The sequence below is a fragment of the Diceros bicornis genome, chromosome 33 (genome assembly GCF_020826845.1).
Source record: "Diceros bicornis minor isolate mBicDic1 chromosome 33, mDicBic1.mat.cur, whole genome shotgun sequence".
In the NCBI taxonomy this organism is placed as follows: Eukaryota; Metazoa; Chordata; class Mammalia; order Perissodactyla; family Rhinocerotidae; genus Diceros; species Diceros bicornis.
This window is the reverse complement of record NC_080772.1, coordinates 31,328,855-31,615,662: the sequence shown is the minus strand read 5'-3', so window position 1 is coordinate 31,615,662 and position 286,808 is coordinate 31,328,855. Positions and strand designations below refer to the sequence as shown.

The 286,808-nt window shown below is 42.3% G+C and overlaps 1 protein-coding gene and 1 long non-coding RNA gene across 2 annotated transcripts; one reads left to right on the top strand and one right to left on the bottom strand.

Moving 5' to 3' along the window:
• Positions 1 to 73,136: 73,136 nt before the first annotated feature.
• LOC131396675 (uncharacterized) lies at positions 73,137 to 76,576 on the bottom strand. The gene is made up of 3 exons (XR_009216611.1): positions 76,079 to 76,576; positions 74,061 to 74,189; positions 73,137 to 73,231 (listed from the first exon to the last, which is right to left on the bottom strand). It is a non-coding gene; the product is annotated as an uncharacterized LOC131396675 (long non-coding RNA).
• Positions 76,577 to 76,944: 368 nt separating this feature from the next.
• On the top strand, positions 76,945 to 275,252 carry ZNF704 (zinc finger protein 704). Its single transcript, XM_058528936.1, has 9 exons — positions 76,945 to 77,426; positions 122,777 to 123,018; positions 236,586 to 236,689; positions 241,416 to 241,651; positions 256,226 to 256,326; positions 261,731 to 261,998; positions 264,592 to 264,696; positions 271,957 to 272,054; positions 272,743 to 275,252. The coding sequence occupies exons 1-9, from the start codon at positions 76,947 to 76,949 to the stop codon at positions 272,852 to 272,854; spliced, it is 1,746 nt and encodes a 581-aa protein (XP_058384919.1). The 5' UTR covers positions 76,945 to 76,946; the 3' UTR covers positions 272,855 to 275,252.
• Positions 275,253 to 286,808: the final 11,556 nt, after the last annotated feature.

Genomic DNA, 286,808 nt, shown 5'->3' with positions numbered 1-286,808 from the left:
TTCTAAGAATTAATCATTCATAAAGTACATTGAGTGTAACCTTTTTTAGCCATGCAGCTATGGTACCCCATCCCCGCTGGGAAATAATGCTTATGAATTATGTTTGTGATAACTAGGTTGACCTACTCTCCCAGGTCTCAAGGAAACAAGAATATTCTAGTATCTAACTAACTGTGGTATTACCAAATATTGAGGATAACTTTGCCATTTATAGGCAAACTGTCTCACTCACTGATGTTTGGAGTGAGAAACCAAGGGCCTTGTAAGAACTAGCGCAGGGGAATGCGTGATCCAGTAGCTGCGGGTCTCCCTTTCTACACACCGAAGGATCCAAGATGCATTTCATTTTGATTTTTTGAACTTTCCTCTTAGTCATCATAGTTAATTATTTGAATGGATATTCTGGAGTGTAATTTTTTTTTCCAAATTAACAGAACAGATATCTGCTCATTCTCTTTTAAAAATTAAATGTATAAAGTCCACCTCACATACCGGTTAGGTAATCTTAAGGAGACAATAAAAGGCTGACAGAGAGACCAGTGTCAGCCCCCGGAGACTGCAGTTCAGAACTGTCTTCTTATAATGTTTTTTTTGTTTTGTTTTGTTTGTTTTTTAACTCAACAAGTTGAAAACTCTTTCCTTTTCCTTTTTAAAGCTTAAGGAGACATTTTTTTTTTTAACTTTAGCTGCCCATTTAGGTAGCAAAGCCTTCCCTGAAAGACGGCGGCACCCTTCCTGGGCAGAGACGAAAACCAAAAGGCTGTGAGCCTGGAAAGGATCTTGAACATTCCTTTGACAAGTTTTTACATTTTTTTTAATGTAAAACCCGTAGGTGAACCTGGCATAATATTCATGACCCATCTCTTAAGCTTGCTTGCTCTTTTTGCATTTATTTTTTGAATAGAGCCTTCTCTTGTTTTTCCTGGAGCCCTACTAGAAACCTAATTCCTCTGGGCTGCTGCCTGAGTCCCTCCTGGTGTCCTGGAAAGTCAGCAGAAGCATTCGTCCCTTAGGGAGACACATGTAAAAAGTGTCAGGAAAGCTGAATTTCATGTTCAAGTCAACAAGCGTTGGAGAGAGTCCTGTATGCCTCAGATTTTGACTTTTTTTTTAATTTCTTTTTTCTTTCTTTCTGAATACTAACTATTTATTTGATTCCTGGGGCAGAGCGGGGCAGAGGGGTGTGGAGCAGGGCAGGACTTAGAAGTAAAATTTGAACTAAGTGACATGGGCCAGACTCCTTGCCCCTAAGCGTCTCAGTTTGTGTGTCTCTGGAAAGTGCATTATCCTAACTCCCTATCTACCGCTCTGAGTCTCTTAAGGAGCAAACAGTAAATGTGTATAAATGAAAAAGACTATCTGAAAGATTTAAATTGTTGTTTAGATTATTTTCTTCTTTGTAAACTCAGGAAGAAATCTGGTTTGTGGATAGCATAATATGGCTACTAATGCTATCATTTGTGGGCGACTAGATGCATCCTTTCAAATATATTTTGTTTCAAGACTCACTTTGTTTTAACTGGGAAAAGAAACTTCTGTTAACAAAAAAAACAAAACCAACAGAAGACCTCCATAAACTCTTTCTAGAAGAGTTGTAGCATCAAACATCCACTCCATAGTGTTGGTTTCTCACCTATTAGTATTTCAACAATTTTTATGGGAGGAAAAAATGCACATTTTTTATTTCTTGGAAAAGTGAATTGAGGTGTTGAGTTAAATTCTCAGAGAGGACAGTTTAGTCTAAAGAGAAGCATTGGTTTGGGAGATAAGAGCTCACAGCTCTGTGGTCCCTGTTCCAGCCTTGACTTTACTGTGTGACCCTGAGCAAATGATTTAACTTTTCTGTGCCTCAGTTTCTCCATCTACAAAATGGGGATAATGATACCAACCATTGCCTACCTCATAGGGATGTTATGGGGACAAATGAGATAATACAGGTAAATACAAATGCTTTGAACTCTGGAAGAAAGGTGCTATATAAATTGAAGTTGTATTATTTTTAATGATCCAATTATTATGTTTAGGGTTTAAATAATAGCAATACTGTTAATCATGTTAAGAATAAGTTTCAATTTGATGCATATTTACAGTTCTCTTCTGTGGCCAGATCTTAATCATTCATCCAGTAACGGTACCTAAGGAAATGAAATGGGTATTTGTTTTCTGTGTGTTTCTGCCCATAGTATTTTTATTCCGAATGTTCCCGAAAGGCTGGAGTTTAACTTGTAATATCTTATAGTTTACATGTAATGAACCTTATTCAAGCTGTATATAAAAGTATAATTACATGTAAATAGCAGGTACATTGTAATTAAAGGCACTTATCAAATTGTCTTTGTTCTTTTTTAATTGCAATAAACGTCAGTTTTATATAAAAGCTTGTTAAAATTCGTTTGGTATGTAGGAAGGTCAAGTATGGCTAATTTAGACACCTTTAGTCCCTAACCAGAGTGTTGGGATTTCAGCGAATCAACTCACCACCGTGACAGGAGGAGGATGCGCGTGATAGCCAGGCTGCAGAGTGTGGTGGTCGGAGTCACAAATTCTGCAGAAAAGGACCTGGGTTTGAGTCTCAGCTGCATGATCACCTGAGGAAGCTGTCGGAGTCCTCTGTGCCCCATTTCCACATAAGAAGTGAGGGACAGCAGTGTAGAACCTGCTAACCAGCTTGTCTTGGTGATTAAATGAGGTGCTGAGCATGGTGCCCACAGAAGCTGAACACTGTGGATGCCAACAGACCGTCTTCACCACAGGCCTGGGGAGTTGCTGACACACCCACCGCCAGCCACTCCATGAAGAAGTGCAGCCTGAGAGCAAATAATGCCCCAGGCACAGGGGGACACCCGCCTGCTCGATGGCTGAAGGGGGTGTAAACCCAGCGGGAAGGCCCAGAGCAAAGGCTTTCCTCAGCATCTGACCCCGGCAGCCCCTTCCTAATAACTGGAGACAGGCCTTGGGTGCAAAAGGTGAAGCAAGTGGGGGTTTTCTTCTGTGCCCCTTAACTCCGGGAAACCCCAAAACCACAAATTGCCTTTTTTAGACCCCCACAGACAGCCCAGGCCCCCTCTCTAGGCCTGTCCCATGCTCCCTCCTTCTGCCCCACTCCATCTGCACAATTATAAATACTCACCATTTCCCCAGGGACTGCCCTGCATATTTCTAACTAGCTCACTCCTGCCTGTGCAGAAGGTTTCCATCCCCGCTACTCATAGGACTGTTTCCAATTTAAGGAGCTTGAGCCACAGCTGCCCTTGACTCTCACGGTGGGCACTGCAGACCCACCAGAGGCTGCTGGCAGTGTCTGAGGATGGGGGAGGCGGAGGAGGGAGCAGAGGCATCCTGCAGACCCCGCACATCAGCAGATGCCTGCTGTGCCTTCACAGAGGCCGTGCCTGCTGTCCCCCCACCCCATGTCAAAGGGTCAAAAAGGGTCTCAGCTAACTCCACGACTTTGCGTTTTTGCCCGTGATGCAAAGCAGTGATGGCAACCTCAAGGCAAATGCGGGAAGAGCCTAGCCATCTTGGTTTCAAATCCCTCCTTCATTTCTCAACATATGGGGAGAATTTCCTTTCCTTTCTCTGACTGTTAGTCCCAACTCCATTCTGTGTGCGGAGGCTCAGAGCTAAAAGTGTGTTCTGAGTCTTTGGCTTGCAGAACCAGTTTTCCCACCTGGGCTCCCTGGGGAGATGGAAGTTCTGGAGCTCAGCAATTTGCTAGGTCTTCCGTCACCTGTGGAATGGAGTGGTCTTTGCAATTCTGTCGGAGGTGCACTGCCAACTCTCGGACACAGTAGATATCTAACAAACGTTCATTAAGGGGAGTGGAGGATTCTGAGACCCTAGTTAAGGTGAGGCAGACATTTTCTACTCTTTTTTGTCATTGTTAAAAAAAATTGTTCATTGGTCCACCTTTCTGTCTCCGTGAACACCATCTGCACCATGCTTCTTTTTATTTTTTTTAACGATTCAGGACCTTACTGCTCCCTGAAGGTCGCCATTCTGAGTATTTGCTCTCATCCTAGATGATTCTTAAAGTCTCGAGGCTGGACAGTGGCTGCTCCATAGCCAACTGTCTACCAGCCATTACATCTGCCTCCAAGATTTCTCCATCTGTACGTCCTGATGTCATCTCAGAATGAGATCCTTCTGGACTGAAGTGCATCTTTCCCAGCTGCCTCATTTGCCCTTTGGAGCACATGTTAGCTTTGAAGTGTCCCCCATAGCATATACCACAGTTTTCTGCACACAGCAAGCACTAAATAAATGTTTGACCTGGTTTGGATTCTCACATCTCCATAGACCTATGAGCCTGTCTTGGACTCGTGTTTATAATGTCTTAGGATTGTATACTTGAGCTCTTCCCCACCAGAAGTCTCTCTGTGACTGGATTTCTGAAGCCATGGCAGAGTAACACAGTAGGGACGTCCTCCAAGTTAAAACCAGCCCACAGAGCGGCAGCGGGGGAAGGAGAGAAACATCTGACATGTAAATAAACAGCATCGCAACCTGGCAGAGCTGCCTTCGAAACCAGACAAGTCATTCAAAGCAAACAGCTTTAAATGCTCAGGTCCCAACGAAAAAAAATAAAGAATTGCCACATCAAAGTAGGAAAACAAGTTAACAGGAAAACAAAAGAAACCACAGAAAAACCATTTATTGGTTCATTTCATAAATATTTACTGAGCACTTAACTATGTGCCAGGTGCTGAAAAACGGTGACAGAAGAAAGACTAACTCCTGCCTCACTGGAGCGCACCCCCCGGTGACCTCGGTGCCTGCCCTTAAGTGGTTGACATGCACAGTTCAGTTCTCAGGGTCTTTGGTATCTCCATACCTCGGCTGGTGGTCCCACGTCTCTGGAGATCCACTTTAGATACAGGCATCCAGAAAGTCATATATGTGCAGGTTACAGTTAAGGTGAGACCAAAAGGAGAAGCCAGAGAGAGTATTCCAGGCATGGAACAGAGCCAACACCAAGGCTCCGTGCCGGGAACACCTAGCTCTTCTCACACGAGTGTAAATAACTCAGTACGGGGTCAGCCTGCCAGGCCTCTGGACCTCTTTCTCCGTCGTTCTTGCTCTCATCCAGCCAGTCCCCATCCTAGTATCTCTGTGGCACCACAAATCAGCCTTCCATGCTGTCGCTAGAATTAATCCTTCTAAGGAGCAAGCCTGTTTGGGTCAGGAGACAAGAGCAGACTCCCCAAAGTACCTACTGTTTCCTGGGCACTGTTTTAGGTTCTGAGGATATAGCAGCACATAAAACAGGGAAAGATTTGTTCCATCGAAGCTTACCTCCAACGGGGGAAGAAAAGAAGTGATTTATCAAAACAAATTTCAGATCGTTAAGTGTGATGAGTAAAATCAAGAAGACAGAATCAAGTAAATAAAATGGTGTTGAAATAGACAGTGCCTTGGTTTGTGTGGGGTGGGAAGGGATAATACCTTTTATACTGGATGGTCAGAGAGGGCCTGAATGACCTGGAGCAGCCGTATAAAAATTGGGGGAGGGGGACATATAAGAAGAGAAAACAGCAGGTGCAAAGGCCCTGGGGAGACCAAGAGGCTGGTGTGTTCCAGGACCACAGAGGAGGCCAGGGTGGCTGTGCCCCAACAGTGGAGAGAGGTGAAAAGGGAGATTGGAGAAGCGGGCGGAGCCAGATCCCGTATGGGGGAGTAGATTAAGATACGGAATTGTACTGTGATTCTAGGAATGAAGAGAAACCATTGAAAGATGATAAACAGTGATTCTGCAACAATTGGTTTCCATATGAAGAATAACATAAAATTGGATTCCCAACTTATACCACAAATGAAAATAAATTTCAGATGGATTTGAGAGATATTCATAAAGAACATATAGAATAGTAGCTATAATATGTAAATTTACTGTTTATCAGACACAATTCTACATGCGTTTAATTGTAGTAGCTCATTTAATCTTCAAAATGACCCCATGAGTTAAATACTCTTAAATACTGTTATTTGTACAAATGATCGGACTGAAGCACAGAGGAGTTAACTACGCTCCCCGGCTTTCAGTGGCGTAGATGGGATCTGAACTCAGGTAGCCTCACTCCAGGTCTGAGTTCTTAATCACAGTTGTGCTATGAGAAATCTTTTTTATGGTTTAGAACTGAGGGATTTCTTAAGCGATACACAAAAAGCACAAATCATGAAGGAAAACACTGATATATTTGACTCCATAAATTTATAAAACTGAAGTGTAAATAACATGCATCAGCGTAAGAAGCCTCATATGAAAAGGACACTAATACCTGTTTTGTTCACCGCCATGTTCCCATTCACCTACGAGTGTGTTTGCACATAGCAGGGGCTCAGTAAACATGTATGTTGAAAGGGTGGACGGAGGCTGGGTGGACGTTCACGTGGAGCGAATGTACTGGGCTTCACGCTATGTGCCGACAACACAAACGTGAACCAGACAGATTTCCCCCGCCCCGCCTTGAGCTCTCAGCTGCCTGGGTGATGCAGGCGACATTCGCAGACGCAATGGCAAGGAGGTAAGGGGCTTCAGTGTGAGGCACTTGGAGTTTGCACTGGAGGGAGCTGAGACCAGAGGCAGAGAGACCAGTGTGGATGTGATGAGGGCTCGACCAGGGCAGAGAGAATGGAAAAAAGATGCTAATTCTAGACGTAAGTAGGAAGTAGAGCAGAAGAGATCTGGCAACTGATGAGATGTGGGGGATTTGGGGGCGTAGAGGTTGAAAGATAATGCTTGGGTTTCTGGATAGATGGTGATAATGTTAATGAACTATAAATACAGACAAAGAGGGTTTGCAGGCAGGTAAATCATGATTTCAGTTTCAGCTTAGAATACCCACCTGCCCGTTTCCACAACTAGGAATAGAATATTTACCTATTTCCTGTTGGTTTCTTAATTATTCAGTAATATTGTTTTGAGCTTCTTGGTGAAAGATAGTGTGTAATACCATGCCACGAAAGGGGAAGAGGAAGGAGATGTAAAGTCTCCAATTATAATAAATTGGAAAACTATGGCCTTTCCACTGAAACATGATTAACCAGACATGAGCCAAATCAGTGGGTCCCTCCACATGAGGGCTTCAGTAAGGGGTTTGCTGAAAACCCATCGTCATCTTCCGTTAACTTCATTTGCGTTCACACCAGCCCCAATGAGTAAGTGTTATGTTATGATCTCAGCCAACGCTGGATGAAAGACTCTGCGGTCACTTCAGTGAAGAGCAGCGTAGTAACTGAAGAGAGACCCAGTGAAGCAGAGAGTGGGCCAGTGAGAGGGAATTAAACTCTCTTACTGGTCAGTCCAGCAACACTCAATTAACATTTTTTAAGTTGAGGTAAAAATAATTTCCCCACGAAAAAACGTATTCTGTACTCTCTCCTCTTATTCATAACTCATTAATTACGGGGAAGCTTTTGAAAATGAAATGTTTGTAGTTCGGAGATTCTCATTGTCCATTACAATTATTGTCAGGGTTTTTTTCTACGTGGCGTTCAAACCTCTGGTGCCTCTCCCTTCAATCTCTTTCACAGCTAGTTGGATCCAGTGACCTTCAGTTGTCCTCAGTGTCTTTCACTTACTTATCATCTCCATCTTGTTATTTGGGGAAGGAAAAACTAACAGATTGACTGTTTCCTTGGGAAAATGTTAACTATTCATATCCCTTGGCACCAGTGGTTTCCCACTGAGCCCTAAGATAAAGCGACCATGTGTACTCCCGGCCTGCTTTTCCTGTGCTTCCTAAACCCAGCGCCCCCCACGCTCTGTAACCAGGCTGCACGGATTTCAGCTAAGGTCATGTTCTCTTTTCAAATCGAAACAAAACTGTCTCCCATAGGAAGTGGACCCCCCACGGTTGTCCCAAGATGTCTGGAGTGCCAGGGCCTTCGGCGTGCCCCACTCTTGCTCCTGGCTAAACCATCCATCTAGCTTTCTTCTCACCTTCTGCAGCTGTTCTGTCTCCTGTTCTATGAGGACCCAGACCCCACCTTTTAAATATCCCTGAAAATCACTCGACACAAAGCATTTATGAAGGTGACAGATGTCGTCAAAGGTAAAAGTTAGAACTGAATATTAAGCATTTCAGTCGAACTGCAGGCACCCACCCCAGTGTTCTTCCTCCAAACACACTCGCCTCCCAATGTCCTCATTCAAATAGACTGTGCAGTTCCGTTCTCCACTGCTGGTTGAGCCTGAGACCTGCCGTTACATATTCCAAGACTAATTAACGGGCTCTTAGATACAAAAGATCATCTACTCTGGGTCTCTGTCTTTGCAGCAAAGATAAAACAGGCAGTAGCTTTAAAGTTTCACTTCTTTTCTTCTCCACAAAAACAGCCTGTGTTGTGTATCTGGGTCTACAAAGTAGCCACATCAAAGTAAGTCATTTAGCCAACTCACTGAAACTGGATCTGTCTTTGCTTTAAAAAAAAAATCCAGACTTCACCACATGGCCCTGGTAGTAAACATCGTTTTAAATCCTGTGATGTACAGATGTGTCTCTGTGTGCCTCTACATACAGCTCCTTCACTTCCCCGCACCTACAACACACAGCCAACTGAGCACTGGGTTCCATTCCATCTCTCTTCATTGATTGAATAATTGCTGAGCCCTTCATGTGCCAGGCACTGTATTTCCCTCCAGAAACAGTAAGCCTGCTGTCGGAGAAAGTGGGGATTAGTGTCCGATTCCAAGTCAGCTTTTGAGAAACTAAATGCATTATGTATGTCTGGGCCTGATGGTGAGGTAAAATTTCCACCACAACCAGCTTAGTCTAGAGTCCGGGTTACAGCCCCCCGAACCTTCAGGCTTCGCAGACAGAATGTCAGAGCTAGAAGGCATCTTTGAACTCACCTCATTCATCTGCCTCCTTCTACAGATGGAGACAAAGAGGCCTAGCAAGGCAAATAATTTCCCTTCAAAGTCCCCATAGTAAGTCACCAGGAGATGCATTCCTTGGAAGCAACTGCAAGAAGGGGCCCTTGGTGAGGCCGTGTGGGGAATGCGATGTCTCCAGGCTGGCTTCAGTGTCAAAGACTAGAATTCAAATCCCAATAATGCCACTTATGCACCATTTGACCTTTGCCAGGTTAACTAGCCACTCCGTATACCTCAGTCTACTCATCTGTAAAAACGGGACAATGCTCGCCTCAGGGGATTACATGAAATAACATGTATGAAAGTGCCTGACTTATTATCCCCCCCAACACGTCTGGTTTTCTTTATTCCATCCTTCAGAGACCCTGTCCCTTTATACTGGGGAACAGAAAGGATGCCCGTTTGTCATCATCATGACCCTTTTAATGTCCTTCTCCACCTTTTGTCTGTCTGTGTCCTACATGAGTGCTCGCACATACACATGCACACTTGCACACTTGCATGCACACACGCACACTTGCACATGTGTGCACACACACACGGCACTGACTCCCTCCCTACGGGCGTGGGCCACAGCCTGCTGGCCAGCAGTGACAGTGGGGGCAGCTGTGGATCCCGTGAGGGGTTCTCTGTTAACTTCAAGGTCTGGCGTAGGTTCCCAACACCCACCTGCCACAGTGCGCCCTGTTTACTGGCGCCTGCAGGCTCGAGAGATGGTACAATGCCAGACAGCGCACCGGAGACACTTCCTGTCTGGCTTTAATTAATTTCTTTGTTTCCCTTGAAAAGACATCTTTAGTTGTCTAATCCGCACTGTGTTTTGGCTGCAATGCAAGGCTCTAAATTCAGCTGTAGAATGTGGTTAACTTCCAATTTAGTGATAGAGAGGTGAGAAACGAGCCCCCTTTCCCGGGGATGTTCGTCCTTCTGAACCCATCCGGCAGGATTTGGAGGGATGAAAGTTTCACCACTTCTGGGTAACTGACTTATTTAGAAATATTTAGAAAATAAACTGCCTAAATGCAATAATAAGATACTCCCTCCTCAATACAGAATCACCCATCTGATTTATGGTGTGTGCATTTTAGATTAAACAATGTTGGTAACGACGAGAAAAGACACATTAGTGGCTTCAGTAAGATGGATCTCTCTGAGAACCACTGGGGAATCTTATAAACAGCTAAGAAAGCCCGCAAGGGCTTGGCCCTTCTCCATGCAAAATACAGAAGGACCAGCTCTGTAGATACGGCCATCACTTGGTGAGCATTCAATCAATATTTTTTAAATAAATGAACGGAAACAGCATTGCCACATTTTGCTGTTTTCATTCCAGTGATGGATATACTCATGATCCCACCTAATGAGGACTATTCAAAAACCTGAGTTAGATTCCTAGTCTCTGTAACTCGGACCACTATTTCCTAACCCCTATGTCAACTGGTACCTAATTCGCTCCCAAACTCGCTAGCAGCCCTCTCCCTGGATGTCGCTCTCTGCAGGCTCAGAAGCGATGGAGGGGGAGAGCCTGGCCCGTCGCACTCCTTGCCCCGCATCTGCTTCCCGTGCTCTCCCCTCTGCTCGCCACTTCAGGCCCCTCCAGGGTTTAGGGAGAGTAAAGCACAGGAAAGGAGGGTGAAAAGTAGAGAAGGAAAACACTCGCTGCCCAGACTCTGCGTCATGACAGGCGTCCAAGCGCTGGCTCTTTGATGGGGAGAATCAGCGGCACCTTCCGAGACGGCCAAAGGGGATGCGTGCACGGCACCAGCAGCGACCTCTCATCCTGGGCCTCGGTTCCTGCCCCAGTGCTGCCCCACAGGGGGCAGTGGCACGTCTCGGGGGCTGGGTTCTTTCTAAATGGTGTCTTTGGGTGCCCGTGGGCGTTCCCATGTCCCTGTCCTGCCAAAACTGTGCAAGTGTAGCCACTGCTTCTCTCCTCACCTGCTCTCCCAAATATCCCCCACCCCACTCAGCCTCCCAGCTTCTGGTCCTCCGGGCCAGGATCAGGCATGGTCTGTGGAGGCCATGTCCATTCCTCCCAGGACCTCCCGGTGCACTCACCCCCTCCCCCCGTGGCTACGCTAGATGGGTGTCTGAGCATCTGCCGCTCAGCCAGCCTCCAGCGGCCTTTAGATCTTCGTTTAGATCTGCACTGTGCGGTAAGATAGCCACTAGCCACATGTGGGTATCGAGCACTTAAAATGTGGAAAGTCCAAATTAAAAGGTGCTATAACTGTAAAAATACACACTAGATTTTAATGATTTAGCATGAGAAAAAGAATGTAAAATATCTCCATAATTTCTACACTGATTACGTGTTGAAAGCAGATTTTTGAAGTATTATGTTAAATAAAACATATTATTAACACTAATTTCACCTGTTTCTCTTTATGTTTTTACATATGGTATGAGAAAATGTAAACCACAGATGAGGCTCACATCATATGCTTCTATTGGACAGCCCCGCTGGCACTTGGGGACGTGGCTCAGAGGAGGCAGACCAGCCAGCGTTTGAGCCAAGGCAGTCTGAGGCCAAAGCCTATGGTCAATGTTGCTTCTTGAGGACAGGCCCAAGAGTGGCAGAGAGATGCTGAGAGTTCAGACACAATGGGAAACGCAAAATTGACAAGGTGTCAGTCCTCAGAAATACACAAGTGTCTTCAGCGGAGCAGCCCCAGACCAGTAAAGGAGGCAGTGGGTCGTTGTAATGAACCATGGTCAGGGCTTCGCAGGCTGGTCCAGTGTAGTTTCTGGAATATTTTTTTGTTAGCAAAACACCTCTCTGCTCGTATTAGTCAAGGTCTAATTTGGAAAACAGAAACCATCTGAGTATTTTTAAAAGATGGAATTTAATACAGGGACTTGGTTAGTCAGGTGATGGAATTTGATGAGAATCCAGACAGAGGATGGTGAAGTTCTCCAGAGATTATCAGCGGCGGGGAAGGCACTACTGTCTCTGGATTGGAAGGGAAAAGGAGAGAGGCAGAATTACCAGAGCCCAGGTGGAAGTTAGAACCCCTGCAGGCCTTTGGCCGGGAGAGGGGTGCTTGAGTGAGCCACCGCAGAAGAGTGACAGCTGTTGCCTAATAAGATGTCCAAAGCAGGGGGAGACAGAGAGAAACGTTCTAGCTCCTCTCTTCCTCCTGCCCTCCAGTCTCCTACCAGTGTGTCCCATTGGCCAAACCCAGCCAGAAGCCAGCGGACAAGAGAGTCTGGAAACTCTGCCACCCCAACCCCAAACTTGCCACACAAAGCAGAGCAGAGAAAGGGCCAGGAGCAGATTTGAAGGAAACAGGGCCAAGAATGGATGTAGCCTCCAGCTCCCTCCCACGAATAACTGTTCTCCATAAATGGCTAAAAAGACGCAGACATGTATTCAGCTCACTGACACCACTACTCTTCACGTGAGCATTTTCTGATTTCTCATCCTTAGCATTTCCTGGCACAGTGGGGCATCCGATGTGAAATGAAAGGAGCTGCTTTTTGTTTAAGATACGCTGTCTCCCCCACATCAGGCTCTAAGGAGTCTTCATCTATCCTAAGACGATGGTGAGGGAGTTATTTGCATAAATGCCACTTAGTGAGTGCTACCGCTGCTGCTGTTCACTACAAAATCCCCTGCTTTGAGTCTTTCAGCAACATTATAATAGTTCAGAGAGAAGACAAGTGGTTGTTCTGTCTGCTTGTCTGTAACCAGCATCGGGACAACCACAGAACTGGAGTTATGCAGCCTGACCCACTGGGTCCTCTCCTACCGGCAAAGCGCGGGCTTGTTCCAGCCTCTAAACCAGAGACACAGAAAGAGCGACCACTTAAAAGCTGGACCTTTTCTTCCCAAGTGGTGGATTTTCTCTTGTTTTCTCAATCTGCATCAATATGACGGTGAAATTTAGCACTGACGAATATCCCTCTCTATCTCTGGTGCTATTAACAATAAACAGCCACGTCCAGAGAACAAAGCAGTCAATCTAGCTAATCTCTGCCTTCGAGCACTGACTAGAAGAATTACTACATACACGCAAGGATGGTACTGAACCAGATGGGCATCATGGGTTTGTGGTCAAACATCACTGCTACAAATGCATCTGTCTCCCAAAGCGATGGCCCCTCCGGGCTGTTCTCCACACCTGTTCTGTCCGTCCACACAGCCTTTGCTGGGAGGCACTCAGGAGCTGTGTCTGCAACACAAAGACAAACTAGACATTGGCTGGAAAATTCCACCTAGGTTGGGGTTTAGATTTGCAGCATCCAGGATGCTTTATCAGGATGGCAATCTCAAAAGAATCAAAGTGACTCTTAAAAGTCTCATTGTCTAACTCACCCTGGCAATTGGGACCCTACTTTGCTCATCGGTCTAAATTGATGTGGCATACCTCCCGTATAGTAAGTTAACAGACTAAAAAGGACCCGAGAGAAGGCAAAGAAACCAGAGAGAAAAACCAAGACAGTTGGATTAAAGGACATTTGTCATTTTTTGGCTATCTAGCAACTGACCTTCCCCTCCCACCTCACCCCCAACACATACACACACTTATTGGAATCTGTTCTTCCTCATAGGAGATTTCCCATTGTGAATAGTGGGCTAGATGGGAGGCCAAGCTGAGGGGGCCGGATTCTTCCTCTCCAGCTAAGGGAATGTGTATGTGACCAATCAGATGTTTGCTTCCAGGGCTTTGAATCTCCTGTTAGTAACACAAAGATGGAGGGCATAATTTGAGGTCAGACATTCTGCAGAAACAGGGGCGGCACAATGTCCCAGACATTTCTGCGGCATCCCCTTGTCTGTACTCCTAGCTCTGAGGCCCCCGTGCTCCCTTGCTTCCTGATGGTCCTCTCGGCCCAGACTTCAGCCCCCCAGCCAATCTCTGCATCCTCAAGATCCTTCTAAGGCAGAGTCAGCTCCCCTCGGTTGCCACCAAGAGTCCTGAAGGACACAGTAGGAATCCACTCCTCAGTCCATTCTTCCCACCTGCAAGGTTAAAAAGAATTGAAACTAAAACCTGCTATGTTTCTTTTGAAAACACACCCTGAGAGTTTCAGAGTCTCCCAGCTCTGAACCATTCACGGAGTGGTTCATGTTTCCTGTGTTGGAGCGTCTTGCTCTCGTCTTCTGTAGCTTGGTAAAACGATCGCTGAGCACTAGCATTAGCTTGAGAATTAGCTCTACTGCTGTATTCTCAAAGGTCTTTTCAGCCACGTGTTAATTGATTTTTAAGACACAATCTAAGTAAGCCGGGAAAAAAAAAACCCATCTCCTTTTCACAGAACCAGAGAAGTTAGTGTGGAGAAAATTTTAGGGAGGATCTAGTCCAACATCCCCATTTTACCAACTAAGAAAACACTTCTTCTTGGGGAAAAGTAAGGAAATTCTATATGAAGATTAGCCTTTGTTCCAAAGTTATTCGTGCCTTAAACCAGGATTAAAAATAATTTCCTTTTCTCCACACTATAGGGTGTGTCTCAAACTTAATGAGATTAAATTTTTCTAAGAATCCTAGGGTTAAATTATCTAAAGTGTGTGCATACAGGCACTCATTTTTCACTTGATTACTGAAATGGTCTTTTAACTGGGCTTTTTATTTACAACCTCTGCATCCCCCACCTCCTCTCTACCCTACCCCACCCAACACCCCCCCAGCCCCACCTCCACACAGCATAACAGCCATTCCTCTACGTGCAAATCTGACCATATTGGTCCTCAGCTTCTGCCCTTCGGTAGCCCCCCATCTGTGGTTGGGAGAATGATGCCCTCCCCCAGAAAATGTCTATGTCCTAATCCCCAGAACCTGTGAATATGCGCCCTTACATGTCGAGAGGGAATTAAGATTGCAGATGAAATTAAAGCCGCTAATCAGCTGACCCAGAGATGGGGAGAGTATCCTGGATTATTCAGCTGGGCCCAATGTAATCACAAGGGTCCTTAAAAGTGGAAGAGGAAAGCAGAAGGCATGGAGAGATTTGAAGATGCCATGCTGCCTGTTTTGAAGATGGAGAAGGGACCACAAGCCAAAGAATGCAGGTGGCCTCTAGAAGCTGGGAGAGGCAAGGAAATGGATTCCTCTCTAGATCCTCCAGACAGGAATGCAGCCCTGTAGACACCTTGATTTTAGCCCAGTGAGACCCGTTTCAGAATTCTGACCTCCAGAACTATAAGATAATAAATTTGTGTCAAGGTAATGTGTTGCAGCAGCAGTAAGAAACTATTACATCATCACGTACAAGGCCTTCAACGATGAAGCTTTGCTTACAGTTCCTGCCTCAACTGCCCTCCACTTCCCACCTCCACAGAGCCATGCTGGGGTAGTCCCCCAGGCCATTGCAAGTACTGTTCCTCTGCCAGGAAGGCCTACCCTATTTTCTCACCCAGCTAATTCCTACTTGAAGGAGTTCAAAACATGACACCCCAAAATATGCTTCTTTGGCATATTGATTATTTTGAGTTAAAGGCACTTGAAAAACAGCAGATGCAAGAAGGACACTCCAGATTTCCTTTTTCTCCCTAAAAGCAGGAGGTAAAATTCCCATGTGAATGGTGCCCTCCCTGTACCAGGAGGAAGAAACATTCTTATCACCAGAAACAGGGATTTGAGGCCGAGAGAAATCTGTACACACAGACCTTGTTAAAAAACTATCTTCCTTTAGTCCACCATCCCCAACCCTACCATATATTTTAGTTACTTTTGCACAATTGCTACTCTTTGTTTAACCTAGTATATAGGCCCTTAGGCCTAGTCAATTCTTCGGGTCGTCATTTTGCTTGTGAGGGCTCCCACATACATGTAAATAAAATTTGTTTGCTTTTCTCTTGTTAATCCATCTTATGTCAGTCCAGTTGGAGCCCCTAGGAAGGTGGAGGAAAACTTTTCCTACCCTCCATACTCATCCTACTCAAGTCTAACGTCACCTGTGGGAAGCCCTCCATGATCCCCCAGGACAGGTTCACTAATTCCACAGTACCCCACGCATACCTCCATTTTGGCATTTATCAACTGGTGTGATATGTGGTTATTTTCTAGGGAAACTGTGAAATCAGATCCAAGTCCTAGTACAGCAAACGGTCCTTGAAGGAATAGTTTAACATATAAACTCCATGAAGATAAATATTCTTGTCTGTTTTATTTGCTGCTGAAGCCCCGGTACCTGAAACAATGCTTGGCCTATAGTAGGCTCTTAATAAATATTTTTTTAATTAATGATTGAATTAATGAACTAAATATCTGGGCACAGTTTCAGACGTGAAGTTAAAATGACCAGAGGGAACAGGGAGGTCCCCTGCATCATGCTCTCAGAGAAGCTCTTCCCCAAGCACGTGGGAAATGGAGCAAATCTGAGGTTCTGTGATTATGGAATTGCCTTAAATCTTACCCTGATGAACCCTCTCCAAAATTGCAAATGTGCACATTTCCTGTCACTGCTGTGAAGATAGGAGGCGAGAGAGCAAGACGCAGCCCTTGTTGCTACAAATGAATTCTGGATGTTAGTTTGAGTAGCCCAGTCCAGGAGCTGTAGATGAGGTCAGTTCAACCTCTTTTCTCATGCTCTGCAGAGGTCCAAGTCAGCCAAAATTCTTCTCTTATTCTCATGACCGTTGCTGGCTCTGGTTCATGCCTCTGCAATCAACCGTATCACCTAACTATTCAAACAACAACAGCAACAACAAAACTCCCTGTATTTTTTAATGTGATAGACTTCATTGAAGCATGTGTGGTATGGGGGGTACTTGCAGAGTGGGGTAGGAAAGGGTGAACAGAGGTGTGGAATTTCTGCCAGCTACTAAACCTCCGTGAGTTTTTAGTTCTGCTATCTCATTAAATTCTCTCTCTCTCTCTCTCTCTCTCTCTCTCACACACACATGCCCACACATTACCACAGAAATAAAATGAAATCCCCCTCTTTGTCTTTTTAGTTTGTGGTTACCTTTTATCCCAAGTGGCTTACCAAGGATTATCTGCCTTAAAAGGTTTTAGTGGAAGAGCTCTTTAGAATCTTGACTGCAGATAAGGATCTTGCCTCTTACCAGCATCTCCGTTCCAAAAACTCACAGTCCTTGCACTAAACGTGGCTCATCAGTTGGCTCTTTTGGATGAGGACTTTCTCAGGAGGCGTCCTGGTTTCGCATGCTCCCAGCCCCTTCCTCAGCCTCGAGAGAGCCTCCAGATGTGCTCAGACGTGCTGAACCCTCAACATCACAGCCCGCTTCCTGCCTTAAACCTCAATGACAAATACGTAAGGCTGAATGTTCAATCAATACATCTTCTAATCCATTTCAAACAAACAAAACCTAATACAACAAATAAGTAAATTTAGCAAGGTTGCAGGATACTAAATTGATATTCAAAATCAATAATATTGCTCTATATGACCAAAAAATTGAAAAATAAACTTTTAGGAAAGATCATTGACAGTAGCATAAAAGACACAAGATGTTTAGGAATATATTTAACAAAATATATGTGAGACATGTAAACCCAAAACTTCAAAACATTGGTGAGAGAAACTAGAGAAGATCCAAATCAGTGGAGAGATATACAACATTCATGGATCAGGAAACTCAGTACTGCTAAGATGTAAGCTGCCCACAAACTGATAGACGCTTGATTTAGTGCAATCCCATTAGACTGCAGAGGGAGTTTTGTAGAAATTGATAAGCTGATTCTAAAATTCATACCCCACATCAAAGAACCTCAAGTAACCAAACAATTTTGTGTGTGTGTGAGGAAGATCAGCCCTGAGCTAACACCCATGCTAATCCTCCTCTTTTTGCTGAGGAAGACTGGCTCTGAGCTAACATCCATTGCCAATCCTCCCCCTTTTTTTCCCCAAAGCCCCAGTAGATAGTTGTACATCACAGTTGCACATCCTTCTAGTTGCTGTATGTAGGACGCAGCCTCAGCATGGCCCAAGAAGCGGTGCATCTGTGCGCGCCCAGGATCTGAACCCGGGCCGCCAGTAGCAGAGCACGCGCACTTAACCGCTAAGCCACCAGGCTGGCCCACAATTTTGTTTTTAAAAGAATAAAATTGGAGGATCTACACTCCCTGATGTCAACTCACTATAAAGCTACAGTCATCAAGACAGTGTGGCACTGACGGAGGGACAGACATACAGGCCAATAGTTCAGATTAGGAACAGAGACAGACGTATGTAGGGTCAATTAATTTTTGACCAAGATGCCGAGGTAATTCGATGGAGAAAGGATAGTCTTTCCAGAAACTGATGCTGGGACAATTAGACATCCTTATGGAAAAAATGAACGTGGACATTTAACTTAAACTAAAACAAAAATTAACTCAAAATAGATCATAGAACCAAATGTAAAAGCTAAAACTATAAAACTCTTAAAAGAAAACCAGAGAAAATCTATGAGACCTTGGCGTAAGCAAGTACATATGTCAGAATTCACTGAACTTTATCCTTAACCTACATCCATTTTCTGTTACGTAAATTATATTTCAATAAAGTTGACAAAAAATGGAACAGAATCCATCCAAATTTGGTGCTTAAATGGATAACTTTCCATTTTCTTTTTTCTTCTTTCATTCTTTTTAGCCAGAACTTGCCTTCATTCAAGTCTTGACCTCAGTCTTTGCTCCTGCTGTTCTTGGGCCTAAAATGCTCCCCTGCTGCCCTTCACAGGTCTGACTATTTCTCATTGTTCAGCCTCAGTTCAGATGCATCTCCGCAGAGAGGTCTTCCCTAACTGTCTTAGGTGGTCCTTACCATGCCCACACCCCACCTCACCAGTCATGCTCTGCCCTGTTTCTCTGGTTATTTTCTTAACAAAATAAAAATTGGTGTCACTAAGAGTAAATCGGCTTGTTTGGTTTATGTGAATTGTCTGTCTATCCCTGGAATGTGAACTGCACAAGACCAGGGACTGTCTCTTCACCACTCCCAGCTCCTAGAACAATGCCCGGTACATAGTAGGAATTTAATAATTTTTTTTTAGTGAATGAATAGATGGATGTTATCTAGACATTTTACCAATGTGAAGTTTTCCTTTTTTCTTAATGGAAACCCTAAAAAGGGGTGTTACTGTACTACTATGCTATAGATTCCCTTTGGATCATCAAAGACCTGTTTTCTCATATAAAGTACACCATTTTAATATCCTACTTGATCCTGTGTTGCTCTAGGAAGCTTCTATGTCCGTGACTAGTCTTCTTTTTTTCCCTGCACACATAGTCAACTCAGAATCAAGTCCTGCTTTGTGCCCTAATACAAATGCATGAAGGCCAAACCTCTCTGAGACCTTTAAAAAATCCAAGACGATGACTGTGTCTATTTTATGTTTACCCTGGCACCAAAACCTTCCAAGATTTCCAGACATCTGTAAAGTCATGATCTTTCCTTCCTAAATCATAACGAGTTTTATTGAAACAAATTGTGCTTGTCTAATATCCATCTTACCACAATTTCAACAAGTGAAAATTAGAGCTATTCTATAGGATCAAGGACTTTACATTCCTTTGCATTTTACTTAGGGGAAAGGGCCCTTCCTAATGTATTAGTAGAGTTCTATTCTTGCTGCTCTATTAATGTGTGGTATCCGAAGTTATGAAAAAATATACGAGAATCGTCTAAAAGTACATATCATTTTGAATAAACTTCTCTCACCCAAATGGGAGAATTTAAAGCTCAAGTGAAGTTTGGATCATGCTACAATTGTTAAAGAAAGATGATATCTTGGGGCCAAAGTTCCTCAGGTAGAATTTAAATTCTTAGATGAGCTCCCAGCCATATTCCAGGCAGAGAGGACTAAAAAATGAAGATTTCTTTGTTTTGCTTTTCTTTAAAGAAATCCAGGGACAGAAGGAGGAATTATTTGACTCTAGACCTGGAAGAGCTACATGTGCTTCAAAAGGAAGATCAAATAAAAAATATTTGAAAGCATACTAAGGGTTGCAAATTAAGAACTTTAACCCTAGAAAAAGCAAAAGCAAATTTCCATGAGTTGAATGTCAAGATAACGTTATTTTTTCCTTGGAATAATATTGTGCTGCCAGGGTGCCATCTGATCTGAACTTATGGGTGAGTCCTGTAGAAGCCAGAAAGAGAAAAACCTGTGTCATTAATGTTCAAAGAAAATAAAAGAGTCGAGTGGGGTCTGGTGTGTACCCCTATAATTTCTTATATGGCAGTGTGGTGGTTTAGCAATTCTGTAACTGATTGAAGACATATTTTATGCTAGATCTAGTAATCTTTCACTCATTTTATTTTTAGTCCCAGCAATGTGTCATGTACTTCTAGGACCTGTAGGAAGGATCCTGTAAAAAAGTAAAAAGGCTTTGCTCCCTAGGACAAACTCTTCAGAGGAGGAATCCACAAGTCATTGAGTAGCCACAGAATTTATAAACAGAAGAGCAATATAGAAGCTTGAGGAAGAGAGAGATGTGCTATTCTGCCACATAGGGATGACATGGCTCTGGTACACTCAAGTACTACAATACATTTCAGGAAATTGTTCCCAAAAGGAAAATCAGGGTGTTTTACCAGGAGAAGAAATGGATGCTGGACATGCAAATCCAAAAGCCTCATGCTAGCTCCCTGGCCCCTGAGCGCTGCTCATCTGATTGGAACATTTGCCTCCAACCCATGGCTGCCCACTGAGAACTGAGATCAACACTCTGGTGTCCCTCAGATGCTGTGACAGGGACGTAGCAATGGGTCTCAACTTTTTCTACTGATGGACCCCCTTCAAGTATCAGAATTTTGGGCAATACATTCAAAGGGATTAAAAGTTCAAAACAACACTAAACAAGTTAGCAATGACCACACAGTCACCATGACAGTTTAACAATGTCTCACAGCGTCTATAAAACAACCCTCTACTTACAGGGTGGCAGGTATTTAGGAGTCCAACCACTGTCTTTTCTACTCTTGAAGTGGCATTTGGTGTGTTTTAGTAAACATTCAATCTGCAGTTCTCCTCTTTTGCCTGCTGCTAGCAGAGAGCTAAACCCTGCTCTATGTCGTGTCCTGCTCAGATCAGTGTTCCATCTGAAAGATTTACTGTCACACCATATATCCCCATTAGTAGCAAAAACACACTCTACACCTTGACCCTAATGACAGCAAAACCATGTATACCATCTCCGATCTATAGACCAATGTACCATTTTTCAAACTGTTATCTCCTGCAGGATGTCAATGTGTGTGACATGTTACATGGGAGAAAGGGCTTTATCAGTCAAATGTATTTGAGAATACTAATATTGAACAAAGTTAAGCCAATTTCTATTCCAAAGAGCCTTTGATATGCCAATGTGCACACAAATCTCCAAGAGGAAGATGTAATTATCAGTGTTTACCAAAATTATTTGGCCATGAAATTCTTTGATTTACGAAAATATCTTAGGGCCAATGTACCACAGAATATACTTTGGCCTCCTCACTCTTCCCCATCCCTCTGCTGCTGTGATGCTCAGGCCCCTGGCCAAATCTCCCTCTGCCTTCCTCTTTGCTGCCTCCTTCCCCAGCTTGGTGATATTGCCTCTCTGGTATCCCATGCTCTAACCACAATAAGCTTGCCATTCCCTAAAACATCCAAGTACATAAAATAAAACAAAACAAAACCTCAGCTCAGCTTGGAATATGTTGTACTTACATTTCTGCCTTGGGAACCTTCCTAGCTCTCCTGGGAAAAACATTAATCACTGCCTGCTCTGTTCTCTTTCTGCAGTTAAAGTGAGCATTACTACTACAACTATATTTGGTTGCAATTATTTATGTGTACATCTTTTTCTACACTGTATTTGGAACTATCCATAGGCAGGCAATATCTTATTTATATTTGTATTTCCAGTGCCTAGCACAGTGCTGGCTACAGAAGCAGAAGAAAATATTTTGAATCTAATTCAACTGAGGCAATCATGCAAATATCCACCTGTAGAAAAAAATAATCTAGAGGATAGTATTATTCAGCATGTTTGATATGGGTGTGTTCAATATAATATAATGGTTGGTTTATTGACTCACTCATTCATTTGAAGATTATTATTCAGTGAACATATGTTTTGTGCAGGGTACTCTGGAGGCAAGCAAAGTTTAATCAAGCATAGTTACAATCTCAAAGCTTTGATCAAGTCAGAAAAGTAAACGTCATCCCTGACAGTGCCCTCGCCTGGTTATGTCCAATCCATCATCAAGGATCATCCATCTTAAGCATTTCTCAACTCTGACCCATTTTTTATCACCACTGCTACCTCCCTCGTCCAAGGAACCAGCCTCTCTCACTGGACCACTGTAACCGTCTGGTTTTCCCACAACCACTCTAAGCCTATCCAGTCCCTTCTCCACATGGCAGCAGAATGATCTTTTCTAAATGCCAATCCAAGTTCATCATCCCACTGCTTAAAACTCTTCAACGAGACCCAATGCTTTTAGAATCAAGAACAAAATCCTTAAAATACCTGCAAGGTCTTGCATGGTCTGTCTCCTGCCAATGGCCAATTTCCTCTTGCAGCACTGGCCCCTGGCCACTCATATCCTAGCCACACTGACCGTCTCATCCATGGAACCCGCGTTTATTTCAGCTGGAGTGATCTTCCTTCTCACCATATGCTGGCGTAACTCCTTTTTGTCTTTTAGAATTAAGCCCCCGCATCTCTTCCTTAGGGAAGACTCCTCGACCCCCGCCTCCAGTCTAGGTCAGTTTCTTTGTTAATTTGCCCTCAATAGAAACATGTTTCTTTCTTTCAGAGCAGATACTTGGTTTGTAATTACACATTTATATGATTGTATAATTAATATCTGTCTCTTCCACTTAATTGCAAGCTCCATGAAAGCAGTTAGTTTCTTGGGGTTGTGCTTGTCATATACTCAGTGTCTGGCACAAGTATCACAATATAAATAACATAACATAGAAATAAATAGGTGCTATTAGAAAAGTTTATTTAAATGCTAGCTGAGATCAGAAGAGGAAGAGGTTACGTTTAGCTGGAGGAATCGGCCAAGGCTCTATGGCAGTGGGGTCAACTTGGCTGCACACTGGAGTCACCTGGGGAACTTTAAAACATACTGATGCAGGTTCCTCAAAAACTTAAACATAAAATTGCCATATGGTTCACCAATTCCACTTCTGGATATACACACGAAAGAGTTGAAAGCAGGGACTTGAACATATATTTGTACACCAGTGTTCATAGCACCATATTCACAATAGTCAAAAAGTAGAGGGGCCAGCCTGGTGGTGGAGTGTTTAAATTCATGCGCTCCACTTCCGCGGCCCAGAGTTCACAGGTTCAGATCCCGGGCGTGGACCTACACACTGCTAATCAAGCCATGCTGTGACAGGCATCCCACACATAAAGTAGAGGAAGATGGGCACGGATGTTAGCCCAGGGCCAATCTTCCTCAGCAAAAAGAGGAAGATTGGGAACAGATGTTAGCTCAAGGCTAATCTTCCTCACCAAAAAAAAAAAAAAAAATGTAAAAACAACCCAAGTGTCTATCGACAGATAAATGGATAAACAAAATGTGGCATATACGTACAATGAGTTATTATTCACCCTTAAAAAGGAAGGAAATTCTGACAAATGTTACAATATTAATGAACCTTGAAGACATTATGATAAGTGAAATAAGGCAGACACAAAAGAATAAATATTGTATAATTCCACTTATATGAGGTACCTGTAATAGTCAAATTCATAGAGACAGAAAGTGGAATAGTGGTTACCAAGGGTTGGGGGGGAAGGGGAAAGGGGAAGCTATTGTTCAATGGGTACAATGGAAAGCTGCTGTTCAATTGGGATGATGAAAAAGTTCTGGAGATGGACGGTGATGATGGTTGCACACCACGTGAATGTACTTACGTCAATGACTTAATGCACTCTATACTTAAAAATGGTTAAAATGGTAAATTTTATGTTATGTATATTTTCCCACCATAAGAAAAAAAATCTCAAAATAAAATCCTGATGCCCAGGTCCAACCTCTTTAGGTTCTGATTAAACTGGTCTGGGCTGTGGCTTGGACATTGGGATTTTTTTTTTTTTTAACTTCCCACATGATCCATTGTGCAGCCAAGGGTGAGAAACACTGGTTTAGAAAGAAATATGTAAAATTTAAACATGCAAAGCTGGGAGAAGGACATTCCAAGGAAGGAAATAACACAAGGCAAGGAAACAGGAAGACATGTGTCATTTATGAGGAAGAGCAGGTAGTTTCACTTAAACAGAAAGTCTGTGAAGGAGAGTTTGGTTCCCGCCCTGAAGCCTTTAATATGCTCAAGTTTCTCTTTTGAGCCCGAGAATGAAATGATCAAAATTATGGTGCAAGAATAATCACTTGGCAGAAGTTTGTAGAATGGCCTAAAAGGAGGAGAGGGGTGGAGATCTTTTGGAGGATTTGTAAGGAATCAGGTAAGAGGTCATGAAAACCTGACGTGGTGTGGGCAGAGAGAATCAAGGAGAGGGAGGTGAAGGCGAGAGAGGCAACAGGCATTGAATCAATGAGACCCAGCAAATCAGGCACACACTTGACTGGCAAAGGCAGATTCTCCTTCATGCAAGAAAGAGTAAAAGAAAACAGGAGGAAGTCCTCCCAGAGCATTCAGTTAATTAACTGGAATCAATAGAAATCTTCACACATCATCTTTCCTTATCAACGTGTCATCAAAATATCAGCAGTGACCAGTGTAAAAGCTCCCTGGATATCGGCCTAATCCGGTTAGACAGACATTATTCTTGGCCTAAATCATGGTATCACGTGTGCCAAAATATTGTAAAACCAGCTTGAACTGGAAGGAGGTGGGAAAGCCAGGAGTCCCAGCTTCATTATGTCCCGGACCATTCACAGGTGAAGGTGTTGGAAAGTGGTCCCCTGTGGCAAATCTGGGAAGAATGAAGATCTTAAACTCTGTTACTCTGACAAAACCGAACAACCCCAGAGGGAGCCCCCAGACAGCAAGATTCCATGTGACTTCTCATAACTTTCCAGTATGAGCAACTTGTATCCACCAGCTACAAATTTAAGGGACTGCTTTTTGCTCTGAAAACTGCTCCTCTGGGTTGTGGCCCCAGCCCCACTCTGTCCCCTACAATCCAATCCGTGTACACAAGCACACTGTTACAGATGTGTGAAGAAATTCTGTACTAAAATTTATGGATAAATGAATGAAATGACCAGTAAAAGGCCACATTTTTCAGGAAGTACTTACAACCTGTACTGTTCTCTCCCAGGCGTCCGTCCCTTTTAGGTCCCTGGGGACATCTCTCAAAGGCCTGACCTCAAGGTGGACGGTTCCCCTTCCTTACCCTCCACTGTTTCCACTTCTTGAGCCAGACTTACCTTCTCTGCTAACTCCCTGGGGCCCTGGGAAAGTAGAGTCTTTTCTTGGCTAGACCCCAAATCAAAACTGCTTTAGCTTCAGGTTATGGTTTCTATCCTAGCAGCTCTGTTCAGAAGGATTCCCAAACACCCCTCCTTCCAGGTTTAGGTTCTTCATCCTTATTTGTATCGCCTCACCTGGAGCATTTCCATCATTGTCTCCTGGTGACTATTCACCCCCTACAGCCCAGCTCTGCTGTTTCATTTTCTTTCCACCTTCTATTCTCCCTCTCCTTCTTCAGGCTGTTCAGATCAGCCTTTCTCTTACTCTCTTCACTCTGAATAATTAAACTCATCTTCTTTATATTTCAGGAAGAGAAAATAAGATTTATTTCACATGACAAATTTCACAGCATGTTGTCACTATGGTTCTAAGATGAGAAAGATGCTGAGGCCAAATTTGTGCTCAACAAGAACAAATATTATGACAGGTTAGTGATGTCTGCTATAGATGGGAATAGGTAAGTGACAGCATATGTATCAAATAGTTGCATGATTTTTCTACCATCTTACTGCCACACACCTTGGGCAGATATGACTGGACCACCTTGTCTTGCCATGCCCATTCTAGGCTGGAGTTGCCCCTAAATTTACAAAAGTTCATGGGAAATGAGTGTGTGTTAGTTACCATGAGCAACACTAGGTAAATAAACTACTTCAAGAAAAGGAGTATCCATAACAGAATGGAGTTCACACCTGAGGACACAGTGAGGGTCACCCTGCTGTAAAATGTCCCCTTTTCTTTTTGATCCTGCAGCACTAGAAGGGAACACAGGAAGTTCACCCCACTAGGGTAGATGCCAGAGGGTTAGTGATGGTGGAGGGAAATCTCATCAGAGGGCTGTGAAAAGTAGAGTGCCGAGCTGGGTGGCCCCAAGACAGTTTGCCAGAAAAGGAAATCCAAGTGGTTCATAAGAATGAGGAGGATCTCAGGCGAATGGTAGGAATTTGGAATTGGAGAAGGAAGCCAAGGATTTCAAGAGCACTGGAGATAACAGCATTTTAAGAACAGAATAATAAGGTTTCTTTTCTATTTCAAGAGGCAAGGTCTGGAGACATCTCTTTTGCCTTTATGTGAGTGGACACATAGCAGGCAGAGTCTAGAACAGATTTCTTTTCCCAATAAACCAGGTCCACCCCATTATTGGGCTGGAAATCTGCTTACCAGGCTCCCGTCCTCACCAGCCAGCAGCTACCCTTGAGCATCCTTTTGCTCAGCAAAATGTACCAGAGTTCCAGAACAAGGTTGTTATGGACTGAATGTTTGTGTCCCCCCAAAATTCATATGTTGAAACCCTAATACCACCGTGATGGTATTTGGAGGTGGGGCCTTTGGGAGGAAATGAGGTCATGACAGTGGAGCCCCCTTGAATAGGATTAGTGCCCTTATAAGAAGAAACCAAAGAGCCAGCTGGCTCTCTTTCTGTGATGTGAAGATACAACAAGGAGTCGGCAGTCTACAGCCCACAAGAGGGCTCTCACCAGAACCTGACCATGCCGGCATCTTGATCGTGGACTTCCAGCCTCCAGAACTGTGAGAAATCAATTTCTGTTGTTGACAAGCCACCTAGTCTATGATAATTTGTTATAGTGGCCCAAATGGAATAAGACAGAGGCTAAACTGGTCAGCCCTGATAAATTCAGATCTGTCTGAGCATGGCCAGAGGACCAGCAGGGTCCTGCTGCTCTGATCATTGTGCACATAAGCCCGAGGAGCTTCGTGGGAGCATCTGACACAAATCAGCTAGTGTTCAGACCTGTCCGGGAAAACCTTATAAGCCCCATGAACTGTTGGGCAAATAAAGGCCACTCTTAATAGAGAAGGAAGATTGGGACAGCAAGCCCCTGAGAGGAGACAGTGAGGATACTGAGCTTCAGGAGGTACAGGCTAGATCTGAGTGTGGAAGGAAGGGACAGACTTGCAAGTACATCCTGGGGAAGGAGCAGTCAGGTGTCTTTCCTGCTCAGCCTCTCTGGGCCTTGCGCCAAAGTCTTAGGAAGCAGGGCTGTGGTGAACAGTGAGGCTCATCAAAAAACAAACTCTGCTTTTAAGGAACAAAGGGCGCAAAGCAGTGCTGCTCTAACGCCTTGGCAACAGAGAAAGGCAGACCTGGAAAATGCTGGCTCCCACCTCGTGCGAGGCTGCATTCCCCGCCACACGAAGTGGAGCAGAACTGTCAAGTGGAGCCCAGGCAACACACACAGCCATGAGAAACTTACAAATGTCAAAAACAGGGCAGTGACGTCAGCAAGATGGCGGACGAGGAAGCTACAGGCCCACAGAAACACCAAGTACAGACCAAAGTAGTTTTGTGGGAACTATAGAAACTGTAGGGCTCTGCAGCCACCAAGCAAACCCCTAAATGACAGGAAGCCACGCTCAAAAGAGTAGGAAACTTTGTGTTGTTTTTCCTGGCCCTGGACCCGTCTCCACCTCCGCATGGTGAAATCACATGGATGATGCCCAATTCCCAGTTCCTCTCTCAGGACGGAAGGAGACCAGTGGAACTTGTTTGCACCCTTCAGTCCTGTCTGAGGTTCCCCAAGGGGCTGGTTTCTGTCTTGTCTGACTCGGAGCACTGACAGGAATGGTGACACAGCTGGGACATCAGGATGGAGGCAGCTGACAGCAGTGGCAGCGGGGAGAGCTACAGGATCCACAGACTGCAGATGCACAGGTGCTGGGAGCAAGAGATCACAGGCAGAGGAGAACAAGAGAACATCTCAGGCCCTGCGAAGAAGCAGAGGAGAGACTCTCAGGGAAATTATGACATCGAAAAGTAGTCAGGGAGGAAGCACACACACGGGCTTCAGGGAAGAAGCATCAGCTACTACCATGAGGATAGACACAGAGCTCAATGGAACAGAACTGAGAGTTCAGGGATTAAATAACAAAACAGGGGCCGGCCAGTGGCAGAGTGGCTGGGTTCCTGTGCTCCACTTTGGCAGCCCGGGGTTTGCAGGTTCAGATCCCAGGCATGGACCTATGCACCACTCATCAAGCCATGCTGTGGCAGAGTCCCACATACAAAATAGAGGAAGATGGGCACAGATGTTAGCTCAGGGACAATCTTCCTCAAGCAAAAAGAGGAAGATTGGCAACAGATCTTAATCAGGGCCAGTCTTCCTCACAAAAAACAAAATCAAAAAACTCATGTTTATGATCAACTGATTTTTGACAAGGATGCCAAGACAATGCAATGGGGAAAGAATAGTCATTTCAACAAATGGTTCTGGAACAACTGGACATCCATATACAAAGAATGAAATCGGACCCCTATGTTACCTCATATACAAAAATTAACTCAAAAACTCTTAGAAGAAAACATAGGTATAAATCTTCATGACTTTGGATTAGACAGTCGTTTCTTAGATACCACACAAAAGCACAAGTGACAAAATAAAAAATAGATAAATTGGACCTCATCAAAATTAAAAACTTTTATACTAGGGGCTGGCCCCGTGGCTTGGCGGTTGGGTGCTCACACTCCACTACTGGCGGCCCGGGTTCGGATCTTGGGCACACACCGATGCACCACTTGTCCGGCCATGCTGAGGCAGCGTCCCACTACAGCAACTAGCAGGATATGCAACTACAACATACAAATATCTACTGGGACTTTGGGGAGAAAAGGGAAAAAAAGGAGGAAGATTGGCAATAGATGTTAGCTCAGGGCCGGTCTTCCTCAGCAAAAAGAGTAGGATTGGCATGGATGTTAGCTCAGGGCAGATCTTCCTCACCAAAAAAAAAAAAAAAAAAAAATTTATACTTCAAAGGACAACATCAAGAAAGTGAAAAGACAACCCACAAAAATAGAGAAATTATTTTTAAATCATGTATCTGACAAGGGACTTGTATCTAGACTATATAAAGAACACTTACAACTCAATAACAAGAAAATAACCCAATTAAAGAACGAGCAAAAATTTGAATAGATATTTGGGCAAAGAAGATATATGAATGGCCGAAAAGCACATGAAAAGGTGCTCAACAGCATAAGCCATCAGAGAAATGCAAATTAAAACCACAATGAGATACCACTTCATACACACTAGGATGTCTCTAATCAAAAAAAACAGATAATAATAAATTTTAGTGAGAATGTGGAGATATTAGAAACCTCAAAAACTGCTGGTGAGGATGTAAATTGGTGCAGCCACTTTGGAACACAGTCTGGCAGTTCCTCAAACAGTTAAACATAGAGTTACCGTGTGACCCAGGAATTCCACTCCTAGGTATATACCCAAGAGAAATGAAAACATATATCCACATAAAAACTTGTACATGAATGTTCATAGCAGTATTATTCATAATAGTCAAAAAGTACAAACAACCCAAATCAACATTCATCTATCAACTGATGAATGGATGCATAAAATGTGGTATATCAATAAAATGGAATATTATTCAGCAATGAAAAAGAATGAAGTAATGATAAATGCTACAATATAGCTGAACCTTGAAATGTTAATGAAAGAAGCCAGTCACAAAGGGCCACATATTGTATGATTCCATTTATATGAAATGTCCAAAATTGGCAAATTGTGATTGTAAAGGACAACCCAGGGGATCCTCGTGGCAATAAATACACCAACCTACGCATGTGATAAAATTGCATAGAACTAAATGCACACATACACACAAATACAAGTAAAACTGGAGAAATCGGAATAAAATTGGTTGTATCAGTGTCAATATCCCAGTTGTGATATTGTATTATAGTTTTTACAGGATGTTATCACTGAGAGAAACTGACAAAGGATACATCGAATCTCTCTGTTTTATCCCTTACAACTGCATGTGCATCTATAATTGTCTCAAAATAAAGAGTTTAATTAAAAATACATAAAAGAAGGGGCCGACCCTTGGTCAGTGCGTAGTGGTTGAGTTCACACGCTCCGCTTCAGCGGCCCAGGGTTCGAGGGTTCAATCCCGGACATGGAGCTACTCGCTGCTTATCAAGCCATGCTGTGGCAGCATCCCATGTAAAGTGCATGAAGATGGGCACAGATGTTAGCCCAGGGCCAATCTTCCTCAGCAAAAAGAGGAGGATTGGCAACAGATGTTAACTCAGGGCTAATCTGCCTCACACACACACATACACACACACAAATATACAAAAGAATACAATAAAAAAAATTTTGACTTAAAAAAATTGAGCTGAAGACAATAAAGAAAAGGGGGAAAAAGGAGATCATAGCATGCAAAAGACAGAAAGCCTAACCTAGATAAAAATTTAACTCAAGCAACAGAAGCATATTACTCACTCTCCCTTCTCACTATAGTATAATTGAATAAAAACATCCAATCAGTGAGACAGCAAGGCAGTGAGATAAAAAAGACAATTTCTAGAGAAATAAAACAAACTGAAAGACAAAGCAGCAACATTTTAGAGCTAATAAAATTAAAACAGAATAAAAACTGCTGAAAATTAATTACTGACCCAGAGAATGCAAATAAAAAAACAATTAAAGCAATTATAATGAAGACAATGTGTGTGGTAGATAAACATAATCTAATATAAGAATAATTGAAACATCTGAGTTGAAAAACCTCAAAATAGAAGATATATTCAAAGATATAATACAAGAGAATTATCTGAGTTTTAAGGTATTACTAAAGCTGTAGATGAAAAGTGAATCCTATGTTCCAGGAACATTTCAATTAGAATAGCAATATCAAAGTTTCTCCTAAGTACACTGTTGAACTTGAAGAAAACCTTCAGGCATCTCCTAAGCAAAATAAATCACCTATGAGGAAGAAAATCAAGTTGATCTCAGACTTGCCATAACATCGTTCACTGCCAAAAATAATGGAGAGACGAAATCAGGCTGTGCTCACCATAAAATACAGCTCTGTAGACATCTTCTCCCAGCCAAGTATCAGCAATAGAAACAATAAACAGAATACTGAAGCCATAAATTCGTGTCACAGCAATATAGGAAAGAAAGGAGTTTGAGACTAATTAAATAAGCTCATTTTCTGAAACTGTAGATGGTACAAAATTAATACTGAGCTATGATCAATAGTTTAGGGGATAAAATACAGGTATTATCAATCAGCAATGATTTTTGTGCCCACAACTTTACCACAACGCTCAAATACCCCTACAGGATAGATGGCTCACTTTACAGAGAGAAAAATCAATGCTTCAGTTGATGAATTTGCTCTGAATCATACTGTTAGGCTCATAATTCAAATTCTGTTCTACCTAACTTGAAGCCAATTCTGGCCTAACAAAACAATGTAATCTTTTATCTAGATGGCAAGATTATAATTGTAATTATGGTTTTAATTTTCTTCTTTTTTGCTTATTTTTTCTAAAGTTTCAACAGTGACATGTGTCGCTTTTGCTATTTAAAAAAAAAAGTAGGATTTTTTTAAAGATTCACTCAAAGGTTGTTTTTCATAGGAACAATATACAAATCTAGTCCTTGACATGGTAACTCTCTTAATGCCAGTATAGTGGTTGAAATTGGCCGGTCATTTGAAAGCTTAATGCACATACATAGTTCTTCTCATTTATTAACTCTTTTTTAGGGGGGTTAAATACAAAATAAGGACGGAAATAATAATCAGAAATTCTGAAATTAAATTGGCTGGGTTTTACTAGACTAACACAGTCTGGTTCCTGGAAATCTGTCTAAGCCTTCTGTCTTTTTTTTTTTTTTTTTTTTAACTATTTGAGTAAACACAAAGCCCCTGCCTCTCCTCCTGTGGGGCCCTGGGAGGCTGTATGGATTGGGATATGGGGGGATCCAGGGCTCACCCCAGAACAGGGCCAATGCCACTCTGGGTGGGCAGAGGTCGCCCCACCTAGAACACAGCCATCGTGAGCTGGGTTAGAAACCAAGCTTCCCTGGAAGGAGACAGAAGGTGTGGGGTGGCAGGCTCAACCTGGCCCCTTCACATCTCTTGCCAAAGAGCCTCTGTCTGTCAAGTTCCTTGAACTTTGGCTAAGGGGCTGGGGCGTCCAGCAAAGAGCTCGGCCAAGTCCCGAGCAGAACTCCCTCCCTCCCCGAAGGGCCTCGAGGAATCAGTGAGGAGGAACCTGCCAATATTCTGTCCCTTGGAGCTCTTCCCAACTCAGAGTCACACTCATGAACCAAAGTCCAAGGGGCCTGTGTGTGGAAAGCAAACAGGACTCTTCTCTCTCTTTCAAAACACCGCCTCGAGTGTGTTCAAAATGCTGTGGGGAAATAACGTATTTTTAATTTATCAGGTCATCAAAAGCGGAGAAAAGTGATCTCGTGAGCTGGCAAGTTTTTCTTCATTCCCTCTCCCTCACGTGTATTTGTGTTGGGGTAAATCATTGAAAACAATGTCCTCTGACTGGGAAGTTTTGCAAGATAATGGAATTCAGAGCACAGTTTTTTGGTGTGGTTTGGTTTGGTTTTTGTTGTTCCTCAGAGTTCACTGAGGGAGGAGAGAGTGGGAAGTTGAGAAATTTAATGTCCCAGACTGATTTTAGAACCAATGCTTAAAAAACAGTACCTCATCCATGGAGAGGAATTTCTCTACCCTCGGGCACTTCTAGTAAGCTTTCTACTGTATCAAGGCCCTGTGAAGAGTCCAGGGTATGGGGCCGTTTGTGGTTCCCCCTCACCACCCCCAGTTTTAAAGGACTGCTCCATATTCGATTTCTTTCATCACACAATAGATGAGACAACAACAAGAAACAATCTTTGAAGAAGTAATGATTTGACCAGAAAAGGGGTTCAGATGACCTCACTGTAACATTTTGAAAGATGGAAAGCAGTAATTAGAGGTTATTTTCTGAGGGGCTTTCTTTATTTTCTCAGATTAGAAAACATCCATTTTTGAAAACAAACAAAAAAAATTGGATACTTCAAAATGACCACGGCCCTTTGTAACTTTGATCTTGGCAAATGGATTAAATGAAACTCTCACTTGGTTTATAACAAGACTTAAATTTCCCTGAAACTTCATTGGGAAAGCCAGAAGGAGGTAACTGGTTGAATGGATGCCACTGGAATGTATTTTCCTAACTCAATTAGTCTCAAGATCTTTTAAGAGTTCTCTTAGTTTTCGAACTTCCCAGGACATTCGCTGCTTCTACAGCTGTGGATGCATTTCAACTCAGCTGTGGATGCATTTCAACTTATGTTCTTTGTGGGGGAGGAGGGATTTCTCTGAAAGAAACAACATGATTTGCAGAGATCAGCTCCATCTGGTCCTATGCAGAAAAGCGGTGCTGCGGCGAGGACAAACCCTTTAAGCATCTCCATCTAAATCATACACAACAAGGTTCCAATATCTCTTAGGAGAATTTAGCTTCTTAGAGCTATTGGCACCTCATCAGTCTTTTTTATTCAACAGTCTCTGCATCATTTGGGTTTCTTTCTTAGAACAAAGGGACAATTTATACCAGAGGGTATTCAAGTCTCTATTTTATTGTGTAACCCAAATATAAGCTGGTCTCCTGTGGTCTCATCTCTACATTCGAAGAGGACCCATCCAGCTGCCAAATAGCAATCTAAGAGGATTTGAATCTTTACTTTCATCTCTCCCAGAGGTTCTAATCAAGAGGCCCCAAAGCCTCTTTCTCCCCCACCCCCCGGGGTTTCGAACATTCTCCTAGAGCCTCTCACACGCAAAATCCCAAATCCCCTCTCCAGCACGGCCCATTAGGTTTTTCTCTCCCACCACCTTCTCTCCTTTTTCTTCATTATGTAGATCATCATTGCCACTCTAAGCAATTTGCCCCATCCCGCTCCTTTTCCACCAAACTTTCCATTTCTCTAGCCTGCCCTCTTCCATTCTCCCAATTTTGCCTCAGAAATGGTCCAGGAACCCAACTGGATTCTCATTTAGTAGGTGGAAAGGGAGGAGTGGAAATCTGTGGATGAGGTGAGGGCCTGAGAAGGAGGAAACTGGAAACATCCATCATAAACAACTCGACCCATCACACTTTCAAGACAGAAGCACAGCTTGCAGACACAGCTGACACCATACTTTTCCCAGATTCCAGAGCCCCCTTCAGGGCCTCTTGAAGCCTAGCCTGCTGGAAATCTGCATTTTATTTCCTCTCTTAAGGGAGCATCTGCCAGAAAAGAAGCTTCTAAGCACCAAGCCTAGAAAGAGGGCAAGGAGTAGAGTAGCTGTGAGTCCGAAGGGTCTCTAGCAGCTCTTATCTTATTCCCTCTCCCTTCTCTTCTAGGGTTTGACCCTAAGAACTACAGCTTTTTCTGTGTGTGATGTACATAACTCACACCCAGCCCAACAAGGCCAGATGTTGGGGAGTGAGGGAGGGTTGGAGTGATGTAGTCATCTTTTCATTAAAGGATCCACAGAGTCACTTGGGGTTGCAATCCTGGCCATAGGCCCATCATTCTTTCCCCTTAGAGTCACATCTTGGAAGGTGCTTATCGAGAATACTCTAAAATCAGAGCCATGACTTGACAGAGGTTGGGCCAAGTATTACAGCCTCATGTCCTGAAATCTGTTGAACTGCTTAACAAATGTGTCCAATCTCATGAAAGTGCCTCTGATGACTCTTTTTTATTGCACCCAGGGATGTTAAAAAATGAGGCCCTGGACGGGAACATTCTCTCTAAAACTGAAACTTGGATTACTTCACAAGTCAGGGCTTGCAAAGCTATGCATGTGGCACTAAATTCATTGACTTTCTTCTCACCACAAAATATTAACCATCCCATTGATGTTAGGATGATTTGTGTAAACACAAATTTTGTGTAAACACAAAATTCTAAGTTCATTGCTTAGAATTTTATGGAAAGGTGGCTGTATCTCCCCCTTATTTAATATACACATGTATACACCTTTTCCGTCCTCACCAACTCCTCCACGGCCTCCTACACAATTCCTGTACTCTTCTCTTATGCCCTCACCACCCAGGCCTCAACTTATTTCTTCCTTAGTCCACCTTTTCAATCCTGAATTCTCTGAGGCCCTTTCTATATTCTCCCATCCTTTATCCCTACCAATACCATCATTGACAAAGATTATTTGACGCTTACTATGTAATTTAAGACTTAAAGCAATCTATGAGGTATGTGTTACCATGATATCTCTCTTTTTTTTTTTGCTGGTGAGGAAGATCAGCCCTGAGATAACATCTGTTACCAATCCTCCTCTTTTTGCTGAGGAAGATTGGCTCTGGGCTAAGATCCATGCTCATCTTCCTCTACTTTATATGTGGGATGCCTGCCACAGCATGGCTTGATGAGCTGTGCGTAGGTTTGCGCCCAAGATCCGAAACTGCAAACCCCGGGCCACCAAAGCAGAGTGCGTGAACTTAACCACTATGCCACCAGGCCGGCCCAAATACACATAACATAAAACTTACCATTTTAAATTATGCAATTCAGTGACATTTAGTATGTTCACAATATTGTGCAACCATCACCACTATCTACTTTCAGAACATTTCCATCACCCCAAAAAGGAAACCTTATACCTAGTAAGCAGTCACTCCCCATTTTCCCCTCCCACCAACCCCTGGCAACCAGCAATTGGCTTTCTGTCTCTATAGATTTGCCTATTCTCGATATTTTATATAAATTGAATCACACAATACATGACCTTTTGCATTTGGCTTCTTTCACTTGGCATAATGTTTTCGAGATTCATCCATGTTGTAGCATGTGTCAGTACTTCATTCCCTTTTGTGGCTGAATAATATCCCACTGTATTCATATGCTACATTTTGTTTATCCATTCACTAGTTGATGGATATTTGGGTTGTTTCCATATTTTGACTCTTGTAAATCATACCGCTGTAAACATTTGTGTACGTGTTTTTGTTTGAACACCTATTTTTAATTCTTTTGGGTATATGCCTATGAGTAGAACTGCTGGATCATATGGTAATTCTGTTTAACTCGTTGAGAAACCATCAAACTTTCCTAGAGGCTGCACCATCTTACATCCTCACCAGCAATGTACAAGGGTTCCAATTTCTTCACATCCTTGCCAACCCTGGTGGCTAATGTCTGAGCATCTCTTCACATGCTTTCTGGCCATTTGTATATAATCTTTGAAGAAATTTCTATGCAAGTCCTTTGCCCATGTTTTAATTGGGTTGTTGGTTTTTTGTTATCATAATCTAATTTTATGAACAAGGAACCAGGGTTGCAGAGAGTTCAGGTCACACAGGGAGTGAGTAGCCAGTTGAGATTTGAACCCACTCTTTGCTCCTGCACTAGAGTCCTCAGTACGAAAATCCCTACTTCCGCAAAATGGGTAAAAAGGGGTCTACACTGATGCTCTTTTACCCTAAAATGTCTGGTCATAAGGACTGGTCCCCAGTCTTTTAAAAATTACCATTAAAAATTAAAAGCGATTCCTTTAGGTTAGTCCAGACATCTCCCTAGAGGAAGGGAGGAAATTGAAATTTGCCCGAGTCTTTATCACTGCTCTAGGGACTGCCATAGACTGTTAGACTGGAGATGAAATTAAGACACAAGTCAATTTCCACGCCCAAGCCAGAAAGGAGGAGGAGCTGAACCAGAACCGGGACCTGTGTGATGTGTGGACGCTCTCTTTCCAGAGCAAACGCTGCTGCACACGCCAGGCTGTTGAACTTCTGGGTGAATTGGTCCAGGTGACACAGTATAGTGGTTTGGGCCACTTGCTCCCGAGTCAAGTTTCTGCTTTCAGGCTTGAGTTTCTCATTAGCTGTGTGGCCTGGGCCAAGTTTCTTAACCTCTCGAAAACAACGTTCTCATTTATAAAACACTTCACGTGAGTATTAAGTGAGGCATCCATGTAAGGATCCTAACAGAGTGCCCAGCATAAATTCAAGAGATGCACATGATAATGGTGACCACAGGAGGGATGATGGTTTCCAGAGGTACCCTTCTCGTGCCCCATATTACTGCCATGGCTGTTCCTGCCCATGGGCTGAAGTGAACCTCCTCTGTGCAGAGCAAGAGGAAATACAGCTCTGTTCATTTGGAGAAACACCATTAGAGGTTCCCAAAGAGTGGCAGCACACCCTGAAAATAAAGATCAAAACAGGCAGCCTTGTGTCTATGCTTGAGTAAACCCAGGTATCTCTGACCTCATTGCTAAATTTGGGTAAAAAAAAAGAAATCAGGCTCTGACTCAAGTTAGCAAATTTATAAGGAAATTAAGCTTAATTACCTTCTACAGAAGAGTTCCCAGCCAGTGACTTGACCCCAGGTACCCCTCCTGAGGGATGATGGCCGGGCTGGCACTGTATGTGGGCCTGCTGTTTTTTTGTTTGTTTGTTTGTTTGTTTTTACCATCACACATTTAGCACTTCCTAACCAGGATTTCCTGAGTGGCATTAATTTCCAGGTGTGCAGGTGTGCAACAGGGAGAAAGGGGCCATAATGGGGAACTGAGCATCCAGACGAGCTGGTCAAATTGCTTAAGCCTTGCTGAGTGTCGATTTTATCTACAGTCACGGGGAGTCACCCACTAGACTTCTCACAGAGTTGCCAAGCGTGATTCTTATTGGTTAAGGACTACATTGTTGTTTGCTAGCGATACAAACCATCTGACGTGATGCACTGTATTTTGATGACTCTGCAAAGTATGTAGCTCGGGGTGGACAGGAGTAGAGTAAAGGCAGAAACCTCTACAGAGGTTTGGCATTTGCAGGTGAACAATAATATACTCAAAATCCTGCCCTCACATAGAAAGAGAATGCTGCACAATGATAATTTATTATCTTATAATAGAGAGCCAGATTATCACAAATTGGGAATGCATTAGCTGTTTAGGTTGTGACTATGATTGCTGAGGAAAAAAAGCCTGAAAATGCTTTGGGGGGATCTAATTTGAAAGAAACAAATGGATTACATTTTCCTAATTTAGCAGCCAGTTAACTGTGACTCATCGTCCTCTCTCCACTCACGTGACCTGGATAGTAAATAGATGTTGACAAGAAAATCTAGCCCTCCTGGCTGCAGATGCCAGCCCTCCTCAGACGGAAGCCCAGGGAAAATGTGCTTGTTTCCTGTTTTCTTTGCATAACCAAATTGCAGGGACCGTGCCAGTGTTTATTATAGTGTCCTACGTGAAAAGCGGCTGATTGCTCATTTCTAACTTATGAACTGCAAATATTGTGGCGAACACTCATGCCTTCTACTTCCTGCTTTTAGACAGACCTGAGTCTGGATGAATAGAGATAAAAAGGCACTTGTGCGCCTCCAGTTCCTGAGGTGACCTGCCCACTCTCTGGAAAAGCTCCTTCTCCTTCAAGGTTCCTTTCAGCAATAAGAATTTTGAGAAAGATGAGCACAGGGTCATAGCCCAGCTCTGCCTCTTACTGTCTGTGTGACTTTGGGAAAGCTAATGACACTCTCATTGCCCAGTTGCCTCATCTAAAATGAAGATAAAAATACATTTCTCTTGCACAATGGTTGAAACAAATGGTAATATCTTTGAAGTATTTACACATTGTATCTGTTGGGTAAATATTGAAGAGTTGGTAACTATCACTGACATGATTATAGCTGACATTCATTGTGAGTTATAACTGACTTAACAAATGCAACCTGACATAACATATACATAACAAGTGCAACATACAAATACAACATAAAACTGGCCATACAAACACATCCCCATCGGGGCAAGGGACAGAAATACAAAAACACATGCCCACACAGAGAAAAACCACACCGCATAGGGTGGCCAGCAGGGGTTTTTGTTTACTCAAGGAGAAAATGTCGATCTACGTACTGTGTTTTGAACCAAAGGAGAGTTGTAACTGAACCCAGTGGGTCCGTCTCTTGCTGAATGTGGAACCAAAAGCACAAGCAAGGCTGAAGTGGATGAAGAAAAAAAATTTGTTGCTTGCACAAGCAATGAAGAACACAGGGGCTAGTGCCCCCCTCCCCCAGCTTAGTGCAGTTGGAGACTTTACATACCAGAGTGCAGAGGATATGCTACAACTGCGTAACAACTGGGCCTCACCAGGGCACATGTGCAGGCCTTTACATAATGAGGTCAATGCCATTACCTAATGAGCTCATTGCAACATGCCATTCCGTAACAGGTCCAAGGTAACTTTTGGACACTTAGAGCTGGAGCAATTTGCAGGGGTCCTATAGCAACCATGTCAGTTTCACCATAGGATGGCAACATCTGGAAAAATGAGGACATCGACTTCCGGAAAAACAGCACGTTTAGTTTTCTCCTTGTCTGGAAAACATTTGACTACGTTTGGTTACGGATCAGATTTTCGTTAACCCTTTCCTAGCCTGGCTTCTGGTCACAGAGTTGTTGCTGCATTGGAGCAATGATCGGAAATGCTACACAAGTACCAGGAAAGCATCTGTCCTGTGTTTGGACCAAATACAGAAGCACACCAGAGAGCCCCTTCCCACTGTGCTGGTGTGGTGCTTAGGCTCTTTGCATTCTTAATCTAATCAGAGAAGGACTCAGTTGTGGAGTTGCAATGGCCAGGAAGCATGAACAATAAAATGTGAGATACGGCTCCTCTCTTCTCCTTCTCTTCTCTCCCGCCCCCACACCAGCAAACCAGAAATATTTCTCCTTCTAGCCTGTTTAATTTCTGGATAGGGATGATTTATTTGTTTGGAATGCAAAAGTGTGAAATCTTCAAGAGTCTTCTATGAAAATGCAAATGAAAAATGGAACAGTTCAAATGATCGTACTGAAAGGATCTTAAGGAAAATCTAATGTAATGCCCTTATTTTTCCAAACTCAAAAAGTGAAACCCAAAATGATTCGGTGACTTGTTTAAAGCTACACAATGAGATGGTGGCAGAGATGGGAGAAGATCCTAGTTTTCCTTAGGCCCAAATACTCTTTCTGCTGCCCACTCAGAACCATCATCAGCTATGAATATTCTTGGAGGAAGGGAGCATGAATTGGCTTATAACACTGATTTTCAAACTCAGTGTGTGCCACACACACACACAGCAGCTGCTCTTTCATCTGATACACATATTGTTCCTATAAGGCTTTTTTTTAAGAGTATTCCAGGATTTAAAATATATGGATTGATGGTAACCCTTTACAACCATGAAGACCTCCTGGACCATGATCCGTGCTGAAGACAGTACAGCAGACATTGTTATTTGGGTTGTGGTAAAATGGAGAGAAAGAAAACCAGACTCCTTGGCTCTGGGGAAGATAAGCTTAGTAAAATGAGCACTGTGAGAGGACCTGCGTAGAGAGGGCAGCACAAGATGGAGAGGGTTTGGCAGCAGAAAAGAAGTGAAGAGGGAGGGAATGAAAAGGAGAGAAAAGAGGGCCCACAAAGATGTTATTTGCTACATTTACATTGTAAATTTGTATTATTTCAGCCTGGCTCCTTAATAGTATGCAACAGAAATGCACCTGGTTATTTTATTCATTTATTGTACAGACACCAGGAGCTCAGAATAGCTAGAGACTTGCAAACTGCAGATGTTAAGGGCTGTGTGAGGGCCAGGCCTCGGGACTTGCAGCAGGAGCTGTCCTGTCAGCGGGCAGCATTTCTCCTGGGATGACAACCCATCTTGCCTTTGTGTCTGTCACTCACCACTCAAAGTCCCAGAAGAGAGCGTTGATTGGTCAAACATGGTCACCTGCTCACTCCCCGGCTGCGCGAGAGGAGGCTCTGGCCCTCAGCTCCCCTAGCGGGGCAGGTATCACTCTCCCCTCGGGCCACACAGTGTAGGGAAAAGGCATCTTCCCAGAAGGAATACGGGCTATTGGGTAGAGAGGTTGGATACTAGACAGACAAAAAGCCAGAAGCAGCCATTAGAGACTCCGCCCTCTAGTCGAAGTGAGAGATTCAGTGTGTAAAACATGTTTAGAAGATTGATGAGGTGGACCCCCCGAGGAGAGAAAGATCCAGGCCCGTGTGCTGTACCCGGAAGCAAGCCTCCATCTTAGTGGGTGGACAGGGGGATGGTTCTGAACACAGAATGGCATCTGTCACGTGGTTGTGATCCCTAGCCTGGATCCCCTGCCCTCATAACTGACTCTTAGACAGCAGAGGGGCTGGAACTGAAAAGTGAAAGAATGCTCATTACATTTTTAGGAAAACATTAAAACAATAGCTCTAGATATGAGAGCACCAGGGCACAACGACCCTGCTGGAATTAAGTCTGGTGTGAGCTGTCTTCCCCATTTGCAACAGAGCACTGTACAGTCTGCCCGCTGAGAGAGAGGGACACCAGGAGGCGGCAGTGCCCACAGAGCAGGAGCAGCTCTCAGCAAGGGGGCCTTGTATGAGCCTTGCTCATGCAGGTGCAAACACCAGCCATGGCCGTCCCAGTTATCATCGTCAATGTGACCTCATTAGATTCCACAGCCTGATGAGGAAAAATTCAACAAGTTCTCCAAAGCAGACCCTGAAGAGGGACGAAAAGGGGTGACTAGCTAGAGGGTCCAGGCCCCACCTTCTTACCAGCTGAGTAATCTTGGGCAAGTTCCAGAATGTCTTTGAGATTTGGTTTCCTTGATTGTAAAATGGAAACCATAATTCCATGGCTTGTTGTGAAAATTAAATGAGATGAATGGGTCAAACACAGGCTAACATGCAGGAGTGCAAACTACATGGAAGATAAATATCTGAATAACGATCACCATAAAATACTAACAATCCATTGAGAGCTTCCTCTATGCAGGCAGAGTAGAGTTCCAGATCTGCAGTCAAGCATCCTGGGTTCAAATCCTGCACCTTCTGCTTAGTAGCTAGCTGTGGGGCATCAGGCATATTCCTCAACCTCTCTGAGTTACCAGATCCACATCTATAGTATTACTTACCTCATAAGATTGTTGTGAAGGTTAACGGAGATAAACAGGTAAAGCAGATGGAACAATGCCTGGCATGTAGTAAGCTGTCAATAAATGTGAGACATTATTGTTGCTGTTGTTATCCTCATTTTCCACAATGCAATCTACCCAATATGGAAAAAGGGCCTGCGCTGCCCTCACCTCAGCACACTCTTCCCAATATTTGGCTGAACTGAGTTAAAGCAACCAGGAGTGACCAAAGATGCTGACAACACAGAGGAGATACGGAAAAAAAGACAAGAGATGAGGGAAGAGAGGGATAAGAGGAGAACTTTGCACCTTGACATCTGATGGTGGACCATGGGCTCACAAGTCATAATCATGCATCTGTTTTGATTCCAGCATTTTCCACCAAGCCCTGTGGTCTAGAAAATCTCTCTTAACGTGATTTCTTCTAAATATGACTGCTCTTAGGAGGCGAATATTTAATTAGTGCTCTCTAAGAGTGAGGGCTGCTACATGAGTGTTATATTGGGTGGACGCCCAGGCAAGATTTAAGGAAGGAGATCCTGATTTGGGGAAAAATGATTCCAGCGCAATGATTGGTGAATGGATTAGAAATGTGTAGTTGCTCAAGGGATACCAGCTGCATATTCGAGATGCCCCAAAGTGCCTGGTATCAAGATTGCTTACAAAACATTGTAAAACCTTGAGAGATGTGTGTATGACGAAAAAAAAAACCCGAAATATGAAAAGAGAAAGAAGCTTAAAAATAGCAAATTACCAAATCCAACTGCTTGCATATTTTCAGGCTTTTAAGTAACGAGTGAAGGAGACATTTAGAATCAGACAATTGAAAGAAGAGAAAAAAGTTCCAGACGATGGTACAATTACTAAACATATAACACATTCAAAAGGGAGAACACACAAAAAACATGTCATTTAGGAATACTTGGGTGTCTGTTGTCTTGAACATCTTTGAGATCAGCGAAGCAGAGAGATTCAAGGAGACAGCAGGGCTCAAAATCAACTCATCTCCATGAGCAGACTGATATTCAAAGAGGAACGAAGCAGAAGTCTTTGTTAATCATAATAAAGAATTTGCTGTATTGAAATGAAATAACAGCAAAGTGGAAGTATGCCAGGGCAATACCAGTTTTCCAAGCAGGAATAAAGAGAACGCTAGGAAATTACAGAGCCTTCATCTCAATGTCTGTAATTTGCAAAATAATGGAAACAATAGCAGGGTAAGTTTGCCAAATGCATTTACAAATGAGTATCATTCCCTTTAATCAAGCTAGAGATAACCAACAAGGCTGGATAGAAGATGGGGGGGGGGGGGTTATGAATCTCTCATTTTTTTTTTTTTGGATGGGGCTATGACACAATTAATAATTACATATGACTTGTTTTACTTTAATGTCCAGATTATTTTTACATAGTAGCTACTTCTAATGTGCCCATTATAGAAGAGAGTAAGATAAAAAGTTAAGCAAAGACAAAGTACTCTGTGTTGTCTCCATTATGTGGAGTATACTAATGTATATTCTTTTTGCTTTACATCAAACTGTGGCACAGAGCTAAAAGGGAATGTAAGAAATCAAATAAACTACGCTCCTAGGATGGAATCAAAACCCCCTGAGGTATATTTATTCCTAGGAGTCACCAGGTCAGATTGTTCTCTGTCCTCCCAAAGCCCACTCTTCCTTAGAACATCCTTCTTTGTTGAAGCTTTGCTGCAATTTAAGCCCATTTCCTATTGTCTAGTCTTCAATGAAGACATTGAACAGCCAGACAGGATTCTCCTAATGCTGGAAAATCTGCATTCAGTCACCACTGGCAGAGTCTACAGATTCCATGATTTTACTGTACTCTTTTTGCATTGGTTTTATTTTAACATATCTAACTTGAATACTTAACTCATAAGGAAAGAGCCCTGAGCTTCTAGGAATTAGACGATCTGGTTCAAGTTGTGTTAGACCTGGGTTTAGTAGCATGAGATGGGCAAGACACTTGAATCTCTGGGCTGCTGATAGGTGTCTCCACTAATTTATGATCTCTCCCGTGGTTTCAAAGCCCAGCTAGTTTATAAATTTCATTCCTCCAATGTCCACAGCAGGTATAAAAAGCATCATCTGCACTGCAGTGCCTATCTCCTTTCTTGATTCTTCACCTTGAAAATGGCCTTCTTCGTATTTGAATAATTGAGGCCATCTGGCTTAAAATTCCTAAATTTTCCTTTCACACTGAAGGAGAGGAAGACTATCCTCTACCCACTCTGGGTCCTTTCTGGCTGGGCTACAAATTAAATTGACATGAGACCGAATAGCAGGAGAAAATCAAAGGTTAGTAACATGTATACATGGGAGAAACCAGGGAAACTGAGTTTCTCGAAAAAATGGCAGAGGTTCCCTTCTTAATAGATTTAGGTAAAGACAAAGGAGGATGTTGGGGGTAGCGGGGAGTCAGTTATTGGAGGTTACCAGAAAAGCACAGTAAGTTTATTATGCAGCCTGCCTTCTACATTGATAAGTTTCTAGAGATGAGGCCATCCCCCCGCCCTTCCCAGTACAGAGAGGGAGATAACTTTACGCATGGAGACTTCCCTTACAAATGTAAATATTTGGTAAACATAACTTTGATAAGAATGGGCTTAGCAAAGTCCCTCCCAGTCTATTGTTTTTAGGTGTAAGTTTGGGGGAAGGTCAAAGTTTCTTTCAGAGAAAATAATCCAGGTAAAGAGACATATTTTGAGGTGGCCAATTTTGATGTCCCACAACACACACACACTCACATCTTTTCACATCCATTGCCATTCTTACAATTTCAGGGGAGGATGTGCTCTTCCTTTTGTTGAAGATCCAACTGTGCTCTAGAATCCACCCCTTCTGTCTCTCTGGGAGCCTCTTGCCCTTCAGCTTCCCTTCCAACAGACTCCTTCCCCTCCATCTACAAACACGTTCAAGACTCTAGTGCATAGAACCCTTCCCAAACCCAGTGCGCTTTCTAGCTGCTGACTTTTCTCTCTCCATGCCTTCACAGTCAAGTTTCTTGACGGAATAATCTCTATTCAAAACTCCACTTGTTCACTCCCAACCCCATAACTAGTCTCCCATTCCCAACAATGCAGGGAAAGATACCCAGGCAAAGATTTCCAGTAATTTTCTAAGGGTCGAATCCTTATCTAGCCTTTCTGAGTCACTCTGTAGTAATTGATACTTTTGCCTACTTTCTCCTTGAAATCTTCCTCTCGATTTTGAGAACCCCACTTTCTCTGAGTTATAAGTCTTTCCCATAATCATTTTACTCCACAAATCCTGTGAGGGACTAAGTGTGTTCTGTCTTGGGTTCTCCTATCTTCTTTGCTTAAGAGATTTCAAGCTCTCCCTTGGTTCTGATGCTTCAATTCCAGATTTCATATTTACATTTCAGTTCTGCTTTCTTCTCCTGCTCCAGACATATATATATCCAACTTTCTTCTGGAAATATCCACATAAATGCTCCATAACAGCCTCCAACTTAAATGATTTCCTTCTCTCTACTGTTCTTCCCACTGTCTCTCTTCCTTCTATATTCTCTCAACTGGTGGTATCTCCATCTACCCCGTTTTCCTAAGGCAGAAACCTGGGATTGATTCTGGCCTTCTTTCTGTGGTGCGCCTCACACATTCAACCAGTCATCAATACCTTCAAATTATTTCCTAAACCTTTCTCCTTTCTAGTTTCTCCACTTTATCTCCAATGCCATGGACTTGCCCTCATCATCTCTTGTGTGGATTCTTGTCATAGGCTTCCAAATGGTCTCTCTTCCTTTTTTTTTTTTTTTTTTTTTTGTGTGTGTGAGGAGATCGGCCCTGTGCTAACATCTGCCATTCCTCCTCTTTTTTGCTGAGGAAGACTGGCCCTGGGCTAACATCCATGCGCATATTCCTCCACTTTATATGGGACACCGCCGCAGCATGGCCTGACAAGCGGTGCGTTGGTGCGTGCCCGGGATCCGAACTGGTGAACCCCGGGCCGCCGCAGTGGAGTACGCGCACTTAACTGCTTGCGCCACGGGGCGGCCCCTGGTCTCTCTTCCTTTAGCATGGCCTCTATTTCATCAGTCCTCCATGCTCCTGCCAGAGAGCTTGTACCATTCATGGTTCTCTACGCCCTATGGTCTTTTGTAACTCCCCATCATCTGCATGACTCCTGATGAGAGTACACAAAGCCCTTCACAATCTCACCACTGTGGCCCTCCCCCGCTTCTCGTCCGCTCACCTCCACCACCATCACTTCACCCTCCAGCAATATCATTCTAAACTTACCAGTAAGTTTCCTCATGATGTGTCTTTGAGCCCCAACCCCATTGCCTGGAATGCCCTTCAAAGCTCAGAGTACATGTCATCTCTTCCGTGAAGACTTCTATGATTATTCTGTCCCAGTGGTGGAAAAAATAATCACTCTCTTGTCTTTTCTGCTTGTGAATCTTTCACATGTGGAGAGTGTTGACTTATCACTCTGCACGCTTAATATGTTGATATGTCTGTCTCCCCTGAACTCTGACTCTGAACTCCTTGTGAGGTAGAGTCCAGGCATTTGTCTTTGTATTCTCTTTTATGGTTCTCATATTATGGTAACTGAATTGAGTTCAATTAAGCTGAAGACAAGAAATATTCTGCAACGTGCTCAAGGACGTGGAGGACTGTTGGTTAGTTTGCCTGCCTCCCACATAGGATATGAGCGATTTGAGCTCTGGGTCTGTTTTTGCTTCCCCAGCACCTATCACAGTGCCTAGTCCATTGTGCCTAGCACATAGTGCCTCGTACACAAGTAGTATGTTTACCAAATGAATGATGGCTGTTCTGTCTTAGGGTGATAGACTGCTCCCCATAAGGCTGCTTTTAAAATCTGTGTTTGGTCACTGCATAAGAACATATGGATGGATAATTACATATTAGTAAAAAACATATGGGGAGTCTGGCCAGCCAACTCCCTTCCCTTAGAATTCCAGTGGGAAGTCACTAAAACCACAGGTGATTCCCCCACCTGCTCCTCCCCCCAGGTTGTGAGTTTCAGCTGTGGCAGCAAAGAATCAACAAGAAGAGGAGAAAAGTACACAGAGATTCTAGGCAATCTCTTCAGTCTCCTCTGGGTGTCTGAACTGGAAGATCAGATAAGGTCCAATCTGGGGTGCAGAGCGAGCAAAAACTAATGCAGGCAGGTGAAGGAGGCAGAGAAAGAATTTGAGGGAACAGAGAAGAAGAGGGAGGGAGAAAGAGAGAGAGAGAGAAAAGAGAGAGAGCATGAGAGAGAAAGAGGGGGGGGGAGAGAGAGAGAGAGAGGAAGAAAACCATAAGATATAAAATAAATTAAAAATTACATAATTAAATAAGCCGCATGCTTCCCTAAGGAGCTTATAAGTCTCCTTTCCATCCACATACCAAAAGAGGTGATTTTCCCCTCTTCCTCCCACACACAGAAAAGTGTTTTTTTCATGGTCTTCTGTGAATTCTAGGTCAGTAAAATAAGGTGAGGAAAATATCTTCTACTTTCTACCAATCCACCAATGAGTCCCTGCCATCTCTTCTGTGAAGCCCTCAGAATGCTCCATCTGAGTGTGAGAAAGAATAAGGAAGAGAGGAAAACAAGCGTGCTTTCTCCATCTTCCTTTTATTTTGCTTCCGTGAATCCACCATGAATGGTGTACCTAGCTGGGTCCCCATCTCCCTTCCCCTCACAAAATGGGATTTTTGTTTTTTGGGAGAACTTTCACTGGAGTAGTAAAAATTCTTAGATTACTGTATCTCTTTTAATCTCAATACAAGAAGATACTACATCCACAGAAAACGCTAAATTACTCATGTGCCTCCCACTGGGGTCAAAGAATCCCTTGTGTCCCCATGAAAATCTGAAAATTCCCTCCCACATGTTAGAGCCTTCAGGTTCTTTACCTCCCAAAGAGAACCACTTTCCCTCCTTACCCTGAACTGACACCTTTCACCTGAATTTATTTACTACCTCTCTACTCCAGGAAGTATTCAAGTGATTAGCTTTACCCACTTGTGATGGTGATAATGACAGTAATGGTGGTGATGACACAATCTGCTCTGCTCTGTAGGCCATCAGTGCTCATTTACTCAGTTTGCAGTATACCACTTGACATTTATTTATAATATTAATATTCCTAATTGTTCTTATGTGCCTCTTAGGCCTTTATTCAGTGCCTAAAGTCCTTAAGGAAAAGAATGTCTACACACACACACATACACTTCCAATTCAATTAAATTCAGAAAGCATGTACTCCATCGTATGGGTGCCTGGCACATGGCAAGTGCATTCCGGGTACAGAAAATATAGTAACTACTGAGGAAAACATTTTTTAAATAGATGTGACAACGTCCTTGCTTTGAGTATGTTTATAGACACCTAGTTCTTTAGGAAACATTTTAAAAAGTGAGGTTCTGGAGAAGAGTGAGAGGTTGGGTGTGATTTGTGACACGGGGATATATTTCAGTGAGGGAATGACTATGAGATGGGTCTGGAAAGACAGGCTGGGACATGTTTGTGAAGAAATTTGTTCTTTAACCTACAGATAAAGAGCCTTGGAAGGTTTCTCGGTAGAGACAAGAAGGGAGGGAATCTGTGATTCAGCAAGATCTTCCTGGCAGTGGTTTGGAGGGTGACTGGAGGTCGTGGTTTGGAAACCGTAGAATGTTAGGTGATTGCCAGAGTCTGCGTGACAATAATAACCCAGATGAAGACAGTAGCAGTGTAAGAAGTGGGAATAGAAGGGCACCTCAGAGGAGGACTGTGTGATGGGGCAAAGAGGCATAGAGGAGTTGACATGAGTCCCCTTGAAACAGTGCACGGCCTGTTTGATGACAGAATTCTTTAATCTTGTAGAGCTTCGGGTGGCCGAGTTTCTGCACCTATTAATGCAGAGGTGGCATCCAGGTTTTACAGGACCTGAGACTTAATCAACTTTGAGAGCCCTTTTAGGAAAAAAAAATACAAAATTGGTACAAAAGTGAATATTCATTTAGAGTGAGAGAAGAAATCACGACAAATTACAAATAATAAAAAGCCGACAAGCACCACGAAATCAGAAAAGTGACGTAATTTTATTATAACTATTGTTAACTGTCTGACACATCTCTACAATACATTTTCCCTACATCTTTTCTCTGTGTACTTTTTTCTTTTTTTATTGAGAAAAAATTCATATAACATAAAGTTCACCATTTCAAAGCATACTATTTGGTGGTTTTTAGTATATTCACCGTGTCATGCAGCCATCACCACTATCTAATTGCAAAACATTTCCATCATCTCCAAAGAAACCCTGCCCCTGTTAGCAGTCGGTCCCAATCCCCCTCTCTCCCTATCGCCTGTGGACACTAATCTACTTTCTGTCTCTATGGATTTGCTGATTCTGGACATTTCATGTAAATGGTATCATACGATATGTGGCCTTTTGTGGCTGGCTTCTTTCACTTAGCGTAATGTTTTTGAGGTTCATCCACATTGTAGCTTATGACAGTCCTTTATTCCTTTAAATGTATTGAAGTGAAATTCATAAAACATAAAATTAATCTTTTTAAAGTGAACAATTCAAAGGCACTTAGTACATTCTCAGTGTTTTGCAACCACAACCTCTATCTAGTTCTAGAACATTTTTATCACCCCCAAAGGAAACCCCACACCCATTAAACAGTTATTCCCCATTCCCCCCACCCCAACCCCTGGCAACCACCAATCTGTCCCTATAGATTTACCTATTCTGGATATTTCACACAAATGAAATCATACAATATGTCACCTTTTGTGTCTGGCTTCTGTCACCTTGCATAATGTTTTTGAGGTTCATCCACGTTGTAGCATGTATTGGTACTGCTTTTTATGGCTGAATAATATTCCACTGTATGGATATACCACAGTTTGTTTATCCATTCATATGTTGATGGACATATGGGTTTTTTCTGCCTTTTGGCTATTGTAAATAGTACTACTATGAACACTTGTGTACACGGATTTGTTTGAGTACCCATTTTCTATTGTTTGGACTATATACCTAGGAATGGAATTGCTGGATCATATGGTAATCCTAGAACCGCCAAACTGTTTTTCAAAGTAGCTGCTCCATTTTATGTTCCTACCGGCATGTACAAGGGTTCTAATTTTTCTGCATCCTCACCAACACTTGTTGTTTTCCATTTTTTTTTTTTTTTTTTTACATTATGGCCATCCTAGTAGGTGTGAAGTGGTATCTCATTATTGTTTTGACTTGCATTTTCCTAATAACGAATGATGTTGAGCATCTTTATACATAGTTGGCCATTTGCTTATCTTCTTTGGAGAAATATCTACTCAAATCCTTTGCCCATTTTTAAATTGGGATGTTTGTCTTTTTGTTGTTGAGTCATAAGTGTTCTTTATATATTCTGGATACTAGACCCTTACCAGATATGAGATTTGCAAATATTTTCTCCCATTCTGTAGGTTGTCTTTTTAACTTCTTGATAGTGTCCTTTGACACTATCAATTCTTCTATTTCCTTGCTGATCTTCTGTCTGGTTGTTCTAGCCATTATTGAAAGTAGGACATTGAAGTCTTCCACATTTACTGTTGAATTGTCTATTTCTTCCTTCAATTCTGTTAGTTTTTGTTTCAGTATTTTGGAGCTCTGTTGTTTGGTGTGTGCATGTTTATAATTGTTATATCTTCTTGGTGGATTGACCCTTTCATTATTATAAAATATCCTTTGTCTCTAATAACAATTAAAGTCTACTTTGTCTGATATTAATAGAGCCTTCTCTGGCTCTCCTTTAGTTACCATTTGCATGGAATATCTTTTTCCATCCTTTTACTTTCAACATTTGTAATTTTTGAGTCTAAAATGAGTCTCTTGTAGACAACATATACTTGAGTCATTTTTTAATCCATTTTGCCAATTTCTGCCTTTAATTGGAGAGCTGAATTCATTTACATTTAATGTAACTAGTCATAAAGAAGGAGACCTTCTGCCATTTTCTTATTTGTTTTCTATATGTCTTATATCCTTTTTGTCCCTCAATTCCTCCATTACTGCCTTCCTTTAAATAGATTAACTGCCTTCTGTTAAATAGATATTTTCTAGTGTGCCATGTTAATGTCCTTATTATTCCTTTTACTATATATTTTTGAGTTATTTTCCTAGTAGTTGCCCTGGGAATTACAATTAACCTCTTGATTTATAACAATCTAGTTCAGATTAAGACCAACCTAATTTTAGTATTCCAAATCTTTGCTCCTACATACCTCAATTCTCTCTTCTCTTCTGCTCTATGCTGTTGTTTTTACAAAGTATATCTTTATACACTATGTGCCCATCAACACAGATTGATAAATACTGCTTTATGCAGATGTCTTTAAATCAAATAGAAAAAAAGAGTTACAAACAACAAATACATTCATTCTGGCTTGTATATTTACTCATGTAGTTACCTTTATCAGAGGTCTTTATTTCTTCATATGGCTTCTAGGCACCATCTAGTGTCCTTTTGTTTCAGCCCGAAGAAATTCTTTTAGCATTTCTTGTAGGACAGGTTGGCTAGCAACAACTCTCTTTTTGTTTATCTGGGAATATCTTAATCTCTCTTCATTTTTGAAGGACACTTTTGCCAGACATAGAATTCTTGGTTGACTTTGTATTCTCTTTGAGCACTTTGAATGCATTGTCCCACTGCTTTCTGGCCTCCATGGGTGCTGATGAGAAATCTGCTGTTAATCTTATTGAGGCTCCATTGTAGGTGATGAGCCATTTTTCTCTTGCTGCACTCAAGATTCTTTGTCTCTGGTTTTTGATAGTTTGATTATGATATGTTTCAGTGTAGATCTCTTGGAGTTTATCCTACTTGGAGTTTATTGGATATGTAGATAATGTTTTTCATCAAATTTTCATTTTCTGCCTTTTTTTTTTTCAAATATTTTTTCTGCTTTTTTCTCTTTTTTCTCTCTTTCTAGGACTGGCATTATGCATATGATGGTATCCCACAGGTTTCTAAGACTATTCATTTTTTTCTTCATCCTTTTTATGTTGTTGTTTCTCTGACTGGATAATCTCAATTGACCCATCTTCAAGTTGCTGATTCTTTTACCTGCTCAAATCTACTGTTGAACTCCTCTAGTGAATTTTTTATCTCAGCTCTAGAATTTCTATTTGGTTCTTTTAAAAATATAATTTCTGTTTTTTATTGACATTCTCTATTTGGTAAGACATCATTCTGGTACCTTCATTTAGTTCTTTAGATATGGTTTCCTCTACCTTTTGGAACATATTTCAAGTAGTTCATTTAAAGTCTTTTTCTAGTAAGTCCAAAGTCTGGAATTCCTCAAGGACAGCTTCTATTAATTTCTATTTTTTATGTGTTTGGGTGATATTTTCTTTTTTCTTTGCATGCTTCATAATTTTTGGTTGAAAATTGGACATTTTGAATATTATAACGTGGCAACTCTGGAAATCAGATTCTCTCCTCTCTTCTGAGTATGCTGTTTGCTGCCTATTTTAGTTATTGTTGTTTATTTGTTTAATGAGTTTTATGAACTAAAATGGTCAAGTCTGTATTCTTTGTCATAAGTAACCATCAAAGTCACTATTCTATTAGATTAGTGGTCAGCTAATGATTGGACAGATATTTCCTTAAATGCCTGGAACCAAAAATATTTGAAAGTTTTTGCAAAGGGGCTCTGTGTGTGTGTGTTGGGGCGTGCCTTCAACACTCAACCAGGCAATTTAAAACTCTGCCTTAGCCTTCACTTTCTTCTTGTGAAGAGCCTCAGGGTCAGCCAGAGGTCAGATCCTACGGCCTTCTCTGTCATTCCTGAGCATGCATGGCATTCTAGATTCCTAGGAATCTGTGTGAGCTTTTTAAAGCCTTTATGGAGGTCTCCTTTCCCAGCCTTTCCTCTCAAGCTTTTTATGCCAACTGTTTATGCCAACTGTTATCTATAGCCTCAGGCAGTGGCAACTAAAACATTTGCCCATAAATGCTTTGGACAAATGCCCCCTCTCCCTTCCAGTAGCTCTTGAACTGGGCCAGTTCCAAATCAGGGCAAATAAAGACAAACCTTTTGAGCTAGTCTTCCGTGGAGCCACCAGATAAAAAGAGAATAATTACATTTTTTTTTTTTTTTTTTGCAAATGAAGTCCATTCTGTCCCTCCGGTCCTGGAAATGCAGGCTGTTCTTTTCAAGGCTACCTCTGAGCCGAGGTGTGGGACGTGGGCCTGGGCTAAGTTACCATGCCACAAAGCTCACTGTTCTTACTGAGATTCAGCATTTTCCTTGAATAAGCACTCCCTGGTTGCTGCAAGCCTTTAGTTAATTTCCAGGATTCTAGAAAAGTTGATTCTGACCAGTTTTTTCTTTGCTTTTATGGAGGGGCAGAAACTGGGGTTCCCTACTCTATCATTGTTACTGACATCACTCCTCTCTGTATACTTTTATTGTTTCTTCATATAACAACAATTTTGTAATAAAATTTTCTGTTGTAAAAATAGATAGATAATCCAGTCTTTTCTTTAGCATGGTTGACTAAACTTTTAAAAAATGGACAGTTTAGAAAAGTTTCTTACAGCTTCTGAGCAGCCACATTTATAACATTCTCCAGGTTCTTGCTCAGGCAGGGCTTCTTGCTAGAGCAAGCCCCGAGAGAGTTCCAGCCCTTTGATCACAGTTGGCATGGCTCCTGCAGCTAGTGCCCCAGCAGCTGGTAGGCTTGATCGGGTCTCTGCACTTCTTCCTCTCCCCTGTATTCCTACCCACACTGGGCTGGCGCTGGGGTTGACAGAAGACACCTGGAAGCCTGGGTCTTCGTGCACCCTGAGCAGGGTGCAGTGGAGCTTCAGTTTCAGATCCTTCTCCAGGGATAAAAATAGGGCCCAAATGCTCCCTGACAACTGCCAGAGGAAAGCTGTCACAGGAGGCCAGGTGGAGATGAAGGTAGTGCTGGCAGTCTGCCAGCCCCACCCCCAACACTGGGGCCACCAGTAGGAATTTACAAAATAGATACAAAAGTGAATATATAAACAAACCAAATGCCCATCAATTGATGACTGGATACACAAAATGTGGTCTATCCATACTATGGACTACTATTCAGAAATAAAAAGACATACAGTTCTGATACATGCTACAACATGGTTGGACCTTGAAAACATTACGTTAAATGCAAGAAGCTAGTCACAAAAAGGCACATCTTATGTGATTCCATTTATATGAAATATCCAAAATGGGAAAACCTACAGAGACAGAAAGTAGATTAGTGGTTGCCTGGGTTTCAGGGGGTAGAGATGGGAATAGGGAGAGACTGCTAATGGGTCCAGGGTTTCTTTTTAGGGTGATGAACATGTACTAAAATTAGGTTATGGGGATGGTTGCACAACTCTGAATATACTAAAAAACACTGAATTGTACAGTTTAAATGGGTATGTTTTATGTTATGTGTGTTATATCTCAATAAATCCATTAAAAATTATGACTATACAAGAGGACTCCAGGCTAGGACAGCACTCCTGGCCTCAGTTAGAGCTGCTGTGTCTTTCCCTTCTCAATGGAGGAGAGATTCAGCCCAGGAAGGGGCACCTGCAGGTGAGGAGGCCTGAAGCTTGAGCTACATTAGCTCCTCAGAAAACTGCCCTTGGATGTGCACCAGACATTTTCTTTTTCCTTTCAGTATTTTTCCTTCCTTTCTTCCTTCCTTCCTTCCTTCCTTTTCTTTCCCTCCCTTTCTTCCTTCTTTAGTTCCTTCCTTCCCTCCTTCCTTCCCTCCTTCTTCCTTCCTTTCTTTCTTGGTTGTGTGACTACTTAATGGAGCCAAAACGTTTTTTAAAGTGATGCTGACAGACACCTACTCAGTTAAATTAACATTCCCATCTTCACTGACTCATTTCTTGGGAACCAGCCATGGGTTAATGTGAAGGGAGGGTGGAAGGGCCTGAGGAGATGAAAGGAGGCATGACATTTAAAAATGTATTGTTAGATGAGCAAGAGCTCCTCAATCTAAAACAACAAAATCAATCAAACCAAAATTTTCTTTTCTTTCCTTTATCTATAGAACCCAGGACAGACAGTGACACTGAGGGAAGCAACTAGAAAATCAGAGCTGGCCTCAGAAGCAACAACAGATTTTACAGGTACCTTGGGAATCATATGCGAGGAATGCCTCAGGAATTCTGCCCCGGATCCCACTCTGTAGTTCAGAAGTTTCCTTTGAGCATGTACAGACAGCTTTTCTTGATTCTTCTATACTGATTTTCAGAACTGTGCCCATACCTTTCTTTAAACAATTTGGATTTGGTTAACTTTTGGCTGAATCATGGACACCTATAGGACTCGAATATTCTGACAACTTTGGTGAATTCCTTTCTTGAGCTGGGGAGCACAGTCAGTCCCTTTCTCATTCTGTCGTCACCATTACTGTTACTTGTGAAGAGATCCTCGTCTGCGTGATCCTGGGGTTTGGCAAGGTGTGAAAAGACCTGGTTTTGTCAAGGAGCTTACCAACCAAAAGGATATTGTGTTGTGGCAAAACCTGCCAGCCGATTCCCAGATCTGCTTCTCCTTCATCCTGGACACACACGCCGTGTTTCCCAGTCTGCCTTACAGTCAGGTGGGATCGTTTGACTAAGGTCTGGCCGGTAGAACATGGACAGAAATAATATGCAGCCTCTCCGAGGTCTGCTCCCCTACCAAAACACCTCATCCACAGGCTCCACTCTGCAATTTTCACCTTCTCACTGGCTGGGTTGGAAACGACTTCCAGGGCAACCTGAGCAGCCATAAGTTAGAGATGGAAGATCCAGAAACGACAAGGGGCTGAGGCCCCAAATCACCATCAGAAGAACGCCTACATTGGACTGTTGCAAGAATGGACCTTTTATTGCATTAGATGCCGGTATTTGGAGGTCTCTCTGGATCTGGTGAGGCCCTAACTAGTACAAATGTGTTTTCAATGAGCCTACCCATATGAAAATCTATCGCTGTGTAACACATTGCCCCAAAATGTAGTGACTTAAAACAACACACATCATTATCTTGCATTTTCTGTGGGCCAGGAAATCGGGCACAGCATAGTGGGGTGTCTCTGGCTCTGGGACTCACAGGGCTGCAGTCGAGGAATTGGCTAGGGCTGTGGTCATCTCAAGGCTCACCAAGCAGAGAGTCCACTCCCAAGCTCACTCTTGTGGCTGTTGGCAGCTCTTAGTTCCTTGAGGTGTGTTGAACTCCAGACCTCAGATCTTTGTTGGCTGTTGGCTGGAGACATCAGTTCCTTCCCAGAGGGGCTTCTCCACAGGGCAGCTCGCCTCCCTCAGAACAGAGGAGTGAGAGAGACGAAGAGGGTGCTCCAGACAGAGCCACAGTCTCTTTGTAACCTGATCTTGGAAGCGACATGCCATCACTTTTGCCATATTCTGTTGTTAGAAGTGAGTTGGTAGGTCTAGCCCATGCTCAAGGGGAGGGGATCTCACCAGGGGCGTGAATGCCAGGAGGCAGGATCATTAGAGGTGTCTCAGAGGCTGCCCACTACACTAACTTTATGCAATTCTTTATTCTTGAAGATTTGTGGGCAAGTTCAACTTTTAAAATGCTCTAAGGCTTCACTGTCCAATATAGAAGCCACAGCCCACATGGCCATTAAAATGAAATAAAACTTAAAATTCAATTCATCGGTCACACCAACCACATTTCAGGTGCTCACAACCACATGGGGCTAGTGGCTACCCTGTTGGAGACTGCACACATAGAACATTTCCATCGTCACCAAAAGTTCTGCTGGACAGTGCTGCAAAAACAAAACAAAACAAAAAACACTCTTTAAAAAGCTGACTTTTCCCAGAATTGCAAAACAACAGCTATTTTCTGAGGCCCCCAGACTCTCTTTTTCGGCATTCATTGCCACTTATGTTGTTCCTCTGTCTCTTTTCAGGAACTCAGTTGTAACTAGTCTCTTTCCATCTAAAAAACCTGCTCTCAAGACAGAAAAGGTTAAACACATTCACACTGAGGTGTAAATGACTATCTTTAAACCTAATAATTTCCTCAAAAGCATTTTCATTCCAACAAAGCTGAGTCCAAAGCTGAAGGAATACATTTTTAATTGTGGCACTTTAGATATCTGATTGACGTTGCATTTTTTAGGCGGATGGGGGAGATGGGGGGGGCGTTCAAGTCTTCTGAATATGCTTTTGAAACTTAAAGACTTTTCTGAAATGAGAACACTCGCCTGTAATCTATCTGTTTTATGATTCAGGTTTTCACATATTTTCTCAAAGTAGATGAGACGAGATGACAACCTATATCTGGGTGTGTTCTAACTTAGCAAAAATCAAACAAACTATCTAGTGGAAGCTGTCTGTATGTGTTTATAACCGGAGATCACAAATCGGATGAACTGCCTTATGACATTTAATGCCCAGCTTTTCTTCCTGGAATAAATGAATCCATCATTTAACTTGTTTCAGCCAGAAGGACAGCCTTTCAGTCGCAGAGGGAAAACAGAAGTTCTTTGACAGAGGCGGCAAAAAAGCGCTGGAAACGACTCGGTTACCCACCAAGTGCGTTTCCACCTGAGCTAAGAGGCCCCTCATTAGAGCCTGGCGCGTACCATTCACCCCCGCGGCTGGAGCAGGGTCGCGGCTGGTGCAAACATGATTTGCCACATTGTCTCCACGGGATCATTCGGAAGCGGAGGGAGCTGTCTCTAATGACAGGTCACAAACATCCCCCAGGCGGGCTCCTTTCTGCCCGCCTCGCCGGGCTGGGCGCTGGCAGCCCTGCCATTCAGGCGCCTGTTTTTGTTGTGGAACAAAAGCCGCACTCCCAGCTGTGGCGCCAAAATCGAGCTCGCGCTGCACAGTAACTGACAGCTCGGCTTGGCTGGGGAGCCAGGCGGCTCCTCCAATCGCCGCCGCCCCTGCCCGCAGCCCCGCGTGTGGACCGGCCGCCCGCCGCCGACAGGGAGCGGCGGGGAAAACCAGGACGCGGAGCGGCGCGGAGTGGGCGTGCGCCCCGGGCGGGAAGGGCGAGCGAGCGAGGCCCGCAGCCCAGCGCCAAGCCACGTTGTCACCCGGAGCCTGCGGCTAGATGCTGTGCGTGTATGTGGTTAACTCCTGCAAGAAATCTGTTTGGTTAATTCCTGCAAGAAACTGCCCCTGCAAGTTCCTTCTGACTTCGTGGGTACAGTCTCTGCGGTCACAGGGCGATACAGTAACAGAGAACGTGTCCCCTTCCTTCAGGGGGACTGATGGATGAGCATTTAAGTCCTCAGTCTCCCATCAGGTGCTCTGGAGTGACACAAAACTGAGGGAAACTAAAGGAGTTGATGGCTTCTGTGTTAGAGATGTTGATTGCCTCCTGCAAACCTTCAGAGCAAAATGTCGTTGCCATCATCATTCAAGAGGGCTTATTACACACTGAATTGTGCATGCAGCTGTTGTGTACTGAACCGTGAGAGTAAAAAGAACTTCCACTGTGCCTCGAGTAGGGAATAGATTAACATAGCAAAGAAAGTTCCCCGAGTGCGCTTTGCAAAATGAATATGCAAGATCTATATCTGTTACACACCGGACAAAATAAAACAGATTCCGGCCTGGTCAGTGGACACCAGGAAATTGAAAGCATCTAGCTTTGGGGGAAAATTAAGTGACTTTGAGTCTGTGGTTTCTGGTTTGGAGGCAGTAGAGTTCAGAGGCTGAAGGTTGGCTGTGGTGTCTGCCCACCTGGCACCTCCACTGGTTCTGCATGTGTTGGCTGTGTGATTTGAACAAGACAGCTAACTTCTCTGGGCTTCCGTTTTCTCATCAATAAAGTGGAGATAATACATCCAGACTTGCTGTGAAGATGTAACGGAATAATTTATGTAAAGTGGTTGGCACTTAATAAGCATACAATAAACAAATGTGATTATTTGATGCCAATATATGATGGAGAATTTTCCAGAAATAATGGTATGATGATAGGGACATTCTTCCTCATGAAGAGAAAAGCATTTAGGACAGTACACTTGGCACATATGAGCACCCAGTTAGTGGTGGTGATTTTGTTGTTATTTTTAGTGCCCTCAAGTTGGTTCCAATTCCTATCAACTCTGTACATACAGCAGAGTGGAACGCTCGCCGCCTTGTCTTTTTTGGGGGGAAGGGGGGCGCCATCCTCTCACTTTCTGGCGCTGTATGAGACAATGCTCCGCTGCTATTCGTAGGGTTTTCATGGCCAATGTTTTCGAAAGTGTGTGACCAGATGCTTCTTCCTAGTCTGTCTTAGTCTGGAAGCTCTGCTGAAACCTGTCCACCATGGGTGACCTTGGCTGGTATTTGAAATACCAGTGGCATGGCTGTCAGCATCACAGCAGCATGCAGCCGCCACAGTATGACAACCAACAGATGGGTGGTGTGGTTCCTTGACCGGGAAACAAACTGGGGCCATGGCGGTGAGAGCGCCAATCTTAACCACTGGACCACCAGTGCTAGTTAGTGTCGGTGATGCTGCTGCTGAAATCAGACACATCCTGGCTCTGCCAGGTACCAGCTATTTCTTCATCTCTCTGTGCTTTGGATTTTTCATCTGTACAGTGGATGTAATAACAGTGCCTACCTCATAGGACTACTGAGAGGCTCAAATGACTTAACTCATATAAGGAAAGTGACACCTGGCAGCACTCAATGAATGTCAGCTATTATTATTATCATTACTTTGAGCATCTGAAGGATGATCATTTTAGAAATTATGGCTCGGTAATAGATTATATTCTCCTCATGGTATAATTTAAGGACAGGAGGAGAATGAAGTGTTCCTTAGGAACATGCCCTATCTCCCCTGCCACACCTCTCTTCCCTCTGGATCTGGGTCCTCTCCTTTCTTGGGCTCCTAATGTCCTTTCAATGTCCTAGCTGCTCAGGACTCTGCATGCCAACATCAACCTGACCTGTCCTCTCTGTAGCACTTCTTTTCTAAATTTTTATTTTAAGATCAGTGTAGATTCACATGCAGTTGTAAGAAATAACGGAGCAATCCTGTATACCCTTCACTCAGTTTCCCCTCACGGTAACATCTAGTACAATATCACAACCAGGATATTGACGTTGATATAATCCATCTTACTCAGATTTCACCACTTTTACCTGCAATCATTTGTGCATGTGTGTGTATGTGTGTATTTAGTTCTATACAATTCTATCACACGTGTAGATTTGTGTGATCACCACCACAATCAAGATATACAACAGTTCTGTCATAAGGGTCCCTTGTCTGCCACTCTTCTTACCCCAGACCTCCCCTGATCCCACCTTCCCCCCATTTTCCACAAACCTTCTCTTTCCTGAGTTCAAAGGCCTACTAAGATTGTACTTAGCCCACCACAAATAAATTCTGGCTAGGGTATTGGTGGACGCAAACTGTTGAATGGGTCATACCCCAAGGTAACTGTATTCTCAGGAAGAGCTTTGATGATTTCACTCTGGGGAATGAGCGGTAGGAGAATATCAGGGAGCAAAAAGAAGGAAAACAGGGCTCAGAATTATCACTCAACTTGAAATGTGCACCAGAAAAGTTGGATAGAGAAGAAACGTGGAAGACTCTTATGGGACCAAGAGCGCTCCAGGCTGATCCATCTAAGTGGAAGTCACACACACACACACACACACACACACACACACTGTGTTAGGCCCTTCAGGCTTCTATAACCAAATACCATAGACTGAATGGCTTGTAAACTACAAACATTTATTTCTCACAGTTCTGGAGGCTAGAAGTCCAAGATCACAGCACCATCAGATTCAGCGTCTGGTGAGGGCCCACTTCCTCATAGACAGAGGTCTTCTTATTGTAACCTCACATGGCAGAAGGGGTGAGGGAGCTCTCTCTTTGGCCTCTTTTTTTTTTTTTTTTTTTTTGCTGAGGAAGATTCACCCTGAGCTAACATCCATGCCAATCTTCCTCTGTTTTGTATGTGGGCCGCCACCACAGCACGGCCACTGATGAGTGGCGTAGGTCTGTGCCCAGGAACGGATCCTAGGCCGCCAAAGCAGAGCGTGCTGAACTTAACCACTAGGCCACTGGGGCTGGTCTCGGGCCTCTTTTATAAGGGACTAATCCCATTCTTGAGGTCTCTGCCTCACGACGTAATCACCTCCCAAAGGCCATTATACCATCTCCTTGGGGGGTAGGGTTCAACCTATGAACTTTGAGGTGACACAATCATCCAGACCATAGCACATATCTTTAAAATGAGAAATGTTTTAGAGACTTCTCCCCTTCACCACCATCCCATGACCCACTGGAATAAATAAGAACTCTCTGCTGCAGCTGAAGAACTAGATCTCATTCCTGTTCCCCTTGAATAGCATAGGGCAGAAATTAAACAATCAGTCAATGCCCAGACTTGCAGTCACTACCACAGAGCCCCGTCTGATCGTCTGTGGCCAACCACAGCCCTTTAGTGCTGATGACCCTGACATAGGCTACAAGGCGCAGAGAGCACTGGCTTAAAGCCCAACAGGGCATGAGAGTGAAAAGCATTCCCTTTACAAATTGTGACATAATTAGAATGCATAATGTCCCACAAACATTTTTCCCCCAGAGACTTTTTTCAGAGAGTCTGACAACTATAGCACATAATCCTGAGAGTGGAGAAGTGGAAGCCTCGTGCTTCATATCACAAGATTGCCCTTCTAGTGAGGAGCAGAGCCAAGGCACAAGTCCTACTGGCTTTCTGTGATGCTATTGGCAATTGCAAAAAGGGTAACGGGGTCGGGAAGAGACAGGTGTGATGGAGGCACCCTGCTGGAGGCACGTTTCTCATCTTCTACAAGTGTGGTGCCTGGAGCAGGAGCACCAGCAGCATCCGACAACGTGCTCGTCGTGCTATTTTCCAGCCCCGTCCCACATCTTCTGAACCAGAAACTTCGAGGCTGTGTGCCGTTAACCTGTGTTGTAATAAACCCTCCAGGTGATTCTGAGGCATGGTAAAGCTTGAGAACCACCGAGGCTTCCAAAAGATCCAAAAATAAGTTTGTTGGCCCCCCAGAAGGGATAATCATTCCTATAGGGATGGAAACGGAATAGTCAAGTACTACTTTAACATCAGGAAAGAAATCTTGGAGTGTCTACAAATAGTAGGCACTATTCTAGGGACAGAGGGATGAACAAGACAGACAATATCTCATCTTCACGGAGCTTACATTCTCGCTGCTGGTATAAGTGTTCTAAAGAAAAAAAGCATCTGATTTGGAGTGCAATTTTAGCGGCGTAGTGAGGAAAGGACTCCATAAGGAGATGATATTTGAGCAGACCCCTGAATAAAGCACAGGAGACAGCAGGCCATCTAAGATCTGGAAGAAGGGCATTCTGGCAGAGGGTACTGGAAGCGTGACAGCGTGACACGAACATGAGTTTGGTGTGACCAAGGAAGACTTCTCAAAGACTTGAGAAGGCAGTGTGGATAGAGGGGAAGGAGGAGAACAGGTTAATGAGGGGTGAGACAGGGCTAGATCATTCAGGGTCTTCTACGCCTCCCAAGGAAGTTCAGATTTCTTCTGACTGGGATGGGAAACTGTTGGAGGGTCCTGGACAGGAGACGGGCACACTTTGTTTTCTGTATTTAGGACAATTTGGCTGCTACGTGAAGGCTGGCCTGTAGGAAGACAAAGGCGAAAGCAGTTAGACTAGTTAGGAGTCTAGCCTGGTCATGCTAGATAAACATGGTAGTGATGGAGGGGGTGCAATTGGTTGGACTTAGGATGTATTTTGAAGATAACGCCAGGATGTGGGAGAAAAGCAGTCAAGAATCATTTCTAGGTTTTTGTTTTCAACTCCTGGGTAAACCGTGGTGCCATTTACTGAAAGGACAAAACTGAGGAAGGAACAAATTTGGGGAGAAAACCAAGAATTCTATTTTGGTCATATTAAGTTTGAGAGGCCTACTAGACATCCAAGTATAGAGTAGGATGTTGAATATATGAGTCTGCTACTTAACAGGTAGATGGAACTGGACTGTATAGTGCATGTTACTAAGTAAAAACACCATTCACTAAATGGGTTACAGGCAAATATTTTAAAGTAAGCAAAGTATAAAATAATAATTTAATTCAAAACAATTTCTTTTTTCCATTCTCCCACTCCTTGAATCTATTTTATTCAAACTTTCCACGTGGCTCATCTGTAGTAGTGTCTTTTCCATCACCAGAAGTACTTTTCCAATCTTTTAACATGTTTCCAGAGCACATGACATTCACTTACAGCCGAGCCGTTTGACGTGCAGTACTTTTTGGACTGTGTATGATGAAGTCTCTGGACACTTTATTCCAACCACAGGAAACCATTTGCTCCTTGTGATTGCCACACCAAAATCACACACGATCTTGCTTTGTAATGTGATGACTAGAAGTCTTAATTTCTAGCAACATCCAGCACAGGTGATCCCAGGAGAAACTGCCAAATCTAGGGTAAATTTCTTTGCCTTCTTTGTTGTTCAAAATTAAATATTTGAGTGAACACCCTTGTAAAATAAGAGATGCAAGACCCAAATATAAGCCGTCTGCTTCTTTCTTGAGGGCTGATTTTAGGAGATAACCCTTGTAAAATAAGAGATGCAAGACCCAAATATAAGCCGTCTGCTTCTTTCTTGAGGGCTGATTTTAGGAGATAAAGTATCACGGATTCCAGCATAAATGTGTGAAGGCTAAAGAACACTGAGGCAGAAGACACCAGGGTCTTGGGACTCACAGCCACCTTCTGCAATGGGGGAAGGGCTGAGTTACTCAGACAACAAGTCTCACTCACTTTGGTGTATTCTGGCACGAGTGCAGCTAAGACTGTATAACCCAGGGGATGCAGAGAGAGGGCTGGCATTGCTGGCCTGGATAGACATTAGGATGCCCATAGACACAGTGAGTGGAGAAATGAGATTGTCAAAGGTTTCCAACATGAGTATTCTCCTTCTCTGTGCCACTGAACTCACGGTTTCTGGACTGAGAGGAAGAGACAATGTGACAATAGGGGGATTTCTCCATAGACCATCTAACACGTCTTGATTTCCCCTTCCCTGGACTGTTGATTCCTGTATGAAGTGTGAGCATGTCGGTGTGGCTGCCACTGCTGGCTCCTCCCATCGCGCCAGCTAAGTTACAGCCCCAAACAAGAAGAGTTGTGTTCAGAAGTAAGATTACATGGTCTTTGGACCGAAAACGTCAAAAAGAACTGTTATTTTAATGAGATGTGTCCAGGCATTGCAATGAATGTGTTCCCATCCCCTAAGGGGAGTTCCCGAACTATCCGCGCTGTCCCGGTGCCTCTGCTCCCATGGCTGCCTCTCTCTGGAATGTTCTTTCTGCCAATTCATCATCTGGTCCATCCCCAGTCACCCTATAACACTCAGCTCTAGCAGGACCTCATCCTGCAAGCCTACTCTGACCCACCCTGGCTGTCTGGCTCCCTCCTTTTCCAAGATCCACAAAATCCCTTGTAGGTCATGATCATGTCTTCACCAGAGGCATTGTAAAATGTGCTCAAGTGTCTGTGTCCTCCATCAGACTGGCGCTCCTCAGGAGGAACTGGGTAACAATCTGGGCATCTCAGGGTCCAGCCAAGACCTTGGCATGCACAATAGATACTCAGTAACCTTTGTTGAAGGACTAGACTTCAGGGCAGCATTTGGTTTGGTATTTTTTTAAATTTTGGTCTCAAGTGTAATCCATGGAAGGAGATAGAGTGTGCAGCCACCTACATGGTGTCATTTGAAAGGTGTCAGGCATGGTTCTTAGCCTCCAAATGTGATATTTCCCCTGCCATTGAAATTGAACCTGAAATTACTCTGTTAAAGATTACTTCCTAATTTACGTCCTCAAGAATCCACTGGCTAATCTACAAATACCCCTTGGGAGAATAAACTGACAAATTCAGTGCTTCTTAACTTAATGTGCATACAAACCACCTGGGAATCTTGTTAAAACCAAGATTCCCATTTTAGAGGAGGAGGGGCTGAGATACTGCATTTCAAATTAGCTGCCTGTCTGCAGACCACACCTTGGGTGGCCATGGTCTAGCCAGTGGTCCTCAAACCCTACCATGTATCAGAATTGCCTGGAGGGCTTCTTCTTTTTTTTTTTTTTTTTTGGTGAGGAAGATTAGCCCTGAGCTAACATCCATTGCCAATCCTCCTCTTTTTGCTGAGGAAGATTGGCCCTGGGCTAACATCCGTGCCCATCTTCCTTTACTTTATATGTGGGACGCCGCCACAGCATGGCTTGATAAATGGTGTGTAGGTCCGCATCCAGGATCTGAACCTGCAAACCCCGGGCCGCCCGAGTGGAGTGCATGAACTTAACCACTACATCACCAGGTCGACTCCTAGAGGGCATCTTAAAACACAGATTGCTGGACTTCACCCTCAGATTTTCTCATTCAGTAGGTCAGGGGCATGGCTTAAGATTTTGCATTTCTAACAGGTTTCTAGGTGATGCTGCTAGTCGGAGAACCACAGATACATATCAAATGTGTTCACCTTCTTCACTCCCACACCAGCTCTGAGAGAAACTGGAGAACACAGCACAGTCCTGTGGTGGAAACACCGTTCGTGGGAACCAATTTCAGCTGCTCTTTCATCACGCCCTGACTTAGTCCTGACCTGTATCTGCTATTTCTCCCTTGCCCCTCAGGGGCCAGTGCTGATTTCTACAACTCTCCGCAAACCCACCAGCACACCCTCTGCTATTTCACAGAAAAAAACAGAAGCCCCTGGGTTTGAACTAAATCAAATTCTCATCTGGCCCCCTACCTACAAAAGTATCTGCATCTACATCTATTCTGGAGGCCCTTTGTCTTGTATGAGACAAACAAATGACCCTCTGCTGATGCAAAGTCAACCCATCCACTGGGCTTCAGATCTTATACCTCCTCCCCTTAGGATCTGTCTTCTTCACTTATCCCTCTTAATTCCTATTTCTTCTATCTTTTATTTTAATCATATGCAAGTCTTTCTCATCTTCAAAAATCCTCTTTATCCTATCTCCTTCACTCCTTCACAGGAAGGAGTTAAATAGTTAAATTTCTAGAAAAAAATAAAAACCTGAAATGTGCACTTGTTACTTCCTTAATTCCCAGCCATTTTAAAAATCCACGGCAGTCTGGTTTTCGTCCTCCTGAATCCACTGAAAATGCTCTTGTTAAGATCACCAACCTGTTACTAAACTCAGTTGGCAATTTTCAGTCCTCATCTGCAATCTCAAGGCACGTTCAGTTACTTTAGCCAACATCCGTGTATGCTAATGAGTCCTAGATCAGGCAGGATCCAAGTAGGAAAAGAGAAAACACTCTAAATTTAAAAACACAAGGAATTTCATGCCCACAGCTGATGGACGAGCTGAGAAAATATACGAGGGGTGTTGAGACAACCCAGAAATTAGTGACGGGAAGATGCTACCTCCCTAGGCTGGAGGGATGAAAGGAAGAGGTGAGGCTATGCCGTGGCCAATGGCTCTGGTGACCCGGTGGAAACCAGAGCCACTGGTCTATGTGGGGGGATTGGAGCCTCAGAGGAGATGAGCCCAGTGGGAGGACACCCCCAGAGCAGAAAGTGGGGAGAAATTTCCTGGATTCTGCCTTATTCTCTCTAATCTCCCACCAGTGTCTCTCTTGGGCCAAACCCAGCCAGCAGCGTCTGAGAAGGGAGCCTGAGAGAAGCAGGCTGCAGAGGCTGGCAACCTGTGATACAGAGGAGAGTGGGGCAAGAGCAAGGAATGAATCTGACGGCAAACTGGCCAAGGACCAGCACAGCTCCGAAATCCATACAGCCTCTCCAGATCTCTCTTAAATGTCAAAAAATTATTACACAACTTGACCTGGATGCCCACGGGCACTTCAAACACAACATTTCCTCAAGTGATACTATCTTCCCCACCAAGCCTGCTTCCCTTGCCTCTGTGACCATCACGAAGATCAACCTAGTCCCACGAGTCCAAACCAGACAATTGCCCTGGTTCCTTCTTCTCTCGTGCTGCACAATCTTATTAGTTACCAGGTTTTGTTGATTTCTGCTTTGTATACAATTTTTTACATTTACCCTCTCTTTGCTTACTCGCTGTTGCAGCTTTAGTTCAGACTCTCTTCATTTCTTACCTGGACTAAGGCAAAACTCCCCGTCTCTATGGGCATTCTCTTCCAGTCTATCTTCCATGCTGCTGCCAGAATAACCTTCCTAACATGCACATTGAACTATGTCCCTCCCTTGCTCAAAACTCTTCAGTTTCCCCAACAGGATTCCAAGCCCTCCTAGAACAGGTCGGTTCTGAATCTCCTATAGGCCCAAGCACAAAATAACACTCAATTCCTACTACTCAGCCATAAGAAACGATGAAATTCAGCCATTTGTGACAACATGGATGGACATTGAGGGTATTATGCTAAGCGAAACAAGTCAGAGGGAGAAGGTCAAATACCGTATGATCTCACTGATAAGTAGAAGATAAAAGCAACAAACAAACACATCGAGACAGAGACTGGACTGGTGGTTAGGCACGTGTGTGCTGATGGGTTGTAATTAGTCTTTGGGTGGTGAACATGATGTAATCTATGCGGAAATAGAAGTATAATGACGTACACCTGAAATTTATACAATGTTATAAACCAATGTGACTGCAATTAAAAAAAAGAAAGAGCCATAAAGAAAAATAAAACTACTCAATTCCTAACACTGGATTCTCCTCCAAGGAAGGAGAAGAATCTGAGAAAAGGAAGAGGAAGAGATCCTAAGACACGAAGTTTTGCCTCGAGTGTATTGTACCGCCCTTGCCAGTGTCATACGACAAATCAGAAACAGGACTTGCTTCACGGGCACATACATAGTCACCCAGGGCCCCACGTTTAGAAGAGTGCACGTTTAGTTTAATGTTCTGCTGTTTCTATCTTGAAATTGATGATCATTTTGAGCAAAGAGCCCTACATATTCACATCACATGGGGCCCCACAAATTATGTAGCCAATCCTGGCCAGGAATATCTACAGGCCTAAGTTACACAAGGTGAATGCTATTCTAAAAGACGGCAGCTCATATACTTAGGCCGACATCAGAGTTTAGATTCTAGAAAATATAAATATCCTGGGTAGGGAATGACTAATGAACTGCAAGGTATGTAAAAGGGATATAGAAGTCATTGAGAACAACAAGCTGAACATGAAGTCAGAATGGGAGAAAGATATTTAAAGCTATTAGGAAAATAGTGTAATTAATAGTGGAATAATGTAGAAGTCGTGTAAAAAGAAACCTCATAAAAGAACATGGGCGAAATGACTGTAGCATGGTGGCTGAAACTCTGTATTGGAAACATATCGGGAAAGATTTAGAAAAAAATAGTGAAGATCATTATTTTTATACCCAAGATCAAAACTAGCTATTTTTTCTCTTCACTGAGAATCGAATAAGGGAAAATAGCTCTGCGTTTCTGAAGGACACAATAGGCTAAATAGAAAAAAACCTTTTATGAGTGAATTAATATAACATAGTAAATTACCAAAGACCCAAGACTATTCTTATATTTTTCTTGGTGCTCATCCTTCTCGTCTCTTCCTCTTTCTTCTCCTTCCTTGTCTGTTTTTCTTCATTTTTCTTCTCTTCCCTCCTCTTAACTTCTGGAAAGGAGCAAGAAACAACAGTAGTTGTACCAAGTTTTGTTCAAAACTTCTGTTTAGCCGCCCCCCCATCCCCGCTCCGCTTCCTTCATGCATGTGGGCCAGATGGACAGTCTTTGTATCTACAATGGTTTAGGGGAAATTCTATACCCTAGTAAGTATGGTGAGCTCTGAGGAATTTTTAGACTCTTTACAAAATTCTGTCTCTCATTTTTTTCATATTAACAATAACAACAACAAAAAGAAATTTACAACTAGCTTTTAAGAAATCCCAGGGGTATTTCTATCAGCATGTGCTGATGTCTCATTTATTTTATGGCTTTCAAGACTCTGATAATAGGTTGCTGGGGTTAATTCAGGTACTTCTTCCCCTGGAATAGCTTGAGAATAAAATAACAAACATAGGAACTGAAATGGTGCAGATAAAAACAGGACCGGCAGAGGGAGAGATTAGGAGATTTCACATCTCACCACTCAAACCTGAAAATAGCCTAATTGGAAGTCTGATGAAGGCTTGAATGAGAATTATTAAATATAAACTAATAATTCAAAAACCGGTTTTTAAAATTAGGTTGGTAGATGAGAAAACACAGTTATGGTAGTTTGGATTTTGGATTTGCAGCAAAGTATCACAAGCATGGTTTGTTTACTTAATTAGCTCGGTCAGGTTCACCTAAAAATGGATCTGGAAAGTAGAAAATGACTCTTGGAAAGTCTGAGCCTGTACTGTCCAATTCCCTAGCCACTAGCTACATGTGGCTATTTAAACTTAATTAAAATTAAGTACAATTAAACATTTAGTTGCTCATTTGTAGTAGCCACAGCTCCATGTGGCTAGCGGCTACCATATTGGACAGTGTGAATATAGACCATTTCCGTGATTGCAGGATGCTGGAGTAGACGAACCATTTGTATGCTCACATTTGCATTAATGTTAAATAAGTTAAAGGGGTTAGATTTAGTGTTTTGAAAAACATTACTTATTAGAGATATTCTGATGATGATAATGATTATTTAAACTTAGAAATATTTCTATTAGGATGAAAGGATTAACCAAGAGTTATTAACTAAAATACAGACAGGAAGGCATGTAATCAATAACTAAGTAAATGAGAATCAAATCTGAAAACTTAATTTTAAGAATTCATCCCAGCAATAGAACATCCTGTAGTACAAGGAAATTATCTTGTTGGATAAGCACATAATAAAATTGAAATGAAGCCTTGCTGCAAAAAAATTTTTAAAAAGAGAGCAAGAATTGAAGGAAAATGATAAGGATTGAAGTCTAGCAGAGGTTATCAGTACCAACTTTGGTGGAAAATAGTGATAACAATTTGTAAATAAAATCAGCAAAGAAAGGCCCATAGGTAAATATAAAGCTTTGGAGAAGAAAATGTGAAGAAATTTAAAGGGAAACAACAAAGCTAGGGAAGTATTTGCAAACATATGACAATATGATTTTTCACGCTGAGAACTCATACAAGTGGGAAGGAAAACCCAGACTCTTGTAGGCATATGGGCAAAGGCTAAGAAAAGAATTCGCAGAAGGGGAAATAAAATTCCAACACGTGGGGAAATACTTTTCTTCGTTAATGATCAAAGAAATAAATTAAAACAAAATGAGATTCAATGGAACATTTATCAAAGTAGCAAAGAGAGAGAAAGAGTGAGATACGATCATAGCAGGGGAGAGGGCAGGAAACCAGCGGCTTTCTCATGGCTGTCAGAATGTAAATTTCGGCAACTCCTTCAGAAAGCCATCTAGTAAAATGTATCAAGAAAATGTGCATACCCTTTGACTGCTGATTCCACTTCTGGCACTGATCCTAAGAATCCAAAAAGTGTATAATGCCTTCTGTACAAAGGCTGACAGCAACCTATTTGAAATAGCAAGACACGGTGAAATCATGGCACAAAGGCATGGCAGAATATTCTGTAGTAAAGATTATGCTATGAAGAGTTTTCACTGTTTATTTTAAAATGAACTATGTAGTATTTGAATACATTCTTTTTAAAAAGCCAAAAATACAGAAAGTAGGAGACCTCCTTTGCCTCGTCCCTGAATCCCATTCACCTTCACACACTTTCCCATCCATCTATCCAGCTTTCCACCTGAATCCACACTATGTGGAAGTTTATAGTATACTTTGTGGGGTTTTTTAAAACACAAATGAAATCACATTTCAATATTAGTTTATAACTTGCCCTTTTCATTGATAAATTTGAGCCCTTCCTCTTATAGCACACAGCGACTTCCCTTACTCTTTTTAGTGTTGCATAGTGGTTCCCACTCTGTCAAAGTCTCCTTTTTAAACTATTCTCCTTTTGATGAATATTTACACTGCATTCAATATTTTGCTATTAAAACCTGTACTGCAACAAGTATCCTCTGTGTGCTCCTTAGTGCTCATGTACTTATGTTTCTCTAGGAGAGACAGCTAGAAGTGGAATTGCTAGCTTCAAATGGCAAGTGCATTTTGGAATTACAATAGATGCTGCAACAGTATACATTAGTACCTGTTTCTTCATGCTCTCAGTAACATAGAATATTATCAAAGCTTTAAAATTTCTACCAGTCTGATAGATGAATATTACATCTAATTGTCTTAATAATATTGAATTTGCTGTGTCTTGTTATGTATTAATCCTTGATTTTATGTTTAAAATGTTTTCTAATCATCTCTCATCTATATTGAAGCTTTTTAATGGTGCCTTTGTCATAAAGTTTAAAGGTTTTTTGTGGTCAAATTTATCAGCCTTTTGCTATGGCTCTGACTTGACATTCTATTTAAAATGGCTGTTTGGGCCCGCCTGGTGGCGTAGTGGTTAAGTTCAGGCGCTCTGCTCCAGAGGCCCTGGGTTCTCTGGTTCAGATCCTAGGCACAGACCTATGCACGGCTCATCAAGCCATGCTGAGGCGGCCTCCCACACAGAGCAACTAGAAGGATGTACAACTATGACATACAACTATCTACTGGGGCTTTGGGGAGAAGAAAGGAAAAAAGGAGAAAGGTTGGCAACAGATGTTAGCTCAGGGCCAATCTTCCTCAAGAAAAAAAAAGATTGATATAAATAAATAAATAAAATGGCTGGCATTCTCCAGAGATTCTAAAAACATTCATTTTCTTGTAATATTTTCATGATTTATTTTCTTCCTATTAGCTCATAATCTATCTACAAGTTATATTGCCATGTGTGAGAGGAAAGCTTACATTATAAAGCCAGGTGGAAAAATAATATGAAACAAAAAAAAATGATGCATAGGAAAGAGATTAAAATAAATATACCAAAACAATAGCAGTGGTTACCTTTGGGTAGGGAAGTAAAATTAAGGGTGATGTTGATCAGAACAGAGATGGCAGTCCTAAGATGCAGCACCTTAAATTGGCTTAGAAGAGATGTCTATAAATGAATGTACCCACATACATTTGCAGGCATACATATTAGACTCCATTTGTGGACTTTAATAATGGGCATTTGACTTAATCTTAAAACATACTTCAGCTTAATATCTTATATCGTGGAACTTAAGAGTGGAAAGTCATTAGACAGGGCAAGTCATTCCTCTTAGGGCTGTGAACACTGCAGAGATTAGGAAACTTAACTAGGGTCACATGGCTAGTAATCCCCAGAGCAGGAGTTGGACCCAGGTCTCCGCGTTTCTAGTCCAGTGTTCTTCCTACCGCCTTTCAAGTGCCAATGTGAGATGACTAGAGTGATTAGGAAACAACGAAGACAAAATCTCTATCTCCACACACACACTCCCCACATACCTCAAAATAGCAAATATGTGTTACATAAAAAAGAAAGTAAATCTATCATTTTCGTATTCACTTAAAAAAAATCCAAGTCTCTGGGAGGTATTTTAAAGAACTGTGCAGAAAGTACATTGTGTTGTTAAAGAGGGTTTAAGTTAGTTGCTCATGGAAGAAACATTCAGCTGGGTGGAGGTTTACGCTTGACTTACACAGGCTTTCAGCCCGAAGGTTGTCATAGATGAGAGACTCTCTTAACCTTAATCTATTTTTCATATGGTGCGGTGACAGTCCTCGTCTGAAATTGTTTCTAAGTTTCCCAGAAGTGTGGAAAAACTAACCTAATCTTACTTTTATAACCTGTTTAAAGGTCAAAACTTTACTTTTAGTTTTAAAATAATTTTTTAAAGGAGCTACCATTCTCAAGGAATCCAACTATTTAAGGTTCTCAGGGACATAAAAGAGCTATTGCTGGCGGCACAAGTTTGTTGTATGTCTGCCCTGGTGATGGTCACACCTCATGATTTGGGGACAGTGATGACTATCTTTCTGAATCTTGAATTTAAAAAAATTGAACAAAATGTCAAATTGAACCTGATTTTCTTTGTCTAATTTCTCAGCATATGTTAAAAAAAAAATGTTTTGCATATCTTTGGGGCTCAGAACTCAAAGGTTTAAGAATCACTCAGGATCAGAAGAAACCAGGCCGGAGGCAGCAAGTTGCTCTGTGCTACGGGGTGGTGCTTACTCCACCCTTGGTCTTCCTCATCAGCGAGTCACAAACTGTTCAGCCAAAGCACGCGGGATGCAGAGGAGAACCACCTACCAGGGGGAGAGCATGGAGTCCACTGCAACGCTGGAAACGCTCGCTGAGGCAAGTTTTCATTCAAATTTCACGTTACACTCCATCCAATTCCTATGTTTGTTTTAATATATTTATTTATGTTAAATATATTAAATAAATATGATATATAGAACAGTAAATTATAAATAAATTATAAATAAATATAATTATAAATAATTATAAGTAAAATATAACGATAGATTATATATTATATAATTATAATAATTACATAAATAATAAATTATAAGTAACAAATTAACTATACTAAATAAATATTAAGTATAAATATTTCTTTCTTTATATTAAATCTCCAGCCCTCTCCACCCCTCCTCTGCGTTATTTTTCTCTCTAGCACTTACTGCATCTATAGAACCATATAGTTATCTTCTTCGGGGGTTGTCTATTCCCCTCCTCACTGAGAGTTGTGTTCACTGCAGCACAACAGCACTAAGAATAAGGCCTGGCCCTCCGCAGGGCTCAATAAATACATATTGAATGAGTGCTGGAATCTTTTAAATGATGATGTGTTAAATCGGACTGTCTGGAAGATGTGCCTTCCTTACCCCGTGACTTAGAGGCACGCCTCATCCTCAGTGGCAAGCGCTCCTAGTTTTGGAAGTAAAAGTGTGTTATGTTTAGGGAACACGAGGGAACTAAGACTCCTCCGCACTTGCTTGGCGTCTGAACTATTTCTTGATTTCTGAGCCCATATCATGAGTGCAGGGTGTCATGAACCCACAACAATGTGATATTTCTTGATTCCTGATGAATTAGGTAACTTGATTTTACTTCTCGCTAAATGTCCTCTGACTCCATGAGGGTGGTCTTGAGGGGCCTGCATTTGCCTGGACAATGTTGTTCTCCCTGCCCACCCAGATCCTTCTCAGCCCTTAAAGCCCACCTTGGTCCAAACCTGTTTGTGACATTAATGGTCCCAACACCAAGGCCAGTCTCTTTCTCCCATCCAGAGGGCGGCCTCTGGGGCCCAGTGGGGCCAGGAACGGATGTGCAGGGGCTCTGCCGAGGTGGCCTGAGGGAAAGAACAAGCCGATTTGAACGCACATACAGCAATCTTGAAAGAAAGAACAATGGTGTAGATTAGTCCTTCTTCTATTAAACCACAAATACCAATCACTGATTCACTTAACTCTGTCTTTCCTCTCGGTTCTCGGGAAAACATTTACTTTCTTTCATCTACGGCAACTTCGGACATAAAAAGCGTTATCTCTGGCCTGACCACAGCCCCTTGATAAGACGCAGTGGGACTTGCAAAGCATGTTTTTGCTAGTTATTGACAGTTCTGAGCTTACTTAAAAGACAGCTACCTTGTTATTCCTTTCGAGTATCCTGGGCCACCTTGTTTATACCCCACTAGCAGTAAATTTACTACAAGCTCTTATACAGAGCTTCCGTGTGCCAGGTATCCTTCTAAGCTGATTACACATATTAACTCATTATCCTACAAAACAGTTTTACTATTAGATAGGTACTACTATTATCCCTATTTTACAGATGAGGAAACTGAGGCACAGAGAGAGAATGAGTAAGGACATATAGCTGCTAAGTTCCAGAGCCAGGATTCAGAGCTGGGCACTCTGCTCCTGAGACCAGGTACCTAAGCACTAACCCGCTTGTCTCACACCTTCGTTCTCCTCCACTGTACCTGTCAGCCATCCTCTTGCCCCTGATCTCTACTCTTCCTGGTCAGAGAAGGACCCTGCTACCTCTCCCCAAAAATCACCTCCCATATCGACCGAGGTGAATTTCTTGTAATTGCGATGAAAGCACTTCAGTGACCCTTCTCCATCCTTCGTAAACACTCACTGATACGGATTAGTTCACTTCCTGGATGGTCCTTGCTGTTCCATGCTTTGATCCAACACACCCATCTCTGAATCTCTTAAAATGCTCAGACTGTTTCCTCACTCTGAATTCCTCAATGGAATATTTACAAATGGAAAGTTCAATGGGAAAATGCCACGATCTGAACAGAGGTGGGGAAGATGAATCTGGTGGTGGTGTCCGGAGGGGGTCAGTGGAGGGTGTGCTGTTGAGAAACTGGGTGGAGAAAGCTCCGTAGGGACCTTCCCTTCTGTTGCCATGAAATACTGTAGGAGCTCTGGGAATGGAAAGGAAGGGGTGGATTCCAGAGGCATTTCGGAGAGAACAATGGATTGGACTTGTGGGCAATTGCCTCAAGGGATAAGGCAGAGAAGGGAGCTAAAACGGTACCGCTATTTTGGGCCTGGATGATTATAATGAGAGTGTCATTACCTGAAATAGGTATATCAGGAAGCTAATCTGCTTCAGGGAGAACAAAAAGTTCATTTTAGAAGCTTTGTCGTCATCCTGGTGTTAATGCTCAACAGTTGGAAGACACCGTGAGCATTTAATGAGCTCCCTTCAGTGTCTAACAGGGCGCAGGATGTTAAACCTCCAACAGCAATTACAATGAAAGGGAGCAGAGGGTGAGGACATCCTCCACACTGGCCTCATGGAGGCGCCTGCCAGGGTATTTGATGAGTTAGATCCTCCCCAGCCCTCACCTCCAGAGGTGGAATTTGGCACACGATTTGAATGCAGAGAGTATGGCTTACTATCTAGCCTAACCCCAAAGAGCAGCAAATGACTTTCTTTTCTTGGTTACACCTAAAAATCCTCAGAAAGTGACAGTGTCATTAGTTATATGGCAAACTGGTTATGTGCTTGGTTTCCAAACTTGATCTTACTTAATATTAATTTTTTTAAATAACAAACTCAAAGAATCTTGAAGCTGCGCTCCTGTTTGTTTCTCCAAAGACCTTGCCAGTGCCAGTCGTCTGCACATTTGAATGGTGAGAGCAGAACGCTTCTTGGAATTCAGCAGTCATGATCAGGCACTCAAGGTAAAAGTGCAGAAATAAAAGCTGAACGACTTACAGACTTAACACAGTGGCAAGACAGCTCAAGAGGCAGGGCCTAGAATGCTGTGTGCAGAGAGACTGCGAGATTGGCAGGCAATGTCATGAAACAGTATTTCAAAAATCCAAATGAGTCTGATGATTCCTATTAGGAGCTGACCCCAAATCTCGGGTTGGTGCACTTTCCTCGATTTCACACAAGCTCGAGTAGTCGCCCTGCACCACAGAGACCATTAAAATGACTTGCGGCAAATCTCTTCCTTCCAAGTCGGACTTGGACCGACAAGCTTACTTCCAGCGAAGTCTGCCCTCCTCCCCCCGAAGGGAATGATCAGCCGCGGGTGAGCGTGTGCCCGGCGTCTGGGCCAGCTGCTCCGAAGCGCCCGATTTTCGGAGGCCGTGGGTAGGGGAAACAAATCCAGTCCGGGTTTTGTCTGAGCGGGGGGACCGGAGGGCTGCGAGGAAGGGCTCGCGGGGAGGGGGGCGGCGGTGGAAAACACAACACAAACAGCTCGCGCCCGGCCGGCAGCGTAGGCCCCGAGCGCGCGGGCGCAGCGGCCCGGGAGAGGCGCGCGGGCCCGGCCGCCGGCCGCATGGAGCGCAGCGCGGCCCGCGGCTCCGGGGCGGCGGCGGAGGCGGCGGCGCGCCGCTCGCTCACACCCACCCCCGCCCGCGGCCGCCGCGCCGCCCCGCCGTAGCCGGCTGCCGGCGTCCCCGCGGGCCGGCCCAGCGCGCGCAGCCCGTGCAGCCGCCAGCGCGGGAGGCGGCTCCCGCGCCCCCCGCAGCCCCGCAGCCCCGCGCCCCGGGCGCCGGCGACCCCAGCGGCCGCCGGGCGAGGAGGAGGAGGAGGAGGAGGAGGGGAGCAAGCCGCCGGCCCGCGCTCAGGCATGCAGGCGCGGCGTCTAGCCAAGCGCTCCAGCCTGGGCAGCCGCCGGGGGGGCGCCGCGCTGCAGCCGCCCGGCCCCGCGCCCGCGCCCGCCGGGGAGGGCGCCCCGCCCGGGCCCGCGCCCCCCGCGCCCGGCCCCGGCCCGGAGAGCTGGAGGCCGCCGCTGCCGCCGCCGCCGCGCGGCGCGGGGACCGGCCCCCCTCGGGCCGCCGGGGCCGCCGCCTCGTCGCCGGTGCTGCTGCTGCTGGGGGAGGAGGACGAGGACGACGAGGGCGGCAGCCGGCGGCGCAGGGGGCTCGGGCGGGTGGAGGAGAAGCCCCGAGGGGGCGCGGAGGAGGAGGATGACGACGAGGAGGACGAGGACGAGGAGGTGGTCGTCGAGGTGGTGGACGGCGACGACGACGAGGACGGCGAGGAGCGCTTCGTGCCCCTCGGCCCCGGCCGCGCGGTGCCCCGGGGCCCGGCCCGGGGCGCGGTGAAGGTGCGTGCGGGGGGCGGCGGGGCGGGGGCGGCCGGGCGGGAGGGGTGTGTCCGGCGGCGTCGGCCGAGCGCGGGCAGAGCGGGCGGACTGCTGCGCGCGCCGCGGGCCCCCAGCGCCCTGCCGGGCGGCCGCTCCCCTTTGCTCAAAGGCCGGGTCGGGTGTGTTGTCGCGTGTGCGTGCAGGGAAAGGACGCTTGTCCCTGCTGAGGTGGGGAACTTGGAGATGGGACGAGGCAGGCGCCGGTTGGCGCCCGGTGGGGACGGGCGAGGGAGGACGGGGGGAGATTTTATTCCTCCCCGGGGAAGCAGGAGTGTCCCCTTCTCCTTAGCTTGAGGGCTGTCGAGCTTATAGAAACTAGCAACAGCTTCTCTTGTCAATCTCTCAACCCCCTCTTCATCCAAGAACAATTGTCGATGAGTTTGCATCACAGGCGCTTGTGAGGGAACCGGTAAACCCAGTACAGCAAAAACCAAGCCCTTGGTTTCTACATGCATTTTGCTGGCAGCTTTTGGCAGCCCCCCCACCCCCCAACCCCTCCGTCCTTCCCTGTTTAAACTCGACATTGTTTAGCATTGTGGGTTTTTTTTCCCTCCTCAAAATTGCAAATGTGAAAACACGAGGAAATCAGGAAGGGGGACGGTGATTGGGGGGCGGCATTTAAAATGGATGTGAGTTTCTGCTGGGGATTCTAGCGAAGTCCCTTGTGCACTGAAGCACCGAGAGGTCTTTCGGTTTGTGTATCTTCAGGAGATAAGGGGTTTGTTATTACACAACTGACTGGCTGGGCTTCCAGGCTCGCGATTGGACAAAGCAAACCACGTTGAGGTTCATGCACAGTGTATGTTGCTAAGAAGTTTTGAGGGCAGCAAGTGGTAGGCGATGGAGTGAGTGATGTTCCTCAAGAGTGGTTCTGAAAATCAACTGAATGACTATTTACTGGAGTTTTCAGAAGATATTGGTATAGCAGGAAGAAAAATACATAAACAAGTGAGCTTCATAGATAAGAGACTATTTGTTAGAAAATCTTCTGGGGCTCGCAAAAAAAAGTCAGCTCCTCGAAGCATGAAATTGCAGCTCCTAAAATGTTGAATATCAGCATTTAGAATAGCCCCAGCGTAGACATGGGCACAGATTTCTTTCCTAGACCACTCTGGAGGTACCAGCTCTGGGAGTGAGAAATTTTCAGCAAGTAGTCATTTGGGATGATAGTTTTTGACAGTTGCTTGTTGGAACCCAGGCCATGACCGCACTCATTACCATTGTCTGATGAAAAGCCTGCATTGCATGGCTACAGGATATAGCTGGGTTTGGAATTAAGTCACATGGCATCAGTGATATTGATTAACAAGAGGAGTGACTCCTTACCATTTTTGTCCAGAGATACAGAAAATGTGTCTTGTGATTTGAACAGTGGTTGCACAATTTGTGATAGAAAAATTAATTATAATTTATGCTGTGTGATCAAAGCAAACCCAATGTAGGAAAAAATCAAATCTATAAGAACAGAATAACTAGGGTGTGACAGTTCACATTATCAGAAAGGATTTTTCACATCTCCAAACAAATTTCTGTTGAATTCTTTCAACATGGATTTCATTTTATAATATTTTGGTTTGCCCACAACTTTGCAGAAATTTATATATTGAGTAATTTAAGGTATAATTTATATAATTTTTTACTGCTTTAAAACCATCTTGACACTGCATCTGAAGATTTTCTTTTCTTTTTGGTGAGGAAGATTGGCCCTGAGCTAACATCTGTTGCCAGTCTTCCTCTTTTTGCTTGAGGAGGATTGTCACTGAGCTAACAACATCTGTGCCAGTCTTCCTCTATTTTGTATGTGGGACGCCATCACAGTATAGCTTGATGAGAGGTGTGTAGGTCCACGCCCAGGATCCGAACTCGTGAACCCCGGGCCGCTGAAGCATGCGCGAACTTAACTACTATGCCACCGGGCTGGCCCCTGAAGAGATTTTCTAATGGAATTTAACGGGATCATTTTATTCTAATGCATTTAAAAATGTTGACATCTTATATACATACTTATGCATTCATTTATTCAAATATCTATTAAGCACCTACTATGTGCCAGCTGCTATTCTAGAACAGAGCAGTACACACTGTCCAGATGCTCACATCTGGTGAGAAGAGTCATAGCAACAGTCAAACAAACAAATAAATATGCGTGGCACTTGAGATTACTGATGTGTGCTATGAGGGAGATAATGATATCTCAGAGTCTGGGAGGAAGAAGAGAAAGGTGCTGTGGGGAAAATCTCCCCCAGGAAGGGACATTGGATCTGAAATCTGAGACTTGCAGCTTGAGAAGAAGATCTTTCCAGGAAGACAGAATGGCAATTACAAAAGCCGTGTTGTGGGGGGAGCCAGCCCTGTGGTGTAGTGGTTAAGTTCTCATGCTCCGCTTCAGCAGCCTGGGGTTCACAGGTTTGGATCCCGGGCGTGGAGCTACACACGGCTCATCAAGCCATGCTGTGGCAGCCTCCTAAGTACAAAAAATAGAGGAAGATGGGCATAGATGTTAGCTCAGGGCTAATCTTCCTTGGCAAAAAGAGGAAGATTGGCAATGCATGTTAGCTCAGGGCCAATCTTCCTCACCAAAAAAAAAAAAAAAAGTCTTGATGTGGGAAGGAGAAAAAGGTGAATGTGGCTGGAACTTGGTAGGTAGGAAATACGTCAGGGGGGCGGGTAGGAGCCAGCACCATAGAGCCTGGTGGGCCTTTTTAACGTAGGGTGTGAAGTCTTTGGAAAGTTTTGAGTAGTAAGGGCATACAGGGTGGTTTGTATTTTTAAAAAGGTCATGCCATATGGAGCACGGAGGACAGCAGGAGAAGCAGCGAAACCAGTTGGGTGGCTGTCGCTGCAGTCAGAGTGAGAGGTGAGGGGGCTTTGGACCGGGTTGACAGGAGTGGAGGACAAACTCAGGATCTATGTGAAGAGCCAGCTGTGAGAACTTGCTGATGGATTAGGTGAGGGAGTGAAGGAAAGAGAGGAATCCAGGATGAGGCCCTGATGTAAAGGCTGGTTAGATGTGCCATTCGCTGAGATTGGGAAAATCTGAGAGAACAATAGATTTTTGTGAGGGGGAAGTCGAGTGTTCTGTTTTGGACGTGTGAAGTCTGAGATGACGACTAGATATCCAAGTGGAAAGTGCAATTAGGCAGATGGCTGTGGGATGTGAAGCAGAGAGGAGAGGTCAGGGCTAGAGAGATAAAAGGGGGAGTCATCAGCACGCTGGGGACTAGACAGGGAGTGCAGTAGGCCAGGAGTGGGGAGCTTTTCCAGATTCTGGGACATAGCACTGTTTAAGTCTGCGTGTACGAGGAGAAGCCAGCAAAGACAAATACGAAACAGCAGCAGCCAGAAAGGTTGGAGGAAAACTAGAAAATGTAACGTCCGGTAAGCCAAGAGAAGAAGTAGTTCTAAAAGTAGGGAGTAGGGAACTGTGTTGAATACTAGTGGGATATTGAATAAGATAAGGATAGAGACGTTCATTTGGATTAGATCGTGTGGAACTAAATGCTATCGTTGATGAAAGAATGTGAAGTCAGTGAGGTGACTTGAGTGGGCCAAGCAGTGAAGGGGAGGTGAGGACGTAGTGACACACATGAAAAACTCTTTAACAAGTTTTGTTGGAAAGGAGAGCAAAGAGAAGGGGGAGTTTCTGGAGGGCATATGGTCTAGATTTTTTTCGAGATAGGGTACAGTGGACTGTAGTGTAGTGACTACAGCATGATGGGAATTATCTGGTTGAGAGGGAGTATATTCGTTTTCTATTGCTGTGTAACAAATTACCACAAACTTTTTGACTTACAGTAGTTCTCACAGTAGCTGTGAGAACTGGGTAACTGGGTCTGCCGCTTCGTCTCACAAGGCTGCCATCAAGGTGTTAGGTGGGCTGTGTTCTCATTGGGAGGCTGGACTGGGGAAGAACTCACTTCTAAGCTCGCTCAGGTTGTGAGCAGAATTCATTCCCTGGCGTCTGTAGGTCTGAGGGTCCCGGCTTCTTGCTGGCTGTTGCCTGGAGGCTGCCTTCAGCTCCTAGAGCCCTGCTTCTCCACCACCACGTCTACTCCCCACAGTGCTTCATCATCTGGGTTTCTTCGACATGGTCTCTTAATTTGTCAAGCCAGCAAAGAGAATCTTAGCACCTGTCTGCTAGCAAGATGGAGTCTCATATGATGCACTGTGATCACAGGAACAATACTCCATCATCTTTGCCATAGTCTATGGGTTAGAAGTGGGTCATGGGTTCCACCCACACGTGGGGAGAGGAGATATACAGGGCATGAATACCGGGAGGTGAGGATCATTGGGAGTCACCTTAGGGAAGAACCGAAGATGCAGAGAGAAGAGAGTCAACGGCAATGGGAAAGTCCTTGGAAAAGCCACTGGGAAGGGGACCTGTAACCCAGGTACTGGGGGTGGCCTTTGACAGAAGCCAGGACCTTTCTTCCCTTGAATTGGAGAGAAGGTGGAGAAGAAGAGTTTAGATGGGGGCAGTTGTATACTGGATGAAGGTCGGATGAAGTAGTGCCTGTTCAATGGCTTCTGTTTTCCCCATGCAACAGGAGGGAAGGTCATCAGCTGAGCGTGGAGGAGACTTGAAGTAGGAGCTGAAGACGGGAAGTAGTGTTGTGGGAAAGCAGGAGAGCCAGCAGACTAGGAAAATCAAATAGAGTTGCAGACAGTATCAAGGACCCATCTGATGTTTGTGGTTTTATACTTATGGTGCAAGTGGTCTGTCTGGGTATGTGATTTTCCCAACTTGATTCCATTCTCTCATGCATGGAGTAATAATAATAAAAAGAATCCTAGGTAATGTTTATTGAGTGCCTCCTATACTCAGTACAAGTCTAAGTGTATTATCTCATTTAAACTTCATTACATATTCACAAGTCAGGCATTATTATTATCTTCTTCATTTTACAGAAGTGATAAGCAGCTTGAAGACACACAGGTGTGAGGTGGCAGAGCTGGGATTTGAGCCCTGGACAGTCTAACTCCAGAGCTAGCACCCTCTGCCTTATGCTACACTGTCTCTTGTAGACAAAGCAGAGAGCCGGATTCAGCAGGGTTGGGGGTTAGCCGGGTGGGTGAGCAATGTAAAGAAAGAGAGGAACATATTGTTGAGGGATTTGGCACAGCTGAGACTCTAATGATGGACTGGGGGATCTAAGAAGAGTAAGTACAGGAGTAGGGAGAGGGATAGTGAAAAAGGGGTCAGTGGATTGAAGTCAACAAAGAGTTAACCAATAAAATCAATAAAAGAATGGGAGTGAAATGCAGGACAATTTGGGTTCCAAAATAACGCTGATACAAATGAGTAGTTGCTGAATACTTGGGAGCCGGGAACATACTAAATGCTTTATATGAAGGGGGATTGCATGAGAAATTATGACTTGGGAATCAATATGGCCCCATGCGCCAACTGGGGATACTGACTTGGAAGTGAAATAGCACACTTGAGGCCATATGGCCGCAGGTAGGGGCCTGTTTCACATCCATAGCCTGTGCTGTTAGTCTCCCTGTATTTATTTGGGATTTATATGCCCATTTATTTCCAGGAGGATTTGGGATGGCTAAGGAAATAGAGGAATAGGTGTTGCTAAGTATCTGAGATATGTTGCTTGATTACTATAATGGACACTAATTTAGGCTTTAAATGAGACAACAAGAGAAACTTTGTGTTACTTGGTTTTCAATTTCTGATCAAAGGATGCTTACACATTTATCGTCAGTGGTAAGATTTCACCCCCCTAAAAAAACAAAAAAACTGATTTTATGGGACCTTGTGTGAGGAACACTAAGAAGCGCGGTGAACAATATCTTCAACCAGAGTTTAATTAAAAAATATATATATAAGGACACTGTCAAACAGAGGAAGGGTTCAATAATAAGCTGTTCTTCATTGAAGGCAAAACAGTAGGGAGCTGAGGTGACAAGGCCCAGGACTGTGCTCTGCGATGCTGTGGGATAGTTTAGGGACAGGAACCGGGGAATCTGAAGGAATTGATAATTTACAGATATAATAAGTTTAGGAAAAACCTGGGCAAGAAAGACTGCTAGTAGTTCCATCAAGATTTCATCTATTCAAAAACTGGGAAGAACGGCTTTTAAATGAGATAATATATATCCAAGTTCCCACTTTCGGTTCTCAATAAATATTAATCCCGTGGAATCTGCTTCCCTTGTGCCAGCTCTTCGGGGATGGTTAACACACCTATTCGACTATCTCTTGAGTGTCAGATGACTTTAAGAAGCCTTTGGCAGGGGCTGTGCAGCAAACACTGACTTCCAATTTGCTAAAAGCATGTGTCTTGCAAATGGTCGGTGTTGGCTCGAGCGAACGGCATGTGCTTAAGATACCAGGCAAAGTTGTCATTCACTGAATCGTGTGCCAGAGTTGGAAGGGAAACCGAGATTATCTAGTAATCCGATAGCCACAGTTGACCGCTAGGACACTGCGACTGTGAAAGGTGAAATGCCTCGTCCCGCTAGGGCTGCTTAGCAAGGTGGGTGGGGCCAGGGTGAGCGCCCTGGTCTGCCAACCCCAAGTTATCTCCCTCCTTTCTGGGTTAGTTCCTTGTGCCCAGAGAATGATCTGCAGTTCGCTGCCTTAGAGTTGTGGATAGAAAAATCACAGTTTTCTGAAGTGATCTACCACTCACTGCTTATCAACTTCTATTTTTGGAATGTTCTTCCTTTGTCAAGTACCTCAGGTAGAGGTGGCCTCACGTGTGGCTGTGGTAGGATGGGCTGGACCCTCTCTGAACCCTGCCTGGGCCCCCCTCCCTGTACAGTTGCCAAGGGGCGTGTGTACTCAGAGGATGCTAACACATGGGAAATGCGGTCCATTTCCCTGTGAACTGAGTGCCCGTTGTCCCTGGTGTGGCGCTCCAGGTGAACGGGCCTGGAAGACGTAATTTATACTCAGCCCTTAACTAGGGCCTCTCCTCCTCCACCAAAATTTTACTGCTAGTTGACCACGGAGTGCCCCACAACACAAGCGTTAGGAAAAAGAGGAGGAAAAGTCAAGCTGCACCGGAATCTACTTACCTGTGCCTCTTAGTGAGAAGGAGCCAGAAAGAGCCACAGCTGTGTAGATGCTCGACCTCTTAAAGTGCCAGGACCCTATTCGTTAGTAAACCTGTCCCCGTCAGATTACTGTGTCCTGCACCTCACGAGGGGCTCAGAGGGGAGAGGAATGGGAGCATTGTCCTCCCCACTACAGTGGGCAGTATCAGAACTTCTGATCTGCACAAAACAACCGGTCTTGTCGCGGTGACTTGACACAAAGTCTGCTCGAGTCGAGGAAACTTAACCTTTTAGTTGCCCTGTGCAATCTCATTTTAAGGTAAATGCGTGGTTTCCATTAGACTTTCTGAAATATTTGAGACTGCTTGCAGGCCCGCATCACCAACCTTCTGGCCTAGCCAAATCTGTGTCGTGGAATTAAGGATGATTGTCTTTGGGTTCGCTGGCCACATTTCTGTCGTTCCCTCAGTGGATGTTTATTACGGCCATTACGTACCATGTTCCTGATGTACATGTGCGAAATAACAGTTACTAGGGCCTACTTTCGGGGCACCCACAGTCTAACAAATTCCTGCCAGGTTGTCTATAAAGAGATTCGAAGCCCCTTTTCCTCTTTATCCCTAAGATCAAGATTAGATCTGCCAAGAGACCTTACTTGGCTACCATGACCTGGGATGTAATTTTTGATATACACCCTATGATATTTGTAACCAAACAATCTATATGAAGAACAATCTGTGGTGTGGCCAGGAGGTAATTCTTGAGTAGCTAGCCAAAAGATGAGTTTAGATCACTGAATTTGACAGATAACCTGAGTTGTTCTCATCTACTGGATGAAATGGAACAATATAACTCCGAGATATATGTAGTGGAATTAGAGTGATTAAATTCTTACACTTCCTTGAAGGTAGTGTTTTGGACAATCCAGTGTTAGAATTTATATGTAGGGTCAACAGTCTTGACTCTACAGTTTTGAAGCAGAGTCTGTAATTTTAGGGTAAGAACTTTGCAGTAACATAAAAGAGGGGTTCGTTCATCTTGCAGAACACCAGGGGGCCTTGAGGTGCAAAGAAATAAAAGGGTCCAGCTTTTTAATGTCTATGAGGACCATTGCTCCATGAGGACTGACTCAGAGTCATCGTCTTGACGCTACGCCCGACCGTTAACCAGTGACATGCTTGCTTCCCTTATGTTCTTGTCGTAGTGGAAGGTTACGTGCAAGTAGAATCCCCCTGATTCGGACTAATTGGGGATGGCTGGTCAAAATAAGTGAATGTCAAAAGTGCTCCAGCATTTTAAATTAAATCCAATTTTTAAAAAGGCTATGTGCCTTGAATACCATTTGATAAGACCAGATAATTTTAGTTCATGAATGTGACCTTCATGGTGGGCTCGTTTGTAAGGTGGGAGAGAACAAGCTTGAGTCAAAGCAGGTGATCCCACTAGCTACTACCCCCCGCCCCCAGCCCCGTTATGTGTATGTAGATCAAGAAGCCATATAACACAGGCTCTGGGTTCAAATCCTGCCTTCTCCACTTGCTAGTTGCATGGCCTCATCAAGTTACTTAATGTCTCTATGCTTCAGTGTTATCTATAAAATTGGGGTAATATTGTTTTGTCATTGCCCATTATTATTAAATATGGCACAGAGACCTCCTGAAATTAGCCATGGATAACAATTCATTTCCTTTATGGTTTCAGAAAGGATCTTTCGTAAAACTTTGTTCCAGGATACAAAATCCCACAGTTATTTTGACTAGTACAACCTCCTCATTCCATGCTACCAAGGTGTCTCAGAGAGCTGCTTCCTGAAGTGGCTTGGTTTGTCTGAACTCTGTGGTGATCCATTGCGTATGTGGTGAGCTGGAATCTTCCCTTGCACTTCAGGAAGCTGTGAGTCATTTATCTACTTGTGCAAAGAGGGGAGAGACATTCTATCTGTTAGGTTTATTGGTCTGTTCAGATCTATAGCTCTTATAGTGGAGAAAACCTGCCTGCTCTCCAGCAGGGTGGGAAGAGGCTTACCACACACGCCAAATGTGTGCTGATAAAAACTCGGTGGTACAGTGATGTCACCTTCCACCTTTCACTTGCATATGGTGGAACATCTCTGAGTTGTGGGTTTGCCCTTCCCATCCTCCTCTGCGTTGGGTCTGGGACCTGTTGTACTTTTGTTTGGTGAAGAAGTCATTCCTTGCTCTTTCAGTAGATGGGGATGCGTAGCCCAAAGTGTACCTCTTAAACTCCTGTACCTACTTGCTGCTATTATTGGGGAGCTATCCAGAAGGGGGAGAAAAGGACTCTCTGGGTAACCAACTTGGGGAAATCCCACTTTAAAACAGAGATACAGATTTTTTTTAAGTTGTAAAATATTTTAAACAGGGAGGGAATTGGAAAGGTAGTACACCACCCATATACTGATAAAGGATAGATCATAAATGCCAAGGGCCATTTTGAGTTTCTAGGAAGGTGAATATAGGTTGTGGCATTTACATATTTGTTGGATTAGAGATGATTTTTTTCTAGAGTATCTTTCCCTTGGAATACATTTTGGAAATACGAGTTTATAATTATTTTTCTAAATGGGAAATGTATGGATAAGGGGCTTATACTTGGGATAAATACTAAAACTGCATTATTAAAGAAATAAATTGTCACAAGTGCAGAGAAAGATTAAAATATTAGTGGGTCATGCAAAGCTTTGAAATATTTTTTCTCATAAAGCTGCTAATTTCTTCAGTGTCAGGTTTCTAAAAAAAAAAGGAGTATTTCATGTGGTAAATTTTCATTTGTGTATCTGTGAATACCATTCTTGTGTGTGAAGTTTAAAAACTGGTGGACAACACTACCTTTCTCGGTAAATCAAGCACCACGATGGGTCGGTCTGGTGGGGGAGAGAGGAGGTGGGAGAAATGCTGTCATAATAGAACTAAAAAGTGCCGAGCGAGCAGAAAATCACAAGGTGTTTATACCCAGGAAAGTGTATTTAATAATATGTTTCCCACGTTCTAAAAGAAAAAATATCGAAAACATCAGAATAGTCTAAATGAAAAGAGCATATACATTCACTAGGATACTGGTATTAACACATTTTCTGTCAACAACAGTATGGCTATTAACAAAAAAAGGGGTTAAGCATTTGTGAATGCTGAATATCGCATGTCAGCACTCTTTATTGGATATTGTTCAATATTTATTTCAGTGTTACCTACCACTTCATGCACTATAATTTATAGAGAGCCCTCATAGCTAACTTTGTTTGACCCTCTTAGTAATCCTGGAAGGTAGATATTATTATCCCCACTTTATAGATGTGGAAAATAAGCCCCAGAGAAGAATGGGATGGTTTCTGAAAAAAAAAAAAAAAAATGAGATAATTTTATACCAAATGACATAGATATTTGTCCAACATTTCAGAAAACAGTTGGGACCAACAGATTTAAAAAAATAATTGAAATTGGTACCTAAGCAACAATGGAAATTAAAGAAGAGAGGAGACTTTATTTTGGAGTAAATTATAAATTAAAACAATGTGAAATACAATTTTCATAGGCTGTCATAAACACTTTCATGTAGCGCGTACTTGCTATACAAGTCAGCTGCAAGTACTTACTGAAGACCAGACCTCACTACTGTCTATTAATTTGGGTTAAGACCCAAAGTTTAAGTTAAAGGAGAATTTTTTTTTTTTTTAAATGTAAGCTTTTGACAATGTTTTCAATTAGCAGGTTCACATACTTACAGCTGGAAACTTGTTTAACAAAATATTAAGGAAAATAGTGAAAATTTACAATAAGGATCTTCGAACTTACAAAAATGAATATGTGAAGAGTATCTGATAGAAAAATAGTCTTGTTTCATCAAATATTATTATGAATTATAATATTATAATTATAAAATAATAAATATAAATGTTATTAAATTTGCAGTAAAAATTATTTCAGAAAAGGAAGGAAAATGGACAACTGAACCTATGTAAACACTGAATACTATAACATCTTAGAGTGGGAACGAGGTGATTGACAGCAGGGGAGGAGCCACTTGAAGGTTTGAAATGACCCAAGGTAGGGTTTATAGGAAGAGAGCAGGGGCTGCTCTTTGCATATCTTGTTACGTGAGTGCTTGGGTGTTTAAGAGGTTCTGAAAATGTGCTTTTAGCCATCTGTTGGGTGACAGCAATTTCTTTTAGCTCTTTATCCTTGTTCTAAAAGAGATTTCTATTCAAATACGTCTTTCAGTTCCCTGTATTGATTTTTGTCGCTCGAATTTTTCTTGCAATCTAGCACAGAGGTTATTAGGGAAAATTATTTTTACTTTAAAAATTATAATAGAAATAATACAGTTTTCATTGTTTGTAAACTATGCCTATCTTTATGTGTTAAAATTGAGATACCTCGAGGACTTGTTTAAATTCAGTGACAAGCTGATGGTTGATGGTTTAAAAAAAATTTTTGTTTTGGCTATTTCCTTTAATCCCGTGGTTATTTCATTCAGCAAATATTCGCTGAGCTCCTGCTCTTTGCCAGCTCCGAGGACACAGGAGAGAAGACGACTTGGGAAGGGGCACGTTGTAGTTGGAGAGACAAACAGTAACCTCTGTGGCCGGTGGTGGTACATTACTGAAATAGCGATGTGTGGAGGAAGAAGAGATTGCGGTGGGAAAGGGGAACCAGGAGTTCTGTCTTAACTATGTCAAGTTTGAGATGCCTGTTGGACCTCCAAATGGAGATGTGGAGTAGGCGAGAGGTCAGTGGAGAAGACAGAGCTGAAGGCAGAAATAAAAAGTGACAGGCACATAGACAGTATTTAAAGGGATAGGATTGGGTGAGAAGACCTAGGGAGACAGTGTAGGTAGAGAAGGGAGGGTGCCCAGGACTGAGCTCTGGAACACGTCAAATGTAATGCTCCATCTCTCCCTCTTTTGTCTCAACAGCTTTATTAAGATAGAATTCACATACCGTACCATATACTCTCCCTTTGAAAGTGTACGATTCATTGTTTCTTAGTGTAGTTCTCACAGTTCTCACCGTTCTACAACCATTACCACAATCTAATTTTGAAACATTTTTGTCACCCCCTAAAAGAAACTCTGTACCCATCGCGAGTCACTACCCCACACCCCTTTGCATGCAACCATACTAGTGTTTTACTTTGTTCTTCAGTGCTGATAAGTCTTTATTCATTCACTGTGTTTTTTTTCAGGAAGAAAAGGCAGGAGGGAGAGGGTTAACATCTGTTAGAAAACACTAAGGGAAGAGAAGGAAAGGAAGAATCCAGTTCAGCAAAATCAGCCATCCACTGAATATACCCCAGTGATGGGGTCGCTGCTGCCCACAGGGGTTCAGTCTCCTGCAGTTCAGGAGTAAGGGGAAAGGAATCAGAGAAAGCGCACAGACAGATCCTCATTTTCCTCCCCCACTCTCTTCCTTCTTGTAAATTCCAGATAAAGCTTTGGTTTCTAGCAGTAAACATGGAGTTGAGTTACATCCAATCTACATCCTCTTAGATAATCTTGTGGCCACTTTGACATGGATTTCTTGCATCAGCAGAAGAGTTACTGAGTGAATTGGATAGACTTTCCTTCCTTTTTCCGTCTCCCACTCCAAGTGTCTGTGTGGAAGCCCCTTCCTCTACTGCCCACCCCTTATTTCTTTCTGCCCTAGGATTTGAGAATAATAAACATATTTGGTCCATACAAATCTAGCAATATAAGTGTTTGACATGAACACAGTAAGAAATCAACTCCAACCAGAGGGGTATGGGTTGGAAATAGGGCTAGGGAGTTCCTAGTTTAGTCAGGCTTTTACACAAGTCTTTTGGGATTTAAAGTCCTCCCAAGAATTAATTATGTACATGTGTGTTGTTTTTTTGCTTTTGGCTAGGGGTAGGACACGAGTCAAGTTTTCAGGACAGAGGATCTTGTTCAAAATAGGAAGTAGGGGAAGGATGTAGAGAATGAGTGAAGACCCCCCACTTTGTGGAAGGGGCACCCAGGCTTATATTTCAGATCCTTTTGCCTGGTGCAGAATCTTTTGACAAAAATGCTTTGGTTATTTTTCTTTCAATACAAAAAGAAATTTGTAAACAATAAATACCCCAAAACAACATGAGAAAAACCAACACAGTATATTTATACAAACTCTAGACCACATAGCAGTCATCAAACTAGCAACTTGTGAAGTCCTACAAAGCTCAGATAAATCCAAAAACTGGAGGGAGGATGATTTTGGGAAGACTGGACCCAGGATCATACACATCACCCACTGTGTTCTGTTACACTTGCCCTCTTTCAACACACAGCGCTCAGCAAGGTAGGTTTGTGCGGATCTTACACATTGTCAATAAAATTCTTCTTTCTCCGTTAGCTACCCAGACACTATTGTTACTGCTGCAGCAGGGGACACTGGCTCTGGAACCACAAAGAAGCTCTTGTTTAGAGGTCCATCTGGTAGCCACACAGAAGTCCAGAGTTCTGAAAGGTTAAGGATTCTAGTTTTGTTCCAAACGTACATCCCAGCAGCATGGGAGGGGTACAGAGGTTTCATTCTTAGAATCCTGCTTACCCAACAATATGTTGAGATTTTTAGACATGCAAGAGTGTGCGAGTGCACACACACACACCCACATACCTTTGTGCAGTGTAGGCCTAGCCTGATCCAACGAAGGATGGATCTCGTGAGGAAAATGAGCCAATGTCCCAGGATTAAGGGTTTGGATCAGGAATCCTTAACGATATGTGTGTATGTGTATATATTTCTGTACAAGCCTCACTCTCTTTCTTTCCACTCTGACCCTTTCTTCAACTCCGACCTCTTTTAACCTCTCTGTGCCATCTTCCTGTTTGGGCTCATTTCCAATCATCCAGTAGAAAGAGGTAACCCAAAGTTGTTCTTTGGAGTAAAATTACTCCTGCTCTGCAGACCTGGAGCTGCTGCGGACTTATGCCTGAGATTGCTCCCATACCTGAGAACACAGTGTAGGAATGAGCCTCTCAGACTCACATATTCAAAAATACAAAATCAAAATAGTTATATTAAGAAAAATAAAGAAAAAATTGAATGTACACAACAAATATCATTCATAGCTAGTACTGTTGGCATCTTGAGGGGAAGCATGACCCAAGTTAGAGCTGTACCAGGAAGCAGATAAAGTCCTAATGGGCCAGCATGGCACGGAGCAAACCCTAGAGGCAGCAGGCCTGCAGCTGTCTCCCCAGCACCCCTTTTCCTACTGTCATAACCCGTGGCTTAGGATAGTTCCTAGCAGCCTGTATCAATAGTGGGTCATAGAGGAGACAAGGCAGGGAAAATCCCTGCCCCCTACCCCTGAGAGATGCCCTGCCACACCAAGTAGCAGCTTTGTGAGCCTGTAAATCTGGTCTCATGTTTTATCCTTTTTACTTTAACACAGGAAATATATCCCTCTTCAAAAGAAAAGCAACTTCCCTATCCAGGCTACTTTCTTGCCCTAGAACGTAAAACTTATGATTGGAGATAAAGAGGGATATCTCATAATGTTAAGAGTTGATTTATCAAGAAGACATAAAAATCCTAAATATTTACACACCTAATAGCAGTTTAAAATATATGAAACAAGAGCCTACAGAACCAATGGGAGAAATAGACAAATCCACGATGACAACTGGATATTTTAATTGCTTTTTCAATTATTGATGGTAGCAAAAAAAGTAAAAATACAGAATATTTGAACAATACTCTTAACCAGCTTAATCTAATTAACGTGTATAGCACACTACACTGGATAACTGAAAAATAAATATTCCTTTCAATTGTACAATAAATATTTCTGAAGGTACGCTATATATGAGGGGGAAAGCCAGGTCTCAGTAAATTAAAAGAGTTGAAATCATGCAGAGTATATTCTTTGAGCACAGTGGAATTAAATGAGAAATCATTAAAAAATTTTGACCAGAAAATCCTCAAGTACCAGAAAATCAATCAATATTCTTCTAAATAATCCCTTAGATAAAGAAGAAATCACAGGGACAATTAGAAAATAGCTTTAACAGAAAATGAAAATGCATCATCTCAAAGTTTATGGAAGTTAAATCCCTGCTTAGAGGGAAGAATATAGCTTTAAATCAGTAATTTAACCTTCCATCCAAAGAAGCTAGAAAAAGAAGAGGAAGGAAATAAAACAGATATGACGGGAAATCAATGAAATAAAAAACAGAAAACAATACAGAAAATCTATGAAACCAAAAGCTGATTATTTGAGAAAATCAATAAAATTGATAAACTTCTAGCTATACTGATTTTAGAATGAGAGAGAAAGCACAAATTACCAATAACAAGATTGAAAGAGATGATGTCACTAGAGATCCTCCAGACTTTAGAAGGATAATTAGGACATATTACTTTATGTTAGTAGAGGACTTTGTACCAGTATATTTGATAGCTTGGATGAAATGGGCAAATTCCTTGACCACAAGAAGTAACAGGATATTTGACTAACCTACCATCTGTTAAAGAAATGGAATTTATAACTGAACCCCTTTGCACATGGAAAACGCAAGCCTGGATTCTTCACCACTGAAATCTATAAAATACTTAAGGAGGAAATAATACCAGTCTTACAAAAACCTTTACCAAAAAAGAGGAAAGTGGAGTCTTCCCAATAAATTTTATGAGGCCCACATAACCCTGACACTAAAAACATACGATGACATTACAAATAAAGAACATTATAGGCTCATATACACAGACATAAAAATACTGAACAAAATATTAGCAAATCAAATCTAGCCATATAAAAACAGATAATATATTATGACCAAAGTTTCTTTTTTTTTTTCTTCCAAGAATGTAATTTTGGTTAAATGCTTGAAAATCAGTTGGTGTAGTTAACTATATTAGTAGATTGAAAAAGAAAAGCAACATGATCATCTCAATAGATGCAGAGAAAACAAAATTCAACACCCATTCATGATTAAAAAAAAAAAAGCAAAACCTCTCAACAAATTAGAAATCGGATGCAAATCTTCAAACTGATAAAGAAACCTATAGCTAACGTTACATTTAATGGCGAAAGATCATTTCCTCACCAATATCAGGAACAAGGCAAAGATGTGTGCTCTAATCCCTTTATTCAACATCATACTGGAAGTTTAGCCAGTGTGATAAGGCAAGAAAAATAAATGAAAGGCTTAAAGATTAGGAAAAAAGAAAGTAAAGCTGTCTCTCTTTGCAGATGATATGATCAGATGCAGAGAAAATCCTAAGAAACCCACAAAACTACTAGAACTGGTCAGTGAAATTAGCAAGGTTGCGGTATACAAGATCAGTTTACAAAAATCAATTGCATGTATTACATTTGGAAAGTGAAGTTTTAAAAAAATATTTACAGTGGCAACAAAAACAAAACACTCAGGGATAAAATTAATGAAAATGTACAAAAAAGATGTGTGAAATATATAAGACATTTATGAGAGTAATTAAAGAAGTCCCAAATAAATGAATTGATATACTGTTCAGCTAGAAAACTGAATATGTTTAAGATATGACTTCTCCACAAATTGATTTGTCAACACCATCCCAATCAAAATCTCAGCAGGACTTTTTGTAGAAATTGACAAGCTAATATAAAATGTCTATGGGAATGCAAAATAACTGTAATAAAAAAATTATGAAGCTTGCCCTGATGGCGTAGTGGTTGAAGTTTGGCATGCTCCACTCTATCAGCCCAAGTTTGGTTCCCAGGCACGGAACCACGTCACTCGTCTATCAGTAGCCATGCTGTGGCAGCGGCTCACGTAGAAGAACCAGAACTTACAACTACAGACAACTATGTACTGGGGCTTTGGGGGCGGGGTGGGGGAGAGGAAAAAAGGAGGAAGATTGGGTACCGATGTTAGCTTAGTGCGAATCCAAAAAAAAAAAAAATTATGAAAAATGAAAAAATTGGAGGACTTACGCTTATTGATTTCAGGACTTACTATAAAGTGAGAGTAATCCAGACAGTTTGCTCCTGGTTCTACGGGATAGACAGACAGATTCATGCAACAGAATAGAGAGCCCCAAATTAGACCCACACAGAAACGGTTCAACAAAGGCACCAAAAAAAAATTCAATGGAGCAGTCTTTTCAACTAACAGCCCTAGAAAGACTGTCCGTAGAGACAGAATAAAAACCCTCTACTCCTACATTGTACCATACACAAAAATTAATTCAAAATGACATAGATATAAATGTAAAAGCTAAAACGTATACAGCTTCTTGAGGAAAACAGGAGAAAATCTTTGCAACTTTAGGGTAGGCAAAGCCTTCTTAGACAAGAACAAGAATGCGCTACAGTAATTATAAAAGAAAAAAAAATTCGTAAATTATACTTTATCAAAATTAAAGATGTATGCCCCTCCAAAGACACAATTAAGAAAATAGGTTATTAATTAAATTTTCTCTGCTGTCGCTTTTATCTGGAGGTATCCAAATGTTGAATTCATTTAGTTCCTACTCTGTACCAGCCACTTTGCTGATGCAGAGAATGTACTAGTGACCAAGAAAGACGTGGTCCTCCTGGGACATTGAATTTAGCGGGAGAAATAGTCGAATAAATAATTACAACATGAAATGGTTATCACGGCAAGGATAGTGAAAGTATAGGATTCATAGTTTTCATTCTACAGATGTGGAAACCTGGCGGCGGTTAATAATTTGCAAAGTTGCAAAGCCAGTCTGAGCTCATATTTGCTGACTCCTGTTTTCCCCCCGCCCCCGCCTTTTCTTCTCTCTGTTCTCAGCAGAGGGAGTGGAATGTTTTAAACTTAAGCTTAGTGGCTAGGATCCATTAGGAAATGGTATTCGTGCTTTTAGTTGACTACGAAGAAAATTCGTAGCTGTTGAAAGAAATTCCATTTTAATGTTGCTGTCTTGAAAGCCTGGTTTTAAAATTTGTTTCTCGGACACTAATAGCAGTATCAAAGTTAGGCAAGTTTCTCTGATTATTTTCCCTTGCTGTGTAGAGCCCAGTGAGTTGGAAGGGAGGGCTCTGCTCAGGGAGGCCCTCTCATCTTTGCTTTGCTAAGTATTTTTGGTGCATCCTTTTTGAAAAGTTGGCAAAGTTGACAGGAAGGTGCTGGGAAGTAGAAACAGAGAAAAATAGAGGACTTGGAGCATATCTCTTGGGAGAGAAGACTTTACTTTTTAAAGTAAATGTGTTATGGGAAATGAATGCTTTTGTTCTTCTTTTTACCCTTGGATTTGTGACAGCAAAACATGGATTGTGTCTGGTGTTCTTACAGTGCTTTGCGCTCTTTAGGGTCATTTCACATACAGTACCTCTTGTATTTCTTTCTTTCTTTTTTTTTTTTTTTTTTGCTGAGGAAGACTGGCCCTGGGCTAGCATCCATGCCCATGTTCCTCTACTTTATATGTGGGACGCCTGCCACAGCATGGCTTGATAAGCAGTGCATAGGACCACGCCTGGGATCTGAACCCACGAACCCTGGGCTGCCGAAGCGGAGCGCACGAACTTAACCACTACATCACCAGGCCGGCCCTGCTCTTGTATTTCTTATAATATCCTTGACAGTCATTATTATTTCATTTAATCGTGAGGCAGCCATGGTCAGAAGTTAAGAGGCTTTTTGAAGAAGACTTAATGAATGACTTTGAATCTTTCCTTTCTGATTTCCCCGTTTTTTTCTCATCTGCCGTGTATTTGTAGATTTTCATTATGACTCATTCTTGCTTTAGTCTTCTGTTTACCCATGTCAACTAGTGATAGTCATCTTGTTTCCCAGTGACTTCCAGGCCGTCATCTTTGTCTTCCCTTCCCCTCAAAAAAGGGGGGGAATTGATTCACATTTTCTCCAATATTTGTGGCACTAGTACCCAATAAAAATACTTGTGTGGCAGTAGGTGCCCAATAAATGTTTAAATGAAAAGAAAAATGAAAGAACAAGCATGTCATTGTACAGACACTCTCTGATGATTTTCTTCTGTCACCTTTCTTCTCTGTATCTCCTCTATTACCAAGTCCTACTTATTTTTCCCACCATGTTTTTTCCTTCCCCAATGATCACTCTCTTCGTTCCTGTGGTATGCTCATTGCCTACTTTTTGCTTCCGTTCCCTCCTCATTTAAGTCTGTTTTCCACAGAACTGCTAAAATAATCCCAGGTCTTGTATAATTTTTCATATTATAGAAGCAATACTTGTAGAATATTTTAAAGTCCTGGTAAGAAGAAAGAAGGAACTAATAATCTGGAATTCCACTCATGTTTCGCAGATAACCACCACTTATTCACCTTGCTGTGTATATGCTTCCAGACCACAAGAGTGATACCACTTATAGGGAGGTCACTTATCTGGCAAACTCTATCTTGGTGACCTACCTTAAAACAAAAAAGTAAGCTAACAGTGCTTGAGTAGCTGGAATAGACATAAAAATACAGTTCACGGTTGCTTAATTCAAATCAGAAAGCATTTACTTAGTGCTACAGTATGCAAAACACCGTGCTAGGCACTTCAGGGGCTCAAAGATAACAATGATTGTTTCTTACTTTCTGGTAATTGCTCAGTCCAGTGAGAAACACAAACCCATTGCCTTATTTACTTTTGCTTAACACTCAGTCCCAACAAATGTGGTTATGTGGTTTCTTGGCCCTAACAAATTAAAAATTGGGAATTAGCAGGAAAAGAATGCATCTCTCTACTAACAGTCAATGTCCTAAGAGCAGCAAGTGTGAAACTGATGTTGATGGAGGATATGGGATCTATATATTTAAAACACTGTGCAAGTGAGCATGCGAAATAAGATATTTTAACACTCTGGATCCATTTAATGCAGTGGCAAGAGGCTCCTGAGGGCATATCACTCTATGTTACAGTTTAAAAATATTTCCATGACCTTGTACCATCAAGAAAAGTTTATTTTGTTCAATAGAGAGGCAAGAAAGCAACTAATACATTTGAGAGAAATTTGGAACAAAAATTATTAAAGTTTGTCCATCAAAGGGTTAGAAAGTTCTTTTATTAAAAATTGGTTTATATGGCCTATGTGTACTAACATTGATGGGATTAGTATTTTTGCCATAAGTACAACGATACGGAAGTACATCTTCAAATAATTTCATTCATTCCCAACAGTTGTCTAAGGGTTCTTGTCAGCAAAGCCCCATGTCGCTTTCCTGCCCTTCTTTTCCAGGTGCAGATCTTAAAGGTTCAAGAGATGATTTTCTAATCTTATTGTCCAGAGTATGTTGGGCATTTAACATACTGTGTGTTTTTCAAGGGCTCCCTCCTGGCTGAGGGCACTGGCTTCCTTTATTAGCTACTGCTCTTGAAGTGGGGTTGCCCTCTAGATTCATCTACCAGAAAACTAGATCCCGCCCCTCATGTGGCTACTGACATGCAGAATCCTGAACCGGCATGGATTTTCTCTCTCAACCCTTGCTCTCTAAGTGAGAGTCCTGACAGGTCCCTGCCAGGGTCAGCTGGAAAAAAAAAAAAAAAGTGTCCCAGCCTGTACAGTTGGCTCCTGCCTTTTCCCTAGATCATGGGAAGAAACTTGCCCCTGTTTTCCAAAAATGAAACAATAGCCCTGTCCAGCTGGCTTATGGCTGGGGACCATCAGGAAGCAAGCCTGCTCAGCTCAGCACCTGCCTTATGTCAGGTGCTTTCCCATGGTCCCCACCTGAGGGGTTCCTGTCAAATCGGGGAAACAAACATGTTTGCAGATATTTACAGCACCGCCTCTTGAGCTCTGTGTAGTGAGCTCAGAAGTGTTCCGGGAACCCAGAAAATGGAAAGTTAACTTCTTAGGGGAGTCCATGAAGGCTTTGGAGTAAATGATGTTAGAACTGGGTCTAAAGGCTAAAAAGGAGATTGTGAAGTGGAAAATGAGGTGAATGGCACTCTAGGCAAAAAGCAAAACAACCGAAAGCCCTTAGCGCTTGCAGAGACCAGGGAATGGGAGGAGGCTGGTGGAAGGACAGGGGGACAGCGTGGTGGAAGCGGGCATCAGAGCATGGACTGCATCAGCTTTGCAGACTTTGCCGGTGACACGCCATGCCAGTGTCAGGCCGTCATGGCAGATGTATTTCAATTTTATAGGGAAGATTTTTTTTTTGGAGGGAGGGATTAAGTACTTTTTTTCCCACGTATGTATTATGCATGATTTTTAAGTGGTGTTCATATAAACACAGAGCTAACAAGCTTTGGAAAGATCATGATAGCCTACTCATTCTGGAAAAACAAAACCAAACAGTGTGCAAACAGCTAAGTTTCTATGTTAGAGGATACTAACAGCAAACAAAAAAAAGACAAGTTTCTGGTGAATTTAATCCCATACCATGCATGTGATATAAAGGAAATAATGGGATGGTAATTAAAAAGCAAGCCACAATATTAGCCATAATTAGGAATGAATTTCTATCTAGAATTTCTATCTAGAACATGATTGAAAAGCAAATATAAATAAAGGTAGAGAATCAGCAAAATTACAATAAATTTGAGTAAAATCCTAAAAAGTTACCATTGCGTATGAGTGCAAAAAAAAATCAGGAAAAACTGATACGAAACATAACCAAACAAACTTAATGGAATCCCAATGTTATGCTCATAGTGCAATGAAAGCAAATATTTTACTAGGAGCAAGAAAAATTGAATTCTAAAAAGAAACATATGTCAGTGAACATTTAAGTTATATAACAAGCTCCCCAAATGTATAAACCTGTCATAAAAGTTTTAATCTTCATCCTCAGACCTTAAAAAGTCCATCATCTTCAGAGCCAGGTAAACAGAGCCTGGAAATCCACCGTCACTGCCAGAATCCAAATGATGTTCTTATGACTGGGACACACTGCCGTGCAAACTGAGTCAGCCTCACCTGCAGAACTCTGCTTCCCCGTCCTTTTACAGTGCTTTGTTGCAAAGTTTATACTGTTAGGATGGAATTGAGTATTATAGCAATGCCTTTGTCACCTTAGAGCCACAGATTACAATAATAATAAATTTAAATCTAGAGTCTTGAGGGAAATAACAAATTCCACTTAAGATGGGCTAGATTTACTTGTTGTGTGTGGCTTATTTCTGAGAAGAAAAGGATGTGTGTCTCTCCTGGGATGTTTTGTGTTGCTCTGCTTGCCACTGACGAGGGTGGAGACAGAGTAGCACAGTGGTGTCTGGTAACCATTAGCTGTCCCTCTCCTGTGCTCCACATTCCACCTGTAATATGGAATCCTAAGCATAGAGTATATTTGGGGATAAGTGCATCTGGATAAGAAGTCCCTTTCTTATGGGTTATTCTATTTAAATGAGGTTATTTGCCTCGGATTTGTTCAGATTTGCGGTAGAATTGTGTGGTATACATAAGTCCATACCTTTCTTTTTTTGTGAGGAAGATCAGCCCTGTGCTAACATCTGCCAATCCTCCTCTTTTTTTGCTGAGGAAGACTGGCCCTGGGCTAACATGCATGCCCATCTTCCTCTACTTTATATGGGAGGTCGCCACAGCATGGCCTGCCAAGTGGTGTGTCAGTGCACGCCCGGGATCCGAACCAGCGAACCCTGGGCTGCCGCAGCAGAGCGCACGCACTTAACCGCTTGTGCCACCGGGCTGGCCCTAAGTCCATACCTTTCTTGTCTGAGTTCTCATTATATTTAAGTCAGAACCATATAATACATAAATTTAGTGCTCATTTATTCCATTAATATTATTCCGTGTATCCTCAACTAGATTTTTAGCTGCTTAAAGGTATCTTTATTATTTTATTCCACTATATGAGATGGAACAGTAGTGATAACTTATTTTATTATTTGTATTAAGGATTATCGCATAGGGGAAAATTGAGAGGCCTGAGTCTTATTTTTGATCTAGCTCTTAACTCATAGTGTAATCTCAAGTAAATGCCTTTACTGCTTGTTCCTGAATTATTCACCTGTAAAAAGGGGGTGACTAGACTACATATTTTTTTCTTTTTTACCTTTTAAAAAAACTTTAAAAGGTAATTGTAAATTCATCCACAGTTGTAAGAAATAATACAGGGAGATCTCGTATATCTTTCACCCAGTTTCCTCCAGTGGTAACATTTTGCATAACTGTAGTACAGTATCACAACCAGGAAATTGACGTTGATACAATCCACCGACCTTATTCAGATTTCACCAGTTTTACATTGTAGCACATGTGTGCAGGTGTGTGCATATGCTATATTATCACATGTGTAGAGTCACGTGACCAGTACCCCGGTGAAGACACAGAACGGTCTCATCACAAGGATCCCTCCTATTGCCCTTTTATGGCCACAGCTGCCTCCTTCCCACCACTGCATCCCTAACCCCTAGCAACTGCTAATCTGTTTTCCGTGTCTATATTTTGTCATTCAAGAATGTTATATAAATAGAATCAGACTGTGGGTAACCTGTCGAGATTGGCTTTTTTCACGCAACATAGTTCCCTTGAGATCCATCCAAGTGTCAGAGGAGGTAATTGAGAGGATGTAACCGCCAGTTGACCCACAAACTGGACCCAGGCAATTGGAGACTCCTCACCCCCTCCCCTGTCCTTGGAACGTACATTCCACCCACCATTCCCACACTAGGAGTATTGCAAGGATGTAGCCTTGAGACAGTGCGGTGCTGTTGAGACCATCTGGACAGTATAAGTTACTAAACCTAGTTAAGTCTTCTATATAAACTTTTCAGATTCTGGAGGGTGGGTTCGGGGATCTGCTCATCTCGTGGCCACCCAAGACAAGCCGCCTATGTAAGTTCCTTTGCGTATTAAAACTGCCACCTACCAACCTGGAGTGGTCTGCCTCTTCCTTCAGTCTCTCCCTGCCCTCTGTGTGCAGGGGCCAGCTTCAGATTTCACCTGGGAAGCTCCCAAGGTTTCAAACCAACACCAACTTGTTGCATGTATCAATAGTTTGTTCCTTTTTGTTACTGAGTAGTATTCTGTGGTATGGATGTACCCCAGTTTGTTTAACTAATTGAAGAACATTTGGGTTGTTTCCTGTTTTGGGCCATTACAAGTAAAGCTACCGCGAACATTCACGTACACATTTTTGTACATGGATGTACATTTTTGTAGGTTTTCGTTTCTCTCGGATAAATGTCTGAGAGTACAATTGCCGGATCAATTATGGTAAGAACATGTTTTGTTTTATAAGCAATTGCCATAGTTTTTTCCACAGTGACTGTGTCACTTTTACATTCACACCAGCAATGTATTTTCAGTTAATTTTTGTAGAATTTGTGAGGGTTAGGTTGAGGTGCACGTTTTTGCCTACGCGTGTCCCATGCTTCAGCGCCATTGGTTTAAAAAGCTATCTTTCGGGGGCTGGCCCAGTGGCGTCGCGGTTAAGTGCATGCACTCCGCTTCAGCGGCCCGGAGTTCAGAGGTTCGGATCCCTGGTGTGGACCAACGTACCACTTATGAAGCCATGCTGTGGCGGCATCCCATATAAAGTAGAGGAAGATGGACACAGATGTTAGCCCAGGGCCAATCTTCCTCAGCAAAAAGAGGAGGATTGGCAACAGGTGTTAGCTCAGGGCTAATCTTCCTCGCAAAAAAAATAAAAAAAAAATAAAATAAAACGCTGTCTTTCCTCCATTAAATTGTGTTACCACCTCTGACAGAAATCAGTTGGACATACTTGTATGGATATATTTTTGGGCTCTCTGCTCTGTTCCATTGATTTCTGCATCTCTCTCTCTCTGCCAATATCACGCTGTCTTGAGTAGAGTAGCTATATAATAAGGCTTTATATAGGATAGAGTTTCTTTTTTCACTTTATTGTTTCTTATCACAATTTTTTTATTTGTTCTAGGTCCTGTGCTTTTCCTTATACATTTTAGAATGAGCATGTGTGTGTGTAAAAACCTTGCTGGGATTTTGGTAAACCTATTTCAGTTTCCATGTGTTTGTTGTAAGTGTATAGAAATGTGATTGTTTTTTGCACTGTTTAATCTTGCATCCTGTGATCTCGCTGAGCTAGATATCTTTAGGAGTCCTTATAGCTCTGAAATTCTAAAAGGATATTGACCAATTATCCTTTATCTCCAGTGAAGATGGAATGAGTGAAAACCTGGTTAAGTTTTTCTGGAATGGAAGCCAGACTAAGTTCAACCCGAAGAAGAACTTATTAACCAAAAACATGACCACTTTAATAGACTGCCTAGAAAATACCACCTTCTTTGAGAGCTCTGACATTGCTATAGTTAGCTTTTCATGGAAGACATACTACTTGGCTTTAGATAATCTATTTAATCCCCCAGTAAACCCCAAATATCTTTTGATTTGTTTAAAAATGTACTGGTAGCAGTATCCTCAAAGTAGAAGAATTAAGACTTCAGTGTGTGTGTGTGTGTGTGTGTGTGTGTGTGTGTATTAAGTCTCTGTATTTTAAAAGCTGGGTTACTCAATAAGTCTGAAATGTCTTTTAGTTCGTATCCTTCAAGATAAAATATCAATTATATTTTAAAGTGTCTGGGAAATGAATAGTTGCTCCTGGAAACTACACTAAGTTTCAGTCAGGAGCAAGTGCTAAAAAACATCAGTGAAGAATGTGCAAGTCATTAGTCCGTGAGTTGAATACATCAGTGATATATATCAGTAAGACCTGGATTACCTAGGTGGGGATGCAAATCTCTGCAAAACCAGAGACTGATTTAGTCATGCATGGCTCAGAGCAGCATTCCCTGATAATAATCCAAAGTAGCCCTAGGGTCCATTCTTTAAAATCTTGAACATTCGACCCAACACCCAGCAGTATGGAAAACAAAAAGACATTCTTCATTTTATTTATTTAGTGTTACTAGAAATGAATACTGCCAGATAGTTTTTGGTATAGCAGAGGTTAGGAGCTTAACCATTTTACTTTAGCAATTTTTATTAAAATCTTCTAAAATTAAAGCACACAGTTCCCTGCCCCCTGAGGATGAATGTGGCGCCTTAGGAGCATCAGGTACTGGGGTTTTAATATGAAGGCCATTAACACCTGAGTAAAAAGACCCCAGGTTGCTATAATTGTGCAGATTTTTTGTGCTCTTCCTTTGTTTTGGGATGTTCAGATGTGCCTCTTCTGCTTTGAAATCTTACTTTATGAAAGCACGTCTAAATTCATTGTTCTGAGGATAGTTCCTTACCATTTTTCTAACAGTAGAGCCCACAGTCTTTAAGACAGTTCCTTCCTCAGTGCTGAGAGACCTTCCAGATTCTCGACAATGTCTGCAGAAGTTTGTGTCCAGATGTGTGGAGTATTTCTATCCTTAAAAGAGGCACACAGAGGATTGGAGCACGCTGGCTCTTTTTGGTTCTGGTGCAAGCCAGGCAGTTACTGTGAGAAAGGTAAAGAGCACAAGTCACATCAACACCACTTTTAATCAAATGGTTGAACTTCCTAAATGTAGCCAAGACTCTTCTTATCAGCAGGGTCAGCTTCTGGTGGGAGGAAATGGACGTGCAAGGGCAGGAAATGATCTGCATTAGCTCTGGCGTTGAACAGGCCTCCACTGATGACTGTGTTTGCATGGAGCTCCCTGAGAGCAGACTCACTCAAAAGTGAGGAAGGGTGTGGCTTAGTGCTGAAGGGCTATGTGTTACTAAATAATACATGTTATTCTGTGTATATTCGTTTTTGGTGGTCTTGAGAGGCTAAAAACTTATGGTGGGGAGCATAAATGTGTAATAAGCAAATAGAATACAAAAGAATGGAAGAGAATAGATCCTCTGTAACTTCCATTCAGATATCTTCATGGTAAGCACCTCAAGGGCTCCACACTTTCTTGAAATCAAGTCAAGAAATATTCCACATTCAAAAACATTTCTTTTTTTTGGTGAGGAATATTGGCCCTGAGCTAAGATCTGTTGCCAATCCTCCTCTTTTTGTTTGAGGAAGACTGGCCCTGAGCTAACATCCTTGCCAATCTTCCTCTATTTTGTATATGGGGCGCCGCCACAGCATGGCTTGCTGAGTGGTGTTGTAGGTCCATGGCCGGGATCTGAACCTGCGGACCCCAGGCCGCCGAAGCGGAGCATGTGAACTTAACCACCATGACACTGGGCCAGCCCCCCAAAATCATTTTTGTAACTAAGATTTTTGATTGTCTCCACATTAAATTGTAATAGCGTATTTAGTTTGGAAGTAGATTTTTAAAATTTGAAAACTCCAAGATGAAGTAAAATGAGAAAAACACCTTTTGTTTCCTGCCTTCAGATCTTTAAATGCCTGGTCAGATACCTGACTCCCAAAGTGTGATGGTACATCAACTACTCTGCCCCTGTCTGGTTGTCGCTGTGGTAGAGGAGTAAAGAACACAAAGGCTTCTCCCTGGCTCCCTCTCCTCAACCCTCCCCCAGATCAAATCCAGCATCCATCCCTGTTGATTTTGCTTCCTGAGTATTTCTCAGGTGTCTCGTTCTCCCCATCTCTGCCACCACCATCTGAGCATCTCTCCACTGGGCTGCTGCTTGCAGCCTCCTAGCTGATCTCCCCATGTATTAGGTGCCTGTTGCTGCTGTAACAAATGACCACAAATGTAGTGGCTTAACACAACACAAATTTATTGTCTTACTGTTTTGGAGGGCAGAGGTTCAAAATGGTTCTCAGTGGGCTAAAGTCAAGGTGTTGGCAGGGGTGGCTCCTTCCAGAAGCTCTAGGGGCGAATCTGGTGGCTGCCTATATTCCTCGTTTGGTAGGCCCTTCCTCCGTCTTCAAAGCACATCACTCCACTCTCTGCTTCCTTCGTTAATACCCTTCTCCTCTACTGTGAAATCTCCCTCTGCCTCCCTCTTATAAGCACACTTGCGATTACAGTTAGGGCCCACCTGGGTAATTCAGGAGACTCTCCCTGTCTCAAGATCCTTCACCTAATCACGTCTGCAGAGTGACTTTTGCCACATGAGATGACATTCGCAGGTTCCGGGGATTAGACTGTGGATGTCTTTGGGGGCCGTTCTTCGGCCTCCCTCCCCCTGCCTCCACTCGGCCTCTCCGCAGTTCACCTTGACACGGCAGCCAGGGCAGAAGGCACATCCGATCTGTAACTCCTTCCCGCTCAGTGTAAACCCCATCCGTGGATTTCGTGATCTTAGGACCAAGACCACAGTTTTTACCGTTCCCTGTGTGGCCTTGGTTTGTTAAGGCTGCCTTAACAAAATACTGTAGACTCTGTTGCTTAAGCAACAGAAATTTGTATTCTCACAGTTCTGGAAACTCAAAGTCCACAATTAAGGTGCTGGCAGGTTTGGTTTCTTTGAAAGTCTCTCTCCTTAGCTCGAAGATGGCCACCTTCTTGCTGTGTCCTCATGTGGTCATCCCTCAGTCTGCATGTTATCTGTGTCCTAATCTCCTTTTCTTATTAAGGCACCAGTCATTTTGGAGTAGGGGCCACCCATATGACCTCATTTTACCTTATGTACTCTTTTTTTTTTTTTTCCCTCAAAGCCCCAGTAGATAGTTGTACATCATAGTTGCACATCCTTCTAGTTGCTGTATGTGGGACGCTGCCTCAGCATGGCCGGAGAAGCGGTGCGTCGGTGCGCGCCCGGGATCTGAACCCGGGCCACCAGCAGCGGAGCACGCGCACTTAACCGCTAAGCCCCGGGGCCGGCCCTACCTTATTTACTCTTTAAAGGCCCTATCTCCAAATACAGTTACATTCTGAGGTGCTGGGTGTTAGGATTTCAACATGTGAGTTTGGGGAGGATGTAATTCAGCCTATAACATGTGGTCTGGCCTCCTCTATCTCTTTGGCCTCATCTCACGCCCTATACCATCCCGTACACTGGTCTCCAGCCTTGGTGGTTTTCTTTCAAGTTCTTAAACTTGCCATGCCTTCCTGCCGCAACCACTCTTCACCTCGATAGCTCCGCCTGTCATCAGACCTCAATCAACCATCACTTCCTGCTGTGGACTGATTGTGTCCCCCCCCAAAATTCATGTGTTGAAGCCTAATCTTCAATGTGATGGTATTTGGAAATGGGGTCTTGGGGAGGTAATTAGATTTGGATGAGGTCATGGGGTAGAGCCCCCATGATGAGATTGGTGTCCTTATGAAGGGATGAAGAGTCCAGAGCCCACTGTGTCTGCCATGAGGACACGGCTGTCAGTGAACCAGGAAGCCAGGCCTCACCAGACACCAAATCTGCTGGCACCTTGATCTTGGACTTCTCAGTCTCCAGAACTGTGAGGAATAAATGTTTGTTGTTAAAGCCACCCATTCTATGGTATTTTTGTTATAGCAGCCCGAATTGATGAAGACACTTTTTCAGAGTTGCCTTGCCAGACCTCTCTGATTTTTCCCTTCTCATGTGCTCATGGCTTCTCCATTTACCTATCTAGCATAGCATTTGTTGCAGTTGTAATATTCCTTATGTTGGTGTGTGATTCTTTTATTTATGCCCCTCATTCCCATTGTCACTGATCTGCAAGCTCCATGAGTGTAGGGACATTTATTTATACCTTTTTAGTATACACACACATGCGTGCATGCACACACACACATATGTAAGTACATATGTGTATATCACTATTATCCCTTGTGCCTACAATACCTGGTAAAAATATTTGTTGAATTAATGACTACTTTTTAAGCAAACACTCTTTTCAAAGGTCTACTAAAATATCTTTATTTCTTATTATCACTGGAAAAAAGGAGACTGGTATATGTGTGGGTTGGAATAAATATGCAAGCTTTAGAATTTTTATCTTCTTTGAAATCTTTTATATAACCTCTTTTATAAAGAGTTCCATGAAAATGATCTTTAAATAAGAAAATTAAGAGGTGTTTTAGTTGGGAATTAATGTATTAACATATACTTAAAAATTGTGTGTTATACAGAGATACAGAAGGTGTTTATATAGTGTCTATCACTTGTCTGCTGTTTTCCTGGAAGAATGTACATGTTTCTGGCTGTAAACAACTTCTTTGCCTTTTGAAGCTAGAGAATAAATTATGGCTTATTCATATTTTACCTTCTTTTTGTAGAATATCCTTCAAATAGCTAAGACATGAACAAAAGACTTCAACTTTTAAAAAACGGAATGTGTGACCTTTGACATTCATACACACATATTAACCATTCACTTTGTCTAGGGTCCTGTGATAAGTCCTATTTGGCTGCCAGCCAAGTTTCATTCTTTGTACCGGGGACATCAGGGCCACATGGTTATGTTTGTAAGGAGAATATTAGTCTAAGAAGCCTGTAAAACTACTTACAAAATCCTACCTCCTACAAATGCTGACTTTGAAAGTACTGAATTAAGTGGCACCATTCTAGAATATACAAACTAATACAAAGTTCCTACTTTGAATTAAGTGGCACCATTCTAGAATATACAAACTAATACAAAGTTCCTACTTTACTAAATTAGTAGTTTATCCTAATACAAAGTTCCTATTTTTTTAAAAAAACTATAAATTGAGTTAGTCCATAGGCCAAATATATAAGAAATATTGGTAGAAAATCATTTCTTCTACATGATTTGCAGTGGTAAACAGACATAGGTACGTTTTAGCAAGTGCCAAAGCAGAGCTGTCTTTTGGCTCACTTCTTGAGTTGAAGATGGAAGCAGGATGTCGGCAGGGGAGAAGGTAGACATTTATCTGGCGTGTTATCTAGCTTGAAGGCTTGCCCTCTGTCTCTGTTAAAGAGACTAAAGTGTGGGATCCCCTTGATTTGAGGAAGATTGCTACTGTTGTTGAATCAGCTCTGGGACACAGAGGAAAGCAAGGAATGATGTGCCATTCCTGAGCACTTCCTCTTCCTCTTCGTGCCCGTCTTCCACTGGGGTTGCTATTTCCTGTGCTTTCCAGAGCGAGGTTAGAGCTCAGGAAGTGGGATGATGTGGACAGCCATCAGAGACATTGATGGCACCCCACTGGACTCACTCCGGGCAAAAGCTTTTAAGAGGGTGAGATGCGTTTCATGATCTCTGCCTGGTTTTATTACTGTTTCTGTTTTTCTTATGACCCACTCCCCACTCATGGCTCCTGGAGGCCTTACCCACCTCTGGCTGCCCCTGGTGGCCCATACCATTCTCCCCCACCAACACCTTTTCTGTGCGTTTGTAGTCTCTTTTACATACTAAGCCATGTCAGGTTGCCATAGCACTTTACCTTTCATTAACCATCACATTGGATATTAATCAGTCTCACAGACTAATTCTCAGTAAAGTATTGCCAGAGAGAAGGGGCTACAGCCTATTTACCATCTGTCAGTCACTTTACTAGATATTTCCATTTGATCCTTTCAGCCAACCTATCATCCCTATTTTGTAGATGAGGACCAGACCTTGAAGTGCAGAGAGGTTAAAAAACTTGCCCCAGATCCACTGCCTCACAAGTGGCAGGGCTGGGATTTGATTCCAGTTTTATGTGATTTCATAGCCAACATTGACTCCTTTCCTTAGGATATCTATAGTTTAACCAGGGATGCTGAGTTAATGGTATAAATATGATTTAACCCTATGGATAGAATTTCTGGCATCATTCCTAGACATTGGGATGTATATCTCAACCAGAGGTCTTTCTGGCACCTTCAAGTCATGTCACATAGGTAGCTGCCTACTTAAATGATGTTTTTTTAAAATTTAATAGTTATAACTAAGAACTATAGTTTGTTACCGATAATACGGCATATTAAAGTTACAAAATATTCTTCTTCTTTCTTATTTGATTCTCTCAATAACATGAATTCTTGGGAGTTAAGAGTGGCAGTGGGGAGATGAGACCAGAAGTTATTATAGTAGGCCACGTGAAAAACGATGAATAGAAATAGAGAGAAGTAGTACATTTAAAATATGTGTTGAAGGGGAGCAGGCAGAGGAGGCTGCAAAGAAAAAGACAAGTAAAAATCCAGAAACGTATGGTGGTCTGGCAGGTCCTGTAGATTGGCTCATTCAGCATCTCCGCCATCCCCTTCTATATTATTTTCCCATGCCTCTCTGGCCAGAATTTCCCAGAGTACCTTGCATCTAGAATTCCATTTGTGACTTAGGTTCTGCCAAGGCAGTGCCCCTACACAAGGCAGATGACATGAGGCACAAGTAAGACAGTGTGGGGGTAGCCACCTGGCTAGAGATCTTCTGGCAATCACAGTGTCCAAGGTTCCTTGTGCTGCTGGGGCGTCTGTCATGGAAATTCTAGCTTTCATTCCCTGTGGTCATGGGATTTGAGTGGCAAGAGGCTGTACTGTGGTATGTTTGCTGTTCAAACTTGGGATGTGGTTCGACTTTTCTCCTGGCTGTCTGCAGTTGTCCTGTTGAACGTCCCAGCCTGATTCTCTAGGCTTCTTGGAGATTTAGGAACTACCAATAACCCTCTTTCTGCTTAAACTAGCTAGAGTGTTCTGCAAATAAGAACTGGAACTGGGGGGCCAGCCCGGTGGCATAGTGGTTGGGTTCCCATCCTCCGCTTCGGCAGCCTGGGGTTCGCAGGTTCGGATCTCGGGCACAGACCTATGCACCGCTTGTCAAGCCATGCTGTGGCAGGCGTCCCACTTATAAAACAGAGGGTGATGGTCACAAGTATTAGCTCAGAGACAATCTTCCACAGAAAAAGAGGAAGATTCAACGGAGGTTAGCTCAGGGCTAATCTTCCTCACCTCAAAAAAAAACAAACAAAAAAAGAATTGGGACTAGTCCTGCTATCATAAAGCCAAGAGAAGGTGGCTAATTGTGTTCAGTACTGTTGAATGGAAATTGAGAAGTGTGTATTTACTAAACTTAGTGATATATAGTTCAGTGTCACCCTAGCAAACGCGTGTTTTCGTGTTTTTGGTGGAAGTAGAAATCAAGTACAATAAGTCAAAGAGTAAATAGTAGGTGGGGAAGTGAAGACAGCTCATGTGGACGTCTCTACTGGCAGCTTGACTGTGGCGGGGAATACAGCAGAGGGGCAGGAGTGGAGCAGGATCAGAGGTCAAAAGAAGGCTTTTTTAGAGATAAGAGATATTGGAGCCTGTTTGATTGCTGGTGGGAAATACCCAGTGGAGAGGGAGATACAGGAGAGCACGAGGGAGGGGACACATGTGTGAGACCTTGAGTCGGTTATGTAGCTTCTCTGTGACTTAGCTTCTTACCTGTGAAGTTTGGATAATAAGATCTTCCTCTCAGGATTTTCTCCCTAGGGATTGGAGTGAAATAATGTGTATGAAGAAATTTTGATGCAGTCTTGTACTTAGTAAGGGCTTAAAAATGTAGCCATTATTACTATTACTACTACTACTATTGTTATTGTTATTGTCTTCTTTATACTTTAGAGTATTGTGAATATGGAATAGCAGTCACATATTGTAAACATGGGATAGGATCACTGCTGTCTCCTGATTTTACAGATCTTCCTGTCAGCTCTTATAAGCTGGCCCCATCACCATATTATCGTCACCTAATTACATTCATTAAGTGAACATTTATCAAGCACTCAGTATGTGCCAAGTATGTGTTTATCAGGTGTCGGGGATACGAAACTGAGCAAAGCTTGTTCTCTGCCTCCAAGTAGCTTCTGGACCACTAGAGGAGAGAGATGGGTAAAGCATAAATACTTTATACCAAGTTTTCTATTGTTGCAGTCAGGATTCTAGCAGGAGCAGAACCACTAGGAGATATGTGTGTGTGGGTGTTGTATTTATTTATTCATTTATGCTTACATGCACACATACACACACACACCCCTATTTGTATATTTATTGTAGCTGGCTAAGCAAGCCCAAAGTCCACAGGCAGGAAGGCAGGAAGGAAGGATTCTTTTTATCTTGAAAATCTTCCTACACTCATTTATCATGGGTTAGCCCAGTTCTTCTGTTGAGCCATCCACCTTCTTATGAAAGACTGTTGAAGTGGGAAGTATTTCTCCCTCCTATTCACATTTGTTCTCTTATACACCAGTTGGACCTTTATTTTAAAGAATTAAATTCAGAATAAGCAGATTTACAAATTTATTCTAATATGTGCTGCCTAATTTCTTGAACACACTCTAGCTGCATTTATTAACAGATTTTATTTAGTCATCTGTGCAGCTAGTGAAAGTAATTGGCTGTCTGTGAATTAAGAGCACAACAAGCTAAAATGTGAATTCATTAGTTTTCAACTTCAGTTTTTAATTTCACTTGCTGTTTACTGCTCAAAGGAATGATAAATTGTATTTTGAATGAAATGTGTATTTAAGGAAGAAACCAATAGCAACCAGTATTCTTGTTTACTTAAAATCTGCTTCTGAATTTACTCTGAAAATTACAGAAGTTGCGTTAGACTGTGGCGACCACTGATAAGTTTGAAAAGCTTTATGTATAGTTCATTTTGCTAAAAGAATTCAAGGTATTGGGTTAGTCAGTCTAACCCTGTTGTTGCAAGATGTTGAAATCAGCTCAGGTTTTCCCAAAAAAACATGGTGGGGGAGGTGGGTGGGGTGAGGATTGTGATTATGAGGGGGAACTAAAGGTGTTCAGGCACAGAAACCACCTCGGCCGCTGCTCTCCAGTGTAGACTGGGGCTGGAAGGGTGTGGGCTGTGAGGCAGCTCTCAGACCCCTGGTCTGTCTGAGGATCCTCCTGCCCTCTGTTACTTTTCTCTCCAGAGTCTGTCCCACCCTCCTCCCCACTCTTTCCTGGTTTCCTCCACTTTCTTGTGTGCACGTGGCCTGGCCTGCTCACCCTTGGTGCCACGTCCAGTCAATTGTCAGCCACTAATTGATAGCAGTTGCTGGGTCCCTCGGATCAGATTCCTGAAAGAAGGGATTCCATCGGGCGTGTTTGTGTCCAGAGAAATTGTGCAATAGTCTCTTCAAGAACTGACTTGCCCTTTTATTTAGACCTATCAGAACTACTTTCTCCAACTTGCCAAAAACTTCTCTTCTAACCACTTTTGTGAAATGTGTGGTTTGGCCGGAGAAACCGTGTCTTAAAGTCTGGTTTGGTTCTCAGGTCAGCGGCAAATGACTATGTAACCCGTGAGGAAAATGAATGCTAACGTACTGCCTCAGGTTCCAGAATCTCCTCTGTCTTGCTGTGTGTGTTTGTGCCTAGGGTTCAGGCCAGGTGAGGACAGGGGAGCTCAGGGATGCTCAGTAGAGGTGGAGAGGGGACTTCAGGGAGAGGGGGCACGGGCTCCAGTAGGGGGCGTAGAAAGGGCTCTGTGGTCTCCTCTGTTTAGTGTGATGGGGCAGGGGAAGGTTCCAGTGAGAGGAGACTGTGAGGTCCCCCGGGGAGAGGCTCCAGTGAGGAAAGGTCAGAGACAGTGAGGGTCTGTTCTCTGCCCAGGGTCGCCAGCTCCTCCTGGCGGTGGCAATCAGTGAGGCTCTGTGTGGCAGTCACAGCAGTTGGTATGGACAAGTCTTCTATAGGTTAACCGTCCCTTAGTGAAACAAGTGCCCATTCTCCTTCAGAAAGTAACTTCTAAGGAGAAACTTCAGGTGGGGCCCAAATTCCATTGGCAAAAATAGTCACTATAAGGCAGATGTGGAAGAAAGCATTGATTATCATCATAGTTATTCCTGACCATGAATGTCAGAACTCATTGGGAGAGGAAGTGGGCTGGCTTTGCTGTGAGCCACAGACAGGTGGGAGGAGGTGATCCTGAGCATCCCGGGGACCAGGCTGCTCAGTGGCCCGCCCGTCACACTCTACTCTCCAGGAACCTTCACTCCCCGGGAGTTTTGAAAATTATGTAACTTTAACTATGACTTGCTTCTGAAATTCTACCTTATTGTCTCTTTACAGGTTTGTCCTGGATTAACCTGGCGATATTTGTAGAAGGAAGGTTCACAGTCCCTTAATTTAAAAGTAAAACGAACCCTGTTTTCTCCGTACATTTTATGATAAAATAAGGGTTGCATTCCTGGAGATCAAGTCCCGCATGAAATAAAGTTGAATACTTGATAAGGAAAGGATTAAGATGGTGGCCATCCTGTACTTATTCTTCACCTATTTCTTCCCCAAATTCTAGCACAATTCACTATTTCCTTCTTGGTAGCTTAGGAAATTTCCTTGAGACGGAAGGATTCTATGACACCACCCTTGGCAGCTCCCGGAACTTGGCCTCCATCATCCTTAGACTTTTATTAGTAGGTGCAGTCGTAGAGCACATATACTCATCTGAAAATTCATTTGCTTATTTATTCCCCAAGTACTTATTGAGGACCCACTCTGTTTCAGACTCCCTTCTAGGTGCTGGGAAGCATCAGGACACAAAACAAAAAATGTCCACCTTCATAGAGCTGATATTCTGGTGGTGCAGCCCAGACAATAAACATAATAAATAGTAAATTATCGGGTTTTTATACAATGATGAGTGCTGTAGAGCAACAATATAGAATAGACTATGGAAATGAGGAGTGGGAGGGGGGCACTGCAGGTTTAAATAGGGTGGCTGGGTGGGTTTCACTGAGAAAGAGGCGTTTGAGCAAAGACTGAAAGGGTGAGGAAGCAAGAGTGTGGATGTCTGAAGGAAGAACGTTCCTGGAAGATGGGGCAGCCAGTGAAAAGGCCCTGAGACAGAGTGTTGCTGGCAAGGTCAGGGCCAGCCGGGGTGGGGGAAGAAGTGAGAGTGGAGGGAGGAAGTAGAAGAGAGAGAAAGAAGGATAGAGAGAGGCCAGATGAAATGGGGCCTTGGAGGGCCCTGCAGGGGCTTTGGCTTTGGTTCTAAGAAATGGGGAGCCACCAGAGGGTTCTGAACTGAGGCGGGGCATGAGCTGACTCTGGTTTTTAGGGAATGAGGCTGGCTGCTGTTATTGAGAAGGAACTGGGGGATGAGGAAGGCTGGACAAGGATGGAGACAGGGATCCAGGAAGGAGACTACTATACAAATCCAGGCAAGAGATGATGGCGGCTTGACCAAGTTGGTAACTGTGGAGGTGGTGAGAAGTGATTGGATTCTGGATATATCCTGAAGATAAAGGCCACAGGGTTTTGATGTGGATTGGATGTGATTGGTTGAGTTAAATTTTAATGTATATAAAACAAATGGAATACCTAATTAATGTGATAATTTCAAAATTCTGTATACTGAAGTTAAATCCAATCAAGTCGACACATATTGGTACTGATTTCCCCTTTCCCCTTACATTTGATTGGAGAAAATATACAAGTGACTCTAGCTGAGCTTGAGTTTAATATTGGACTTTATAGAAATAGATATTTCCGTCCAGAGGTTTTCAGAAAGGGTTTTTAACAATCCTCAAGTTGTGTGTTCTCACTTGCATAATGTTAATAGAAGGCTTGAAACTTCAGCCAAAGATTTTTGCAATAACTTGCTCTCCTAAACGTGAGGCTGACTAATCTGCCATTAGGCAAGCCAAGTCATACTTTGTTGAATATTAAATTGTCAAGATATTAAAGTTAAAACTTGCTGTAGTAAACCCAGCATTAACAACCCTGATTGCTGAGATTGTGTAGTTGTATGGTTGGAATGCGTCATGCCAAAACCTAATAACAAGCTTTCGGCTCTCTTGTACTGAGTTTTATTTCTAGCCCCATCATCGTACCACCCAACTAGTCTGATTTTCATCGGCCAGTTACTCTGTCTTGATATGGAGAGGTAATATACTGGAGGATAAAGCAGTCAAAAAAACAATTCCTTGATTTCAGAGGGCTAAGGGAATAATATAATCAAGGGGCTAACAATTGAAAGCAGTTGTTTTTCAAGTGTTTCTACTACAGCTGTTCATTAGGACTGGATAGGTTTGCCATTCAACTTGTTTTTCTGTGTACCTAGCATGAAATTTGAAAACTTTAACCTGAAGGGAGGAGTAGAGTTCTGTTGACTATTTTTGGACATCGTCTTTATCAACTGACTGAAGTCTGATCTTTCTTTGAGCATGACCTTTAGTGGTAATATTTTAAATTAATGAAAAAATCAATCAATTGTTCCTATTATTAATATAACCTTTGCTTCTTTTGTAACATGCTTTAAAATCTGTGGGTCTGATTACATGTTCCACACTGTAGTTGATGTGTCATTGTCTTCAGTCACTAAATATATAATGTATATTCATGTGTTTTCAAAGCAAGTTTTTAAAATAAATCCTAAAGTGGGGAAACACAATCTGAAATAGGAAAAATTCTCTCATAAATTTTGCCTGGCGTGACTGTGTGGTTTCCTGGTGAATGGAAGAGTCTTAAAGAGTTGTTGGGCCAGGTGGACCATTCATATATCTCCCACGGCTTGCTCTCCAGGAGTGGTTTTTGCTGTGGCCTGGATTTCGTTCTCTTTTCCAGAATTTCCTTACTACTTTCTTACTAGACAGAAAGCCCCAGAAGGCAAATGGGTTGGCTTTCTGCAGATTATTCCTGGAAATCCAGTTAATCTCCAGAGCCAACTCCTCAAATCTTACTGGGTTGAGATGAGTAAGTGAGGACAGTTTTTAAGAGTGAGTGTGGACACACGCTTTGTGGCATCTTACTGCTGTACATCTGTAGGAAGGGCGTTAGGGTTAAGGTGGCCTGGAAGACACTTGAGTGTAGACAGAAGAAGGATTGATCAAGTAAGTGGACTGAAGTCAGAAGCCATTCTCTTTTCTGATGCACTATTATAATTCTTCTATGGAAACCAGATGTTTTTGTTTTGAGAAAGGTTGATGAGCTTCAGTCCCTGTCTTAGAAATCTGCGTTCAATTGACAAAGGACACCATTTAGAGAAATTCAAGATTTAAATAGATACTGTTAACCTCTTGTTAAAAAAAATTGTAATGTTCCCAAGTATATCATATTTATAGATATGCTGTTTATCTTCTTCTAGGAAAACAAAAGCTGTTCATTGGAATAAAGATTTTGAGTTTTATTTGTCAGTTAACTCAGTAATTGGTAGTATTCTCACATAATTGAACACTGAAGCTTTGTTCTCTTGCAAGAAATTACTCTGGATAATGCATGTGTCTGTGATGTGCTGTATGAAGGGCTTCTGTGTTGAGTAGGAGGAAGGAATTCAATGGTAATTAGTGTAGGGCAGTATTACTGAGAGATGCTGATGATCAATGAAAGTAATAGTGCAGGTAGAAGTATTATTTTAGGTAATTAATTTTTCTCCTTTAGTTATATGCATGTGTACTAATAACTGAGAGCTAGTAGAAGAGAACGTCTTAGTTATATAAATGCCAGATTCTTGAGAAATTTAATTATATAAACATGATGTGTGTTTTTTCATAATAGAATGACTTCATAGGTTTTAAAATATCAAACTTTACACGAACATTGTAAAAATTACAAAAAAGAGAGAAAGCAAAATTGGCCCATAACTCTGCTCCCAAGGAAAACCATTGTTAACATTTTGAAATGTCCTGTCAGAATTTTTTCTCCCTTGGTACATACACATCCCTCCTCCCTGAGATCATATTACATGTACTCATTTGGATTTCTTTGTTTTAAATTAATGTATTAAATGTCTTTCCATTTCAATAAATATAGATATATCTCTGTTTTTAACCATGCATTTTATTTATGCATATTTAACTCAATGTATTAATGGATGTTTAGGAAATTTCCATTTTTTAATATTATAAGAAATTCTTTGGTAAATCTCGTTGTGTGCATTTCTGTTTTTTCCTTAGATGTAGAATTGCTAAAACAAAGGGGTGCACAATTAAATTTGCTACCTTTTGCCAGGTCAGCCTCCTACAACATGTATACTCCCACCAGCAGTGGTTGCAAGTGCCAACTTCCTCAAATGTTGACTAGCACAGACCATTATTCTTCATAATTTTTATGAATCTCATAGAAAAATTGTCTCTTTATTTTAAATTTTTAAAATTTGAAAACCTTAAAAAAGTAAATATCTCCCATAATTGTACCACTTAAAAATTGTGTGTGTGTGTCTGTACATGTGTGTATGTGTATCTAATTATAAAAGAAGTGAAGGAACCCTTTTGGCCCATCCAGTCTTCTGTTTCTTAAGGTGTGTAGCAGCTTTTTAGCAAACTACTTTGTTTTTTAAAAGCAGTGAAATCATGCCTAACATATTATTCTGCAACTTGCCTGTTTCTCTTAATAGATCGTGAACAAAAGTATTCCTGGTAACAGATCATGGATGTATTCTGATGCCCTCCTTTTTAGTGACTTGATGGCATGTCCACTGTATGGGTGTTCCATACTTTATTCCTCCGTAAAGAAAATTTTCTTTGTTTGATTTAGCAATTCCAACCTTTAGGAATTTCTCCTACAAAAATGCTTGCACAAGTGCATAAAGGTATATACGTACATACACAAGGATGTTCATTGTGGCATTATGTTTAATAACGAAAAATGGAAAAGTACCTCAATGTCTGTCAAGAAAGATTGGTTTGAAAATATATCTTGTGAAATGTTATAGTATTCAAAATTTTTTGGCTGTAGTAGATTTACTATTAATATGAAAAGATGCCCATGACTTATTGTGAAGAAATAAGTTGCAGAATAATATGTGTGGCATAGTCACATTCATGTTTAGACACTCCAAACCGTGTACAATATATACACAGATGGGTATTTCATGCGTTTTAAGTAATTTGAAGTTTTGCAGTAAATTATTAAAAGCTGTTGTGTTTAGGGGTGGACCTGACTGCTCAGGGTTGGGAGGAGAGTGGGGAGGAATAGGAAGCTATCCTCATTTTATTTTATACACCTTTTTATTGAAATTTTAACAAGTTTATATTTTGTAACAAACATTTTTAAAAATGAAAAGTACGTTTAAACTCTACAAAAACAGTGAAAAATGAAAAATTTAAATGAGACTAGGGAGTCTCTGAGAGTCCACCTTTCCACCTGCTTAACGGTTTATGAGTCCCCGAAAACACAGATAAGTAGAAAGTAGTATGTCTTTTCTTTTTTTTTTTTTTTGTGAGGAAGATCAGCCCTGAGCTAACATCCGATGCCAGTCCTCCTCTTTTTGCTGAGGAAGATTGGCCCTGGGCTAACATCCGTGCCCATCTTCCTCTACTTTATATGCGCCACGGCCACAGCGTGGCTTGACAAGAGGTGCGTCGATGCGCGCCTGGGATCCGAACCTGCGAACACTGGGCCGCCGCAGCAGAGCGCATGCACTTAACTGCTGTGCCGCTGGGCTGGCTCCAAAGTAGTATTTCTTATAGATACAAAACGTTTCATTCACAATGTGGTAGAAGAGTGAGAAGAAGAAAAGAGAAAGAGAGAGTAAATCATAAAGTCAAAAGGGAGTTTACCCGAAGCAGAAGTGGGCGTCATTGATCCTGGATCTAGAGGAACACAGAACTCAAAATTCCTCTTCTTCAAGAGAGCTCTACACATATTTAAGAGCAGCTCTGTGGGACATAAGCCTTCTGTTTTCTAGACAAAATATTCCAGTTCCTCCCAATAAGATCTTTTGCCCTCCTGATCACCCTGTTGTGTTTGTTCCAATTTTTCATTGTCCATCTTGAAATGTGACAACCAGAATCAGATGCTGCTGCCTTCCAACTTATGGTCTCATCAGTGTGGGATACAATCAGATTGATCCTTCCTTGTGCAGGAAACACTTTTTTTTTTTTTTTGAAATCCAGACTAAGATTGTTCTTAAACCTTTGCATTGTATTTTCTCCTGAAAAGTACTGGTCAACCGTCTTGCTGCTTTTCTTCGTTATTTGTCGCTCAGGGCTTCTAGGTTTTTGTTTCATTTTGTTTCTTCTGGCTGTCGTCTGTTGTTGAACCCTCTGCCTTCTTAGGAGCTATAGCATACAGTGATTTCTCAGATTGCCTCGGCTTTTCTGCTAACAAAAATATCAGCTCATGTGAGTCACGTTGTTAATTGATGTCAGCTTCAAGGAAGGAAGCTAACTTGGCTCCAGCCCTGTGGATCACCAGAAGAGTTTCCTTTTGTCACCAGGGCGTTGTGTGAATTGGGGAAAAAATAAATAAGAGTGCCCTCTTTGGGCAGATGAAGTATATCAAGTTCTTCTCCAGGTGGATGATTTAGAAAAACATCCTTCTTCCATGGGCAGAGAAGCATGGGGACCTGGCTTGCGTGGGGACTGGATTTTGGCCCCATCTCACTGGTGTGCAGGATATAACTGCAGAGCTGCTTGCAGCAGCCTGGGTTGCCATACCACCTGTGTTTAAAAAAAGAAAAAAACACCCATAGACATTGTGGCTGCCTTTCTACAACACAGTTTCCCAGTTCCTGGTCTAGGGGGTTCTTGAGAATGCACCTTCCATACCAGTTACTCCTGGTTTTGTTCTTTGTCCCGCTTTTTTTTTTATTAACAGTATTATTGAGGTATAATGTACATACCATAGCATTCATCCCATTGTAAGAATACAATTTGATGATTTTTAATAAATTTATAGCATTGTACAAGTATCACTATAGTCTAGTTCTAGAACATTTCCATCACCCCAAAATGTTCTCTGGTGCCCATTTGCAATCAGTTCCTGCTCCCACCCCCAGCCCCACGCAATCACTGATCTGCTTTCTGTGTTTATAGATTTGCCTTTTCTGGAAATCTCATATAAATGGGATCATATCTTCCTGTAACTGCTTTCTCCTGCTAGTCTACTAGAGGTACCATAACTGGATGTTAGTCCCGTCCCCTTCGACTGTTACTACAAACCCTTCCTCATTCCTTTGTTTCCGTTCTGCCTCATCAGTCAAACATGCTCTGTTATCTCCCATCCTAGAACGTTCTCCCCTGTGCAACGTCCTCTCCAGCCACTACCCTATTTCTCCGGCCCATTTCTGAGCCCAACTTCTCAAGATTTGAGTTCATGTACTTGCTTCACTCTCTTCTCTCCTGTGAACTCTCCTTTTAAAAAAATATTTTTAGCATAATATTTGATATGAATAAAATAATGTTAAAAAGAACACGTGATATGTATATGTAAATTTTAAAGCACAGTAATAAAATGAGCATCTACAGCTGTTGCCCACTCCTTCTTCCAGCCTTACCAACAGTGGAACCCATGACTCAGAGTATCGACATCTCTTACTCTTACCTGCATTTTTTTGTCCTCTTTGGTCATTTCTAACTCTTTTTAATTCCATCTTTCAACAAGAAATCTGGGCTAAATAGTCTTTGGAATCCATGATATTGCTAAAATTCCCTGATTATTATTGAGAGATGAATTCTTTGTTTAGAATGTACAGTAGAAGATTTATAGCTTACATTGTTGAATATTACTATAATTTAATTATAAAGTCTTAGCTAAGAGCATAACATACAATTATAACATCATTTCTATAGGAAATCTATTCTACTTTGTATTAATTTGCTTTAGATGCTAGGTTTTTTCTCTGAATTTTGAAGCTAAAAGCTGAGCTTCCTGTAACGTTCTCCCTCAACCCCACATCTCCTTGGATTGAATTCATTTAACCAGTCCAGTGGGCCCCAAGGGAGATATGGAAGTCAGTTATTGCTATGACTTAATACTAATGACTGCTTAAATATTTAATTAATGTAATACTTGACACTTAGGGAGAAACTATTTATAATCATCAAAACCAGGCCTTTGTTTTCATTTTTTATGCCTGGTGTTTAGCGTATTCTGTTGTAACAGAGGTTGGGAATGAACTGCCATAGACGTGAAAAAACGCCTCCCTCGCTCCCACCTCCAGGCAGAAAACGTTGCATAGAAAGTGATTAGTGATGGATATTTAAAATATTTGTAATTATATTTGTCAGTTTTCCAAAGTACATTTTTATTGAACATTCATAGCATTTTTGGAAGTTTGAAATATTTTCTTATTCCTTTCTATTGTGGACTGATGTCAGTTAGCTCTTAAAAGCTCTCATTTTTCTTGGACTCTTATTTTATTTCATTAATGCATTCTAAGGAGTATGGTAACTTTTCTTTTTTTTTTTTTGGTGAGGAAGATTGTCCCTGAGCTAACATCTGTGCCAATCTTCCTCTGTTTTGTATGTGGGATGCCACCACAGCATGGCTTGATGAGCGGTGCGTAGGTCCACGCCCGGGATCCAAACCCATGAACCCCGGGCCACCTAAGCAGAGGGTGTGAACTTAATTAACTGCTACACCACTGAGCCAGCCCCTATGGTAACTTTTTAGTGAGTTACAAGTACACCAAAAGTGGCTGACCATTTTCCTGTGGAGCTGGGGCTAGATCTGACTGGAACACCGTGGGAAGATCTTCTCTTCTCCCTGATAAGTGCAGGACAGGAGGGGAGGGAGCTAGGTTTAGAGCTCTGTGTTCATATGAAAGAGACATTGCAGCCAAGTGGATTCCAAGGCACAAGTCATCCTTGGGCTCTGGAAGTTGTCATATGTGGGCAGGTCCTGTTACTCCAACACACACATGGCTCTGAGTTTATTTTTAGTCTGAGAATTAATATCATATGTTGCCAGTGTCTGCTATTACTGAACACACATACCGTCATTTTATTCTGAAAATGCGTCGTGTTTGTGGCTTTAGCTTTTAGAATTCTAAGTCTATTTGGTCAAATTGTTTGTGCTTTTCCTCCTACCTAAAATTAAAAAGAAACGAACAAGCATATCTTCTATCTAAGTGGATGAGTGAAGATTTACTGACTCCACAAACTAACTGCACAAGAGGGCTGGACTGCCGCATGGACCTGTGAAATGTCTTATAGGCGTGCAGATTCTGAAATGCGCTTCTCTGGGTAGTGAGGCTCCAGGTTCCCAGATAGTCTGGCTCTTCTTGGTACACTTAGGACTTTAACCAGTTCGCTCCAAACCTCATTTACAATTCCAGTCATCTTACAGAAATCTTTTTAACTTGTCTCCTTATTCAGTCATCACAAATTCTGAGATAACCAGACTCAATTCCCTTAGGTTTAATTTTATATTTGTCTTAAACCTTAATCATCATTGCATTTAGTCAAAAATGATAAGAAAAATTAATATGACTTTTTTTATCATCATACTAATGAATGGGTTTCATTAAGATCTTAATTGCTGTAGATAAAGGATAAAAAACAATTCCTCATGCACTAAAGAGTATAGTTAAGGTCACTGTTCATAGTTAAAGATAAGGCTTGGTTTATATGCATAGCTCTCTTCTGTTATACATAATCAGCATGAAATATTTAATAATTTATTTACTTAATTGGGTTTTTTCAGTTGTAGAAGAGAAAACAATGATGTTTTAAATTTTTAGATATTTTTTAGAAGTCTTATGCTTTCAAATCTTCAAAGTTTTTGTACACCTGAAAGGCTTCTGTGTTTGTGATGCTTCTTGTTTGCGTTATGGCAGATGATGTATCAATTGTATGTTACTTTGTAACATCAATTGTTACATTTTTCCTATTTAAACCATGAAGTCTACAAGATGAACAGAGAGGGCAGCATCTGTGGTCTTTCCTCATGGCCACCTGCACATAGTTGTGCAAAGCTGATGTTTTGTGTGAGTAAGAATTTTTGTGTTTCATTTCACAGGTGGGGAGCATCAAGCGGGAAATGACCTTCACGTTTCAACCAGAGGACTTAAAACGTGACTCTAATAAAAAAGTGTCTCATCAACACTTGTTCCCCTTGGCCATGGAGGAAGACGTGAAAACAACAGACACCAAAAAAGCCAGCCGAGCCCTTGACCATGAGAAAGAAAACACTCGCTCCGTCTGTCTCCTTGAGCAAAAACGAAAAGTTGTTTCTTCCAATATTGATGTTCCTCCAGCAAGGTAAGGGGATGTTAGACCTTGCATGTGTCTGCCTAGGGAGTCACTGGAGAGCGTGTACAGTCTCCACCATCTCTCTCTAAAGTATATAGACTTAGGAAGGGTTTTCTGCCAAGAACTTTTTTCTGTTGCTTGTGTGAAATAGAGCACGTGGTCCTGCTCTTCAGAACTGACTTTGAGGCTGCGATAGTTGGAACTGCTGTAGCTCTAGAAAAGAACGTTTTATTAGATTTTGGCAAATGAATAATAAAGAGCAAAAGAATAAATGTAAAAAAAAAAAAGAAAAGACGCATGAAATGTAGGACTGGGCTTAGCCACTTAAAAGCAGGGGTGTTTGGGTCTTTTCGTCAGGGCTTGGAGAGCTATGGCTGCGGGCCAAATTCAGCCTCTGTCCTTGTTTTCGTGTGGCCTGCGAGATAAGAGTGGTTTCACATTTTTAAAAGGTTAAAAAAAATGAAGACTACGTGACATAGATCATAGGTGGCCTGCGAAGCCCAAAATATTTACCTGTGACTCATCGCAGAAAATGTTTGGTGATCCCTGGTTTAAATCCTTTTAGGACAGATCTACCTTAGAGCAGGGCCAAGAGGGTTTATCTGAAATAGCAGAAGGCTTTGATCACATTATAATTTTCCTTAAACCACATCCGGTAGCATTGAACCAGAGGATGACATTATGATGGAATGGCAATAGCACAGTATAGAGTATACATACTGACCTCTTAACTTATTTTCTTGCTTATCACTTATCTTACTTGGAAAGTAAGTTCCACGTTGGGCAAGATTTTAGTCCATCTTGTTCATGTTGTATCCCTGGCACGAGAACAAGGCTTAATTACGTCCTAGGGGTTCAATAAATATTTGTTGGATGGAGGAAAGAAAGGAAATACTTATAGCATAAAAGCTTGCTTATTTTTAATAAGGGTACCATATTTTGTTACCAAAAACCATTTATAATGCAACTATGTAAGCAGTTGTTTGAGAAGTCTTGGCATTTGTTGAGTGGTTTCTGAGAGCTAACTAGGAAAATAGTATCTTTGGAAAAGGAATAAATGTTCCTTTTCTACCTATTCATTTTTTATACTTAAAATTTCCTTTCTTTCTATATTAAATCACAAGTATTTTCTCTAGAAAATTACATATTTTTCTATTCTGCTACCAAGTTTGTCAGACTTTCTAAAATTATAGGCCTCTTTGTTTTCCTTAACCTTTAATTAAAAATTTTCATATCTTCATTACTTCTGTGTGACGACTTAGAATTGTTTGCTTTTCTAATTTTTCCCTATATAGTACATGTTAAGTTCTTTAGGATTAATTCCTTTAACTGGGGGTTCGTTATGAAATGTTTTTTCATGCCCTGAACCTCGTAGGCACCTCACTTCATATTTGTTATTTGGTTGACTCATAGGAAAAATGACGTGTTAATTTAAAATGTGAAGAGCTGTGGTTTTATTTTCTTTCTAAGTTTGTAGGGCAAAAATTAGACTTCCCAATGTCAGATAGTTTAATGCCAACTTGCAATTCTACAGCTTACTCTACATAAAAATTTTATTAGATGGTTTTATATGTTAAAAGACCTGGAGTTAATAATTTTAAATTGCCATAGATTGTTTTAGGTATATCTTTATTCTTTAATTTCACCCCATTTGCAATAGTTTCTGGGGAAATAATGAAAAGAGGAGGAAGAAAAATGCTTCTGCCTTTTCTGACTCTGATATGTGGAATATTTTTTCCACCTTCTCAAATTCACTGAGTGTACTTAAAAGTTATGAGTCAAGCCAGTGTTATTGTGGAATCTTAAACAGGATAGGGAAATGAATTAGGTTTTAAGTCCATTAATGTACAGCAAAAATTCCCCAATGACAAGGTATAATTTAGACATATTAATCTATTATGCGAAATACTAGTTAAAGCTTCATTGTTTGAGATCTCCACTAATACACTTGTTTTCATTGCTATAGTAAGAATTTAATCATCACAAATATGCCAACAGTTGGTGAAATAAATTGCTGTTTTTTTAAATGATGATGAAGGAATCAGAAATTGTGGAGTTTAATTATCTAACTCTCAATACATTTTTTGTCGAGCTTTTATTATTTTTATTTTTTATTGCAGTAACATTGGTTTGTAACTTTGTATAAATTTCAGGTGTACATCATTATATCTCTATTTCTGCATAGATTACATCATGTTCACCACCCAAATACTAATTACAACCCATCACCACACAGACGTGCCTAATCATCCCTTTTGCCCTCCTCCCTCCCTGCTTCCCCTCTGGTAACCACCAATCCAATCTCTGTCTCTATGTGTTTGTCGTTGTTTTTATCTTCTACTTATGAGTGAGATCATATGGTATTTGACCTTCTCCCTCTGACTTATTTCACTTAACATAATACTCTCAGTGTCCATCCATGCTGTCACAAATGGCTGGATTTCATCGTTTCTTATGGCTGAGTAGTATTCCATTGTGTATATATACCACATCTTCTTTATCCATTCGTCCCTTGATGGGCACTTAGGTTGCTTCCAAGTCTTGGCTATTGTGAATAACGCTGCAATGAACACAGGGGTGCATGTGTCTTTACGCATTGGTGTTTTCAAGTTCTTGGATAAATACTCAGCAGTGAAATAGCTGGATCATATGGTAGTTCTATCCTTAATTTTTTGAGGAATCTCCATACTGTTTTCCATAGTGGCTGCACCAGTTTGCATTCCCATCAGCAGTGTATGAGAATTCCCTTCTCCCCACATCCTCTCCAATACTTTCTGTTCCATTCCTGTTTACTGTTACCAAGTTATTTTGTAAATGTCAGCTTTCCACTATCATCTAAGTAGATCAATATTTTGTTTTAAAGAAACTTTTTTACCTGACATGGCAGGAAGATACAGGATTTTTCTTTTTGTTTATTAAGGAGAAATATATCTGTTGGCAGTACATAAGTAATGAAGTTTGAGTAAATCTACCATATAGTGAAATTTATTGGTATAAGTAAGTCTATATATCTTATATAATGTATAATATGTATTTTATATTTATATGTATATAAATATATATATAATCTATATAGCTATATCTGTTTTTGTAATAATTGCAACTTATTCTCCTAAGTCCAGACGTTATATATTGGCCAGTTCTTAGAAAGGTGGGATAACCATTTTAGACCAAAGGGTGTTCGCTTGTGTATAGCTCCTCAACAGTTTAAAATCAGTTCTCTGTAATCTTCCTCACTTTATCTTTTGCTTATTTCCACTATAGCCAAGAAGATTTTTGTTGACCTTTTTCTTTCTATGGTTTGTAGTATGAAACTTGAAGTTTATTTTCTATGGTTTGTCTAATGAAAACAATAGGTATATTTTATGTTTTTTCGTATCCCTAGAAAGGTCTGGGGACCCCCGCCCTTTAATCTCTATACCTCTCTGCAAGTGAGCATCACTGACTTCATCTCCTGCCTCCATTCAATAGGCATTTATTGAGTACCTGCTCTGAACCCAGGACTCAGTAAAGAAATGAATGAGATGAGGTGCCAGCAGTACAGGAGCTTACAGTGGAATCAGAGAGACAGACACCTAAGCAGCTAATTTCAAATAATAGTTCCTAATTTGCTCCCTTCTTGTTAGAGCTGGATGAATTTGTATATAAAGGAGAATCTCTTAATATTAGGAAAATTATTAATTTGACATCACTATTTAAAGGCCTAATTTTCTTTTATTAGTATCTTTTTCAAGATGGGGATGAATGGAACGGAGGAGGAACTCTGTATCTGAAAGCTATATTACAAAATCCCTGTTCACCTATTTTGCTAGTTTCAGGAAAATAAAAATTTAAGTAAGTTATTAATCCAGCTGCGTTGGGCAGGGTCATCCGAGAAGTAAAAGCCAAGACAGGATTAAACATGCAAACGTTTTACTAGGACAAACACCTGTGGGAGAAAGGGGGTGGGGGAGGGGCAGGGAAGGAGGGAGATGCCAGTCAGACTGCTGTGCACTGTGCACGTCTGAGCCCAGTGAGGGAGAGACTGAGGGCAGGTTGGATGGAAGTGTCTTAGGCTGCCTCACAAGGCCATCAGGAGTCCTGCATCATATTAATGCACGAGAGTCCACTTTCCCCTGGAATATTGCTTGATTGATTTCAGGAAGAAACAGTGTTTTCTTTTTTCTGGGGGGGTGGGGAGGTGAGTATATTATAAACTTGAGATACTCAAAATATTCCTCAAATTATTCCAAGTTCTTAAGTGGAGAAAGGTCAACAGAAAGAGAGAGCAAGAGAGCGTAAGAGAACATGTGAATGAGCAGTGTTTCTCTTTGGAACTAAACATCTGTCATTAATAGAAAAAAGTTCTTCCCAACTTTACGAATTATTGGGGAGCAATAATTTGAGTCAGGGGGAACCAGGACTAGGAGTATCAATGCTAAAATGACTCTGCATGTTTCAGGACTTGTTCATTTAGTAATGTCTGGTTATAAAAGATAATGGCCCCCTCGAATTGAGAATGAGTTACTAATTATAAATATGTTATCTTAGGTATTTTTTAATCTCTAGGGAAAAATACTAGCTTTATTGCTCTCTATGGAGAGTTTAAGAAAATGAGCTTTAACCGTATAAGGACAGGAATATAAAGAGACAGGGTGTGAACTCTGGAAGAGTGGAGCCAGAATGGAATCCAGTACTGTAGTTTGTCTCAAGAAATGAATAAGAGGCCGAAGTAAGTGAGACAAAGACCAGTCAGAGATTTCCTGTGGGCAGAGCTCAGTGGTGCATTAGCCAAGACAGTAATTTCAGCCTCATGCGAAAAAGATGATGAACATGGGCCCAGATAATGAATGAATCATGCTCAGCTCAGTGGTGGAAATTGAGAGAGAAAGAAAGATTTGAAATCCAGAGTAGGAAATTTACAGATTGGCCAGGGATGTGAGGCGCAGAAGTTGCTGGAAGGAATTGTTCAGTTCTTGGAATGTGCGCCAAGCTGGCTGAGTAACATGAGACTTCTCATGACTTGGCCTGATTGAATATAATTGGTAACACCAAATTCTCTCACAGCCCAAGAAATGTCCATTTGAGTGTTTGAACTGACCCAATGAGAACTAGGCAGGGTGGTAAAACCTGTAAGTATGAGAAGAGATAACACAAAGGGCTCAGGAGAGTCACCTTTGGAGGGGAAATTTTCCACTGTTTTAACTCTGCTGGGTTGTAGGGAGGAGCTGGGACTATCACTGGGTTGGTTCCTTTATACGGTTCATGAAGATTGCTTTAGTGTTTCTATACATTTCAAAGACTGATGTCCTGTTCTTTGGCGTTTATGAATTTAAACCTGCTGCTTTTAAAGTCTGATTGTGTAGTTAATAATGTAGACGTTTACTGAAAGAGAAATAAAGGGAAACAAGTGCTAGAAACTCTCCATGATAGCATCATGTAGAACTAAGAAATTTTAAGAGGGTTGTGAATTGTGGGATACTATAAATAATGATAATAAAAATGAAAGGTTTCTGGTCTGTGTGTGCCAGATGGGTCATATTATGGGTTATATTGTGTCTCCCAAAAGATATGTTGAAGTTTGAATCCCCCGAGACCTGTAAATGTGACTTTAATTGGAAGTAGAGTCTTTGCAGATGTAATCAAGTTAAGATGAGGTCATTAGGGTGGGCTCCATCCCAATATGACTGGTGTCCTTATAGGAAGAGGAGAGGAGACAAAGACACACAGGGAGAATGCCATGTGACAGTGGAGGAGAGGTTGGAGTGATGTGTCTACAAGCCAAGAACACCCAGGATGGCCAGCAATACCAGAAGCTAAGTAAGCGAAAGGGATGTGACAGATTCTCCCCCAGAGCCTTCAGAAAGAGCACTGTGGTCTGAAGGTGTCCTTTCAAAATTCATTTGTTGAAACGTAACCCCTAAGATGATAGTATTAGGAGGGGGGCCTTAGGAGGTGATTACAGTCATGAGGGTGGAGCCCTCATGAATGGAATTAGTGCCCTTATTATAAAGGAGGCCCCAGTGAGCTCCCTTGCCCACTTCCACCATGTGAGGATACAAAAAGTCTGCAACCTAGAAGAGAGCCCTCAGCAGACCAGCTGGCACCCTGATCTCAGACTTCCAGCCTCCAGAACAATGAGAAATAAATTTCTGTTGTTTATAAGCTACCTGGTCTATGGTGTTTTATTATAGAAGCCCAAATGGACTAAGACAGAGAATGTGGCCTTGCCAAAGCCTTGATTTCAGACTTTTAGCTTCCAGAATTGTGAAAGAATAACTTTCTGTTGTTTTAAGTCATCCAGTTTGTGGTGATTTGTTACGGTCCCTCTGGGAAATTAGTGTAGGTCACTAGTACTAACACGTACATCTATGTCTTGCCCTATAAATTTACTTTGAATAGAATAATTACTCATATTCATTAATTAAGATTTATACTTAATAACATTATTAGTTGCCTATGCCTCTCAGGGAGAGACACTATCAGTGCATTTTCTATTATTTCTTATTATAGAGAAAACCTTTATTCAATATCTTTTTGTAATAGCATTTTCATTAAAGCGGTAACTTACATCATCAGGTAAATTATGTAGAACTTTGTTTTTCCTGTAGTTATTCAATTTGCGGATATTTGTTTAGTTTGTCTCTAAATCAAGTTTATTGAGATATAATTTACGTATAGTAAAATGCACCCATTTAACGAGACACTTTGAGTTTTAACAAATATCGGTACCCATGTAATTAACAGCATAATAAAGATACAGAAAATTTTTGGTCTGGCCCCGTGGCTTAGCGATCAAGTGCACACGCTCCGCTACTGGCGGCCCCGGTTTGGATTACAGGCGTGCACCTACGCACTGCTTCTCCGGCCATACTGAGGCCATGTCCCACATACAGCAACTAGAGGGATGTGCAGCTATGACGCACCACTATCTACCGGGACTTTGGGGAGAAAAAGGGAAAAAAAGGAGGAGGATTGGCAATAGATGTTAGCTCAGAGCCGGTCTTCCTCAGCAAAAAAAAAAAGAGGAGGATTAGCATGGATGTTAGCTCAGGCTGATCTTCCTCACAAAAAAAAAAAAAAAGAAAATTTTCATCACCCAAAAATGTTTCATTGTGCCCCTTCCCAATCAACCCCTCCTCCCACTCTCAGCCCTAGGCAGCCAGTGTTTTATTTTCTGTCACTATAGATTAGTTTTGTTTTTGTTAGAATTCATATAAATGGAATCATGCATGGTGTATTTTTGGGTATCTGCCTTTATTCACTCAGCATAATGTTTTTTGAGATTTACTATATTTTTCTTTTGTAATGGTCAGTAGTTTGTTACTTTTTACGGCCAGGGAGTATTCCATTGTGTGAATATATCATATCTGATCATCCCTTCACCTCTGATGAATATTTGGGTTGTGTCCATTTTGGGGTTATTAGTAATAAATCTGCTAGGAATATTTGTGTATGCCTGTGGTTGGAATGTTTTCATTTTTCTTGGGTAAATACCCAGGAGTGGAATTGATGGGCCGTATGGCCATTGTATACTTAACTTTTTAAGAAACTGCCAAACTTTTTTAAAGTGGTTGTACCATTTTACGTTCCCACCAGTAATATATGAGAGTTGCAGTGGCTTTACGTATTCACCAACACTTAATATTGTCGATGTATTTAATTTTAAGCATTCTGTGCAGTGGTATTGGATTGTAGCTTTACTTTGCATTTTTCTTATGACTAGTGATTTCATGTGTTCATTAAACATTCATATATCTTCTTTCATGAAGTGTCTTTTCAGATCTTTGCCCATTTAAACAAAATGACTTGTTTTCTAATTATTGAGTTGTAAGAATTCTTTATGTATTCTGAACATACCTTTGACAAATATGTCTATTATGTATATTTTCTCCTAGTCTGTAGCTTGCTCTTTTTCAGTTTCTTAGTGGTATCTTTGGAAGAGTAGAAGTTTTTAATTTTGATAAAGTCCAATTTTTAATTTTTGTCTTTAATGATTTATGCTTTCTTTGTGTCCTAAGATTTTTTTCTCTCCCCCTTTAAGATATTATAGTTTTATCTTTTGTATATAGTTCTATGATCCATTTAAAGTTAATTTTTGTGTATGGTGTGAGGTAAGGATTGAGGTTCCTTTTTTTTTCCGCATATGGATGTCCAGTTGCTACAGTTGTTGGAAAGACTATCCTTTCCCCATGGTATTACCTTGACATCTTTTTAAAAAATCAGCTGGCCACACATGTGTGTATCTAGTGCTGGACTCTGTTCTGTTGTTTATCAGTACATCTATCCTGATGCCAATACTGTACTCTCTTGATTGCTGTAGTTATGGTAAGTCTCGAAATTAGGTAATGTGAGTCCTCCAACTTTGTTCCTCTTTTTCAACCATATTTTTGACTATTCCAGATTCATTGGATTTCCATATAAATTTTAGAATATTTTGCCTATTTCTGCCCCCCCCCGAAAAAAGCCTTTTGTGATTTTGATTGGTATTACATTGAATCTGTAGGTCAGTTTGGGGTGAATTGACATCTTAAGAATATTGAGTCTTCCAATTCATAAACATGTCTCTCCATTTACTCAAGTCTTTTATTCCTCTCCTTAGGATTTTGTAGTTTTCAGTGCTTAGGTCTTGCACTTATTTTGTTAAATTCATTTCTAAGTATTTTATGTTTTTAGATACTGTTCTAAATGATATTATTTTAAATTTCAACTTCCAGATGTTCATTATTGGGACACAGAAATACAACTGACTCTTGTATTTTGACCATGTGTACTGAAACTTTGCTGAACTCAGGCATTAGGGTTTTTTTTAGCTGTTTTTGGTAGCTTCCTTAGGAGCCTCTACGTAAATGATCGTGTCACCTACAAATAAAGCCAACTCATTACTTTTCCTTTCCTATCTGTATGACTTTCATTAATTTTTTGTCTTTTTGCACTGCCTTGGACCTCCAATACAATACTGAATATAAGTGGCAAAAGTGGACATCCTTATCTTATTCCTAGAGGGAAAAGCATTTGGTCTTTCACCAATAAGAATGATGGTAGTTGCAGAATTTTTTTGCTGCTGTTGTGGTTTTCTGTTTTTTATAAGTACTCTTCTATTCTGTCTGATACTATACGTGTCAATTAGGTCAAATTGCTAATAGTGTTATTCAAAAATTCTGTATAGTTGCTGATTTTTTATCTACTTGTGTCTGCTGGTTCTGTAGGTTTACTGATTTTTTGTCTGCTACTTTACTGATTTTGTCTACCTCTTCTCTTCAGTTTTGTCAGATTTTGCTTTATGAATTTTAGAATTTGTATGTATTCTTGATGAATAGACCTCTTTATTGTTATGAAATGTTCCTTTTTCTCTTTGATAATATGTTTCATTCTGAAATCTACTTTGGTATTAATATAGCCACATTAGCTGTCTTAATCTTGGTATTTGCATGGTACATCATTTTCCATCCTTTGATTTTTAAGGGGATGTCTTTATATTTAAAGTAGGTGTATTTATAGACAGAATAATTGGAGTTTTTTTGGTTGTTGTCAGTCTGAGTTGATTTTTGTATTTTGTAATTCTCTGCCTTATAATGGGAATGTTTAGGCTGTTTACATTTAATATAGTTATTGATATAGTTTGGTTTAAATCCATCATCTTGTTATTTGTTTACTTTTTCCTATCTGTTCTTTGCTCTTTTTTGCCCCTTTCTTGCCTTCTTTTGGATTGAGTTTTGTTTTTTTTTTTCCATTTTATCTGCTCATATTAGTTGAATCATTTTATTTAATTTTTTGTAGTTGCTCCAAGGTTTACCATATGGTACTTTAAGTTATCACAGTTAAAGTTGATACAAATAATATTATACCACTTCACCTCTGGTGCAAGAACCTTACAACGGTATTCTTCCATTCCCCCTCCTGTCTTTTGTACTATTTTTGTCCTGAATTTTACCTCTCTAAATGCTACAATCTCCAAATTCCATTTATTAATTTTTCTTTAGTTATTCCTTTTTAAAATAGTTTTATCATGATATAATTTACGTACAATAAAATCACCTATTTAAAGTGATTTTAATTCCTTATACTAAATTTATTTCTACTAAATAAATTTATTTATTTCTACCGAATTTTAGCATATTATAGAGCTGTGCAACCGTCACCACAATTAACTAAATTAATTAAATTAATTAATTTAGAACATTTTCATCCCCCCCCCAAAAAAAATCCTTGCCCATTTGCAGTCACTCTCCATTCTTTCCCTAACCTCTGAACCCTAGGCAACCACTAACCAACTTGCTGTCTCTGTAGATTTGACTATTCTAGATATTTCGTATAAATGGAATCATGCAGTGTGTGGTCTTTCGTGTCTGCCTTCTTTCACTTAGCATGTTTTCAAGGTTCATCAATTGTCTTAGCTGTTTAGGCTGCTGTTACAAAGTACCGTAGACTGGGTGGCTTATAAACAGCAGATGTTTATTTCTCACAGTTCTGGAGGCTGGAAGCCTGATGTCGTGGTCAGGTCTGGTGAGGGCCCTCTTCCGAGTTGCCGACTCCTGCCTTCTTGTCGTATCCTCACGTGGCGGAGCCAAGAGCAGCAGAAGCAAGCTCTCTCATGTCTCTTATAAGGGCACTGACCCCATTCATGAGGACTCCACTTATATGACCTCAGCTAATCTTAATTATCTCCCAAAGGCTCCACTTCCTAATAGCATCACATTGAGGGGTGAAGTTTCAATATATGAATTTTAGGGGGACACAAACATTCAGTTCATAACATCCATGCTTCAGCGTTATCAGTACTTCATTCATTTTTATTGCCAAAAAATATTCCATTCCATGGATATACCACATTTTATTTATCCACTCAACAGTTGGTGGATATTTGGGTTTGTTTCCATTTTTTGGCTATTATGAATAATGATGTGTGAAAATTCATGTTCAAGGTTTTGTGTGGACATATGTTTTCAGTTTTCTTAGATATATACCTAGAAGTAGAAAAGCTGGATCGTATGGTAACTCTATATTTAACTAGTTGAGAAACTGCTGAACTATTTTTTGAAACAGTTCCACCATTTTACATTCCCTCCAGCAGTGTAGAAAGGTTCTAATTTCTCCATATCCTCACCAACACTTGTTGTTATGTCTTTTTTATTATAGCCATCTTAGTGGGTGTGAGATGATATCTCTTTGTAGTTTTGTTTTGCATTAATGGCTAATGATATTGAGCTTATTTTCTTGTTAGCCATTTGTGTATCATCTTTGGAAAAATGTCTGTTCAGATCCACTTTACTGCCCATTTTTTTACTTCATCTTTTTATTATTGAGTTGTAAGTTTTCTTTATATATTCTGAAAACAAGTACCTTATCAGATACATGATTGGCAAATATTTTCTCCCATTTGTAGATTGTCTTTTACTTTCTCAATTGTGTCCTTTGATGCACAAATGTTTTTAATTTTGATAAGATTCAGTATATCTGTTTTTTTCTTTGATTGCTTATGCTTTTGGTGATATATCTGAAAATTCATTGTCTAAGTCCAAGGTCATGAAGATTTAAACCTGTGTTTTCTTTTAAATGTTTTATAATTTTAATTCTTATGTTCAGGTCTATAATCAGTTTGGAGTAAATTTTTGTGTCTAAGAAAGGAGTCCAAATTCATTCTTTTGCCTATGAGCATCTAGTTGTTTAGGGACCATTTGTTGAAAAGACTATTCATTCCTCATTGAGTTGTCTTGCAACTTTGTTGAAAATCAATTATCATGTTTGTAAAAGTTTATTTCTGGACCCTCAGTTCTGTTTCATTGTTCTATATGTCTGTCTTTATGCCAGCACTATAGTGTATTGTTGCAGAGTGTAACTTTGTAGTAAGGTTTGAAATCAGGAAATGTGATCCTCTACATTGTTCTTTTTCAAGATTGTTTCTGGGTTACTTGCATTTCCATATAAATTTTAGAATCAGCTTATAATTTTCTACATAAAAATCAGCTGGGATTTTGATGGGAATTGTGTTGGATCTATAGATCAGTTTGGAGTATTGCCATCTTAATATTGTCATCTGATTCATAAGCACAGGATTTCTTTTCATTTATTTAGGTCTTTAATTTTTTTCAACAGTGGTTAATAGTCTTCAGAGTACAAGTTTTGCACTTCTTTTAAAAAACTTATTCTTAAGTATTTTATTCTTTTTCTTGCTGTTGGAAATGAAATCATTGTCTTCATTTTATTTTCAAATTGTTCATTGTTAGTGACTAGAAATAAAACTAATTTTTGTATACTGATCTTATATCCTGCAATCTTGCTGAATTCATTTATTAGTTCTAGTAGTTTTTGTGAATTCCTTAGGATTTTCTACATATAAGATCATGTCATCTGTAAATATAGTTTTACTTCTTCCTTTTCAATCTGGATGCCTTGCATTCCTTTTTCTTGTCTGATTGCCCTGACTAGAACCTCCAGTACAACATTGAATATAAGTGAACATCTTATCTTGTTCCTGATCTTAGAGAGAAACATTCAGTCTTTGTCATTAAGTATGGTAGCTGTGGGCTTTGGGTAGATGCCCTTGAGAAAGTTCCCATCTGTTCCCAGTTTGTTGAGTGTTTTTCTAATGAAAGGGTATTGAATTTTGTCAAATGCTTTTTCTGTGTCTGTTGAGATGATCACATGGTTTTTGTCTGTTATTCTATTCTATATGGTGTATTACATTAATTGATTTTCAGATATTAAACCAATCTTTCATTCTTAGGATAAATATCATCATGGAGTGTAATCCTTTTTATATATTGCCTGATTTGGTTTGGTAGTATTTTGTTGAGGATTTTGCATCTATATTCATAGGCAATACTGATCTGTATTTTCTTTTCTTGTGATGTCTTTATCTGGTTTTGGTATCAGGGTAATACTGGCCTTAGAGAATGAGTGGGGAAGTGTTCTCTTCTGTTTTTGAAGAGTTTGTGAATAGTATTAATTCTTCTTTAAAGTTTTGGTAGTATAGTCAATTATCCTTTAAAAATTTTTAAACAAAAAATTTATATTTATCTACATATTAATATCATTAAGTCTCTCTCTCTGCCCACTGCCTACTCTCTCAGCATTACCAATGGCTTTCTCCAGCTGGTAGAGAAGAAGAACAGAGGAAGTACCAGATTTTTTTTTTACCTTCCAGCACTTGCCCCGAGGCGAGAGGTTCACTGTGAGCCCAGAAGCAAGAGGTTATCTTCCCCTCTATCTTCACCAAAAGAATTTCCAGTAAGGACTGGAATTACCTGATTATCCCGTCTTTTTTCGGTGCTGTACCTGGACCAGTCACTATGGCCAGGGGATAGAACTCCGTGACCAGCGGGGTCATGTGCCTATGCCTGTTCTCATGAAGAAAGGGAGGACACCTTTGGAACAGTCAAAAACGATAGCTGCCAGCCCACAGCTTCAGAAAGAAGTTTTAGTAGTTGCTTATAGGATCCGCACGGTTTTGGACCACCATAAGCAATTGTGGATCCACTTTGGATACGAGCAAGAAAAATAGGATGAGTGGTAATCTCTTTTCCTCCTCACTGGGTGTTTAGAAAAAAGGGTCTCACTGTGGGTGTTTAGAAAAAAGTTTCTTGCTTAATGTTGTTAGAACATTCGTTAATACTGAATTCTCATTGTGGACTCACTGAAAGTTGTCATGTCGTTCTGACTCTATTAATTGACTTATAACCAACAACAAGCTAATTATATACTTTGCCAATAGTTTGTGGATGACATCTGTTAACAAGAACTACGTACACACATATACTTTTAGTGAGAACAAATAATGCCATGTTATTCCAATAGTTCCAATAAGACCAAGAAGATGATATGACTAAGAGTAACCTGGTAAAATGTCTACTAGTGTTAAGTCACCAGAAGATTATTTCATTCTTTAATTTACTCAACGTCTTTATTAACTAAGTGGATTTTATGCTCCAGATACTGGAATACAGGGTGGAATAAATTAGACATATTTCTGGCCCTCAGAGAATTGAGGAGAGAGCGATTCTAGACAAATAACAGACAAATAAATACATACTTATAAATTCTAATAATTGTAATAGATGGAATGTACAAGATATCATGAGGGCCATAAATGGGAAGACTTATTGAGGCATAAGAAAAGGCCTCTTTTAGGAAAAGTACGTTTTCTCTGACACCTGAAGAATGAGGCAGAGTTAGCCAGATTGAGTTGGGAGGAAGGTACTCCGGGTGGGGGAAAGCAGGCGTGACAGCCCCAAGATGAGAAAGAGAGCCATGTGCCGGTGTGGCTGAAGCACAGAGAGTGAGGGAGGGTGGCAAGAGATGAGATTGGAGAGGTAGGCAGGAGCCAAATCATGTTGAGCTGTATTGATGGTGTTAAAGATTTTTAAATTATATATTGAGGTCAATGAGAAGAATTTTATGGAGAAGGATGATATGATTCCTTTTGTGCTTAGGAATGATCACTGTAGCTGTTATGTGTGGATTGGGTCGGAGGAGGACAAAAGTGGATGCAGCGAGACCACTTGGGAAGCTACTGCATTAGTGCAGAAAAGATAGTGTGGTAGTTAGGACTAAAGTGGTGACGGCTGAGATGAAGAGAATTGGACAGATTTGAGAGGTGTTTGTGAAGTAGAAGTGAGGCTTCTTGGTTCTGAGCAACAGAAAGTGACTGGCTGATTTAACAAAGGATGGGGTTTTTTGAAAGACTCACAGCTGGGAAGGTTGGAGAACCAGAAGTGGACAGGAGGGTGGACAGCTGGAAACGTAGTTGTGTTCATTCATTCTGCAGAACCAGGGCGTGCAACTGGGCTTCTTGAGAGACGTGTGTGCTTGGAAATTCTCCAGACACGGGAAGCAAATTCAGCCACGGGGCATCCAAAAAATTGACAGATATCTATCGTAGTAAGGTATCATAATTCCCATTTTACAAATGAGTAGAAAGACTCAGAAATGTTAAGTGATCACCCAGGAGCACACATTAAACAAATGATAGACCTAAGGCTAGGTTAGGTTTCTGACCCCAAGTAAATTTTATTACCACCATTAGTGTTTCTTGGAGAACATTCGTTTATTGTCATGTACAACTGTGATGCCTCAAAATACACTGATGATTCTAATATCACTTGCTATCCAACCTCTAAAAAAAAAAGTCTCAACAGTTAGGCAAACATTAGTAGATAACCTAGATCATTAAAAGATGACATTTGTTATTCTCTTTCTGCCAGACATTGCTTTTTTGAAAGTACTGATGCTTAAATTGGTTGGATTTTTACCCAAACAGCAATTACAATTTAATTATGCAAAGTGGTAACTGTCTTCTAATTATAACTCTAAAGCTAAAGAAATCTATTAGCAAACCAGAAGTAACAAGGAACAAAGAAAAATTTGGCCAAAAATATTCCTAGACCTAACAGCAGTTTATTAGAATACTCCAGATTGTTAGTTTGCTATTGGAAAAAAATGAACCATACGGTACTGTTTGTTTTGCAGAGTTCTAAAATATAGTGATGTCATATTTATCACTTGCTGGATAAAATGAAATCATCTTCTCCTTATAGGATGCCATTCTGGGAATCGTATAGTTTAAAAAGAACTTCAGAAACTTGTTAACCTTTGAGTTCAAAGTTAGGAGATGACCTGAGGTACAGGCAATATCCTTTGTGTACGATGGAAAATTCTGAACTAATTTCATACTGTTTTCAGTGGTGTTGTCTACATCTTCTCTTTTGTCTTTTATGTACTATATATCATTTATAGAAGAGTCTCCTATGTCAAATTTGGAATTAAGTGAGAGATAAGGCAAGATTGGTACCATTATTTCTGAATCTCCAGAAGCATAGCAGTTCCTTGAACAAATGTTTAATGTTTAAACGCATTAAAAACTTTTCAGGTCACAAGCTCTGCAGCCAATATGAAACCACTGAGAAAGGGGAAAAGGTAAAAAAAAAAAGGTCGCTTTAGGCTTATCTTATTGAACATTTTCTTTTTTAAAAATATTTTGGGGCTGGCCCAGCTGCATAGTGGTTAAGTTCGTGCGCTCCACTTCGGCGGCCTGGAGTTCGCAGGTCGGATCCCGGGCGTGGACCTATGCACCGCTCATCAAGCCATGCTGTGGTGGCGTCCCACGTATGAAGTAGAAGAAGACTGGCACAGATGTTAGCTCAGGGCCAATCTTCCTCACCAAATAATAAAATATATATATATATATTTTGGGAGGGGAATATAAATGTACCTATCCATGGTGGAGAAATACTAATACTATGTAATTTGTGGACTTTTGTGAAGAACTGAAGCAATTTCCGTAAAGTAACTATAAAGACCATCTTTTCCAGGAAACCTTTATCCACTTCTATCCTTCCCATCACTTTAGTAATTTAGGTCAGCAAGTAACTGTTGTTCCTGTTTTTTTTGCTACAGTCTTGTCTGTTTGTTACACAGCAGCCAAAATGGTCTTTCTAAAGCACAAGTGTAATCGTGGGGATGGAGGGCTGGAGACAGGAAAATGCTAGGAACCAATATAATTGACAGTAGGACTTAATGGAACACATTGTGCCAGCAGTACACCAAGTCACATCTTGTCGGGGATTTAGTTGACAAATAAGTCAAGATTAAGTAGAGACAAAATTATTCTGTACAATGTCTCCGATCACCTGTGAGACCAGAATGCACCAGGAAAGACTTGAGATCTGAAACCAATTGAAAAGAGACAATTCTTCCCCCGCTTCTTACTCTGGAGCAAAATTTTGTTGAATGGAATGGTAGGATTTCTGTCTGTTGTTGTTTAAAGTAGCACTCTCTTCCTGCCAAGTACCTATAGTTGAATTTCTGTAATTTAAATGCACATATGGTGCGACTCCACTCTCCTAATAGTCTACAAAACGTGAAGGAAGTTAATAAGGTAAGACAGAGAGAGAACCTTTCTAAACCATCAGTTCTCTTTCCTGTACTAAGGCTGATAACATTGATTTTATTTTCACTTTCTTACTTATAACTTAGGAAAGCTTGTGTTTTGTGACATAAATTTGGCTTAGGTTGTACGTATGTGTTTGAAAGAAAACTTTACACACTTCTTATTTGTGTTGACTTTAAATAAGACATTTAAAATTCTTCAGTTTCCAATAATTGTGTTTTATGTCCCTTTATTATAAGCACATATCACTGCCAAATTAGAATGTGCCACCTGTTCAGAATTGCAATGTAAATTTCAAATTTTGGGCATTAATATGAACTTTTTAAATAATTAGTAATTTATGTCACTTGGCTATTAACGAAGGATATGCTTTGTGGATCAGTTGGGTAGTTATAAGGTAAAAAGTGTGACATTCCGGCGTTGGCAGGCCTCACTTCAAGAGTCCTTGGATGATTAATACATGCCCTTCTATGTAATCATTTCTGGCAGCAAAACAGAGAAAATTTAACAACTAAAACTTCAGGTGGACCATTAGCACTATTATATCAGCTTTATTGCACAGGTTGGATATGTGAGAATATTCCAAAATGCTTAGGAGTGCCATTATTCTGCTTTTGTGGTACCCATGCCATAGGTTGCCTCTGCAGAACTGGTTTACATTTAGATTTTTTTTTTTTTTGAGGAAGATCAGCCCTGAGCTAACATCTTTCAATCCTCCTCTTTCTCTCTCTCTCTTTTTTTTTTTGCTGAGAAAGACCGGCCCTGGGCTAACATCTGTGCCCATCTTCCTCCACTTTATATGGGATGCCGCCACAGCATGGCTTGACAAGCGGTGCGTCGGTGCGCGCCCGGGATCCAAACCGGCAAACCCTGGGCCGCCGCAGCGAAGTACACGCACTTAACCACTTGTGCCACCAGGCCAGCCCCGTACATTTAGATTTTATGCAGTGTCTTTTTTTCTCCCTACACCTGTTCAAAATTTAAATGGTCAGGTAGTAAAAGTAACCGGATTCCCATTACCTCTCACTCCCCACCTCTCCTGCCAATATAGATTCTGTATTCTGCTTTTATAACAGAAACACAAATAATAATTAAACAAGATGTTGGTCATTGATTTATTTAAAAAGAATCACATTTGAGCAGTGCTGTCCAATAGAAATTTAATGTGAGCTACATATGTAATTTTAAAATTTTCTAATAACGACATTAAAAAGCAGAAAAAGAAACAGGTGAAAATAATTTTAATACTATATATTATTTAATTCAGTGTATTTCAAGTATCATTATTTCATGTAATTAATATGAAAAGCTATTAATGAGATATTTTACATTCTTTTGTGCATGCTAAGTCTTCAAAATCCAGTGTACATTTTATATTTTACCTTACAGCACATCTCAGTTTGGATTGGCCTCATTTCAAGTGATCGATACCCACATGTGGCTGGTGATGGCTGTCTTGGACAGTGCAGCTTTAGAGTTAAGCATCAGTTAATTATACATTTCAGCCCAGCTCATCATTTATCCCTAAGACAGTGGTTTCTCTTTTTTTTCTACTCTGACACGCATGAAGAAAATGCCTCCCCCACCCTGGGAGGGGTGGAACAGTCTCTTCTATGGCAGTGTTTCTTAAGGGTTAGTGGAGGGAAGGAGCATCCCATGTAAGGAGAGAGACATGTCAGCATCTGTGGGTCAGGGAATATTTAGTTGGAAAAAATCTGCAGCACAATTCTGGTATGTCTCCTAAAGGGAGAATGACTCTCAGTTGTGAGTAACTGATGTTTTGTGCAATTATACTTATTATGAAGATGTTTAAATTCCATCTAAGTCAAAGAAAGGTTAAATTGGTATAGGCATAGTTCTAGTTCTTTAAAAACATAAAAGCATCTTCATTTCCAGAATTTGAGAGAGCTTCCTTATTTGTTACCAGATCCTCTTGCATGCCCTATGTAGCAACCATTAGTTCTTTTTTTCTTTTCTTTCTTTTTTTTTATTGTGGCAACATTGGTTTATAACATTGTATAAATTTCAAGTGTAATTGAAATTTTGATTTTGATTTCTGTGTAGATTACATCATGTTCACCACCCAAAGGTTAATTACCATCCATCACCACACACGTGTGCCTAATCACCCCTTTCACCCTCCTCCCTCCTGCCTTCCCCTCAGGTAATCACCAGTCCAATCTCTGACTCTATGTGTTTGTTTCTTGTTGTTTTTATCTTCTATTTATGAGTGAGATCATATGGTATTTGACTTTGTCCTTCTGACTTATTTCGCTTGGCATAATACCCTCAGGGTCCATCCATGTTGTCACAAATGGCCAGAGTTCATCCTTTTTTATGGCTAAGTAGTATTCCATTAACATGCTGAGTTGAGCACATTAGGTTTGGACCTGGATTATCACACTTAATGCATTTGCTTATGCTTTTCTATATAGTAAACAAAATAGTTAATACATACTACTTGTAAACTTGGAGATGCAACAAATATATCAATTTTTGTAAAGACTCTTAAGTACAAAGAGTTTACTTTGTTACTGGCTTAAACTGTTACCGATTCTTCTTTTAAATGTTAACTTATGTTTTTTTTTGCCTCCTATAAATAGAGTCGTGGGTGGGGAAGTGTTAAGGGATAAGGCTGGAGAGTTAGGCTTAACTTGGAACGCTTTTGGAATGTGATTTTTATCTGTTAGGTTATGGAGAGCTATCCAGGTGAAACCTCAGATGGACATTTCAGAGAAGTCATCTGATGTGTGTTGGGTATGAAGAGGGAGGGAAGAAGTGTATACAAGTTTTGACACTGAAGGCAGAAAGAGTAAGTAGGAGGCAGAAGTAGAAATCTGAGAGAGATCACTGTGAAACCATTACGCAGGACAAAGGCATCAGGGAGGAGGGCTGTGTTCAAGAGTGTGAGGTGCAGACTGCAGAACTCGGGGGACAAAGCAGATGGGGAGCTTAGTAAGGATGAAAGGGTACTCGGGATGGTTCTAGAAATGCTGGTTTGGGCATTTGGATGGAGAAAGTGGTTGATGATGCTATTCAAGGAAAATAAGTCATTCGAAAGTAATGCAAAAGAAAATAGATATGGGTGGAGGGAAAATTAGGGGGTTTGGTTTTAGACATGTTAAATCTAAGTTGTCTTTAGCAATAAAACTGTAACAAAGGCCTGCAAACTTTGAGCAAAAGTCAAATGCACAGTCAATGTATTTATGAAGAATGGTGTGTAGACCAACTTAAATAGTCAAATCATCATCATAATGTAAACACATGTACCAGAAGTGCTTGCCACTTTAAAATATTTTGTTGTAAAGTAAATACCACCTCTCTACATCTCGATTTTCGCATGCATATTGGCTTTTCTTGAGGTGAGCTTAACTTGTACAGCTTCATCCCTAATTGAAGGCAAGATTCTGATTGTTCTCCCCCACTCAGGATTGTTTTGACTGGATTTGGCAAACATTCACTTCTTCAGTGGAGCACATGAGCTCAGCTTTCCTAAATCAACCCCAAATATTATTCAGTCACATGGTAGCTTTGCCTAATTTTGCTGCTCCTAAGAAGAACATCTCATGAGGTCATCTGCTATTTTCTATATCCAGTTTGCTGTCATGTACTAAAAAATAAATAAATTCATCTACAGAATGTGAGATTTCATGAAATCACATTAGAAACGTACATTTTTGTTCCTTGGGATTGATTACACCAGGATAACTCTAATCTTTAATGTTACTTGGATGTGACGAGACTTTACCAAGTTCTTCAAAGGCCACCGAATAAAACACAGCACTGACTCTTCAATACTGGTACTCGTGAACTGTTTGTGGAGGAACTGTGCTCTCTAACCACAGTTGGTAAAGATGTTAACCATGTGGTTTTCAAAATATCACCTCAGTTCTTTGCACATGCAATGTAATTTCACAAATACTAAGCAGGTAGTGTTAATGATCATACAGAACTATCGCTGTTGAAAGTGCCAGACGGCTGCACGGCATTTATAAGGAAGGCTGGGGGGGGCATGGGGAACATGGCAATTAGCCTGTATTGTGCCTCGTAACCTTCATAGAAAGCGTTACCCCCATTGAAAGCTATATTTAAGAATTGTGTTCTCCCACATGTTTATGTTTCAGGGCTAACAAGCGTCCCTTTTGATTTATTCCTAAAAAATAAACAGTGCAGTCATTTTTCCCACGTATCTGCGGATAATGATACAACTTGAAAATTAACATTTGCATTTGCAGGTCAACATTGCTGCAAACCTGAAAAGAAATGCACTTTGTGACTCGCCACCCATCTGTTGTCTCAAATCCATCTTCACATTCAATTAATAACTGCCTCTTTCTCTGTAGGCAGTCTGAACATAGTAAAGTAAAATTCTTCACTTAAAAAAAAATCTTTGTGCTGTCACTTTCAAATCACTTTGGGAAAATATAATTTTAAGCAATAAGAGAGTTCTTGGAGAGTGTGTTTCTATATTGGAGATGAAATAGCTTGAAAAATAGAACTGGTAGTTAGGAGGGAGGAATTTGGGGTTCTGCCGCTCGCTGATTTTTAGGAAGTCCTTTGACTTTGTCCCATGTATCCAGGGCCAGGCACGGGAGCCTTGCTCTCTGGCTGTGTCTCAGCTTCTCTCCAGCTAGCCGGGGAGTTTCTTCTCTCCCAGCGCTGTTTGTCTGCAGCTAGCGGAGTAGCCTGTACTCTCCATAGATATAATCCAGCTGGACAGAGAAAACCAGGAAGGTTTGGGTCTTTACTGCCTCCTTCAAAATGAGGAAGTTTCAGCAATCTGCCATGGTTAAAAAGAAGTAAAAGCCCATTTTGTGGTTTTAAAATATTCAACTCATGTTTTCAAACTGTTAGTTTATTACAGTGCTAAATTAAATTGTTAATATTTTTTGTAACCACAGTAATGGATGTAAAAAGATACGTCATTTCCTCTCATCAGTGCATCAGACAATAGTGTACTATATATACGTTTATATTTTTTTATACTTCAATTATTTTTCTATGCAAACTAATGAAAAATACGTTAAGCAAAGCTGATATATTCATAAGCTAAGCTCGTATGTGTATTGTACACATTTTCTACTCTAAAAATGTTCATTCACATCTGTTGGCTAACTTTTTTTCTTATTATCGGATGACCACCTAGAAGTTTATTGAATGTCCACTTAGAAGAAACAGTTGTGGTACGCTGTCCCAAGGCTTATCTTGTACAGAATTCAGTAAGCTTTCTTTCTCATCATTTAAAAAACACACTTTTGCTCACTGGATAGGCGTTCTGTAGGAGTCTGACGAAATGAGCTCTTATCCGTTACTCTCGGTCATGAGGGCTTCCTGCCTCAGTCATCACGTGATGGCAAACTTCACTTGGCAGTGATGAAGAGCAGCACCCAGTGGACCCACCTGGATGTGATCCCAGAGACAGGATTATCGCCTCCTCTCTGGACAAGCAAGAGGCCAGGTCAACACATCCAGTAAGGAACAGGTTTCCACAGTGTATCATTGATGTGTTTGACGTTTCCAGGCTCAGAATTTTCTATATTGAATCACTCCTTCTGTTGCCACCCTTGCAAATAGAGGGAGACATCATTATGTTGGAATTATGTTGCTTGCATTGCCTTCGGAGTTGTGCCCATCTGAGCTGACTGAGTCTGAGGTTGGCTCCCTCTGATCTCAAATGTGAAGCCACACCAGTTTGCAAGTTTGCTTCCAAAGCGTCGGTAGCAAAGACAGAGCTTCTGAAGCAGCCGTTCCTTCAATGTGCGGTGACACTGTGTGCAGAAGCGAAGAGCTCTTTCTCTGGGTGTACATGGTGTCAGCCTGAGGACGACACGCCTTGAATAGCAGTTGTCACGTCCAGGAGTGCCCCAGTGGAGAGATGTTTGCTGTGAAGGATGCTGCTCTGTTGATGTCAGTCGTATGCTTTATCATCCTCACTTGAAATCGGGCAGAAGTCCCTGCGTTTGCAAGGATCTGTCAGTGGCATGGGGACAAGTCCCACTCTTGGTTATGGTGTTTTGTCTCCACATTATTGAAACTCCATGTGTCCTATTTGGCTTCGGGGGAACCAGCCTTAATAGGGGGAAAAAAACCTTCTTCCAAGATTAGAAATGAAAAAACACAGTTTTTCTGAGCCTATAGCTGAAACTTCCAAGTCCAAATATATTTGTTGCCTCCTCTTTATTTCCCAGACTCTAAGTAATTTAATTATGTAAATTCTGGTTATCCACATAAAGAAAAAACACAAGCCTTTTCTTCTGTCTACCTGGGCTAGAAGTGAAATAAAATATTTTGTCTGGGTGATACCTATAAAACATGTCAGGTGTCTACACAGTAGGTGCCGTGGTGATGCTGAGTGTGGTGGTCATTAGGTTATGCCAAAGTCAGGTTCTATATCTCACAGAGAAAAAAGAATTATGAGCATCTTGAAAATCATCTGATCCATCCACATTATTTGAAAGATGAGAAAAGAGTTTTTTTTAAAAAAAAAAAAGCTAAGAGTTTGGGTTTGAATAATGGACTTAAAGACTTTCTGAGAGCTGATTTTTCAGAAGTTGCCACATTTTCGTTTGTGAGGCAGCACTGAAGATGCATCGAGCACGACTTGATTTGCGGATGTGCTAATAGTCTTCCTTCTCACTCGAGAGGGAGAGATGCTGCTATACTTTCTGCTCTGTCCTCTGAAACACACCACCTGCTTCCCCAGGCTGGAATGTGATATTTTTCCGCTGAGGAGCACGCTTGTTTTTGCAGTTAGAACACAGCAGTGCTGTTTGAAGACTACACCGATGATGGCAAAGGATCAGAGGTGGGAGGTAATGGCAGGTGGCAGCTTAGGAGGTGATCGATGCAACCAAGATGGTACATTGCTGTGTGCAGGTGCACAGGAGCCCAGGAGAATCCTAGAGTAGGGGAGAAAAACTAAAAATCAAAGACAGGCAATAGCTTCATGTAAATCTGACCATTCTAGGGGAAAAAAAAGCTGCTATTACTGTAGTCAGAACTGTGATCAATCTTTTGGAAAATGGGATGTTTAATTCAATGGATAGAACACCTTATCTTTGTTTTCTTATTCCTATACCTTTTGGACACTAAAAACAAGTGAACAAATTTTTAAAAATTTAATGAGAAAAAAATTCATAATCCTACAGCGAGAAAGATGGTATCTAGTTTTAATATCCATTCCTTGACTCTCAGCAGCTTTATTTCTCTCAGTTGACTGAAATTACTCCCAAGTAACATTTCCTTTGTTCTCTAAGAGGAGGTGTGACTTCAAGGCTGGGTCCCCCAGGATTCTGCTAAAGACCCTGCGAATGAGTTGGTGTTGGTTCCAGATTGTGGGCTCGGGAATGCAGTGCAGGGTCTTGTCAGAGAACGGGGAATTCCTTGCTCCCGTTTGTTGTCCGTGTTCCCCAGACCTGCAGCATCACCAGCCAGAAGTGCTGAGGAAAAGCAGGGCATCCCTGCTTAAAACGAATGACAATCCTGTCCAGTGACAGGGTGGGTTCCTAAGCCTGAACTTCCACAGCAGCAACTGGTCTGTTGATAAGGATGAAGTTTTATATACCTAGTCTTTGCCTGCTTCAGTGGTAAGAGATTTAATTTTTACAGTTTGATCATCCCAGGAGCATTGTAAAAGGAAGAATCATAAACCTTAGTAGTCACGGGCTGAATGCCCACAATGGTGATCAGAAAGAAGGAATTAGTAAAATAACCAAGTGGTGTAGTACAGACCCCACATACTGGTCCACGATGAAGTTTTTAGCCGAATAGACAGTCTTTTGTGTAGTTCCTACATTTTTGGTGTTGGAATGGCTTTTTTTTAATAAAATCATGAGGATAGATGATAGGTTGTTTTTAATATTTAAATTATGGGCAACTTAAAATGTTAGCAACCTCATGTTGGTTCCCAAATTTTTTAATATTGTGGGGTCTTGAAATCCCAAAATTTATAAACTAGAGGAAAGAACTGTCCCCTAAAAGTCAACAAACTTGGATTCTTCCACTCCACTGAATGCATTTCCTTGGCATAAAAACGTCCATTTTGTCATCTGTTTTTACAGATGTTTTAGGCACTTGGACCATTTGAGCTCTTAAAATCCCTTCCAGCACGGACAGTCAAGAAACATTAGGATTCGTTGTTAAATATTGCCTTGTCTCAGGAGAAGTCAGCATTTTCCTTCAGTTCCAGGTCTACGAATTAAAAGATAAATCCAATTCAACTCTAAAACAATTTATAATTTAATTTAATACTTCAGCATCATGCATTATTATAATTATTCCTTGCAACTTTTTATATGTATTATTAGAGTGAATCCTACAATTTGGAATGTTAACAGTGTTTCCAATCCAAGTTTTATTTGGCTTCTAAGTAAGTATCCATTTTTTAAAGAAGCAAATGGTTATGCTACTTAAAGGACACAAATTTTACAGCAGTTCAAAATTATTTGTTTTCAGTGGGTGATTAGTATCATCACGAAGTCCCATTCTACTCACAAAAGGCATTTGAAAATGTCTAGGGGACAGTTTTGGTTGTACAAAATAGTCCTGCACAAGGAATAATTCTTCTGCTCCAAATGCCAGTATACCCTCATTGAGAAACTTTGGTTGATTTCGTATTTATGATAAAATCATGAAATAACAACTGAACATAATTTGATTATTGCATTAACTGCACAAATGCTATTTGTCAATATGATTATAAAATACTGAAGATAAAGGGTAGTTTAACCTCAAATGAGCTTTAGTATAAATCAGCACTGTTCAGATGTAGTCTTTTGAGGCATTTTATTTCATTTTTTAGCTTAACATAATGTAAAAGTCTATTTTCCATGTTCCAGTCAGTCCTGGATATATTTGGCTGATAGTTTGAAGAAATAAAATCTTCCCGCAGCCTTCAGTTATTAAAATAGAACCAACCACCCACTCTTTTTATTACGTTCTGTGGAATGTTTTTGAATGACAGTCTAAGTATTTTAATTGGTCTCCTACTGATTTATAACCCCTTGTTTTATGTTTCACATTTTATATCTCAAAATTACAAGTTACAGTGCCATTTTTATACTGTGCCATTTAAACAGAGCAAACAGCATCTTTTAGAAAGAAAAAGGCGAGGTCCGTTCAGAAACCCAAGGGTCATTCATTTGCATTGTCTCTACATTTTTGGGCGCTGGTGCTTCTTATCTGTCCCAGCTGAATATCTCTGCTGCTAGTCATATAAGTGCTCTGTGTGTGTTGGGGGGTAGGGGGAGAGATTTCCCCCATAGCTGGATCCTCTCTGCATCCCGGAAATCAGACATGTCACTCATCTCCTGACTCTGAACGCAGACTTGCTCAGTTCTGTGTTCACCCTCTGCACTTCTATCCCCATGTGATGCTTTCAGGTACTACATATTTCTGCTGTGGCTTTTCACTTCTGTTTTCATAAACTTACTTGAAAATTTTCCTTTGAATTCTACTCATTGGACCATAGATACCAGACAGGGAAAATAATCCTAGGGCTTTTCCTCCAACCCTAAGCCTCAAGTTTAGTTGCAGTTTCATCGTTTTACACGTTTACCATCAATGGTTCACTTATTCAAAACTTACTTGCATCTACTTGTTGGTTTGTACCCAGGCACAGCTTTGTGTGTGTCCCAACAGACGCAGAATCTGTAATTAACTGTGCATTTGTTTGCAAAGACCCTGGCAGTTTTACTGTTTGATCTCCTTCATCTAAGAGCGTTAGTTTCATGTTGCATAGCTTTCCCCCTGGGAATAAGTGAGACATGTGGGAAATTAAAATAACTTTTTAGTCTTTTTCCATGTATTATCTTGCTGCCCCAAAGAGTTGATTTGTCTTCTGAAGAGGTTTTTTTTTTTTTTTTTTGGTGAGGAAGATTAGCCCTGAGCTAACATCTGTTGCCAACCCTCCTCTTTTTGCTGAGGAAGATTGGCCCTGGGCTAACGTCCATGCCCATCTTCCTCTACTTTATATGTGGGATGCCTGCCACAGCATGGCTTGATAAGCAGTGTGTAGGTCCGCGCCTGGGATCCAAACCTGCCCATTACACCACTGGACCAGCCCCTGAAGAGTATTTTTATATTGGGTGGTTGTCTTTTTTATGGGCTGTTACCTAAAAGATTTTTGAAATGTTGAGCTACAAAAAGAACAGCAATTTTCTTTGATAGTCAACTTGATCTAATATTTTTCTTACATAATTATCATTAGAATCAAACTCTGAATGATTACTATATGAGTGTATTTTTTCGTAAGACCAGTAGAATTGAAGAAACTCAAGCTTCTGCCCTAAAATTATTTGTATTCTAAAGAAACAGATCAGCTGGGCAAAAAAGTCAAAACTCACCAGAACAATATATTAAGATTTCCTTAGCAATAATACATTTCCCCTCCTCTGTGGTATGTCTACATCTCATCTATTTGTACTTGCACTGCCTAGACTGTCTCAAGTTTGTAATTTTGTTACCTCGCAGTTTTGTTCAATTAATGTCAATTTTTTATTATTTATATCAAGTATCCATTTCATATGTTGTCTATGTAACATTTTCTACCGATTTGCAACAATTTCAATGTCTGCAACATTATTGGAAATTCTTCCGTTTCTTATATTATATACCATCTGATGCACTTAGCAAATCGGAACAAATCATTTATGCTTCTTCCACTGATGCATTGTCTGAGGTAACCAGTTGCTTTCTTCTTGCCAAATCAAATCACATAACTCTTCTCAGTTTTCATCCTGGTACATGGAAGGCAAGTGATAAAAAGAATGAATGAAACCTCGTTAAATTATTATAGTATTCTATATTGTTGATGATCCCTTTTTTGTTTATTATTCTTTTCTTCGTACTCATGCATTTAATTCTGTTTTACATTATAATGCAGTGCACATAATTTTAGACAATTTGTAAGTGTAGATAAGCAGAAGAAATAAAAAGCACCCATAAAGCCATCATTTGGTGATAACTTCTATTAGCACCTTGCTGTGTATTATTCTACTCCTTTATATTTGTGTATATGTAAAGTATATATATTCCAAATAATGGTTTTATATGGCACAGACTGTTTTGAATTTTTAAAATATATATTGTAATTAATATACTGTAGACATATTTCATAAATATTTACCTATATTCATCTAGAGCATAATTTTAGTTACATCATATGTGTGTACTTTTATCCGATCAACCCTAGTGGATGTTTTGTTGTTTCCATTTATTTATTATTACAGATAGCACTATAGGTAACTGACTTAGTTATCTATTGCTGCATAACAAATTATCCCCAAACCTATTGGTTTAAAGACACACTTCAGTTTCTGTGAGTCAGGAACCTGGGCATGGCTTAGCTGGCTCCTCTCCTTTGGAATCTCGCACAAATCTGCAGTTAAGGTGTTAGCCAGGCTGGGTCTCATCTGAAGACTCAACAGGGACGCATCCATTTGCAAGCTCATGTGGTTGTTGCAGAATTCACTTTCTCAAGGGCTGTTGGACTGAAGGCCTCAGTTCCAGGCTGGCTGTTGGCTAGAGGTGGCTCTCAGTTCCTTGCCACGTGGGCCTCCCCAACATGCCAACTTGCTTCAGAAAGTCAGCAAAGGAATCTTTCTTTACTCCTGACGTGTTAAAAGGATACCATGCATTTACCGTGCTAGGGAGAGAGTCTGCCAGCAAGACAGAAATCACAACCTTATGTAGCCTAATCAAAGAAGTGATGTGTCGTCACCTTTGCCGCGTTCTGTTTGTTAGAAGCGGGTCACTAGGCCAGCGCACACTTAGGAGGAGGAGATTGTACAAGGGTGTGAAAACCAGGAGACACGGATCATCGGGAGTCATCTTAGAGTATGCCATCCACGTTAACTGTCTTGTTGCTAAGCCTTGTGCGCATTCTTACCTGTTTCCAAATGGTAAACCTGAAAAAAAATATTCCTGATTAAAGGGTATGAATCCTTTTGGGGGGTTTTGTTGTCTGCTGCCAAACTGCATCGCAGAAGTTGTTCAAGCTTGCATTCCCAACAGCAGCTGTGCTCCCAGACAACCTGAGCAGTTCTATTTAAAATCTTCATCAGTCTAATGGGTGAAAATGGGACCACGTTGAATCTCTTTCCTATGACTTTCATGGTGTTGAACTTTCTGGTATTCCTACCCACTGACCCTTTCTTTTCTGTCTGTTTTCTTTACTCTTGTTTCTACCCCCACGTGAGAAGTGCCCCAGGGCCCTGCTTTCAGCCTTGTTTTTCCTTCTCTCGTCATTCAGCAAATGTTTGAGGGCTGGCAGTGCGCTGTACCTTCAGTGCACTCACCCTCTCGAGGGTCAGGCGCCCCCATTGTGAGCGGATTCCCAAGCAGAAGTCCAGCCTGGCCCTCTCCTGGGCTCTGCTCCCACCCTTCCCGCCCCACCTACAGTGTGTCTGGATGGGTGTCCTGGAGCTGCCTCAAACCTAACTGTCCAGCCGAACACATCACTTCCATGGCCCTTTCCTCCTCCCCACAAAACCTGCCTCCCTTCCTGGCTGTCCCTTTCTCGCTTGCTGACAGCGTTGTCCCCGTTCTTTCAGCCCAGATACAGAGAGAAGACTCGTCAGCGGGAGCCTGGGCAGGTTCTCCCTGCGCAGAGTAAGGCAGTGTTTTGGAGGTGTAGGGAGGAGTCACTTTTGGAGCAGGGAAGTTCAGCGAGCCGTGTGTTCCGACGAATCGGTCTGCTAATAAAGCTGTGGTTCCGTGGCTGAGATTCAGTAGTCCTCTCCCCACTGAGAATGCCCCTGGCGGAGCCACCAGGGTTCAGTCATTCCTGCACCTGGGGTAGCCTCCTCCTCTGATCATTTGTAACTCTGGGCCCTGCATCTATCACCTGCTCTGATCGGAGGTGGCAACCTCTTTCCCCTTTTCTGGGAAGATACTGCTGTTTGTTTCTTTCTTTTTTTTTTTTTTCAAGACTTTATTTATTTATTTTTCCCCCCAAAGCCCCAGTAGATAGTTGTACATCATAGTTGCACATCCTTCTAGTTGCTGTATGTGGGACGCGGCCTCAGCATGGCCAGAGAAGCGGTGCATTGGTGCGCGCCCGGGATCCGAACCCGGGCCGCCAGTAGCAGAGCGCGCGCACTTAACCACCAAGCCACGGGGCTGGCCCCTGCTGTTTGTTTCTGCTTAAGGATCCCCGGGGACAGGGCCTGCTCTGGCTACTGAGACACCATTATTCCACTTCACCTCTACATGGGTTCTTCTCTCCCAAGTGCGCAGTGTGAACAGAAGGGCCTCGTTAATTATCCTCGTCCACCCAAAAGTGCAAGTAGGTTTGCACGTGGAAGACGTTCTTTTACATTCCGTACTCGCGTCTTAATTCCATTTCACCTGAATCTGTTGGGCAGAGCAATCCTTTTTCTCTCGATGAACTGTCACTCAGCCAGCTCCACTTGAACCTGCAGTGCTTTGCCCTAGTGCCCACTTTTCCCTCCCCACCCCCCGCCTCATACTGCATCTTATAACTGTGTGGGCCCTGTTCCCTCATTCTGCCTCCCTCCTCCTGAGACACAGGCCTTGAGATGTCCATTTTCTTTTTCCCTTTACACAAGGGTCTCTCAAGCTGGATTTTTAGCAACTCTTTCTTTGTTGTCTGCAGCCCCTTCACTGTTTCCTCTTCTTGTTCTGCTCCTCCCCCTTTGCCCTTGGTATCCCACAGCATCTTCCCATAATCGTAGTTCCAGGCCCTCAAAGGTGGATTTTTTTCCCTCCGGATTTCCCACCCTGCCTCTTGTGCCCCGACTCGAGTCTGACCTCACCGCTTCCCCTGGGACTTCTGCATGTACCTTTCAGCTGTTCTTCCTGCTTCGGTCTGTCTGCCCTGGCGCTCATCCCTCAGGCTCCTGCCTCCCTGGGTCTTCCCTAGTATTGTTGTCACCTGGTCACTTCCTTACCCGTAGCTTCCCATTTCCTACCATTGTTTTTTTTTAAAAAAGTCTATAAACTGGCCCCGTCTTGTCTATGTATGTATCTTATGTATGTGATTTTTATTCCCTGCAACTTTCTAACTCTCTCTCTGCACTGCTCCGTCACTGTCTTTTGCGCTTGGTCGTTCCTTCCTCCATCCCTTTCATATTTTCCCTTCTAGACTACTCATCTTCCTTCTTTCCGTTGATCTAATGTCCTGCCCATCCCCTATCACTCTAGCCCAGGGCATCTCAACCCTAACTGCACAGTAGAATCACCTGAGGTATTTCTTGAATCATACTTTACCTGGGCCTGATCCTGGAACAGTTGAAATCTGAACTTTTGGGTGGGACTCAGGCATCTTTGTTTTTTTTCTGAGTTCCCCGCAGGTGATGTTGATGCACACGGAAGAGTGAGAACAGCAGCTTCTAGCTGATAGAATGCACTGGCAATGCTGTGGCTTTTATAACCAGCTCCACACCGATTTTTCCCACCTCATTTACTCCTATTCTCTGACCAGATGCTAAAGGGCATACTCATCAGGAAATATCTGTTGATTGACAAGTCACTTGATTTTAGCATACAAGTAACACATTCATGAAGATTTACCCTTCCTCTGACTATTTGTTCTTGACCACGTTTGTTGACTCTAATCCTTATCCCCATCAAACAGAGACAGAAGCGCAAACTTGGGATAATGGCAGAAGCTTTGATGATTTTATTTATTCATCCAGTGTTAATGTTGAAGTTGAACCACATGGTTTTTTTGTTTTTTGTTTTTATGGTCTCTGCAGTGTTCTTGGTGTTTACTATCTTTAACAAACAATTTAATTTAGCCCATTACAATAGTTTGTCTAAATTTCCAATATATTCTGTCTTTGCTGATATATCACTCTAAATATGATAACTAAAATGAGATATGATGATCAATAGCTAGTTGCTCTGCCACCAGAGCCGGACACAGCTACGGTGGGACCCTCGTGTTGATGTACAAGCTGTGTAGCTCCTTGCAGGGTGAGGCCAGTTCTTAATCATCTCTTTGCTTTAAAAGTATCATCAAAGATGCTGCTTTTCTCTTGCACAGAATCATTCTGGTTTCTTCCTAAGGAGTGTTTTTGGAGTCCGTCCACTGATGTTTCCCTTGGGTTTAGCGTTGTGCCATTGTATAGGAAACCTCAAAAACTGAAACTAATGGTACATATAATGGTATTCCATTTTACTTTCACGCTTTGTAATGCTTTGATGTACATTATTCCCTAAACAATGACAATTTTAAATTATTCTTCACGAAAACAGTACCTTACTTTCAGAAGCACATATTTATTCAAACTCAGCCAGCAGTGTTTCAGAATCGAGATCCTTAGGAGATCTGCTTTCAGAATAGTTAAAAATAGATAGTGGTTAGTATATTAGTTGTTTGTAAGTAGGCATTTTTAACTTACTCAAGGATGCTTGACATTATTTTTATCAATTAGAATTGGTTTGGCAACATGAAGTAGAACCCTCACTAAAAGTGGCTTAAACAAATTAGTTTTTTTCCCCTTCATGGAGTAAGAAGTCTTAAAGAAACCATAGTTTATACACCTGCTCAGGATGTCATAGGAGGCCCGTGCTCCTTGTGACTTCACCTTCCACCTTCCTGCATAGGTGTCTGTCATCCTCCTAGGCTTCAGATCCCTTCTGTGGCTTCTGACATCACACTTTTTTCCAGGCAGAGACGATGAAGGGCAAAGAGCAAAAGGGGACGAGTTGTTTGCCCTTTTAAAGAGCTTTCCCTGAATTTCCCTTCCCTGAAGGCCGCCCTCTGCCTTCCAGTTACATCTCATTGGACAGAATTGTCACTTGGCCATTTCTACAGCCTGGGAAATGTAATTTTTTAGCTGGGAACATTGCCATCCCAAATAAACCAAACATGCTGGTGGAAAGGAAGAAGGGGAGACTGGTTATAGAATTGGCAGCTGGTAGTGTCTGCCATTCTAGTTCATTGATTATTTTAATTTTTCTTCATGACTCGTTTTCAAAAGTCATGAATTTTAGGGTCTTAAAGGAAAAGAGTTATTAACTCAAGACTGGCATTTGCTAGATTTTTATAAATTATAAATGAGTTTGGTTCAACTGAGTAAAAGTTTTATGCTATTGGTTTTCCTTCTTTATGTTGATAGAAGTATTCAACTACTTTAATTGTTCCAACATTTTTTTAAAAATCATGTCACTGCATTTGTGCAAAAGTCTGATTATTGTCATGCATGGAGTCTTATTAATAAAAATAAAATGTGTCATAAATTCATGCTGCCTGGTGTTTTGATTTTGAAATTTGCAGATATACTTGAAATCCTGCTAATATGGGGAAATAAGAAACTGCTGAATCATTAAGGCCACAATATGGCAAAGAAGCTGTTCCCCCCTCGCGCCAGAGTGGGCATTTTTAGATGGAAAATTTGTTGTAATTAAGATTTTATATAAGATAATTTTTTAAAAGAATTTGTAACATTTTTCACGTCTCTTCACAACATACTGGTTACTTGTCAGTCATTTTCCCTCACAAGCTCCATCGTGAACCACAGACCCCAGAAATTGGAGGGAGGGAGAGTGAGACTGAGCTGAGAAAATCGACAACAAATTTTCTGTTGTCACCAGAAAATACACCAGGAAGGGGTGAAGGTGAGGCAGAAAAAATTTTCCTTGCTGTTAAAAAAAAAAAAAAAAAAGAAAAAAATAGAAAAGTAGAGGAATCAGCCATTCTCACTGACTCGGTTGAAATACCTTTGTTGTTGTTGTTTAAATTTCTGTATTTTAGAAATTCGTTTCAGAATGAAATCATCAGACATGCACACGTGCCTGCGCACACATGTGCTCCCATATGCATAATTTTTGAGGAAAGGAGAGGTCAAGAGAGAAAGAACCTGGCAGCATTTCTGAAAAAGGTGTTCAGAATTGCCTGATTTCCTTGGACGCTATCCCAGAAGCTTCTCATCAGATGAACTAGCACACAGCCTACAGCAGATGTAAAATAGTGCTCGAAATCTTTTCTCTGCGTGAGGTTATTGCAGTGGTTCAAATATTTGCCGTAATCTTAGCAATTAAAGTGTATACTAACCACCTCTGCTTCAGTCACGCTTATTCAATAAAAACAAGCCTCTTCTCTTCTTTAGTATATTTAACTTTTGTATTTAACAACTAAGGGTGACTTACTAAAAATGTGTTCTTTTTGTAATATAATAATCAGGAGTCTTATTTATTCATTTCTTTATAATAAATCTCAATCTTTTGGGCTATAAGCACATGGGTTTAGATTATAAGACCCTTTTCTTAAAAGCAAGTCTTATTGGGGCTAGCCTGGTGGCATGGTGGTTAAGTTCACGCACTCTGCTTCGGCAGCCCAGGGAGCGCAGGTTTGGACCCCAGGCATGGACCTACGCACTGCTTATCAAGCCATGTTGTGGCAGGTGTCCCACAGATAAAAGTAGAGGAAGATGGGCACGGGTGTTAGCCCAGGGCCAATCTTCCTCAGCAAAAAGAGGATTGGCAACAGATGTTAGCTCAGGCCTAATCTTCCTCACCAAAAAAAACAAACAAAAAAAAAGCAGGTCTTATCACAGGTTAAAACTTTTGCCTTATGAGGCATGGCTCTCAATGAGTCCAATCTATGACTCAGTACAAGAATCTCCATCACAATGTCCAGGGCAAGCTGATAGTGACCCATCTCTGAGCACATCTATTTATACAGAGTCTATGACTTTTCAAGACCTGCCCATTCCTTTTTAAAATAAAGTTGATTTTTACCTATTTTTTTCTTCATGTTAACTTTAAATTGTCTTCTATATAACTTTTCACGGTTGGTTCTGGTTCTGCCCTATGGAGCAACCCCAAATTCTCTCTCTTCTCTGTGATGGTTGCTCAAATATTTGAATGCAACTATTATATCCTTTCTAAATGTTTTCTTCTCCAGAATTAAAATCCCTGTGGGTGTTTGAAGCAAGGGAGGAGTAGCGTGTGGCAGTGCGGCAGGGCATTTTTCAAGTCAAGGCCAGTCGGTCCCAGGCAAACACAGGAGCTGTATCTCGTCAGAGTTGACCAGATAGCTGAGTACAGCTCAGCACCTGGGCGGCTCACATGAGAAGGGGGTTTAAGTGCAGATGCCACCTTCATAGAAGTGTGCATATACCTGGGTTAGTATACACACATGTGTTTCCTTCCTCTGTCAGCTGAGATGGGCTGGAAGCAACAACACACTAGTAGCCACAAGCACACCTAACACCTAGATCTTGTTTTTTTTGTGAGGAAGTTCAGCCCTGAGCTAACATGCGATGCCAAGCCTTCTCTTTTTGCAGAGGAAGATCGGCCCTGGGCTAACATCCTTGCCCATCTTCCTCTGCTTTATATGGGACGCTGCCACAGCATGGCTTGACAAGTGGTGCGTCAGTCTGCGTCCGGGATCCGAACCTGCGAACCGTGGGCCACCGATGTGGAGTGCACGCACTTAACCGCTGCACCACCGGGCCGACCCCCAGATATTGGCTTTTAATACCCTTCTCCAGTAAAAGGAACCAGGGCTTGGAAAAATGACTGATTCTAGGACTGAGGCAGGAAATATATAAGATGAACCTGGAGAATCGTGTCATGCCAGAAAGTAAGGAAGTTAAAAAAACCGCATTGCTGGGTCCATGTCAAAGGACATGGGATCCAACAGAAAGAACTTCCAACGTCCAAAGCTGAGACAATTTAAATAACAAAATAAAGTAGTATGGGATGGTAACCTAAAGTACAGAATAAATATCCATGAGTCCACATAAATATAAATAAACGATTTGATAAGTAAATTATAGGGGAGAAAATACACAAATCTCTTGTGCAGAATTCCAAATAATTCATGGAAATACTCCCACCTCAAGGACTTAGTTCATAACTCTCCACTCCTTCAGTATAGGCTGCTTATGGTGACCTCCCTCCAAAGAGTACAGTGTAGAAAGGAGGAAAAAATCATAACTTTACAGTAGAGAAACCTAACAGACACTACGTCAGCCAGGTGATCAAGGTCATCGTCACCAGTGATAAGTCGTGTTCCTAGTATGTACCCTTCATGTGATGTAATGAAAATGGCATTTTCTTTTGTGGTCTTCTTCCCCCAACATCAATAACCTCAGTATAATCGTGGAGAAAAATCATTCAAATCCCAGTTGAGGGATATTCTGTAAAATATTTGACCTGTACTCTTCAAAACTGCAAGGTCACCAGAAACAAGGAAAGTTAGAGAAACTGTCATAGCCAAGAGGAGCTTAGGGAGACATAACAACTAAATTTAGTGATGGTGTCCTGAATTTCTCTCTAAAACAGAGAAAGAACATTAGGCAAACTAAAGAAATCTGAACCAATTATGGACTTCAGTAAATAATAATGTACCAACACTCATTTATTAATTGTGACAAATGTCCCATACTAATGTAAGTTGTTAATAATGGGGGAAACTGGATGAGGGGGTTTAGGGGAACTCTTTACTATCTTTTCAATTTTTCTGTAACTCTCAAACTGTTCTAAAAAATAAAATTTATTAAAAAAAATTTTTTTAAAGATGCCTAGGAGAAAACCTGGAAGGCCTTGGGTATGGTGGTGCTTTTTCAGATACGCCACCAAAGGCACAGTACATGAAAGAAGCTGACCTCATTAAAATTAAAAACTTCTGCTCTACAAAAGATGATGTCAAGAGACCGAGAAGACAAGCCACAGACTGGAGGAAATATTTGCAGAAGACACATCTGATAAAGGAACTTTGTCCAAAATATACAAAGAACTCTTAAAATTCAACAAGAAGAAAACAACCCAATTAAAAAATGTGCAAAAGACCTTAACAGACGCCTCACTAAAGAAGATATATAGATGGCCAATAAGCATATGAAAAGGAGTTTAACATCATATATAATTAATGAATTACAAATTAAAACAATGATGAGATACCACTACACATATATTAAAATGGCCAAAATCTGGAATACTGATACCACCAAATGCTGACAGGGATGTGGAGCCACAGGAACTCTCATTCATTGTTGGTGAGAGTGCAAAATGGTACAGCCACTTTGGAAGACAGTTTGACAGTTTCTTATAGAAATAAACATACTTTTACCATAGGATCTAGTAATCACGTTCCTTGTTATTTACCCAAAGGAGCTGAAAACTTATATGTTAAACAAAAACCTGCACACAGATGGTTATAGCAGCTTTATTAATAATTGCCAAAACTTGGAAGCAACGAAGATGTCCTTTAGTAAGCGAATGGATAAGCTATAGGACATCCTGACAATGGAATATTATTCCTAAAAAGAAATGACCTATCAAGCCATGAAAAAACATGGAGGAATCTTAAATGCATATCACTAAGTGAAGAAGCCAGTCTGAAAAGGCTACATACTGTATAATTCCAATTATATGACATTCCGGAAAAGTCAAACTATGGAAACAGTAAAAATATCGGTGGTTTCCAGGGGTAGGGAGTAGGGAAGGATGAATAGGCGAAGCGCAGAGGATTTTTAGGACAGTGAAATTATACTGTATGAGACTACAATGGTGGATACATGTCATCATACAATTGTCAAAACCCGTGAACCCTAATATAAACTGTGGACCTTGGGTGATAATGATGTGTCAGTGTAGGTTCATCGATTCTAACAAGTGCACCGCTGTGGTGGGGGATGTGGATAGTCGGGGAGGTTGTCCGTGTGTGGAGGTAGGGAGTATGTGCAAACTCGCTGTACTTTCCACTCAATTTAGCTGTGAACCTAAAACTGTTCTGAAAAATAAAGTTTATTAATTTAAAAAAATGCCAGTAAGAAACATATTGCATCCTCTCCCAGTAGGCAAGCTGAATGGAAGTCAGATTATCCAAAGGTTAACCAGGTTGCTAGAACATGAAGTCAGAACAAGAGACTTAAGTTATGTGATTTAAATGTGTGATGGCTTCAAACTCCCATAATAGGATGCTCTCATCTTTCTCCTATGCACAAGTCTTCTCTCCCTGTGTAGCACAGGATGGGCAAGACAGATGTTTGCTTCTGCCTCTCACTTTCGTTTCTGCTTCCTGGCGGACATACACGCCTCTGCTGAAGCACACATTATGTTCCATCTGGTTACCTTCAGGTCTGCTTTCCAGGAGTCCAACTGGATAGACTTTTATGCATTTGTGGCTTTGACCCATTATGCTTTGATTGTATGGTTTACCTTTCAAAATGTGACATTTCTTTCATTTCCAAATATTTCTAAGCACTTCCTCAAGAGCACTGCTGACAACTCCAGCCTCTTCAAATATTCTCAGTAAAATAAGTTTTTAGTCCCTCTCTTACCCTGGTCCTCCTCCTCTGATTACACTCCCATTGCTAAATACCTTTTCTGCTATTTTATTTTAATGTTCCTTTTAGAGCCTAATGCCCAGAACTGCAGTAGGACTGTGTATGTCATCTGATTATTCCAGAGTACGATGGACTCTTGTATTCATCTGGACATTGTAATTGCTTTAATGCAGCCCAAAATTATATTAAGTACTTAAGCAGCCCCAGCTCACTAGCTCTCGTTGAGACTGTAGTTAGAAACGTCCCTGAGGCCTTTATCCTGTGAACTGGTGCATCACGCAGCCGCTCATAAAGTCTCCCCTCCAACTTGTGCTTTTATAATCGAATCTCTTTAAATGTAAATGCAGACAATTACGTTCATCCTAGTTAGATTTCATCTGGTTATGTTGAGCCCAGAGTTCCAGCATGTTGAGATCTTATTGAATCTTGGTTCTGTCTTGGATTTCTGCTATGTGTCCTTGCTTGTGTTGACGACCCAGGTAGAGGAAGCTTGCAAATAAATCTGTCCCAGCTGGACTAACTCAAACCAGAGGTACAGAGAGGAGACGGCAGTGATGATTGCCCAGGAATGGAGATGACAACCTGACTTCTCTAACAAAGTCGCAATTCTCTGATAATTTGGTGGCAGGTCACAAATATATTGAAAGTCGTTCATTACTAATTACATTCAACAAATCTGAAGTTTATGAAGGACTTGTATATTACAGTGAATTGGAGACTATCTCTGTCATCTGTCCCCCTCCCTTGCATTCTCTGAGACATTCTTCAATGGGAGAAAAACGGGCAGAATTAAACTAGTGGAAACCAGGCTTTCTCTTGTAGGCGGCAGTCCGTACCCTGGGTTTGCCTGTCACTGTTCCAGCACAATGGCCCCAGTCTGTTTTTAAGTCTGCAGCACGCCTGAAGGATCGTGTTCCCATGAGTGACACCCTTCCATGAATGTGCTTGCACATTATGGGCCGCTGCTTTAGCAGAGGCTGCCAGCAGGCTGCAGATTATCCTGGTGCGTCAGATGTGCCCCTTTCCTCTCTCTCCTGCTGCTTCATGACATGCCACTGGCTTGAAAAATCTCAGCTCTAACATCCAAAGCAGTAGTTTGCAAACTGCGGCACGTTAAAGCTGGGGTTGGCCAGCTGTGGCCTGTGGACCAAATCTGGCTCACCACCTGTTTTTATACATTGTTAAATGGTTGAGGGAAAAAATGTTTTAAAAAAGAATAATATTTCATGACACATGAAAATGATATGAAATTCGAATTTTAGTATGCATAATAAAATTTTACTGGTACACAGCCACTCTCATTTGTCCATATATTGTCAGTGGCTGCTCTTGTCCCACAGTAGCAGATTCAAGGACTTGCGACAGAGACTTGATGGCCTGCAAAGCCTAAATGTTTACTCTCTGGCCCTTTATAGAAAACGATCGCCAACCCCTGCGCTAAAGAATTACTTGCATCCGACTGACATGGGTTGCTTTGAAACTGGCTTCCTGAGCCCCACGCCAGACCAAAGAAATCAGAGTCTGCAGATGGGCTCCAAGAATGTACATTCTAATCAGGCTCCTGGAGTTCACACCTGGACCAACACTAAGACAGAACTATGATAATGAGCTAAGGATATGAAGGGAAAAGATTCTGCCTTGCTTTTTCTGCCCAATTTATTGTCTTTTTATCCTATGTGCCATAATTTTTCTACAAACTGTATAAATTATATTGATCAGTTTCTGAGCACTTCTCCAAATCAGATCTCTTCCAGACTTTTCTATTTTATAGGGGGAATGCTATATTAGTTTCTTAGGGCTGCCATAACAAATCAGCACAAATTGAGTGACTTAAAACGAAATTTATTCTCTCACAGTTCTGGAGGCCAGAATCCAAAATCCAGCAGGGCATTGCTCCGTCTGGGGGGCCTACGGGAAGAGTCCATTCTTTGCCTCTTGCAGTGTCTGGCGGTTGCCAGCATTCCTTGACTTGCAGCCTCATCACTCCAATCTCTGCCTTCATGGCCATATTGCCTCCTCTCCTTCTCTATGTCTTCCCTCTGTCTATCTCACATCTCCCTCTGCCTTGCTCTTATAAGGACACTTGTCATTGGATTTAGAGCCTGCCCACGTAATCCAAAATGGTTTCATCTCCAGATCCTTAACTTAATAGCATCTGCAGAGACCTTTTTTCCAAGTAAGGTCACATTTACAGGTTCCAGGGATTAGGACACTGACGTGTCTTTTGGGGCCACCACTCAACTCAGTACAGATGCCCTTGTTCTCACTTGTCCCAACAACCATTCAGTCTCCAAGCCTTGAAGATTCCTTCCCTTCCTCTCCCATCCTACTGGTACCATTCTGATTCCGTTCTGTCCACAGAAATCCCTTACTTAGAAATTTATGATGGTGTCCTACTCTTTGAAAAATTTAGAACACACTGCTGAGGCTGGAATTGCGGGCTTTCTGCAGTGGTGTTGCCAGCGGTATTCTCCGTTTCCTTCTCCCTCTTCTTTTCTGTGCGTCCCTTACCTTCTGTCCACACTGTACTGTTTGTCGTTACCCTCCCTCCTACCCTCTTCCTGAACTCACCCACACTGTTCCTTCCTCCTGGAAGACTGGCTCTTCCTCCATCCTCATCCCCACAACCCTGCCCTTGCGTCACCTAAGACCCAAGCATCTTTCAAAGCCCATTGGAGGTCCTACCTCCCCCCGAGAGCTTTGCTGCTCCTTCCCACTGGATGTGAATCTCTGAGCCTTCTGCAGTTTTTATGGTATTTACCTTATCCCACCTCATGTCGTAATGTCTGTGCTTGCATTATGTCAGCTCTGGAGGTAAACTTCCTCTAGAGGTGAACTTCCTCAGGTCAAGGGCTGTGAGAGACAGTATTACTCAGTGGTTAGAACCACTGCATCAGACTGCCTGGTTCAACTCTAGTCACTTACCGGCCGTCCTGGAGCCGGTTATGTAAGTCTCCTTGCTATAGTTTTTTCATCATAAATGGGGACGATGATAATAATAACAACTCCTTCCTGGGGTCGTTGTGAGGATCAAATAAGATATTTCATATAAAGTACCTGGAGTATAGTAGGCATGCAATGTTTAGCTGTTATTCTTGTCTTGCTTATAACTCTATTTCCTGATGGCTAATACAAGGACTTCTATAATTAGGTACTAAAGAAATACTTACAGAGTTTAAATCACCAAATTCAAACCTGAGACCAGAAACAGTGACCTGAGTTTTTCTGTTCGGACCCCATGTTTATCAAGTCTAGGTATGACAAGTCTTTAGCAAAAACCTACATAAAAAAACCAACTTCCTGTCTTTTTCTGGATGTGAGTATTGTTAGAAATTCTGCTGTGATGTTCTTCTTGATACTGTTTCTTTTCATCAAATGAATCGTTGGTGGTTAAATAAGGTTTTCATTTTGTAGTGATTTCTATTGTACAACCTAGTTTGTAGCCAAACACTAAAGAGCCTGAAGCAACCAAAGAGCAGAGACTTTTATTTTTATGAAGTCCATTGATAGGAGCAAGTGCCTGGGAAAAGGAAAGGGATCAAGGGCCTATGACACCTGCCAGGAACCAGTAATTTATTCATTTCTTTTCAGACTATGTGATACTCATAAGAGGGAGTGCCCTTGTGGCAAACTCCACTGAAAATGGCCTAGAAGACTGCACTTCCTTCATGATTCATGATCTAGCAAACTCTGCTGTGGGGCTGGGGGTTCCAGGCAGAGAACACTCGTGGTAGCTGCAGGGGTTGCCCAGCTCTGGCTGACCCTGAGACTGGACGGGCTTAGAAGATGGACAGTCTTTACGCTTCTTAGCCCAGTTAGAGAACATGGTTCTAAAGAGGATTTAGAATGTGTTTTTCGAAACACTAGGTCCGGGTGTGATGGTAGGAAGTAGTAAGGGAATGTGGGCAGAGCTCTGGATTAGAACCAGATTTTAAACAAACTTCAGAGGAGTTGCTGTAATTATAGAACTTGGCAACACAGCGGACTGCAATTCCAGAGTAATCTGGCCCGCTACGGAGGCTGCCGTTTTATAAAGTAGGGACCTGATTAATCTGATACTGGGTTCTGGTGTCGGGCTTTCTGGTTTCTCTCACAGGATTTTGCTCTTTGAAAGTTGCATGGGATTTTATCGAGCAATCCTCTGTGCAGGCAGCTTTTAGATATTGTTAAACTTCTTCCAGACATACGTGAATTCCCCAACAAATGGATTGTGCTTTTTTATATAGAGTCATTTATTCTGGAATTCAATGTGCATTTTCCCCATGGAGGCAAAGTTATTAAGTTCACTTCAAAGGATAGTAAAAAAAAAAAAAACAAAAACCAATTTAACCTATAATGTAGCTAAAATGTAATACATTGGCAATAAAATAAATTCTTAAAAACATACTATTTGCCAGTCTTTGCCCCATCCCAGCTATCCACAGGGAGCATCCTGCCACCTGGCCGGCAGCCTAGCCCTCAAAGAACCAGGGAAGGATAGCTGAGTAGATCATTTTCATCTTACTCTCCACGTCTCTCCTTATGTGGAGGTTTAGAAAGTCTGCTGGTTGAAAGCTGAAACTGTCTGGATTTTAGGGACACTGTCGGATGGTAGTTTTCTTTGGAAGAGGCCAAGTTTGTGTCCAGCTCTGGTATATGGGGTTTCTCATTCAACCCACATGGGACCTCTGGTGCCTAAAGAATAATAATGATGATGATTTTAGAAATAATAACTAATGCACATATAGTGCTTACTATACACCATGCATAGTTCCAAATGCTTTGTATATGTTAGTTCATTTAACGGTTACAACAACCCTATGAGATTTGTTATCACCATTTTCTGAATAAGGGGAACCAAAGCACCAGAGGGGTTAAGAAAGATGCTAAGATAAAACAGCTAACAAAATAAGACCCAGGATTCTGACCCAGGCAGTCTATTCCCAATGTGCAAGCTCTAAACCCTGTATGGCCACTACTCATTCTTTGCTGTTCAATCTTAGATGCATTTTTCTAGTTACTACCGTTCTCTGCATGTAACACTCTGTTATGACCTCAAGGAAATGAGCCGTGTGCACGTCACATCCCAGGGAATGCCCCGCTGCCCGCGATTGCCTCCTGGAGCTGCCAGTGGCCTTGGCGTTGCCCTGGCCCTCATTTGGATTTGATTGGTGATCGTTGACCCTTCCCCAGAGCTGCTGCTTTTGCCCTGGGGTTTCCAAAACCTTAGCTTTTCCCATTTGTCCCTCATCCACACCCATTTTCCTCCCCTCCTTGCCTGCCTCCTACAGGTGGTGGCGTCCCCTAACTCTTCTGAAGAGCTGGAACCAATTCAATACCACTCGTAAAACAAAGCAAAACAAAACAAGCCCATAAGATGAACTTTCTTACTCTTAATGCTGTTAAGGAAAGGAAAACAAGTTTAATCAAAGGAATGAGAAGGGCAAGAATGCAGATGGAGATTTGCGAGAGTCTACAGGAAACTTAAGTTTTTTCTTTTTTTTTTTTTAATTTTTTGTTTATTGCAGTAACATTGGTTTTTAACATTGTATAAATTTCAGGTGTACATCATTATACTTCTATTTCTGCATAGATTACATCATGTTCCTCACCCAAATACTAATTACAACCCATCACCACACATGTGCCTAATTATCCCTTTCGTCCTCCTCCCTCCCCCCTGCCCCTCTGGTAACCACCAATCCAATCTCTGTCTCTATGCGTTTGTTGTTATTATCTACTACTTAATGAGTGAGATCAAGTGGTATTTGACCTTCTCCCTCTGACTTATTTTACTTTGCATAATACCCTCAATGTCCATCCATCTTGTCACAAATGGCTGGATTTCATCGTTCCTTATGGCTGAGTAGTATTCCACTGTGTATATATACCACAGCTTCTTTGCTTCCAAGTTTTGGCTGTTGTAAATAACGCTGCAGTAAACACAGGGGTGCATGTATCTTTACGCATTGGTGTTTTCATGTTCTTTAGATAAATACCCAGCCGTGGAATAGCTGGATCATATGGTAGTGCTATCCTTGATTTTTTGAGGTTCCAGGACCTGAGTCTCTAGTCAGTCTCATTTCACTTCGTTTCTTGTAGTGCGGTCTTATTGGGACCTGTCTTGCTTCTTAACTTTCAGATGTAGTGAAGTGAGGAACGATTTTCCTGCGATGCCTAGGACAGAGTGTCAGGCTGTGGAAGGAAAACCTGCGAGAAGGCTCTCGTGCCTGCAGCAGTGGTTGCCTGTGATGGCTTTGATGAGTTGTGAATGGTCAAAAGGGAAAATACAACTCGTGCATGATCTTTTTAGCATAGAAAAAATGGTGATATAAGGAAGAGAGGTGAGGTGCTTGTGTGGGATTATGGGACAGCAATTCTGACCAGAAAAGCGGGCATGGGGTGGATGGAGCAGGAAGGGGTAGAGATGGCGGTGTGCAGGGTAGCTGCTCACACTTTGCTTTGTAAGTGACCCTGAAACTTGACTGCCCCCTGGGCATTGCCTGTAAGTACATACATCTGATTATAGGTGCAAAGGAATACAAAATATTGTCTATTTTCTCAGTGCACATGTTACTTTTATTTAAAAAGTTCTTTTAAAAATGACATTGTGCTGGATTTGGGCTGAAATAGATATGGAAAGTGCATCAAAATTAAACAAACCTGGGGCCAGCCCAGTGGCATAGTGGTTAAGTTGGCAGGCTCTGCTTTGGTGGCCCGGGGTTTGGGGTTCTGGAACTGGGCACGGACCTATGCATCGCTCATCCAGCCATGCTGTGGCAGCATCCCGCATACAAAATAGAGGAAGATGGGCACAGATGTTAGCTCAGGGCCAATCTTCCTCAGCAAAATAAATAAATAAATAAATAAACCTTTAAACAGCAAAAATACAAGAATTTATTCCATCAAATGAGAGTTGTAAATTTAAAATACTTGTATGGTTTTTAAGTAATTGTATTTCCTGGTTTTCAGCAAGGCCACTTTTGTTCACAATATTTTTGGAATTCTTTCAGAAGCGTCTTTTCTCAGTGTCTTTAAAATAAGAGAGAAGAATGATCACTATCATCTTCATATTTAATATTATTTTAGGAAATTTTGGTCACATCAGTAAGATAGTATGTATAAATGTTGGGAAAGAAGAGATAAGATTATTATTATTGTATGCAGGTATTTTGGTGACATACCTAGAAAAGTTAAAATAATGAGAAATTAATAGAAGCAACTCTAGAGTTTAGTAAAGTGACTGCAAATAAGACTAATAAAAAAAAAAAGAAACCACCCTCTAGTTAGAGGGTGACTCCAGTTTATAATCAGTAAGAAAATGTAACTTCAAAAAATTGTCAATAGCAAAATAATGTAACTAAGAATACTTAATGAGAAGTGCATGATCTACATGAAGAATTTTTTTAAATTTTGAGATACAAAAGAAGATGACTTAGGGGCCAACCCAGTGGCGCAAGCGGTTAAGTGTGCACACTCCACTGCGGCGGCCCTGGGTTCGCCGGTTCGGATCCCGGTGTGCACCGCCACACCACTTGTCAGGCCATGCTGTGGCGGCGTCCCATATAAAGTGGAGGAAGATGGGCACGGATGTTAGCCTAGGGCTGGTCTTCCTCGGCAAAAAGAGGAAGATTGGCATGGATGTTAGCTCAGGGCCGATCTTCCTCACAAAAAAAAAAAAGAAGGTGACTTAAAGAAATATACGCTCTTCTCCTTTAAATAATATAAAGATGTCCATTCTTCATAAATTGATTTTAAGGTGTAGTGCAGTTTTTTCTGGAATATTTCAAAATTTTATTTATATAATCACAGTACTGATCAAAATTCCGATAGGATTTTGGAGGTAGAACTGCAAGTGAGGAGAGGAAGAGATACAATTGGGACTTAAAAGGATTTTGAAATTTATTAAGAATAATACACAAGTGAGGAAACTGTCAGAGAATCCAAATTTAAAAGCATTCTGGGGTCAGCCCCATGGCGGAGCGATTAAGTGCGCTCGCTCCGCTGCTGGCGGCCGGAGTTCAGATCCCCAGTGCGCACTGATGGATCCCTTGTCGGGGCATGCTGTGGCAGCGTCCCATATGAAAAAAAAAAAAAAAGTGGAGGAAGATGGGCACAGATGTTAGCCCAGGGCCAGTCTTCCTCAGCAAAAAGAGGGGAGGATTGGCATGGATGTTAGCTCAGGGCTGATCTTCCTCACCAAAAAAAAAAAAAAAAAAGGCAAATTTAAAAGCATTCTGTAAAACACCTGGCGTGAACTTCTTTAAAATGTCATATCATGAAAGCCAAAAAAAAAAAAAAGAGAGAGAGAGGGTGGGAGAGATGGAGAGAGAGAGAGAGAGAGAGAGGGAGGGAGAGATGGAGAGAGGGAGAGGGAGGGAGAGGGAGGGAGAGAGAGAGAAAAAAGGAAGAGGAGGAGAAGAGAGGAAGGGAGGGAGGAAGGAGGGAAGAGGGAGAGATGGAGATAGAGAGAGAGAGAGGAAGAGAAGAAAGATCAGTCAGAGGGCCTGTATTAAAGATTAGATTAAAGAGACATGACAACAGCTAAATGTGATGGGTGATCCTTGATCAGATCTTTTCTTTTTTTAAGCTGTAAAGTTAATTGTGGGAGCATTGAGGGAATTTAAATGTTGACTGTGTGCTGGATAATAGTATTGAGTGGAATAATGGAACTGTGGTTATGTAAGAGAATGCACTGTTCTTAAGAGATATATACTACAATATTTAGAGGTGAGGTGTCATGATGGCTCTGGGTTACTTTCAAATAGTTCAGAAAAAAAAGTGTGTGTGCGTATGTTGTGTGTATACAAATGTATATAGAGAAAAATGTGACAAAATGTTAGTAATTGATGAATCAAGGTGAAGAGTACACAGGTGTTCATTGTATCCTTCTGTCAGCTTCTTTGTAGATTTGAAATTGTTCAAAATAAAATGTTGGAGGCACAAAAATAACAAACATGACACAATATTAAGGAAAACTCTAAAAAATTAGTAATGAGGGCTGCTGGCCCTGCCAGATTCTGTGTTCATTGAACAAGCAGTTACTGATTGCATGCAATGTTCTGTGTCGCTGCAGTTATCACAACAGTAGTGGCACAAGGCTGAATAGGGATCCATGGGCTGAAACAGACAGCCAAAGGGCTGGGCACAACTAGGAATTTCTCACATGACAAATCAATAGGGCAGGGCAGGATTATTCATGAAATCATATTGAGATAAATTCTTAGCAATTTTCAAAAAAAAAATCAACTTTTCTCTCAAAACAAACATTGAATTAAATTATGTTGATAGAAAGTAAAAAATATAAATGAATATAAAAAGAAAAACAGAAATATGGAATAGCATTCTAAGCCTAGAAAAAACTGAACAAATCACTGAGAATCAGAAAGTTTATATAAAAACTAAAACCTTATTACGTTAAAAAATATTGAAAGACTGCTTTGGAGAACAATTTGCAGGTTAATAATTTTATTATTAGAAAGAATTCATTCAAATTGACTTTTAAAAATCCCCAAATCCGAGGAGATGAATGGTAAAGGTCAACCACAGACATTTCACAAAAGAAATAAAACTGGTAAACAACTGCTAACTAAATCATTGCAAATTAAACAATTCATATTTCAACTCTAAAATTACTTTTTTTTTTTTAATAACGGTGGCTTACTGGAGAGCGTGTAGACAAGCTCCAGTTCTCATATACTGTTAGTGGCATTATAAAGCTGTACAATTGTTAGGAAATAATTTAGCACTTCTTATTATGAGTCATACAAATCATCATACCATTGATTCAGTAATTATATTTCATGGACTCTAGCTTAAGTAAATAATCTGAAATAGTGGGTAGGGTGAAAACTATGTACAAAAACTTGTCACTAATATCATTATTTATAAAAGTGAAACATTGCAAGTGAGTTAAATAGTTAGCAATAATAGACTATTTAGTGAATTATGATATAATATCCAAAGGAATATTGTACATTTATTAAAAATAATGACTATGGAGATTGCATGAAAAAATTTTGAAATGTGAAGTTTAGAAATGTTGAAAAATTACACACATAGTACAAATGATTTTTTTTAAAGCCAACTTGATGAGCTACTCTTCATCATTAAGGTAAATATTCATTCACCTCACCAAAGTTTTTGCCCTTTGTAGTGTATCTTTTTTTCTCCCATCAAGGAAGAAACATAATTCAATGAAGTCTCCTATGTAAGGCAGCGTTTATTTCTGTAGTAGAGCAAATTTTCATCACTTGCCATTTCACTCTAGAATTGTCCAGAAAAATAAATATTCAAACAACTATATTTTATTGTTCTTCCTGTATAATTTTCTCATTTTTCCCCACCCTATCATTTTTTACCACACTCCAAGTAAATCAAGAAGCAGACTGAGGAAAAATATTCTCAGAGAATGATGTATTTGGGATATTCAACTGCATAATAGTTACTATTTTAATATTTTTACCTACCGCAGATCTGGCCCCATCTGTGTACAGACTATACAGGTCTACTTTATATAGCTGAGTGTGGTCTGTACCGCTCTACTCTATAAACACTTGTTGAACATGACTTGTTGAACATGACTTGTTGAACATGACTTTATAATTAGTTTTACCTTCAAGCACTTTGCATGGCTTCTCAGATGCCGCTATTATAAATACAGAAAAGACAGACCAATAGGACAGGCAGTTCATTAGGATCCATGCTTTTATCCAACTGTAAGTGGAAAAGTTGACATTCTAATTTTTTGTGTGTGTGTGTGAGGAAGATTGGCCCTGAGCTAACATCTGTTGCCAGTCTGTTGCCATCCTCTTTTCACTTGAGGATGATTGTCTCTGAGCTAACATCCATGCCCATCTTCCTCTATTTTGTATGTGGGACGCCACCACAGCATGGCTTGATGAGCCGTGCGTAGGTCCACACCTGGGATCCGAACCTGCGAACCCTGGGCCACTGAAGCGGAACATGCGAACTTAACCACTACGCCACCGGGCCAGCCCTGATATTCTAGTTTTAAGACTATTCTATGTCATATGAGTAGAGAATGAAACAGATCACAAAACCCATGATCTTCTGTACATACATGATCAGTAAATTCTTTGCAGTTGATCTAAGCAAAATCATGTTTTTATAAGCAAGATATTTGATGCTCCACAATTACGGCAAGAATATCAACTGATTTGTTGGGATCCAGTGGGTTTTTTTTTATCCCTAAGGTGACAAAGTAGTTTAAAAAAATAGCTGAGTGGGAGACTTCAGCTTTCCAGAAGATCAAGCAAGCACACTTTTCCCCATTCTTTCCCCTAAGAACAACTGAAAACTCTGGCCACTTTATGTAAAACAAATGGTGAAAAGTGGAGAGGAGAAGGCAAACTGGCTAGAGACCTCGGGACCGAGGAACGACACGACAGGGTGATGAGTTCCGTGGGTTTTCTTTTTGCTTCATATATCCTGGATTTGTTGCTGACGAAGCTGGCAAACGAAACACCAATGGCACAGCCAAAAAAAAAGCTCCCACAAAAAAAAAACAGCCTGCTCTCTCCCAGCCAAAAAACAGGAAAGGGGCAGCCTAGCAAGACAAAATCTTTCAGACCACAAGCACTCTGCTTCCGCCAAACACTACAGAGAAAACTGTGGGCCCAACCCCACCGACACCAGCAGAGGCACAGTGGGGAGCCTAGACTTCCTCTCTGGGGAAGCTGTCAGGAGGGCCCCAACACTCCCGCTGGGGTGGTTTCAGAGAAGGCCAGTTAGGGAGCCTAGATTTTCATCCCCACTGGACAGTAATGACCCTCTCAGTGGAGACCATGTGGGGAACTGGAACTCCCACCCCCATCCAGCAGGAGGCCCCCACCTTGGATGTCAACAGACCCGAGTAGGGCACCTGGACTTCTACCCCTACTTTGCACTAACAAGGCAGGATCTCCCCACTTTCCTTGCCAGACGCATGTCAAAGAAAGCCAGTAAAAACAGAAGGTTTAAATGACATCCAGAATCTCATCACACAATACAAAATGTCCAGGTTTCCATTGAAAATCACTCATAATGCAAAACACCAGGAAGATCTCTGAATGAAAAAGCCATCAGTAGAGGCCAACACCAAGACGACAGAGATGTTAGGATTATCTGACAAAGATTTTAAAGCAGTCATGATAAAAGTGCTTCAATGAAAAATTATGAACATGCTTGAAACAAAGGAAGAAATAGCTTCAGCAAAGAAATGGAAGATATAAAAAAGAACCAAATGGAGATTTCATAACTGAACAATACAATGACCTAAATAAAAAGCTCGGTGTATGGACAAAAGAGCAGAATGGAGGGGACAGAGGAAAGAATTAGTGAAGTGGAGGGTAGAACAAGAGAAATTATTGAGTCTGAACAACAGAGGAGAGAGAGGCTGAAAAGAAGTGAACCAGAGCCTCAGGGACCTATGGGACTATAGCAAAAGATCTCGCATTTGTGTCATCAGATCCTTGGAAGGAGAGAAGAAAGAGAGGGGCTGAAAGAGTACTTGAACAAATAATGGCTAAAAACGTCACAAGTTTGCAAGAGACTTAGACCTACAGATTCAAGACACTCATCGAACCTCAAACAGGATAAACGTAAAGAGATCCATGGCAAATGTATTAGTCAGGGTTCTTCGGAAAGACGGAACCAATAGGATGTGTGTGTATATGTGTTTTATATATACACGTATGTATGTATACACACACACACTTATAAACACACACACATCTTGGTTCTGTATACCTTGCGATTTTGAATTTGCCAGCCTCCACAATAATATGAGCCAGTTCCTTAAAATAAATCTCTCTCTCTCTCAGAGACAGAACTAATAGGATATGTGTGCATATATACATATATATACACGTGTGTGTGTATATATATATACGTATGTATAACATACATTTATACATGTATATGTGTGTTGTATATATAATACACATATACATGTGTATATATAACACAAACATATATACACATGCATATATATGTATATAGAATACATACACACGCATCTTATTGGTTCTGTCTCTCAGAGAGAGAGAGAAATTTATTTTAAGGGATCAGCTCACATGCTTGTGGAAGCTGGCGAGTCTAAAATTGGTGAGGTAGACCAGTAGGCTGTAGACCCAGGGAAGAGCTGATATTGCCATTCAAGTCTGAAGGCAGGCTGCTGGTAGGAGTTCCTCGTCCTCAGGGGAGGTCAGTCTTTTTTCTATTAAGACCTTCAACTGATTGGATGAGGCCCACCCACATTATGGAGCTAATCTGCTTTACTCAAAGTCTATTGATTTAAATGTTAATCTCATCTAAAAAATACCTTCACAGAAACATCTAGAATAATGTTTGACCAAATATTTAGATAAAGTGGTCTAGCCAAGTTGACAGATACAATTAACCATCACACCAAGACATACCATAGGTAAACTTCTAAAAGTTTTCTTTGTCTGAAACAAAGAAAAAATTTTGAAAGCAGCCAGAGAAAAATGACGGCTTACCTATAGGAGGAAAACAACTTGAATGACAGTAGGTTTCTCAGCAGAAACCTTTAGGAGAAAAAAATGACACAGTATTTTTCATGTGTTGAAAGAAAAGAACTATTAACCCACCGTATACTCAGCAAAAATATCCTTCAATTATGAATTGGAAATCAAGGCATTTGATTTCCAATTCATGGAATTGGAAGATATTCCATATCTGAGTATCCGTGTCATTCTCTCCTCCTGCAGAATGTCTTCGTGCACACAGCAAGGAGCATGGCCACTGAGAATTCATGCTGGACTCTCACAGCTTTAGAACTCAAGAGGGACTCCCCATGACTCTCTCCTGCCCCAAACTAAAACAAAATCCTGGAGACAGATGCTTGTTGGCCCAGCTTGGATGAGATGCCCCACTTTGGATCAGTCACTATGAACAGGAAGTGAGGCATATAAGAGAAAGACCCACTAGAATAACATGACTGAGGTTCGGGGAAGGAGCATTTTCTAGAAGGGAAGGTTACATTAACCAAAGGAAGTGAAGGAGTAAGAGTTGGACAACAAAATGGTCAATTCCACTAATCTTTTTGAAAAAATTGTTAAGTGAAATGAATATTTAATATTCCTTACATATGAAGTGACTATGCTAATGAACTGTTGCTTGGTAAGTGTGGCCGTGGTTTCACTAATACTATGCTAGAATTTACCTGGCCTTTAGTGGATGCTCAATAAATGGTAGCTATTATTTTTATGCTCTAGCTGAGAGCTTAAAATAACAATTGGAATTTTTGGTATCAACTATTTGAGAACACTCACCATAAAGGTCTATGACACAAAGAAATTTACCTTTTCACCAAGTGTATTAGTTATCTGTTACTGCATAACAAATTACCCAAAATTTGGCAGCTTAAAATAACACATTTATTATCTCATAGTTTCTGTGGGTCAGAATCTAGACACAGCTCAGCTGGGTTGACTGCTCAAGGTCTCTCTCGTGAGGCTGCATTTAAGGTGTCGACCGGGGCTGAGGTCTCATCTGGCAGCTCACATAAGGAGGGATCCTCTCTCAAGCTCACTTACGTGGTTCTGGCAGGATTCACTTCCTTTTGGGTTGTCAGATTGAGGACCTCGGTTCCTAGCTGGCTGGTAGCCAGAGGCAACCCTTAATTTCTTGCCATGTGGGCCTCCCCAGCAGAGCAACTTGCTTCATCAAAGGCAGCAAGATGAAGAGTCTGCTAGCAAGATGGAAGTCACAATCTTATGTACCCAATCATGAAAGTGACATCCCATCATCTCTGCCATATTCTCTTGGTTACAAGCAAATCACAGACTAGTAGGAGGGGAGGATCATTGGGGGCCATCTGAGAGTCTGTCTGTCGTGCCATTGATGTAAAGGATCATTACCCAGTGTAAGGTGGTGTGTAGGAGTGAGATATTTAGGGGAAAAACAACTCTTTGTGAAAAAATGTCCCTCTAAAGCAAGCCCAGGCTTAGGTCTGGTGTTACTCTAGCGTCCATCAAAGATGTATGAAGCTGAGCATTCTAGTTAACTGCTCGTATACCCACAGTCCCTAATTTGTCACATGAAAAGCTGTCTTACTCATCTTTGTACCCCTTGCACTCCTAGCTTGGTGGCTAACTCATAATAGATACTAAGTGCTAAATGAGTGAATGTTTTTGTGTTTTGTTTTGGTTTTCTTTTTTTTGGTGAGGAAGATTAGCCCTGAGCTAACATCTGTTGCCAAGCCTCCTCTTTTTGCTGAGGAAGATTGGCCCTGGGCTAACATCATTGCCCATCTTCCTCTACTTTATGTTTGGGATGGCTGCCACAGCATGGCTTGGTAAGCAGTGCGTAGGTCTGCGCCTGGGATCCAAACCCACGAACCCTGGGCAGCTGAAGTGGAGTGCGTGAACTTAACCACTACACCACTGGGCCGACCCCATGAATGTTTTTTAAAACTTATTTTTTCCATATGGTGGGAAGCAGTACAGTGTACCAGTTCAGAGCATGAGCTTGGGAGCCAGAAAAACCTGGGATCACATTCTTGCTCTTTCGTTTACTTGCTATGTGACCTTGGGCAAGTTACTCAAATCCTCTAAGCCTCAGTTTCTTCATCTGTGAAATAGGGATAATAATACCTTGTTTTATTGCATCTGAGGCACTGTGGATTTTAGGATACAGCATCATTTTATGTGTAATTCATGAAGAAAAATTGCTGCCAATTAAACTATGATATAACTTGATGGGTTTTAAGATGTAGACTGATTTCAAACATATTAGAATGTGAAAAAAAATATGCTTTAGAATTGATGTATGGTGCTGGTGCCTACCTTATATGGTTTTTATGAAGTTTAAATGAGATAGCATGCATAAAGCACTTAGCAGACAGTAACTTTTCATATAGTAAGAGCCTAATAAGTATTAGGTATGTTATTATCATTAGCAATCATGGTCCTCTTACAAATTCTAAAACAAATCATTGTATTTCGCTTTTTTTTTTTTGTGAGGAGGATCGGCCCTGAGCTAACATCTGCCAATCCTCCTCTTTTTGCTGAGGAAGACTGGCCCTGGGCTAACATCCGTGCCCATCTTCCTCCACTTTATATGGGATGCCGCCACAGCATGGCCTGACAGGCGGTGCATCGCTGCGCGCCCGGGATCCGAGCCAGTGAACCCTGGGCCGCCGCAGCGGAGCGCGCGCGCTTAATCACTTGAGCCACCGGGCCGGCCGCTCGCTTTCTTTTCTAATATCTGAAATTGAGTTGCAGAACAGATCTACAAAGCCAGTGTTGATTTTTGCAAATAAGGAGTGGGATATTAGCAAAATGTCTGTCTCAGACCTGTGGTTCTGTCCAAAAAGCTTAATAGATGTGACACTTGAGAAAGGCCTTTTGGTGGGAAGTGTGCTTCCCACATGTCCTTTCTTAAACGAGGTAGAATAGAGGCCCAAATTATGCTTACTATTCAACAGGTTGAAAGCCAGCTTTTAATGCAGCTCTGTGCTGCTCGCCTGCTCCCATGATAAGTGATAATTTGGTGACTAGCAGAGCAATTCCTCCACAGTGAACTGAAGGGAGACCTTTATGCGTGAAGCCGTCAACACTTCAGATGACAATGAAGATCTGTCTGAAGCAACATGATATTGATACCAGTTGCTCTAAAGGCACAGCTAGAAGACAGCCCCAGAGAAGGACAAAGTCTGGACATCTGAGAGGGTATCTGTTAAATTGGCTGCAGTGTAAGAAGCCCAATGCACTTCAAGTATATGGAAGGACAGCTGGCCACTCTTTGTCTCCTTGGATGCCTTGAAAGACTTCATCCTGCTTGTCCCTTCGTTCCCCTTAGCACTCGTTTCTTGCTGTTTGTTTGTTTGTGTGCCCGGCTGCACTCAGAAGGGACAGTGATGGTGTCTGTCCTGCTCCCTGTTGTATCTGCAGTAACCAGCACTCGGATATAAAGTCTTCACTGGATGATTGAGTGAATACTGTTCAACCTTAGGCAGACAAGTGAATTATGTTCACTGATGCCAAACTTCATCAAATTTAAATAAAATAAATACCTTGGAATTTGAGTAGGAATGATTATTTGCTATGTGTTTGTCAAAATTATGCTTTATGACCTATCATTAATAAGGCATGTTCTTTAGGTTAAACCAAGTTCCTGGGAAATAGGTATTGTAACAACTGGAAGAGAATACAGAAATTGCTGTAAACCACGCATCCCTCAATTTTACTCCATATTACAGGGCAGTAGGTGAACCCCTTTATTCTTCAGTGCCGTTCGTAGCCATGTGACAGTGGGCAGGTCACTTACACTTGTAGTCTCGATTGCCTTGTCTATAAAATGGAAATGATAATAATACCTCCTCATGGGGTTGAGGTGAGGGTAAGAGGAAATTGTACCTTTAAAATACCTAATACTCTACCTGGTGTGTAGTCAGCAGTGAGTGAATGGCAAATGACTGTCATCATCATAGTGGAAACCATGCGTTCATATATCTGGGTGCAAAGAGGCTCTGGATGTTCTTAGGGAGAGTGAGCTTGTCCAGTGCCCTTGAATATTTCTCTCCTGGTATCCAAAAGACTAGGGTTTCTGATGTAGCAAAACATGTCCTTTGAGGGGCCCCAGTGATACTCTAGCTCTTCAGCTACATTTTCTCTGCTAACAGACTCCCTATGTCTGTAGTGTCCCTAGGGCCCAGTGGACTTTCTGTCCTGATCCTGAATCCACACTGAGCTCGTGCTCGGAATCCTGGAGGACAGCTAACTGGCTCCGCGGCTGTCTGGCAGTCACATACTACAGTGTTGGTGTTAGAGCTGTTGCTTCTGGTTACTCCAGGGATGGAATACTGAGAGCCTGAGATGACCAAGAGAGTGTGAATGGGGAACATGTTCTACTGCTGGACGAGGGGAAAATTGGGACCCTCGGTACCTGAGGACACTCATTTCATGTTACACGAACATGCTATTTGAGGGGCCTGTTGTTTGTGCTCTTCTTTTTTTCCTACAATATTTAATGTCCCAGGACTGAGTTGTGGAAAATAGTAGAGCCTGGTCATGTGAAGCCCTGGTTCTCAAGCCTGGCTGCACCCGAAAATCACCGAGGGAGACTGGGAAGCAGTACAGATGGCTGGGTTCTACCTGGAACCAGGGAAATCTGAAACTTTGGGGCTGGGCCTGAGGAGCACTCAGTGTTGAGAACCACGGATTTAGATTCTGGAAATCACTATGTCAGCAGTCGTGTCTGGTTTTTTTAGCTGGACTCATTCTGTCTTGTTTTTTCTTAAGTATTTTATTTGCTTTTGGTTTCAGTCGAGCTACCAGGAGATATAGTGGAAGTTGACTGGATCCAAATCTTCTGCTGTGGTGGGATGGGGGCACCATATAAGGATCGGCTTGAATGCCTTCTTCGTACCAGGACCTGTGACGGACTTTTACATAATTATCTTCTGCTGATTGTTATTAATTGTTTACTAATTTACTATATTGGTCAGATTAGGCTCAGTTTGCTGTGGTAACAAGCAACCCCAAAATCTCATTGGATTTAAACATTGAAATTTTATTTCTGGCTTATGCTTCATGTCTATCTAGGACTCTGGTAAATGTGGTGAGGAAGAGAGCACAGAAGACTGAGCCCCAGCATTAGAAAGGTGGTACGTGTCGCTTCACTCATGTTCCACTAACCCAAGCAAGTCGTGTGGCTGCGCCTGACGTCAGGGGAGGCCCCACAGTTCCACCCTAGGCCTGGGAGGAGGGGACCTGTGAACAGTCCCAAAGACCCAAACACTGCGAGTGTTTCCTTGTTTGGCAGCAAGTCAGTTTCCTTTGCATTTATCCATTTATGAAATCCAAAACCAAAATAGGTATTATGTAGAACTATTCTGCATCTTTCAGAAATGTTCATATTTCATGTCCAATGAAGTTACGTGGCATCCGTGTCATTTGGTATTTTTAAGAAATTTTGTTGAATTTGGTATTTAACGCTTGTTTTAATTTTTTGTTATAATATGAATTTTAACATGGGAGAATGGCTGCAGAGTTGCAGATATTTTTTTCCCTTCCTTGTGTGTATTTGTTAAACTAGTTAGAGGTGACTGCGTGTCCAGTATGGAGGAAATATTACCCACTGCGCTAAATGGCTGTCCTGTTTGAGGGTGCGTTTATGGACGTACCGCTGTCCTGTTAGTACGCCACTACATTTCTGAGCAGTCAGTGTCATGACTGGATATTGAGCTACAAGAAATGTTGAGATGAACTCAATAAATATGACTATAAGAAAAAACACACTGGAAGAAAAAAGTAGGGAAGTAGGAGAGACGTTTGTTTTGCTCATTTCTGATCCGACACGGCATGCCACGGTCTGGGACTTGTGTACAACTGGCAGCAGCTCGCTCAGGGTGTCTGTATCCTGGTCTCTGCCCGTGTCACTCTCTTCCTGGTGAGGAACGCTGATATTCCCAAATGCCCGATGTGCTTGGGGCAAAGCAGCAGAATGCTGGGGAGTGTTTCTCCCTGGGTCTGCATTTGAGGGTTGGAGAGGCCCGGTGATGTAGCATTGTGTGTTCTCTCTCCATCAGCTCTGCAGCTAACTTTGGGATTTAACTTTTCTCCGGGGCCCCCACATGTGTGGGGAAGTTGACAGCCCCAGCACGGATGATATTACTTTACAAATTTCACAACGCTCTGTCGTTTTCATAGAAATTTGCTTCCCTGCTTCCTTCTTTACCAAATATCCCCTGAGAGAGTGGGACACATTTGACTCATTAGAATTAGGAGAAAAAAGCACTCTTCAGAGCCACATCCAGTGGTCACTGCTTTTGAAGAAGGGGTGCTATTTGACACAGAAACGCATCAATGGGGAAGGACACGTTTAACGTTTGTTGTTTGCGTTCAGCACTGGAACCAAACCAGTTTTTCTTGTCCCTTTTTTTTTTTTCTTGTCTGAGTGGCAGAAAGCCCAGAAATATTAAGTTTGCAAGCCAAGAGATGGCTCTAAATATAGTGCCGGGTGGGCAGGAAGATTGTTTCCTCATGAATGCAACTGGTGTGTGCGGAGTACTCCTCGCCACTCTGCAGCGGGAAGGGGCGAGTTTGGCTCTGCTGCCCCTCTAGCCACAGGCATTCCTTCTGCCTGGAGGAGCCTAGAAACATGAGCCTGGACAGGTTTGCTTTGCACTCACATCTCCAGCCAAGATCTGTAGCTCAAACAATCACTACCTAGCTGGCTGTTTTTGTTCTTAGGATTTAGGAGTGTAATTAGACACATAACAATGGCCAGCTTTGAGAGACTGGGAAGAAGGCATTGTGTAGCCTTGTTTAGACACAGATTGTTTATAAGAGGTAGGAAAAAACGTTGCTTTGCCTGTGTTTGCTTGGAAATACAGGAGGATGTTGCTGGCTGCTGTCTGCCAGCCAGCATTGAAACTTGACTGCTTTTCGCTCGTTCGCCAGGGCACTACCTTTCCCTACCTCTTTGCTCTTCGTGCAATTGAAGGGAAATAGAAGCTGGTAGGATTAGTGGACCAACTTGAAAATGCTAACTTTAACAGATTGTTTTTCAGTTTTCCACAAAAGCAGAGCAGGCCAGCACCCTAGAGCTTAGCTCAAAAGCGCCGGCCGATCTCTTGCCCTCAGCAATTAAATAAAATATACTTTGAAACCTCAGCTTACAAATCAGATTGTACCATGGGGATGGAGAGAACTGGCTCGATGATTGTTTGGGTCCAGTTCCCTGATGAAGGTTTACTTTATCTCACTTTGTTTTTTTCTTGGCAGTGGACACACAAGGACAGCTTTGCTGATGAATGTCGATTTTGGATTTTATGGTAAAAGCTTATTATGCCTAAGGGAATACTGCAAAGTAGCCAGTGCCTGTTACATAATGAAATCATCGATGTTGAAAGTGTTAACATTGAGCAATGAATCTCAGCCTGCAGTTGGTTCTAAAACCTAGTGTTTCTTAACCAGAGACCATTAACTCAATAACAGAGAAGCAGGGCGAGGACCTCATCTCAGGAGAATCTTGGCTGACAGCAAGCCGCACCACAATGATCTAATGGTGGTAAATAGTGATTTGTGACCCCAAAAGACCACACTTGAGCATCAAACAACGTCACGAATCCTCACGTGTACTTTTAGGTTCCATTGATTGGGAAAAGGCAAGGGAGAGATAACTACTAGTCATGCATTAATGTCTTTACATTAATTTTTATTTTACTCATAATATCTTCCATGTATATTTGGAAAATAGTACAAATATGTGGGAGACAAATTGCAGCCCCTGAAACAGTGCTTGCCTCATAATTAGCAGTCAGTTTAAATAGTTTCGGCTGAAAATTAAACGTTATTCTGTGGATGACAGTTGTTAGTGTCCATGCAGAATGGCAGAAACTTCAGGGCCCACGGGTTGGAAACCAAGATGCAATCTATTTCTGTGCCTCTTTGTGGGGCTCTCGTCTTGCCATTGTAAACAAAGACCAGGAAAGAAGTCATTCTCGGGACAGGGCAGAACGCCCCAGCAGTGAGAAGCATCTTGCCGCCCACTTCTCTTTGCAGTGTGATCATTAATGTGATCCCTGGCTGGAAGTTTAACAACTTCCTCTACTTTGCCACTTCTCAAACGTATCCAGATAGTACGATTTTAGTGGCTGAAAAGGAGCAAAACTTTTCTCGTTAACAGTCTTCTGTTAAAACCAAGTTAGTAGTCTCTGTTGCAAGAATAAATATTTTCCCACACACAATTTATTAGAACGATTAGTTTGTAAACATTTTTTATTTTTCCTAAATTGATATTTATGCAAAAAGATTTGTCTTGGAATGACCACCCCAAGATGTCCTCAGAGATTTCACTAAACTCCTCAGAGCTGGGCTGTCCAGTGCAGTCACCGTGAGCCTCATGTGGCAGGTCAGCATTTGAGGTGTGGGTGGTCAGAATTGAGATGGGCTCTACGTTTAAAATACACAGTGGGTTTTGAAGACTTTTTATGGGGAAAAAGGATGTAAAATATCTCCTTAATAGTTTTTTATATTGATGACATGTTGAAATGGTAATATTTTACGTATGTTGTATTACGTAAAGTATATTATTAGAGTTAATTTCTCCTTTCCTTTTTTTTTAATGTGACTACTAGAAAATTCAAAATGACATATGTGCCTTGCATTGTATTTCTATTGGACAGATGTAGAATATGAGGAGATCCCACCCAGTGGGAAATAATACCCAGCCCCCAGTTTACACCACTTGGCACTTACTGCCTCTTCTAGAAGATTGGGTTGATCTGAGGGATCGTTTCTTGTGCTAACCCTGATCAATGTTGCAGCTGCCTGGGGGGGATGTGTTGAGAAGGAATATGAGGTCATAACGTGGCTGAGTGGGAAAGAGTACCCTGCACTCCTGCCCTGGACTCTTGCCCACCCAGGAGGAGTTCTTGATTGGCCTAAACAACAGCTGAGTAGAAGCTTCCAGGGCACTGGACTAAGTTCAAGCCAAAATTAAGGTGGTTCTGTGAGAAGGAACACCTTAAAGGAGTTGACACAGCCCAGGTGAGAGAAGATCTGCACACCTGGAACAATCCAGACTGACCCAGTTCAGCTCAAAAAATTACCTCTGGTAAAGAAGGAGGGATATGGGGCCAGCCTGGTGGCCTAGTGGTTAAGTTCAGCACTCTCCACTTCAGTGGCCCGGGTTCGGTTCCCAGGCATGGACGTACACCACTCCTCAGCCATGCTGTGGCGGCGACCCACATACAAAATAGAGGAAGATTGGCACAGAGGTTAGCTCAGGGCCAATCTTCCTCACCAAAAAAAAAAAAAAGAGGAATGGAGGGAGGGTCCATCGCTGGGTCAGTTACTGACACCACAGGGGTGGGGTCGTGGGTGCTCGACTCTGGCTGCTCTCCACAGGGGCGGTTTTCCTCAGAAGATATCTGCTGAATGCCAACTACACATTTATTAAATGCTGACTATGGGCCAGGCACTAGGTTTCCTTCTGTGCATTAAACAACGAAATAAGAAAATATGATACAGTCTTTGACCTCAAAGGGATCGTAATCTTCTAGGGGGATAAAGGCTGTTTGTCATTTGAAGAGAGTTAAAATCGTGTACCCCTTAGGAAGTATGTGGGGACTCTCGTGGGCAGAGGGGCTGAACACACACCTCATCCGTGGGGAGACGACCCTGGATATCTGCTGCTTTAGACCTTCCCGCAGAATCTGCGTCCCATGACAGCAAGGATTTTTGTTTCTCTTTGTTCGCTGCTGAATCCCCAGCACCAAAAACAATGATTAGACAGTGGAGTGTTGAACAAATATTTGTTAAATGAATCACGGTTTGGATGAAATTCCTGCACTCCGCGTTCCTCTCCAGAAGACAGGCCCGACATGGCTCCTGGGGACCTAGACGTTGAAGAAGACGTCTTCAAACGAGGCAACTTCCTTCCTCCCTCCCTCCCTTCTTCTTTTCTTTCCTTCCAAAATTTGGTGTCTTTTCTGACTCTAAACCAAATTCCCCCTGCCCTAGTCATTCTTTCTCTTTCCAGAGCTTTCTCCTACTCTTTCCTCTTCCCACCCAAAGACAAGCTTTTTCTCCTCCTGTTTCCCCCAGTCATTGCCCATTCCTCTACCATTTCTACTAATTTAAGATGTGGATTTCATATAGTGATTTAAAACAGAAAAGGGTGCTGCTGATGCGTTGGTTTGGGCTCACATCCACGAGGGGACCTTGTGAGATCTTTGCAGGGCGGAGTTAGAACTCTAAGGTCGGAAGTCTGGTTTCCCATGGGTACAAGGCGTTGATGTCAGGGCTGGATGCCTTAACCCAGATGCCTTGGGCACCTTCTGTTGTCGGTCAGCTTGTCCTTCCCCAGGAATAAAGAAATCTCTCATTATTATTTCATCATACACACCTCCCCTGTTCCCGTGAGAGGGCTCTTGAGCGTGGCCAGGTTGGGGAGAGGGCGCCATCAGACTTTGCGTGGGGCCCACTTTAGTTAGATATACCACTGATTTGGTTTCTGGGTATATACTTGCCATTATTTTTGGAAGGGGCATCTCTATATCACAGCCCCTCTTTTCTGACAATCCAGAAAACGTCTCTAACATCTGACCATAATACAGATGTTTCTGAAGATGGAGATGACGTTTGTATAAATCCTTGCCATTAATAGGAGTTTTGGTCTATTTAACAACTCTTGCAACCTCCCAAGAGGAAAATGACGTACTTTAAACATTTTTTTCAAAATCTGCTTAATCGGTTCAAGGTTCATGTGGTTAGAGGGGCTCTCATCATAATTGCTGATGCGATCGTGAAGGCTTCGGTCGGCCTAAGTGCACCCCGTGGAATGAGGATGTGCCAAATGTAGTCTGTATTTCTCTAAGGACATCCTTTATCCAAGTTCATTTTAATGCCACGGTATTTGGAAAGAGTAATTTTCCAAGCCCTTGTCCCCAGTTCTCCTTCCTACTTCAGAGGTTTGTGTAGCATATGAAACAAAGCAGCAAATGCAGAACAAAAGTTTCCCAGTGGAGTTAGTGTTTTTGGTGCCTCTTTATAGTTCTGGTTATTTATGATATAAATTGTATTCAAGTCATATAAACAGAGCCTTTCAATTAAATTGAAATAAAATTGTTAAGTGCTCCATGGGTTCCAGAAGAGCAAGAATCTTGGTTGTTTCTAAAGCCTGTTTCATGCTTAGAGACCAGTGTGGCCTACCAAAGAGCTACCTGGCAGACAGTGAATTTAGCAAACTCGACTGGAAGTCAGAATTGGCCCCGTATGATTAAAAACAATTTATTCAATTACCCAATTCCTTGAGGCAGAAAGCTAGAAATGCTGGGATCTAGGAAACAGATGTAGAAAGCCCCGATTAAGCACGTGTGTTTGGAAGACAACATCTTGTCAAAAGAGTATAAACTGGATTCAGGACTACCCAACAATGTTCCGTTTTAATACTATTGCCCTTAAAATGGAAATAGGACTGCTTTACATTATAAAGGACTTTGTGGACTGATCAGCGCTTTCACAACTATATTCTCATCTCATCTTCCTAATAATATGGTGAATTTGTGAGTATGTTTTGCCTAGTTTACTCTGCAGATTGCATTTAAATGCTCTTCCTCCAGGAAGCCTCTGACCCACTCCTGTGACCAATCTCCTTGCCACCGAGCACTGGATTCAGAGCCCCCATAGCCCTGAGTCCTTAGCCCTCTCACAGCACCTGCTGCTTCCCCGTGAATTTGCCTCCGTTGTCTGCTGCTCCCATTGGACTTGTAAAGAACTTGAAAACGCAGGTTCTATCTAGTTGATTCTTGTGCTGCTCAGCTCAGTACAGTACCCAGCGCGTCAAAGGTGCTGAATTGAAGTGTATTACGGAGGTGGAAACTGAGGTTCAGAAAACTTAAACGTCTTGCCCAGGGCACTAGAATGTAAACCCTATGAGAGTAAAGTCTTGGACCATCACATTCAATATGGTATCCCCAACACCTAGAAGGGTGCTTGGCACAGAGCAGGTGCTCAAAAAGGCTGAATGAATGAATATAACAGGTGAATAGTAGAGCCAGGGCATGAACCCAAGTCTGCACTACTGAAATCCCGTACTCTTTCTAATATGTCCAAAAACATGAAAGGAGATCGAAAATAGTATTTAATAAGCTCCTACCATGTAGTCTACTCTGGGCAAGCCACTGTCACATACGTGATCTCATTTAATCTTCACGACAGTCCTGGGAACATTCTCGTATGAGGTTACATTTCTCTTGGGTAAATACCTACAAGTGTATGTATTTGTTTAATTTTATAAGAAACTGTCAAACAGTTCTCCAAAGTGATTGTTCTGCTTTGCAATCCTCACAACAGTCCTGAGAAAGTCTACATTGTCCTAGGAAATTAAATATTCTTTCCCTTGACAGAAATATATTTAATCAGCTAAGAGAGGACTTGAGACGGTTTTGATGTTTTCCTTATCTTTCCAAAGGGCCTGCTTGTTCCTGTTTTGTACGCTCTGTCTTTAGAGGCTGCTTGGTTCTGAGCTCATGTTCCACTTCATTTGGAAGGGCAGCGTTTTTTCAGCTGTAACCTGATATGTGGAATTTGATGGTGCTCATGTGCATTTACTGATGTTCTAGGATATGAAAGCACTTCCAAAAATCATAGAAAAAGGAATTGCAAAGTAATTTTTTGAAGGACACACTTATGTATAGGAATCCTTCCTGTTGTGGTGTACACACTTTCTAGTAAAATTGAATGTAAATTTCATAGAGTATTCTATTGTAAGTTTAAGGTGTCTCCTTTTCTCCTTTATTTAAGACTTTGGTTGAAATGAGTGGCCGATCTATTAAGATACTGGACATTATCAACAGAGAGTGTTATTTCTCCTGGAAGATGTCATTCCCACCTGTAGGTAAATTTCCCTTTAGAGCATTTTCTAGTGCTGGAATTTAGCTGCATAATTGCCATGGCCTGTCAACCAAATCTAAGGAATTTCCCACTGTGCTTGGAGGATTCCTTGAATTGAAATTTGTCTTCTTATCTTTACTATCTTTAAAGCTTAATATAGTAGATAGCAACATTGCAGAAGTACGGGCTACCTTCAAAAATATAGTGTAACACTGCTTTAAAATTCCATAGGGGCTCAAAAGAAGTAAAATTATTTCTTTCCTTATTTCTGAATTTGAGGATTTCAAATTTTTTATATCAAGTGTACTGAGATGATGATACCTATACTCAAAATATAGAAAAATTAAGGAAAAAACTGAAATAAAATGCTACCTGATATAGTAGGAATGGAAGAGATGGGTCTCCTCTTAAAAAAAACCAGACATTTTTTATTCTAAACTTACTTACACATTTAACAAGTTGATCATTCCGGAGGCCAGCCTGGTGGTGTAGTGGTTAAGTTTGTGCACTCTGCTTTGGTGGCCCGGGGTTCACAGGTTCGGATCCCGGGCACGGACCGACACACTGCTCATCATGCCAGTGTGTGTGACCCACATACAAAAAATAGAGGAAGATTGGCACAGCCGTTAGCTCAAGGCCAATCTTCCTCACCAAAAAAAAAAAAAAGTTGATCATTCCAATTGTAAATGATTGACTATAGATTTTTTTAAAATAGATTTCATCCCTGCATACAGGTGTTGTTTCTTTTTGTTTGTTTCATATTGTTTGGATTCCTTTTTATAGCAATTTACTACTTCAAGGGAATAAGTTGAAAGTTTAGGAGCTACTGAGCTCTGAGGATTGATCAAAAATGAGGGTGCATCTGTTTGTCCTCTAGTTTAAATAAACTCTATAATTAGCTACTTGCATATTTAATATTGGTTCGTTCATGTGTGTCTTCCCATTTCCTCTGGCCTCCCCAACAGTAGAGGGGACAGTCCCTTAGTTAAGCACATTATTTTAAGCAAAGATCACTGTTTCCCTGGCTCTGTGCATAAATAAGCGTGTGTGTGCCAGTTGAGTGCATTTGTGGGTTGTGATAAAAATTTCATGCACTAAATTACAGCCAGATTAGATCATAACAAATGTAGCAGGGATGACGAGATTTCTTGAATGGATATTGGAAATTTTCCATGATTCTGAAGTCCCTGAGCTCTTTGCTCTCATAAGTGATTACACACTGCAACAGGGGAGACTATATTTCACGATGTGATTAGCAGTTTGTGACATTTGGCTTCGTGTTTTGATTGAGTTACTTTCAAGCAGTACCTTGGGGAGATGCATTAACTCTTTCATGGCCCCAGGATGTAATTCAGTGAGGTACTTCTCTCAGTGTTACTTCAGTGTTCTAGAATAGTGCGGTCCAAAACATATATTGCGAGACACATATGTAATTTTAGGTTTTCTAGTAGCCACATTTTGACAAGTGAACAGAAGCAGGGGAAATTAGTAATATATTTTATCTAACCCAACATGTCCAGTATATTGTCATTTCAACATGTGATCAATACTTTAAAATTACTGAGATCTTTTAGATTCTTTTTTCAAAATAAGTCTTCAAAATATAGCATTTATTTTTCATTTACAACACATCTCAATTCTGAATGGCCAGATTTCAGATCTAGAAAGATCTCCCTATCTTGCAACCTGGAAGCCACTCACTTGGTTTTGTCGTGAAAATTCCTAACTTTTTTTTTTTTATAATTTAGAGCCACATTTCACTATCCTTAAGTCTTAAGATCATTAGAAAGGGAAGTTTTGATCATTATAAAAGGCATCACATATTGAACCATTCACTGTGCTAATAAGCCTGTTAAACTAATTCACTGTCTCATTTAATTCTCACGTGACCCTGTGAGTTAGGCATCGATATCTCTATGTTAACGTGAGGAAATTGAGATACAGAGAGATTGATTCACCTGTTTAAGGTCACGTGGCTAGTAGGTGGCGGAGTCAAGATCTGCATCCCAGTTTGCTGGACTCACCCCCAGCTCACTGTGCTGACTGCAGTGGACCGGAGACTCCAGGCTGACTGAGCTCCCCAGAGCCCTCACAGATCAGCCAGCAGGGAGAGTGTGCAGAATGGCACAGGGCAGCCAGGAGAGCTGCTGGGGCAGCTCTGAAACCTTCTTGTTTTTCCGAACATCCCCAGACACGTGCTTCTCTCTTGCCAGACCACATTTTAGTTCATATTTGTTTAGTGGGGTGTGTGAGGATATGTACCAACTAACATCGTAGAGACACATCCTTAAGCATGTTTATAAATTCTGCCATGTCCTTACGCCCCATATTGTTTGATGGGGAGGCTTTTTCTTTTTCCCTGGAGTCTGTGAATAAGGATCCAGACCTGGGAGTCTCCTAACTATTGATGTGGACAAAGAAGCAACCTCCCCTCCTTCTCTCCTGTTCCAGGAGACAGTGCTTTGAATGGAGGAGAGGGAAACCAGATGTGGCTTCTGAACATACTTTCTTGCTAGAAGGCCGAAGAGAAGGAAAATGTTTTGCAGTGTAATTGATCTGATGAACTATTGTCTTCCTATGGAGGGCTTTGCCAAGCCTCCCTAAGTTTGTTAGCATGTTGACCGTATCTAGCTAACCCCTTCCTTTGGACTGCTCCCATACGTCCGTCTGCACAGCAAATAGGACGAGGTCAGGAAGGATGGGGAGAGAGGATTAGAGGTTTGCTGCCTTCCTCTCCATAGGTTTGCTTCTGTATCCCCGGGAGACAGAGCGTTCCAGTTAAAACAAAGTGTGGAACATCATCTGAGCCATCTGGATATCTGCCACATAAGAAAGGATTGACTGAAAGACTAATGGTTTTCCTGGAATCTAGACTTCCAAATACCCAAGATTTGGAGAAAATGACTCATTATGTATGACCCAGAAATATAAATCTTAGTCTTTAATGGGATGAAAACAATCCATGACTTTAGAGATGCAGAAATTATAGTCATTGCCTGAGTGGATTTCTGGGCTGAGTTTTTGTTGAATAACCCAAATTGGTGTCTGCTCTTCAGTCATAATTGCTCATCAAAGTAGGAGGAGGGAAAGATGAAACTAACATTTCCTACTTTTCCTGCCGTTCTGGCCTGACTCCCAGCTTCCGTTCAGTCATTCTGGAGTGAGCCCTGTCGTAGCTCAGCTCTTAGACCTGGGTCTGAGCATTAAGCAATCAACCATTTTAGGTTTTGAGATCCCGTGGTAGACCTTCAGGACAGTGTGGGAAGCTGTGAGGAAAAGGAGTCATTTTCTTTTCAGCCAAGAAGTATTTGCTGAGTACCTGTGTACTTAACACTCAAAAGTACAAAAGTGTATAAAACTATGTCCCTGCTTTCAAAGGCTGATTGGGAAAATCAGACATACATCTGGGAAACAACATACAAGACAGAATCAAGCAAGGTCTGTATTGTCCTTTCTAACAAGTTCTTGGGAATTTTGTAGAATATTAAAAATATGTTTGAATGGTACTTTGAATGGTGCAAAGGTTAAGGGGTTCAGTAAGAAGAATATGGACTCTGGAATCAACCAACCTCACATCAAATGCCAGGTCTTCCTAGCTGTGTTACCTCAGGCATATCACTTAACTTTTTGAGCTATAGATTTCTTATCTATAAAGTAGGAATACAATAGTCCTTACAGGATTGTTGTAAACACTCAATGATAGAATATGTATATGCAGCTTTAAAATATGTGCACACAAATCTTCCTTACAAAAGAATTTCAAATAACTCATGTAGATACTCCTCCTCCAGGAGGTCGAGGTTAACTCCCCTCGCCTTGAGTATGGGATAGATTTAGTGACTCACTTCCAAGGAAGAGAGTATAGAGAGGGCAAAATACTAAATTTACAGTGGAGAAACCTGGGATGCCCCCTAGCCAAATGATCAAGTTTAACCTTAGGAGAGAGAAGTCATGTTGGTAGGATGGGTGTGAAATGATGTGATGAGGAGGGCACTTTACCTCTGTGGTAATCTTTCCAAAAACTCATAACCCCAGTCTAAACATGAGAAAATACATCAGACAAACCCAAATTGAGGGATATTTTACAAAATAAGTAACCAGTACTCCTTAAAATTGTCAAGGTCATGAAAACATGGAAAAATTGAGAAACTGTCACAGACCAAAGGAGACTTGGCAACTAAATGCAATGTGGTATCCTCGATGGATCTTGGAAGAGAAAAAATGACATTAATGAAAAAAATTGGTGAAATCCGAATAAAGTCTGGAGTTTAGTTAATAGTAAGTACTAATGTTGGTTTCTTAGCTTTGACAAATATACCACTATAATGTGAGATTATGACATTAAGGGAAAGTAAAACTTGTTGATGAGTAGGCAGGAAATCACTGTATTATTTTTGTAACTTTTCTACAAATCTATTCAGAAAAATTATTCCAACTAAAAGGTGTATTTTTAAAATGTATGTCCACAAATTCTTTGATACTCCTACCTTCAAAAGATGGAGCCTGATTGCCCTCCCCTTAAGTGGACTGTATTAGTGATTCACATCTAGTGAATAAAATGTGGTATAATTGATGATACGTAATTTCCAAGACTAGGTCATAAAAGGCAAGTGACTTCATCCTTGCTCTTGCTCGGATCATTCTCTCTGGTGGAAGCCAGTTTCAGACACGTCCTGAAGTCCCTCAGGCAGCTCTAGGAAGAGGCCCACAGGGTAAGGAACTGAAGCCTCCTGCCAACAGCCAGCAAGGAACTAAGTCTTCCTGCCAACAGCCATGCCATCAAGTCTTTTTATAAAAGGAGCATCCAGCCCCAGTCAAGCCTTCAGATGATTGCAGCCCTGGCTGATATCTTGCCTACAATCTCCAGAGAGACCTTGAACCAGAACACTGAACTAAGTGCCTCCCAAATTCCTGACACAGAAACTATGAGATACTAAACGTTGGTTGTTTTAAGCCACTAAGCTTTATGGTGATTTGTTATGCAGCAATGGATAACTAATACTGTATGACACATGGTTAGCGTACTGCCTGGTATATATAATAAATTATATCAATAAATTATGATTTCTTTTATTATTGTTCAGAAACTGTTATTTTTCTTCCCCTGTTATTCTAGTCCTCCAATTTTCTCTCCACTTGGAACAGTGATTCTTGTTTTGGTGAGGGAGATCAGCCCTGAGCTAACATGTGTTGCCAGTCCTCCTCTCTTTGCTGGGGAAGACTGGCCCTGGGCTAACGTCCACGCCCATCTTGCTCTACTTTATATGTGGGACGCCGCCACAGCATGGCTTGATAAGCCGCGCCCGGGATCCGAACCTGTGAACCCCGTGCTGCCAAAATGGAGAAGGCGAGCTTAACTACTACGCCCCTGGGCTGGCCCTGGAGCAGCGATTCTTAACCATGACTGCACATGACTCCCAGTGAGCTTTTAAGAAAAACACCAGGGCCCAAGGCGCAAAGCCCTAGACCAGGTTAACGAAATAAAAAATTCTGGGATGGGGCCTAAGAATCGATATTCTTAAAAATTTTTCTTAGTAGTTTTCATGGACAGCCAGGGTAAAAGACCACTGCTATAGAAATAGTAACATTAACTAAAGGCTACCAGAATTCTAAGACCTCTGAGCTTAGGAGCATCAAGTATTTCTTGCTGTTTAATCAAAATAGGCTTTGAGCATTGGGGAAATGTGTTGCTAAAAAAAAGATTCAAAAACTGTCCACTGAAATAGCATATGATTATATAGCCTTCTTTGAAAGGAACAAAGCAGTCTTTAACTAAAGGAGTTTATCAACTAGGCAGAGAAGCCACAGGATAATTCTATTGACCTCACGGCAGCAAAACAGACTATTTGTGGACTGTATTCTGAAGGACAGTTAATGTTTTCCTTGGTTAACATACTGAACTGGAATTTCTTCTTTCCTGTTTATATTTTCTTTCACTCCGTCGAGCATAAGTACCAAAGCAACATTTGCTGCATATGAGTCTAAGAGCATTATCTGCGTAAGGCATCTAGGAAAAAAAAATTACCAATTTGTTTAAATATCTTTTATTTGACCAAAAAAAAAAGGATCTGCAATTTTATACTGCAAACATGGAGCCATGAAATAGACAACCTATAATTAACGTAGAAGAGTTTGTCATTTCATCCCCTTGCATAACCCAAGGAAAGATATAATCCACCAGGAGCCAGGTCTCTACCAAAATGAGTTTTGACCTTTCCATTTTGTCATCTGGGCAGCTCACTGGCAAAGGAGTGAAGCAAATGGTAATTCCTGGGCTAAGCAGACTCATCATGGTCCAATGAAACTCCTTTACTTAGATTTGGACACTAGGTTGAATATATTTAACAGGCGTTTGTTGAGTGTGGATTTTATCAGTGGCACTTACTCAACAGGTTTGCAACACTATTGGTAAAATGAAATACACTTAAAATTTTTGCATTTTAAACCATGAATAAAATATAATTTCAAAGAAAACAATAACAAGCCTGGATTAGGTTTGACAGAGAAGATATGTAGGAGAAGGTAGTGTTTGGTCCTTATTAATAAGAGTGCTAGGTCCTTGATACTTGAAGACCAAATCATGGGTGTAGTTTGGATAAATAAGGAGAAAGGCGAGCATCTAAGCTGGAAGAGAATTATGAAAGCAAAAATAAGCATCATGTGGGGACTGGTGAAATGATTCACTTATATAAAGTGGAGGTTTATTTGAAAAGTAATGGGAACTGATTTTGAATGAGTAGACCAAGATCAGATGATCGTGAAACCTTGAAAACCAGGCCGAGCACCCAGAAGCCACTGAAGGTTCTTGAGCAGATTGAAACTGAGGGGATGTGTACAGAGGAGAGGGGTGAAGGAGTAAGTAATTTGTAGGATGATTTGGAAAGAGGAGAAAATTAGAGGAATTAGAGGAATAGACAAATCAGATACCATGAGACATGGTAGAGGTGGGTTGAGAAACTTGAACTTGATGATTAATTGGATACACAGTCTCCCTTTAGTGGATGAGTCTTAGGCTGAGGGCCAGCTTCAGGTGGCAGAGAGCTGTCAATAGACAGTGATGATGATAAAAATACAATCAACAAATAACTGACTTTGTACATTTGAATCCCAAATTTGTAAATTAGGAGTGTAATTCTGTGATTCTGTAATTCTTGTAAAATCTTGTAATTCAACTGGGATACATGGTAAAACTTGCATAAGACATTGTGATAAAATGTTCATCTTGGGGCCAGCCCAGTGGCGTAGCAGTTAAGTTCGTGCGCTCCGCTTCAGCGGCCTGGGGTTCACCGGTTCAGATCCTGGGCGCAGACCTATGCATCACTCCTCAAGCCATGCTGAGGCGGCGTCCCACATAGAAGAACTAGAAAGGATGTATAACTATGATATACAGCTATCTACTGGGGTTTTGGGCAGAAAAAAGGAAAAAAGAAGAAGATTGGTAACAGATGTTAGCTCAGTGCCAACCTTAGGAAAAAAAAATGTTCATCTTTCTATTTTAGGAAAACTCAAACTGTATTTCAGGAGAAAATAAGGTTTGGTCTACAATATATACTTAAAGTATTTCTTTTAAAATGACATTGTTACATCCAGGAATTTGATTCCTCCATTTCTAATAAAAAGTACCTGACATTTTAAGTTCTAGTTTATCTTGTTCGATCTTATATATCATCTTCTTACTAATACTTACATTACTTCAAAAACAAGATTTCCTTATGTGTTTGAAACATTTCTTCCTTTCTTTTGTTCAGTAACTAACCGTTAGGTAGGCTTTCTGATATAATAATATCAAATAACCCAGAACAATGGAGAATAATCCCAGTGGCCCTTGGCCTCTCCACAGGGCTGTTGAGTGTCCTCACAACATGGCTACTGATTCTCCACAAAACTGGAGCCCATGTCTTTTTCTGAAGGCTAAATGTGAGGAGCAGTGGCCTGCCTGCCTAGTGATTTGGCCTTGGGGGAATTTGCTTGACATTCTCTAGAAACTATTTATTTCTATCAATAGGCATTTTTTCACATTCTTGCTCTGACAAGCTGACTTGTCATAAATGAGTGGATTGGCAGTTGTTCACAACTGCATTTAAAGAATACTGGTTCCTGCAGTATGCGAGTGCTTTAAAGAAGTGATGCTATTAGACCCTTAGCAAAAAATATGCATGTGCCTGTGGATTTGTTTTCTGAGGTAAATGTAATTCTAGATTAGCTAATAAAACAATGCAAAGACTTCCACTTCTTGTTAGGGTCAAAATTTAGACCAACCCTCCTACTGAGAACAATAAAAGCTGGGCAACATATACTAAAAGGAATTGCTTGGAGGCATCAGAGATATAACGAGGCAGAATTATGGAAAAGATATGGAAAATGAAGAAAATCTAGAGAGGTGAGCCTACCAGGCTGCTTTTCCACTCAGATGTCTGCTGATTCTGGAAGACATAACTGAGAGGCTGAGAAACTGAACAAGGCTTCTGACAGTGCTGTAGAATAAGGAATAAAACTTGGAGTCTAGGACCCACACAAAGCTGGGGGGATGAGCCTAGTAAATACCCCAGGATTTGGATGGAGACACCGAATGGCTACCCATTAAAACAAAGAATGAACTGTAAGTAGACTGTTCTCTCAGAGCCTGAAGCTCAACTTCAACTCATTTTTAATCCTTGAAATTGAATCAAGATGATCTCAGATTGCTGGTTTCTAAACCTGCTGATAGCAAAGTAAAGCATCTTTAAAGGAAGAGAACGTCACCAAGGTCTCAGATTATTTCTACAAATTTTCACGTCCCACATCTGCTTTTTGTTAGTGCCATCGAGTTGATTCCAACTCCTAGTGGCTTTGTGTACAGCAGATTGGAGCCCTGCCTGGTCGTTTTGCACCATCCTCTCATCTTCTAGTGCTCTATCAGACAATGCTCCACTGCTCTTCATAGGGTTTTCATGGCCAATGTTTTTGGAAGTGGGTAGCTAAGTCCTTCTTCCTAGTGTGTCTTAGTCTGGAAGCTCCACTGAAACCTGTCCACCATGGGTGACCCTGCTGATATTTGAAATACCAGTGGCATAGCTTTCAGCATCACAGCAGCACACAGCCGCCACAGTGTGACAACCGACACATGGGTGGTGTGGTTCCCTGACTGGGTAGTGAGAGCCGAATCTTAGCCACTGAACCACTGGGGCTGGCTACCACGTCCACTACTCAACTAATAATAATCAGACTTGGGAGGAGATAAGACAGTATGGATGAAAAAACAAGAAAAACAACAGATAATGGAAACATGGAGCTCTACATAATAAATTTAGCACACACTTTTTAAAAATATTCTTAATATGTGCCATGAGATTTTTAAGAAGACTGGAAATTTTAGAAGAGAACTGGAAACTTATAAAAATGAACCAACTGAAAAATCCAAGAACTGAAATACAAAACTTTGTGGATGGGTGGATTAGCTATTTATTGCTGTGTAACAGATCATCCCAAGGCTTAGTGACTTAATTCAGCAATAATCATTTAATCTTTCTCATCGTTTCTGTGAGTCAGGAGTTCAGGAGTGCTAATTTGGCTGGTTCTTTCTCAAGGTCTCTCGTGAGGTTGCCATCAGATATTGGATGGGGGACAGTCATCTAAAGACTTGACCTGGGCTGGAGCCATCTGAAGGGGGCTCACTCATGGATGGGAAGTTGGTTCCTGTCAGTGTGGGCTTCTCCAGGGAGCTGCCTGAGTGTCCTCATGACATGGTGGCTGGTTTTCCTCAGAACTAAAAATCCAAGAGAGCAAGGCAGAAGCTGCAGTGCTTTTGATGACCTGGCCTCAAAAGCCACACACTGCCACTTCTGCCATGCCCTGTTGGTCATACAGATCAGCCCTCACCTAATGTGGGGGGAAACTGCCCAAGGGTATATCACTAGATGGTGAGGATAATTGGGGCAGGGGGCACTCGATAGCTGGCTACCAAGAATAGACACAGCAGAAGAATTAGTAAACAGGAAAAGGAATTAGTAAACAGAATAGAACATGAAGAGACAATAGGATGGGAAATCCAGAAGAGAGGGTAGGATACGATATGTAATTGGATGTTCAGAGGAGAGAAGAGAGAGAGTAAGGTAGAAGCAGAATTTGGAGAGAGAACAACCGTGAATCTTCCAAAATCAATGAAAGATATCAAGGCACAAATTCAAGAAGCCCTATGAATTCGAAGCAGGATAAAAGTGCAAAACCATAGTCTCTCCCACACTATATGCACATATAATTGGTCTTAATATTTTTAACAAGTGTTTGAAGACATTAATACTGATTTGATTGGGGCTGTTCATTTTTATAATTTTGGAAAGGTCCTGCCTTGATGTGATGTGACGTTTTGGTATTTTTGTGTTTCATTCTTAATTGTTCCTAGTCCTTGTAACTAGCCTTTGGGTCAATCTGAAGCACTATATAAAGGGAAAATGTACATTGTAACAGAGAATAAAACTCCCATTAACTTGATGTTATCTAGCTGTCTGGCATTCAACTATTACTAACTGGTACTTTCATACATATAGAAAGCAGTGATAGTTGAAATTTATAAAAACGATTTTGAAGGATTGAAATCCCATCAGACTCCTTCTTTTAACATTATGATGTATTTATTATATTTTGGGGTTAAATACATCATTATATAATCCAATTCTTTAAAAATTGACCGTGTGTGTAGCACTGGTAATTGAGTATCTGATTAACCACACAGACCATTCCTCAGCCGTGCTACCTCAGCAGGAGTTAACTTGATATATACGTGACTCTTTTGTTTAGAAAAACTGCCAATTTTGCTTCTACTAGTTGTTTTTAAATGGCAAATATTTTAAGTAGTAACAAGGATTTAACAATAGAAATTCTGATTAACATCAAGCCCCCAGAATGTTGGTATGGATTGTGAAACAGTGGATGCTGTCATTTAGAAATGGAATCTAGTTCTTCACGACAGGTAGGGACAGATGGCCGTTCCAGCTTCAGATAGCGATTTGGTGGCCGTCATAAGGAAGCAACTACCTTAAAGCAGATTGGGTTTAACTCATTGTCTCTTAGACTGGCCTCTTTCATTTAAAAAAGCTCGCAGATGAACTTGCTTTTCTCCAAATATAAGAGCATTTCAAATAAGTGTCTTAAGAAATCAGTTGCAGTTATCAAATTATATGATTCTATTTGTTTCTTCAAAGTTTAATCAAAACTGGGGCCTATGAGGCATCCATTTCACACCTTTCATCTCCCAGTTTGTCATAAATTCAACTCACATTGTCCAAGTGGTTTTCTGTTTCATTACAGAGATTAATTCTTCCTGGTATAAACCACCGGCTTTACTGTACCAGGGCAAAGTTCAGAAGTAATGTTGTTGCAAATATCCAGTTTAAAAAAGTAGGGAAAGAGATGCTCCCACAGTTAAAGAAAAAAATGGAACCTCTTGCTTAGAAATTAAAATATATTTTTTACTGTTGTTAATTATTATACTTGATCACCTGGGACCACAATTAGCTAAATCTACAACTCTCGTGAGGGATTGCTAAACCAATATAGCATGATTTCAGATAAAGTCATGAAATGTACAAACAATATTTTCTGGACGCATATGTATTCTTTTAACTGTCAGAGAAGCAATGCTTTCATAGGAATTACATTTTTTAATCTGCTTCCTTGCCATGTGACTCAAGTTTTAAGTTCCTTTCTTAGCTCCTTTATGGCATCTCCCCAAGAATGATCTGTTTCTGGCATCCTGTGGCACAGATTTTGGTGCTGTTAAGATCAAGCTGCCTACTTTGTTTAATAGGTGTTAGAACTGGGCGTGTAATTGTGTGGGCAGATATCGTAGGCACAGATAAGCAACCGCCATCCTGGTGATTCTTTGCAATAAGGCTGATCAGAATTTGATCCTCGCTAAGGGGGGTTCCAGTAGTAATCAACATCTGTTCTCCGTGGGTGAGACTTCGTTATACCTAGTCAGCCCAGATTTAATGAAATCTCACCTGTAGAGAATAGATTCTCCCTCCAGTTGGAATCTCCCTGAGCCATGATTGCATTTCCGATCAGCGATCAGACCTACAACTGAGCTGAAGTGCTCACTTACCTGACAATCATATAGCACTGCCGCAGACCGCAAACAGTGTTACAACCAAAATGCTTAAGAGAGGGTGGATTGGGAGTGAAAGGGGTTCTGGTGGGAAATCTTCCCCAAAAATTCATGGAAAAGTGATGGGCTCCCACTTAATCCAGTGAAACAGGGCTAGTCTCTGTGACCCAAGAGGACACCAGGTTTCAGTACCGTGGAGGGGGTTCTAGGTCCCTATCCTTAGTCATCATGCCCTACCCTTTACTGAGCTCAGACTGCACACCAGACGCTGGGTTCAGAACTGTACGTTGGCGTTATCTTCTTTGATACTCACGACGACGCTATGAAGAGTGTGTTATCCCGCCATTCTATAGATAAGAAAAAAGAGGCTGAAAGCCTTTGAGTCTATTGCATGAGGCCAGCCAGCTTTTGTAGTAGAGCTTGTACCCAAATCCAAATCCTCCAGACCCGAGAGCTCCACACACAACCATTATGCCACATTTCCTCTCCTTTTAGTAGTTTTCAGCCCACCTTCTCTGTCTACTCTTTCTTCTCATCCGTTAGCATCTGAAGTGGGAGGGGGGCTCAGTCCCACGAGACTGCCCCCCCACTTCAGACACCTGTCGCGAGTTTGGGTTGTTACTACACTTCTGACCAATCAGCTATAAAATGAAGGTTCCCACAACCCCCTCCTTGGGTTCAGTTAATTTGCTAGAGCAGTTCACAGGACTCAGGAAAACAGTTTACTTACTGTTTACCAGTTTATTGTAAAAGGATCTTATAAAGGATACAGATGGAAGAAATACGTGGGGCAAGGTATGTGGGAGGGGGCGAGGAGCTTCCATGCCCTCTCCAGGCGCTCCGCTCTCCCAGCATCTCCATGGGTTCAGGAACCTGGAAGCTCTCTGAACCACATACATTGGGGATTTTTATGGAGGCCTCATCACAGGCATGATCAATTATTAGCTCCATTTCCAGCCCCTCTTCCCTCTCTGGAGACTAGGGAGTAAGGCTGAAAATTCCAAGCTTCTAATCATTGCTTGGTCTTTCTGGTGACCTCCCTCCTCCCCCCATTCTGGTGCCCACTCAGAGTCACCTCATTAGAACAAGAGACATTCCTATCACCCAGGAAATTCCAAGGGATTTAGGAGCTCTGTGTCAGCAACAGGGTCAAAGACCAAATATTAGAACAAAAGATGTTCCTAGTGCTATTATCACTTAGAAAATTACAATTTTAGGAGCTCTGTGCTAGGAATGGGGGCAGAGACCAATATATATGTTTTCTATCATTTCACAGTAGGTTCTTAATAAATACTACTCTCCCCACCTTTCCCCTTTACAAGATGGGGTGTCTAATGAGGTGAGAAATGCCAAGCATGGAAGATACGCCAGCTTTGGTCGTCTGTGAGTTCTTGGTGGAAGCAATCCTCTCTTCTGTATTTTATTTTTATTAAAAATTGCTTTGCACCCAGCAGAGCTGTACCATGGCCTGTAGAGCATTGTACATAGTGATTAAGAGTGCAGGCTTTGGACTAAGTTCAGTTGGCTTTGCCAGTTGCTGCTGTCTGACCTTGGCAAATTACCTACCTCTCCAGGCCTCAGTTTCCTCATCTGTAAAGTGTGTGTGTGGGGGGAGGGTGGGTCATGCCTACTTTGTAAGGTTGTAATAGGGGTTAAACTGGGTAATATATATAAGACATTTAGCATAGTTCCTAGCATACAGCAAGAGCTAAATAAATGATAATGATTATTACTATTATTAATATTATTGCCGTGGTTTTTTTTTTAATGTAATTTTGGGCTAAAAATCTTTGAAAAAACAAACACTCTCTCTTGCCATTGTAATTGGACCCTGTTTTTGAAGAATGCCGGTTCCCCTCATAGCCTGATAAGGGCAGTAATCCGTGACTTATTTACTGATAAGCTCTGTTTTCCTTTGGCGCAGGAGCTGATACTGAGGCAGGTAATGTGTTGTGTTTCCCACGACACCTTTGAATAAAATGCCATTTTCTCAGGAACAGCTAGAAATACCGATGCTAATTTTTCCCGTGCTCAGGAAAAGCAAGAGCGCTCGCCGCAGTGGGCTGGAAGGAGCTCTCCAGAAACATGATGTCATCCTCATTTGCACTGCCAGGGGATGAGCTCATGGGGCGGGGTCTCTCGGGGCTGCAGCTGTGCCAGTTCCCCACTTGCAGGGTGTGCGTCCTCCAGCCTCTCCTCTCTCCCTGCTGTCCCTCCACCCACCCCCCTGCCGCCTGTGCTGAACGAGGGGCTCTGCGTGATGAATGATTTAACCCCGAGCGGAGTCCCGCAAAATATAGCCAGGTGTCAGAAGGCACAAAAAAGGCAAACTCTGCATTTTAGTTATTTTGTATGGCTAAAAAAAAAAAATAAACAGTTGCAGAACTGCCCTTGTCAATGAGAAGAGACTTCTGGTTCTCTTTGCTTCCCCTCCTTTGTCTGAGAGCAGCATCTCTCCCCTTTTCTACTTCAGACCACAGCTTGATCTGTGAGTGAGCCCGTTCTGGATCTGGACTGTCACAGGCCTGGCCCCGAGCCACGTGGCTGTGCAAGGGAGAAACTGTGAGCGATTTCCCACATTCTTTTTATTACAATATGTATTGTGAGCATATTATACTCCTGTTAGTCTACCTGGCGGTATAGGTAATGGTTAAACATACACGTGTTAGAGTGAGGCAGCCTGAGTCTGGATCCCAACACAGACACGTGTCTTATCTTTATGACGGTGAGAATTGTGTTGCCTCTCCAAGGCTCAGTTTCTCCATCTGTAAAACGGGGATAATAATCAAGCCTAGATCAAAGGATTGTTGCAAACATTGAAGGGATATTGCGTGGTAACCACTAAACACAGTGCCTGGTCGCTGGAATGTGCTCAGTAAATGTGAGTGATCATTAATAAGATAGAAACGCTCACCTGCTTTGTTAACCAGTCACAGCAAAAGAATATATATAATGTACATATGTAAATGTATTATATATATTTTAAATATGAATTGGAAGGAAGATGTAAATGTATTATATGATTTCTCTCAAGGAAATTATTCACTCATAAAAAAGGGCATGTTTTGTTTTTTTACCTTTTATTATGGAAATTTTCAAGCATACACCAAAATAGAATCATATACCGAACCCCCCGTCTACCCATCATCACACTTCGACAGTCATCAACGTGTTGGCAGCCGTTTCGTCTACTTCCTCCCCTTTTTTTAGGGTGGAGTATTTTAAGGGCAAATCCCAGACATTATATCATTGCACCCATAATACTCGAGTTTGCACCTCTAACAGAAAAGGATTTTATTGTTTAATTCAACCACAGTTATTATACACCTACAACATTAAAATAATTCCTTATTATCTTCTAACGTCTAGTCCATATTCAAATTTCTCTAATTGCTCAAAAATGTCTTTTTACACCTTAAAAAAAATCACAGAAAATATTCCTCAGTGCTTAGATTTTTTAAAGGGATTTCTAAATATGAATTCTTGCTTTTTCAGAGCTAAATTTCAAGTATTAAAAAACATAAATATTGATATTTATGCAGTAGGAAAAAAACAGATTGCTAATTTGTTTTTGTCAATTGTTAATCCAAATGATTTGTTTTAAAGTAAGAGGTTCTATACTGCTTAGGGTAACTAATAAATAATAAATATGTGTTAACTTTTTAATCATTAGTTTTATATCTGTAATTCAGATGACCAGTATTTTGATGTGCTTGTTATCTAAACACATGATTTAAAAATCTTACGTAAGCCGCTTAGTGTATTAACAAGATCATAATTTATTGATTCTTTCCCTGCTGCAGATTTCATCAGCTTGTTTCATCTTAATTTAATGTCTGTAAATCACTACTTACATTAGAAATTTGTTTAGAAAAATTTTTAATGTTCAGTATTGCCAATAGCTATTCTTGGTTAAATGTAAACATTTAATTGAACTTTCAGAAAATACATCTCTTTCCATTTAAGGGCAAGCTCTGTATGACTCTCAGTGTGTTTAGAATTCATATAATCAGTGTTAACAGTAAGTCCCCAGGGAGGCATGAGTTATGTCCATAAAAATTTATGTGTCCACTCTATTTTCATAAAGGATGTAGTCTCTGTTTCATTGCTGAACATAAGTTCCCAGGATGACATCATATTCTTCTTTGACAATCAAGGTCATTCAAAGCCTCTACGACCTGGCCCCATTACTTCCCTAGCAATATCTCCCATAACTTCCTCCTTCTCCTGCCTCCATATCCCTGAGACTCCACCCATGTTGGACAACTGGCCATTCTCTTTGTGCTTTTCAATCCCTCCTCTTCTTGTTCTCAAGCTATTCCATATAATTGAGGTGGAGTTGCCAAATTTAGTAAACAGAAATACAGGAGTTAAATTTGAATTTCAGATAAACAATGGATACATTGTTAGTGCAAGTATATCCCAAATATTGGATGGGACACACTTACACAAAAATTTTATTTGTTGTTTATCGGAATTTCAGACTTAAGTGGGAGTCCTGGGTTTTATCTGGCAATGCTAACCTAAGGAAACCCTTCAAGAGCCAGCTTCCCAGAAAGCCTTCCCAAGTGCTCCACTTTCACCCTGCTACCACAGCATATTTCTAGAACCCCTAATTAAATACATAAGGACCCCAACATTGTTTTAATTCGTCGTATGTATATGTATCTCCCCACCACTTTGTAACACAAACACTGTGTCTTATTCCTAGAGTTCTGGGATAGCATTTACACCCCCTCCCCCTTCCCACTCCAAGGGTTGGATAACACTAGCCCATCACGTTTTTTTCAATGAATTTGTTTTTTGGGTTTCTGCATGTAAGTCTGTATGGCCCATGTCCACCAGTGTTGGTTGCTAACAATGTACCAGGCGCTGTGATAAGCAGTGGAGGTAAAGTGGTAAATTAGATAAGTTCCTGACCATTAGGAACTCACAGTTCATGGTTTCAAGGTAGAAACACATAGCTAGGTAGGTGTTTTGGTAGATATGATTTATTTGATAAGTATTTATTAAAAGCCCACTATATGCCAGGCACTGTTCTAGGCCCTGGGCATCCAGCAGTGCACGAGGAAAGCCCATTCCCTCCTGGAGTTCATTTCCTGAAGAAAGAATATCGACGGTGGATGTGAGGGAGAGGGCCGGATAACCTTCCAAGATGTCTAATGAATAGGCTGAGTCCTAAAGTGTAGTAGGAGTTGGCTAGGCAGACGAGGGGTGGCAAATGGGCACTTCAGGAAGAAAACTAGACAAGTGCAAAGCATGGACTATGAAAAAGCCCAGAATGGAACCTCTGTAAGGGCAGGGACTTGGTCATATGTGCTGCTGGAAACCCTGTGCATTGACTGGTGCCTGGCACAGAGGAGGCATTGATAAGTAGTTGAATGAGTGAATGAAAGCAAGTGTGGTGTACTCAGAGAAAGATAGGAGGATCAGAATAGCCAGGGCAAAGGCGCGGGAGGTGTCGCTCTAAAAGTAGACAGAGGGCAGATCATGAAGGGCTTTATAAACCACACTTAGAAACGAGAATTTAAATTATAAACCGTGGAGAGCCATTGGAATATCTTTAGACCTGGAATGGCACGATTTCATGTAACGTCTGAAGAGATTGCTTGGAAGGCGTTGTGGAGAATGCGTTCAATGGAATGCAGACTAGGGCAGGGAGACCAGTTAAGTGGCTCTTGTTTGGGGAGGACGGACTCAGCAGAAAGGAAATGAGGGCCTGTATTAGGCAATGGCGGTAAAAAACCAGAATGGGAGAAGGATTGTAGGGTTATTTCTGAAGTAAAATCAGTAGAACTGTGGATCAGTTGGGTATGAGGGGTCAGGAAGGGGAACGAGGCCTGCACAACTCCCAGGTGTCTGGCTGCTACAAGTCTTGGGACAAAGGTTCCATTATGGCACCCAGGAAAACAGTTTTAGAAGGTCTGGACAGGAGAGAGATTTGGGGGAATCATCAGTGAATATTGAGAGTTAAAGCCATGACGCTGGATGAAGCCAGCCAGGGAGAGTGTATAAAATTAAATTAGAGGAGGGCCTGGGAAATGCCATTTTTGCAGTTACATATTTGTATTTGTCATTTTGCAGATATGCATTTGTCTTGTACATATACCTAGGTATATGCATTTGCATATGGTTGGAAGAGCCTGAACCCAGCATCAGCTTCGAGAAGGAAAAGTGAGTCATTAATATGGCCTTGCTCTTCTACATCCAGAATGTTTTTATGAACAGGAAGACTTATTGGTTTTATTTGATTTACTGACACCATCCTTGACTCCCTCAAGACATCACTAAACCCCTTTCTGACCACCTCTTGCGTATTTCACCAGGCTTTGTTACAGACCAGTTGAATACAGTTGATAAAGTACTTTGAATCTCGAGGAAGAGAAAAAATGAAAATTCCAACACCGCAAGATAATTGTTGACTATGATAAATATTATAAAAGAGTAATCGCTCCTAAGAATCTTGAGAGCAGCCCCATTTTTGTGTGTGTGTGCATAAATATAATACAGTTCCACTTAAAGGCTTGTGATGGTTCTGAAGTATAAAAGCTGATAAGAATCAGTGTGTGAGTCACCACCAAACAGCATTTCCCTCATTAATAACTAAGTAATGATGATATAAGTCTTTTGAAACCTTAGAACAGTAGAACGTCTCTTAAGGGATTTCCTGGATTAAGCAGTGTTTTTCATTCTGATGCTTAAAACTCAAGGCTGACAGGCTACTCTCTAGATGAGGGTCTTGAAAACTTTTTGCCCCTGAATTCTTTCAAAACTATGTACCCCCTCGCACATTTTAATGTTGACGTCTTAAATTTTACATTGTAGGCTTAAAGAGTAATATTGTTATTCAAAGAGTAATTTAATAATATTGATATTTTAATAAAACATTGTAGCATCACTTTTAAAATATCCAGTGGAATCTAAATACCATAGAGATTTGATATCCATCATCATCCATTTTTTAAAATACGCAAATAAACTCTATTTTAACTGGCAGAAATTTTACTTGTTCCTTTTCGTTTTAACTCAGTCTCCATTCCACTTCCTCCCATAGAACTTTATCCTAATGTAACATATTTATGCTGTAAAAGTTTTTTTTGATCACCCTACTTCTCTACAACAAAAATATATTTATAAATTTAAATTAAAATATTTTACATTTCCTGTGACCATATGATTCTGAGCACTTAACATTTTGTTTCTGGTATGAGCTATACTTAACGATTAGTAGTAGTACCCTTTGACCAACACAACATATATCCATTAAAAATTTGAGAAGAGGGGCCGGCCCGGTGGCGTAGCAGTTAGGTGCGCACACTCCGCTGCTGGCGGCCCAGGTTAGATCCCAGGCGCGCACTGACGCACCGCTTGTCAGGCCATGCTGTGGCAGCGTCCCATATAAAGGGGAGGAAGATGGGCGTGGATGTTAGCTCAGGGCCAGTCTTCCTCAGCAAAAAAGAGGAGGATTGGCATGGATGTTAGCTCAGTGCTGATCTTCCTCACACACAAAAAAAATTTTGAGAAGCAAGTTAATATAAAAATAAAATTCTATTGGGGCTGGCCTGGTGGCACAGTGGTTAAGTGCACATGCTCCGCTGCGGCGGCCCGGGCTTCGCAGGTTTGGATCCCAGGCGCACACCAATGCACCACTTGTCAAGCCATGCTGTGGCGGCGTCCCATATAAAGTAGAGGAAGATGGGCATGGATGTTAGCATGGGGCCAATCTTCCTCAGCAAAAAAAAAAAGAGGAGGATTGACATTGGATGTTGGCTCAGGGCTGATCTTCCTCACAAAAAATAAATAAAATTGTATTAAAACCATATCACTTAATAAGATAGAGAACTTTTTAAAAACTCATGTATCTGTGGATGAATATTACATATTACTAGAATGAGACACTATGCAGCATCAAATTTTATTCCTATTTTTCATTTTTAATGTGAGCACTGAAAAAAACTTGTAGACACAGACAGGTAGATGGGAATGGAAGTTTTATTGTATCAGTATCACTCAAGTATTTGAACTTCTTTCATGAGAGATAAATGCCAAATATCACACAGTACTGTATCATCAAAAAACATTTTTAGGGGCCAGCCCGATGGCACAAGCGGTTTAGTGTGCACCCTCCGCTGCGCCGGCCCGGGGTTCGCAGGTTGGGATCCCGGGCACGCACCCACGCACCACTTGTCGAGTCATGCTGTGGTGGCATCCCATGTAAAGTGGAGGAAGATGGGCACGGATGTTAGCCCAGGGCCAGTCTTCCTCAGCAAAAAGAGGAGGATTGGCAGATGTTAGCTCAGGGCTGATCTCCTCACAAAAGAAGAAAAAAAAAAAAAACACAATTTTTAATGATCTAACTTGATTAGGTTCTCCTTCAGTTTTCTTAAAACCAAACAATTGGAAACTACTTGAATTGCAAAAGAATTTTCTTTTATTCAGTACTCAGGGTCATTCACTCTTTATGACACAAACACTGATTTTTGTAACTGATTCCTCATGTTGCCACCCTGAGGTCTTGCCACACTAAGGCAATTTAGAAAGATGGATGAAAGTGTGCCTTTTTTCACAAAGTGGGAGAGGGTGGTTTGGGGATGTGGACAGAGAACCCACTCTTCCCCATAGCAAATATATTCTCAGATCAGTTGTGGGAGAGGGAACACTGTAGAAAGTGTACATACAAGTTGAAGAACATAATAACAAATTATTTCTATGAAAACTACATTGCTTTGAAAAAGGCAAGTTGCTTCAAAAATTGATGATGGCACACTAGGGTGCTACAAAACGTTGTAAGAGACTGGAAAAATATTTAAATTCTGCACTTTCCTTGCTGGGTAAATGTCTTTAAATTCTTGTTTCACTTAAATCACAACTAAATATTTTATACAACTCATGATTTATGCAACAATAGTAAACACTTACTAAGAGGTTACCATGTGCCAAGACCTGTCCTAATTAATTTGTTTGTATTCGTTAGTGAGTTCTCACAACAACCTCATGAGGTAGATAGCTTTTTGTTCCCATTTTACAGATGAGGACATTGAGATGGAGAGAAAGTAACTTGCTGGAAATCACACAGCTAATAAGTGACACAACCAGGCAGTCTTGCTCCAGAGTCAATGTTCTTAATAAGTAAGCCTCCACTCTGAGATCTTGATTTTGAATTCAAAATAAAATGTGTAAGGTCCATATGTAGCATTTTTGTGATTTTCCTCTTTAATAAGCTTTTTTGATGAACTGAACAACTGATTAAGTGACCAAACAAGCATGTTAAGAGGTCTTCCACTGGACTATAAAGGTTATATATAGTCATGTGCTGCATAACGATGTTTCAGTCAATGACAGGTCCCATAGATTAGTACCATATTGCCTAGATGTGTGGTAGGCTAAACCATCCAGGTTTGTGTAAGTACACTCTATGATGTTCGCACAACGACCAAATCACCTAACGATGCATTTCTCAGAACGTATCCCTGTCGATAAGTGACGCATGACTATAATAGCAATAGTTCTGGAAACTGTAAGTCAGGAATGACACAGGGCATCTTTTAGTGTTCAAAAACTGCTTAGTCAGTTTGATTACTAAAACATAATAAATCATAGTATACATGGTGAAAATGGATATTAAAAAGTTTTAAGCAACTCTGAACGAATTCTCCTAATTTTTAACCAAATATGTTATCTATTTCTCTCATTTTAGTACACCTTTGGAAAAAAAGTTCTCAGAGTACCCTCAGGCACACCATGGAGTATGGTTAACAGTATAAATATCAATATATTTTAATTAAACAGACAAACTCTGGTGCAACTTCTAATACAAAACATCTGTGACCACTTTTACCCTCTTCTGCCTCACCTTCCGCACCTTCTCCAGTTCCCTGCTTTCATTTAGCGTGTCTCAGATATTCAGACTGTGACAGCTGCATATTTCCTTCCTTTTTATGTAAAGGAATCTCAGGCTTCTTCCTCTTTCTGTTTCCTTAAAGTTACCACGTCATTCCAAAGTAAGTTTTAGTTTTCTCAAGAATTAACGTTTAATTTGCAAACGTCCATTTCAGCATTATCTACAGGCCAGACTCTGTGTTAGGCTCTGGATAGAGAGCAGGGAGCAAAGAAAATGCTTCCTGCTTCATGGAGGTTATAGTCCAGAAGAGGGTGTAAGCAACTGAACCACATCACAATACAGTGTGATCAGTGATACAAGAGGGGCGGTGGAGGTACTCCGTGAATGGTGCCCTGGCAGGGCCTAGCAGATGAGCCATTGAAAATCAGCCTTTGTTGTAAATGCCTGACCTCTGCTAGGCGCAGGAGCATCTGACTGCCTGGTTAGCTGACTGATGACTTGACTAAGTCCCTTGTTGACTGGCTGGATGACTGAGATTGATGAGACTAACCAAAGGGCAGTTGCCAGTTAACCTTCTGAATGGGTAACTGCAAGGCTTTGCTTCCAGCTTTTAAGTTTTCCGTTCTAGATGAGAAAGCAGGGCCCATGGAAACAGTCCTTCCCCATATTTCTACTTTACCATTGAGGGGAATGAGAGGAGATTTCTCCTGGTGCCCCCAACTCCCCCATGAATGCTGTAGTTAAAAGGAAAAGACCATAAGCAGTGGAGAACAACTCCTTTCCTTACCCAGATACTTAGCCTCCTCTATCCTGAGTTACTGAAATGGAACATTCTGAACTAACACAGGAAGAAGTTTATATAGGAAGTTCCTATGGATGCAACACAGAGACTGCTCCATAAACTAGTCTTGAAAATTCACCTCATACTTTAGCATTTCCTATGTACAAACATTTATAAAAAGAAAGTTCAGACATTCTCTCATAATCTTCATAATCTTGGCTGTGAAACTTTGAGAACAGAGAGGAAAAAGGAAGGCAGGCACAAGTGGCCTGGCAGCTGGGGCTAAAAGCCCTAGGGCTGACTTCCAATGGAGGTTGGGCACAGAAATATAAATCTCATTGTATAAGGGGCTTGTCAGACTCGATCTGGTGTCAGTGCAAATAATCCACAATCAATCTATAAAATCAAAATTGGGGTGAGTTTATTATGAGCCAGATCTGAGGACTAGACCAGGGCCTTCCTTCCCCAAGGAAGGAGAGGCACCAAAGAAGTAGGGTGTACAGAGTGGTTATATACCATCTTGGAACAAAGAGCATACATCACATATGACAGGAATATCTCTTTTACTATGTTATGAGATGCTTAGCTGGCACAGCAGGTCACTGGTCACAAGGTGAGCACAGCAGATCAGTAATTAATCCTTAGTTTCCAGGAAGAGAGGCTTATCCTTAAAGAAATGCCGATATGGGGGAAGCTACATCCCTATCTTTAGGGGCATCATCTTTGGGGCATAATAAATGTTTAAAGCAGATGTACAGTGCATGCTCAACAGACCCTTTGGAAAAACAAGGTCAGGCCGAATTCATTTTATCCCAAATGGCTTCCTCATACACTCCAATATAACCCATTGCTTTTCGTTTATTTATCACTGGGCTGAGGTTGATATCCAAGGAGTCACATTGCGTGATGGGGGAAGGCAGCAGGGATCACCCGTGGGAGGCAGTGGTGTTCTGGGAAAAGCATGGATTTTAGAGGCAGACAGACAGGCTTGAATGCAATCCCTGGCTTTGCCATTTGATAGTTGTGTGACCTTGGACAAACCAACATCTTTAAAGCTCTTGTCTTTTCCCATAGTGTTACTGTGAGATGAAATGAGACAAGTGTATAGAATCCTAGACCAATGACTGCATCCCATCAATATTAGTTCCTTCCTTGTCAAGGAAGCTAAGTGATTTCCTGAGGTCACACAGCTGGTTATGTGGAAGCCAATCTGAGGCTGGAAGACAGACCCAATTCTCAATCTGGAGTCTGCCCATTTCTCATGTACTCAGTAACCAACTTCAGCCAGCTGCAACAATGACCTGCTTTCTCCCAGCCCTCAGCTCCTAACACATTTCCTAAAAAGAGTGATAAACAATCCTCTTTTAATTAAACATCCATGAACTAGCCAAAATTCTTGGTGAAAAGGAAGAAAATGCCCCCCAAAGAAGATCTGTGGAAGCAGGAAGCCCTTCTGAGTGCATGTCAAAGACCTCTAGACAAAACAAGTGGGAGCTTCTTTGTGCTAGCTCCTTAAAGCTTTGTGATAATTGACCTATGACACATTTTGAAAAGAGTAACCCTGCCATTATTGGCCTAGCAACTAATAGTTGTTTGTATACTAATCAGTAGTTATTGTTACTTTGATCTTTCCTGGAAGCATTCCATGGAAGCTTGTCAAATTGTTTTGGTACCACCACACAGAGCACACTAGGTAGTCTTTGACGATAATCAAGACATCACTAACTAATGGCTCCCTCTGTTGATTTTAAACCTTAGTAAATTGTTTGTTATCCAGTTGAAACCAACAAAAATGCATGGAGTGCCCACTCTGTACAAGATACAGACTACGTCACTAAAGAACACAAAGATCTAGATAGTGTGGCTCCTGCCTACTGGAAGGAACAGACTTGTGTACATGGAAAACTCCAATACAGAATTGTACAAAAATCGTATCAGTTAGCTATTGGCACAACAACGCTGAGTAGCAAACCACTCGAAAGTCGGTTATATATTCTCACTCGTTCATATGCAGGTTGGCTGGGGGTCAGTTGGTCTAGACTAGCTTTGACAGGGCTGGGCTTTAAACTGCAGGTTGGGTTCAGGTTTGTTCCACATGGCTCTCATCTTCTCTGGATCAGCAAGCTCTCCAGAAAGTGTTCTTCTCATAGTGATGGCAGAAGTGCCAGAGGGACACATAGAAACCTGCGATGTCCCTTGAAGCCCAGATTTAGAGCTGGCACACCATCACATCTGCCCCATTCCACTGGCTGAAGCGAATACCATGGCACACCCAAAACAATGGGGTGAGGAAGAATACCTCTCAAGGAAGGAACTACCGTGGCAACTCATAAAGGGCATGAATGCAGGGAAGAGTGAGGTATTGGGCAGAAAGGTGCAAACCGCCACAGTAATACAATAAAAAGGTCAAAGTGTTGAGGGGGCATAATATGAGAGCAATTAATTCTAACTGAGGAATGAGTTGTCGCTTTCCAGAGAACGTGGAATTTGAGATAGCCTTAAAGAGTGGGTAGAATTTAAATAAGCCAAGCTGGGGATTTGCGCATTCCAGGTAGGGGGAACTTTATAAAGAAAATCATGCACAGCATTGACTTTAATGAGGGAATGGAAAATCTTCTGGGGTGGCTGAAGCCCTAGAGCACGGGATTATTCCAGGGTGGAAACAAAGACCAAGCAGGCAGTTTAGTAGTTCTTAAACATTTTGGGTTCGTTTGAGAATTTGTTGAATGTTTTGAAGCTTTATTCTAGAAAAATGCACACGTGCACACTTAAACATTGACAAGCAAGTTCGGCCCTGTAAGCATATGAGGGAGGAGACAATTCTAGATGGGAATCAGCTCGTGAATGGCCTTGAATGCCATGCCAGGAGGTTTGACCTTCATTCTGCCGGTAATATGGAGTCATCAAAGATTTTTGATTTGGAGAAGGGGAAATGTCAAGATCAGAGCTAACCTGCAGCAAGATCACATAAGAGGCAGTTTGAAGGATGGATTAAGGATGATGGCCAGAAGAGGAAGAGAAAAAAACTAGAGTAGACAGACCAACCAGACAACTGGTAATAATCCCAATAAGAAGACAGTGACTAGGAAAGGAGAAGTAAAAAGAAGGGAATGGAGTGGAAAGAATTTGCAGAACCAGCATCAGAAGAACCTACAGTTCAGGTTGGCCAAGAGGAAGAAGGAGGAGGCAGAGATTTTTGTGTACATTATCTCTCAAATCTAGCAATACCCTAAGAAGCAGGTATTACTATTTCCGTAAATTTATAGTTGAGAAAACTGAGTCACAAAGTAGCAAAACAAAAGCTTTAACCCTGTTTTGCAGGCTGGAGAGTCTCTGTTCCACTTCATCCTCCTGCTAAAGAATAAGTTTCATGAGTTGAGCTCTCCAGTTTTCTGTTGTGTCCTCAGTGCCTGGCACAAACTTGCCCACAGTAGGAGCCACTGAATATCTACCCGAGAAATAATTAAATGAACACGTGGTGCTGTGTGCATGAATGGTATTGACAGAGCAATGGGATATTTGAATGTCTTCTCACAATGATCGGTAATAGCCCTGCTGTTAATGCGAGAATGATGGAGTGATGGGTGGACTATTGGACTTAAGACATTTCACACATATTTTTTCTGGTTAAACCTTTCCCTGCCAAGGAAGCTTTTACATTAGCTAAAAGTATTCGGAGAGGCTTAACTACTGGAGTTATTTTAAGAGATTATAAGCCTTTGCAACTTAAAAATGGAAGTGTGATAAAGTTTAAGCAGTGTTTTAATTGGCTTTTCTTAGTTTTCCCTGAGGCAGATAAACCACACCAGCAGAGGAAGCTGACAGCGAATAACAGCAAGTAACAAATCTTGCTGATCTGGCTACTTAGGTATTGTTCCTGACAGCACAGGCCTTCCATGTGGAATTTAATATAAAGCTTCTTTAGTAGATAAGACCAATGAATACTGTAATCCTAGTTTGAATAGACTCTTGAATTCTTGTTTTCAGATTTCAGGAACAGACATGCAATCTAAGGATACAGAACAGAGGCCAGTGCCAAAAAATGTAACTATTTTGCTTGAAATGGCTAAATTGTGAACAACAACAGTTTCCAAATGACTCAAAATGAATTAGCTGAAGTTTTCTGGACATACAATTTAGACATTTGTCCAAAAACTCCTCCTGTGGATCAGGTCCTGACATAGTAAGTTTCCTGTGAGCAGTCAGTATCAGTTATAGCGTTTAAGAATGGTAAATGTCTTCTTGAATCTTTGGCTGCAGATGCTAGAAGGCTAAGGGAAGATTTCTGTGTATGATCTGAGGATAGAGGATCTCAGATGAACTAAGATTCCTTCTGTGAGTCGTTGATTTCTTTTTAAGTGATCTAATTTCCTTTGATCCTATCAAGGAAAGGAAGTATTTTAGAAAGGAGGCTGGGCAGAAGGATGTGGGTCCTGTTACGTGTTGGAGAGAATCAGAAAATTTTTTGACCTATAAACACCAAGGCCTTTGAAGTTAAACTCCCATATTTCCAATATGTCCTATGACTTGGTTTAATGCTCCTATTCCTCATGTTTATAATAAAAGATGAAAGAAATTAAACGATATCAAGAGAGCTCCTCTGAAAGGAGTTGGAAGTCCCCAATCTCTCGTCATGAGGGGTTCCTCGTTTGTTACCCTCTGAATCAGGCTCAGTAGTTTTTAACCCGGGCCTCTCATTAGAGTCTCCTGGGAAGTTTTAAAAATATCAATCCCCTAGGCCCACCCCAGAGATTCTGATTTAATTAGTCTGGGATGGATCTGGGCATCTATATTATTTTTAAAGTTCTCCAAGGGAGTCTAAGAAAGAAAGGTTTGAAGAATGCAGGATTAGACCAATCTTCCAAGCAAGTCTCTGAAAGGTGTGAGTGAAGGAGCCTCTGGCCTCACCCCCTCCCTTGGGCCTCATGCTCCCTGGTAGCTCCACATCCTCAAACAGAAATCAGAAGCCACAGTGCAGAGGGGCCTAGCCCATATGCCGCTCTACTCCAAATAGCAAAATCACTGCCATAAATGAGCTGTTGCCCAGGGATGCTGTGCCCTCTACAACCTGTTCTGAGGCTTGCAGAGCCCTCCTATTGGGTCTCAGTGCCCCTCTCATGAGAAAAAGAATAAAATGCTCACTTCGGGGAGCACAAAAACATGCATCTCAGATAGTCTTATTGAAAACAAAGGACAAAGGCAATTTAATTCACATCTTGTGTGGGCTTAATAAATTAATAGTGATCCTAGAAATGCATCCTGCATTTCTGCCCATGAGAAAAGGGGAGTGAATTGTTCTTCTGCGATCTGATCTCATTCCCTGTCCCATCTGACAGACATCAGTACCTGATGCAGAGTATACTTATTTGGCCTGTGTTTTAATGAGTAATTTAATTTGATGAGTCAGAATTTTGGTTTTTGCAGCCAAGAAATATAATCAGCATGCATCCATAATTCTTTTTCATCTCAGAAATCACTATTGTTTCCATGGAATCGGTTGAATTGATGAATATTAAATCTGACTTCTCCTTGTGTGCATGGAGGCAAAATGGCAGAAAAGAAAGATTAGTGGCAAGAGAAAGATTTTGTGTTAAACAAAATATTTATACTGAAATATCACGGTTCTGGCCCTGTAACCTCCTGCCACCACCCCCTTTACATGACCTATCATGGGACCTGTATGTTACAATTGCACTTATGAAATGACTTACCAATCAAGTGGAAACCAGTGGTTGCTAAGAGAAATTCAATTTTGGAGCCCTCTTTTCTTGAAGAAAACTGCTGACATAAATACATGAAGCCAAGAAGAAAAAGATCAAAGGCACGCAGAGGAGGCTGGCCAGAGGAGATCATTAGTAGCATCCAGTAATCTCATGGAGTGAGATTAGCTAGAGGTGCCAAAAGCTTCCAGGCAGTCACTAATACCTCCTTGGAGCCTTGGGAGTAGTCAGTGGTTCATTGATTAAGAAGGAATTAAAAAACAAAATTCAACACAAAAAAACCAGAAAGTTTGATACTCAGATGAACTTTAAAATAGTCTCAAAGACAAGAGAACCTACTGAAGAAGCCAGTGCTTTGAATAGTACAGGATTTTTCCTTGATTCACTCATTCATTCAACAAATATTTGTTAGACATATCAGGCACTGTTTTCGGCTCTGGGGATAAGGCTGCTTTTCATCAGTATTGATAGACTTTCATCTTAGAAGTGATAGAGGTTCAGGAAAAGGTTTCCCTCTGGTACATTTCATTTTCATTAGCTTCATTAGGACTTCCTCTGAAGTCAAATATTATTCTCCTTTGACTCTGCAAACTTCCTACAAGATGGCAGTTTTCACAGAGAGGAAGAACATGCATATAGTGCTGCAGCTGCTGGGGAAAGAATTCGGACCACCATTCTAGAAGGCTAGCATGATTTATCCAGGGCAAAGTGGCAGCAGTGTTGTCCGGCCCTCTCTGATATAACAAGTTGAAGGAGTCATTTTAGGATTACAATGTATTCTTCTAAAACCTGAAGCAAGACTGTTGGGTGAGGCTCGTGGCCCAGCCATCCCTGCAGTGTACCCGTCTAAGTGGTACCAAAGAGGGTGTTCTCCTTAGTGTCAGCATCTGATAGAAGGAGGGCACTTCTCAAAGTACAACATTCACTGAAATGAATCTTAGACGATGACATTGAGACGTGACTGGCTTCTAAGATGATAGTAAAGACATAATTGCTACTAAAAACAGTTACAGATTAAAGGGATTCCCCTAAATGACCTATTACTGAAGCAGCTCACTATTTGAAATTATCTTGTTTATTAGTTTACTTCTGTATTATCTGTCTTCTCTATGTTTCCTCCATACGGGCAGGTACCTTGTCTTATTCACCAATACCTAGGCCAGTTACCTGATATGCAGTTCATTAAATATTCCATGGCTGATCTGAATAAATGATGATATAGATGATACAAACCTGGGAGGGACATCGGACTCCACATCCCAGAGCTCTCGATTAGCAGAATGACCAGCTGAACTGGAAAGGTGACATTTAAGAGCAATAAGGATGAAGTCTATTATCTGGGCCCCAATTTCCACCTGCACAAGGGCAGGATAGGGGAGACTTGGCCTAATGCAACACCTATGAAACGTTTAGAGGATTTAGTTGACATTAAACTCAGTATGGGTCAACAGTATGAAAAGCAAATGTCCAATATCATTGCTAGAAGTGAGTCTCCCATTACAGTGAATTGATTTTCAACAAGGAGCCAAGACAATTCAAGAACTGTCTTTTCAACAAATGGTGCTGAGACAGTTGGAATATCCACGTGCAAAAGAATGAAGTTAGAGCCATACCTCAACGATATAAAAAACAACTAACTCAAAATGGATCAAAGACCTAAATGTAAGAGATAAACTCTTAGAAGAAAATATAGGAATAAAGTTCATGACCATGGGTTAGGAAATAGTTTCTTAAATATGACACCAAAAGCACAAATAAAAGAGAAAATAGATAAATTAGACTTCATCAAAATTAAAAACTTCTGTGCTGCAAAAAACACTATCAAGCAAGTGAAAAGACAGCCCACAGAATGGGAAAAAATACTTGCAAATCATACATCTGATACTGGTCTAGTATCCAGAATATATAAAAACTGTTACAATTCAATAACAAAAAGACAACTCAGTTAAAAAGGACAAAGGACTTGAATCGACATTTTTCCAAAGACGATAATAAGTACATGTAAATGGAAAATCAGCACATATAAAGATGTTCAGCATCATTAGTCATTAGGGCAAAGTAAATCAAAGGGATTTCACACCCACTATGATGGCTATTATCAAAAAATATGGACAATAGCAAGTGTTGGAGAGGACGTGGAGGAATTGGAACCTTCGTACATTATTGGTAGAATTGTAAAATGGTGCAGCCACTGTGGAAAAGGTTAAACAGAGAGTTACCACATGACCCAGCAATTCCACTCCTAGGTATGTACCAAAGAGAATTGAAAACACATGACCACACAAAAACTTATATATGAATATTCATAAAAACATTCATAATAGCCAAAAAAGTGGAAACAACACAAAAGTCTATCAGCTGATGAATGGATAAATAAAATGTGATACATCCATAGAATGGAATATTATTCAGCAATAAAGAGAAACAAGTTCTGAAACATGCTACAGCATGAGTGAACCTTGAGAACGTTAGGCTAAGTGAAAGAAGCCAGTCACCAAAGACCACACATTGGATGGGCCCATTGCTCGTACAGTTTTCTCACTGTAGAGACAGAAAGTAGATTAGTGGTTGCCAAAGGATGGGGAATAGGCAGTGATTGCTGTTGGGTACAGGGTTTCTTCGGGGGATGATGCAGATGTTCTGGAAGTGGTAATGGCTGCACAACTCTGTAAATATAATAAAAACCACTGAATGGTATACTTTAAAAATATGAATTTTGTGGGAACTAAATTATATCTTAATGAAGCTGTTACTAAAAAAAAAAAAAAAAAAAAGGAGTCCTCCAGAACGAGGTCCCCCTTCACAGAGCACTGATCACATCATGCCTGAAATACTGGATTCAGTCCTGGGCATAGGACAGAGCAAATCAGAGCCAGCTTACCAACAGAAAAGCAGCTTAGATAATTAGGACATTTAGACTGTCCTGGGCAAAACACTGAAGATATGTGAGATGTTTAACCTGTTTCAAAAAGAAAAAAACTTTTGAAGGGCATTCTAGTCCTGCAAATTTGAGTGACATTTATGTGGAAGAGGGATCAGAATTGCCCTCTGTCATCTCGGAACACTGAACTACACAAGGAGAAGGTGAGTGTTGCCTCAACACAAAGGAGAACTTTCTAAACATTGAATTATCTGAAAAAGGGGCTCCCTCCGGGGATGCCGTGCTTCTCACCTGAGAGCAGAGGCTCAGTGTTCACGTGGTAAGCATGCAGTGGAAGGTGGCGGTGGTTTCACGTGACAAGTTGGACTGGCTGAGATAGTTTTCCCATTAGTGGATTCTATCGTTTAATCCTAGGAAGCTCTTCTGGGTTGTAACTGATCACTCAGCTCTCATATGCCTGGAAGTTTGTGATACTTTTTTGTCTTCATGCATTTATTACCTTGCACTTTCTCGCTTTAAAATATACCAGTGTTTTTGTCTATTTTAGTATACTCTTAAAGTACCTTCTGAAATCCATCCTTATCAACTAGAAGTCAGGATCATCAACAAACCTAGACATTTTTCTGCACCCTCCTGCAGATCGTTTATAAAATGGTCCTAAGCAGCAGCTTCACAGGAACTCAGCTGTTGACGTGTCTCCATCCGGAGAAGTGCCCATCCATTTCCACCTTTTTTCCTGTCTCTAAACTGGCTCTTTATGCAAGGCTCCGTCAATTCCAAGTAACTCCTTTTTTTTTCAAATAGTCCATCAGATGGAGCCTTTTTAAAGGCATTTTTAAAAACTAAAGGGATCGCCTTCCTGCCACAAGGTGAATTGCTCGGGAGCCGTGCATGGTCTCGCCTGCTAGGTACTACCGCTAAACATCAGTAGGGAAGGTGGAGGGCTGTGGGCCAGTCCTTTCACGGCTGCCCCGGTACCCACATGCCTACTTATCTCCTCAAAGAATTATAACAGATGAATCAGGCATAATTTACTTTTGCAGGAGTCACGTCATTTCCTTAGAGTTCTGTGGCCCTAACCCTTTTAATTTCAACAGGCTTAAAAGGTAAAAAAGTCTGGCCTCAATAGTGGACGGTTTCCACTATCCCCTGGGCACCCTCCTTATAAAACAATTATGCTGTGTTCTGCCCTTCAGCACAGGGCCACTTAAAGACAGGGTATAAATTTTGAGCTCCACAGATTCTCCCTTAAGTTTCTTTAGAAGAGTGAGTTTTTAACCTGCTGGAGGCTATGGATCAATTACAATAATATACAAAATAATATAATTTCAATCATATATGAAATCCTGTGTGCATGTATGTATATGTTTTTCTTTCCTGATGCGGAGTTTACACCTGACCTGCCATTCACAGTGGGTTTCCCTGTGTTTATCGTATGTGACCAAAACGTGGTTAATCCCAATATCCATGAGACTCTTGCTGTTCGCCGCTGTTCACTTCCACTGCCACTGCCGCTACTATCAGAACTGTCACTGCCATCAAGACTGTTGTCAGTTTCCATCTTCCCAGTGGCTGCAGTCTCTGACATCTGTCACGAGCAGGCTAGAGAGTGCGCAGCTCTAGAACCGGTTCAGATTCGAGCTGGAAGTACGCTAGGAGCTGCTGGGGGTGGTATCCGGAAGAGTTGTGTTGGCCTAGGCCCGAGATCTGGGTGCCTCGCAGTGCTGCAGTGTACCCCAAGCTCACCAAGGCAGTTTTCCCCTCCCTGCTGCCAAGTTGGCCCAGCTCGTACAGTGGGTATCACTGGTCTCCAGCTTGGGGTAAGCTGCACTCGCATGTCTGGTACCCTATCCACTTGCCTAATTCTTGCCAACCTCCTTCTCTAGCATACTGGGTAAAAACACTGCCTCAGCTCAGGCTGCTTTAACCACGTACCGTAGACTGGGTGTCTTAAACAGCAGACATTTATTTCTCATAGGTCTGGGGCTGGGAAGCTCAAGGTCAAGATGCTGACTGATTCAGTTCTTGGTGAGGGCCCTCTAGCTCGCTTACAGAAGCTGCTGGCCTGCTCTGGTGTCTCTTCTTCTTATCATGAGGGCGCTCATCCATCCTGGGGGCTCCACCCTCGTGACCTCATCTAAACCTAATCGCCTCCCAAAGGCTGTGCCTCCTAATACCATCGCGTTGGAGGTTAGGGCTTCAAATATGGATTTGGGGAGGAGACAGACATTCAGTCCATAACAAACATCCTGTGGTGTCCAGCTGCCCAGGTGGGAATCCATGCTCCACCACTTACTTTGCTTTCCCTCGCTGTGCCTCAGTTTCCTCATCCCTAAAAATGGGGATAATAATGGTATTAACTTCATAGACTCATGAGGATTAATTGAGTTCATGAAAATAAGGGCTAGAACAGTGGCTGGCATGTAGTAAATGCTGCATAAATGTTACCTACTATGATTTATTTAAGGACGTAGATTATACCCTGGGTTTGACCCACTAAGACCATAACCCAGGTAACTCTTGGGCAAATATTGGAGTGGTCCTCGAACACTTCCGGAGACAGGAAATCCTCCCAGATGCTCTATTTAACTTGACTGTCTTATTCCCCTGTACCATGACAGCAAGTTAACCCATGCTTGGTAAGGAAGAACACATCTGCAGACAGCTGGTCTTCGAGGAATGTATCTCAGGGAAGCTAGTGGAGGTGTCCAGCCTAGGGATTTTTGAGCTTTGTCTGAAAGAAACAAGATCCCTGTGTTATGTTGTATAATCACCAAAAAGAAACAGTACTTGTAGAGGGCATGGAAGTACATCACTCAGATCTCCTTTCAAGAGAAGCTGCTGTTTCAGCGGACACAATTGGTGGACAGCCCCCCACCCCTTCGGATCTGCTATGACCACCAAGACCAGGCTTCCTCTAATGGGCAGCCTTTGCTCAGGACAGCCCATCAGCTTGACCTGAGTCTTTCTTGGAACTGCTTCAAAGTTCTTCCTACCCAATCCTTCCTTTCCTCACTCCTTTCTTAGAGGTGTCAGACCTACCTGGTGGCCTGAAGGCCTTCTCGTGTTCCCGCCCTCTGTATCTGTCACAGGCGTTTTCCCAAATAAGTCGCTCGTATACATAGCAGCTATTATGACCTCTCTGAACTTCTAGAAGTTTTACCTGCCCACAAATGAAAGCACACGCTTTATTTCTGTCCATGCAGGATGAACCTTCGTAGAAATAGCACACCAAGTAAGAAAAGAAACGTTAATGCACTTAGTCACGTGTCATACTGAAAAGGCTTTTTTCTCTGTATTTTTATAATCGTTTTTACTTGGCTCATTTTCTCATCAAATTTCAAATAAATCCAGATTCTCTAGGTTGTGTGCTTGTTAATTCCTTATCATAAGCTCATGGGTTCATGTCAGGTATGTAGAAAGGCAAATTTATAAGCCTTCCTAATGATTCAAAAAAAAAAAAGCAACGAAGACAAATAGGTAACCATTGAGCTGTTGACTGTAGAGGCCCATTTGCATTTGAAATATTTAGGACTTCATAATAGCACAGAATTGAAAGATACATTGACTGGGTAATTCCACCATAGTTTAATCAACGTGCTATCACAGTAAGTGCGCCTATAAACTGCAGCTCCACTCAATATGACAACCTAAATGAGTGAAAAATTACCAGCAGAGTTAGAAATTACTAATTATACCTGAGAGCCATACAGTTGTTTTTAGTGATGCTTTGTACATTAAATTTTAATTCCAGCATCGTGGGCTTATAAGCCGTTTATATTGTTTTCAGAAGAAATGTGAAATAGTAGCTACAACGCTTTGCTTCCCCTGAACTGTAGACTTCTCTTGGCTTCAGCTTAAGCTGCATTTGGCATTACTAAGCTGTATTCATCCACCTCTTACTACAGGAAACTGGATATGCCCTGGCCAGTAGCCACCCAGCCGTGTTACTGATCTGCTGTTATGCCCAGCGGTAACCTTTGCATTGTGTTCCTGACTGTATCAGTTTCTCCTGCTTATTCCATTGGGGAAGTCATGTTCCTTGTGTGCAGAGTATACACAGCTAAAGGTGCAGTTGTTCAGCCTTTGGGTGTTCAATAAGTACTTTGATTTCATAGTGCTTAGATTATAGTGTTATAAACAAATTTAAGAATGATAGAATTTACCATTTTCTAGGAACAGGATACCTAATTGATGGTCTGAATTGATCTGTTGTCAAATAATGGCTGTATGAATTGATGGAAACATATATTGGTTAAAATATAAATGAAAGAACATAGGGAATAGAGCCAGGAATGTTGTGTGTGTGTGTATGAGAATTCTCCGGAAGGCAGCATAGATGCTTCCACTCATTTCTCAGAATCTGGACATTCCAAGTGCCTTGTGTAGAACACTGACAAGTTGTGGGGCAAGGAATTCTGCCTAAAGCAATACTTTGCACATAGTAGACATTATCGAATTCAAGTTTGCTTGAATTATATTAATAGGAAATTTTGTTCAATAAAAGCCAGCTCCAGAAATAAAATTACCCACAGTTCACACCTTAGGAAAGAGAACCATGGTCTGGCTCATTGATCTGAAACAATCAATTTAAAGTGAGGATAAACTGGTACACTTCTAGCCTGTGAAACTAAAGACAAATGTTTATTTTAAATAAGAGCCAATATCAGGTTGAACCATATGAGACTGCCACTTTTGTAGATAAAAAATAGTGAGTACTGGCAATTTCATATGGTTCAACCTAACGGTATACAACAGGTATTGGTGTAGGGTTAGAATGTGGGTATATGAGTTGAATTGAAATTTAATCATTCAAAACATTTTAAGCATATTATAAGAATTCTATTTAAAGAAAATCCATAGAGGGCCGGCCCTGTGGCTTAGCGGTTAAATGAGCGTGCTCCGCTGCTGGCGGCCCGGGTTCGGATCCCGGGCGCGCACTGATGCACCGCTTCTCCAGCCATCCTGAGGCCACGTACCACATACAGCAACTAGAAGGATGGGGGAAACTACTGGGGCTTTGGGGGGAAAAATAAATAAATAAAAATTTAAAAAAATAATAAAGAAAATCCATAGAGAATCTTTTTGAAAGCAAAACGCTCTTTTTTAATATGAGTAATAAGCCTATAATTTAATCCATTTTTGTCGACTTGAGATTTTATATGCTATCTTTTCATTAATGTGGAATCACCCATATATATAAAAGAAATCGTTTTTATTATAATTTTAAATGTAATACAGAAAATCTAAAATGAATTGCGTTTAGTTCACAAATATATTTCAATTATGGAAGATGACATGTATGCCTCAAATTTAAAACAAGGTTATAGAGATGATCATGAGAACAGCAGTAATGTGTGGAATGAAGTCCCCATGGGGCCACTGGGATAAGGCAGGCCTGACTGACTGGCCTAGTGCCCTTAGAAAGGTACCAAAGTATCCATATTTGTAAAATGGGGCAATAATATCAACCCACAGTGGCAATTAAAAATAGTGTACAGAAAGTGTCTACCATAAATATTAACGCCAATAAATATTAGCTCAATAAATATTAGCTATTATTAGAAAGAAGATTCAGTTTTGAAAAAAGAATACTTTTTTTTTTCTTTTTTTAGGCCAAGTCTGGAACTTAAGCAGCTTAAAAAGAGATTAATTCAGTCCATATCACTTACCAGTTTGTCCCCACTGGAGGTATCAGTCCTGCCACAGGGGTAGCCAGAAGTGGCTGATGTCTCCAGGCAGGTCCCAGACCAGGTAAACGTGAAATAAACCAAAATTTAAAAATATAATAAAAAGCCCCTAATTCCCCCTCAGCCTAGAGCACGAGGGTGAATCAGCCCACTTGACTGCGTCTGACCGCTGTCCTCTTCCCAGCTCATGTGGCTGCTCCTGGAGGGCAGGGCCCTTCCCTCAGAGCTCGAACCACAGTGCCTTTGCAGGCCAAGGGCAGTGCTGGCTCCAAACTGCTCTGTGGGGCAGAGCAGTCTCCTCGGGTTGGGAACAACGTGTCTTCTCTCTTTGAACAAACAACAAGGTAAAATGCTGCAGTGGTCACTCCCAGCCCGCATTTAGGTCTGTTGCCAACATAATAATGATACTATTTCAGGAAAGAGAAGCAGCAGAAATAAGCAATACAGTCTTCTTTAACCTTATTTTTAAAAATATCTGGAGGAAAAAAATCACCTTATTTTTCGTTAATTGGCAAACCAGAAAACACTGGATTTCTTCTCTCCCAACTGTCCTCGTGCAGTAACTATTATCACCATAAACATAGCTGGACGCTCTTTACATTTTGGATTTGAGGCCTCGAAGCAATAACGTAATTAACCCCACCAGTAAGTCTGGAAGGCCTGACATGGACACGAATGTTAAGAGTAGGAGAGGCAATTTTTTTTTTGAGAGATGCAATTTTGATGACAGTTTTCTTCTTGAGGACGACTGTGACATTATCAGGCGGACTGTTAACCTGCAGACGGCCTGAATGACTCGGGCACTTGAACCCCATTAGCCGGAGCCCCACAGCCCCTGCACACATGGCAGGCCCTGCCCGACAAGGTGGTCCCCCAGGACCCCAGGACCCACTGGCTGGTAGCCTGGACAGCAGCCCAGCTAAAAGCTTCCTGAAACATCCATGGGCACTTTCCAGAGAGTCACACAGCCTTGCTTTGGCCACTGCTGAGTGGCAGGCAGATGCTCAGTGGATAGAGAGAAGTATGCGAGGACTCTGCCGCCCCAGACAGCCTCCTCCTTCCCCAGATAGGAGGAAAGAGGCTGGCCTCCTCCAGCAGGGAGCTGGGTCTGGGGGCATGGTCATCTCCAGCCCCTTTCATCTCCTCCTCCAGGCACAGAGCACACACGGGTCCACACAGAGACACTCACTCCCAGACATGGAAGTGCACACACAGACACACACACTCACACAGATATGCACACAGACCCACACAGGACATTGACACAGGTAGACACACACACACACAGACGCACAAAACACACACTATCACAAGGGGGAATTTGATGTGTTCCCTCTGGTCCTCTGTCACCTGAGGCCTACACGACAGCCCCAGAAGGGCACTCCCACGTGCACAGACGGCTTTGTGTCGGAGAGAACTGCGTGGATTTAAGACTGGCCTTGTGACTCCGGGAGAACACGTCGGCTGCAATCAAAAACGCCAAAGCTACAAAGCAAAAAGTCCATCGAGGGATGTTCCCGATGCTTCCCTGAGCTACACTTGGCAGCCTGCGCACATCAAGAAGTCAGCTAATCACACAGAATTGTTTTCAGGAGATTTGGATCTTATCATTTAATAATGTTATTGCTGCCATTCTAGAGTTCGCTGACGGGTCTGCGAGCCTCTGTGAATATAGCAGAATTATCACAGACACTGGAGCAAAATCATTTTGCATAGAGAAGTCGACATTTTTTTAGGGCCAGTAAAAAAGTATTCAGATGAATGATTTATTTAATAACTGAATTTTTGAGGAACTGATTTCCACAAGAGGAAATGAATAAATTACCAGGTCTAGGGGCCGGCCCGGTGGCGCAAGCAGTTGGGTGCGCACGCTCTGCTGTAGTGGCCTGGGGTTCGCTGGTTTGGATCCCCGGCGTGCACCAACGCGCTGCTTGGCAGGCCATGCTGTGGCGGCGTCCCATATAGAGTGGAGGAGGATGGGCACGGATGTTAGCCCAGAGCCAGTCGTCCTCGGCAAAAAAAAAAAAAAGGTGGATTGGCAGATGTTGGCACAGGGCTGATCTCCTCACAAAAAAAAAAAAAAAAATTACCAGGTCTAATAAGATGGGAGAGAGAGAGCAGAGAACAAGAACACCTGCAGAAGTTTTCCAGATGCTTTCTATGCTCTTCCCTGCCACCCCTCAGTCACTGTCACCCACCATTGCTTAATGCTGATTTGTCCAAAAAGCCTTCGGTAAGAACTTACCTTAAGCAAGGTTTTGTGCTAGGTGTTGGGAGTAGAGAAATGCAAGAGTGAGTCTGATCTACCTGAGGGAGGAGGGAGCACAAGCAATGCAGACGACACAATACAGGAGCGGGGGCGCCCAGCACGGCCTGGCAGGTGTAAGCAGGCTTCCCAGGAGGGGGACTGAGCTGGTTATGGAAGGGTGGGTAGAAATAGGCCAGGTGGAAAGAGGAGGAAGCTTGTTGCAAGCAGAGGGCATAGCTTGTGCAAAGGTGTGGAGAAGGGGATGCGTGTTTTCTTATGGAGAATTGCAAGGAGTCAGGGAGCTGCGCTGCAGAGCAGCTGGGGTGAATGGGGGGAGCCCCGGGGAGACCCAGGGGCTTCCTGCACAGGAATGTGATCCCGGAGGCAGTGGGGAACCTCCCAGGAAGGTATTTCTCCGTGTCCCCATTGCTGTTAACAAGCCGCTGCCCTCCACTCTTGCGTAAACCTCCTGGTGCTTTGAGGCGTCTTCCACCTCAAAGGCGTCTTACCCTTCCCTGACTTTCCTGACAGGCTGGTCCTTCACCCTTTGTGTGAGTCATAGTTTCCTCTCCTTCTCAATCCTGCCATCGTCCTGGATGACGTCAGTGACCATCCAATACACAGCCTCACCATTTGTGATCCAGTGACTTCCACCTCCATTCTGCCTCCACCCTCCACTCCTGTGGCCCTGCCAGCTCCCAGAATTCTCTGTATACGGAGTCTCCATCTCCGGTACCTGGCTCCTGCTCATAACCTCCTGTGCTTCCAGCTTCCTCTCTCTTTTGCTTCTACCATACCTGGTTTTTGACCTCATCAAGATCTCTGGTTTCTCTCCATTTGCTCCCCCATCTTTCAGTCCCCTCAGCATTCACTCACTTCCTAATCCAGCCAAGATCCCACAGCTCTCTCTCCAAACACAGTTTTTCCAAAACCTTCCGCTTCCGTGTGCTCTTATTCGTTGCACCCACCCCGCACGGCATTAGTCCGGCAGCCTGCCCTCACACCCTCCCGCTCCAGGCTTCTGGGCACAGCCACGAGACCCCTCCGGTCACCACCACACAGAATCAAGGTTTCCAGCCTCAGGGGAGCAGTCACCGCTGCATGCCTTTGGGTGTCCAGTTCCGTTTTCTCTCCCATTACCCAGATTTCAAACCTTCAGCTCTCCAGAGTCCCCCGCCCACTCCCCACGGAGAAACGCATGTACTTCTGAGGAAGGCATTAAAGCAGAGACCTCCAAAAAGAAACATGGTCGACTTCCGAGCCCCACACCTGCAAATGGGCCTGCACCCAGACCAGCTCCAGTTGTAAGGCAGTGGCTCTGCCTTTTATCTACAGTTCATTCCTCCTGAGCCCAGGACCCCGCTCCACACAGCCTCAGAGAGACCTTGTCCCTTTGTTGTCCCTTCTCTCCTGTGTCTTCAGCCTCTCCATGGCTGCTGGCTCCTTCCTGTCAGCAGTTCCATTCGGCTGAAGAAAAAACACTCTAACACGCGCAAGAAACTGCATTCTTCTCCCTTCATGGTCAGGCCTCTTTAAAGGGTCGTTTACAATCACTGCCTCCAATTTCTCACCTCCTGCTTCCTATTCAGTCCTCACCCCACAGCAATCCCGCTTCCACTGCTGCTGAAGTTCTGCCTACGTCCTTGCTGCGACTTCCAGGGGACCCCATGGCTCCGGATCTGGCTCCATCTCCCCATCGCATTTGATGCTGTTAACCTGTGCCCCCTTGAGATTCTCTCCTCTTGTATTCTCGAACCACTCTCTTCATTTCTTTTCTACCTCCCTGTCCACTCCTGCTCAGTGTCCCAGAGTGCAGGTGGGAAAAACACCCCAAGCGTGTTAGGAGACAGAGAGAAAAAGCGAGTGGGAACAGGAGCGAGGAGCAAGGTCTTGGAGGAGGGTGAAGAGAGCACGGGTGGAGGCCTGGCTTCAGACGGGAAAAGCAACACTTGACCCACCTGTGAGACCGGAGAAAGGAGCTAAAAAGGCACAGTGTGAGAAAGGTCATGCCTTGGAGGCCTCAATTTTCTCTAAAATGTAGGAGGTGAGAGTATCCGCTGTTTGGGTTGGCAGGAGTTGAACTTTAAAGAGAGGTGAAGATCTAGAATGAGCCCGGGTGCCAGTGGAAGTGTGTGCTGATCAAGGACGGGTGAAGGACTTGTTGAGGCCAGCACAGGTAGGATCTGGGCAGAGGACAGATGCACTCATCAGCCTTTAGCATTTTCCATCAGCACTGGGCTGCCCCAGAGCAGGAGAGTAAAGAGCAGCCAGGGAGGATCCAGCCAGGGTTTGGTTCTTCCGGGCCAGTGAAGCAAAAGGCTAGACAGGCCAGGGATTCAAGGATGCTGATGGAAGACGCATCCAGGCGATCAACCAATGAACCCAAACCATAGGGAAGAAGTAGACGGCAGCGAGCTGGTAACCAAGGAGACAATGGAGGAAGCAAGACACTGGCTGTCTCTGGGGGATGGAGGGGCGGGTGCCATGGCAGCGAGGCAGTGTGAGCTGGAAGGAAAAGAGAGTGTGAGGTAGGGGTAGAGCAATACTAGGTTATGGCCAAAATCCAGGCGCTTGTTCTCGTTTTTATTTGTATTATGAAAGTTTCAAATAGGCACACAGGTGAGAGAATGGTCCAATGAATCCCATCACCTAGCTTCAACAGTTACCAACATCTTATTTCATCTAATCATCCACAACTCACACTTTAGGGGGTGGGAGAGTGGGAGGCTGTAGTATATTAAAGGAAATCCTAGTTTTCACATTATTTCACGTATAAACACTTCGGTGAGTAAAATTCAGGTTTTTAACCGGAGAATAGTACACTGAAATAAGAGTTTGGGTCAAGGATGATAATAATAATAATTACTATTTATTGTTTAATATATGCCAGATATTTTACAGATATTTAATTCTTCCAAAACTCCATGAGGTCAGTATTATTATCATTCCTATTTTATAAATGAGAACTATGAAGCTGTGCAAAGTTATGAGCTTTTCCTAAAATCACTCAACTAGTAAATGGAGCTGCTGGGGATTAAACCTCAGTCTGTCTGACTGCAGTGTCCTTCCTCTCAAGTTCAGCGCTCTGCTGAGTGTTTTGGGGGCTAAAGGGACAGAAATTACGAAGTTATTGGGTGCTTTCAATCTCCTAGGATCATAATTCCAAGGTAAAAATAATGGCTATCATTTATGTGCCAAAATGTGATCACTATTCGGGGAGAGAGGTGCTGACGGAAAGGCTGGTTGATGCCAGAGTAGGAAGCAGGAGAGAGCAACATCGCTGCACAGCTGAGCCTCAAAGGACCAAGGGTTTTTGCGTGAGGGTGCAAAGGGATGGTCTCCCAAGGGTGGCAGGTCAAAGGCCCACAGCCCCGCCTGGCTTCAGTGGGGCTGACAGGATGAGTAACTAACTCCGATAGAAAGAAGCGTGACCCTGTGGGAGAGCCATGGTGGGGACATGTGAAGGTCTATTTACCGTGGAACTTGGGAGCCAGTGGGCAGAGCGACAAGGGCCAGGAAAGAAGTCGGTGATGGGAGGGTCCAAGAGGAGCAGGCAAGTGGAACAAAGGATAAGACTGAACGTTGTCTTTTCAGGCCAAGTGAAATGGACATCAGAGCAATTGCCGTGGCACTCAACGTGTGGTCCGTGGACCACTGCCCATCTGCCGACTCCATTAGTCCACAATGGGCTAGGTACAGAAATTGAGAGGAAGCAGCAGTTTAGAAATTTGCAGAGCAATTTGACATTGCCACAACTTCCACCGGCCAATTTTTCTTGTAATTTACGAAAGTGCCAATCCATGCCAGATTAGAAATTTCTTAGAAATGATCCTTCACCACAGAGCGTTTCAGAAGCACTGGTCTGTATTGCCGTATGTATTATGACGTATTTGCTCTCATTTTCCCATCTTGTTTGATTAAGGCCACTGGACACTTTATTTCAATAGGCAGCTTCCCTGTAGTCTTAAAAGAAACAACAGCTGAAATGAAATTGGAGGAGTTAACACTAACCACTCTGGCTACAAGATTCATTTAGAAAGGAAACGAAGCTTTTGTGTTTATCACATTTACTAGTTACTGAATCCAGTTTTCCAAACTCTTAGTAAAAGCTTTCCCAGAATTCCAAGATTGGGGGTGGTTACTGTGGGCTTTCCAGTAGAAGAGATTTTATTTTCAGATTTTATTCCTTGTTTTAGGATTACCACAAGTTTTAAAAGTAATTGAACTTGGTCTAGACAGCAGATTTCGGTAGTTGCTAAGGAACTGGATTAGTGCTAATCTAAGGGATGTAGTATTCATTTTTATTTCCATTTGTTACTACAGAACTTTAATTGCAGATAAATGTCTTTTATGGCTCTCCGGGGTGTAAAACATTTCTCTCTTAGCTGGTGGGTTAGCCAGGGGAGACCATGTTTCTATGCACCCTGCAAGCAGACGGCATTCAGGCATGAAGTGGCTCAAAAGAAGAAAAAGGCCTCTCGCGGCTTAGACAATAGCTGGCCTTGTAAGCACAGGCCATGGCTGAGCGCTCAGGCCCAGAGCAGCAGCGCCCGCCCGGGCAGTGGACCCAGGGCCTGGGGGCCGTGTCCGCTGATGCTGCACGCGCTCCTGATCGCCTCCGCACGTCTCAGATGATGTCATCCTGCAACCTGCTGCCACAGTCACCAGGCAGTCAATTCCTCAGATAAAAGATCAGTTGTCAAACCAAGAAACTCATTTTCCACATGGCAGCCAGACTGAGCTTTTTGAAAAGCAAATCTGATAGCATCACCCCAGCCTGACCTGTCCTCCTCCAGCCCCAGTCTGCTTGAAACACTTGAGTGCTTCCCAGGGCCTTTAAGAAAGGGATGAAAACCCTTGCAGAGCTCAGAAGGCCTTATCTGGGCTGTCCCTTTCCAAGTGCACGGCGTGCCATGCTCGGCCTTCCCCTTCCTCTCGAAGGCAGCCTTGCCCTCATTCTTACGCTGCCCGCCCAGAGCTCGTCCTTGCCCTCACTAGGCACCCCCAGTGCTCACTCCCGGTCTCCATTAGCCAGGAGCACCTAGGTAGGTCCTCATCAATCCATACCACTCCTTCCTGGCATCCGTCACATCTGTAGGTTCACGTTTATTTGTGTGTGTTTGACTAAGATCTGGGTCTCCAACAGACTAGAGCTCAGGAGGGCATAGACCGCCGGGTCCTCTTTGAGACTGTATTTCCAGTATCCAGAAGAGCCCCCAGCACGTAGCTAGCACTCCAAGAGCAAGGATTGAAAGCAGAAACTCTTAAACGTAAAATCCAAACAGCACTTCAGCCTTCGGCTATTTGTGGACTCTCCTCAAGAGCCACGATATCATGAGCTGTGTCTCTGCCAAGGCCCCGCCGTGACGCTCTAGTGAGGGACCGCAGCTGCTCCTCTGTGCGCCAGTTGCCAGCTCTTACAGAGTAACACCCATGAAGTTACAACCGTTTGGTTCTGTCTGGAAAATAACACCACCACCACCATCCCAAAAAAAAGAAAAGCAACAGCTGCTAGTGCTGGTGCTGAATAAGGAGAACAAGTGAAGTCATCTAATGCTTTCCTCTCTCACCGGGGTGTATGCAATGGGCGTATTCATGAATTTGAAGGTTGATAATAGCTAACACCCGTGGAACCCTGACTATGGGTGAGGCTGTGTGTTGCTGTTTGCGGATATTTTCTCATTAGATCTATTTTTATCCTCCTTTTACAGATGAAGAAACAGAGACTCAGAGATGTTAAGTAGTATACCCAAGGTCACACAGTAGTGGCAGAGAGTGGGTTTGAGGCCACATGATCTAACACATTCCAGAGCCTGCACTCTTAACCATTACCTGTACCTCCTCTCCCAGAGAGGTCCAGGACACATCCTTAGCAGATATCAAGGGATATCTCATAGGCTAAATACTATCTGTTGGTAGAGGAACAGTTGTCCCTTAGTTTAATACTTTGGGTTTGAATTAAGATTTAACTAAAAATAGCTGAAGCGGTTACCTTTACTTTCTTCCCTTTCCATTACATTTTCCATTTTGACCCATTTCTAAGATACAGATTTATCATCTCTCTCTCTCCCAGATAGATATCTTCATGAATGTTCAATGGCTTCTCTCTGCCTACAAGAATACGACAAAGCACTTAGCCTGGCACATGAGGCCCTGGTGAACTGGCCCAGACTCTGTCCCCTCTCATCTCCCACTGAATCCTTCAGACTGGACTCCTAAGCAGATCACAAGCCAAGGACTTGCCTGCTTCCTTGCCTGAAATGTGGTTCTCCCATCTTGAAATCCTATTCATCCATCGAAGCCAGGTCAACCTGAGGGACAAATAGCATAAAGAATGACAACAAATACTACTATTATTTTTTAAATAATTCTAAATATCATTAAGTTCCATAATACTCAACCAAGTCTGGGAGGAAAGAGTCATTGAAAACGGTCTCAGCCTTTTGAAAACATGTGATTGGTAAGATTTTCAACAGTAGATTCGCATTCAATTTCAAATTAGGAGAGAATATTTCATATCACCTCTAGTGGGTTTTTTTCCTCAACAACTCTAAATCTACCAGAAGGCCTTTGCAGCAGTTTTCTCAAAGTGTAACGGATTCTACTTTGTATATCATCTCTTCGTGTTTAATTATAAGGATTTGAATTTGCAGCACTAATTAATCAGTAATTAGATAGTACTGTACCAAAAGAAATTAAACAAAGATAAAAACAACAACACAACTCAGCACAGGCCATATCATCTGGTCATGTTTCATGCAGCATGATAAAAAAAACTCCCTGAGAAAAACAGGTTAACCAGATCATTAGCAATATATTCCTTTGATTTTTTTTCTTGTTGTTGTCAGTGATCTCCAAGGCCAATGGGAAACTTAAAGGTAATCCAAATACAAAAACATTATGATTATATTAGTGTTTATTCCTCTTTTCACTCTTCATCAGAAATCCGCTTTATAACACTCAATAATTATTTTGAAATGTAGTGGTAGACTTTGGCGATGCAAAAAAAAAAAATGCATACTTTATAATGATACATTCTCTATGGATCTTCATATTTAAAAAACACGTAAATCAGCTTTTGAGTTAATTATCGATTAGACCTCTAAAACAAAATGTTCACCTTAGATATGAAAAATCAAAAAAGATAGAAAGGAGATTGGAAAAATAAAGGTCCCTGAAACCCAGATGTAGAAGAGGAAAAAGGTGTGAGTGTAGAGCAGGTCCTTTTCGGGGTCAGGGTGGCAGGCAAGGGGACCCTCTCCCTGCCATGCTCTTGGGCCTCTTCTCCTGGTTCCTAAACTGTTTGTTAATGAGAGAAAAAGAGAAGACTGACGGTTGGAAAGAGAGGTCAGCAGCTCCTGTAATTCAGTCTTGGGAGAGATGACAGAGTGGCCTGCTCAGGTGTGCCCCACGCTGGTGTGGAGAGATGCTGACAGCTGGGCTCTGGGGATGGCAATCGGAGGACTCTCAGGGTCTACACGGCAGTCTGTATAGCAAGCCTTTCTCCTTCAAGGCCCCCCAGGTACTCCTTCCCCTGTGACCATGACCACACGGGGAGACAGCCAACAAAACACTCAAAGTTACCTGAAGGCACTCTAAGTTCTTTCCCTGGCGCTGGTTCAAGAGGATTCATTTCCGTAAGAAACTGGCATCACCTTTCCTCCCAAGAACGAGGATCTTGTAAATCGTGGATATTGTAAAATCTTTTCATGGTATGCCAAATGAGTGAGCAATTTTTTCCCTAAGTGTATGAGATTGTCTTGAAAACTTCTGCAGGGTGAATTTCATTGTCTCCTCTCAAGCTTGCTTTCTAGACGTATTTTTAATTGCCTGTCTCTGAAACAAGGTAATTTGTCTTTTGATGGAACAGTTAGCTGAGAAAGAGCATAAGGTGCCTTGAGAAGAACTAGAGAAGAAAATTTCAAGTCCCATCTTTTGGTACCTTGGATTGAAAGAGTAAGCTCTGCTTAGTAATTTAGCATCATGGTGGGCATTGTAAAGCCAAATTGTAATAATTTTTATAACTTCATGATAAAATTATTTGAGCAGCCCCCTACCCCAACATTGAGAACAATTTGATTGTTCTCCAGTTTAGGAATCTCCTTCCCACTGTGTTGGGAAGTGAAGCTATAAAGTTTCTATCTGTAAGAGTTCATTGCTTTTACAGATTATACAGCACACCTGTGAGTGAAAGCCACATTTGTCAACATGACAATTCATTTGTCAATATGGCTTATTAATCCTCTGTCGTGCTTCTTCAACTGTTCCCTAATTTGAAAATGTTCATCCCTCAGGAGGTGGTACAATTTATCTGATGTCAACGTGCTACGTAAATTTTTGCCTATTAACTTCTTTATTGAAATAAGCTTAAACAAGCTGACTCCAGTTCATAATGATCATTATCTTATGAACCTTTATTCAGGGTTAACTGGCCAAAATTAATGAACCAGAGTAACCTCTTCATCTCAGTGAAAGATTACCAGTGGCTCTCCACTTCAACAACATGGTAACTACTCCTGTGACCTATCCTTCGTCTAGTAGAGGGTAGTAGAACAGAGCACTGGGGTTTAAACACCACTGATTGCATTTCTCCTCCACTCTCTCCCATCTCAGTAGATGGCTCTAGCTAATGCTCAAGCCAAACGCCTGGGAGCCATCCCGGATTGCTCCCTTTTGCTCATCTCCCACACCCAGTGCATCAGATCCCCTGCCACTGCCCCACCCTAGACCAAGCCACCCTTTCCTCTCACCCTGACTCCTGGCAGTTATCTCCGGACTAGCTTCCCTGCTTTTATTCCACCTTCCGTAGAATCCATCCTCCATATAACAGTTCAAGTAATTATTTTAAAAATGTTAATCATGGAGGCCGGCCCGGTGGCATTGTGGTTAAGTTCTTGCGTTCCGCTTCGGCGGCCCGGGGTTCGCTGGTTCAGATCCTGGGCTCAGACCTACTCACCGCTCATCAAGCCACGCTGAGGCAGCTTCCCATATGGAAGAGCTACAACTGTACAATATGATACACAACTATATACTGGGGCTTTGGGGAGAAAAAAGAAAGAGAGGAAGATTGGCAACAGATGTTAGCGCAGGGCCAATCTTCGTCAAAAAAAAAAAAAATACTGATCATCTTTTGTCACTAGGCCCACTTAAAGACTTCCAGTGACTTCCCGTTCCTCTTAGAATTAAAACAGAAACACCTCCCATGGCCACAGGACCCCCCATGACCAGCTCTGCACCCTTCTCCCCTTCTCACACTCACTGGGTTGTTCTCCAACTAGCCAGTGCTCGTTCCTGCAGCCTGCCTTTACACGCTGTCTCTTCTGCTTGGACTGCATTTCCCACCCCTCAGACTGACTCCTCTTCCCACTTCACACCTCACCTCAGATGTCACCTCCTCAGAGAAACCTTTCCTGACCAACTGAAGTGCAGCCGCCCACAGTCACCAAGTCAACCTGATATGCCCTTCATAGCACTTGTCACTATCAGAAATTATTCTGCTCCTTTTTCTTTACTGATCATTGTGTTTCTCCCCACCAGCCTTGTCTGTTGTTCACCATGCATCACCTGTGCCTGGAACAGGGTCTAGCCCATTAGTCCACTCTCAACAAACACTTGCTAGATGAATGACCAATGAATGAATCCTTCTCTTCCTAGTATTATAGGGTTTTGACTGGATCACTTAACCTCTGGACTTCAGCTTCCTCACTTAGACAATAAAGCTAACCAAACATTGCATTTTCATGGGGATAAGTTAAAGGAGTAAACGTGTGTGGTAGCATGTGGTACATGGCATGGCCCACAGTAGACGCACAGTGAGCACGGTTAACAATGTCCCTCCCTGTTTTCCAGGAAATCCTCAGAGGAACTGGACATGGACAAGGTGACAGCAGCAATGGTACTAACCAGCTTGTCCACCAGCCCGTTGGTTCGAAGCCCTCCTGTGCGACCGAATGGTGAGCCTGGGGTATGGGGCATAAGGAAGGGCCCCTAGACACCAAGAGCAGGGTCACTCTTTGAGGGAGTCTCATTCCCTTGGAACACAATGAACAATTAACCCTCACTCATTAGCAGGAGGCAGGGGAAATGTGGAAGAAATGGAGAGCTCAGAGCTTTCAGCTTCCTCCTCATCTTCTGAGACTCCACTGCATCTCCTTCATACGTACATCCATGCAACTCACATTTATTGAGCTCCATCACCTTTCCATCACTACATATTTGTAGTGCTTGTGTTCCTTTTTTCCCAGATAAGTGGAGATTGGTATAATGAAGTTATTTTCCCCAGCATTATTTCTGTTTGATTGGAGAGGCATTTGGATCAGAGTACTCTGAAGATGAAATATTTTTGAAAAAACATTATCCCAGACTCATTATGAAGTAGAACTATTTAATCCATTCATTCATTCAATATATATTTATCAGGTACCATGCTTGATGGTTTGAATTCATCATTGAAAACAATGTCCATACTCCCAGGTAGTGTACAATCTCTATAGGAAAAAAAGACTATCAATCATAGCCATATTAATGGCTAGCGTTTATTGAGTACTTACTATTTGCCAAGTACTAGGCTCGCTTTATCCCATGTAATTCTCACAACAACTCTATGAGATGTTATCATCACTGTTTTACAGATGAGTGAACTGAGGCACGTGGGGATTAACTGACTTGTAAATAACAGAGCTGAAATTCTATTCTAATATCCTTCTGATTCCAGGTCTTCTATCTTAATCATGATATAATATTGACTCATATAATTCAATATGACAAATCAGCAAGGCACTAGGAGATGAAGTTGGAGAGCCTGGCAGGAGATCTCTCAAGAAGGGCCATCTGTGCCTGGCTAGGAGTGTGGACATTAATCTGAGGCTATCAGAGAGCTATTAGATGACTTAAGCCCTGGAAAGTTACAGTTGGGTTTATAAGCAAAAACAAAACCATATGGGTGCCTGAACCTTGTTGGTGACAGGGGGGGTGAATAGGGCATAGTTGGGAAACATGAAGAAGGCTGAATCAACAGGACTTGGTGATGGGCAGAGAGGATGAAGGACAGGGAGTGACAAGAGTGACTTCAGTCAGTATGCTTCAGAGGAGGCCCATTCCCTGAGACAGGGAACAATGGGAAGGAACAGATCTATTGGTGAATGTTTGGGGCAAGAGGTGGGGTTGCTGAAAAGGTGATGGGTTCAGTTTGAAAGAAGTTTAGTAGACAGTACCTGAGGATCAGTAACGGGTCAGCGTCTGGTGGAGATTTGGGTAGAACCTGGGAGAGAGATCTGGGCTGATGATGCAGAATTGGAAGGCAGCATTTTGAAGCCATGAGAGTAAATGAGATCACCAGGAGAGAGTTATGTAGAAGCAGAGTGTGAAGAGAAGATGGCTAAGGGGGAGAGGCTCACCATACTGTAAGGGGTCAACAGAGGGAAGAGAGCCCAAGAACAGTCTGAGGGGTGACCAGAGAGGTAGAGGAGAACTAGGAGAGTGTGGTTTCATGGAAGCCAAGGGAAAAGCTTGGTTCAAGGAGAGCCATCTGATGCCTCAGGTCAGACATGAAAAGGACTGAATTCCACATGAGGTAGAAGGTCCCTGGTGGTTTTGGCAAGAGCATCCACAGTGAACTAACCACGGGCAGAAGACAGACTGTAATTCACTGAAATGAATGCACTGAGACCGCTGAATGGAACTTACCAGCAAGGGAAAACCTTCTCTTAAGAGCCAGACCAGTCGATGAGACTGAGCTATGGTTCTCACATAATTTGGTTGTAAGCATGAGGTGTTAAAATAAATTTGTTGAACATCCAATGAGTCCTCACCAAAACTTACTCCAACCCAACTGTAAGCGGCAAGAATGACCAAGATGCTGGGAATTCAAATCAATACCATAAACCAGTAGTGCCTACTGTCATGATTCACCACAGCTGGGTGATGCCACCTCTTTACATAGAGTGGATAAGGTGCTCTCGGGATGAGCCTGGCCGTTCCTGTTGAAGGACCTGCCCTCTCTTCTCAAGGCCTCTTGGCAGACAGGTATCCTGATTTACCTTTCTCAGTTTGTCAACGCCACAAAGAAAGATTACAGTAAAAGCAAAACTGAAGGCCCTCCCAAAACCAATCCTAGGAAAAAGGAATTGCAGAATTTCATGGAATCCTCAGAGAAGAAAAAGTATATTTTAATATAATCATTATTTTTATTTTTACTATTGCATTCTTTTTTAATTGAGAACATTTTTAATGTTCCTTTTTATTGAAAGGTTAGAATCAAAATAAACCTTTTGCTTCTTCAGTGCAAACTTTTGTTAGCATGGTTATAAAGTAAGTAATTCAATGTTCATTATGATTTAAAAAATAACTATCCAACTAATAATTCAAAATTGATATCTTTCATTTAGTCTGCCACAGGAAGCAAATTCTTAAAAAAGGGAAGCAGTTTATGATAATGAAGGCATTTTTTTTTTTAGAAATAAATATTTTCTGCAGAATTGTTGTATATCAGTGTATTTTTGGAAACTGTTGTGATCCTTTTCTCTCATCATTTTGTCGGGATGTGGGTCTGCAAAGAAGCTGAGATTCCAGCAGTGCCTGTCTGCATTTTTGGCAATACTTGTTTAACATAAGGAGACACTGCTCCCTAAAATATATTATGCATTGGTTCTGACTTTTTTCTGAAAAACTCATTTCTATATCACATTGTCCTTTTGACTAAAAAGTGTTTCTAAAGGAAATGTCATTCACAAGTAAGCAAATTAACTTTTGGCATTGACATGAAGCAGTGTAACCACACTATAATAATAGATGGTTCTCGAAATAAATTCAGTTCCTCATACTTAACATGATTACACATCTAGCACCATGAACTTATTTTATTTTACAAGAGCATCCCGTGGTATACTTATAAGCCTCCTGGGCCTGCCAAGTGAGTTTGTGACACCAGGCAATATTACCTAAGGCCTTAACTAGGCTCCTCTTGAAGTCCTGTTGTACTGAATGGAGCTTCCTTATTTATAACAGGCAGCTCGGGTCTGGTGAGTGTATCCATCTCTGTGTGGCCTGCAGGAGGGAGATACTAATTTGGTTTTGTTGATGCTGGCAAGGCATGAGCCTGCATAAGTGACCATTTGAGTCTGCTAGAGCCTTGCTTTAATGAGATGGGGAACATACTTCTGCTATTTCAACTTAAAACTTCACTCCTTCAACTAACCTTTTTGCTTGACATAGTTGAAGAATATGCTGGAAATCTATAATTAGGTGAAGATAGTCAAGAAATTTTCCCATGAATGTTCGTCTACCGTTTGTCTTCATTACTAATTACACAGATGTGAACAGCATTTTTTTAATGAGGCATTTGGGGATTTTTTTTCCTCCCTGTAGTTATAATATAGTTTTAATATATTCCAAATGCACATAAATATGGAGGAGAAATTATTCAAAAAGAAAGTAGAATTTATACAAATGCTAATGAAGATTGGGAATCTTGAAAAGTAAAGCAAATCTTCAGTGATTAAAAGAGCCCCCCGAAGTCATTCTAACTGGGCGAAGATCTTTCTGTCTTAGCAAACATGTCATAATGTTTGCCCCCAGAAGTGGAAGGGTAAAATTCAACACCAATTTTATCAGTAATTATTACCAATAAATTCTTCTCTGAGCTCAGCTTTGCTGGAGATGAAGGAGGAGACTCAGCACAGGGCCTGCATGCACTGCAGGAGAAAGAGGGCCACCTGGTAGACCAGGGCTTGTGTCCCCAGCCCACGTGACAAGTCACCTAACCTCCTGGTGCCTCGGGGTCATCATCTGTAAAACAGGCATGATAATCCTTACTCTGAGAGACACATGTTGTGAGAATGCATGAGATTGTGTGAATGAGCTTTGTAAGATGTAAAACACCTGTCAAATGTAAGGTACTATTATGTTATAATAAGCAGCATGGTAAATGGCATTAGGTAACTATCCAGAAATTATTATTTCTCTTAGATTCTTAAATCTTTGGCTAACTTTTTCTATAAACGTATTCCAAGGATCACAGTGCTAGGAGAAATTCCTTTTAATGACTTAAAATAGGGGGTAGGGGTGGAGGGAACTCTGCGCCCAAGCAATTCGGTAGAATCCTGCAAAGGATTTCCCTCTTAGAAATACTGCAGTCCGCAAACGCAGAGCTCCCTAAATTTAGCGAACATCTTTTCTCCTCCCTTGTTTTCATATCATCTCCACTGTCATCTTAAGGAACTAGTGTTGCACAAAACAACACACATCAGGAAACTGTTAGAAAAACCTGTGATGTGAGTAAAATAACTAAATATCGACAAACTATCATGCAATAGAATAGAAGCGCACACGCCCGCTGTGGGAACCGGCCGAGGGGACTGCAGGCGCTGTCCCGGGCGTGGCGTCAAGGCCCCCTGTCCCCCTCGCCATCGCCCCGGGGCGCGCGCGGGCGGGAGGTGGCCCTGATGCTGCGTCTGTGCCAAGGGACCGAGGGCTCAGCCATCGCCCCGGGGCGCGCGCGGGCGGGAGGTGGCCCTGATGCTGCGTCTGTGCCAAGGGACCGAGGGCTCAGCCATCGCCCCGGGGCGCGCGCGGGCGGGAGGTGGCCCTGATGCTGCGTCTGTGCCAAGGGACCGAGGGCTCAGCCATCGTCCCGGGGCGCGCGCGGGCGGGAGGTGGCCCTGATGCTGTGTCTGTGCCAAGGGACCGAGGGGCTCAGCGGCTCCTGGAAGGAGGGCGGCGGCGTGAGCAGCAGCGGCAGCAGCGGCTACTGGAGTTGGAGCGCCCCCAGCGACCAGTCCAACCCGTCCACGCCGTCGCCGCCGCTCTCAGCCGACAGCTTCAAGGCCCTCCGCAGCCCCGCGGCGCCCGACGACGGCATCGACGAGGCCGAGGCCGGCAGCCTGCTCTTCGACGAGCCCATCCCCAGGAAGAGGAAGGTGCGTGGGGGCCGCGCCGGGCGGGGCTTCGTTCCGGGACCGTGCCTCCGTCCCCTCCGTCCCCTTCGAGGGGCCGGCCTGAGCCTGGGGGCGTGACTGTCGCGCTCCCCCACCCAGGCCGCCTTGGCTAGACAGAAACAGCCTGGGTGCCCCTCGAGTGTTCTTGGACGTTTCCAAATGATGGAAGGGTCATGATTAAAGACAAAATGACTCAAGTATTGGTATGTTTCTTGCCAGTCCAGACGCCCCCCAATCCTCTGGCTGTAGGTCGCTGCACAGGTGTAAGAATTAACATCAGGAATCCTAGGACTTACCACTGTTCGGAAGTTAGAAAAATTGGACTTCAGGCTTGGTTTGGTAATTAACTCTCTCTCTTCCTGGGACTTAATTTTTTCACCTGTAAAATGTAATTAACATCTTTTTCTTTTTTCTGCTTCAGTCAGCCCCGAAAGAATATTTTGGAGGCCGGCCTGGTGGCCTAGTGGTTAAGTTTGCACACTCGGCTTCTGCGGCCCGGGTTCACAGGTTCGGATCCCAGGCACAGACCTACAGACCACATATCCAGCCATGCTGTGGCAGGCATCCCACATATAAAGTAAAGGAAGATGGGCACAGATGTTAGCCCAGGGCTAATCTTGCTCACTAAAAACAAAAAAAAAGGAATATTTGTAATCTTATTTTTGTAAAACTGGATGTGAAACATACATGGAAGCGGACATATAGACATATGTACCTATTTACATACCAGAAATTGTATATTTACTAAATGAAAAGTGAAAATGGAGTCTAATTCATTGATTTCATAAACTAATAGATTACAGTTTTATTTAATCCTCACAGCAATTCTGTGTGGTAGGCATTTTCCCATCTTGATAGGAGGAAATTGAGGATCAGGGAGATGGTACATTTAACTCACCCGGTCACTCAGGTTAGAAAGGGCCAGAGCTGCCATTCAGACCCAGGTCTGCCTGAACCTAAAGCTGATATTCTTTTCATCCTCTTCACGTACATTTAAATTATTTCGTTCACTCACAGTTTTTCAAAAGCATTTCTATTTCGTAGAATAAAGCAATACTACTGCTATATCTAGAAGACTATTTCAACATTATTTTTTAAATTACCGTGTAAATATGAAACTGTTATTTTATATGTCTTTTAATTGTTATTGGTAGCTTTATTATTAACGACTGTTCACAAACAAAAATCCAGAGTAAAACCCTGAGGACTGCAATGCAACCTTTTTTTTTCCCAGTTCGTTTCAAAGAGGAAAACAAAGAGATGGCATTGCTCCAACGCTGTCCCTCCCTGCATCTCTCTTAGCATCATTCAGCACGTGTCACAGTGGAGGTTGTACAGGCACTCTCTCTACACAGAGAACAGGGTGTTAATGTAGTCTCCTGTCCTTCCCAGAGGCAGTGGCGTGAAGAGTTGCTATTTCACACACCAGTCCATCGTGCAGGGGAGCTGGAGTTGTTCCAGCATCCTGTGAACAGGGACACTGGGTCTTTGCTTGACTGGTCGAGGAGAGAGTCTGGCACTTGTATCAGTGGGAACACACAAGCACGTCTTGTCCTGTTGCTTCAGGCTGCACACACTTTCTCCCTGGGGTCACCTAGGTGTGTGGTTCTGGCTCTCGTCAAGCAGGGCCTGGCGTTGTCACAGCCTGGAGGGCCCCCAGTGCTTGTAAGGTGCCCTGCTGAAAGCCCACCCCTGCCTTTCCTTGCTAATGTAGCTACGAGCCAAAATGCACACTCTTGCATTATGGTTAGGTTGCACTGGTCAGACTCTCCTTAAGGTCTATCGGCTTCAACTAAATTCAGGGATAGTCGAGTCACCAAAGGAAAAGAAAAAAAGCTTCATTACAAAGTGCCGTTTATGTGAAGGGCACAGACGCACTCTGCAGGATGCTGGAAAGTAGGAATGAATGAACGAATAGGAACCACGTTCATCCTTCTTTCTTTATGACTTCTCCCTCTGTGCGGACCCTAGACTTCCCCCGGGTAACACCAACAGGTTGAAGCTCACAGTCACTAATTTTTAATGCATGGATCTTGCGTAGACCAAGTCGTTGCCTTTTGAGCTTGAAGTTTCTTTGAATAGTGAGAGTAACGGGAAAGTGAGAATGGTTGCTATTCATTTTTTCATTTACTAAGTGAACCAGTCTTGATTGAGCACCAATCAGGCACACTGCTCAATGCCCTGAGGTTAAGGGGCAGCTTCTTCCTTCTAGGTTGGAAACTGGGTGGGCAAACACTGATGTATAAAGAGGCAGTAATAACTATTAGTGAGAAATGCTGTGCTCACAATGTGGTAGAAACAGTGACTGTAACATAATTATTTTAGAGTTCTTAAAATCATATTTCCAAAGATTTCTAAGAGTTAAGTTAATTTGCTTAATCCATTAGACAATACGTTCTAGGTAGTGGAACTTTCTGAGTTCATCTTATTTTTGTCTTCATTCCCTCAGATTCATAATAGCCACTTGAGACCATGAGCAGTTGTAATGGTCACATGTTCTGTGGGGAATGTTTGAGAACCTTCTAGATCAGTATTTTCCAAACTGCAGGTCTCAATCCACCAGTGGGTTAGGAATCAACGTAATGAGCTGTGAACAGCCCCTCTTTAAGGAATAGGACAGAATAGGGTGCATTGTACATACTCAGGGTGAGTATTGCTTTTTGATGCTTTTGTTTCGGTTGTACACTGAGCTGTGTGCTGTGCAAAAATGTATCTCTTACTGTGGCTCATGGTCAGAAAAGTTTGGAAGCCCCTGATCTGTGTTATAAAGAGATAACATGATAAGAGGTAAATAAAGGAGACCTGATCAGAAACCAAAAAGATCCACATTCGAAACTCAGCTTTGCTACACTGAGAACTGAAGAGAATCATTTCACCTCTCTGGTCATCAGCTTCTTCATCTGTAAAACAGGCCAATGGGTATTATGAAACCTCTTTTAGGACAATCGTGAAGATTAAATGTGACCTTAAGTGGAAAGGGCTTGTAAGTCCTAAAACTCCATGTCCTGGAATGTAGCAATATTGTAACAGACACTTCAGGGCCCTTAAACAAAGGGGGAGGTAGCATTCCCTGTATCTGATGATGAAGCAGTTATCCTGATCTTCCTCCTTGTTATGGAAGCTCTTTATCTCTTCTCCCACCTCCCCCCACGGACACCTCCCTCTCCCCTCTTATGCTGATCCATGATCCACTTACGTAAAGAGGGAGAATGTGAGATGGGCTGCCTAGACAAGGCAGTATCTCTTGCCATCAGTAGTGAGGAAGAAACGTTTGCTGATAATAACTACATTTGTGTATTTCGTTACAGTTTACAAAATGCTTTTAAATGCGGCATTTCATTTAATCATCACAAAAATCCTTGGCGTATTCGTATCCCCGTTTTGCAGAAGAGGCTCGTTGAGATTATGTGAATGGCCCAAGGTTGTGTAGTTTATAATACGGTGGAGATAAGATCAGCTTGGCTGAAATGGCAAAGAGGAAACTCTTGAGGCAAATTAATTCTAAGGATCCACATTTCCCTCTGCCCACAGAGGACAAGAACATGGAAAGAAAATAACCGGACGCAGCTACCGCCAACATTACACGGCACGGTGGGAGTGGGGTGCGGGGGGTTCGGAAAGAAATCGAGGGCAGGGAGAGGAACTCCAGGCTGCCTGCTGGTGGGCGGCCTTCCTGCATGAAGCACCCCCCCCCACCCCAGCTCTTAAGAGGACCTTCAGCCAAGGTAGGCGGAAATGCGAGAAGGGGCAATGAAAGGCTTCTTTCTCCAAGTCTGGAGATCAGCCAGCCAGCCGCGTCCAGTGCAGCTCCAGCAGAATTTTTCCTCTGGGATTTCAGACTGACTGGCAGTCCCTGCATGCTCAGAGAAAACCCAGGCAGCGCGAGCCGGGACTCGGACTGTGGGGCAGGTGCAGTTCCCGTCATGACCACCAGGTGACGCAGTGACCCTAAATACAGCCACTGCAGGTCTGGGAGAAAACAAATTCTGTGGAAGGCCAAGAGTTAACCATCAATTCCGGAAGACCTCTAGAGAATCAAGTGCTGACAACTGATTATTAATGTGCTTTTTTCCGTGTCAGATTCCTGATTCTGTCAGATTCCAGATTTGTCCATTCCTGAACAGGATGAAACAGTTCAGACTCTGGAATTAGCACCCCAGCTCCAAGACTAACGTGACCTTAAGCAAGTCACTAGACCTCTCTGAGCCTCAGTTTCCTCATCTGTAAAATGTGGATAATGAGAGCACTACATTGATGGGGTCGTTGTGGGATCATATGAGCAATAAACGCTGGCTGTTAATATTTTGCTTTTTACCTCTTGACGACGGACTGAATGGAAATTTGAGAAGCGGGGGCCGGAGAGAAGCAGCTGCTTGCCTGCATGCTCTGTCCTCACCCCACATTAACCGTGTCAGTGTTGCTGCAGCTCAGGACACTCCTGGCCCCTCGGCCACTTTGGGCTTATTTAGGGTTAATGGGAGAGGCCAGCCTACGGATCAGGTGAGGGGCGAGGGCAGCAATGACAATGGCGGAATTGGGGGCCACACGAGGAAACCTGACTCAGGCCTCTGCATATGAGAGCACCAGCAGCAACTCAAAGGCAATCGCTAAATTCCACCCTTCATCGTTTTCATTTACTTTACAGGTGTCTTGACCATAAACCATGTCATCTGTGGACCAGGGAGAATCTGAAGTCAGAGAAGACAGTGCTGGGTTACCATAGGTGCTTCAGGAAGTGTTGTACGGTGGTAAACAATGAGTTCCTCATTTGCTCTGCTCTGCGTTTTCAGTCTTCCAGGGCCAAGAAGCAGTGAGTCACTTTAAATGGTGAATGACTGCTCTGAAAAGAAAACAAACCAGTAGAGCCCTCACGAAGAAGCATGCTGCCAGCCTCTCGGCTGACTTAATTCCTAACCCACTAATTCTGAGCAGCGAGTGCCTTCTGCAAGAACTGCTGCTCCACAAATGGGCCCGTCTGTGGGAACTGCTGGGGAGGGCAGCGCGAGAAACGCAGCTCGGGGCCACACCGCACGGGTGGCACGGTGGTGACAGCATCGCCGGCCAGAGCCGGGGGACCGATCAGCCTCAGAGAGGATCAGAGTAAAGAAGAGTGGGATCTGGGCAATTTCACGATAAGATCTTAGAATAATCTGCCAGGCAGTAAATAGGATCCGAAGCATTGGAGCTTGAAAGGCTTCACAAATCACCTCTCCCGGGCTGAACCTTTCCAAGTTAGAGGACGCTGGATCATGTCTAGAAACATACAGATGTCCTCAAAGACGAGCTGCACTGTTAGAATCCACTGATTGAGAAAATACGTAACGCTAGGGATTTTTATTAATTCGGGAATGCTTTTGTGGTGGTTGAGGAAATCATTTTAAATCAGCTTTATGAGGTATAATTTCCACACAGTAAAATGAATCCACTTGAAGCATACAGTTCAGTGAGATTGGACTAATTTCTCCACCTGAGTAACCACCACTCTAATCAAGGTTGACTCCTCGTGCCCCTCTGCAGGCAGATGCCCCTGCCCCCTCGCACACAGGCAGCCACTCTCTGACTTCTTTCACTGTGGATTAATTTTGCGTGTCGTGGACTGCCGGTGAATGGAATCATACAGTGTGCACTTTTTGGTGTGCAGAATACCCAGTGTTGGCAACAGGAACTCTCACTCATTGTAAAACAGTTTGACGGTTTCTTATAAAGTTAAATATACACTTACTCTATTGCCCAGCAATTCTACTCGTATATGTTTACCTAAGAGATAAGACAACATGTTTCCACAGAAAGACTTGTAGACACATGTTTATAGCAGTTTTATTCCTTACCATCCCAAACTGGAAACCACTCACGTGTCCATAAACAAGGAAGTGGATAAACAAATTGTGGTACATTCTTTCAATGGAATCCTAGCCCACAATAAGAGGGAACAAGCTACAGATATGCGAAACAGTGGGTGAATCTCAAAAAACAGTATGCTGAGGAAAAGAAGCCAGATGCAAAAGAATACATTCTGTGTTATTCCATTTATAAAAATCTTCTTGTTATTTTATTTTATTTATTACCACAGCATCTATAAACAGTGCATATAGGTGGGAGATGTTTAATCTATGCTTGGTATACATTTGAGTTCACCCATCACTTTGCGTTAACCTCAAACGCCTCACAGATCTAAAACCATTCCTCTTGTTCAGTCCCCTTGTTTTACAAATAAAGAAAGCAAGCCCCGAAGTGGAGAGATGACGTGTATAAGGCTGCCTTCCCAGTCAAGGACAGACCTGGAGTCCCCACAAGCTTCTAGGCAGTTACTGATTTTTTAAATACATCTGCTCACTTCTCAGGCTTTTGGAACCAGCTGAGGGTCTGAGTGGACCTCTTGCTCCTGAAAGAGCCATTGGGTTCCTCCTGCATGAGGCAGGCTGAGGAAGCACGTGTAATGCAGCAGATCACCTGGGCAGAATAACTGCACTCTCGCCTTCCCTCAAGGGCCTTGGTTGTCTCTGGGGAAGCTTGGATGTCTGAGCAACGCCCCCAACACACACACGTATGCATACACACACGTACGCATATGTGCACATACCCTAATCCCTATATAAAACATATATGAGGATCTTCTCAGTTGCCTCAGAAAAGGCAACTTGGTATTAACCCCAGCTGTGTGGTCAACTGGACAGCGAAGTGATGTTCATGTGCCTTCTAGAACATAGCTTTAATTGGACTTATCCGTAGGCACGTCATATAATGCCTCAAAATCCAGCCGTGTTTCCGCTCTGGGATCTGGAGGTGCCCTTCAGCAGCATCTTGTCAGTCCTGTGTGTCAGTCTGGCTCTGTCAGGAAAACAGAAGCTACTCCATGTATTCTGAGCATGAGACGATTCAAAACCAGGGTCGAGGCTTGCCGTGGGAAGGGCAGGCGGGGAGGAGGGGAGGGGAGCGTGGCCAGTGATCTCACCCTGTAGCCCCAGAGCAGCTGACATCAGGGACAGTCTGGAGGCTGCTGAAAGGTGAAGAATCTTCCGGAAGCTCTCTGCAACGTCGTAGCCCACAGCCCGGAAGTTGGGTGATTTTAAAGAGCGTGCCCGGAAGCTGCTGTGAATCTCACATTGGGCGTGTGAGGGTCCACGAGTCCTTTGTAACTGCCGGGAGCTCCGGCTCCCCCTGGGGTGGTTGTGGTGTTAAATAAAGCAAATGTGTGGAAGACTCTAGCACATCGTGGGTCCCAACCAACCGTGGCCTCTCTCTACCTCGGACATTCCAGTCTTGTGAACTTCTGTCGGAGCTGCGAGGGGAGCCCGGGTTGAACCACAGACGGGCACGTTCAGACTTGGCCTCTGCGACTCTGCCACTGCTCTGCTTGGTTTGGCTTCCTTGGGCAAGCTTGGGCCCCTGTGGCCATCTGGGCGCTATTTATCTAGCTGTTTTTCCCTGTTCTCCTCTTCCCACGGCTGGCTTTCCTTTAGTGCAACGGCGAGTAGTCCGTGTGTAGACAAAGGATTGGATGTAGTTAGGGGACCATTTAAGGGGCCTCGTGGTTTGACCCAAGAACATTCTTCGCCTGTGTGGAGAGAAGCCACTTGGTTTCATTAAAGTTGAGAAAATCCTGCTAAGTATACTTTCATTCTCCCAAATTAGTCAAGCAAGTATTATAGGGTGACTTCCATTTTTAAAGAAATAACTTTTTAAAATTAAAAATAGGGTAATTTTTGCATTTGGAAATTGTTGTAAAAATAAGATACGTCTCCCCAGTTATTTCCACTACGCATTATACATTTTTATTTGCATTACATATCACCCCCCTCAGAAAAAAGATAATGTTGTTCCTGTTCCTTTATAACCTACTTTTCCCCTGTATTGATCAAGGTCCCAGCAGGAAGCAAGTGGTGTACTCAAGTGGGGTAATTGAGAAGAGTAATGAAGAGGCTCTTTACAAAGGTGTAGGCAGAGTTCGGGGAAATCAGAAGGGTGTGGTGCGGTACCCCGGGGGGTAACAACATTACCACCCCTAAGCCTGAACCCAGAGAGTTACCAAAACTCTGGAAATACCAACAGAAGCGGTAGCTTCTGCAGTAAAAGTGTAGTCCCTGCCCACCTGTGGCCAGGCAGAAAGGACGCTGAGGGAATCCATACTTTCCTGCCTTCTTCTTGCCTCCTGCCTCCCAGCCTCTGGTCAGTGCCTCCCATTGGCGAAACCCAACCAGAAACCAGCAGGCAAGGAGGCCTTTGATGCATAAAGGTCAGCCTCCAGGGCACTGAGCAGGATGGAGAAGGGAGCTGTGGGAACCCGGAGGGGCAAATAGGACGTATTAGCAATTCCCTTTCTACACTGGGAACCTGTTTTTTCACATCAGAGAAGCTTTTCTGACAACTTCATTTTTAAGGTTCCTTAATATTTAGTTATATGGAATTAATTTAACCAATCTCCTGTTGTCAACCTTGAGATTAATTTTTCGCTAGTCTAAAAATCAGTGTGATGAATATCTTTATACGTATATCTTTGCAGACATTTTGAATGATTTTCTTAGGATGGATCCCTAAAAGTTGAATTGGGTCAAGATTATAGGCATTTCCAGAGCTTTTAATTTGTTTCGCCCCCAGATTTAGAGATGGCAAATATCAGTGCATGAGTAAATTGTGAGGACAGAGCTCTAAAAGGTTGGGCTAAAATGGAAGAATAAATATGAGATGTGTTGTTCAAAGGAAATGCCATAAAGAAGAGGTATTGGAGAAAGCAGAGCTTTCCCTTTGTGAAGGGGTTGGGGGAGTGCCCCCTCCCCGAACACAACTTATGGTTCCCCCACTATATGTAATTATGTTTCTGCGTCTGCATTTGCAACCACCTTGCAAATCAACAGGAACTTCCTCTAACTATACCTCTAGAATGTAGCACTACATAAAGGTCTTCCAATTGCTTATCCTAATGACCCGAGTCGTTACAAATTAGACAATCATTTTTCCTGCCGCAGATTTTCCATTCTCTTCTGGGGAACTTAGACCTTCCTCAAGTAGCTACCACTTCAGGGGGTGTAAGTCTGGAAGAAAAAAGTGCTATAGCGAGTGAAGAGAAAACCTTCTCTAATTCAGTGCTCACCATGCAGGGCGTCACCATGGACCTCCCCTGAGAAGTTAATTTACAGCCAGGTAAGATAATCAAGTGGTACTCATGCTGGGAAATCTTAAATTCTACAGAACAATCATCTTTTTGACATTCTTTGAACATAGATTGTTTACTAAGTGAATTCCAAAATGCTTAAATAAATTCAGATGTCTCAAATGTGGCTCATTGCTGTGGGCTCCAAAACACAACTTTCCCAAGATTCAGCACAGCAAATACTTATGGATATGTTATGTTAGGCACTGGAGTAGCAGGTGGCCAAGAAGTCATGGTTCCTACTCTCAAAGAGCTCACCATGACAAAAACTATTTACGCTATCCTCAGCATGCCTCTCGGAAACCCAGCCAAAGAAAAAAGCAAGGAGGAAGCAGCCTGATCATTTTTCTTCATATCCTTTACCTAGTTTTCTTTGGGCAACAGATTTCTTTGGCGCCCTTAGCAGGGTCCCTCAAAAATGTGGGTGTAATCAAGAAGATGATACTTACACAATTGCAATTGGTAGTTATCCTAATTCTCCAAGGGATTTAGAGAGGATGTTGGTCAGCTTCGTTGTATTTTGGAGGGTTGATACCTCTGTATCAGCTATTTCCTCCTAACTAAGGAAAGGACTTATACCATTGACATGTATTTTCTATAATTAGTACCATGCTTTACTACTTACCAATTTAAGAAACAAATGCTTGACATATTATTGCAAGGACTGGGAACAGCTCCCTTATAAACAATACTTGTTATGGCACAAAAATACCAGTGATTGTCATTTCCTAAAACAATCAGCAATTTGAGCCTTTAAACAATTGCTATGATGTAGAAGGAATTCAGCTCTATATATCATGTAATGCTATTTTATTAATTACAAGAGCCTTTATCTGACTAATTGGTAGGAACCATCCAGCGACACTGGGTAGGTCTCGTAACTGTGAATCCTTGTTCCCCCCGTGAATATGGAAATATCCTATGCCTTGCCTGGTCCTGTCTCTCTCTCTCAGGCAACTGTTTCGTCCTTCTCCGGTCTCCTCAAAGCTCCCACACAGCCTCCCCTCTTTGCCCTGAGCTTTGATCTCGCTTCCTACCTCACTGAAGAGTCAGAAGCATTCAGACAGGAGTGCTGTTTTTCAATCAGCAAACTAACTGCATCTACAGCCACCACTTGGCTTCCCTTCTCTTCCAGCGGAGAGCCGTCCTGCCTTCACCCAGGCAGCCCTTCTACCTGCACTGTTCCATTAGGCGCCGATGCTTGTCTGCTCTGGCGTCTGCAGGACCTCTCCCGGAGTTAGCCCTCACATCTCCACTGCGTCATCACTTCCTTCTTGACTTTGCAGTCATTCCCATCAGCGTAACAGCTCACGTTAGTATCACTCCTCTTGACAAACTCTCCCTTGACTGCTCATATGTCAGCCAAATTTCTTGAAAAAGTTGGCATTTACTCTCTCCACTTCTTTAAATCCCACTTACTCTCCAACCCATGGTAATCTGACTTCTGTCCCCACTGCTCATGAAACCTGCTCTTGTCTGGGACACTGAGAATCTATGGGACCGAATCCATGGGATACTTCCCAATCCTTGTTCAGTGCAGTTGGTCACATCTTCCTTCTTGAAACGCTCTCCTCTGTTTGTGCTGGTAATACCACACTGTCTTGATTACTTCTCTCTCTCTCTCTGACTGCTCCTTCTCAAGCTCCAACAGGAAATATTGGATGCTGCAGGGTCCTGGGCCATCTAATCATGTCTAGCTGTGTTTTTCCCTAGATAATCTCGTCCAGACCTAAGTTTTAAGTAGTCCTTCAGCTCCTGATTCCACATTTATATCTCTAGCTCTGACTTTCCAGTCCTACATATCCAGTGTCCTACTTGCCACCTCCTCTTGATCTATAATAGGTATCCCAAAATTAACATATCCAAAACAGAACCACAATTCACCCAGCTATAGAAGTCATCTTTAATACCATTCCTGTTAACATTCCTCGTATTCAACCCAGTAGCAAGTACTGTTGGATCTGCCTCCAAAATATATCTTAAATGTGTCTGCTTTTCCCCATCCTCACTGCCCAAACCTTCTTCCAAGCTGCCATCTTCTCTGAGCTGCAATAACATAACACTGGTGACCTTCTTGCTCTCTCCCCAAAACAGGGTGATATTTTTTTAAAAACCTAAATCATATAATGTCACTCCTCTGCTTAAACCCATTTAGTAGCTTCTCTTTTGTTTTAGAATAAAATCCAAATTCTTTGCCTTCACCCACAAGGCCCTGTGTGATCTGGCCCTCCCTCCCTCTCTGCCTCATCTCAAGCAGATCACTCCCTCTCATTTCCCTCTAAACTTGCATCCTTCCTGGCCCCCCGATATGTCAAGCTCTTCCTCGTCTTCAGGCCCTTGTATTAACTCTTTCCTCTGCCAGGAAAACTCTGGCTCCTCCAACCTTCAACTCCCAGCTCAAAAGTCACCTTCTAGAGGCCTCTCTGACCTGACGCAGCCCCTGCCCCCCATCTCCAGTAACGTTTCCATATGTGAAACAACCCTCATTTATTACCACTTCCGTCTCTCCCCCACTAGAATGTAAGTTCCTAGAGAGTAGCTTCTTTTCTTTTTTTGCTCTCTATACCCAGCACCTGGAATATTCCTTTCTAAATAGCTATTTAGTTTAATGAATGAAAGAATACCATCAGCAAAAAGGTTTGGAATTAATCAAAAAGTGTTTTCATCTATCAGGACTTCATATTCAGACTCTCAGATGGCTGTAATTTCAGTTTGAGTCATTAATTCCTTTAAGTGGAAAATATTTTTTAATAGTATAGCTTCATCGTTTGAAAAACGGGCAAAAAGCACTCATAGTGTGAGGATTTGTTCATTTATATTGTTAAGTCGTTATATGTTTCAAATAAAAAATACCAAGCAGATTCCTTTCTGTGAACCTTGGGGGCCGGGAGTAGGATTTAAATTCCCCCTTTGGCTCATCTTACATCCCATGTGTTTAGATCAGTGGCCCAAGGAGATCAGGGAGCCTGAAAATTGTGAACTGTCTCCTTAGAATAAACACAGACTCATCAGGATCATGTACCTTAAAGGCTCCTAATTACGTCTTTGCTTCTCAGCTCCCTTCACATCCTCTAACAGTTTCAGCTCCTGCCCCTTGTCGCTGCAGCTCTTGTAGTTCAGTACTGCACATTGCAGCGGGGAGCATCACCAGGATGCCGTGATGCCCAGGAGCTGCGGCAGGAATGGCTAGGTTGCTGTGCCGTGAATGCCGGCCACCTGAGCAGAGCCTCGGGGACACGGTGGGCCACTGGGCTCATGACGCCCAGAGGAAGGCTGGGCTCCTTCTCCTGTCACTAATCTGCTCTAGCAGGCTGCACTCTGTCCTCCACTGGCCATGCTGAAAGTGACCATTCCCCAGTACACAGGACACTCCTCAGTTCTGGAAGTTTCCAAGTACCTTTTCAATTGAGGAACATAGAGAAAGTCTTTGGTGGCGGTGGCTGTCTGGATCAGGATACTAATCCCAACAGTAATAGCCAGATGAGTCATCTTCTAAATGTGTAAATGATTGCTTCATAGAACCGGGCGTATGATGGTGGGAGCCACAGGACTTGATGGCAGAAATCCTACTAGACTTGTAAACAGAGCTACGTCAATTCCCTCCGTTCAGGGAAGGTGTCACCACTACTGTGTTTATTGGTCAGGGTAGGCTTACTGTTGGAACATTACTGCTGCAACTGTTTGGAACCCGTTTCCAGACTTGAGTGGCTTGACACCATAAAGGTTTATTTGCTTTTATGTCACAATCCAGTCAGGTTGGTGGGGGAAGTCAGGGGGTGTCTCTGCCCCACACAGTCCTCCAGGGACCCAGGCTCCTTCCTCCTCGTGCAGGAGTTCTTAACCTGGAGTCTACAGATCCCCAGTGGGGTGGACATAATTCAGGGGGTCCGGGAACTTAGATGGGGAAAAAGGATATTGTCATTAACCTCTTAACCTCTATAGTTTAGCATTTCCTGCAATTATGATTGAAGGCTTCAAACCACAATAATATTAGTGCCACCTCTGACTAAACTAGCATTAGAAGTCGTAGATATTTTCATATCACATTACAGTTTTAGCAGATATTGTGAAATATCGTTTATGCTTAACACTACTTTGAAATTATGGTAGTTATTAGACTCACTTCATGATCTTGCTATTTAATATGTTAATTAAAGAGTACATATATTTCCATATCACAAAATATTTTTAATATTTTGATAATTTTATTTCAATATACTTGCTTTTCTTTGTAATTCTATGTATTTTATTTTAAACATTAAAAAAATATTATTCCCAGAAGGGGTCCATAGGTTTCATGAGACTGCCAGAGGGGTTCATGGCAAACAAAAGGTTAAGAACCCCTGAACTAGTGGTCCTGCTGTCCTCTAGGTCCTCGGGTGTCCCAGAGTGGGCTGGGGGTGGCATTGGGAAATAGTTTAGAGATGAGCCTTAGAAGGGATGTATATCACTTCTGCCCACATACCATTGGTCCTAATTGGTCACATGACCCCACTTGACTGCAAAGGAGGCTGGGAAATGAGGTCTAGCTGTGTGCCCAGGAGGAAAAGGAAATGGGGCTTGGTGAGCACATGGAAGTGATTGTCACCATGCCCATGGGAACAGTCAGCAAAGAGACAGCATCCCAATGACAAGGGCCATCCCTAGAGAAAATTCATTCTCTGTCAAATTCACTCCAGGAAGTATAATCCTAATAATACCATAATAGCTGCCGTTGGTTGAATAACTACTCCTGTCGGTGTTGTGCTAAATGATTCACTTTTGTGACTTCATTTAATCCTCATAATAACAACCCCATGAGACAGGTACTGTTATTGTTCCTACTTGATAAACAAGGGAACTGAGGACTTGAGAAAGTAAGTCCAGAATCAGTGCCCTCAATGGCTCTGCTGGACTGTTTCTGGAAAATAGTGAGACCTTTGTAAAAGAAGATGGGAATGTGTCCTGGTGGAGAGGGTGGTTCCTGGATTTGTATCCCAGCTTTGCAAGAAGCTGGTTCATCGACTGGGCACGTTTACTGAAGCTCTCTATGAATCTGTAAAATGGAAATAATAATGGGATCCATTTTTTAGGATTAAATGAGATAAACTCTTAGAAAGGCACCTGGCACATGTAAGTGCCCCGTGAGTGTTACTTCCTTAACGCCTGAATGACACTGTGACCACCTCTTTGAGAGTGAACTAAATATTCCAGCAGAGCGCAGGATTCTTGAGGGATGCAGGAGGATGTTTGAGGTCACCAAGTCCCTCCCCAGCTGGGGGGGGGTCTCCTAGAATGGTGTGCTGAGTTATAGTCAGAGGATGGGAAGCTCTTACTTTTCTAATGAAGGAAAAAATTTCTTGGGACGGCAGAAAGAAAATATCGATGGGCTAGTTTTCATTTGACTGTAACTTTCTCTCCCTTTATAGAACTCCATGAAGGTGATGTTCAAATGCCTCTGGAAGAACTGTGGGAAGGTGCTGAGCACTGCAGCAGGAATCCAGAAACACATCCGGACCATTCATCTCGGGTAAGGCAGCCCTCCCTCCAGAGCTTGGTGGAGTCTCCGCCAGTGCCTCCTAGGGCCACCTGCGCTTGGACATTACACACCACACTGTGCCTTAAAAGTCCTGAGCACAGGAATAGAGACTGGGCATGCACGGTCTTCCTAATCGCTATGGAGGTGGCCACTGCAGATAATATAGGCCAATATGGCACAGTGGAACGAACATGGATTTAAAGTTGTAAAGTCTCCCTAATTTACTTACTAAGTGGTGTTAGGCAAGTCACAGCTCTGAGCCTCAGCGCGCTCTGCAAATGAGGCTCATAATAACATCAGCCCTGCAGGGTCATGTGTGAGGGCCAAAAGCAAAATGTATGTGAGAGTGATTTGTAAGATGTAAAACACTAGGTTAGGGTAGGACCCCCTGAAATTGTCTGTAAAAGTAAATGTGTATTATTTTCCCAATGGAGAGTATGCGTGACTTTGAGCATGAAAGGCATATACAGCCCAGAAAGGGTTTAAGAACCACTGAGTTAATCAGTGCTGCTGTTGCTATTCTCGTGATGCCTGATGACCTGGCTCTAGCATTTTCTGTCGCTCAAATAAGCCCTTTATTTGTACAATCTCCACTTTTCCTTGTGTTATATAAAAACCTTTCTAAGGAAAGATAAACAAAGCTTTGGGAGCCATAGTGATTAGGGGCCACACCAGGGGGCCAGTGGGGTTCAGCAGTCCTGACTTTTGGTCTCTGGGTCATTCTTATCCAGGGATTTGGGACTTAGAAGAGACCTTGAGAAGCTGTAGGTCATAACCAGTGTGCATAAGGCAGATCCAAACGCACGACCAGGCCCCCAGATGCTGGACACAGAGGCAGCCTTTCAACAAGATGAGTGTCGAGAAATCAACACTACCGTCACTTTGCCCAACAAGGGATAAATTTAGGAAGTGCATCATCCTTAAAAAGTGGTATAATGGGGCCGGCCCCGTGGCATAGCGGTCAAGTGCGCGCACTCTGCTGCTGGCGGCCCGGGTTCGGATCCCGGGCGCGCACTGATGCACTGCTTGTCAGGCCATGCTGTGGTGGCGTCCCATATAAAGTGGAGGAAGATGGGCACAGGTGTTAGCTCAGAGCCGGTCTTCCTCAGCAAAAAAGAGGAGGATTGGCATGGATGTTAGCTGATCTTCCTCACAAAAAAAATAAATAAATAAAAAATAGTGGTATAAAAGGGCCGGCCCCGTGACATAGTGGATAAGTTCGTGCGCTCCGCTTCGGCAGCCCAGGGTTCTCGGGCTCAGATCCCGGGTGCAGACTTGCACACCGCTCATCAAACTGTGCTGTGGGGGCGTCCCGTGTACAAAATAGAGGAAGATGGGCACAGAGGTTAGCTCAGAGTCAATCTTACTTGAGCAAAAAGAGGAAGATCAGCAATGGATGTTAGCTCAGGGCCAATCTTCCTCACACACACACACAAAAAGTGGTATAAAGAGAAAATGAAAATGGGTCCTGAGGCGGTTTTGCTGGTCTGTGTGGTTGGGCTCCTTCAATGACTGTGGAGAAAAGCAGGGCTCTAGCTCCCTGACCCATAGGGCTGATGTTTGGGGACACGGCCAGACCCTTCCAGAGCACAGCACACAGCTCACCAAGCACTGTGGGTGTGGCCCAGCAAGGCTGGGCTTCTGTTCCTCAAGCCAGAGGGTCCACCTTCATCCTCTGAGAAACCCCACACTGAAACCCTGCAGGGCAGGACGCCTCATCCCTGTTCCTGAAGCTTTCGGGGAAGGAAATCCCGCCGTGTCTCTCTCAAACCTCATTGTCAGGACCACTCACAGTGTGAATAGCTCCGAGTTATTTAAAGGTTTAGAAAGAACTTCCCGAAGCTATAATCAGGGACTAGGGTGTTTGTTTTAAAGTCCATCTGCCCAGAAAATGGAATCGTATTCCGCACCTTGCAGAAGCACATGGCGTGTGTGTGTATTTATAGACTATGAGTGGCGTCACACAATTTTCCTCTGAGATCCCGGGGTGCTTGCGTGGTGGGTGAAATTCACAATGCAGCCACGGTCTTTGCCTTCCTAGGAGTCCCTATTTCCCCTGTACTCTTCACATTGCCTTGGTGAGTTCTAGTTCACAACCCTGCCAGCCACTGCGCAGGAATGGGCCTGGGTTAGCAGGACTCCGGGCCGATCTGGGTGTCTGAAGCCTGGGGCCTGAGCTCCGTCATGGACCGGGAGAGAGAAATTGCCTTTGCCTTAATCCCTGAGCTCAGTTAGGAGTCTATAGGACGATGGAACGTGTGTCATGAGTGTTGGCTGTGTATCAGGGTGGGGAGGGGAGCCTTCCAGAGCCCGGAGAACACAGATCATCTGATGTGGCTGCAGTGCACACTGTGGCAGTGTAGAAACAGCCCACGGCTCTTCTCTTAAATCTCACTCCCTTCTCGTGCACAGGGGCTGATCCTGATTTATCTCCGTGTGGGACGCTCCGTGTCCCCCGGGCCTGTGTGTCTATTAGTAGCACTCGGCAGCCAGCAGCAACTGGGCCTGCCCTTTACTGGAAAGGAAGTGGGGACGGGAATAGAACCGATGTGCATTCCTCGTCCCATTCTCTGGGGTCTTTAATGGTATGCCTGTCAGAAAGCCCAGCCTGGCCAGACCTGATACGGCATGAAGACACGCCTCCCAGACGCCCGGGCCTCCTGGGAGCTCAGGGAAGCGGACCCAGGCTGGCAGAAGCCACTGATCTGGCCAGACAGAAAGGCTGGGGGTGGGGGGGGGGACAGTTATTATAGTTTCCATGTAGGGATTGTAAGTGGGAAAAAAGTTGATTCCAAGTCCGTGATCTGCTGCTGGGGGCTGTGTCCATGAAATTTGGGATGCCCCATGGAAGGGAGATGTACGGAGGCCTCTGCTCAGCCGTCCCATACAACCAGGTGGCTGGATATGCACCACGTATCTAGAAATCAACAAACTGAATCATTGTTTTCTAAGGTGATGGGCAGTTATTTCATTTTATTGTACTCAAAACTGTCTAGAAAGTTTCTGTGATGGGCAGTTATTTCATTTTATTGTACTCAAAACTGTCTAGAAAGTTTCTGTGGATAATTTTCCATGTCTGGGAGAGAAGTCTGAAAGGACCAAGAAGATTCTTTTCCTGGAGATAGTAAAAATTGAGGCCTTCTAACATCAACCTTATTTTTATTTAATAAGCATTAGTGCTTCTTATGTGTGAGGTACACTTCAAAGCACTGTCTATTTATCTGTTTAATCCTCCCAGCAGGCAGCCACTATGATGATCCCCGTGTTATCAGTGAGGAACCTGAGGCACAGGGCCGTGTGGGCCGCCAGAATCACACACACAGCTGGAAGGGGTCGGGATCTGAACCCGGGACATCTGACTCCACAATTCATGGTCATCATCACTGTGCTACATCACCATCAGCTTCATTCATTCATTCACTCACTCCTTCAACATTTACTAGGCACCTGCCGTACGCCAGATACCCTGATATGTGTGGAGTGACACAAGGATAAACAAGACACAGCCCTAGAGAATCACAGGCTTAGGGAGGCGACCGAGGTTAAAAAAAAATACAAAAATGTACCAAGTAATTCAAGTGCATTAAATAAAATGAACACACTTCAAAGGGAGCACAAAGGATGTGACCTTTAGGAGTTAAGTCCTAACTCCTAACCTTCAGAATACATCCCAAATTTGACCTTGCGTCGCCTCCACCACACCCCCCTGCCCAACCCTGTCAGCGCCTGTCTGGGTCATCGATGACCAGCCTCCTCGCTGGGCTCCCCTCCTGCTCTTGCCCTCTTGTCCTCTATTCTCCAGACAACAGCCAGAATGATCCTTTTAAAAAGTCACGGGGATTCCTCAAAACCCCAGTGGCTTCCATCACATTCAGAATAAACTCCAAAGCCATTCCCATGGGCTACACAGCCCTCTGCGATCCTGCCTCTGCCTTCGCTCCCTCTGCTCCCATCCGTGTCCCCCAGGCCCTGAGCGCCAGCCACTGGCCTCTCTGCCCTTCTGGGAGAACACCGAGCCTGCCCGCCCCACGGCTTTGTGCTGCTCCTCGCTGGGCGCTCTTCCCACGGTCCCGGCGTGGCCTCTCCCTCGTCTCGTTCAGGTCTCTGCTCACATCACCTCCTCCGAGAGGCTTCCTCTGAACACTATTCAGAATAATGCCCCCATCACTTACCTTGCTTGAGGATACTCTTGTGCTGCTTAATTTTTCTTCCTGGGATTTATCACCACCTGATATACTAAGTATCTACTTCTTTATGGGTTTCTCATCTGCCTCTCCCACTAGACTCTGAGTTCCCTCAGGGCAGACGTGTAGTGTAAGCCCGGACAGTTGCTTTTTTGCTTTTTTGTAATTCAAGTGCCTGACTTAACCTTTGATTGCCAAGGCATCCACTTCAAAGAGGGCTATCTCGAATAAACACACGCCACCCGACTAAATGCAGAGCCAGGCCGCCTCCCCCCACTGAGGCTCCTTTGTTGTAGAGATGTTGGTTGATTTCAGTAAGTGACCACTTGTTTTTTCTCTTCCCCTGCTTATGTTTTAAATCCCCTGTACAGAGTGAGTGTGCAAAACTCTAGGCCCCCACCCTCGACCCCAATAAAAGCAGAACCCAAGGGGCCAGCCTGGAGGCATAGTGGTTGAGATCGGTGTGCTCTGCTTTGGCGACCCGGAGTTCGCGGGTTCGGATCCTGGGCACGGACCTACACCACTCGTCAGCCATACTGTGGCAGCAGCCCACATACAACATAGAGGAGGATGGGCATGGATGTTAGTCAGGGACAGTCTTCCTCAAGCAAAAAGAGGAAGATTGGCAACGGGGTGTTAGCTCAGGGTCAATCTTCCTCACCAAAAAAAAAAAAAAAAAAAAAAAAGCAGAACCCCAGGCCCGTGCCCTCTCTCTCTCCACTTGACCTGGCTGTGTAGCCCCAGGTGTGTCGTATAGTTTCCAGGTCTGTAAGTAATAAACCTGTATTTTTTCAGAGTTTCCTGATGGTTACTGCTGAAGGGCATCTTGCAGTCATAATAAGAACCACAAGGGCCAGGACATTCACAACACTGGTTATTGACAGGCTGAGACCAGCACACAACAACAGTCTATCTATGATTTATTCACTGTGCTATCAGGAGATCCTAGAAAAGTGCCTGGACACAGTAGATTCTCAATAAATTGCTTTTGAATAATTGATTCATTGTTTGATTGATTGAATAAATTGCTTTAAGAGGTCAAGGAAGGCTTCCCTGGAAGTGGACAGGTGAGTGTTGCAAGATAAGTAGGACTTTGCCAGGCAGACAAGACAGAGGAAAAGCATTCCAGATAGAGGGAACAGCATGTGCGCAATTACAAGGCAAGAAAACAGGTCGGTTTAGTCTGATGGCACTGCTCTCTTTTGCGTTAGGCGTGTGGGGGACTCTGACTACAGTGATGGAGAAGAGGACTTTTACTACACCGAGATCAAGCTCAACACAGACTCAGTGGCAGACGGACCGAGCAGCCTGGCCCCGGTGTCACCCTCCCAGTCCCCGGCCTCGCCTCCTGCTTTCCCCATCCCAGAGTCAAGCCGAACGGAAACTCCTTGTGCCAAAACCGAGGCTAAACTGATGACACCCTTGAGCCGCTCCGCGCCCACCACCCTCTACCTCGTGCACACCGACCACGCTTACCAGGTGACTTGCAGGGGACTGTGAGAGTAGTCACTTTGACCCCTGACCAAAGCAGTCGCGTTCTGACCTGTGAGTAAAGGATAACTCAGTGGAAAACCAGCATCACACATGTAGCCCAGTAACTGAGTTCATTTTTTTTTTTTTATTCTTTTAAAGCCAAGATCTCACACAGATGGGACCCTATGGTCCCCAGTGCTGACCAAAGATCCAATCCCTTACAGGTTGTTATGAAGTTTAAAATCATTAATATTGTGAAGCCCTCAGAAGGGTGCCTGGCATGTGATATAAGTATCTGTTAAATAAAAACTAAATGAAAAGGTGAGCATTGAAAAGCTTTGGTACAATGACAGAATCGCCCTGCACCCCAAATCTGGGACTTCATGCCTGCCTTCTGGGTTGGTAACTAACCCTGTCAGATTAGAGTATGGTTGTCAGTGGTCCCCAAATCAAGTGTCAGCATCACCCGGGAACTTGTTAGAAATGTAAATTCTTGGAATCACCTCTCAACCCCCCAGACTTGCTGGACCAGAAGCTAGGGGTGGGGCGCAGGAGGCTCTTGTAACAGACCCTCCGGGTAATTCTGCTTCACTCTAAAGTCTGAAAAGACCTTAGAGACAATCCTGCAAGTACAGGACAGGGCTAAAGCTCCTTTCCTCCGGCAATTGTTAATAACTCTTAAACGTTGATTTGTTTTAATAAAATTTCAATACATTAAAATTTTAAGCAATATTTTTCCAATAATTCTCAACTACCTTATGCAACTTTAAAAAAAACAAATCTCCTTACCATATTTGTAATTGTGTTCTCCCACCTTTGTTTTATGCACACCTTCCATATAATTGAATACTATTCAATAAATTGAAACACCAAATTGTTTTAATCATTCTCTTGTTGTTAGGTATCTACATTTTCGTCTATCCAGTTTTTTCACTATCATTAATAACTCTACTATGAAACCTCTGCGCCAGTAGCTTTTTTTCCCCTTTGAATTCCCAGAAGGGTAATTACTGAGTCAGAGGATATAACATGAGCAGCTTATGGCTCTTGCTATGCGTTGCCAAAATATTTTCCAATGGTGCCAGTTACGAAACCACTGTCACTAGCAACTATGTTTATAATTAGAAAAACCAAACCTGTAGGGGAAGAACTCAGCCACTTATTTAGTAGACTTAAACTCAAGAGCAATGGAATAGAGCTAATTATTAAAATAGCTGATGCATTAAATTTCATTCCTGGGGCCAGCCCCGTGGCTTAGCAGTTAAGTGCGCACGCGCCGCTGCTGGCTGCCCGGGTTCAGATCCAGGCGTGCACCAATGCACCACTTGTCCGGCCATGCTGAGGCGGCGTCCCACATACAGCAACTAGAAGGATGTGCAACTATGACATACAACTATCTACTGGGGCTTTGGGGAGAAAGGGGGAAAAAAAGAGGAGGATTGGCAATAGATGTTAGCTCGGGGCCGGTCTTCCTCAGCAAAAAGAGGAGGATTGGCATGGATGTTAGCTCAGGGCTGATCTTCCTCACACACAAAAATAAATAAATAAATAAATAAATTTCATTCCTGACTCTTGTTATGTTGGTCAAAAAGAATAATTCATACCTTTGCTCTTGTTTGTCAGTGTTGCATTTAGGTCCGAAATCATGGGTTTGAAGCAGCTTAATTAAATCATTTTGCTCATCTATATGATGAGAGTTGGAACACACACTAGGTGATCTAGAAGGTCCTTCTCAAACCATATATTTATAATACTGGAATTTTTCTGTTTATAGATATTATAAATGTTCAGCATGGAGAATATTAAAAACATAAGCAAAGAGAGAAAATTCATCCCTGGTCCCAACAACAAGAAAGTCCCTTTAATATTTTTTGTATGTCCCTCAAAACCTTGTTCTCTGTGGGTATGTATACTCATTAAAAAAGGGGGGGGAGGGGGAATCTATTGTAGAACTGTTTTTGCTATGCTTTGTTTTTTCCACTTAATATATCATGAACATTTTCCCATGCCAATGAGTATTCTTCAACAACATCATTTTTAATCAATCTGTGGGTATGTCATGATTTATTTACTCATTTCCCTATTATTGAACATTTATGTTTACAGTTTTTCTTTTATAATATATATTTTCTGCAATAGACATCCTTGTATACATTTCCTTAGGATGAATTCTAGAAGTGGAATAGCTAATATACAGAATACTAAGAATTTTGATAAATATTGCCAAATTATCCTCCCAAAATGTTGTACCAATTTACACACCCACCGCCTCTGTCTAGAAGAGTTTGTTTCCCAATTTGATGGTGAGGAATTGTATCTCACAGGTTTCCTAAATAGGTGGGTATATGTATAATCAAATTTCTTTTCAGAAATCAACAGTCAAAAACCTTATCATTTTATACCTTAATAGATTGCTTAGATATGTAAAAAGTTTATTTCTGGCTACTCTCTTTGACCATGTTTAATCTCCTCCTACTAGATAATTAGTCTAAGGTATTAATACAGCAGAGATCATTTCTGAGGCCCCACCTTGGTAATGACAGCTTGAGACACTGAGGAAAAATATTCTTTCATAACAACTTTGTTTTCTGTTCAACAGGCCACGCCCCCCGTGACCATTCCAGGATCGGCCAAGTTCACCCCCAACGGCAATAGCTTCAGCATTTCTTGGCAGTCTCCACCCGTTACCTTCACAGGCATTCCAGTAAGTGAAAAAACAAAAAGAAATCTGGTCAAAGCCAAACGTAAATTTTTAGAGAGCAAATTGCAGAAACATGCAAGAAAAAGACAAAAATCAGAATGCCAGAAGTACTCAAATTTTTGGGTAGAAGATCAGCCCTGAGCTAGCATCTGCCAATCCTCCTCTTTTTTTGCTGAGATAGACTGGCCCTGGGCTAACATCTGTGCACATCTTCCTTCACTTTATATGGGACGCCACCGCAGCATGGCCTGCCAAGCGGTGCGTCGGTGTGCGCCCGGGATCCGAACCGGCAAACCCTGGGCCGCCGCAGTGGAGCACATGCACTTAACCGCTTGCGCCACTGGGCTGGCCCAGAAGTGCTCTGTTTTTTAAGTGATATTTCTAAACTCCTTTGCAAGGTATCTCAGTGGTCCAGACAGGCCCAGCTTCTCTGTGACAAGGTGTTTTGACTGGAATTTTAGAAAACTGGAAGAAAGTTTCAGCTGTTGGAAATATATCAAGATTTTTTTATGTTGGTATATATTGTATGTTTCCAAAAGTCTTTATAAAATTGGTAGCTGAACCCAGACCCTGAACATAAAAGAAAAAGATTCTGTACGTAAAAGACTCTGTACATCTATCATTATGAATAACTTTATAAAATTTGACTTTAAAATTATCGTTTGTGGGGATGTCATTTTGAAGGTTCAAATAACAAATTGAAATCACTTTTTTTCTTCCAAAGCCTGAATGATCCATGCTGATGGGTAATTTGAAAATAAATGAGTGCTGAAATATGCCATCAGGTTTAAGTAGTATATAAGAATTGGTTTGACATATTGAGTGATTACTGTTTGATAAATCACCATGAATTAACTTGATGCCTAACCATTCATTTAAAAGTATATTGGGTCTTTTATAGCTTACCACAGAATAGCCATAGACCTGCCCACTGTTGATGCTCCCGGTGGGTTGTAACTCCTGATAAGGTTCAGAAAGTGGCTTATGATGATAGATATAAACCTTAGTTTCTCCTCTCCACCCCGTCCCCAAGGACCTCACAAAAGCTTGTTATTGCAACCACTGGCAGCTCTCAGAGGTTTCCAGCAAATACTAAGGCCTCCTGCAGAGCTGATAAAAATGAAAGTGGCTCAGTCAATTATGCTGTGCTCTGTCAGTGCATATTTATTAAATTCCCTAGAGGAACAGCCAACAATAAAAAGCATCCTGCTGACAACAATTTGGGAATTTGTGGCTTCCAGAAAATACTCCTGGAATTTGATTTTTAAACAATATCGTGGATCTGGAATAATTGTGCAAGTTGCCTGCTTCGTCAAAAAGTGGTAACGGCTGGTCACTCTGAAAGAGCAAGAATTCAGGGAGTGACCTGGTCAGTAGATATTACAAGAGAACAGCTTACACACACAGGTATTCGTTTTGTTTCTGGGAAGAACAAGGATCTACTGAGATGGCTGTCAGAGGTTAACAATTGGTTTTTTCGGTGACTTATTTTTTTTTTTTGGTAGACAAAGACAGACGCAGAGTGGCTCTCCATTCACATTTGAGACAACCCTTCTAACCTAGAAAGGCAGCTACAATTACAGAATTATAGATCTGCTCTTCTGAATTCTGTTAATTCCTGTTTTTGATTTGAGAAGAATTTTCAAGAGCATACGCCATATTGCTCATCTGGTGTAAAAACAAATATAGCGTGTAGATGGGACAGCCCAGTTCAGGCTTATTTTCAAATTGCCTCTGTGACCAATCAAAATGGGACTTTTTCCCCTTTGTTTTATTAATTAAATCATTTCCTTCTGAGGAGAGAAATCACTCTGAGTAGTTTTTTACTAGCCTCAAATCCTCCAAAGTTCGTTAATGTCTTACACAGTAGGACATCAGCCAGGATGCCTTCCACTGTTTGTTTTTCAAGAGTGAAACTTTAAAACTCCTCTGCTATGGACACTGTGTATATATATGTCTGTCCTCATCTCAGTGCCCCAGATTTTTCACAGAGTCCCTAATTTCATTATCTACTGGTTACCAGGAACATTCTAGACTAGAGCTTTGACACCAAGTATATACAGTGGCTGGCTTCACTAGGTGCCCACTAAAATCCTGTGTGAGCTTCCAGTTTATTCTTTCACCAGAGAATTCCCAATCTATCTGGTGTGTAGTCTGTTCCAGTGAACACTTTAGGCTGTGTTAGCAGTCAAGCTTGCCATGCTGATTTAAAATTATAACGATAAGGGGAGGGAGCGCTATTTTCCAAGGCTTTTGTTTTACTCTAAGAAGACAAGAGGGCTTACTACTAAAAATGTTCTTCATTTTGAGTATTCATTGCTATACTCTCTATCAATGCTTTAAAAAAAAATGGGTGTTTGCTGTTTGCCTCCGTCTGCTGGGGGCTGGATCTCACCACTCCGCTCCACACAGGCACGGGACTGTCACACGTCTGCTGACAGGGTGCCAGCAACTGTCCCTGAATTCTCCAGGAGTGTTAGTCCCGCCCCGCAGAAGACGGGGAGCCAGGCATCTAAGAACGCGTGAATTCCTACCCTCTAAATTGGTATAATAGGGTCTTCAGACAGAAGCTCTAAAAGTTTTAAATTATAATGAATTAGTATTAGTAATGGCTTCAGGTATATCCAAACTGAAGAACAGAGCAGTTGCCGTTTTATAAAATGCTCTTTAAAGGACACATTCCTCTTTGTACTCCAAAACAAATACTCTGAGGTCGTCACCTCCATTTAGGATTTGCTTTTCTCCTGCATCTTTGAGACCTGGTATCAGACAGGGGACGCTTTTGTAGGCTTCCTAAAGAGTGGAAATAATCTCCTTCTGAGAAACACCAAGGTTTGCAGGGTTTTATTAATTCATTTGCCTACACCAGACTTCCTGAACACTGGGCTCTAATAAGTTCCCTGGGTGAGACCTCTTCCCGGAGGTGTGGAGCCAAGGAGGCCGATCTGCCTCTTTACAGATGTAACTGGAGGGTCAGTCTTTTCGAGCTGAAGGCTATGGATCGAGAGGGTAGGGAGAAGACCTTCACTGATTAGAGCTTTCTTTGACCTGTTTTTCCCGAATGACCCGTCTTATCTGCTTATCTCCATTCCTTTTTCTGTGTTTTCATCACAGAAAGCTGAGAGCCCTTGGCCCCTGTATTCGTCTGCTCAGACTGCCATACAGAATACTATAGACTGAGTGGCTTCAACAACCAAGATTTATCTTCTCACAGCTCTGGAGGCTAGAAGTCCTAGATGAAGGTCCTGGCTGATTTGGTCCCTGGTGAGGGCTCTCTTCCTGGCTTGTAGAGGGCCACCTTCTCGCTGGGTCCTCACGTGGCCTTTTCTGTTTGGGAGATGTAGGATGGAGAGAGCGCCCTGTCTCTTCTTGTAAGGACACTAATCCTATTGGGTCAGGGTCCTACCCTTTTGGCCTCTTTTGTCCTTAATTACTTCTTTAAAGGCGCCATCTCCAAATGGGGCCACACTGGAGATTAGAGCTTCAACATAGGAATTTAGGGGGGACACAGACTATGACGGCTAGCCAGTCACATGACCTCTCTTAAGCAAAATCCTCAACTCGAACCCTACCTTGTAGAGTTGTATTGTTGAGCCTAATGCCGGCACTGGCTAACAGTATGGAGCATTTACTATCACTGCGGCCTGTGACGTGTCTCATGACCATAACATGGGCGTCAGAGAAAGTGGATTCTGCCGCTTTGGGACTGTCTCATATAGCACAAATACACTCAACATGTGGGAAAAATGAGCCATGTTTTTTGCAGAGAATAATTTAGAGTTCTTTAAACTCTTCTGAGGTCACACTTAATCAGTAGACAAATTACAGGCATATAGCCTAATAATTTTGTTTATGTAGAAATAATACCATATAGTACTCTCGAAGTATGTTATCCACTTTATAAAACATGCTCCAAAATAGAACTTAGAGACAGTTGAGATATAAAACAAATAAAAATTGAAATGTGGAGACCACTGGGAAAGAGAGCCAAAATCGTGCTCTATAGGGATTTATCTTAGGGCGCACGTTATTGCCATCAATTACATGGCAGGATGGACAAGTGGAAAGTTCAAGGCTCTGACGTCATTCAGAACTGAGTTCCAAGACCAGCTGGGTTGTTCACATCCCCGGTCCACCATTTCCTAACCGTGTGGCCTTGGCAACTTACTTAACTTCCCTGTTTCCTCATCTATAAAATGGAAATGATGGCAGTACTTAGCGGAGGGTCATTGTGAAGATTAAGTTAGATACAAGCGGGAGGTACTTAGTTTAACAAGCTCTTGGTAAATTACTACGACGGCTACTTTTAACTCTGGGGTACTATGCAGGCCACTTCTCTGCTCAAAGCCTGAATTATCAAATCTGCAAGATGCAGATAACAGCACAAACCTACCAAACCTACCAGCCTTATTTTGCAGGTTTCTTGTGAGGATTCAGAGATCATGTATAACCTGTTGGCCTGTCTTTCACATTTGCAAGCACTGGATAAATGTTAGTTCCCTATGCCAATCATCTCTGGACTTCCCCACCCTCAGCCCCAACTAAAGTTAGAAGCTAAAACATGATTGCCTTGCTATTAAAAGTCTCAAGGAGGGGCCGGCCTGGTGGCATAATGGTTAAGTTCTGCACGCTCCGCTTCCATGGCCTGGGGTTCACAGGTTGCCCTGAACCCCAGACTTAAGAGAACCGTTAGCAGGAAGAAAGACTGTGGAGGGGTTATTCCTGTAGGAACTCCGTATTCCTCAAACCGTGTTCTTGGGAATTTTCAAATCCCTGGTCTTCACTTCTCCCCCAAACCTACCAGCTCACCAGCTTTCCCATTTCAGTGAGTGGCACCACCATCCCTCCAGCCGCTCAGGCCAGAATCCTTGACTCCTTTAGAATCATCTCTGATTCGTCTAAAGATTCTTTGTTTTTTTTGTCCCGTGTCCTATCTATCAGCAAGTCCCAGGCTCTGCCTCTAAAGGACACAAATCCAGCCCCTTCTTGCCACCATGTCACTCCCCAGTCTAAATCACCAGTATGTTTTTCCCCTGAAATATTGCAAAAGCCTCTTAACTGGTCTTCAGGGCCGCTCTCCAGGCCGTCTCCAGTCCATTCTCCAAGGAGCCAAAGCCATCTCTTTAAAGCATTCATCAGATGCCTTATTTCCTTAAAACTCTCCCATGGTGTCCCTTGTCCTTAGCATAACATTCAAATTCCTTCTCAGGGCTACGAGGCATGACCAGAATGTGCCGCCTCCTGTCCCGCCCTCCGCCCACTGGCACTCTACACATGGAGGCCTCTATCTTCGCTCTTCCTTTCTCCACAGTGCCCTATAGATCAAAGGCAACCTCCTCAAGAGGCCTTCTCTCACCTCCCTAGGTGAATAATGTCCTCTCCTTCCACAGTGCTTTGCCTATTAGCCTATTTTATTTTCTTCAGGCCCGTGTCACTAAAATGACCTCATTTGTTTATATTTTCTGTCTGTCTCCCCACTAGAATGTAGGCTCCATGAGGGCAGAGACTTTGGTTCAGTGCTGTATCCCCACAGTCTAGAAGAGTGCCTGGTGCATAGTAAATACTTAATAAATGTTCGTTGAATGAAGAACATCCTATAATCTCATCTCACCCCACACGAGAGGGGTATGACAATTTTGCAAAATTTAGTACCTTCCACGTTATCCGTGGCTGATGGAAGTCGGGTCACTGTCGTGTCACCTAAATTCTACAGGAATTTTTTAAAGATTTTTTATTGTCCTGATCCTCATTTAAAACAATTCATATGAGCATATTCTAGATCACCTGCAGTGGCTGTGAATATCTGCAGTATTCACTCCCTCTGCTATGCATCCTGGTCCGGAAGGGATGGGTGGCGGGGTTGGGTGGGGACTCTGCTCCTGGAAGAGCCTACATGTCTGTCCACATCAAATGCATACACTGAACTCGAGCACTTTTATTTCTTAAAAATTCTGTATGTTCTTCACCTCTGCTGGCCCTCACTCTACCCAACTTTAGCAAAAAGTCAAGACGAATGGTATAGAATAATTCAGACTCCTGGCAACAGTGGTTTAAAATGTTAGGTTTTTTCTTACCTGTTTATTTTTTTCAATTACTGTCTGTGAAAATAACACTGATGTACATTCCTTTACATTGAAAGAAAATAGAAAGTACCCGTGCCTGTACTAGAGAAAAATCAATTCCGTAAGTTTGCCTTAGGAATGTTCCCATAACTGTTGATGGGTATTGATATTTCTGTGGCCATGTTGGCTTCTAGATGATTAAGTTTTTAAATGTATTAAATGTCTGCTCTTCTGTGTATGAAAATATTATATGTTTGCTTGAAACATCTTTTATCTCTTGTTATAAAAATTAGTTTTTTGCAGCTTTTGAGAATCCCAGAAGCTGGGAAGATATTTAGTGTTATGAGAGCGGGTGATGCAAAGAGACTGCATGAGACATCCAAGAGGAGTGGCGAACAGGGATGGAGAGGCAGAGGAGTCGGGGGGTTACACGTGCTCGGGCACCAGGCGGAGCTCAGGACAGCCCCGGCCCTGCCAGTACAAGTTCCAGGACCTCGGGCGAGTTATTTAACCTCCTCTGCCTCGTTTCCTCATCTATAAAGTGGGAACAGTAATAGTACTTACCCCATGGGGTAGCTGTGAGAATTAAAGCTGTTGCCAGCACACCTGGCACATAGGGAGTGCTCAGTAAGTATGACATGGATGACATTTGTTCCTGATTCACGCAGGCTCTTTGCTTCTTGCCTTTATTCCTGTTTGGACCCCAGAGTCTGTCGTGTGGATGTCTTATGCAAGAAGCCATTTCTTTAGTGGCTGCAAATATCTAACAGGGCACACTGAAGGCCGAGCTCCATGTCGTGTTGTTGCTACGGACTGGCTGTAGAATTTTAGATAACCCTCTTAACCTCTCGAGATACTTTTCTTCTTTAAAGGGGAGATCATGAGGCTTGGACTAGGAATAATACTTGACGGTTTAAAATATTATTCAAGTGAAAAGATGTTACTGTGGGCAACTTGGAATGCACAGATGTGAAGTCATGAAGATTTTTAAAGTATTAATTGTTGCTGGGTCTTTTCTGTTTGGGGATGCATTTAAATTCTGCCATGAGCATCACCGCATCCATTTTAGCACGTGGTCTCTGTGGAGGAAGCACTGCATCCCCGTGTCCGATGTAAGTACCACTGCCCCCGCGGCAAAGGCTGAATAAATGCATGACGGGGAGAACCTGCCCATCAGCCTTGTTTTCCGTGTATTTACCAGGTGTCTCCAACGCATAGCCACCCGGTGGGCCCAGGAGAGCAGAGACAGCACACCCACACGGTCTTGTCCTCCCCACCCAGAGGGACGGTCAGCCTGAGGTACGACTGCTCGAAACTCCACACCCCTCATCGCATGGGAATGACCTGAAAATAGGACAACAGCAAGGAAAAGAGAAAGCAGAGAGACGACCTTCCATGAAATTTCCCCGGAATGGACGAAACCCCCTTTCTTTCATTCCTATGGTTTTCCCCATCCACTAACTATTAATGAAAATTTTTTGTCTTTTCGGGGTGACAGTTTACAGGAAGTTTTCTAGCAGCGTAGGTCATGGTGATTCCTGGGGCTATTTAAAGCCATGTTGCATTAACCTCTGTATATAACCAACCACAAGATACAGTTTTTAATCCAGATCAAGGAGGATTCCCTTAACCAGAATGCTAGAAATTTGAGAAGCAAGAGAGCACTCGAAAGTACATATTTAAAAACTTGACAGAGTAACACTCTCTATGGTGTTTCTCGTATTTACTTGCTTAATTCCGTTTTATGAAGAAGGCCAAATGGACATGTCCACAAAGGGATAGAAAGAAGCGTCAAAGTTATGGTAGCAAATTGTCACAGCTGAGTGGTGGCCTGGAAACCTCCAGCGCACGTGAGTGTCCGGACGCAGTGAGAACCCCTATGATGTTCCCTAACCTTTTATCTCAGTCTTGCAAGGGATTTCGAGCCCTCCCTAGAATGCCCACTGAATTCCTCCCACTGAACACATTTTCCTTCTCTGTCTTCCAGGAAGCCCAGGGGCGAGGGCAAGAAGTGCAGGAAGGTGTACGGCATGGAGAACCGAGACCTGTGGTGCACGGCCTGCCGCTGGAAGAAGGCCTGCCAGAGGTTCATCGACTGAGGGGCAGAGCGCAGGCACCGGCCGCCCAGAGGACTCCTGCCCTCACCGTCCGCTGCAGGTACTGGAACGCACTTTTCCTTCCGAACTAAAATACACTTGAAGCCCAGGAAAAGCACCTCCAGGATCCTTGGTGGAATTACAGCAAAAAAAATAAATCAGCACAAGGTCACCACCTTCCTGTTCTTGCTGACAGCCCAGCCTCGAGCAGCTGTAACTGCTTTTTTTTCCTTACAAAGAAGAGTCAACTTACTTGCTGTATGTCTCGGTCTGAAAGCTGTGGACTTCCGTAGCAATCGAACCAAGAAAGTCCATTTTACCTAGAAAGGAGACATATTTTGATAAGCTCTCTGAATAACGCCGTTTCTGAGATTTTTTTTTGAAACCCACGAAAAAGCTACACGATATTGGGTAGCGTTTGTACAAAGAACAGTACCTGCTTTCGTTGTGAGTGGTCTTTTCCCTGTTTTCCATTTGGAGCAGTAGACATCATGATGTGTTGCCAGGAAGGGCAGCACGCTGGGTATCTCTTCTGTGTCCTTTTCTGTTTGACTGTTTTCTTTTGAAGAATGGCCCCAAACTTAACCACGGTAGAGCTGTTAGCTTGAAGGGCCCCAGGTGGCATAAGCTGGAAAAGAAGTTGACGACGGAATCCACAAGCAGACGTCAGCCCCCAGCTGAGTTCAGGACCTCCGGCTGTCGCTGTTAGAAAGCATGGAGGAGCCTTCCTTGGATTGATAAGAAGCCCTTCCCCACAAGGCGACACAGCTCATTCTCCACTTGCTGCAGCGCGATGGAGAACAGGTGGCCATCTGGGCAAGCCTCGACGCTTCTTTCAGGGACGTGCTGCACACCGCAGCTCCCATCTGTTCGTCCCCGCTTGTCTGACAAAGTCATTGCCGGGTTGATGGGTCGACGGGCCTTCCCTCAAAACTCTACCCTGACTGGTTTCAGAAAAGGGAGAGAACTCCACCCATCCTAGCGAGTTTGCTGTATACAGCAGAGCACAGCCTACGTGTCCGGGGCTGTTCAGAAAGTCACGCGTGGTCGACAAGCCAGCGTCCATGCTGAGTGCACTTTCACAGGTTGTATGCTTTAGCATGTCTGGGAGATGGGTTAATGAATAATGTAAACACTATATGGGTAAATGGAAGGTTTAAACCTTTATTTTTCTTACAAAAATATTGGAGCTATCATTAAGAATTCACTCAGAAGGGAGCATACAGAACACCAAAAGGAAAATACGTGTTGGTATAGGAATCTCTGAATTTAGTAGGACCAGGGCTTACACTGTGTTCCAGGTATCGGGCTTTCCAGCCTGGTATGTTTGTTTGTTTGTTTTGGTGGTAGTGGTGCGGGGAGGGGGGTAGTTGTCAAGTCCTATGAATAGGCTAATTCTCTACCCTACTCTCCATTGCCCTGTTAAAGAGTTATGTCTCCTATACCTATGCAAAGAAGTAAGAGCACCTTCCAGGATGCACTGTGTCGGGACAAGGGCCTAGGATCAGCCATAGGAATGTTCAATGAAATTGCACAGAGGAAAGTTTAATATATGTTTAGAGATTGTACATACACTTTTTTTTAAAGAGTAGAAAGAAGGCATCAAGTAATAACAGATTATCTTTGTTTTAATAAGTGAGGGAAATGTAAAGTGGTTCTACAGTGTAACGTCCACAAACTGTGCATTCATCTATTTTCGCAATTTTATTTTTTAAACTCACATAGGACTTTTTAAACACTATTTTTTGAAAGAGATCCTGTTTTCCTCCTTCATTTATTTTTTCTTTAAAAACACTTATTTTAAGAGAGTAGAAAAGGAGCTTCATTTAGCTTCACATCATGAATACCAATCAGTACTAGCCACAGCAGCAGCTATAATACATGTTTTAGTACTTAGAAGGTCAGCCAGGAAAGGGCATTTTTGTAATTGCAGAAATGTGTGTACATCCTCCACCCCGGCATATCTTTTCTCCTCCCTGGTGTCCTGTCGCTTCACCTTCAGGCATGCTCTGCTGTGAGGTGATGCTCTGGCGTGGTCCAGGAGGCCCTGAGTTTTGGATGGATTGCCCAGGGGCCCCGGTGAGTCCAGGGCTGCTCAACCATGTAGCACGTTCACCGCGGACGTAAAGGATGGTTGGGGTGCAATCCTGGAGCATCCTGGAGATTTTCTCTTCAGCAAAGCTCCCTGGCCCTCGATCCTTGGATTAAGGCACTAATCAAAAAAGATTAAAGCGATGAGGGGCTAACTCCATCCCTGCCAAGAACTTTGGGACAGGAGGAGGGAGCGAGCTTTGCTGTGGGGCAGTCCTGGAGCGAGGCTCTGTGGCTCTGCCCCCAGAGATCCAGCCCATGACTAGTTCTGAGCTCTGGCCTGGATGAGCCCAGCTCAGCCCTTACCTGGTTTTCAGCCAGCGCACAGGTATAAGCAGAAGCGTAGAGCTGAATGCAACCTCCCTGGGATTTCTTCTCCTTCTAAAGGCTTCTTTACACATATTCTTCTACATCTCCCACCCACATGGGGGGCTCCTTTCTGCAGGCCAGCCCGGGGCTCTGTGTACCCTCTTCTCTGGCTTCCAGGTGTGCAGAGACCCTCAGCACCTTCCTGCACACACAGAAACCCAGCCCCTGTACCAAGGCCTGTAATAACTAGGGGACGCCTGGCTGGCTTTGAAGAAAAGGGATTAAACTTCTTGCACGCCACCCAGAAAGCTATGAATTGCAATATACAGCACTGATTGTAAAAGCTAAAATTAAAAAGAAAAAAAACGTAGAGCTATTTTGTTGTATTTTGGAACGAAACAAAGTGCCAAATTAAGCCCAACATTCATTTTATGCCGTCTCTATGGTACCATGTTCTTTTACGTCTTCATTTGGCAGGGGGAGGCGGGAGGGGTGGGAAGGGAAGCCCTCAGCATGCTGGTGGCTTCGCTGGAGCCCTGTCCATCACGGGGATCTCAGAGACGTGTCTGCACAAAAGGAATAGCAATACAACGGATTCGGTCCCAAAATATGTCGAAATAAGGCCTGTTGTAGCCTTTTGACTTTTCTCTCCCTTGATACCCCTTTCTTCAGAAAAGATTTCTCATCTCTCTCCAAAGAAGGCATTTCACGGTGATGGGCAAGCCTTCTCCAGAGAGCTGCAAAGCAGAGAGTTCATCAGGCAGTGGTTTTTAGCCTTAGTCCTTCCCAGAGGACACGCACCTAATTTGTGGGTGGTAGTGTGACAACTTGAAGAAAACACCCGGGTAGCATGTGGCTCGGGGACCAGAGAGGAGATACAAGGGGCCTGTGGACATGTGGCTCCAGCTCATCTTCTTAATGCTGATTGGCCAGTGGTGACTGTCCCCGGGCACCTCCAAGGGACCTGCCTTGTTCTCCCTCTGGGAGCGGCTGCCTGAGGCAAGAAGAGACCTCCCTTAAGGGAAGCAGCTCCAGCCGGGGATGCGAGACTGCCGTGCACGTCTCTAGTGGGCATGGACTTCTCTCCGCTCACTCGATGGAAAGTTTCCTCCCTTGGTTGGCAAAAGCCAGAGTCAGGAAGAGGGCAGTGGGTTTCTGACCAGGAAGGTGCGTGCGCAGCTGCGAAGCGCCTGTCAGCAGCTCCGGGCACCACCCAGGTGCCCTTGATGAGACGATTCCTTGTCCAGTCATAACCATGTTGCAATAGAGACATGATGCGTGTTAACGGTTCTTGAGCTTTCCGAAAACGCTTTAAAGATAGAGTTACATGTATGTTGCAAAAGATTTCTGAAACTGAAATGCCCTCTGTCAGATTTCAAGATCATTTAAGTCGGCTGTCTCTGGTGTCACCAAGCCACACTTTTGAAAGTAGCCCTGGGTTCTGCATTAGCTGGCGCCACTGAATCCACTTTCTCCCCCGATCAGACTTCATTGGAAAACGAAAGTGCAGCATTCACTCGAGAATGTTTAGAGGAAAGTGGCAAGAATTGTACATATAGGAGAGAATACCTTGAGAATAGTAGCAAAATACTGTAAATAATATTCATTTCCTCAGGGAAAATTAAAGGGTATGTGAAAAACAGATCTGGAGGATCCTAAGACTAGAAAGACTTTTATTATCTCTAGAGTCTTCTCTAGTTAGAACAGTTTTTTTTTTTCCAATGAACATTTGTTTCGAGACAAATTTACATGAACTGGGCAGTACCAACTTCTTGAGGTGTAGAGGAATGCTCTGTGGAAAAGAGCTGTTTCTTTGTAGCTGAGCTGCAGTCTAAAGCTGACCTTTGAACCCCCAGGCACAGTCCCTGGGGGTAATCACAGACTTGTGTAAGGCTTTTTCTGAATGTAATTGTGAATATGAAGCCTTTGTGTTCCTTTGTATAATCATCTGGTTGGATGACTGATTATTAGCTATAAGCAGAATTATGTAGGCGAAGCCGTTAAAGATGTGCATTTTGCTTTAATAGCATGTTAAGGAGCAAACTTCCTTAAGGACTTCTGTGGACAAGGTGCTGCTTTTTCTCATGACCCTGTAGAATTTCTAATGACCACATCAGTTGTAGCATTGACTCGTATGAACGCAGGGAAGAATTTGTGCATACAAATGAGTGGAAACAGAGCAAGAGTCATGAATATGGATGAGGATGTGGATCATTTTGGAGAAAGCACTGGGTACAAGGGTCAACTGGAAATTTCATTTGTCTAAGGAAATAACCCTACCAACAGCACACACACTCTCCTTGTTCCTCCTACCTGTGGGGATGCCTCCATATGGAGCTGTTTCGGGTGTGTCTTTTTGCATTATAACTAGTCAAACCAGAAGTCAGTAAATAAAATGAGATGAGCACTTTTGGTATCAACTGTGTCCGTAAGTAATGCACACCAATAGAGCAAGAAAGTATAAAATGTATTTAAGATCAACTGGTTTGCTTATTGTGACTGACTTGGAAAAAGCCCATATCCAATTATCTACATGCTTTAAAAAGGTGTATCTATCATAGAACCAGAAATCAAAATGGGAATTTTACTTCTGGTCCTGTTTTGTAAATAGTTCCTTTTTTTTTTGAAGACAATCTCATGTTTTATAACTTTTCTTGTGGGTCTGAAAATCACAATGGTAATGTGTTGTATCAAAATGTAATCTGAAATACAGTAACAATTATAACTTAATTTTCCAAATAAGACAAGATATATACTGCTTAGGCTTCGACAATTCTAAGAGACATGACACCTTTTTTTATAAGAAGCATTAGTACTTACCTTCTCAAGTGAACAGAACTGAAAATATTTTACAAGATGCAGTGTTTTGTAATCACAAAGAACATGAACATTTTCTGAGAAACAACCTTGGTTTTATACATTGTAGCTTATTTTTTAAAATACAGAATTTTACCAGACAGGAGGTGTTTATATTATAAGCAATTCCTGCTCTCCAGACAAAGGGCTATGCCTCTTTTCAGCTAGTGTTTTCATGTCTATCTTTTCAATTAACCTTCTGCAGCAAGGGTAGAAATGCAGATCAGATGGGAAGATAATTACAGCAGAATCAAGATATACGTATCAGCTACTCCTTTATCATTACCAGCGTGTTTTCAAAGTATTAGGGAAAAAAGACACTTTAAGAATCATCCTCTGTATCTTCAATCTAAAAGATGTTAGTAGATGGCGCCAGCCCCATGGCGTAGCGGTTAAGCGCGTGCTCCGCTGCTGGCGGCCAGGGTTCAGATCCCAGGTGCGCACCGACGCACCGCTTGTCAGGCCATGCTGAGGCGGCGTCCCATATAAAGTGGAGGAAAATCAGCACAGCTGTTAGCTCAGGGCCAGTCTTCCTCAGCAAAAAGAGGAGGATTGGCATGGATGTTAGCTCAGGGCTGATCTTCCTCACAAAAAAAATAAATAAAAGATGTTAGTAGATATGCTCATAGGCAATGGGGAAATATTCTTGTAAATTCTTTAGTGTAAAATGATAGATTCTGTTGCAAAGATAAGCTTACCACTTGACCTGCCAGAACCACAAACCTGCATTTAACTAGCAAGTATCATTTGGTGGAAATTTCTAAAATCATGGTAGGTAAGCCCGAAGATGGAATTCTTAGGTGATCGATGGTGTTTAAAATAATTTTGTCCTCGGCACTAACTAACTAACTTGAATTTCCCTATCAGAACAAGTGCTTGATTTTTCACACAAAGACTTCACAGACACGCAAGGTTGAGATCAGAAAGTCACTGTATTCCCAGGAGTCGGGAAACAGGGAAGGGAGCCATGGAGAGTTTATTAACTGCACAAATAGTTCTGAGCTTTGCCAAATCCATTTCATAATACTGTAGAGCTTTTTCTAGCCCACTCACTGTTAAAACAAGAAAGCATCTTTTTTTTCCCTAAGATTTTAATAATTCAAATGCTAATTAGCCAAGTATGCAGATAACATCAAAAGAAAAGCTGGGATAGAATGGTCGTATACCCATTGGGCAAGTCACCTCCTGCAAGGTGGCCAGAGGGTCACTCAGACTATGCTTCCAAATAGGCCTTAGAATCTGCACACGGGAAGACTAAAAATGCACGGAGTTGGGGAAGACCGTGTACAGCCTCGGCTCCCGGTGTCTGAGATGAGGCAGTCTGCACATCTCTCTTCATTCCCTTGAAACATCTCCACTGTTAGCATGAAAGGCCCCAAGACGTGTTTATTGCTTTATGGTTTTGAACCAAATGAGTCTTGCTTCATCTTTAAATAGAAGCCTCCTAATGTTATAGAGCAGATGCCTTAGAAGGGCCAGGCAGGTTCTGTAAATGAACCACTCAGCTCAGGCAGAGGAGGGACACAGGAACACGTTGGCGATGGTGCTGAACCGGAGAACACATGCCCCCTTTGAAGGGGGGACCCGCACTCAGCTCTAGACAATCAGAACCACACAGAAATCAGGCGCTGGGCTGCTGACCATCTGACTTGGACATATGATGTCACCTGACATTTAAGTGTTGACAGCTAACTCAGATTCTTGGCTGACACTAGGCAGACCAAAGAGAGCCCGTATGTGGGCGGATGCAGCCTTTGGCCACCAGTTTCAACTGTTGAGGGAAGCAGATTTCACATGCCATGGCCATCAGGTCAAGTTCCTCCATCATCCCCACGAACTCACATGTTGGCACTATCTGGGCAGCTAAAATCAAAGAAGGGAAAGAGCTCTGTTCTCCCCAAGAAGTCATCCCCTGAGAAGACTTGAATACAGAAATATAATATCCTTCAACTAGCTTTGCCTCGGATCAAAAGATGCTGAAGTCTTACCCAGCTCTCACTCTGCCTCCTTCTGGCACACCCAGGCCATGCCCCAAAGCATCGAAGAACTGTAATCCTGACTTTCTTACTGTCTTCACTGCCGTGACCACTGTGATGAGGGGCTGGCAAAGAGCAGCCTGCGCCTTCAGAGAAGGCAGCCAGGAGCCCCTGCAGTCTAAGATAGCACACGTTGCCTCTTTGTGCCAAAGCCCTCTGCCAACCCCTCCACACTCCCCGCTCCATCCCGCCTCATGAGTTTTCGTTCCAGGGTAAAATTTCCCTTGTTTCACCTCTGACAGGGCAAAATCCTTCAGAATGGTAGATACTTAGGTACTTTAGAGTGTCCACCAACCTCAGAATGGAGTTTTTCCACGTAGAAAACCTAGCATCTTCGTCTGAGGGCAAAGACAAAATGGGAATAAATGTGTCATGGAAAAAATTGAAGTCACTTCCTCCATTTGGATGGAATAAGTTATTTCAGACTGTGTCTCACACCAGAGTCCTGACGGCGCTGGGAAAACCACTAACCCTTTCACATACACAATAAAGTATGTCTCTTTTAAATACCCCATTTCATTTGACCTTCCTGAGAACCCAGTGTGGAGCAGGAATATTAGGATCACCATCACCCACCTCCAAGGCCAGCCCGGAGTAGTCTTGAGCCTCTGAGTCGGCCTCATTACTGCCTGCAAGGAGGGAAGGGGCTTGTTAAAGGGCTGGCTCGGACCACAGTCTTCCAGAATGACTCTAGACCTGAGAAGACCAGGGACCCACTATGTTCTCTACCCATCCTTTCAATCCAGGTCTTTCAGTACAGAAGTAAAGAGCCCACTCAGTCACATTGTCAAATGCCAACTATGAAATCATCCCCAAATGCAGCCCTTCAGGATAGCTACCGTGCCCCTGTTCCATAAGTTCCGACCATCTACGTGGTTAATTATAGGAGTTTTAGTAGCTAATGCTATGTTCTGAGTAGAAGCTTTGACTCTTTGAGAAATAGTTATTTTGCTGCAAATATTCAACATTTGCTACCCATGTAAATTTAAATCAACGCCAGAAAATTTAAAAACAGCTCAAACTTACAATCTGTAATGATCAAATTGAAAAGTACTGTCAACTCAAAGCTGCAAACACCTGGTAATATAGTTAAGTGGTACTGAAATACGAGTGCAATTTAAACAACCTTGGCAATGCCGGAGATTTCTGTCCTTGTGAGTGATTAAAAGGCTGTCCAATACACGAATGGATTTCATCTGACCCTTCTTCTGTTACTTTACCAGGTTTCACATCTTGAGTTTAGGGTAAAGCCACTCACAGGGAGTTTAGTCGTGGAGCTAGAAGGGGCCTAAACCATTTTGGCCCGAAACCTACTTCATTAACAGGCTTTTTGATAAATGATACTTTTATTACGTTTCCTGGCAATCTAGTGGCTAAGATTCAGCACTCTCACCACTGTGGCCCAGGTTCATTTCCCAGCCAGGGACCCACACCACGCATCTGTCGGTTGTCATACTGTGGTGGCTGCATGCTGGTGTGATGCCGAAAGCTGTGCCACCAGTATTTCAAATACCAGCAGGGTCACCCATGGTGGGCAGGTTTCAGTGGAGCTTCCAGACTAGACAGACTAGGAAGAAGAACCCGGCCACCCACTTCTGAAAAAATTGGCCATGAAAACCCTATGAATAGCAGCAGAGCATTCATCTGATTTGGCACTGGAAGGTGAGAGCCTGGTACAGAAGGTCTAGGCAGGGTCCTGCTCCACTGTACAGAGGGTCACTAGAAGTGAGAATTCACTCAATGGCACTAACAACAAAAAATACAGTGCTGGAGGAGGAGACAGATGAGCACTGCCTCCTCTGCTGGAAAAGAAGCCCGTTTTGCAATGGTTAGCACCAATGCCAAGACAGGAGCAGGACTTAAAAGGACCCAAGCTTTAGGGGACAAGAAGAAAGCTACGGTCCCAAAAGAAGATAACTATAGATTTCGAGAGGAGGTGGACATTGTGAATTCAATGCTTAAATTGTAGTCCTTGTTTTCAAGAAATGTTTCATCTTGGGCACCATCCGTGTAATTATTAACTGCCGGCTTCCAAAGAGACAATCCTCTTTATTTATATTATGAAAATGTTAAAAATTAATTCTCAAGTCTAATTAATTTACTTACTAGGGACAATTCCCTAAATTTTTAATTCAGGAAATTAGCCAGAGTAGAAAGCAACTCCTGAAAAAGGCAAGCGAGCTGTCATTAAAGAATGAAATTTTCTTTTAAAAAAAAAAAAAGTTGCTCATCTATTTTCTTCTGAATTCTCTCTCCACCCCTGCCTAAAGAGGAAAAACAGCACTCTGGAGAAGAAATTGAGCTTTGAGAGAGAGAGAACAGTCCTCATTCTGGTTATTAGTCTTTTCCCCATCTTAGCACCCACCTTGCATTCGCTGGTGACATGTCACCACCCCCTCTGTGCCCCCATCCACCTGAGCTCGAGGCCACGCTGTTATTATGTACGTCCACTTCCAGAAGCCCCAGATTACACCTTGCTTCTGTGATGCTGATTTCGCACTCCTAAACTAAGGTCCAAGGGGATGACTATTACTGTGACTGGTATGTTAGGCTCAGTCAGTGAGGCTGCCCCCTCCCTTGGGGGAAGAATTTCTATCTGTCTGAACGGTTTTTGGTGGTCATTCATTCAGAAAGCAGGTCGGTCACCACAACCTGCCACACTCATCATGAAAGATTCGCTCAGATCCACAGATGAAGAATCATGAGGCTGATATCTAATCCTCTCACTTGAAGTCAAAGCCCCCCAAGCAAGTCACCTCCCACCAGTCCCTCCCACGTGGAAGTGATGGAGCCATCAGAGCCGACAAGGAGGCAAGGGAAGAGCGCCTCATGTGTCATCACACCAGGCCCTGCCCTCTGCCCCGATTACACAGCAGGAAAACTGAATCAGCCTGTATTATGGGAAGAGAAAGTGACTCCTGCAGGGGGTAATTGTTTTAACTTTATATTTATGCAAAGAGAAAACTAGTCCAATCCACTCACGTTGTTAAGCACTTGTCCCTCCCCCAGCGGTGCCCCCCTGCCGTGTTTTGGGCACAGATGGCCAACACAGGAAAGAGGGAGAGCTTTTTGGGCCAGTGGCTCCAGAGTTGGAATTAGCCCTCAGGGATCTACAGCGTAGGGTAATCATAAACTACCCCCCCCCCAAAATGATGCATCACTTTGCAGATTACAAACCCTTGCTTTGCTTTTTATATGTTTTTTCCTATATTCTGCTAATTGGAAATCGATAACTGTGACTTGACCAAGCCCTGTGATGACAGCAAAGCCCCTTCTTCCAAAGTATCCTGACTGTTGGGGAACCTCTTGAGCACTAGTGGAAAGCTTTAGAATAGATTTAGATTTTTAGGGGAGAGCTCAGTACCCCAAAATGCACTTGTCCATGACTTCAATAACTGAAAACACCCTGGGTGTAAAATAACCCAGGAATGTGGATCATATATGTTTAAGAAAAACGTCATTAATCAATATTTTCCTACAACACGACCTAAAATTCCTATTTTTGTAATTAGTGGTTGGATGATGGTCAGCCATTTAAACATATGCTCTCTGGAATAACCAGACTCTAGTGTAGTTTCCAAAGTGTTTCGTGTATCAAAATCTATATACTTAGAAGAAGAACTCAGGATAAGAAAAATCGCTAAGTCCCAAAGGGTTCGTGACTATCACCAGACGCGGCAGCCGAGTGGCCTGTGGTCATCTTTTCAAATGAGGGGGCTGGGGAGTGAGAAAAACCGTTACCACAAAACCTCTGTGGCCCATAGTCCGTGATAAGATTTTTTAAAAACTCTACTTTTAAAAATTAAGCCATCTTTTGAATTGTTTTCTATACCAAATCTAAAATATTAAAATGAAATTATAAAATATTTGAAATGGGGTATTTAGTGGAAATGCATTGCTTTTTAGTGCCTGCTAAACAAGTAAAGAGAAGGGCAGACTGGAGAGAAGGAAGCAGTCCTTCCTGTGCGACGCTAGTGTTACCATGACAGGCGTTAGCTTGTAACTGGGCATGAATTCAAAAGCAATGTGGCAATGCTATCCAGTTTTGAGAGATCTTTTGAAATACAATCTTACCACCATTTGGAGGTAAGTACTTGCTTACAAAAGTCTTTAATATTAGTGAATGAATGTATAAAGTTACAAACTATGCATTTTCAAAGAGTACGGTGTATTTTGTATCGAATCCAAGTAAATTTTTTTCATAGAGACTTATCACAACTGCAAATTATTCAAAATAAACTTGAACGCATATCGTTATGTGGGACTCCCATCTGTATTCTTCTAGCTGATGTTTTTACAGACAGCATTGAAACTTCAGCCTCTAAACAAATTCAGCCGTTATGGTGAATAAATGGGAAATGGTTTATATTTTACTTCTTAAGCAGAAATGGGAAATGTTGGCTGTTATAAAACGTGCCCAGCTCTTTAAAGGTGGATGTTCTAGAAACACTGGATTAACCAGCAAACAGAACTGCATAAAGTTAATGCATTTTGCATTGAATAAATAGAGCACAGGTTGTGTCTGTTGTGTTTAATTCTCAATCTAAGAAAAAAACTGTTCTCCAAAGGGTTTGGGTTATATAGTTTCAAAGAACAAAATATAAAAATATTGTCCAGCAAAGCAAATCGGTGATCTTTTTTTTCCAAAATTACATGGAGATAATTACTTATATTTTTGGAAAGTCCATATAGAATAGACATTTCTTCAGCCCTCTTGTTGATTTTATATTTCCATGAAATCTTTTCCTCTAGTAATATATCTTTGCTCCTTAATCAGTGCTTTACTGCATTACTCAGCATGAAAAAATATTCTTTCCTTCACCTGACAATGTGGAAATAAAGAACTCCATTTCTCTGCCATTCCAGTTCTCTTCTATGTCCTTTGAGAAAGTGTCTCAACTGTTTGTATGTAAAATACAGAAAGATGCACTTCTAAACCTGGTACTTATGGTTATACTGGATGTGTTTGCTACCTATTTAGAAGTTATTAGGGATTGGGGATGTGTCTTTTTATATGATTTTTAGCCAAATTCAGATCTTCTGATCCTACATTTCTGAATACCTATCTGACTGTAAATACAGCCTGCGGAGGTTCAGGTTAATAACCCTTTTACGTGACTGTGCCTCGGCCGTGCTCCCTGCCAGCTTCTGGCACGTTGTACATAGATCTGTCGAATGTTTAAATGATGTTGTTTTTCTCAATGCTGTTCTCTAAAACAACTTTTTGAATGTTTTTTGCTTTCCATTGTTTGGAACTGTGTGTGTTGGTTTAAAAAAAAAAAAAAATTTCCTATATATTTAACACCAGGAAAAATATTTAAAATAAACTGGTGCTAATTGAAATAGAAGAAAAATGTCAGACTGAAGATTTACAATATAAAATGTTCACACCAGTTAAACTGAAGTAAACTGCTCTTTCCCCCAGGGGACGGGGCATCAGGAGGGCCACTGAATGTTTACAGTTTCTGTGGCCCATTTAGCTGTAAAATATAGAAATGGCGCTGTCTCCCCAGAGTTGAGGATGTGCTACATTGGTCCTATGGAAGCATTTAAGTAGAAGTCAAGGCTTATAGTAAGAATCTCTTTAGTAATAGTCTTCTGGTCTTTGGACTTTCATGTTCTGTAATGCTTAGCTGTAACGATGAATATGGTGTTGCCAATCTAGTTTGACATCATTGTTCACCTGTGCTTACCGAGTGTATGGTTCTACGTTGGTTTGCGCTGGCACCTGCCAAGCCAGAACACTGGACTTTCAATAAGACCTTTCTGATTTCTACAGTGTCCACAGACATGAATTTAAATGCACTTGTAACTGGTCAATTACCATGAAGTCTAACTTCCACTTAATAAAAGTTTTTGTGTATCTGCTTCTATTGGAGGACTGTTTATTTAAGTGAAAGATAACTTATACCCAAGAAAGGCTCATTGGGGTTAGAGGGTTTGAGGTTTTATCTACAGTTGTAAAAATAACTTAAAACCAAATGGATATCTTCCCCATATCAACTGTTCACCATCAAGGCTATTTTTAGAAACATGTGGAAGGCACATCTCTCCTCTAGAGTTCAGCCCCAGTGATTACAACTGAAACCTATTCCCTTGGTAGTGACCGCCCAGATACGTTAGCTGCTCACCCTGTGCACTGGTCCTGTTGTCCCAGGGATGTAGACCGAACCCGGCAAAGAGGAAAGACAATGTCTATTCTGGTACCAAGCCAGCCTGAAGACCCCCCCCCCCCGGGATAAGACAATGTCCACTAGAACTTGATATATTCACCTACAAAAGCCAAGCATATGTATATGTGCAGCAAGGTAGCTGGCTTTGGAGTTCAACAGACTTGGGCACAAATTCAAGTTTTGCCTCTTACAGGATAAATAACTGGACAAGTGGTTTAACCTTTATACATCTCATCCTTACAATGGGAATAATAATAAAAGAGAGGAAAACTAATTAGCCTAGCTTGCACAATATCTTTATCTGCTCCTAGTCCAATCAGCCTTAACTGGGGTGGGGAGCACTATGACTCATGGCCTACTGCCTGGTTCACAGACGTTCCTACGTCATGGGGCTACTGGGAGAATTACCTAAAATAACACATCACTGTGCACAGAGAAGTATTCCACCAATGGAAGCCAAAATACTCAAGTACTGGAACCCTCAGACATCCA

Excerpts from the sequence above, each read along its gene's own strand:
- ZNF704 (XM_058528936.1), top strand. The coding sequence starts at position 76,947 with ATGCAGGCGCGGCGTCTAGCCAAGCGCTCCAGCCTGGGCAGCCGCCGG. Across the intron at positions 77,427-122,776 it reads CGGCCCGGGGCGCGGTGAAG|GTGGGGAGCATCAAGCGGGA; the intron begins GTGCGTGCGGGG and ends TTCATTTCACAG. Across the intron at positions 241,652-256,225 it reads CCATCCCCAGGAAGAGGAAG|AACTCCATGAAGGTGATGTT; the intron begins GTGCGTGGGGGC and ends CTCCCTTTATAG.